General features: G+C 41.0%; 3 protein-coding genes across 5 annotated transcripts; all 3 read left to right on the top strand.

Annotated features, from left to right (window-relative positions):
- Window positions 1-9,409: 9,409 nt before the first annotated feature.
- On the top strand, window positions 9,410-140,758 carry RAB31 (RAB31, member RAS oncogene family). Of its 2 annotated transcripts, none has more exons than XM_037001106.2 (7): window positions 9,410-9,733; window positions 57,851-57,930; window positions 66,161-66,242; window positions 86,115-86,186; window positions 87,230-87,336; window positions 109,770-109,879; window positions 137,356-140,758. In XM_037001106.2, the coding sequence occupies exons 1-7, from the start codon at window positions 9,695-9,697 to the stop codon at window positions 137,451-137,453; spliced, it is 588 nt and encodes a 195-aa protein (XP_036857001.1). In that variant the 5' UTR covers window positions 9,410-9,694; the 3' UTR covers window positions 137,454-140,758. The 2 variants fall into 2 exon arrangements, with proteins under 2 accessions (XP_036857001.1, XP_036857002.1); XM_037001107.2 differs by lacking the exon at window positions 9,410-9,733 and adding an exon at window positions 36,532-36,624.
- Window positions 140,759-156,338: 15,580 nt separating this feature from the next.
- TXNDC2 (thioredoxin domain containing 2) lies at window positions 156,339-158,447 on the top strand. 2 transcript variants are annotated; one of them, XM_073213305.1, is made up of 3 exons: window positions 156,352-156,422; window positions 156,498-156,674; window positions 156,958-158,447. In XM_073213305.1, exons 2-3 carry the CDS (start codon window positions 156,590-156,592, stop codon window positions 158,034-158,036), a joined length of 1,164 nt encoding a protein of 387 aa, XP_073069406.1. In that variant the 5' UTR covers window positions 156,352-156,422; window positions 156,498-156,589; the 3' UTR covers window positions 158,037-158,447. The 2 variants fall into 2 exon arrangements, with proteins under 2 accessions (XP_017502086.3, XP_073069406.1); XM_017646597.3 differs by having other exon boundaries at window positions 156,339-156,674.
- Window positions 158,448-180,724: 22,277 nt separating this feature from the next.
- Window positions 180,725-233,760, top strand: VAPA (VAMP associated protein A). Its single transcript, XM_037001057.2, has 6 exons — window positions 180,725-181,070; window positions 199,154-199,306; window positions 202,252-202,355; window positions 202,732-202,812; window positions 223,405-223,578; window positions 230,364-233,760. Exons 1-6 carry the CDS (start codon window positions 180,992-180,994, stop codon window positions 230,520-230,522), a joined length of 750 nt encoding a protein of 249 aa, XP_036856952.1. The 5' UTR covers window positions 180,725-180,991; the 3' UTR covers window positions 230,523-233,760.
- Window positions 233,761-248,061: the final 14,301 nt, after the last annotated feature.

Genomic DNA, 248,061 nt, shown 5'->3' with positions numbered 1-248,061 from the left:
CCCCATTCTCAGGTGTCTGGGGACCATCTGACCCCCCAGAAATGAAAGTTCCTCTTGTTCTGAGGTCTCCTCAATAACTTGGAATCCCTTATAGGCTGCTTTCTTCTTCAAGTCTGTGGGTGAATTGTGGGGTACATTCACCTCTGCTTTTTTAAATCCTCCAAATCCCTCTCTTAGACCTGGCATGTTCAGGATTCAGCCCCTCAAATTTTATTTAAAGGGTCTGAGTTACAAATAAGAGAAGGAGCACATGCTAGGCAGCACATGTCTGAAACTTAAGGAAGAGAGGAGATGATAGGAGAGAAAGAAGGAAAGTAGGGAGGGATGGAGGGAAGGAAGAAAGGAGTTGTTTTAGAAAATGAGAAATATTGAAAGGCTATTTAACTGATATTGCAGACACTAAAGTTACATACAAAAGATATAATTATGAAAAATAAGATTGTGGGTAAAGTTGCAATATTTCCAGAATCTCTCGCCTGGCTTTAGTGCATCTCCATATCAACAGGCATTTCCAAGGGTTGGAGAGAAGTAGTTCATCTCCATATCAGTGGATAATTACCTGGGCAAGAGGGCTTATCTGGAACTGAGAAGTTGGGGGGGAGTATTCACTCACTTTTGCTGCAGCAAGAGAGAGAGAGAGAGAGATGCCGATGGCTGTTTGTAAGGAATAAATGGGTTTTAAACTTTATTGCTCCCTTTGACTGATTTCAGTTTCACCTAGGCATTTTGCCCTGGGATTTCCCCTCCCTGGATTTACAAAGATTCATGAACATTTTTATTTTTCTTTAATTGGCCCCTGAGCAGACCAGATGACTCATCACTGGTCTGCTGAGATCAGCCTGCAGTCTGGGAGGTGTAACAAATGTGTGGCTTATAGTGTTTAACATGCAGACCCAATTTTGTGTCATATTCTCACAGAAACTTATTTATTACAAACTTCTCTATAAATCTACATAGTATGCACATTTCATTTCATACGTAAATGACATATACCATGATGCCCTAGCAAGGATACCAGAGTTCGTTTACTCATTCCCCAAACATTAAGAGATTTCAGTCGTTTCAGCCCTTAAATGTTACAGTTAATGCTGCTCTACTTTATCTCAGGAGAGATGATTTTTTGTTTCTCTAATGTATTTCTTTGTTTCTGTGTGTGCTTGCTTGTTCACAAACAGGCAGCCTTTATATTTATTCCCTTTTTGTGTCTGTTACTATGTTATTGTCCCTCCCCCCTAATAATCAGCATTATTGGCATTTCTAGATTTTAAAGGAAGAATGGGGTGTTTTTCCCAGGCACTTTCTAGTTACTTGGTAGGCTTTTACTAAATACCTGTTGGTGAAATTCTCTTTTCTTTTAAAAGAAATCCCCATACAGAACCTTCTGAGATGAAGTCTAAGGATGAGGAGTATCACAACTCAGGTATCCTATTGTATGGATGGCCCCTGAATCCTGGGCCATATCTGGAAGATGACTCTAGTCTCCCAGATCTAGAGACCCACAACTACATCACCCTCCTTCCTGGGTGGGAGCCTTCTGCAGCACCTTGGGCTGATCATGGGGACCAGGTTTTTCATGAGGCCAGTTTTGAAGCCCCCAAATGTGACCTGATTGAGGAAGGGATGTAAACCCACAAAGTGGTCTGGTTGGTAGCCCAGGTTTGCCTTTATAAAGCTGGGCACTTGGGCTGATCAGCTGAGACACAAATGTGGGGATTTTTAATGTGGTTGGTGTTGGGGAAGAGGATTATCAGACTGGGGTGATTTTCATAGGTGAAAGCCCGGATAAGGGACTATTTTGGAAACCTAGGAAGTGTACAAGCAACCCGGATACCTAAGCTATTGAGAAGAATCATGAAAAAGGGTAAGAGAGAGAGATATTTTTGCCAGGTCATGCTTGTCTGGGGGATGGATGGTCCTGTCCTCAGTGACCTACTGCAATTTTATGAATTCCCACACAATTCCACAGGTATAAAAGTGGAAATGGCAGAGATTTGTGAAGATGGCAGCATGAGTAGGGTGGCAGAAATCTCCTCCCAAAAGCATACATATTTTGAAAATACAGCAAATACAACTATTCCTAAAAGAGAGACCAGAAGATACACTACAACAGCCATCTACATCTGCGAGAACTGAGCATCTCATGAAATTTTAAGGAAATTCAGGCGCCCTAATCCCCCAGTGGCAACGCAGCTTTGAAGCCCCTCACAGCAATAAGCAGCCTGCTGTTCATAACCTTCCACACTGCAAGAAAATTTGCTGACCCGCCATTGCTGTTGACCATCTGGGGAGCAGCCCCACCCACAGCAACCACACAGAGTCTTCTCCCAGTGCACAGTTAACCGGGCCAGATCCAGAGGCTGCCGCCTGCATGCAGATGCCCAGAACAGGCAGAGGAAGTTGGCGCAAAGCCCAGAAAGCATGAAGGGGGGCCATTCTAGCAGGAGAACACACGCTGCTTGTCTGCAACCCCTGCAAGTGCCCTAGGCTATCCCGAGGCCCTCCTTGCCCATGGCAGCTCAGGGGATTAACTCAGAGACAGCTCCCTGTCTGTGGTTAACCAGCACAGGCAGCAGAGAAGGGCAAGGTGACCAGCAAGCAGGAAGGGACTTTGTTCTCCCAGCAGACATACACATCACTTGCTGGCAATCACTTCTATCACAATGAGAAGGCAGAAGAACCTGGTCTAGTCCCAAATCACTCAAACACCAGAGAGGGCCTGGTGAGACAGACATAACCAATCTTCCTGAGAAAGAATTCAAAATAAAAGTCATCACCATACTGATGGAGCTGCAGAGAAATATGCAAGAGCTAAGGGGCGAAGTCTGGAGGGAAATAACAGAAATGAAACAAGCAATGGAAGGGCTTAAGAGAAGACTGGATGAGATGCAAGAGACTGTTAATGGAATAGAAGTCAGAGAACAGGAATACAGAGAAGCTGAGGCAGAGACAGAAAAAAGGATCTCTAGGAATGAGAGAATATTAAGAGAACTGTGTGACCAATCCAAACAGAAATATATTTGCATAATAGGGGTACCAGAAGAAGAAGAAGAGAGAAAAAGGGATAGAAAGTGTCTTTGAAGAAATAATTGCTGAAAACTTCCGAAAGCTGGGAAAGGAAATCGTCTCTCATACTATGGAAGCCCACAGATCTCCCAACACAACGGACCCAACACCAAGACATATAATAATTAAAATGGCAAAGATCAAAGACAAGGACAGGGTATTAAAAGCAGCCAGAGAGAGAAAAAAGATTGCCTACAAAGGAAAACCCATCAGGCTATCATCAGAAGCCTTACAGGCCAGAAGAGAATGGCATGATATATTTAATGTAATGAAACAGAAGGGCCTTGAACCAAGAATACTGTATCCAGCAAGACTATCATTTAAACTTGAAGGAGGCATTAAACAATTTCCAGATAAGCAAAAGCAAAGGGAATTTACATCCCATAAACCACCTCTACAGGGTATTTTAAAGGGACTGCTCTAGATGGAAGTACTCCTAAGGCTAAATAGATATCACCAGAGAAATAAAATAACAGCAAAGAAAGCAGACCAAACAAATACTAACTAAAGGCAAAAAATAAAATCAGCTATCCACAAAATCAGTCAAGGAAAACACAAAAGAGTACAGAATAAAACACCTAACATATAAAGAATGGAGGAGGAAGAAAAAGAAGGGAGAGAAATAAAGAATCATCAGGCTGTGTTTATAATAGCATAATAAGGGAGTTAAAGTTAGAGGGTTAGATAGTAAAGAAGCTCCCCTTGAACCTCTGGTAACCATGAATCCAAAGCTTGCAATGGCAATAAGTACTTATCTATTGATTATCACCCTAAATGGAAATGGACTGAATGCACCAATAAAAAGACACAGAGTAACAGAATGCATAAAAAAGCAAGACCCATCTATATGCTGCTTACAAGAGACTCAACTCAAACCCAAAGACATACCCAGACTAAAAGTGAAGGGATGGAAAAAGATATTTCATGCAAACAATAGGAAGATAAAAGCAGGAGTTGCAGTACTTGTATCAGACAAAATAGATTTCAAAACAAAGAAAATAAGATGAGATAAAGAAGGACAATACATAATGATAAAGGGGTCTGTCCAACAAGAGGATATAACCATTATAAATATCTATGTACCAAACACAGGATTACTGATGTATGTGAAACAAATACTAACAGAGTTAAAGGAGGAAATAGAATGCAGTGCATTCATTTTAGGAGACTTCAACACATCACTCACTCCAAAGGACAGATCAACCAGACAGAAAATATAAGTAAGGACACAGAGGCACTGAACAACACACTAGAACAGATGAATCTAACAGACATTTACAGAACTCTATACCCAAAAGCAGCAGGATACACATTCTTCTCAAGTGGATCCTTTTCCAGAATAGACCGCATACTAGGCCACAAAAAGAGCCTCAGTAAATTAAAAAAGATGGAAATTGTACCAACCAACCTCTCAGCTCACAAAAGTATAAAACTAGAAATAACTTGTACAAAGAAAACAAAAAGGCTCACAAACACATGCAGGCTTAAAAACATGCTCCTAAATAATCAATAGCTCAATGACCAAATTAAAACAGAGATTGAGCAATATATGGAGACAAATGAAAACAACAGCACAACACCCCAACTTCTGTGGGACGTAGCGAAAGCAGTTCTAAGAGGAAAGTATATAGCAATCCAGGCATATTTAAAGAAGGAAGAACAATCCCAAATGAATAGTCTAATGTCACAATTATTGAAACTGGAAAAAGAAGAACAAATGAGACCCAAAGTCAGCAGAAGGAGGGGCATAATAAAGGTCAGAGAAGAAATAAATAAAATTGAGAAGAATAAAACAATAGAAAAAATTAATGAAAACAAGAGCTGGTTCTTTGAGAAAATAAATGAAATAGATAAACCCCTACCTAGACTTATTAAGAGAAAAAGAGAATCTACACACTTAAACAGAATCAGAAATGAGAAAGGAAAAATCACTATGGAACCACAGAAATACAAAGAACTATTAGAGAATACTGTGAAAATCTATATGCTAACAAGCTGGATAACCTAGAAGAAATGGACAAATTTCTAGAAAAATACAACTTTCGAAGACTGACCAAGGAGGAAACAGAGAATCTAAGCAGACCAATTACCAGCAACAAAATTGAATCAGTAATCAAAAAACTATCCAAGAACAAAACTCTGAGGTCAGATGGATTCCCTGCTGAATTTTATCAGACATAGAGAAGACATAATACCCATTCTCCTTGAAGTTTTCAAAAAAATAGCAGAAGAGGGAGTACTTCCAAACTCATTCTCTGAAGCCAGCATCACTCTAATACCAAAACCAGGCAAAGACACCACAAAAAAGAAAATTACAGACCAATATCCCTGATAAACATAGATGTGAAAATACACAACAAAATATTAGCAAACTGAGTTCAAAAATACATCAAGAGGATCATACACCATGATCAAGTGGGATTCATCTCAGGGATGCAAGGATGGTACAACATTAAAAAATCCACCAACATCATCCACCACATCAACAAAAAGGATGAAAACCACATGATCATTTCCATAGATGCTGAAAAAGCATTTGACAAAATTCAACATCCATTCATGATAAAATCTCTCAACAAAATGCATATAGAGGGGAAGTACCTCAACATAATAAAGACCATATATAACAAACCCACAGCCAACATCATACTTAGCAGTGGGAAGCTGAAAGCTTTTCCCCTAAGACTGGGAACAAGATAGGGATGCTCAACATAGTACTGGAGGTCCTAGCCATGACAATCAGGCAAAACAAAAGAAATAAAAGGCGTCCAGATTGGTAAGGAAGAAGTCAAACTGTCCCTCCTTAAAGATGACGTGATATTGTACATAACAAACCCTAAAGAATCCACTCCAAAACCACCAAATCTAATATCTGAATTCAGAAAAGTTGCAGGATACAAAATTAATACACAGAAATGTGTTGCATTTCTTTACACTAGCAATGAACTAGCAGGAAGAGAAATCAGGAAAACAATTCCATTCATAATTGCATCAGAAAGAATAGAATTGCACCTAGGAATAAACCTAACCAAGGAAGCGAAAGACCTATACCCTGAAAACTACAAGACATACTTAAGAGAAATTGAAGAGGACACTAACAAATGGAAACTCATCCCACACTCTTGGGTGGGAAGAATTAATATTGTCAAAATGGCCATCCTGCCTAAAGCAATCTACAGATTCAATGCAATGCCTTTCAAAATACCACCACGTTCTTCAACGAACTGGAACAAATAGTTCTAAAATTCATATGGAACCACAAAAGACCCTGAATAGACAAAAGAATCCTGAGAAGGAAGAATAAAGCAAGGAGGATCTCACTTCCCAACTTCAAGCTCTACTACAAAGCTACAGTAATCAAGACAATTTGGTACTGGCACAAGAAGAGACCCATAGACCAATGGAACAGATTAGCAAGCCCAGATATAAACCCAAGCATATGTCATCAATTAATATACGATAAAGGAGCCATGGATATACAATGGGAAATGACAGCCTCTTCAACAGCTGGTGTTGGCAAAACTGGACAGCTACATGTAAGAGAGTGAAACTGGATCATTGTCTAACCCCATACACTAAAGTAAATTCAGAATGAATCAAAGACCTGAATGTAAGGTATGAAACTATAAAACTCTCAGAAAAAAACATAGGCAAAAATCTCTTGGACATAAACATGAGCAAGTTCTTTATGAACATATCTCCTCAGGCAAGGGAAACAAAAGCAAAAATGAACAAGTGGGATGATATCAAGCTGAAAAGCTTCTGTACAGCAAAGAACACCATCCATAGAACAAAAAGACATCATATAGTATGAGAAAATATATTCATAAATGACTTATCTGATGAGGGGTTAACATCCAAAATATATAAAGAGCTCACACTCAACAAAGAAAAATAATACAATTAAAAAATGGGCAGAGGAGCTGAACAGACAGTTCTCCAAAGAAGAAATTCAGATGGCCAACAGACACATGAAAAGATGCTCCACATCGCTAGTCATCAGAGAAATGCAAATTAAAACCACAATGAGATATCACCTCACCCCAGTAAGGATCACCACCATCCAAAAGACAAACAACAACAAATGTTGGCAAGGATGTGAGGAAAGGGGAACCCTCCTACACTGCTGGTGGGAATGTAAATTAGGTCAACCATTGTGGAAAGCAGTATGGAGGTTCCTCAAAGACTCAAAACAGAAATGCCATTTGACCCAGGAATTCCACTCCCAGGAATTTACCCTAAGAATGCAGCAGCCCTGTTTGAAAAAGACATATGCACCCCTATGTTTATCACAGCACTATTTACAATAGCCAAGAAATGGAAGCAAACTAAGTGTCCATCAGTAGATGAATGGATAAAGAAGAGGTGGTACATATACACAATGGAATATTATTCAGCCATAAGAAGAAAACAAACCCTTCTATTTGCAACAACATGGATGGAGCTCAGTGAAATAAGGCAGGCAGAAAAAGACAAGTACCAAATGATTTCACTCATATGTGGAGTATAAGAACAAAGAAAAAACTGAAGGAACAAAACAGCATGAGACTCACAGAACCCAAGAATGAATTAACAGTTACCAAAGGGAAAGGGACTGGGGAGGATGGGTGGGAAGGGAGGGATAAGTGTGAAAAAGGGGCATAGCAATTAGCACACATAATGTAGTGGGGGGGGGCATGGGGACAGCAGTGCAACACAGAGAAGATGACTAGTGATTCTGTAGCATCTTACTATGCTGATAGACAGTGACTGTAATGGGGTATGAGGTGGGGACTTGATAATGGGGTGAGTCTAGTAACCATAACGTTGCTCATGTAATTTTACATTAATGATGCCAAAAGAAAAAAAAACTAAGAATAAGTGGCAACGGCTTCCACTCTGGTTTGACCAGCTTTGGGGAAGTAAGAAGAAAGGCCAAAGGTAAACAGTTGTACATGAAGAGTCAAGTCATACTGCTGGGGACAGCCTGGGGGCTGGGGAAGGCCACTGAAGACCATGGTCAAGAAGCTGCTTTACCATGATGTGTCTGCAACTGTGTAGCAGTTGTCTTTGCTCAGCAAATCTGAGGACTGTGTGGTATTGTGATCAGGGCTGGGTAAGTCTGGGCAGGTTTCTTTTTATCCTGTCCACATAGAAGACTGTCCTCACTTTAGATACTAAACCAAGGACAGATACTGATACAATAATCTCCATGTTGAACAGGACCTATATCCTTTCCATGGTCACTGTGGAATGATTTAATCCAGAGTTTTGTAAATGCTTAACAATCTACAAGTCTGCACCTAGCCAGAGAGGACCCCTGCTGCTCTGGGATACTTAATTGAATTGCCAGTTGTCTGTTTTGGGGCCTTTTTGACTCTGGCGTTCTAGGATTTTCCTCTCTGGAGGTCTTGATTTGGAAGTCCCCTTTGAATGGGACTACTTGGGTCCTGGGTTCCTTCCACAGGGGTTTCAGTAGGAACAAAGCCAGATAATCAAAATGAGTTGGCTGGAGGAATAGAAATGTTATTGATTAATATTGACAAGTCAGGAGACAGGCCTGAGAGTATGAAATAGGGGATGACGCTAAAAACGACAAAAATAACCCATACTATTTCCAGTCTGAAATGCCAGTGAATGATTCAGGGTGGATGTGTCCAGAAAGCTGACATTTCTATAGCAGCAAATGAAGTTGTCTGAGGGATGAGGGTGAGGTATACAGGGACCGTGTACAGAGAAAGGCAGTTCCCACCAGCTTCCCTTGACTGTGTCAAGCCAGAGCCTCTTTTTATGTCCTGCTTAAGGAAGGATGCAGGGTTGCCCAGAGCTGCACATTTTGAGCCATAGCTCTGAGAGCTGCGTGTCTATGCCCAGGCAAGTCGTAGCATTTTCTATACCGAGCAAGGCAGCTTCCTCTATAGAATGCTGCTTCCTTACCCAGAAGGACACACCTGTTTTGGAGGGAGGAATAGACTTTCCTTCCAGAACCACTTTCAAAGACGTAGAAAAATGAACTCAGGGCCGAGAGTGAAGCCCAGGTTTTAGGAACTGCAGGTGAAGACCCCGCAAGGCTAACCCCTGCCTCTCTTCCTCATGGCTCTCTCTCCTGGTTTCTGCCAGGAATCTAGTGTCATTCAAAGAGGGGACTGCTCACAGACTTAGAAGTGTTCCCATATATATGACCTCGGTTGAGGGCACAACTTTTCAGATGAGGAACGGAGTCCTCAGCGATGCAGCCGGTGGTGGGCCGGTCTCCCACGGCGGACCGAGTTCTCGCAGCCCACGGGGCCTTCCCCAGGCGGGGCTGGAGGAGCAGACACCCGCGGGGCTCCGGAAGCCCAGTCCGCCTGCCGCGCTCGTCGGAGGGAGGAGGCCGTCTGCGAGGTCCGGGGAAGACCAGGGGCTGACGCAACTCTGGGGCGGTCCTGGGAGCCGAGGGCCGATGGGCTTAGGCCCGAGGTCCCGGGAGGAGCGGCCAGCGGCCACGTGACCGAGCGCGGCAGGGCCCGCAACCCAGAAACATCAGCAGCCACGGTTCCGCCCTGGGCTGCGGCGAGGGGAAGGCGGGGACTGGAGACGCCGGCTGGGCGCGGGCGCGGCGCAGGTCGGTCCTGGAGGATGCTGAGCCCCTGCCCGGCCCGGCCCCGAGCACATGATGGCGATACGCGAGCTCAAAGTGTGTCTTCTCGGGGTGAGTCCTGCGCCGCCATCTACCGGTGACTGCCCAATTGCCCCTTGTCCCTGCACCCCCTGATCCGCACGTCCCCTGGTATGTGTGCCCCCTCGTCCTCGTGCCTCCCTGGTCCCGCGCCCCCAGTGCCTGGGCGCCCCTGGTCAACACGGTCCCCCTGGTCCGTGCACTCCCCTGTACGTCTGCAAGTCCCCGCGCCGCAGGGTCTGTGCGTCTGCTAGTCCCCCTGTCCGTGGGGCGCGTCGCCCGTCTCAGCCCTGCTGGGTCCGGGTCCGAGCCTGCCGAGGAGCAACCCCGGCTGGCTTCCCCCAGACATTTTCAAGGGATACGCGCGGGCCTCGCAGCGCCCCGGACAGGGCCGGGGTCTGGCGCCCGGGACCCCTGGGCGCGGAGGGCAGAGCGGCGGCGGGTGCTGTTGGGGCCGCGGCTCCTCCGAGGGCTTTCTCCTTCGCCTTTGATAATTTCCTTCCGGAGGAAATTTTAAGTTACTCTGTCAAGACGCTGAATCCCTTCTGCCTTCCTGGGGCACTTGGTTTATTTACTTGGAAAAAAAAAAAAGAAAGCAAGCCCAATCCATGGTGAGAAAACGCGAGGGATGAAACGGGTGGAACGTGAAAGAAGAAGGTATTGTGCCTAGAAAACTGGTGCTCCGGACAAAGGCAGGATGAGAAAGCCCTCCCCGCCCCCACTTCCTCTCCCAGAGTGGGTCTTTCTGAGCCTGAAGAAACGTGAAAGAAACAGAAACAAACACCGAGGCGGGCGGCTGGGCAGACCTGTCAGATGACTCCTGAAAACCGGCCTGGAGTTCAGATAATGCTAAGGGTCATTTCCTTTGGGGTCCACGTCAAATTCCAGAATTACTTCTGAAAGGGCTGGTTTTAGACCGTGTCTTCAGCAGCCCTTGACATCCTTGTCTGGGGAACAGACTTTGGCAAGTCTCCTCTCCCAAGAAAACCATTTCCTAAAAAATGTGCAGTGGTGAGGCAGATCCATTCTTACTTGTCTCAAAGAAATGCCAACTGGTCTGTCCAGATGGATGTACAAGAAGTGCGTAAAGAGGAAATACTGCTGGGATAGGATTGTATGGTACTAGAGCAAGGGGGTGCCCAGGCTCCACCGAGGCTCTTCTGGAACTTTGGCAGGACAATGCCCTTAACTGTTTCCCATTACTGCCCTTTGCCAGAGCTCCCATTTACAGCAGGTTGTCTGGTTGGCCTGAATTCCAGGGGATCTGGCAAAGGCCCTTCCTGCCCTGTGTGTTCCTGCCCTCCTGGCTCGCTGAGCCACAGTGGGATGTAGATGGGATGCTGTTCTGGTCTACCTCTAATCACCCTTATTAGTGTTGCAGGGGTGGGTTTCACTGTATGCCAGGCTCTGTAACATAGCCTAGATGTAAATTCCAGGAATCCCATGTTTTTCTTGTGAGGAGTCACTTCAGCCTCACGCAAGGCCTTCAAAGACTTATAAGGAATGTTGTGTCCCAGGGAATCAGGAGGCAACTTTGCCGTGCATTGTGGGGGTCAGGACCGGCTTTGGGAATAAACAAAGTAGGAAATGTTCTGCCATTTTCTCCCCCTTTGTCCCTTGTCATCTGTGCCAAGTGGCACAAGCTCTGACCATCCCATGAATTATTTGCAATTTCACTATTTAGGGATGAGTCTTTGTATCCTGCAAGGAGAGAGATCAGGTGGGGAGCCCTCCCTCAGGGGGCAGCAAAACTGGGTTCCCATTCTTTACCACTCACTGGCTGTGTAGTTTTGGACAGACACCTCAGTTGCCTCATCTATAAAATGAACACGATAGCATCTTCCCTTTTAAGGGAGAGGGTTGTACCAGATGATCTCCTGAGATATATGGCACCATTTCCTCTTAACCTGTGATTCCAGGGTGCAAATTAAGGCTGGGTGGTGAGAAAGCTGGAGGAAATCCCTTTGCTGCTTCTCATCTCTAAGAATGAAACACTCCTTCAGTGACTTTCTGAAGGCAACACCTCATGCTTGTCTGCTAGTTTTTTTGTAGTGGTTCTGATGTAGAAGTTTGGGCTTGGAAGGGAAGAGCAGTGCCAAAGCAGAGCAAGAAGATATTTCTGGGCAAATGGGGGCTTTGAAGCATCAATCATGTCATACCATGTTTGTGGCCTTCTGTTTTGGAAAGTGGATATAGGTTGTAGACTTACTTAGGTCAGAAGATACCTTGTTTGAAAGGGCCAATGATCTTATTAGCCACACTGAGTAGTATTTGTTATTTTGGACCAGTTTGGCCGGTCCTGTCCTGGGCAAGATGTCTGTGACAGGCTGTGTTCTCAGCTGCTCATCCAAACAGGGCTTTTTTCTGGCTGAGATAGCATTTGGGTGAGGTCAAAGCCATTTTAACTACCATGGGTTTACTCTGTTGATTTGAGAGTGAACCCCATGGGTCAGTGGCTGGAAGGGTCAATGCCAAGTCCAGAAGTCTTCTCCCATTTTTCCCAGAGTCCTGAGCTCCTTTGTTCCTTTGTCAGAAGGTTTAACTTCGCTAGATGAAGCCTTGCCTGTGGCGGGCACTCAACTTCCTGTTTTTTCAGCCACACCTTCCTAATGCCTCAGTGTGACCAAGACCCTAGCAGCTCCACCCACTGTTGGGATCACTTTCTGTTGAGCCCCCTCTAGAAGGCGATAGAGAATTTGGACTTCCTACCTCAAGTCTTGCCATCTCACTGGAGAGGCTGAGGGGCTAGTAGTCTGTGTCTGGTCGTTTGCCTTAATTGCTCAGTGATTACCTGGGGACCTGCTGCCCATTTAAGGTGTACAGTTGCTTTGGCGCCAGCAGGTCAGACTTTTATCCTTCTTGGGAGGTACTCTCCAGCATCCTCTCTGGGGTCGGAGGTTCCCCATAGGAGGGTCATTTGCAACAGGTGGGAGTGAGAGGGTAATTTGATGTCTTCTGTCCCTGTCCCTGTGCCTTTCAGAGCCCTGAGGTTAGGCATGTCTGATCTTAGTTCTTTTGGTGAATGCATCTACGTGGAACTGACTAGTCCCTGGAGCCTTCTCTGAATGTTGTGCTCTTGGAAAAACCAAGGACTCAAGAGCTTTGGGTTTACTTAGGCTACCTGTTATAAGTTCTTGGCTGTTGTTATTTTCATGACTGGACTTTCTCCTGTTTATCCCAAGCCTTTGTGAATGCCCTTCCCTGGGATAAGAGGGCCATCCTTGGAAACTAGCCATTTAGGAGGATGTGTTTGACAGGGGTATAGACTGGGAAGGGTCCTTGTGGGACAACTGGGACCCCATGAGTCTGGTTCTTGCCAATAAAGTGCCACTGTGTAATCTCAACTAGTATTATGAAACATGTAGCTTAAAAACAACTTGCTTGAAAACAGCATAGTATGTTAAAAAAAAAAAACTAACAAAAACAATATTGAGGCAGCAGCTGTACTAACCCCAAAGGTGGAAAGTTTCCCAGTATGCATTTTTAGCACACATCACCACGTGGCAGAGAGCAGGAGGAGGGGGGGGGAGGGGGAAGAGGGGGAGCTTTGGGGCAGGGGGGAGGAGGGATCTTTCTTTTATTATTTTCTCTGGGTGTGTACACTTAAAAACTGCTTCCTGATAGAATCCCAAAGAGATTTATATTTGGACTTTGGTTGTCTTGACAGCAGTTTAGAGATTTCTGCCACTTCCTCAACGGCCAAGTGGCATGGTTAAAAGTCTGCTTCTGGTAAGAAGCTTGGTGAGCCCCTCCTCTTGGCCTTTGTTAGAATCCGCATGGTGGTTCATCACAGAGTAGGCAAATACCAGGGATTCGGTGTGTTATCTGGTCAGTGGGGACTTGAGATTGTACAGTGCCTTCCCATGAAAGGGTTGTGTGGTTCCCAAGAGTCTATGATCCAAAAGAGCGACAGATTTCTGCTCACAATAAAGCAGATGAAAATCAGTCAGGGCTGTGGGACCTCAAATAGACTTCTTTGAGCCATAGGAATGCTCCCTTATGGAAAGTATTCAATAAGTTTTATGATCTTTTAGAGTCACTGTGGAAGGAATGAATACATAGGATAGGGTGGAGTGGGCTAGGCAACCATGAATATGGATTTCCAAGTCTGAAATTCAGTTACCATACAGGCAGACCTTGGAGGTATTGTGGGTTCAGTTCCAGTCCACTGAAATAAAGGGAATATCAAAATAAAGTGAGTCAAATGGATATTTTGGTTGCCCAAAGCATATTGCATGTGCAAGGTCCCTATTCACAGTAAGGCCCCACTCACAGGTACCAGGAGTTAGAACAGCAGTACATATTCAGGGAGACACAGTTTCACCTATAGCAAGAGCTTCAAGCCAGTCAGAAGAGGTGAACCTGAGTGTGGGAGGCCATACATTAATGAGGCAGTTCTGGAACCCAGAGCCCCCTGCTGTGGGCTTATGGTTTCCCTGGTATATGTGCATTGGTTGTTGGTAAAATTACCAAATATTGGGTATTTGGGTAAAAGTTATGCTTATACTGTAGTCTATTAAGTATACAATGGCATTATATCTAAAAAAACATGTACTCCCCTTGATTAAAAAATATTGCTAAAATGCTAGCCACCATCTGAGCTTCAGCAAGGCATAATCTTTTTTTGCTGTTGGAAGGTTTTGCTGTGATGTTGAGACTGCTGACTGATCAGGATGGTGGTCGCTGAAGTTTGGGGTGGCTGTGGCAATTTCTTAAAATAAGACAAGATGAAGCTTGTCATGTCAGTTGGCTCTTCCTTTCGTGAGTGATTTCTCAGTGGTATGTGATGCTGTTTGATACTATTCTACCCATAGTAGAACATCTTTCAGAATTGAAGTCAGTCCTCTTAAACCCTGCTGCTGCTTTATCAACTAAGTTTATATAATATTCTGAACTTTTATTATCATTTCGACACTCTTCACTGCATCTTCCCCAGGAGTAGATTCCATAGCAAGAAACTACCTTTCTCTCACCCATTAAAGTTTTATCATGAGATTGCAGCAATTCAGTCACATCTTCAGATTCCACTTCTAAATCTAGTTGTCTTGCCATTTCCATCACATTGCAGTGGCTTCTTCTATGGAAGTCTTGACCCCCCTCAAAGTCATCCAGGAGGATTGGAATCAACTTCTTCCAGATTCCTGTTAATGTTGCTATTTAGACCTCTTTGTATGAATCACAGATGTTCTTAATGGCATCTAGAAGGGTGAATCCTTTACAGAAGGTTTTCAATTTCCTTTGCCCAGATCCATCAAAGGAATCACTATCCATGGCAGCATAGCCTTATGAAATGTATTTCTTAAATAATAAGACATGAAAGTTGAAATCCTTCATCCATGGGTTGCAGAATGGATGCTGTGTTAGGAGGCACGAAAACAATGTGAATCTCAGTGTCCATCTCCATCACAGCTCTTGGTGACCACGTACATCATCAATGAGCAGTGATATTTTGAAAAGAATCTTTTTTCTGAGCAGTAGGTCTCAACAGTGGGCTTAAAATATTTAGTAAACCATGTTGTAATCAGATGTACTGTCATCTAGGCTTTGTTGTTTCATTTACAGAGGATTGGTGGGGTAGATAAAGCATAATTCTTAAGGGCCGTAAGGTTTTCAGAATGGTAAATAAGCCTTGGCCTCAGCTTAATGTCACCAGCTGCACTAGCCCCTGATGGGAGAGTTAGCCTGTCCTTTGAAGCTTTGAAGGCAGGCATTGATTTCTTCTCTCTAACTATGAAAGTCCTGGATTCTTCCAATACAAGGCTGTTTCATCTACATTGAAAATCTCTTGTTTAGTATAACCACCTTCATTAAAGATCTTAGGTGGATCTTCTGGATAACTTGGAGCAGCTTCTACATCAGCACTAGCTGTTCACCTTGCACTTTTATGTCATGGAGATGGTTTCTTCCCTTAAACCTCATGAACCGACCTCTGCTGTCTTCCCATTTTCCTTCTGCGGCGTCCTCACCTCTCTCGGCCTTCATAGAATTGAAGAGAGTGAGGGCCTTGCTCTGGGTTTTGGCTTTGGCTTCAGGAAATGTGGCTGGCTTGATCTTCTAGCCAGATTCCTGAAACTTTCTCCATATCAGCAGTAAGGCTGTTTTGCTGTCTTATCATTTGTGTGTTCTCTGGAATAGCACTTTAAATTTACTTTAAGAACTTTTGCTTTGCATTCACACTTGGCTGACCACTTGATGCAAGGAGCCCAGCTTCGCTTGGCTTTTGACATGCCTTCCTAACTAAGCTTAGTCATTTCTAGTTTTTGATTTAAAGATAAAGATGCTTCTTTGCACTTGAACAGTTAGGGCCATTGTAGGGTTATTAATTGGCCCAATTTCAGTATTGTTGTGTCACAGGGAATAGGGAGGCCAGAGACGGAAAGAAATGGGGAACAGCTGGTCCGTGGAGCAGGCAGAACACACACATTTATCCATTAAGTTCACTGTCTTAAATGGGCGGAGTTTGTGGTATCCCCAAAACACAATAGTAGCATCAAAGATCACTGATTGACCTAACAAATATACATAATGAAAAAAGTTAGAAATATTGTGAGAATTACCAAAGTGTGACACAGAAACACAAAGTGAGCAAATTCTGTTGAGAAATGCTGCCGACAGACGTGATGAGCAGTGCAGGGTTGTCACAAGCCTTCAATTTGTTAGAAACACAGTATCTGGGAAACACAATAAAATGAGTTATGCCTATACTCATTTTTTTTTTCTTTCCCCAAAACTAACATTTCTCTTGGGGTGGGGGAGGATGCAGAGAGGCTAGTAACATAATTCACTTCTTACCTAACCTAACCTGATCTATTAAATTGAACCCCTTGTGGAAAGTGTGGTTCAACCCTGTTGACTCTGGGTTTAGATTAAATGTGAATGATAGAGTGGGATGCCTTTCCAGAAGTGCCTGGCATAGTGACACTGAGCTCCTGGGCCAGCCTGTTGGAATCTGCCAGGGTCCCTTGTTCCCCTTTTGTTCTGGGTCAGTGTGGCTGCATCTCTCCCTCAGCTTTCAGAGCTCAGGTCCCTCTGGTGTGTACATCAGAATCATTTCAAAATTCTTGGGTCCCTTCCCACCCCTGGTCTATAGCTTCCAGGTGTGTGGCCCCCGACCTCTGCCTCAGTGTGACTGTTTTAGTAAGCGTGTTGCACCCCTGAGGACCATTGCCATTGGAAAATGGAAAACTTTATGGTGCAAGGACACAGAAAGATTTTGAGCTCATGAATTAGATAAGATCTTCAAATTTAACTGTGTCTGGCAGGTTAGACTAATTTTAGTGCTTGCATATCTATGCATATGTTACAGTTTCATTTGTCTTAGTTCTTATAATTTGTAGTATGTGTTTGAAAATGGAATAGGCATTCATTCACTTGACCTCTCACCATTTATTAAGTATTTTTGTGCCAGGAGCTGTGGGTGGCTGCAGTTAGATAGGACAGCTGCAATCCCTGTCTTCAAAGAGTGTAATGCCTTTCCTGCAGTGTGGACACACCAGCAGTGAACTAAATGACAACCCTCTGTTCCTGGGACAGCACCTACAAGAACCATGCACAACAGAGTAATAGAATATGATGATGCAAAGTATTGACTGTTGTCCCTTATATTAGACATGAGGACAAGTGAGAGACAGAAAATTTGTGCTCAAGGCCTGCGGATGTTATGGTGGTATTTTCTGGAGGGCTGAGGTGGTTGGCAGGTGCAGAAGGTGAGGAGCCCAGCCCTTCCCACCCCAGGCTGAAGCTCTCCGGTTGACCCACTGTCTCTTAGGCATGGGGTATTTTATTTTTAACCTCTTTTCTCCTATGTTTTATTTTGAAAGATTTCTAACCAGTTGAATAAAACAGTGACACGAGTAGTACAATGAATGTCTGTAAACCTCTCACCTAGATAGAGAGGAAAGCATTTTGCCACTCCTGTTTTATCTGTCTTTTTCTTCTGAAACATCTGAAAGTACATTGCAAACATCATGACACTTTACCCCTAGAGAATCCATACACATCATTTTAGGAGAAAGGACATTCTCCTTGTCCACCATAATACCATTGTCTCACCCCAAAAATTGAACACAGGTATTACATTAGTATTAAGCATTTAATTCATATTCAGATTCCCCAATTGTCCCCAAATGTCCTTTGTAGCAGTTTAAATGTTCAGGATCCAGATATGGCATTTATTTGTCCTGTCATCATCTAAAGCAGTAACTCCCCTTTTTTCCACTGTGGCATCAGCATTTTTGAAGAATCCAGGCCAAATTGTCCTGTAGAAAGTTCCAAGATCTCGATTTGTCTGATTGTTTCCTCATTGCTTCTTCCAGGTTAAGCTTTTTGGCAAGAAGACAATATAGATGATGTTGAATGTTTTGTTTTTTTAAATGTCTTTGTATAATATTAAAATATTCTTTCTCATTTACCTCTATGTCACTCATTCAAAAAATATCTCTTAGCTTCTACAAGTTCCAGGCAGTGGTGTGTCTCGACCCAACACGCAAAAAAAGGGCTTTGACCTTGTGGGGCTTACATGGATGGTAGCAGGAAGTTAGGAAAAGCAAATTACAGTGCCTGCTAGAAGGTGGTAAGTGCTACATGGGAAACATGCATGAGCCAGAGCCAAGCGAGGGAGAGGTGCAGGGACACGGGACGTGGGGAGCCTGTGGGTCGGGACCGGGTGGGGGTGTCCACCTCTCCTTTGCCTGGGGGTTGACTTTGGTGCTGCAGCCTCAGTCCCATGGCATGGCCGCTGTGCTTCTCAGGATCACTAGGTCCTGAGGAGCCAGAGTTGTCTTTCTTGTTGCCTAACTTTGTCAGCAGAAATAAGTAAAAGAAAAGTGGGACTGAACATCCGGGTCATTGAATTGAGGTTCTCTCTGTGGAATCCTCACTCTGACCGACCTTTGCCAAGGCATTTCCTTGCTCGTGCTACCTCAGACCTGCTCTGACTCCTCTGCAGGTCGTGAATGTGGCTTCTGCTTGCTCAGGATTCAGCCCAGAAGGTGGCCTGGGTTAGTCCCAGTTCCCCCAGAGGCGCCTAGAGGACTTGGGTTATCGGAAAATGGAATGGGCCTGAAGGAGAACAAGCAGAACCTCAGGGAAATCATTTCCCTCCTATTTTATTTTATTTGAACAAGATATTAGAATGCTGGATCCCTTTGCCTAACAGTCTTTGTTTTTCCAGAAGAAAAGATACCTGGATTTTTCAGTACACTTCCTTTCTGCTCTCATGGAGCCACTGTTCTAACCAGGATCCTCAAACAGAAGGCATATTCCTAAAAAGTGACTCTTCCAAAGATTCCCCTGGAAGGGAAGGAGTGAGGGAGAGGGAAGTGGGGGTGGGCAACTCTGAGGTTATTGTATAAAACTTGCCCTCTACTGGCAAGGGAAAAGAGAGAGGTGTTCCTGACTGTTTATTTGTTTATTTATTTCCTAGTAAACTGTCAGCCAGGGTATTTACATTTATGGCAAGCTTAATTAAGAAAAAAAAATTTTTAAGAACATCTCAAGGCATCAATACCACATACTTTGTATCTTTCATTTCAGGAGCTAAAACTTTTTCATAAAAAACTTCTGAAAAGCTTTTTTTAAATTATGAAGTAACACATGCTGATCTTAATTAAATTTTCAATCTAGATTATATGGTAGGAGCTATGATTAAGTAGTGAAATGATAAATGTTGATTGTAGCTTGAGACGGCAAAGGTGAAGGAGGGCTACAGAGTGACGCCTATGAACTGCATTTCTTTATAATGACATCCAGCTGTCGGAACTTGCTGAAGTCTTGTTCCCTCGAGTTATTTGGAAATCCTGCAGGTGTGAAGAAATCATCCTGTCTGCCCTCCTCTGCCTCATGGCTCACCTTCTTGTAGCTCTTCTTTCCTTGTATTTTGTTTATGTTCTGATGACTACTTTTTTATTTTATGATCAGCATCAAGTTCTCCATCCTGCCCCATATTTCTCCTGTTATATTCTTTTCTGCCATCATTTTAATTTGTTTTCTTATTCTCTCCGCTTCTCATCGATGAATTGTCAGGCTGTCCTCTAAACAGGCATCCAAGGCTTATCTCCTAGAGGAAAATGTTTCTAGCCCAGAAGGTCTCTTGCTCCCCCAAGAGTCCCTCGAGGAGGAGTGACCTTCCCTTCTGCCCCGAGGTAGACCAGAAAACCCGGGAAGCCTGGCCAGGCTTACCCAGTGGGAAGTGACACAGGCATTTCCTGAGCCTTGTTTTGTTTCAAAAACAACAAAAAGGGGTCTGTATAAAGTAAGTGAGACTTTAACTAATGGGTTGTGTGCTGTGAGAGAGGAACAGAGATGCTTACTGGAGACGTGTTGTGTGGCTGCTAGTTTCTGTAGAGAAAAGGTCTCTGTCTAGCGGTTTACAATCCAGTAGTGTGGTGCCTGGTCTGATAGGGCAGCAATGGCGAAGGTCACGTAGCAATACCAGACACCCTGGGGGATGTCACAGGAGGCTCCACTGCCAAATGCTCTCAAGGTAGGGGCTGGGGAGTGTGGTGGTGGCCGGGAGGGCTGAGAGTGCCGCTGCAGGGCCTCCCATAGGCTGGGGGCAGAGGAGGGAATGCTTGGGAGGAGCAGGAGTGGCTTTGTTTACATTATGCCCACCCAGACAGGAAGGAGCTCTGAAAAAGTCCAAGAGGTTATATCCTTGGGCAGGGGCTGATTTGCGCTTATAAATAAGGTATTCTTTCTCTTGGGCTTCTCTGCTTTGGTTTATTTAAAGGGCATGCATTACTTGTGTAATTAATTAAAAACGTATACAAATTTGCTGTAGGACCAAGATGTTTGTTTGACAGTAGAGATCCATTTGGTTGTTACTAAAAATAACTGATAAACTAATTAACAAAATTGGAAAGTAAATTTGGGTCAGACTGTAAAAGGTCTTGAACTGTGACAGTTTGTGCCTTGGGGCAGTGAAATGTCCTTCTGTCATCTATGGACTAGAGTCTGAGTGGCTTTTCAGGGAGTGCTGGGCTTGCCTGGTGCAGGCTCTTGCTTGGCCTCCCCATTCCACCGGCGTGGGGGACCTCTGTTCAGGGTGTGGTGAGTGACCTCTTTAGTGAGAGTACCTTGGCCTCCCCACCATCCTCTCATCTAGTGCTTCTCAAAATGGAATTTGGGAAAGTCATGGTCCGTCAATCCCTCCTGTGGGGTTCCTGTTCATGTTGCTGCTGTTCTTTAAAAAATAAAGAAAACTACATCCTGGATCTTCCAGGTGATCATCTTACAACAAAACTTGGTGTCACAGCTTTAATTCTCATTAAAACTGTCTAATGAGAAAAGAACCCAGACAGATTTCATACAGAAACAATGTCCTGGGGCCGCATGGAGACCATGTGAATCCACAGCCCAGGCCATGGAGAGACCCAGGCTGTTCCAGGGGCTGGGCACCCAGCAGGTAGGAAGACAGACCATGGTTCCTGCCCACGTGGAGCCGACGTTCCCGTAGGAGTGACCGAGGGCACACAGTATCTAGTGTGACAGATGGTGACTTGTGCTGTGGAGAGAAAGAACGCAAGGAGGGGGCCGTGCTGGTGGGGAGGGTGTGGATCAAGTAGGGCCCTGACAGAAGCCTCACAGAGAGGGTGAGTGAGTGAAGACGGGGAGGTGATGTCCAGGGCTGCAGTGGGAGGGGACCCCATGGCTCTCAGTGGGAGGGGCATGCCTGGTGAGCCTGAGGCCCTGGATGGCTGGGAGAGAGACCATGGGGAAGAGGGTAGGAGGAGCTTGGGGGCCTGAGCATGCTGGGCCTGCCGGCCAGTGTGGAAACAGTGGGTTTCCTTTGAATCCAGTGGCAGAGCTGTTGAAGGTTTTATGTACAGCAGTGACAATGATCTGACTCACTTTTTATAAAAATTGCTCTAGCAGCCACGTGGAGGGTGGCCTGTGACCCCCGGAGGATGTGTGCAAGGGGGCTGGTGGGAGGTGAGGTACAAGACTCCCACCAAGGGCAGCAGCCTAGGCAGTGAAGGGGGTCCCAGCCGGCAGCTTTGAAGGTGGAACTGAAAACTTTCCTGACAGACTGTGTGTGGAGTACAAGGAAATCAAACCGTCACATGGCACACGGGGACAGCCTGACCTCAGTCCAACCAGAGCCCTGGGCTGTTTCAGTGCAGCCTAGAACATTATCCATCACGTTAGACTAATGTTCATTTGAATGCTATTGGTTTTATAGTTTAATCTGTGCCTGATTAATACATTTGTCTTTATTTTCAGTTTTAGAATAGCATAAGCAGTTTGTGTGTTATTTACATGATCATGTCTACATTGGGGTTTCTGGGATTGCTTTTTCCCCTAAAAAAGCCTGTAGAGTTTTAAAAGGGTCTGAAAAACACTGCTCTAATCACTACAGCTGGCCTGGGGCTGCTGAAAGCTTTTGTTCCCTATGAAATGTTGGAGAGTTGGCAGGACTCTGGGAAAGGAAGACTGCTGGCCGGTGACCACTGGCCCCTGGGCACCACTAGGTGGAATGCGGATGGTCCGAGGCCTGCCCAGTGTTGGCCCAGGATGCTGTTGCCAGAGTAGCAGACCTCCAGTCTCCAGTCTTATTTTTTCTGATGAGACACAACTAGTGGACATCTTTGGAAATCCTAGCTCCTCCCCTGGGTGTACATAGATTCTGCTGAAACTTCAAAGTGTGTGTGACAAAATAAAACAAATAATGCTTTAGGCTTTTTAAGAATGCTCTTCTTATAAAGATATTATTTACATGAGCATGTGAATCATAACTCAGTCATTTAAAGATTTTCCACAATAACAATTTAAAGGGAACAATTAATAAATATATCAATTTTTAAAAGAAAGACCTCTATTTAAAAGATGAGTTGTATTATCTCTAGACTGCCACCTCATATGTTAATCTTAGTAAGATGACTTAGTATGCAACATTATACAATAAAAATAGAAATATTTAAAAAATTATTAATATTTTAATTGATATAATTTACTGATTTGAATATGTTGCTACTATTAATGTGAAGAGCACCATTGCATATTTCACTGGCATGAACCCTGTGCTGCTGATTTGCTAATCATAACCTTTGTGTTGCAATTAACCAAATGTACACATCTGTGCTCTTGCTTATGGACCATGTAGGGACAGGCACTGTGCTTGTGTCTTTTTTATATGTCCTTGACTTATTCCTTGTTAAAAATATCCATGGGTAAAAGAAAAACAGTAATTATAAGATCATAAGCACTGTTAGTTTGTAATTGCCCCAACCCCAGTCACAGCAGCATCAATAATAGTTGAGAAAGGTTGGTGCCTGAATTTACTCCTTCCTTTCCCAGTCAGGGAGGCACTTCTGAGTGACTTTGATTAAGAGTGATGTGGCTGTGTGGATGAGCTTGACATTGCCCTAGTTTATGAATATCACCACAATCACAACAGCTGACATGTACCGAGTATATCAAACATGCCCCACACTTTGCTGAGTGTTTCAGTTATCCATTGCTGTGTAAAAAACCACCCCAACCTCAGTGGCTTAAAAGAACAACTTCTGATTCTTTCTCCCTGCTCTGTCGGTTGACTGGGCTCAGATGGGCGGTGCTTGCTTATGATTTCTAGTTTCAGTCAAACGGCAGCTGGGGCTGGAGACATCTGCAGGCTTGTTCACTCACATGTCTGGGGCCGGGGCTGGGCTAACAGGCACCTCTCTCCACGTGGCCTCTGCAGGCAGTTAACTTGGGCTTCCTCACAGCACAGAGCCTTGGGGTAGTCAGACTTGTTACATAGTGGCTTCAGGTGGAAGTTTAAAGGCTTCCTGTGACCTAGCCTCACTGATCCCAGAATATCATTTCTGCCACATTTTATTGATTTAGTGAACAAGTCACTAAAGGCCAGCCCAGGAGCAAAGGGAAGAGAATTAGACTCCACCTATTAATGAGAGGAATAGCAAGAATTTGTGGCTATCTTTAATCTCACCTACTGAGTAAGTGCTTTACACACATTATGGCATTAAAGGGCTATGTGAGTGGTCATGTTCTTATCCTCATCTTACTGATGAGGAAACTCAAGCCCAGGAAACTGATGTGCACAGACTCACTGCTAATGAATGAGTCTTCGTGGACTGGAGCCAGCCTTGTGTGACTGACTCCAAGACCCCATGCACGTAGCTACTTTGCTGAGCTGCAAATTTTATTAGTCACCAATCACTTGTTTACAACTGTTAAATAGTAGAGAGAGCATGCTGGTTCAATAGGGGGGTTGAAAAATAATACAGTGGACAGACTGCTTCCTGAAAATGGCACTTTCTGGGCTCAGAGCTGTCCCATTCCTCAGTATCCACAGCGACTGTAGAGGCATGGGTTCTGCTCCATTCTGAGTGCTCAGCCTAGCATTCTGATTGCTACTGTCTGCTTGGGGTTCCATCCAAACCCCAAGGCCCACCCTGTTTTCCTGGGCCCTCATTACCTCCAGGAGTCTGCCAAGCAGGGTAGGCAAGACTCCTGGGACCACGGGCTGCTGCCTGTGTCCAGACCCTGCCTGTTTGCCACTCCTTTGGTTGCACTCACATGCCGTCAAGTGTGGCTTGAAGCCCTTCTGTGCCTGGCTTCCCCTTATCTTTAGACTCTGACCCACCGTCACTCACAGACCGAGAGCCTCAGACCACAGTCGTCCCGTGTTCCTCTAGAGAAGTTAGGTTCTGAGGTTTGAGGTGGGAGCTACTAGAAGGAAGAGACTAGAGTAGCATATTTTGGGGGGTTAAGGAGGGAACAGTTGTTAAAATGAAGTTATTATTTTTAAAAATGTGTAAATTGTTAAAAAATAAATTTGTTTCTTATACCTCTGCTGACAAAAATAGGCGAATTTTGCTGGCATGGATCTAGTTCTTCCTAATGAAAAGAGTGGCGTGTCTAAAAATGTGGAGGGGAAGGACTGTGTTCTGGCTTATGGGGCAGGATTGTCTGTAGCAAGGGCTCTGGAGCCAGTTCACTGGTACAGACAGGGAAGGAGGGTGGGTGGGAAGTGGGGCACAGCCTCTGGGTCTCTCAGGATGTGTAAGAATTAATGACAGTGTGTGTCTGACTCTGTGGGCTGAGCCAGCCCAGGGAGGGCTGGGTGTCCAGTTGAAATGGAGCCTAGAGGAGTTAAAACTGTGCTCAGGGTCCCACAGCCAGACAGCAGCAGACCTGTGTGCTCTCCAGGCTTGTAACTCCAGTGACTGTGCACATTGCCTGCTGTAAAGGGGCAGGAAGAGGTGACCCTCTGACCAGGAGTGGTCAGAGCTTGAGGCTGAGATTGTAAGATGAGAGTGGCTGAGGCTGATCCACCCTCAGGTTTGGTGTGGGGGTGCTTGGGTGCCAACACGGAAGGGGTCACCATCACCCCTGCCACCAGATTTAGCCAGAGGGCTGGGGGCTGTAGTGTTATGTGGGATGGAGTCTGTTCATGAGGAATTGCTGAAGGAGTTTAGATGACAGCCTTTGAATTCTTTGTCTTAGGAGGTGTTTGAACAGAGCTGGTGACCATGCTGTAGGGGCACTGACATGTTCATGAAGTATTTTCTAAAGCGCAGGAGAGCATTTTGTACAGGCAGATTTCTGGTCAGTGGTGCAGAGCAGAGGACCACGGTTCTGGGCTGAGAGGTCTGCCAGGCGCCTTCTAGAAGCTGCAGAGGAGGAAGCTGTCCTCCTCGTGGCCTTCCCATGCAAACTGGAGCAGTCATTGTTCTGTCTTTCCCTTGCTGACCCCTTTTATGAGTTAGCTTACTGGGCTTGGAAATGTGATGCTGAAGGTATTTTGAAGCATTCTTTTTTGAGTATATAGAAACTGCATACATTTGTTCAATTTCCTGGAAGGAATTGTTCAAAATAGCCATTTAAAAAAATATGAGTCAGTTTAAGGCTGTTTGTAATTGGAAAGATAAATCAGAAGGGTCTGGTCTAAAAGCTCTTTTACAACAGGCTCAAGTCTGCTGCAGTAGGCCTTGGTTTGGGGTCTTTTCTTTCAGCCTTAGTGGCTCCGTATTTGTCAAGAAGGTAACTTTTTATTTGCTGTGGGACTCTCTTGTGTAAGTGGAGGGGAGGTAGAGTCACAGTGTTCTTGGACGTGTGTGACACTGTGCCCGGAATGCCGCATTTCACCACTCAGTTTCATCACCCACACACGTGGATTCACTCACAGAAATGGTGACTTTCATATATATGACATGTGCTCAGTGCTCTCTAATTGGCAGAACTTAGGTAAAATGTTAATGCTCTCATAGCCTGTAACCCTCAGAGATCATGGGATGGAAGATCTCCTTGTTCGTTTCCAGATCAAGTGTAGAGCATGCATCTCAGAGAACCTAAAAAGTGTCTGAGCAAAGAGCTGCTTATCCCTTTGAACTAAACTGAATTTTGCAGGGGTTGGGAGCAGTACCAGGCGCAAGTTGTACAAACCACACAATTGGACGAAAGGAACATGGTAGATGTTTGTCTTTTATTTTCGGAAATCCCTTACAGCATTAATTTTGGAGGCCAGCCGATCTTGCCTTCTGAATAGAAGCTAAAAAGGTCAAATACCTCTTGGCAGGTCGGTTGTGGGCACATGACTTGGTTCGAGGAGTGGGAGGCACATGCCCTGGACATTGCTCCAGAGCCGGGCCTTTAGGAGCTGGGACAGGTAGTGACTGAGGCAGGCAGGCCATGGTACACTGTGTCTGCAAGACTTACCTGGCCAGCCTGACATCATGCTGTGACTTTGCCTGTGGTCACCGTCTCTTTTCCCAGTCCAACCCTCCAATTCCCAGAAATCCTGTGCGGTAGCCCGGGTTTTGGTTTCACTGCACCCACGTGTGTTCTTCAGGTGTGGAGGTTCCTTAGTTCATGCCACGCCATCATCCCAGGCCCATGCACACCCTGCTCTCTACTAAATTTGTTCCTCTTTGCTCCACTCCCGGCCCTCTACCCAGGTCAGACCACTGTGGTGTTTGTTGTGTGTCTTTGTTTCTATGCCAGTATCTTTTCAGCAAATTCCCTTCTGCTTAAATCTTCAGCCTAACTTGTGGGTGTGGCAAGGGTGTCAGGCCAGGTGGGAAGTGCAGCAAAAGCTTGAAAACTGCAGTCAGACACCAGGCAGCAGCCGGCACATGTGCAGGGATGTCACATTACCTGGAATTCATGAGCAGTGGAAAGGAGAGGTAGGTGGGGATGGAGAAAAGACCACAGATAGGATGTATGAGAGAGGCTCAGAGAGCCGTAGAGGCTCAGAGAGCCGTCCCCATGCAGGAGGTGTTTGTGAAAGCCTTGACCACGTGGCACTTCCAGCTGCTGTGGCTCCCAGCTAGCTCTGTGGGCCCCGCCAGCTCATGTAGGGGTATGTAGCCTGCAAGGTGAACACATGCAGGGCTTAGGGCCCGAAAGCCACGCAGCCCTCTGCAGACTGGCTTCTGTGACTGATGCAGAAGACACAGTGTACACAGTGTGGGATGCCAGAGTTCTTAGGTTAGACGGGCACGGGGAGGCAGCCCTTGGCTTTGGTGACCGAAAGCTCCTGGGATGGCAGCCGCTCGCCGTGCTCGGCTCTAGGACCAGGTCACCATGTCTGCGAGCTTCATGCAGGGAAGGACGTGATTGAAAAGCTGTTTCTTTTGCCTCAGCATTGTGTGTTGTGTATGATTCTATTTTCTCAACATCTGTTCTTCTTTTAAAAAATGGTTTTTTTTCCCTCACCCTTTACCGTCTTGCTGTAGAAAGTAAATTATATCTTCTTTGCCATTATTAGAACATTGAATTTTGATTCAAGATGCTAAACTGAGAGCTGATGCTCTAGAAGCACTCTGCCACTGTTGCTACTGATCCTTCTCCCTGTCGGAACTGGACAGGACCTGAGCTGACTCCAGGTCTCCTTGTAGGTGGCACCCAGAGGTGCTGGAGGCTGCAGTGGGGAGCCTTCTTGGTTACGGAGGGGGGTCCTCCTGGTTTCCTCTTGCTCATTTGTTGATTGGCAGTGCTGAAATCCCCCAATGTGAGGGGAGTTGTATCTGTTCATTTATAAATTCCTTGATGACTCAGAACATCAAAATAGTGACATTCATTGTGGGAATTCTGTAAATATTTGCTGATTGGGTTAATGTGATATCATGCATCCAAAGCAAATTCAGTAAATGTTTATAAATAATAATATTTGCCAGGAAACAATTGCATTCACAATTGCTTCAAAAAGAATAAAATACCAAGGAATAAACCTAACCAAGGAAGTGAAAGACCTATATCCAGAAAACTATAAGACACTCTAAAGAGAAATTAAAGAGGGCACTAACAAATGGAAACTCATCCCATGCTCTTGGGTGGGAAGAATTAATATCGTCAAAATGGCCATCCTGCCCAAAGCAATATACAGATTCAATGCACTGCCTATCAAAATACCACTAGTGTTCTTCAACAAACTGGAACAAATAGTTCTAAAATTCATATACGACCACAAAAGACCTCGAATAGCCAAAGCAATCCTGAGAAAGAAGAATAAAGCAGTGGGGATCTCGCTTCCCAACTTCAAGCTCTACTGCAAAGCCACAGTAATCAAGACAATTTGGTACTGGAACAAGAACAGACCCACAGACCAGTGGAACAGAATAAAGAGTCCAGATATTAACCCAAACATATATGGTCAATTAATATATGATAAAGGAGCCATGGATATACAGTGGAGAAATGACAACCTCTTCAACAGCTGGTATTGGTAAAACTGGACAGCTACATGTAAGAGAATGAAACTGGATCATTGTCTAACTCCATACACAGAAGTAAATTAAAAATGGATCAAAGACCTGAATGTAAGGCATGAAACCATAAAACTCTTTGAAAAAAACATAGGCAAAAATCTCTTGGACATAAACACGAGCAACTTCTTCATGAACATATCTCCTTGGGCAAGGGAAACAAAAGCAAAAATGAACAAATGGAACTATATCAAGCTGAAAAGCTCCTGTACAGCAAAAGACACCATCAACAGAACAAAAAGGCATCCTACAGTATGGGAGAATATGTTCATAAATGACATATCTGATAAAGGGTTGACATCCAAAATATATAAAGAGCTCACACACCTCAACAAACAAAAAATAATCCAATTAAAAATGGGCAGGGGATCTGAACAGACACTTCTCTAAAGAAGAAATTCAGATGGCCAACAGACACATGAAAAGATGCTCCACATCGCTAATCATCAGAGAAATGCAAATTAAAACCACAGTGGGATATCACCTCATACCAGTTAGTATGGCCACCATCCAAAAGACAAAGAACAACAAATGTTGGCAAGGATGTGGAGAAAGGGGAACCCTCCTACACTGCTGGTGAGAATGTAAATTAGTTCAACCATTGTGGAAAGCAGTATGGAGGTTGCTCAAAAAACTCAAAATAGAAATACCATTTGACCCAGGAATTCTACTCCCAGAAATTTACCCTAAGAATGCAGAAGCCCAGTTTGAAAAAGACAGATGCACCCCTATGTTTATCGCAGCACTATTTACAATAGCCAAGAAATGGAAGCAACCTGTGTCCAACAGTAGATGAATGGATAAAAAAGATGTGGTACATATACACAATGGAATATTATGTAGCCATTAAGAAGAAAACAAATCCTACCATTTGCAACAACATGGATGGAGCTAGAGGGTATTAGGCTCAGTGAAATAAGCCAGGCAGAGAAAGACAAGTATCAAATGATTTCACTCATCTGTGGAGCATAAGAACAAAGCAAAAACTGAAGGAACAAAACAGCAGCAGACTCACAGAACCCAAGAATGGACTAACAGTTACCAAAGGGAAAGGGACTGGGGAGGATGGGTGGGAAGGGAGGGATTAGGGGGAAAAGGGGGCATTATGATTAGCAGACATAATGTGGTTGGGGGGGCACGGGGAGGGCTGTACAACACAGAGAAGGCAAAGAGTGATTCTATAGCATCTTACTATGCTGATGGACAGTGACTGTAATGGGGTATGTGGTGGGGACTTGATGATGGAGGAAGTCTAGTAACCATAATGTTGCTCATGTAATTGTGGATTAATGATACCAAAAAAAATATATTTGCCAAATGCAAGAGAAGTCTTACGTGGGTCATGCTTTCATTTCTAAAAAGCCTTCAGACTATGGTGGTAATACATTTACTTTGAAAATTGTGTAAAATTTGTGTTAGAATACACTACTTTATTTTGAAGCAAAGCACTCTTAGAGGTGAATTATGAAGTTTTTCCCAGTGCTGAAAAGGTTTTGGTGCCAGTGTTTTGAGGTCTTGTTGGATGAGAGAGACAAAGGCTCATTATTTTTGTTTTTAAATCTGTAATGGCTCTGGCTTACTCTTCCAAATAACTATTAAAATATATTCTCTATTTGCATATATAAATGTTTTATATACCAATTTTAAGAGTGGATCAATGGATTTATGAGTCTAGCAGATCAGTTCATTAGTTTTGAAAAGTGTGTCAAGATGACACTCAGTTTTTGACTTTCCATAGATGATGGATTTTACTACTGCAACAAGGTCAAGCATATAAGATTTCCAACCAAATGCCATACATAGCATAGTTTCATATATCAATTTAATTCTGTAGCAGTCTTTCTGTCAGCACAGCTGGTGATTCCATCTGTTTCAATTTAAGATTAATCCTAGTCATGTTTCTGTAGCAGGTGATCACACACACACAGTTTCCTTATGTAATATTTGTACTATAAACATATAGCACATATAATGTAAATATGTTATATGTAATGTAAATAAATAATCTATTTATTTGGTTGTAGTAGAGGCTTTGTGGGTGGTAGAGTATAGCATTCATAATTTAGTATATATAGAGAATGATTCTATTTTCTCTTTGTGAAACAGTTTGTTTTCTGAATACTGCTTGGTATGGGGTGGCTAAATAATCCTGTTAATTATGTGCTACTATTAATGAGCAGGCATATGTCATCCCTCCTGCAGCTCTTCACAGATGTAGTGGCCTAAGTGAATTGCTTATGTTTATTATTCTAGTCATGGGATAGCAACAGGTGTCACAGCAGATCAGTCTTGGGTTGCTTATATAGGTTGTCATGAAGGCAGAAAATAGAAGACTAGAGCAGATTGACCTGTATGCATTATATTATCAAAAGAAAATATGTTGGTTGGTGATACGTGGAGGGGCTGAAATGCCACATTGCATAAGACATTCAATCTAGGGTCTTTAAAAGGGTGAGAGAGCTCTAACAGATGCCCCACCCCCTTCTGCTTCTTCTGAAAGCTCTTCTTACTGGAATTTTGTCCACTCTAATGCTAACCAACAGGACAGGATTACCAACAAGTAGGTCCTGGCAGGCAGCCAGCCTGCCAGCATTTAAATGATGCTCACTGCTGTGGCAACCCCACTCGGCCTTACACATGTGAAAGCAGAGGCAGCTGCTGAAGAAGGGGAGTGCGTCCTGGCAGAGCAGTGAGCACAGCCCTGGTTCACATGACATAATGTCTGCCTGGGCCACTGGGAAACCATGGCGGCAGACAGACCACCTGCCTGATAGCTAAATATGGGTGGGTGGCATTTTCCAAATAAGGACATTGGGAAAAATATGGATTTAAAGGAATGGATTGTAATACCTAGTATAGTGTCATACTGTCCAAGTAAATCTCATAAACTAGCATTTAGAATGTGCGAGAATTCAGATACAGGGCCCAGGATGAATTTTCTTTGTTGTATCCCTCCTGAAGAAGTGGTGTGCTAAGCAAATGAATAGGTATAACAAGCTATAGGGATAATTCATAGCCTGATTACAGGAAGTGGGTTTTTCATAGATGTATGGTGTTGATTAGGATACAGGCTAAGCTGCCTAAGCAAGGTATCCCAAACTATAGTGACTTCAGCAGGATGAAATAATTTCTTCTTTATCAGTCCTGTTGGCTGGTTTAGGGCTGGTTTGATGGCTTATGTGGTCAAAACATTGCTTCTGCTCCCATCCTGTTTGTCATAACCCAGTCCCATGGCCTCTTCTACCAGCAAGGGTGTCCAAGTGCCAGCTAAAATTCAGGATTCTTTCCCTAAAGGATGAAGGGGAGAGTAGCTATCACAGACTCCCGCCTCCCCCATTTTCTCCCATAAACACATTTTATATTTCAACAAGGTCACTTCCAGAATATGAGTTTATGTACTGACTGAGGCTTTGAGTGGATTTTTCTCTTAGACTCTGGTCTCTAAGGAGGGAGAAGCAAGATGGGGTCGTGGATAAGCATGAAGATTCTAGTTAGACCAAACTGACTGAATCCTGGCTTTGTCACTTGCTATTCATCTGGCCTTAAGCTGGGTTGTTGAACCTCTCTGACCCTAAGATCCCTGGCTTGTAAAATGTTGCTAACACTATCTCACAGAGTTGCAACAGTTGATAGCATAATTAGTACAAGAAAATTCAGGATCATGCTTGCCATATGATAGGCTCTCTGTAAAAGCTAGTTTATTGTTCCCCTCTACAAATAGTCGTACAAGTCACCTACTTCCCTAATGCTGCTAGAAAAGCAAGTTGATCTGCTCAGAAACTTGATTTAATTTGCATGAGTGCACTAGAATTACACCACTTTACAGTAAAGGTATTTTTACTTTTCTCAATGCAAATTGTAAAATTCTATTGATGACCTGATGTTCACCAGGCAACTAATGCTATCATGACACATCTTCTGGTCTTGCCATACCAGTGCAACAATAAAGGGGGTTAACAAAATGCAGGTTTCCTTGGAAATGATGTATGCATGCTGCCTCACTACCTCACAGGTCTGCAGTGGCAGCATGTGGCCTTGAAGGAGGCTTGAGGCTTTCTTGAGTGGCAATGCTCACCTTGGTGCAGATGTGCCTCCTGGCCTATAGCCTGTGGAGCCTGTGTCGTAAACCTAGACCCTGTCAGGCAAGATGATGGACTTGGACAAGTCCCTGGCAGGTGCTGCTTCAAAGCAGGTGAGACTCCTGTTGGGGCATTGTGTGCTGTGAAGTGTGAGAGGTGGTTAATGGCACTCCTGAGATGTGGCAAATGAGGTCCCTAGGGAGGCAGCTCTAGGATTGGATTCCTGTGCTAAGTGACGAATATGTACCCTGAGGACTGGAGTGTCAGAGTCAGAATGTTTTTTGCTTTGCTTTGTTTTGATGAGAGCTCTACTGAGACATAATTCACAGACCATACGACTCATTTATTTAAAGTATACAGGTCAGTTCAGAGTTGTGCAATCATCACGTCAACTTTAGAACATTTTCATCACCCCCAAAGAAACCCAGTACCCATTAGCAGTCACTCCCCCCTTTTCCCTCAGCCTCCAGACTTAAGGTACCAGTAATTTTTCTGTCTCTATAGATATGCCTTATTCTTGAATTTCATGTAAGTATATGGTTTTTGTAATTGGATTCTGTTACCTATTATGATGTTTTCAAACATCATCCACATTATAGTATCTATCAGCACTTTTTATTCCTTTTTCATTGCTGAATAATACTCCATGTATGGCTATACTACATTTTGTTTATACATTCATCACTTAATGGGCATTTGAGCTGTTTCCACTTGTTGACTGTTATGAATAATGCTGTTTTCTACATTCATGTACAAGTTTTTGATGTGGATGTAAGTTTTCAGTTCTCTTGGGTATATACCTAAGAGTGTAATTGATGGGGTATATGGTAATTATACATTTAACCTTTTGAGGAACTGTCTAACTTATTTCCAAAGCTTCTGCACCATTGTACATTCCCACCAGCAGTGTGTGAGAGGTCCTTATTTTCTTGCATCTTCACCAACACTAGTTATTATCTTTTTTATTATAGCCAACCTAGTGGGTGGGAAATGATATTTCATTGAAGCTTTGATTTGCATTCCCCTAATGCTGACTAGTGATGCATTCTTTTTAAATTACAAAATAATTTTTATTTCACTTTTAAATTTTTAATAAAAAATTTTTATATTGAGGTACATACAATAAAATGCACAAATATTCATGTACAGCTTGATGAATTTTGACATGTGTATACATTTTTGTAATAATCATCTAGATCAAGATATCAAACATTTTCATTAATTTTTTTTCCCTTTTACCCATTCCCCTATCCTCCTCCCTATGGCAACTACCAGTCTGTTCTCCATGCTGATGAGTCTATTTCAGTTTTGTTTGTTTTGTTTTTTAGAATCACTGTATAAGTAAACTCATATGGTATTTGTCTTTCTCTGCCTGGCTTATTTCACTTAGCATAATACCCTCTGGGTCCATCCATGTTGTCGCGACTGCCAAGATCTCATTCTTTTTTGTGACTGACATCTTTTACATCCATTCATCTATCAATGGATAGTGGTGGAGTCAGAATTGATGAGGCTTTATTTGTGATAAAAAAAGAGGCAACAGGCCCAAACTGGAGTTACTTGTGCTAAGCCCAAGTCAGCAAACCAAGGCTTACTACCTAACCTGATTGTGGTTTCATCCTCTCCCTTCAACTGTCAATCTGGAATTACTAGTCAGCACTGGTGAAGTAATCTGCCCCATAGACCTCCTTCTGCCCTCCATAGGAAGGTGACCTTGCTTGAAACAATCCACAGTTAGTTAGAAAGTTCCTTTTCCAGCCCCATTCAGCTTATAAAACCTTTCATTTTTTTCAGCTCTTTGGAGCTCCTTTCTGTCTGCTGGGTGGGATGCTACCCAATTCATGAATCCTTGAATAAAACCAGTAAGATCTTTAAAATGTACTCAGTTGAATTTTGTTTTTTAACACTGGGAACAGCACACTGTTTGTCCAGTGGGTCTGCTTTCCCCAGTTCTGGGCTGCAGCCCAGTAGGAATTCTACTCAGGCAGCGCTTGGGGCAAGCCACATTCTTGCTCATCAATGCTGTTCTGGAGGGGAGCTGGCACCCCTCCCCAGGTGGGCTCGCTCACATGCATGCACAGGCAGCTAGCTCTCCGGGGCACTTTGCTGGCTCTTGAGGGGCTGTTAGAGGCAGTGGAGGTTACTGCCCTGGCCTGGGTTTCCAGCTGTGGCAGCTTGTGGTTTCACCATCTGCCTCACTGCACACTGGCAGCCCCTTGGGAAGCAGCAGGGGCCTATTAGCTCCCTCTGGTGTGGTTACTTTTCATTTGAACCCTGAAGTTGCCATTGAGGGGAATTTCATTTAGAAATGCTTGCCTCGTTTTCCCACATGGCTCCTTCATCTTTTATGTACTGAACCTAACCCTTATGCAAAGCCCACAGGCTTCCTGAGGCTACAGGGGTCCCCGGTGCAGGTAGGGAAAGTGAGTCAGTGACCTCAACAAGTGGCTCCCAGGCTTGTGGTGTTGTGGGGGCCTTTGTGTTCAAACCTGTCCCCAGATTTTGCCAACAGCTTGCTGATAAGACAGAGTTGAATTCTTTGTTGACCACCTAGCAAAGCCAAACCTCTGCAGCGGCCCAGAGCAGGGAGGCAAGATATGATGATTGAGAAATACAAGTTTGATTTTAGATGGTCTTTCAAAAGAGGAACTTGGGTGGGATTTGGGTAAGAATCATGCCATCCTGGTGCAGGATTGGTGTAAACAGTAAGGTGAGATTTTTGAGGGGCTCAAAGAATCCAGGAGTACAAACAGTCTGTTGAAGTTTCCCATTGGAGAGTTGATGCACCTTCTAGGACGTTCTCATCATGAACAATCATCCCATTTGGGCAGGAAGAGTAAAGAAATGCTAATGACTCAGGGTAACAGCCAAGTCCTGTTAAAGCCGCCAGAAGGGGAGTGTGGGCCAAGCCTTTGCTCTGCAAGTTTACATGCTAAGGACATTCTCGGTGTTTCTCTGAGAACTTTTTGTCTTCTAATAAAAAGGTGACTTTTATTCATAAATGTAGATGGGATAAATGACCATTTGCAAAGCGAGTTGTAAACAGGCTCTGACATGCTTATGAGTGAAATGAGGACCTGTGACAAGGCTTTAATAATATTCAGCCTCTAAACCTACTTTTGATAGATGTGGTTTTCTTTGAAGTCATTTTTTTGCCTTGAATTTTATGATTTTTTTTTCCAGTTCTGTGTGCTAACTTTTCCTATATACAGGCGTTACTGGCATATGAGGAGAATGATTAACAGATTTAAAAGTAACTTTCATATGCTTGAAAGCTATAAAGCAATATGTTTGTTACAAAAAATAAGCAGGATAGATGCCTTGATCACTTGAAAATGAAATACTGCCTTAAGTTAAATAATAGAATCTGAATGTTTATGTAATGCCTATCAGAAAAGTATTTGAAAGTTACTGTTTTTTTCTCAATTTCTATTAGGGCTGACTGGTTAGGAAGGCAGCCCCAATCCCATCAGATGGATGTCCTGTGAGACCCTGGGTGGCTTTGGGAAAACTTATGGGTCTTGAATGCCTGCATGTGCTCTCTGCTCCTGGGCTCCTGGGAACCTGCCTTCTCTGCCCGTGTGCAACACCAGCTCTGTGCTCATTGCTGACACTCTCTGAGACACCACTCAGCTCCCTCCGGGAAGAAGTGATGGACCTCAGCGGCACTGCAACACCAGGTTTACTGCTTTGCAATGCAGAGCAGTTTATCTATCCTGTATCCAGTGCCTTTGGGGCCCTGCTCTTTTAGTCCAGGGCCTCATTTTGCAGAGAGATTTCGACATTAGCCTACCACTTGTGGACTCCTGAAGTATTGCATGGCCCATGCCAGTGGGGCATCAGACTCACTTCACTGTCAGGGCCTGGGGCTCCCCCATTCCCAGATGGTCACCTCCCCCATTCACTGAAGGTTTGGACCTCATGGTTTACATAGGCTTACTAATGTTTTTCCACTTTAGTTCTCATTTTTCTTTATTGGTGAAGTTGCCTTGGCTAAGTCCTTTTCTCTTCCACACCTTTAGTTCTTCTCTTTTTATTTTCCATGTCATATGGTCATATGAGGAAATATGGAAGAAACAAAAATTGGGTGTCTGCAGTGGAAAAGTATGTACTGTGGAGAGAATGGAATTCCAAGGTACCTGATTCTATCCTTTTCTTGCCTTTGATGTATTTCATACCTCTGTAACTTGTAGATAACTGGTAGCAATGCAAAATCACTGCTGCCTATAGACAGGGAAAAATCTATTTTTTAAAAAATATTAAAATAACCCCCTACCCCCTCATTAAAAAAGTCAGTGTGTTGTCAATTTGTAAATTATTTTAAGCTTTAATTCAATCATTTCTTTAATCCATATACATTTATGCTCCTCTGAGTTCTTTTAACTGGTTGTAACATCTTATTAATACCTTCCTTAATAATGAGGTCAATAAAATATTTAACACATGTTCATTTTATATCTTATGAAAGTCATGATATAACCTTCAGTAATTATTCTTTAACATAACATTTTATGATCCCTATTAAACATAACAATGGTGTTGTGCTTCCCTTAGTCAGTGACAGGAATGGACCCTTGTAAGTAAGAGGAACTTGGATCCAAAAAGCTAAAGAACTAGTTAATCCTAAGGGATTAAAGACACTGGAAGATTTTCTCTTAGTATTGAAAAAATGCATGGAGACACATAACCAATGGATTGAATTTGGAATTGCAGTGGAATTCAGAAAATAAGTTGAGACAAATGAAAATGAAAACACAACATGCAAAAATTTTGGTATGCTGTCAAAGCAATGCTCAGAGGGAAATTTATAGCTGTAAATGCCTATATGAAAAGGAGATTTTAAATCAATAACTTAACTTCAGTGAAATAGAGACTAGATAAACAATAGGGAAAATCAATGAAACCAAAAATTGGTTCTTTAAAGATCAACAAAATTGACAAATCTTTAGCTAGGTTATTAAGAAAAAAGAAAAAGCAAATAAATAAAAAAATGAAAGTGAAGACCTTACTTCCAACCTTACAGAGATGGAAAGGATTGTAAGAGAATACCATGAGCAGTTTTATGGCAAGAAATGATAATCTAAAATAAATGGACAGATTCCTAGAAACACCTTAACTACCAAAACTATCCCTAAAAGAAATAGACAATCTGAACAACTAAAGAGATTGAGTCAATTATTGAAAACCTCCCAACAAAGAAAAGTTCAGGACCAGATGGTTATATTGGTAAATTCTACCAAACATTAAAAACATTATCAATCTCTCTCAAACTCTTGATCATCTCAATCATTGCAGAAAAGGCATTTGCAAATACCAACACCTTTTCATGACAACATTCAACACATGAAAACACTCAGAATACTAGAAATAGGAGACAACTGCCTTCACATAATAAGATGCATTTATGAAAAACTAGTAACATTATACTCAGAAGTGAAAGATTGAGAGCTTTCACGTAAGATCAGGAACAAATTTAATGCATAGTTGAATTCCAGGGTTAAGATAAACACAGAAAAGTCAGTTGCATTTCTATATAGCAGCAGTGGAAATTCTGAAAAGAAAATTAATGAAACAATGTATTTATAAGAGCATCCAAAAGAATAAAATACATAGAAATAAATTTAACCAAGGAGGTTAAAGACTCTAATACTGAAAACTAAAAACATTGCTGAAAGAAATCAAAGAAGACCTAAGTAAATGGAGATATACACCATGTTTATGGACTGGAAAACTTACTATTGTTTAGATGGCAATTCTACCCAGAGTGATCAACAGAGTCAAAGCAATTCCTATTAAAATTCCAATGGTTTGTTTTGCAGAAGTAGAAAAGTCAGTTTTCGAATACACATAAAATAGCAAGGGACACCAAATAGCCAAAATAATCTTGAAAAAGAAAAAGAAAGTGGAGGACCCACACTTTCTGATTTCAAAACTTATTACAAAGCTATAATAATCAAAACAGTGTGGTCAGTAGACATACTGACCAATAGAATAGAACTGAGATTCAAGGAATAAACTCATTCATCTGTGATTCATTGATTTTTGACATGAGTGCCAACATCAGTGGGGGAAAATAGTCTCTTCCACAAATTGTGCTGGGACAACTGGATATCCACATGGTTAATCAGACCCTTATTTCATACCATATACAAAAATTAACTCAAAATGGATTATGGATGGCATGCTCTAGAAGTTCCCAGGATCATGTGCAATTTCCAGTGAGTTTCCTGGAATTCTACTTTATCAGCCTTGTTACATTAACTCTGTTTAATACAAATTACTCTTGGCATACATCACAGAGGCAAGAATCTGTGATTTGGGCAATGGTCATTTAAAATTTTTATCATATGAAGGTAGGGGGACAGGAGTGTGGAGAGGAAGTGTTAGCGTCAAATGTTATATTTATATAGAGAAGCTCAAAGAAGAATACGAAATTTATATCCTAATCTCTCCACCTAGATGTTATTTAAAAATAAATACAAGGAATACTTTGTATAAGAATATAAAATTCAAGTGATACAAAAGGTACTGAATAGAAAGGAAAGGCTTCTCTACCTTGGGCAATCACTGTTAATCTGTTCTTGTGATTTTTTTTAAGGAAATGTTTCATTCTTGTGTTTGTGCTCACATATGCGCTTTTTTTTTGTAAAGAAGAAGTCATTACAAGCTTGCATATGACTTTTTACTTTTTTTAAATTGGAATATAATTGACATAACAGCATTGTAATAGTTTTAGGTGTACAATGTAGTGATTTGCTATATGTATATGTTATGAAATGATCACCACCATAAGTCTGGTTAACATCCGTCACCACACATAGTTACAAATTTCTCTTTCATGTGATGAGAACTTTTAAGATCTACTCTTTTAGCAACTTTCAAATATATCATACAATATTATTAACTGTAGTCACTATGCTGTACATTATATATCCTGGACTTATTTGTATTTTATAACTGGAAGTTTGTACCTTGTGACCCCTTTCACCCACCACCCCTTCCCCACCACCTCTGACAAACATCAGTCTCTTCTGGTTTTCATTCAATCAGTGTATCTTGGAGCTCTTCCCATACGTATCAGCACCTATAGGAGTAGTTTTTACTTTAAAGTGACTGAATAAACACCATGATAATAATTAGCATATTTCAGAGATTTGCAGTCTGCTAGCACTTGTCTAAGTGCTGTAGACATATAATCTCATTTAATCAAAAATCCTATGAGATAGGCCCTCCTGTAGCCCTTCTTTTAGAGATGAGGGAACTGAGGCACTGACTCAGTAAGATATTAAAATTCCTTGCAATTGATCCCAGATCCATGATCTGACCACAAAATTCTGCTCCCCTGCAGTTCGTTTGTGGAGCGCTAGGGTTTATCATTATTTACAGTTTCCATACACCCTGCTCCTTGCCTCCTGTTTTCTGCTCCCCCTTGGTCAGTGTTCCCTAGGAAGCATGCATGGGATCTCACACTCCATGACCTCTTGGGATCTCTGTTTTTTTTTGGCTCTCTTAATGCTATCTTTCTCCAGTTAAAAGAGGGAAGAGCTAAGATAGTAATGCTTATGGTTTGTAAAATTGTTTCTAAGAATGGCTACCTGATCCTTATCAATTAGCCAGGAAAAGAGAGCTTTTCATAGCTTAGTGGGCACAGAAAAGAAATATTTAGAGACGCTTACTGTCTCCTGTGTGGGAGGCAAGTCCTAGGCATTCCTCTGGGGTGCCACAGGGAAACACTCTCAGACTTGTGGGTCTCCTCTGCTGGCCTGCTGTGTTGGGCCAGGTTGGGCCAAGGAAGCTCTTGACCCTTGGGCTAGTGGGCTCTGCTGTTCCTTTCTTCCTCGTCTTCACACTAGGTCACTGTTTCTCCCCAAACTAAGCTCCAGATTAAAATGTAGCTGGGAGCCCAGTTAACAAAAAGCATGACTTGAACAGGTCAGAGGGTAGGGGGTAAGGATGCTCTTTGAATTTGTGGCATGTTATCTGATGAGGGAATATTTTGAGATGTGTGTGAGTGACAGCAGTTGTATGCTGGGGATTTGTGTTCTGGCTTTTGTGGAGAAGGAATGGTAGCTCGATAATACCAGCTGGCCTTGTTGCTACTGCTTTGAGGGAGTGTAACAGCTAGGTGGTTTGGATCTAGAATCAAGAGTAAATGTCAGAAAATTCAAGCTCCCCAGTTTTTCTCTCTGGTCAGCAGAATGGCAGGAGGTGGCTGCCATCTGTGTCCTGGCTGAGCCTGTGTTCCTGGCCACCTGAGATACAGTTCACCAGATTCATTTAACAGAAAATGATCCTGTCTTCTGGTAAAAATGCAGGCTTGGCATGTTCTGGGACTCTGGGAAGTCATTCTGAAAATACACTAATTCTTTCTTGGGAGCCGGGCAGGCGCACAAAATAGGGGACTCTGTAGGCAGATTTACCAGCAAGTGTTCATATGGGTCAGATGCTTGGAAAAGTCCATTTTGTACCAGTTTGGGTAAGACACCAGATTTATGGATAGGAAGCCAAAGTTTGAAATTAGCTGCTAAAGTCATATGGTCAGACCATGGCAGAGCAGAAGCCTGTACTGAGTTCAGAGAAGGTCTGCAGTATCTTTCTTGGCCTCTGAGGTTAATCCAAACCACTAAGTGAAGAAACATACTTCCTTCGGTTCATCTGACCAAATAATTATCTGGAAACATTTGGCCTGGTTGCCTCAGTCTAACTGCAATCTTCCTGCATGCTTGAGAGAGACTTTGGTGGGGGAAGAGGGAGCAGTGTATTGTTGCTCCACAGAGTCAAAACATGGACAGCCCAAAGAGTCCTAATTGAAATCAGAATGATGATTTCACTCCTGGAGCAAGTAATCATCTTTCCTAGCACATTTATTTTTCTTTTGTCTTTCTTCTTCTTCTTCTTTTTTTTAAATGAAATCAGTCAGTTGTATTTTTTTAAAGCTAGATTATAGAAATGAACATTCTCTGACAAATTAGAGGATGCACATGGCTCTCTGTAACTTAAATTCTGAGTGCATGCATAGCAATACGTGACTAGAGCCCACAGTGCAGATGAAATATGCTCGAGCATAAAATGTAGCTGAATGAATGCTCCTGATGCTTTGGCCAGACGCATGTGGATTTTACTGTTGGCAAGGCCTGGACATCAGGCAGTGGAGATCTTTTACAGGCTCTGCAGGTCGATTTTTTCCTAGGTGGGAGAAACTGTTATTTTGATGTGTCACTCTCCAGCCACAGTGGTAGAGCAGCACATATTAAGCTATGGTTTGGATGTAGTAAATGATACTTGTAGCCAAAACCAGCCTGAGCTAGTGCCTATAAAACAAATGGCATGAGGATGTGACAGCCAAGCAAAGGGGCCAGCTGGGAAGGGGCCTGGCGATGATGTAAAATGCCCAGGGCTCAGCTGTAAAGTCCTTCTGAGTGTTTCCGTCTGGGGAGTCAGGCTTCTGCTGGGCCAGCCTGCCACTCTGCTTCTGGTGGGCGTCAGAGGGCCCAGCAGGCCCCACGGCCCAGCGGGGTCCAAGGAAACCCAAAGGTGGGAATGCAGCTGGGCCTCAGACAGAGGGGGAGTGGACCCAGCCATTTGTGGTCCTGGGAGTGCTCTCTCAGGCTGCTTGGCTGAATCTCTCCTCTTCCCGTTGGACGGAGTTGAAAGATGGCTGCCTCCAGCCTGTGCATCCCGTGTTACGTTCTGGCTTCAGGGAGCTTTGTCCCTGTGTGTGTGTTTCCCAGCCCCTGTGTGGAAGGGCACATTGAGCGTCCTCCCTCCAGGGCTGGCATGGATTTATTACCAGACTGTTTGTGGCACCAGCAAAGCCTTTTGATGAACAGAAATGTGAAATCTAGAGGTACGGAAGGCATTTGCAGCTTATGGCAATGTCAGCATCTAGTTGATTACTGTACGTTGGTAGTATTAAGTATTGAAAAGACCCTGACTGACACAGTGTTCTTTTATATTTTCTTTTCTATTTTTGTACATGTTTTATTGTATAATACCTTAGCACAATAATACATGTATACAGTTTATAAATAAATATGCACATAGTAAAGGATGTACACAAACTTTTTTGTGTGTGTAATCAAATCAGTATTGAGACCCTTACTTTTTGGAATATTTACACTGCAAATGGGATGTTTACCCAAAATCTCTCTGAGAGTATTCAGTGATTAATACCAGGGACAATTCATTCTTGAGAAGCATAAACTACACATTTTTTCTACCCTAAAATAAACTCCTTAAAGAGATGTATATTCACAGATTTTGAAGTATCTCAAAGCAGAATTTCATGATGTTAGTACATGAAGTTCAGACACATACTGATACCTTTACATTATCACAAGGACAAAGGTGGCCAGCACTGTAGTATTGTTATCAAGTTGCCTATACTTATTTGCATACAATTATTTCTTATTATTAAAATAACCAAAGGTGTTAATTTACAAGTTACAAACTGCCTGTTTTGTCACTTTTAGGTTTCTTAGCTCAGGCCTCTATCTTCCCCAGCTTTTAGGGCCCCTCCTGGTCCCACATGCTGAAGTTCTATAATGTTTTGTTGGCAACTTGGAGTCAAGATGTGCACTGAAGATCATTTAGTGATGAGGAAAGAACAGACTAGGAGATGGAGGTCTACAGTTGACCCTTCCCCATTTCCATGAGCAGTGTGACTGACGTGCACTGGGCCTTAAGTTGTCCATCTATAAAGTGGAATAATGAGACCTCAGAGTCACTGTGAAGACCAAATGCAGTAAGGAATGTGAGTGTGCTCTGTAAGACATAAAGCCTTTAGAACATAAATTAAAGACTGGCCATTGTTTTCATGTCTCATGAATGTTTGGTGAAGGGCATGTTCTAGCATATCTTGTAAGGAGAGTTGCAGGGTACCAAGGAGATCCCTGGGCCTGAGCAGTCAGGGAGGGAGGGAATTTGTTTCTGGGTGTGGTGCATGGCTGCTCATCCTTCTGTGTTATGAAGATGAATTCAAGACAGAACTCCACTTCTCTGGTTGTTAAGACCTTGAGGCCTGGCTGCTCACTTGTTCCTGTGTGTGTATCTTAATGCATTTATGGGATAAGAGAGATCCTATTCACACTGTGGTGTCTAACCCAGTGCCTGGTATGGCTCACACATGCAGGATGTGTTTCGGTATTAAAAGATAAATGCATTGCCACACCTGTTCATATCTCCAGGACTTTGTTGCAAAATGGGGGGCCCAGGCCTTGTCCATCCAAGAGGCAATAGGCATAGGATGGAGCTCAACAGCTTGACCTTCTTAGGCCAGACCACGTTCAATTGCTGATGCTCCTTGAGCCTGTGTTCCCAGCAACGAGGGGTAATAATAGGATGTCTCTCATAGAATTTGGTTGCAGATAAAATGAGATGATGCCAGTTAACCTGGAGTCTAGATTAACAAGATGCTAACATCATCGTTATGAATGACATGATTAGTGTAATTTAATAGCTCATTGATAATTGTGATTTGGAACTTGGAAACTCAGAAGCAGCATTTTGCCTTGACATCTTTTTTTTTTATCACTATCTAATTCCAGAACATTTCATCACCCCCCTCAAATACCCCTGATTCCCATATCCATTAGCAGTCTCACCCTATTCCCCTCCCCCAGCCCCTGACAACCGCTAACCTCCTTTCTGTCTCTGTGTATCTGCCCATTCTGGATATTTCATAGAAATGGAGTCATACGATATGTGGCCTTCTGTGTCTGTCTTCCTTCACTTAGCATAATGTTTTTAACATTCATCCTCAGTGTAGCATGTATCAGTACTTCATTTCTTTTTATGTTTATCCATTTGTTGCCTCATGGACATTTAGATTCCACTTTTTGGCTATTGTGAATAATGCTGCTTTGAACATTCATGTAAAAATTTTTATATGAACACACGTTTTCTAGAGGTGTATATCTAGGGGGGAGGTTGCTGGGTTATATGGTAACTTCTATGTTTAACTTTGTGAGGAACTGCCAGCCTGTTTTTCAAAGAGGCTACACCACTTTCCTTCCCCACCAACAGTGTATGAGAAATTGGTCTCCATATCCTGGCCAATGTGTGTCACTATCTTGTTGATTGTACCATCTTGGGGAGCGAGAAGTGCTACTGTGTTGTGGTGTTGGTTTGTGTTTCCTTGCTGGTTAGTGAGACTGAGCACCTTCTCATATGCTTGTTGGCCTTCCATCCATCTTGCCTTGCTGTGTTTTTAACTGCCTGCTCTTTAATTTTCCTTAGTCACTGGCTTTGCTGCAGTTCAGCCTAACTGGCCATATGCACTTACTTTTTACGCCAGGCTTACCTCAGTGCCCTTGATCTTAACCTCTGCCAGCAGGAGCTTCTTACTTTCTGGCAAGGTTTCAGATTAGTTTTCCATGCTGGAGGGGCTGGTTGCAGGTAATTTTTTGGACCAGGATTTCCCCTTGGCATGAATGACATAAGGTTGGCTCTACAATTGAAATCCAGCCCAGGCGTGAAGAGCAGATCTGCCGCAACTTGCTTTCCTTTTGACCGTCAGTGGGTCTTTGGTTGGGGAGCAGTTTAGGACACTGTATAGGAATCAGAGAGTGTATTTCCATGGCTTTACTGCTTCATCTGCAGCACCAGCAGCCACACCCTTTGGACAATGCTGGAACAAGGATGCCTTGTCTTTGACCCTGGAGGCTTGGATGGTGTAGGGCAGGTGGGGGCTTCTGCTGACATCTGCCCAGAGGCTGCAATGTGGGGTAGCTTCATCAGGTAGCTGGAATGTAGGCAGCTTCTGTTTCCTGGTCAAATTTCTTTAAGTGTAATATATTAGCATTTATTTGTAGAGATTAGAAGTGAAAAGTGATGGTGGTAGAAATTTTCCTCAAGTTGAAAATTCATTGATGACTATATTTTGTAAAGCCTCTTAAATGCTTGCGGAAGTGCCAGATGGCCATAACTACTCTAAACCAGGAGAGTCAGGTTTGCATGGTCACTGGGGGGACATCTTTTCCCTCACTCTGCAGGCCCCCTTCCTCAGACACACTTCCTCCCTTTCTTGTAAGTACCTTTCCTGGTGCTAATGTGATCATCAAGTCTAGGCCTTGATACAGTTGACCTTCATAATTATAGGATAATTCCTAATATATCATGTGTGAGAAATATTATTATTTACTGGAACAATGATGGAGTAAGAGAGGTGGATAAATTGTGAACTTACTGAAATATCCCCAACTTACAAATGATGTGATACTGTCCCAACTGCCTGCTCTTCTCTAAGTGGTCTGCAGTGTGCACATGTCTCATTTAACTCACATTTGCTGTAATCCAGCATCTTGAATAGAGAATTACAACAGTTATGATACCACTGTGGACAGCTGGGGAAGGGTAAGTCCAGAAGGAGGAGCTGGAAGATCAGAGGAAAGGCCTCAAGCCAGAGAAGCACCAGCGTGGTGGTGGTGGGGGGAGGGAGCTTTCACGGAAGCCCTGAGAAGCTGGCTTTGCTAGCAGCAAGTGGCCCATAGAGGGGCTGGGGTAGCTGACTGGGGACGGCTGCTGCTTCTGCCTCTCACCTACATCTGGAAGGGGGCCTGACCCACTATGGGGAGAAGAGGACACAGAAGTGGGCTCTCAGTTTACCTGCCTACTGAAGATCTTCATTGTAATAGCTCCACTTCTTTCAAGTTCCTCTTTCAGTCAGCTCTAACCCAGAACCCTGCGGAGAAGGGGCTCCTGGGAAATGTACCTGCTTTAGCCAAGCTGATGATAGGATAATCCAAAACAGTGCATAGCTGGCCAGTGTAGCAGTGTCCGTGAGGGGTGTGTGCATGTGTGGGCACATGTATGTGTATGCACACATGTGCATGTGCATTTATGTGAACATGTATGCATGTGTGTATATGTGTGCACAAATGTGCATGTGTGTGTTAATGGGCATGTATGTGTGTCTGTGCGTGTATGTATGGTACATGTGTACACATGTGCTTCAGATCCCCTGCAGGGAAGTGTGCAGGAATATCAGCAGTGGGGAGAGACATCCTGTGGGTGAGAGAGCCTCTTTTAATGCCAGTCTGTGCCAGTCAGAGTGGGATCGCAGGAGGGGGCAGAAGGGGTATCTACCAGCCCCGGTCCCTCCATCCATGTTCATATGGAGCTGCTGGCATTTTTGCCTTGAACTTCCACTGAACTGAACTCTTGGACACACTTTCCCCCTTGGTCTCTGCTCAAGTTGCTGGCATTCACTTCTCCTTCCCTTCCCTCTCTCTCCAATCCTTCCCGCCCCCGAGCTAATGTGTCCTTTTGGTTTCAGATTTAATGCCCCGGGCCTTCAGAAAGCCTTCCTGACCTGAGATGTGGGTCATATGTCCTTTGTTTCCCCTCATAGCACTTAGCTCAGTATATAATATCCTCCAGTTTACTTCTCTGTTCTTCTCTGGACCAGGCATTCTGTGGGCTTGGGGATGTATGCTCTTGCTGGGCCTTAAGATCAGTGGCCATTTACTTCCCTTCCTGAAGTCATACAAGTGAAGAGCAGTCTGGCCTTTCTGATTCCAGTCTCCAAGCTGTGTGTGTGTGCGTGCGTGCATGCTCGTGCATTGATGGTTCACCCATCCCTCCTCCCAGTTCTGAGGGTCCAGATGACCACCACTGCTGGGACCTGCTCTGAAGGAGCCACTGGAGAGCAGACTCTCAGGACAGTATATCTTATAACATGGATGGGAACGGGAAATAGGGGGTGGATCCGAGACGGGTAAGCAGTAGTAGCTTGTGGCCTTGAACATGTCAGTCAGAGATTGGGGAGGTAGCCTGAAACTCAGACGTTTGGCAACTTCGAATGGGAGGGGTTTGGAGGGCGTCCGCATGTTCATTGGATCTTACAAATATTTATGTCAGGGTGACACTGAAAATCTGATGAGGGACCTTCTCATCAGAAAAATGTACCCACCCAGCAAGGTTATGTATGATTTGGGGCCATTATTAGATGCCTGATATCTGTGCTCTATTTCCGACCCGTCTTACAGACGTGGCCACAGGACCAAAGAGATGCCCTCGCCTACGGCCGAAAGGCTGCTGCCGGCCCGGGGAGGTTGGAGGGAATGGCGTCTCCCCGCCCAACCTCGGAGCTCTTTGAGTTCATAGCCGCACGTTTCGCTTGAATGGGAAGTTTGCTTTGTTCATGGCGGTGGGAGAAACAGCGGCAAAGCAGACCAATTTCAGTAAGGGGCCCAGCGCCCAGAACGGCCTGTGGAGGCCGGGCCGCGGCGGCGCGCGATGACGGAGGGGCCGCGGCCCGAGCCGCTCCGCGGGGAGCGCGTTCGCGGGCGTCCCGGCCGCCACACCGCTGGGCCTGCCTCTGCCGCACTGCCTTTCATCCAAGACTGTGCTGGCAGCATTTTCTCCGCAGAGGTTTAGGATCGATGTAATGAGCTGTTCTTTAGCACAGGCTCCTGGGGTGGGATAATAGGATTATCTAAGACCAGAGGAGGAGCGAAGCCGGGCCGGCCCTTCCCGCTCGTCTTCCGGCTCTGAGCACCGGCCGTCGCGGCTGCGCCCGGGCGCCGCGTGGGACATTCCTGCTTGGCTGCTGGCTGCCCGCTGCTTCCTGAGGCCAGGAGGGAAGGCGGAAGAGAGGGGCCAAAGCAGCCCCGTCGCGTGTAGATTCCCTGGGGACGCAGCAAGTGGAAATGATACCGAAGAAGGAGAGTGCGTCTAGTGAGATGAAAAGGCACCTAATCAAACGGTGCTGCTTCACAGGGGGCTGCCTGAACAGTGACTTAAAGCTGAGCTGAAATGCCCAGGAGCAAATTCTGAAATCTTCAGTTCGCTGCTTTCTGGTCTCCAATGCTGTGATGTCTTCCCTAGAGGTTTACCCTTAGGATTGAATTATTGCTTTGCTTTGCAGCTTTTTATCTGTGATAACTTCATTTCCTGACTTTAGTGCTTAAAACACTGTAAGTCAGCTTTGTCAGTTAAAGGAATGGAGTATCTTTCCTTTTTCACGGCAGGGCCCTGAGAGTGGAATCCTGGAGGGATATTCAGAATCACCCGTAAGTCCTGTACAACTTTGCCTCCATCATCCACCTAGGGACAACCTCTCACACCCCAGAGCTGCCCTCACTCTACTTCCTACTCTGCAAAATGGGGAGAGCCCTACTTTATTAGGGTTGCTGCACGGATTAAATAAAATGGGTTCAGGGTCAGTACTTAATAAATGTTGTTCACTACATCTGTATTAGTTATCCATTGCTGTATTAACAAGTTGCCCAAAATTTAATTTTATTGTCTCATTGTTTTGTGGGTCAGGAATCTGGGCACCGCTTCATGGGTTCTCTGACCCAGGGTCTCTTACAAGACTGTAGTCAGGTGCCAGCTGGGGTTGCAGACACCCTCAGTGGAACTGGGACAGGTCTGCCTTCAAGCTCCCCAGTGGTTTCTGACAGGATGCAGTTGCTGGGATTCTGTTGTAGACGTGCCCTGAGACCTGGGTGACTGTTGACCTGAGCCCCTTTCATGAGCCTCATGGCCTTCGTGCATGTCAGCTTGCTTCTTGAGAGCAAGCAGGTGAGAGGGCAAGCAGATGTGTGAGAGAGAAGTAATTCCTGGTGTTGTACAGCCTAACCTTGGGGGTAACATCCATCACTTTTACCAAAAGGTCTTTTTTAGGAACAAATTGTTAGGTCCAAGCCACACACAGGCAGCTAAATACCAGGGGGTAGGGATTATTGGAAATTATTGGATTATTTTAGAAGCTGCCTACTGCAATTACAGTCATTATTATTATGACGTTAATTGCTAGATCTGCAACTTGGCAACAGTACAGGTTGAGTGTTTTGTAAAAAAAATAATGCAACAATAAAATCCCACATTTGGTGCTCAGTGCCTACGTAGGCCAGATATTTCATTGTATCAGTTATTTTCCCTCTAGGATGAGGGAAGCTTGTGTCTCTGTCATTTGTGGAGTGACACTCTTGCCCAACCAAGAGTCCACACGTGTTGCTTGTACTGAAAGAAAGGTGGCAAAAGAACGGTTGGTTCCTTTGGCAGGAAGTGTGACTTAAGTGAAAAACTGTTAAATTTTTTAAAAAACAGTTAAGGTCACACCTTCCAAGAGTCACTGGATAAACTGAAATTTCTGCCTAGCTACAGAGTCTGCACTTCAGGACAAACTGGTCTCTGAAAATGCCATGGAGCAATGGGGCTATTATTAGAATAACAGAAGTGAGGAGTTCAGGAACTTGTTCTTCCCCATTTACAAATTGTCTTCCTTCTTTTCCATCTTTAAGTGATCTGAGACCTAAGGCAGGAGGGGAGATGGTGGCCAACGGGACTTTTTTTTAAAGAGCTGGGGCAAGGAGAGGGACTGGGCACTCATCTTTTACCACTCCCGGTATGTCGGGGTCTTTGGCTTCCCTAGAACTCCTGGGACATTCCTTTGCCATCAGCAGGGTCGAGAAGCCACTCTGCCACCAAGGGCCAAAGCCCTCCATTACTGAAAGATTGCTGAACTTTGGAATCACAGATCTGCCAGCTTTGGAATGACAAGAGGCAAATAAATTTAGCAACAGTAGGAAAGGATAGTGTTTTTTAATATTATAAATATTTTCTTACTAGCATCAGTTTCTTTGAGAATAATGTCTCAGAAACAAGACCATCTCTTCTTTATAAACACTCATGTAAAAGTCAGAGAACACCTAGGGTGGAGTCTCAGCTTTGACCCCCATGTCTTGGGACAAGTTGCTCTGGTTTCCTTCTCTTAAATGATGATGCTAAGACTTGAGCAAACATAACCAGAGATATGAGGAGATAAGGCAGTTTGACTAAAAACCTTTCCACAGACAATAAAAACAGAGCCACAGAGGATGCAGATAATGGACTTATCAGACAAGGACTTTAAAATATGTTTAATATGTTCAGGGAAATAGAGGTCATGATTTCAAAAACTGGCAAGCAACTGAAAACTATCAAATGAAAACTTTACGACAAAAAATATAATAATTGATATTAGGCAATCAATAAATGGGATTACCATCACAGTAAATGCATCTGTAGGAAGAACTAGAAGATGGTTCAGAAGATCTCCAAGCTGAAACTAAAACAAAAAGATGGAAAATAATGTAAAGAATATAGAAATATGTATGATAAGGTACATAAGTTTAATACAGGCATAATTGTGGTCCCAGAAGGATAGAAGAGATATAATGGAGCAGAAGATATACTTGAAGAGACAGTAGCTGATACTTTTTCACGTAAATTGCCTAGCTTGCTGCCTGGAACTCTCTGCGTGCTCATTAAACGTCAGCTTTTGTCATTGCCCATGTTACCGTTTTATCCACTCCTGCTTCTCTGAAAAATCTATGCTATTGGCAATATTCCTGGAGTCCAAACCTGCTAGACCATTTGTTCACCAAAGATCTCCTTACTCCCCAGGGTGTTTAGCTTATACTGAAGGCCTGGGCAGTTCCCACTGGCTGAAATTCCCACTTTGAAATTGGAGTAAGTTTTTCTGTGGAAACGACCAGTCATCCCATGTATATAAATGGACACTGGGTTCTTCTGTTGGACAGTGCTGTAGTTCAGTGGGAAGCTTGGGAAGTAATCAGTGGTTTACAGCATTATTCTAACAGAAAAATGTGCATCTGAATTTCAAATGATGAGCCAACGAATGCACTCTGGGAACACGGCCGTGAGCCTTTCAGTTGACGTGCTGGGGATTGCCCGTGCAAAGGTCTCAATCGCAATCACTCTGACCTCCTGTCTTGGATCTCTTCGTAAAGTTTATGTCTGATGTGTAAGTGTCCTGACTCCAGGAGTCAGGATTAATCTCTTCATCGCCTGTCCTTGCATGTTGCTGACATCACAGGAACTGGGTAAATGGATGAACATGTGGGTGGACACCAGCCTTTTGGAGAGAGAGATTTTGATCAGTGAGTGGAGCCTGAATATGGGGAAGAGAGGCCTGCATGGTGATGAGGCTTGAACTAGATACAGGACTACAGGTGATTCACATAAACTGATAGCCCATAGTTTCCTTACACAGGAAATGGGGACAGTGCTGTCTGTCTTCCCTTTCACAAAGGGTTGTTGTGAGGACCATGTGGGATAAAGTAAGTGATGACATGTCCCTCTCTTCCCTTTGGAACCACCTAGTCATCTCTTGTGGCTTTCATGCTCCTCATTTCTGTTTCTTCATATTTCTTAGGATTTTTTTACATCTCTCCTTGTCATTTTTTGCATCTAAATCATGTCACTTTATTCTTTGTATATTTTAATATACATCTAGAGGATTGTGGACATTTCCAAACTATGTTCATTAGTGCCCACGGGGCACAGATCTAAATGCATAAATTCACTCATGCTATTTAGTACTTAAAATCCGGTCTGTATGCAATTTTTCCCGTGAGGTAGAGAAAATAGTTTAGTAACTTCAGATGCAAGCCAGAAACCCACCTTTTCAATATGAGATAATTCAGTCCCATTTTTATCATATTTGTAGCTAGTGCCTCTTTGTGAATGATTGTTAAGACATTTGACATAATATGCACCTTTGACATGTTTCCCATCACAGAAGGAATGGCAGAGTTTTTTCTGGGAATGCTTGGTAGCTTCTTATTTATATTGTGTTTTCCAGAATAATTTTGTGGTATAGTATGGCTTCCTAAACACAGTAAGATGCCTGGAATTGGATTTTCTTGCATTGCCACCTCAGTTTCCCTAAAACATAGTGTGAAGGCTGATGGTAACTGTGCTTGGACAGAGGTTGTGCCACATCCAAAGGAAATCTTGTAGATTGTCTAGTAATTGAAAAAGCATATTATGGACTTGAGTTTAATTATTTTTTTGCTTTTATGGCACAATTTTTGGGGTAGTGTTTACTGTGATTTATAAATATTGAACCCTTTTCAGTGCCAAAGAATTTGGTAAAAAGTGCTTAGGATATATAGGAGTTATTTGATAACAGAAGATATTATTTAGGGTTCAGGGGTGGACAGGCCTATTAAGTCTGTAATTCCAGTAAGTCTTTGAATGTCATCCAGGAACAAGGTACTTAAGTTCTCCTTTGGAAAGGGAGTTGTAGACACAGAATCAGTATTGGAGATCTCCGGAGAGCTCAGTGGGCACTCTGGAGTGACCAGTGGGCACTCTGGAGTGACGCACTGTTTGACCCTGAGTCCTTAGTTTGGCCCATTTAGGTTCTTCATGAGCAATGACCTACCACTCTCACAAGGGGTGTGTGTGATTGGGGTTCTGTAGGTTGCTCCTCTGTACAGAGGAGCAAATGGGGTGTGTATCCTCTCCCCCTTAGCCAAAGCTTTAAAAAACACTTAGTGGGTTCATAATTGTGGTGCATTTCTGTGGGAGCTTGGGAATCTCTAAGTGCAGCTGCAAGGCCCCTGGATTGGGTTATGCTTGGTACGGGTGGACCCCCTTGTGTGGCTCCTGTTCTATTTTCTATTCGGGGTGGATGCAGGGTGGTGGGAGGGCACGTGGTGCCACCAAGAGGCCCTGGCCCGGATGGCTGGGACCTGGCCATGGTGAGGAAGCTCAGGCCAGCACCCTCCAGCCAGAGGGACTGGAAACTCTTCCTTCCTGACCTCACCTCTCTAGCATAAGCACACACTTCCTCCAGACATTTCTCCCCCATCCTCCCCAAAGTGGACTGAGAATCAGGCATGCTGCCCCGAATTACTGGCCACTGCTCTCAGCGTCTGCCTGCATTTTGGCTCCACACAAGGCTGTTGTGTGCAGGGCAGGGGTGCATGTGTCCCGTGTCTTGGACCAGACCCTTACTCCACTGCGTCAGACTCCCCCGTGCTCTGGCCTTCCCTCACCCTTGGGGTCAGGAGAGCAAACCATTGGCCATCCCACTGCACTGCCTATTTCTCTCCACCCACAAGATCCCGCTGGCCCTGCAGTCCTCCCAAATCACTAACTAAACTCCTTATCAGTGGGAAACACACTTAAGACTCTTTAGTATGTAAGGCCCAAAGTTTAAACACTTAAATACATGAATGACCTAAGGAAACAAAGAAGTAAATTAAAAAATCCTGGCCGTATGGGTGCTCCCTGATTCCTAGAACATGGAAGATGCTGGAATGATCATTTCCTTTGTCTGCAGTATGGGCAAATCATATTCTGCCTCTTTGACATTTTGGTAGTCATAAAATTAGAACTTAAGAAGTTACTGTCTATGCCATACTTTGTTTAACTTGTATTTTTTAGGCCACTTATAATTTTTTCAAATACTAGTTCAGTGATCTTTTTTTTTGCTCATTTTCTCCTTTTAACTGTATTCTTAGGAATGGGATTCCTGAGTCTTGTTATATAGTTTGTAATTTCCTTTTCATGAAAGGCATATTGATTTGTAAAGTGATCAACAGTCTCTACTCCTATTAGTTTCCTAAAAATCCTTACCACCTGTGAGCAGGATTAGGGGTAGTGATATGTTTGCCTAGGATTTACCGCTCTTTGTCTTGAGAGGTAAGAATCCCCTGCTTGCGGCCCGTTGCAATAGTCCAGGAGTGAGTCAAGTGATGCTTCGAGGTTTACATGACAGCAGCTGAAACTCTGTGGTTCGTGATTTCATAATTACAGATTTACATGCTATTAATAAATTTGACAGTGATTGTCATGTCCAAGGAATGACTGTTTTCAGAGAACTGTATCATTAGCTCCAAATAAGAACCTGCATGGGAAGAATATCAGGAGGGGTCCACTTCACAGTAACTAGGTAGAGCTGAAGTCTGGGCCTCAGCCTATGTCTGGGATCAGCCCCAGGAATGAGATACAGGGAAACACTCTTCAGTCCCCAGGGAGGATTTTACCCAACTTCATTCTTGCTTTGTGGAATCAGAACCAGTTTTATTCTAATGTCTCCCTGGTCATTGGTACTATCCCCCTCTTTCATCACCAGTGAAAGTTGAGCAAGTGTAACTTGAGGACACATGATCCTGCTGTGGACAGTGGGGCGGAAAGCAGTAATCAAGCCAACCCTGTGAGTTCTAGGAGACAGGCTTTGCTCTTCTTCCAGGAAGTTTACATTGGGCAGAGAGGTCAATTTAGCACGGTAAGAGCCTGAGGAGGATTTCCCTGGGACTCAGAAAATTTGGTTCTGATTCTCCCAGCCCAGCAGCTGTGTGGCCTTGAGGAAGTCATACAGCTTCCTCTTTTGCAAAACTAGGAGAGTGGACAAGATGGACTATGGTCTTCTCAGAATCGTGTGAAATGCAACAGTACATGCACAGAGGAACTTCCTTCCACCGGTGTGAATCCACCACACTGAAGTGCAGAATGGCGAGGCAGCCCCCAGCCCCCTCACCCATCCTTTCTCTTGCTTCACAGGCTCCTTTATTCATCCAGATGCTTTCTTCTCTCTTCCTGTTTTAAACCTTTAAGTTTTCCTGTGCAATAGTCATGACTCACTGGTGTTTTCCTCTTGTGGGTGTGTGTCACCGTCCGAATGAGGTTCCTGCAGGAAAAGGAAATCACAGAGCCGAGTGATTCATGAAAACCTCCCTCGTGCTGGCGCCTGGCTGCAGCTCTCCCCAGCAGTCCTTGGGCAGGCCCTTCCCCTCGTGGTCGGCGGGCTACTGCAGCCGTCTGCGAGCAGGAGGCCCCGGGTCGCTCTGAGCTGTCACAAGGCCGTGGCCACCAATCATTTGAGGCAGTCCTTTGTAAGAGTATTTTCTTTTCTAAGGCAAACTGAACTGTTGTTTCCTGTCTTTTTGTTCTGTTATTTCTTTCCAATCAAATACGTCAGAGAGAGACGTGTTGAGAATGAAATTGTAAAAAGGAAAGAAACCCTGAGTGTATTTGACTAAAGAACTAACTGTTAAGTCTCCGCGTGGGCCGGCCTGTTGCTTTCACCACTCAGACAGCCGGGTGCGAGCTGGCGTGATCTGCAGGAGTCGATAAGTAGCGATGGATGATTTCAAGGCGGCTTTTGAATTGTTTATCTTCCAAAACATTTGGAGGGTCAGCCTTGCGGGATCCATGGGGCTCTCTGTTTCTGAGGTTTGGAACCGGTTGTTTCGAGCAGATTGATGATCGCTTGCTGGACCAGGGAAGAATGGATGAGAGGAGAGCCCTGAGAAAGATCATTCGTCAACTGCGCCCCCCAGAGAGGGACAGGACAGGCGCTCGTGCTGTCTTCCCATGATGGGAATGGCTTCAGTGGGTGCAGAGAGGGTGGAGGTGAATCATTTAGCATTTCCTATGGGATGATAAATTTGAATCTATTATTTACAGGAGAGGGGGTGTTGCACCCCATGAATTTGTGCCATAAAAACAAAACTTGGTGTGGCCCCCACCTGGCAGTTCGCAGAGAGCAGTCCACCTGATGCAGGTGTGCGGTTCCCTCGGCCTCAAGGGCAGGGCTACACAGTTCAGCTTTCAGTTTATCTGGGCTTACGTGTATTAAAGGATGGCGAGGATGTGCTCACCTACGAGGAGTTTTAAAAGCAACGGAGATGAAAAGAAATGAGCTGTAGTCTGGGAGCCATGGGGAACATTAGCCTCAATCCACACTGCAGGCACCATGCAGAAGTAGCAGTGGCAATGATTGGGAATCTTTTCAGCTGACGATTTAATGATTTAATTCTGCCGTTATCACATCAGTTTGCACACTGGATAAGCGGCTCTTGGTGCTTTTGTTCTGTTATGGCTCAGAACAGTGGTGGCCACCCTCACTGGGAGAGGAGACCTGGAGAATGACTTCTGATGAGCATCACAAGCCGGGGCCCCTCCAGCCCCTGATTTGCTGGAATTGTCCCCTAAACACATAGTAAAAATTACTCAGATTAGTAGTTGGTATATCAAATCTTATTTCATATTTCAGTGTCTAAAGAAAAACACTTTTCTCTGAATTTCAACGTTTTCTCCCAGATCCTTAGGTTTTTAAAATGCCTTAATGTAAGAAAGCTATTTTTCTTCCTTCTTGGGCTAAATAGGGCTTGTTTTCCTGTTCCTGTTCACTTACAGATCTCAGCATGCCTCGCTGGCTCTCTCAGACGAGCAGCAGCTGGCAGCTCAGGGCAGATGCTTTGTGCTACTTTGTTCTACTTTGTGGGCAGTCTCCTGTCTTTACTTTGTAACTCTTCCTTTGAAATTTCCATTTCTACCATCTTATTTTTAATTTCCAAAAGGTCAGTCTTATTTTCTGAATGATCTTCTAAAATAGCATCCTGCTCTTTTTATGAAGGTATAAAATCTGGTATTTCTTAACTCAGTGTTTATTTTCAGAAGATTAAAATGTGTCCTGAAAACTGTCTTTGTGCTGGGGCTTGTTGACTGATGCACATGGAGCCCTTAGCTGGGGGATTCCAAACAGCACCGCGTGCAGGTTTTTCCCTCTTACCCAGAGAGGAATCCTCACCTTTTCTGTCTGGGCTCATGCAGGGCAGGGAGTACCACTGGGTGCCCAACCCCTGAATGATATAGTTTTTCAGGAGAGTCAACCACCATCTCTCCCTGGAAGGCGGGAGGGTCTGTCCTCTGGTTGTATGGTCTGAGCATCGAAGTGTATGTTTTTGTCCAGCTTTTCAGCTGATGGTGATCTCAGCCATGTCTTCCACTTCATGATGTGTTCATGGCGCCACGGCGTAGGTTGACTTGCTTCTCCTTGGTTCTCTTAAGGCAGCCCTTAAGGCTCCAGTACCTTCTTTCTCAGTGTCCACTCAGCCAACTACTTTCTACTGACATCATCTGTCAGGTGTTGTCTCCCATCTCTCTGACCTTGTGAATTTGTGTCTATTATTTCTTAAGCTATTTGACAATGGTTTAGTAAGGGAGAGGGTAGAAACACATATTTATTTCATTTCCAATATATAACTGGACCTCTATTCTAATCAGCTTTAAAAATTATTTAACAGAGAAAGAGCATAAATGAGACCTTTGTATAATTAGGCAAAAATGGAGGTTGTTATGCAGCCGTCAGATTCTAAAGAGAAAATGTTAGAAATGCAGAAGTTAGAATTCATAGATCTTACAAGGTGATACGTAGAAACATAGATAATACATTTTTGAGTGCTAAGGTTTGGAGTAAAGTCACTTCTAGGTGTATTAAAGCAATGCAGTTTATCACCAAACTTCTCCTCTAAACCCCTCCAGAACTTTCCAAATTTCTGGAAATATGTATATTGTGAGCATGCCTATGCTAGGTTAAGTATGATATATATGTGGGACATGTCTCTAAAGCTTATTTCTACCATACTTTTCTTTCGATGAAGGCTACACTTACATTGTAGAAAGCACTGGTGAGAGATAGAAAGAGGTATTCTCCTCTGCCTCCCTGACTCCCATCACGCAGAAATAACCCCTCCAGTCCTCTGGTTCTGTGTTTATACTAGGTCAAAATTGGCATCCTTGATCTTCATGGCTGTGTCCTCATTCTTTTCCAGGACACTGGTGTTGGGAAATCGAGCATTGTGTGTCGATTCGTCCAGGATCACTTTGACCACAACATCAGCCCGACCATTGGGTAAGTCCCTTATGTTCTTTTCCTTTACATTTCTTGCTTTAAAGCCCTCAGAGAGGTCACTTTGTAGCTGAGCCTTAAGTGGTTTTCATTCCAGCCAGGGAGAATCAATTGCAAACTGTAAAGATTTTGACAGAACTTCAGGGACTTCCAAGCATTATGTCTGGGATTACTGTCCCTGCCAATAATTTTTTCCTAGCCACTGTCCGCATGTCACAGCCTAAAGCCATTTCCTTGATCTCCAAGAGCATTATTCAGCAAATCATGCCAGCTTTATTTCCAGATGAAAGATGAGACACAGGACAAATTCCTGAAGGCTCTGCTTTAGCTTGCCTGCCAGTAAACCTGGAAATGCTGTCCACTCACACAGCATAGCTATCTGCAAGGAAGATTGATTTTCCTTTTCTGGATTAATCGAATGTCAGCCTTTCCATTCTTACCCTGAGGAGGGGAGGGGTGGGTTTTTCACTTCTAAGCCCCTGACTTTGGATGTAGCAGCATTTTCTTATTCTGTTTTCCTCTTTCCTAGTGATACTTTCTCCAGATGTGCTTTAGCCCTGCTGTGCCTTGCAGATGCTTGCTTCTTTACTTCTCACAACTTGGATTTACTAATTTTTTCTCCTGAAGAGATCATGCTCTTTGTAGAGAATTAGGTTTTGCTTTCTTCAGAAGGGAAACAGTGTGCACATTTTGAGAGCCCTGTAGGACTGCTGAGGACAGGGGCAGTTGTTTCCATCAGGGGTCAGTGGAGAAGGGTCACAGCAGGACCTAAGTAGGTGCTCCAGCAGTTGGTTAGAGGTCAGTGGTTGGAGTGGTGTAGGTGAGAAAATCCACCACATTTTGTAGTTTAAAAATGGCTTAAAGAAACAGGCTGACAAAATGTGTCAAGAACTGTGAAGGGCCTACAAGCTCCTGAGTCACCTGTGCCCAATTCATGGATGCTAGCAGAGGATGTGCAACTCCTGGGTCAGAGACAGGAAATTGCAGTTGTTGGAGTATTACTGTTTTTGACTGGTTTCCTGAGACCTAATTTTCCATAGTATGACTTGAAGAGGGTCAGATGACACCCCAAATGCAGTAGGTTGTGTTACTGGATTATAGGAGAGGAACCCTGAGCTTAGGGAACCAAATCTTTTATAATGGGCAGTTACCATGTCTGTGCTTTGCTCCAAAGGGAGACTCATTTCTCCCTTCCAAGGCTGTTTGCTATACAAACATCCTTAAAAACAGTCTGGGATAAGACAGGCACAGTCGCAGGGGGGCCATCAGGTGAGAATTTGGGGATCAACAGAGGTGAGGCTCAGAACCTCACCCCCCCTGCTTTGAGAGAAATCTTCTGCATCCGTGGATGTCTTGCTGCCCTTGTCTAGCCTGGATTAATACTTAGTCCATAGGCACACACCTGATCATCTGATCATCTACATTTGCCTTCTTACAGCACTAAACTATGTTTTCTACCTTTATCTTGCATCTACCTACCACTTCAGCATTTTATTAAAAATAAAAATAATAATAATAATAGGAGAAAAGTGGGATCAACATATAAATCAAGTACAAAAATCAAACGAATATTCATATTTGACCTGATTGTTTATAGGTCATAATGCATGATCAAAACCGAAAGTTTCTGTGATGAATGCCCTTGTACGGTTCACCATGTAAGAATTTATTCACTACGTAAGAATTCGTTCACCATGTAAGAACTTGTTTGTTATGCTTCAGAAGATTGGAGATTGACGAGAATTAGGCTTGAGATGGATTAATGATTGTACATTGAGCGTTGTCCCCCATATACTGAATTTTATTGTTGTTAACAACCATTTGATCAATAAATATGAGAGATGCCCTCTCAAAAAAAAAAAAAAAAAAACAGTCTGGGAAAAAAACAGTGCTTCTGCTTCTGTGCACAATGTTAGAGACCTGTGAAGAGCTGTCTCCCCACACAGGCACTGCCATCTACTAGGAACAATTGTATAGAGGAAATGTACTTCCTTTCCTCCTGAATTTTCTACTTTGTGTGTTTAATAAAAGCAAAACACATAAATGTGATTAACTGTACAATGTGGTTCTAGAAGGTGGAGGAGCATTTCACCATCAACTTTCAACTAAAAAAATGTTTTAGTAACAAATTTCTATTCCTTTTGTAAAAACGATTTTTAAAATAAAAAGGCAGTGCATGTTCCTATCCCAAATTATGGTAAATACATAAAAGTATTAATCATAACTGTCATGCATAAGTGTAAGCCTCAGTATGCCTCTAATAGGTATATCATTTTGGTCACAACCTCTTGGGCAAAACAAGTGGCAATGCCAGCCCGGACTGAAGGGAGGGGAAGTAACTCCACCTCATGGTGGGAGGGGCAGCATTTAGAAGGGGGTCCCTGTCGATCACTGGGAGCCATTTTGGAGATGACCAATCCAGCATTGTCAACAGTGCTCTGCTAGTAAATGCCTTGTGGTGGTTTTCAGTTTTTAAAATTTATGTATTATATGGGGACTCTGTACTTTTTGCTCAGTTTTTCTGTCCACCTGAAAGTTCTCTAAAAAATAACCTATTATAATTTTTAAAATCATGCATTCTTTAAATTATAATGCTCATTATGAAAGCCTCAGACCACACAAAAATGTATAAAGTAAAAAGTGAAGTCGGAGGATTTTACTAGCTCTTCAATCCTGTATTCTTCTATTTATATTACCAATATTTAGAAGCCAAAGTGTGTTTAATGTATTTCTCATTAGTATTTTCTGTTTATATGCAGGTATACAAATACATAATTCCTAAAAACCAAAACAGTATTACACTCTACCCAATATGCTACAGCACACTCCCCATCTATGTGGATCTTCCTTCTTCTTCATGAATACAGGTTTCTTGGAATATGGCATAAACAGAATACTTTAAAGGCTGTGTGTGCATTTCTTTGACAGAGTCAAGACTAAAGTCTAATTTTTCTGATTACAAAAGTTCATGTTCATTCTAAAGAAGGCACAAAAACACAATTTATAAAAATAGGAATCCAAGTATACATACAATTTTTGTCCCATTTTCTACTTAATATACTTTGAATGTCTTCTTATATAATCTTCAAAAAATATGATGGAAATAATATTTTCTCTGGTTATGAGTATTATATGCTCTTTATAAAACTTGAAAATGAAAAATACCTGAATAAAAATTTAAAAATTACCTACCCACAATCTACCTCCTGTGGCAGTTACTATAAACATTTGGTATATTTTGTTCAAGTCTTTTTGCTAAGTATATATAAAACCTTTATTTTTTTTTGGTATGACATTATATTGTGAATTTCATGCTGTTACATGGTCTTTAAAAACAATAATTTTTCCCCCAGTTTTGTTGTGTTGTAATTGACATACATTGCTGTATAAAAAACCAGTGCTTTTTAATGGCTGTCTTTTCCATTTAAGGCATTTAGGTCTTTTAAAAATATTTTTACTACTTTAAATAACATGTGATATATATCCTGGGGCATAAAAACTTCCATGTAGCTCTTATTTCATAGCAATGGTATAATTTAGTCAAAGAATAATAATATAGTTAAGGTTTTTGATGGATATTGCTAAATTGTTTTTTGGAAAGGTTGTCCTCATTTTTCTGTATGCTCATGAGCTTTAGGAGTTATTAAAAAAATTTTGTATATGATTTTGAATTCTGTTCTTTTTCTCTAAACTGCAAGTATAAGAATTTTCTCATACTTTAAAATTTCTTTATAAGCACAATTTTAAGTGATTGTAGCATTAAATTACATCCTGTTCTGCTTTCCACCAACTTCATTCCTCACTTGTCTTCTGGAGTCATGATTAAGCTTAACTCTATCCATTCTTATCTGTTGTATTTTCCTGATCTAGCTTAATTACCCAGTTTTAAAATCACTCAAAATGTTTCCTCTCTTCTGGGATTTTGAGAAAATGTTTCCAAACTCCAGTTTCAGAAAGATAAAGCTAGTAGGAATGTACAGATTTCTCAAAAGATAGCATAAATGGACTAGAATAATTATCCCTCAGCTGCTAGATTTTGTAGGCTGGGAATCTGCCTTAGAGATGTTTTTTATTTAGACTTCTCAGTGCTTTGAAAATTTAAGGCATTAATGAAGAATCAGGAGATTTTTATATAATGTGCATTTCTGGCTTCTCTTATAAAATCAGTAGACTTGAAGCATTAGATACACATGCCCCATGGCAGAAGTTGGCTGGACCTGGGCACAGATGATCCATGTGGGTAGGCAGGCTCTCTCCACTCTCATTGCCCCTAGTGTTTATTACTAGTATTATTTTTATCAGTACTACTTTTATACCCAGCCCACTTGCCTCATTTATATGTTCTATCTGGTCCCATAGATGTCTCAATTCATATCCCTGGCCCAAGAGTAAACACTTGGTATATTTTTAGACTTAACATGCTGGCCATAAGGGTCAGAGCAGTTAGGTGACTTGTTTAGGCACACACAGCCAGGGAGCAGGAAACTTACAACTTAGACCAAGTGTAAGTTGTAAATTACAATTACCACTTGTAATTTCCACCCTGCTCTTCCCACTGTGATCACACTATCACTGAAGAAAGGCCATAGACTGTAAAATGTCATTGTTTCAGCATTGAAAGAGTTCATTCTTATCATCTTCTGTGACTCATGATGAAAAATCTTGGCTCTGCTCTTCAGGCAGAGTGTGTCAATATCTTCAATATCTTTGTGTGTGTGCATGTGTGTGCCTCCCTTTCTATTTTGACTTTCCAAGGAAACTGTGTTACTTCTTTGCCAGAATTTGGTTCCCACAGATAATGAAGTCAACTCAACATTGCTGATGCAACCCTCCCCACTCCCAGCCACCTCTCTGGAAGGTAATTGAAGGAGAAGAAAAGATGCCTGAGATTTTTAAGATTGAAATATGGTAAAGAGGCTCTAAAAAAAACTTCAAACAACCAAAAGAGCAATGATTGTCAGTCCTCATTTCGAATACTGGCAGTCTTTCTCCTAGTGGTAAGAAATAGGGAGCAGAGAGGGTGTGTGTGTTTGTGTGTGCATGTGCGCACACATGTGTGTATTTTATGCATCACCACTGTTCCTGAAGCTTTTCCTCATGGGCTCACTGTCTATCATCAAGGCCTTTGCAGGTGTCATTTCCTCATTTGGTCCTCCAGCAGCCCTCTAGATCATGCAGAGTGGATATTGGTTCTGTTTTACAGATGAGACTGAGGGGCTTTCTAAGCACTCACCCACCCAGGCTGGCAGTGAAGGCCTCTGAATTCTGTTCCTCACTGTGCCGCTGGACTTGACCACAGCCAAGGAAGTCTTTCGGGTGTCATAATTTTTTCTCTCTTATCTGTAAAATGAAGGGGTTGGCCGGGATATTTTATGTCTTTTTCCTGTGCTGAAAGTCTATAATTTTAAGATTTTAAAGGTATGGGTTTAGTTTTTTAAGCCTGGGAACTTTTTGAGGGCAGGGTTGATTTATTATTTATCCCAGTACTTAGAATATATTGAGGGGTGAATGAAAATCTGGCTTACATCAAAGTAACAGAAAAAAAGTAAAAACCAAAAATGAAATATTGATATAGTTGTCTGCATAAAATTTTAAACAGCTTCTATGGAAAAAATTCCTAAGTTAAAGGCAAAGATTAAACTGGAAATATATTATTTGAAAAATACTATTACAGAGGTTAGTATAAAATCCTCAAAAAGTAAATAGGGAAAAGATGAACACCCCCAGGAAAAAGTGGGGAAAGTTCATGAACTAAGAAGTTAGAAAAGAAAAATACAAATGAAACAATAAACGATGACCAAACTTATAGTAAGCATAAGAAAAATAGGAATAATATATCATTATTACCTATGTCCTGGAAAAAAGTTGGAAGATCAGTATTGGTTGGGGAAAGTGTTGTCTCACACATTGTCATGGGCATGTAGGTTGGTATAGCCCACAGTTTGGCAAATGTAGTGATTAGGGAACATGTCTACATCTAAGAATAAGTTTAAGGAAATAGTTGTACAAGGACACAATGGTTTAAGTACAAAGGTATTCGTTTAATCCTTGTCATAATGGTGAAAAATAGGTGACCAAAATGTCTATCAATGGGGTAGTGAATAAATCCATAACATCGTGTTTAATATTCAGTCATTTCAGATAATGTTGACCTGTATTTATAAAAATGGAAAGATGTCTGTAGTATATGAAGTGGAGGAAAAACAAAAATTATGCAGAGTATGATCATTTTTGGAGATAAAAGTTGTGTAAAAATAATTTGGAAGGACCCAAACCAACAAGCAGTGACCAGGGCTAGGAGGTGAAGTTACAACTGATTTCCATTTCCTTCCTCATTTTTTGAATTTCTTTTTTTTGTAAAGTATATATATATTGTTTTTATAATGGGAAAAATAATAAAGATATTTCCATTTTTGGAAGGTATTCACTTTTATCAGTAGTCTGGGACACATATTTTAAGCACTTTAATATCATGTGATTTCGTTTATTTGTGGAATATAAAAATAAAGCAAAACAGAAGGAACAAAACAGCATTAGACTCAGAGACACTGAGAAGTGACTGGTGGTTACCAAGGGGAAGTGGTTGGGGCCTGGGTGGTGGGGAGAGGGAGGGAGATAAAAGGGCAAAGTAATTCACAATCACAGTGTAAGTTGATCACGGGGACTGTTGAACCATTGTGATGTACATTTGCAACCAACCTAAGATTGTATAGTAATGATACTTTAATTTTTTTAAAAAGTATGTTTTCCCAACAACTTAATTCAAAATAAATATTTTTGAAAACAACTTTGAAAAGAAGAAAAAATAAACTGAAAGTTTACCCTTCTTCTCAGTCTAAAAAATAAATGAGACAGGTCTGGTTTTGATAATATTGGGCTCCATCACTTAGAAAAATTTTTTAGAGTTTCCATTTAGTACAATTGTAGACTGAGTGTTAGAACTCCCTATTAACCTTTGGGGTGTGTATGTCTGTGGTGTGGGAGTGAAGAAACTGATGGGACATACACTTTTCCACCTGGGGCTTCAGTAGTTTGCCTCTTAGTCTTGGGGAGAAGTAGTAGAAATTGAACAGGTGAGGGCTGGACCCTACTGGGTGGGTGGGCCGGCTGGGCTGTGTTTAAGTGAGGGAACACATCTGGACACTTTACCCCTCCCTAAACACTGAGTGTGCATCTCCTAACTATAGAACCATGATGAGGCCACCATTATCATACCGTGAAAATTAATTTTGATTCAATGATGTCTGCTATTTAGCCTAAATTTAAATTTCTCCAATTGTCTTCAAAATGTCTTTTAAAGCTGTTGTCCTCCTAATCCCATATCCAGTTCAAATAGTGCCTTGGTTGTTTTATCTCTTTCTTCTCTTAATCTAGATTCTAGAACAATCTTGCCTTTTGTTTTGTTTGCTTTTCATGACATGAACTTATTTGAACCCTTCAGGCCAGTTGTGATGTCAGGAGGCTGTCATGGCTAGTTGTCCCACTACCTTGCTGTATTTTAATGAATGGGAAGCTTTATCTCACAGGGAAAAAAAGTCAAGGGTACAAGCATTACTTGTATTGGATTTTTATATCTTTCATGAGCACAAAGAGAAAGCTTATTAAGAGGAAATATACAAAAAATGAAATACCAAGTGTTTCATTATCCACTGAGAATTTCAAATTCTTCTTTTTTTAATGGAGAAAACAGAAATATGTGTTAAGCACCAGCCCTTATCCCGACATGTGTGCAGGCAGGATGGGGATTAGACAGAGTGAGTGCCCTGTCAGTTGCTACTAGTGTTGTATTCGTAGCCCAAGTATGTCAGGCAATTTGTATCTGTGCCATTGCAAGTCCTAATAGTAAAATGCCCAAATACTAGCTTCCCTTGCCACTCTTAATTGTCATAATAAGAAGTTTTTTAAACTGTATTTTCTTTCCTGAGATTTGGGGGCATATTATTTAGAACAATTGAACATGTTATATTAGAACAATGCGTTTTGGAAACAGTGTTTGGAATGCATTTTTGGATTTTTTTGTCTCCTTAAAAAAGTTTCCTCCAGTTGTACTAAGAGAGAATGCAGCATATTGTCTTTTGGGTGACAGGCCCCTCACAACCTTCCCTGTTAGTGGCCCCCCAGGAAGGAGTTGTGGAGTCCTGCTGAGGTATAACATGAACTTCTTTGAAGCAGGAGTCTTTGTGAAGGTTGAAAGGGCAATTGGTAATGTGGAGATGCTGATTCTCTTTTTCAGGGCATCTTTTATGACCAAAACTGTACCTTGTGGAAATGAACTTCATAAGTTCCTCATCTGGGACACTGCTGGCCAGGAACGGGTAAGTGTACGCTGCAGTTGGCTTTCTGGGGGAAAACACTGAGATCTGTTGCTGAAAGTTTCTTTGTATTTGGTGAGACTCTTATTGGTTGCAAGTGACAGAAATCCAGCTTGCAATGATTTAAGCAATGAAGGTAATATACTCTTCCACTATGTGAAATATGTAAAGGGGTGGCTATCTTAAGGCAGGGCTGAGTTCAAGTCCTCCAAATGTATTATCAAATGCACCCATCTCTATTCCTTTCTCTTTGCTTGCTGACCTTTAGATTGGCTTCATTTTTAGGCAGCCCACTTCCTTCCTTTTCCCAAGATGATCCAGATGGCCCCAGAAGCAACTCCAGGACCACAGTCTCCCTTTAGCCACCTCGCGAAGAAGAGCATTCTTTATCATGAGGCCCACCTCACATCTCAGTGCCTGTGGTTCTCATTGGCCTGGTTTGGGTCTCATGTTACATGCCTGAATGTCATGCTCTCTAGTGTTCAAGGAGTATTTGGTGCTCGTACTGTAGGGCCAAGTGATACACTTTCCCCCAGAGGTAGGGCTGCTTCTGCCCCACCTGAGCCACAATGGCTGGAAGTCCAGTAGGCTTAGTTCCCCGAGGAAAATCTGGGTTCTCAGCTAGAATATGGGGGAGTGGACGTTGGGTTACCAGAAACAGCTGATGACTTCTCTCTTACTGATAATGCTTTTTATTTGCTGAAAATATTTATTGAGAAGATTATTCAAGAACTGTGTCTTTAGATTTTAAAAGTGAAATAATACCAACACAGACTGTGTCTATAACAGGATATTTGTATGATAACTAGAGTATGTGTTACCAACATTGAAAGGGGTGGCCAGGGTAAATGATGCACAGGGATCACCGGCATCTTGTCTTAACCAAGAACTTCAGTCTGCTCACAACTGTCATCAAAGATGAAAGAAGGATTGAACTTCCCTTGTCTGATTCAAGCTCACATGTCACTTTCTCTACCCACCTATTTAAGTATCAGCACGTCCTCTTTTTCCTCTCTACTCTCACATCATTTTTCTCCATAGCTCTTATCACTTTCTGATATACAGTTCATTTCACTTACTGATCCTGTTTGTTGTCTCTCTCTCTCAAGGGAAAAAAATCCAGGGTCCAGGGTAATCCATAATTTTCATTATCATCCCCTAACAAATCAAGTATGTGCTTATATAATTTTCATTTTATATAAATCCCCTTTTAAAATGAATGTTCCAGGGTTTGTAGGTTAAGGCATTTTAAAGATTCCTTTTCTTTTTTAAATAGGACAAATCTTTGGCCAACAAATGCCAACCTCATTAGAATGTCTTCTATCTTGATGTTCAATCAAAAGCACAGACTTGCACGCATGAAGCCATTGCCAGGAGCACCTCTAACTGTGAGGCAGCTGTGCATGCTGACTCCCGAGATGAGGTGATGGGTCCAGGGAAAAAGTGTCTACTTAGGGACCTCTTCTTTACATATCTTCTCTACATACTTACAGTATCTCTTCCTTACATACTACATAGGTATGTATGTAGTGCACAGGTCTGCTCGGTTTTTGTTTTTAATTGTTATTTAAACTTAGGCAGAGAGGTTTCCTCCTTCCCCTTTTTACATTTGGCCATGAAGTAGTTGCTTTTGCAGTGCTTTTAATGAGCACAGTAACTCGCTTTTACAAAGAGCTGGCTTAGGATTCACAGTACCACTGACATGTTTTATGAGAGCTTGCTCTGTTCCATGCATGCATTGTTCTGAGTGCCTTCAGCATGCTATGCATTGGGTTCTCTCACAGCACTCTGAGGAAGGGCCTATTTTTATTGCCATTTATGGGTGAAGCCACCAAGGCACAGAGAGGTTGGGTCACTTGCTCAAGATCACACAGCCAATAAAACATAAAGCTGAAAGTTGAATCCAGCAGTCTGAGTCCTGAGCTTTATAGTTCTGTTCTGCTAGAAAAATCACATAAAATCCATAAATTTGAGAGTAAAATGATCCAGAAATCCTGCCACCAAGGTATTTCCACTGTTAAAAAATTTTTTTATTGAAGCACTGGAATGTAAAAGGATCCTCTCCTCTTCCCTCTGTGTATAACAGAATATTCATTCTTGATATGCTGTCTTAATTGTGCTTTTCATTCAGCTAGATCGGATGGACATCTTTTGATTCTTTTTGATTGCAAATGTTAATCCATAGAGTGCCTCTTGTAAAAAAGAGAGCTTTAAGAAACTTAACCATTTTCCAACCGACTGTTGAATCCATTTTGTTAGAAGCTTAACTTTCCAAGATCATTGTGTCGCTTCTGAGAGGGGTGTTGAGGGGGTGCCGTTGGAGTGCCCATGTTGGAGCGTCAGGTGGGTTTGTGGCAGTTTGTATCCCGTCCTCTTCAGGCGAGTTGTGCTAGTTTCTGCTTCATGCCCAGCTGGGAGAACGCAGCAGTACGTCAGCAGACACCTCTGGGAGGATGTATGCAGGAGCTTGGAGTGGTCTCTAGAGGGGAGAAAGGAATTTATCTACTCAGCTCCGTCCTCCTGTTTCCCGTTGGTCAGGATTTGTGATGGAAGATGAGATTTCTGCTCTAATGGGTCCACTTGTTATTCTTTTCCATTGAGTTTCCTTTTCATTTCCTTCTTTGTTTTTCTTCTTAAACTGGGGACTGGAATGTCCTCACTGCTATTAAAAATGTCCCATCAATAGGAAACGCAAATTTCATGTCTTTCTAGATGTGCGCTTCCAAATCATTGTTTCTGCTTTAAAACAGTCACAGTCCATAGGATGACTCCATTAAAATGTCAGTATCTGGGAAGAATTTCAGCCTTCATTCTCTTGGTCTGACCCATCAGAGCAACGTTATTCCAAGAATCTAACATGGAAAAATGTTATTGTCACCTTATTCTTTTGTTTTGCTTTGGCTGGTGTCTGTCATAGCCGCTTGTCTTTCCTACTGCCTGTGTTGTAATGATTGTGTTTATAAAATTTGGGTTTCAAGTGAACCACAGTCACAAACCCCACATGGTTATTTTATTAGAATAAAAACTCTCTACTACTTACTAACACTTCTGAAGTTGAATAGATTGACTTGAATGAATAACTCCTTGAGGAAAAAAAGAGAACAGGAGAAAGCAAAAGCAGCTCCCCATTTTCTCCCCAAGGACTCAGCCTAGACTGCGTTCTGCCTCTAGATTTGCCTAATCTGGACATTACATGAAAGTGGAATCAGACAGTCTGTGGTCTTTTGTGACCGACTTCCTTTATTTAGCACAACGTTATCAATATTCATCTGTATTGTAACATGGGTCTGTGCCTCCTTACTGTTTATGGCTAATATTCGATTGTATGGATGTACCACATTTTATTTACCCTTTCATCACTGTATGGACATTTGGGTTGTTTCTTCTTTTTGGCTCTTATGAATAATGGTGCTATGGACTTGCATGTAAAAGATTTTGTACAGATTTAGTTTTTTTGTTGATGTTTAATCTCTTAGGTGTACATATCTAGGGTGAAATTGATGGGTCATATGATCTGTGTTTAGCATTTGAGGACCCACCAAACTGTTTTCTAAATTGGCTGCACCATTTTATATTTCTACCAGCAATATATGAGATTCCAATTGCTCAACATCCTCACCAACACGTGTCTAATTCAAGGCCACAAAGATTTACTCCTATATGTTCTTCAAAGAACTTTATAGTTTTAGTCTTACCTTTAATTTTTGTGATTCTTGTAAGGGAAGGATTCAACGTCATTCTTTATGTGTTGATATCATACAAAATCAGTTGTCCCAACATGGTTTGTTGAAAGGATTATTCTTTGCCCAATTAGTTGTCTTGGCATCTTTGTTGAAAATCAGTTGAGGGTTTAATTCTGGACTCTCAGTTCTATTCCTCTGTTCTAAATTTTTATCCACATGCCAGTTCCATAATACCTTGATTGCTGTAGCTTTGTAGTGGTAACGTTTGAAATTGGGATATATGAACCCTCTTTGTTCTTTTTTTTCAAGATTATTTTGGCTGTTCTGGGTCCCTTGCATTCCATTTGAATTTTGGGATCAGCGTGTACATTTTACAAAAACATCCAGCTAGAATAGGGATTGTGCTGAATCTGCAGATGAATTTGAGGTTATGTACTCTTTAAAAACCTTTAAATTACAAGTGATAAGCAGAACGTCTCTTTGGAGATTACTCATATATTGGAAATGCAGCCTTGACCTCAGAATGGTACCTAAAGAAAAAATTCTGAATAAAGTATTAAAATCTCTTAAATGTTAAAATGTGTTCCCAGGGAACTATATAAACAATGTTATAGTTGTGAAGTCATCACTTAGAATTTACCAAGCCATTATTAGACTTTAAACTTATGATATTTAACAAAATTATGTTTTTAAAAGAAGGAACCTATCTTCAAAATAGTATTATTTACAGCTGATTTCATTTTTTCAGCAAAATTATCTAACCCAGAACCAGACATTATTACCTTAATACACATACTGCTAAAGATAATGTGATAATACTCTGAAACCCATTGATTCAAATGGCTTACAGTTTCCTAGTGAGTACACAAACCTTTTTTTCAATTGTGATATATTTCAAACATTCCACGTAGTAATAAAATAAACATCTATACTTGCATCACCCAGGTTTGTTTAAACTTTACTTGTTCCTTATGTCAGGAGTTTTCTTTGAGCCCTGGGTGCCAGAATAAGGAGAAGTTAAGCCTATGCCCCCAGGAGCTGACAGTTTAATGGAGGCAGTCATGAAATTTGTGCACCCTGTGCTGTTTAGTCATACTGCTGGGTCACCTACTTAGTCCTAATTTTGCAAGTGTTTACCCATTCACCATGATCTGGAAGGTTAGCTGACTGGAGAATGTGTGCTAAGAGCACTCAAATGTAACCAAGCAAAGCTGTGGTCTAAGAGCTTGGGTGCATGGTCCTTGAGAAGGAAGGGAACAGGAGTTGGCCTATATCAAAGGTCAAATTCACGCTGGGCAAACATCAAAGAAACTTTTTTGCTCTCTTTCCTTCTTTCTTCAGGACCCTGGAGTCTATGGTCTAGACAGTGGTTCACTTTTCATAGACTGTTGCTGAAGACAGAGGAAGTTTTGACCTTTGGAAGTCCTTGAAGAATGGGGTCTCTTTCAAGCTCAGAATGAGCTGTTCTTTGTTTTCTCCTCTGCTTTTTGTGGAGCCTGCAGCCACTGGAAATACAGGCCCCGCTTCTCTAAACACCACCAACAAATAGCAGATACTCAGAAACTGCTCCTACCCCCATTGGAGGGGAATTATACCTTCCCCCAAGCCCACTGGAGAACTGTTTCCATAGGAATTTCCCTTTAGTGGGAGAGGGTAGAGTAAATACATGGTTTTGCTCCCTGCCTTTAAAAAGAAACAGTGCTTTTAATTAGTGCAAATTTAGATCCTGATAAGGGAAATAGTCCCTGTCTCCACTGACCCCCGCTCCCCACACTCCCCCAAAAGGAAAACTGAATGAAGATGTGTGGTAAGGAGCCAGATCAGCAGAATGCAGATCCAATATTGCTATTAAAAATGCGATAAATAGCTGCTGATGGGTCTGTGCCACCCCATCTCCTTTTAGAAGATGCCCTCAGGAATCAGCATGAGTTTTAAGTGGTACAGCTGAGGAGACTCCATGATATTTAAAAACTGGTGACAGAAACTACAGAGGGTGAGGGTGACAGTGTATATGAGGAGGGGTCTCTAATGGCAGCCATGTGTGCAAAAGCAAAGCTAGGGCCACTATTGCTGGCAGACCTGGTTCCCAGAGTTATTTTGTTTGGGTCTTGGTGTCATTTAGGAAATTAGTACTTTAGGATGCAGAGTTGCCCTCGTGCATGTCCTAATGCCACCAACTGGAGAGAAAGAGGAAGGACATGTGCATATATTAAAATAGATTTACTGAGTCCTCAGGGAAACACTGAACATTTCTGCCCTCAGTGAGTAAAGGCCAAGCTGGCAGTGACGGGAAGGGAATTGGAAGTGGGCAGGCAGGAGCAGCAGAGAGGAAAGTCTGGCTGTGAATTAATCTTAAAAAGCAAGGCTCAGCTTCTGCTGCCTGAGAGCAGCCCCAGCCCAGAGCCCCTGTACATTCTCTCGGTCACAACCTTCCCACGGTCCTTTGCCCCCACGCACCTCCCCACTCTGTGGGCCTCCAGGCCTGCCTGCAGCATGCTTCTTGGGAACAGGTGTGCTCTGGGAGGGATGGTGACTCCTCATGATGGAGATTCTTCACAGGGGATGCAGCAGCACCTGCCTGCTGTGCGTTTTGGTCGGGGACCCCTAAGTAACTTCTAACTATGATGCATTGTCTCTGCCTCTTGGATTAAGGCCAGTTTCCCTTCTACCGTTCTGAGAGGGTAAGGGTTACAGGTGTTTGGAGTGCTGGGCTGCATTTAATCGGAGTTGAAGAAGCACTTTACGTGACTGAGTTTCCTCCTGTCCCGTTGCTCTCCTCTCCTCTCTCTTGATCGTCTGTGCAGCTAATTTCCTAAGTCTGGTTAAAATACAGACCAAAGGGCCTGTGAAGCCCATGAAGGTCATTCTTGATGAGGAAATTATGTACAGGGCCTCCATTTAATAACAGAAGGGTGTGTCCAAGGCACTGAAGGGCCTGTCTAGTGGAAACAGCTGAAGTGTGCTCAGAGCACCGACCTCGCTCTTGAGAGGCACTGACGCCCACAGCGGCCCCTGAGGGTGGCCTGATTCCCCCTTCCCGCAGCAGTGTACTCTTTGAGGGCAGGCATCTTGTTTGCCTTCTTTCTATTTGTTTCCTATGGCTTCTGCGACACATTACCCCCCAGTTAGTAGCTCAAAACAACCCAAGTTCACTGTCACAGTCCTGAAAGTCAGAAGTCTAAAATGGGTCTCACCAGACCAAAACCAAAGTGAAGGCAGGCTGCATTCCTTGCTGGAGGGCAGAATCCCTTTCCTGACCTTTTCCAGAGATGCCCTCGTTCCTTAGTTTGTGACCCCTTCCTCCATCTTCAAAGCCAGCTACATAGCTTCCGCGGATTGGACGCTCTTGCCTCTGTCATCCTAGTAATGGCACTGGGGCCCCCTGAACAATCCAGAGTAACCTTCCCATCTCAAGGTCCACTGGTGAGGAACCTTATCCCATCCACAGTCTTAATCCCCCCTTGGCGTGTACATGTTCACGGGCTCTAGGGATTAGGATGTGGACATCAGTGGGGCTGTTATTCTCTCTGGCAACTCCTGTGTTCCGTACCGTCATGTGTCAAGTGTTCAGTAGATACTTGCTGAGTGAATGAATACATTTAGAGTAACCCTGTATCTTATATCTCAAGCAAGGTTTCATTTCAGAGAAGCAACGGCGTGCAAAGAGCATGGAATTGTGAGTCAGAAGAACTGCATTGAAGGTCTAGGTCCACCATGTAAAAGCTGTGTGTCTGTGGTTGCCAATATATGTAACAATTCGGAGCCCATTTTCTCATCTGTGAAATAGGAACAATCCCATCTGCACCTGCCCTTACAGGGTTATTGATTCGTCACATGTGTTCAGTCATTAAGTATTTGTGGCCATGATAGGGGGTCAGGGAAGGGTTCTTGGATGAGGTGGCAGTTGAGAAAGGGTGTGAATGAGGTAAGGGAGAGCCTTATGGATGTCTAGTGAAGGAGGGTCCCAGGTGGGGGGAAGGTGCATGGGAAGGCCTGGCGGCTCCGGATGGCTGCATGGTTAGGGAGCAGCGAGGAGGCCAGGTGCTGGAGCGAGAGAGACCTAGTGCCCGAGCTACTAGAGCCTAAGACACCTCTGTACAGGGTTGAGATTTTGTACTTAGTAAGCTACAAGGATTTTGAACAAGAAAGTAGCACAATTTGACTTAAGTTAGAAGAAAAAAAATTACTCTCCTTTACAGTTAACATAATATGACATTAAGTGTTTGCTTCAGAAGACTGCAGTGGGGGTGTGTGGGGGGGGTTGGAACACACTAGGGGGCCTGTGTGAGGGCTGGTCCTGAGGCCAGGGGGTGGGAACCCAGAAGTGTACTCTACCATGTGTTTTTCTTGTGCATATGTTTGAAGATTTCCATAATAAAAAGTTAAAAATAGATTTGATGATATATGTATGTAAGTATCATAATCCAGTGATTAAACAGAGGATCCTTCTGTCTGCTCTGTGGCTAGTTAGTAGAAAAATGATGGAATTGGGAGTGCAATATCTAAATGCTCTGATGGAAACAACCAGTCAAGGGAAGGTGACCTGGCTCAGGAAAGGAGGTGGAGTGGCCGAGGCTGCACACTGGCTGGAGGCACCCAGGGAACCCAGCACAGATGCCTGAGCACCTGACGTGCTGGGGGTGAATGAAAGCACATGCTGGCAAGTGTTTTTATGTGATTCTGATCCCTTCCTACATGGGCCTGTCACAGCTGTGGGCAGGCGGTTCCTGGTGGCTGCCTGGCAGGGTTGGGCCTCCCCAGAGAGGGAATTAGAGCTCAGGTTCCCGGCAGTGTGGTATTTCCCCGGGTGGGGATGTGTGTTTCTGCGGTGTTTGCAAATTGTGACTTCTGTTTATGCATTATTTTAGGGATCAGCATATGCCAGTTCATTACCATATCTTGTAAAAAACACTTACCCATGCCCTCCTTCCAACATCTCTTCTGTGGTTTGTGTGGTATAATTTTCTGCTAAAGAAGGTTTGCACCTTGTCAGAAAGGAGTCAGCTTCCTCCTGGTATTTTTGCTTCAACCCTGAATGCTGAAGGAAGCTCTTTGACTTAGACTGGCACATTAAAAGAAAAAAAGAAAAATGGAAGGGGAAAAAAGATCCCTTCTCATTGCAGAAGTAATGTATGCTGTTAAGCATTTTCAAAAAATAATTCAGAAAGATTGAAACAAATGGTGGTCTGCCCACAGTGACATTATTGAGAAACAACCATTGTTAATAATTTGATATACTCTTCTAGCCCCTTTTCTATTCAACTTTACATGCTATTGGGTTTTAGGCTCTCTGAGTAGGCATGTTAAATAGGCCCTCTGCTTTTCTGCAGAGAGAAAGGGTCTGTGTAAAAATCAGAAACATTCTTCTGAATGATACAGAAAGAACATTCAGTAATGGTTTTTCCATTCAGTTTTTGCCAGCTGAGAATGTTTGGAATGTCAAGAATTTTCCTCTACCACTTGCCTCTCTTTGTTTGAATCCAAATGGGCCTCTGGATATGTTTTGGCTTCTGCTCTTGACAGTCCATACAGGGGTTCTGTGGGAGGGTGAGAATTTCTCACTGTGTGCTGGCACCTGAGACAGACCAGCATTGGTCTGCACTGAAGCAACTCATCAGGGACAGAGCGTTCTGTGAAAATCGTAATACATAACCAATCCCTGCAAGTTCCTGGGGCCGATGCCAGAGCATTCTGGCTTGGATAATTCTACCAGGAGAGGCAGAGCCCAGCTGGAGCCAGTCCTTGTTTGGAAACTTCATGTAGTTGCTACCACTGCTCATTCTTGACTTGCAGAATTTTTGCTGCTATGAAATTTAAGATGCCACAAACCTGCATTTAAAGAATTTTTGCCTGAAGCAGACTGGGTGGTCTGAAGAATTAGGAGAGTTCCTGGAGTAATACTTTCCACTGCATGCTGAGTGGTGTGCTAGTGCGTGCGAGCACACGCACACATGCACGCACACATTTGCAAACACACACATGATAGGAAGAGGAAGTTTGTGCTGCAAGTAGGGAACTCAGAAGAATCAAGAACAGGGCAAGGGAAGGAGGTTCCATCCAGAGCCTGTCTTACCTAGGCCTTGAGTGTCTTACTCTGTGTCATCACAGAGCTGGAAAGACCTTAGCCATCACCACCGACCCCACAGAATATAAAATACAAAAACCAGAACAGAGCCAGGCTCAGCTTTCCAGACTTTATTGAGTCTAGAGCTCTTCATGGTCCTAAGGTGAGTTCTGAGCATACTAGGTCCCTAAATATTAATAAATACAGCTTGAAAATATGGAAAAAATATTTGGGAATTCTGCAACTAAAATAAGTAGGTTTCTGTACTATAGAAATTTTCAGAGCCTTCAGTGTGCTAATAATACTTTGTAAGCCTCTAGGAAATTATTATTATATGCAATGTCCTTTGAATTTATTTGGCCAAGAAACCTTTTTTTATTTTTAGTATTATTAATGTACAATTACATGAGCAACATTCTGGTTACTAGACTCCCCCTATTATCAAGTCCCCCCCACATACCCCATTACAGTCACTGTCCATCAGCATAGTATGATGCTATAGAATCATCACTTATCTTCTCTGTGTTATACTGCCTTCCCCATATCTCCCACACTACATTATGTGTGCTAATCATAATACCCCTTTATCCCCCTTATCCCTCCGTTCCCATCCATCTTCCCCAGTCCCTTTCCCTTTGGTAACTGTTAGTCCATTCTTGGGTTCTGTGAGTCTGATGCTGTTTTTGTTCCTTCAGTTTTTTCTTTGTTCTTGTACTCCACAGATGAGTGAAATCATTTGATACTTCTTTTTCATTGCCTGGTTTATTTCACTGAGCATAATACCCTCTAGCTCCATCCATGTTGTTGCAAATGGTAGGATTCGTTTTCTTCTTATGGCTGAATAGTATTCCATTGTGTATATGTACCACATCTTCTTTATCCATTCATCTACTGATGGACACTTAGGTTGCTTCCATTTCTTGGCTATTGTAAATAGTGCTGTGAAAAACATAGGGGTGCATATGTCTTTCTCAAACTGGGCTGCTGCATTCTTAGGGTAAATTCCTAGGAGTGAAATTCCTGGGTCAAATGGTATTTCTTATTTTGAGTTTTTTGAGGAACCTCCATACTGCTTTCCACAATGGTTGAACTAATTTACATTCCCACCAACAGTGTAGGAGGGTTCTCCTTTCTCCACATCCTCACCAACATTTGTTGTTGTTTGTCTTTTGGATGTTGGCCATCCTTACTGGTATGACGTGATATCTCATTGTGGTTTTAATTTGCATTTCTCTGATGATTAGCGATGTAGAGCATCTTTTCATGTGCCTGTTGGCCATCTGAATTTCTTCTTTGGAGAAGTGTCTCTTCAGCTTCTCTCCTTATTTTTTAATTGGCTTATTTGCTTTTTGTTTGTTGAGGTGCATGAGCCCTTTGTATAATTGGGATGTCAAGCCCTTATCTGATATGTCATTTATGAATATATTCTCCCATACTGTAGGATATCTTTTTGTTCTACTGATGGTGTCCTTTGCTGTACAGAAGCTTTTTAGTTTGATATAGTCCCACTTGTTCATTTTTGCTTTTGTTTCCCTTGCCCGGAGAGATATATTCATAAAGAAGTTACTCATGTTTATGTCCAAGAGAGTTTTGCCTATGCTTTTTTCTAAGAGTTTTATGGTTTCATGATTTACATTCAGATCTTTGATCCATTCTGAGTTTCCATTTGTGTATGGGGTTAGACAATAATACAGTTTCATTCTCTCACATGTAGCTGTCCAGTTTTGCCAACAATAGCTGTTGAAGAGGCTGTCCTTTCTCCGTTGTATATTCATGGCTCTTTAATTGTATATTAATTGACCATATATGCTTGGGTTTATATCTGGGCTCTCTAGTCTGTTCCATTGGTCTATGGGTTTGTTCTTGTGCCAGTACCAAACTGTCTTGATTACTGTGGCTTTGTAGTAGAGCTTAAAGTCAGGGAGCCTAATGCCCCCCACTTTATTCTTCCTTCTCAGGATTGCTTTGGCTATTCGGGGTCTTTTGTCATTCCATATGAATTTTAGAACTATTTGCTCTAGTTCATTGAAGAATGCTGTTCTTCAATAATGGTATTTTGATGGGGATTGCATTGAATCTGTAGATTGCTTTAGGCAGAATGGCCATTTTGACAATATTCTTCCTATCCATGAGCACAGGATGTGTTTCCATTTATTGGTATCTTCTTTAATTTCTCTCATGAGTGTCCTGTAGTTTTCAGAGTATGTCTTTCACTTCCTTGGTTAGGTTTATTCCTAGGTATTTTATTCTTTTTGACACAACTGTGAATGGAATTGTTTTCCTGATTTCTCTTTCTGCTAGTTCATCATTACTGTATAGGAATGCAACACATTTCCAGGTATTAATTTTGTGTCTGGCAACTTTACTGAATTCAGATATTAGATCTAGTAGTTTGGAGTGGATTCTTTAGGGTTTGTTATGTACAGTATCATGTCATTTGCAAACAGTGACAGTTTAATCTCTTCCTTACCAATCTGGATGCCCTTTAGTTCTTTGTGTTGTCTAATAGCTGTGGTGAGGACCTCCAGAACTATGTTGAATAAAATGGGGAGAGTGGGCATCCTTATCTTGTTCCTGATCTTAAAGGAAAGGCTTTCAGCTTCTTGCTGTTAAATATGATGTTAGCTGTGGGTTTATCATATATGGTCTTTATTATGTTGATATACTTGCCCTCTATACCCATATTGTTGAGAGTTTTTATCATGAGTGGGTGTTGAATTTTGTCGAATGCTTTGTCAGCATCGATGGAGATGATCATGTGGTTTTTGTCCTTCTTTTTGTCAATGTAATGGATGATGTTGATGGATTTTTGAATGTTGTACCATCCTTTCATCCCTGGGATGAATCCCACTTGATCATGATGAACGATCTTTTTGATGTATTTTTGAATTCAGTTTGCCAGTATTTTGTTGAGTATGTTTACATCTATGTTCATCAGGGGTATTGGTCTGTAATTTTCTTCTTTTGTGGGGTCTTTGCCTGGTTTTGGTATTAGACTGATTTTGGCCTTGTAGAATGAGTTTGGAAGTATTTCCTCCTCTTCTACTTTTTGGAAAACTTTAAGGAGGATGGCTATTAGGTCTTCAGTAAATGTTTCATAACATTCAGCAGTGAAACCGTCTGGGTCCAGGTGTTTGGTTCTTAGGTAGTTTTTTGATTACCAATTCAATTTCTTTGCTGGTGATTGGTCTATTCAGATTTTCTGTTTCTTCTTGGTCAGCCTTGGAAGGTTGTATTTTTCTAGGAAGTTGTCCATTTCTTCTAGGTTATCCACTTTGATAGCATATAATTTTTCACAGTATTTTTTCATGACGCTTTGTGTTTCTGTGGTATCCATAGTGATTTTTCCTTTCTCATTTCTGATTCTGTTTATGTGTGTAGACTCTCTTTTTTACTTGATAAGTCTGGCTAGGGGTTTATCTATTTTGTTTATTTTCTTGAAGAACCACTCCTGCTTTCATTGATTCTTTCTGTTGTTTTATCCTTCTCAATTTTATTTATTTCTGCTTTAGTCTTTATTATGTCCCTCCTTCTACTGACTTTGGTCCTCATTTGTTCCTCCTTTTCTAGTTTCATTAATTGTGAGTTTAGACTATTCATTTGGGATTTTTCTTCTTTCCTGAGGTAGGCCTGTATTGCAATATATGGCCCTCTTAGAACGGCCTTCACTGCTTCCCATAGATTTTGCAGTGTTCAATTATTTCTATCATTTGTCCCCATATATTGCCTGATCTTTTTTTATTTGGTTATTGATCCATTGATTATTTAGGAGCATGTTATTAAGCCTCCATGTGTTTGTGGGCTTTTTCATTTTCTTTGTATAATTTATTTCTTGTTTCATACCTTTGTGATCTGAGAAGCTGGTTGCTACAATTTCAGTTTTTTGAATTTACTGAGGTTCTTTTTGTGGCCTAGTATCTGATCTATTCTTGAAAATGTTCCATGTGCACTTGAGAAGAATGTGTATCCTGTTGCTTTTGAATGGAGTGTTCTGTAGATGTCCGTTAGGTCCATCTGTTCTAATACATTGTTCAGTGCCTGTCTCTTTGCTTATTTTCTGTCTGGTTGATCTGTCCTTTGGATTGAGTGATGTGTTGAAGTCTCCTAAAATGAATGCATTTGCATTCTGTTTCCCCCTTCAATTCTGTTAGTATTTGTTTCACATATGTAGCTGATCCTGTGTTGGGTACATGGATATTTATAATACTTATATCCTCTTTTTGGACTGACCCCTTTATCCTTATGTAATGTCCTTCTTTGTCCCTTGTTACTTTCTTTGTTTTGAAGTCTATTTTGTCTCAGACAAGTACTGCAACTCCTGCTTTTTTCTCTCTGTTGTTTGCATGAAATATCTTTTTCCATTCCATTCTGTGTTTTTCTTTGGGTTTGAAGTGAGTCTGTTGTAGGCAGCATATATAGATGGGTTTTGTTTTTTTATCCATTCAGTGACTCTACATCTTTGGATTGGTGCATTCAGACCATTTACATTTAGGGTGATTATCAATAGGTATGTACTTATTGCCATTGCAGTCTTTAGATTTGTGTTTCCCAAAGGTTCAAGCATAATTCCCTTACTATCTAACAGTGTAATTTAACTCACTTCATTTGCTATTACAAACACAACCTAAAGATTCTTTTTTGTTTTTTTTTCCTCCTTTTTCTTCCTCCTCCATTCTTTGTATGTTATGAATCATATTCTGTACTCTTTGTCTATCTCTTGGGTGACATTTATTTAGACTTAGGAATACTTCCATCTATGGGAGTCCCTCCAAAATTCACTGTAGAGGTGGTTTGTGGGAGGTAAATCCTCTCAGCTTTTGCTTATCTGAAAATTGTTTAATCCCTCCTTCAAATTTAAATGATAACCTTGCCAGGTAGAGTATTCTTGGTTCAAGACCCTTTTGCTTTATTGCACTAAATATATCATGCCACTCCCTTCTGGCCTGTAAGGTTTCTGTTGAGAAATCTGATGATAGCCTGATGGGTTTTCCTTTGTAGGTGATCATTTTTCTGTCTCTAGCTGCTTTCAAAAGTCTTTTTTTATCCTTGATATTTGCCATTTTAATTATTATATGTCTTGATGTTGTCTTCCTTGGGTCCCATTTGTTGGGAAATCTGTGTACCTCCATGGCCTGAGAGACTTATCTCCTTCCCCAGATGGGGAAATTTTCAGCAATTACTCCTCAATGACACTTTCTATCCCTTTTTTCTCTCTCTTCTTCTTCTGGTACCCCTATAATGTGAATATTGTTCTGTTTGGATTGGTCACACAGTTCTCTCAATATTCTTTCATTCTTAGAGATTCTTTTTTCTCTCTATGCCTCAGCTTCTTTGTATTCCTCTTCTCTAATTTGTATTCCATTTACCATCTCTTCTACTACATCTAATATGCTTTTACATCTCACATTTGTATGTTTCATTTCAGATATGGAATTTCTTAACGATTGAATCTCCTTCTTAAATTCATTCCTGAGTTCTTGAATATTTTTCTGTATCTCCATACGCATGTTTATGATTTTTATTTTGATCTCTCTTTCAGGAAGATTGGTGAGTTCAGTTTCATTTGGCCCTTTTTCTGGGGTTTGTGAGATTTTGGTCTGAACCAGGTTCTTTTGACATTTCTTATTTTTGTGTGGTGCCCTCTAGTGCCCAGAAGCTCCAGTCTCTGGAGCTGCTCAGCCCCTAGAGTGAGGTTGGGGGTCATAGGGGAGCGGAGCTGGTGCCTGGGGGGAGGAAATATCTCTTTCCTGATTCCTGTCTGCCATGCCTGTCTCCAGTATCATAGCCACTGGGCCAATCACACAGGTGTAAGCCTCTGTGCTTTGCATCTCTAGCTGTTGTAGGCTGGGCCTCCCTCTGACTGGCCTGATGCCAGTGCAGTGACTGCTGGTTTGCAAGCCGGTGCTGTCAGGCCAGGAGAAAGGCTCAGCAGACTGCGTATCACAGTGGGGGGCCTCAGAGCTGAGTAGCCAGCCAGGGGGTGGAGCGCCTGAAGCTCCTCAAAGTTCCCAACCTGCTGGGCAGAACGCACCCAGACAACCTTGTTCCCCTATCCCTTCTCCCACACAGCAAGCTCCATGCAAACCCCGCCCCTTCAGCAGCCCTCTTGTCACTAGGAAGCCTCTCAGACCACCTGTGTTTCCCTTGTCCCAGAGCGGCCGGGTGTGGATCTCATCCTCCACAAACAGCCGGTGTCTGTCTCTCAAGCACTCTGCCTGTCCCAGCTCCCCATCCTCCAGAGCACCACACAATGTAGGTCTGTGTTCCAAAGCAGATCTCCAGGGCTAGGTGTTAAGCAGTCCCAGGCTTCCACCCCCTCCCTGCTCCATTTCTCTTCCTCCTGCCAGTGAGCTGGGGTAGGGGAAGGTCCTGGGTCCCGCTGGATCAAGGCTTTGGTATGTTGCCCTGTTTCATGAGGTCTGCTCTGTTCATGATGTCTGTATACAGTCTGGTTCAGCCTTCATTCCTGTTGCTCTTTTAGGGTTAGTTGTATTAACTATATTTTCACACTATCTGTGGTTTTGGGAGGAGTTCTATGTCTCACCTTTCATGCCACCATCTTGAATCTTCAACACTGCCTCCCAAGAAACCTTTTTTCTAAAACCACTTCAAGGGCACAGGGCTCTGCAGAAGGGACTTGGGAAATAGTTAACTGTGCCATCTTGCCTCATGTGGCATTGTTTATATTTTCAGAAACTTGAGTTTAATTGCTGTCCATTAGATGGTTAAGCCAAATTTGTGTTTCCTGTCTTCAGTGGCTAGATATTGAGGTTGGTTCCAATTTTTCAGCCTTACTGATAATTCTAGAATGCATTCTGGTTACTTTGTGACCATCTCTGATTGTTCATTTTGGAGGTGGAATTGTTGAATCAAAACGTCTAAACATTTTCATAACTCTCCATATACATGGTCCAGTTGCTTTCCGGAAAGGTTGTGCCCACTTATCCTTCTGCTGGTTGCTGAAAGTGGAGTTAGGGTTAGTATCCATCTGTGGAAGGTGAGAAATCTGAGAAGCTTGAAGACCATTCCCTTCCCTCTTATCCTGTGCACAGCCAGCAATTAAAAAACAGAGTCACACACACTAATGACTTACACAAGCCATTTATTTTGAGGGGACATGTTGACTTTTCACAAATCCCTATGCTTCTTCTAAATAATTAAATGTCACCTGAGCATTATCTGAATACTTTAATTTGGTATTCTAGATGCTTTGTTGGATAGTTAGGGAAGAAGAGGTTCTGAATTGGTTTCTGTTGTGCTCATTTTCAAAGAGCCTTGCAAGATGAGATTTTTAAAAACTTGTGTCAACCTCCTGAGGTTGTGCACTTGGTTTTTAGAAGAATCTTATATGTGAATTTTTCATCAGTCTTATTTCTGACCCCACGGAAAATGAGTTATGTAGCTTTGAGTATTGAGGCCAATTGTGCTGCTTTGTTTTATATTTGTACGGGGAAAAGTGTGCACATTGTACGTTAGAAGTGATTTACCTTTATGTCCTCCACAAATATTATCCTTTGGTCAATGCATTATTGGGTTTTGGAACTGAGATGTGGACTTCTAACTCATTAAAACTCCCAAGTCCCCAGCAATGAAGTCATTAAATGGTTTTACCAACAGATTTATTTCAAAATGATTCCATTTGGAGGAAGGAAAGAACAAGTAATGCATTATATACAAAGATCTATTCAATAATTAATGAGACCTGTACTCCAGTGATCATTTTAGATTCAGTTCATGGTGTTATAGCTAAAAATGAACTCTGTCTTAGATGTTCACAATTTGCTCCTCTGTGCTAGGTCCACAAGTATCTTGATTTTTGAGATATAAATTTTGTATCTGCTTGATGCGTTTAAGTGGACTTTTCTAATATGGAGGCGATTTTGAAAAGAATGGGTATTTTATGTAATTGGAACAAAAGGACACTTTACATGCATTCCTTACCCTTTGCAAAGCAGGAATGTTTCAAAATACATTGCATTTTCCTCCCTTTGGGCAGGAATTCTGATTTTGTTTTCTGCATGTGGAGGGAACTGCCAAAGGATGGATTAAAAATAGATTTATTGATGCCTGACAATTACAACAAGCCCTGTTAGGCAGTTGGTGGATATGGAAAGGCTCACATGGTAAATGGCTTGCTGTCCTCCAGTGAGTCCTGGCGAGCGACCAGGGCCCTTCAGGGGGAACTCCTGGGTTCATCCTGAGTTCCATTCAACGCATTCCCTTTTCTGGAAGCCACAAAGGCACCAGAGCCATTTTTCTTTAAGGCGGAGGCATGCACACAGGCCCTGAGCTGGTAAAGAGCAGACCCCTTCCTTCCACACCTCTTTGCTGTGCCTGATTCTTCAGTGCTTTGGAAGGGGGAGCTCAGGAGTGATGTGCTTCAGATTTCCAAACAGGCTCCTTTCAATTTGGCAAGCATATTTATTCAATGATAAGTACTGTGCGGAAAATAAAAATGAATGAGTGATGGCTTTTTTTTTGCTGAAAAAGCTTCAGAATCCATCCTTCCTGCCTTGCTCACCCCTCCTCCACTCCCCAGTAAAAATGGCTGCTTTTCTAAAACTTAAAGGCCATTTTATTTACAAAAATCACTGAAAAAGTTAAACATACAGGCTCTTATCGTATATAAGTATCATAAGGGAAGTGTACACATCACTAAAAATCTCACTGTTAACATTTTGAGAAACATGTTATACTGACACACAGACACATTTTACCCTGAATAATATGCTCTTCTGAGGCTAATTTTTTCATTTAACAGAATGTCAACGATACCTTCTCTTATAAGTAAAAGTCCTCACTATCATTTTAATGGTTGCAGAATATTCCACTATATGTATAATTTCTTTATCCATTCATTGATGGACACTGAGGTTGTTTCCATGTCTTGTCTGTGGATAATGCTTCAGTGAACATGGGAATGCAAAGATCTCTTTGAGGTACTGATTTCATTTCATTTGGGTATATACCCAAAAGGAGAATTGCTGGATCATATGGTAGTTCTATTTTTAGTTTTTTGAAGAACCTTCATACTGTTTTCCATGGTAGCTGCACCAATTTAGATTCCTACCAATAGTGCACAAGGGTTCCCCTTTTCTCCACATCCTCACCAGCACTCACTGCCTTTTATTTACTTATTTTTGGATAACAGCCATCCTGTCAGATGTGAGGTGATATCTCTTGTGGTTTTGATTTGCATTTCCCTGATGATTAGTGACACTGATCATCTTTTTTTTAAAGTTTTAGAATACATTCCCACATGGTGTATGAGAGTGCCTCCCTTCCCAAATACACACCAATACTGGACATGAGAAATCTTTTTGATATTTAAAAATTAATACATACCTTATCATTGATTTTATTTTCATTTCTTTTACCATTGTTGAACATGTTTAAAATTATTTATTGGCAACTTATAACTCTTCCTCTGTGATTTATTTACATATATCCTTTGTCTGTGTTTCTATTGAGCTTTTTCTGATTTTCAAAACCCCTCCATGATGTTAAAATATATTCAAAGATATACTCTTCAAAATATACATAAAATTTGTGTGTATCAGAGTAATTATCTATCCTGCTTAGGGATAAATGATTCTAGAGACCAGTGAAATCTGCTTTGTTTACATTTGGGAGTGAAGCTCACCTATCTCCCCATGTGTCGTGACCGGAGGGACAGCAGCCGCCCAGACCTGAGGGTGGGTTGTCGAGGTGCCCGTGCTCTGGTGTCCCTCCTTAATGGCTCAGCCAGGGTCATGTGATCTCTGCTAGTCTCCTGTTATTCTCCCCTTGGCAAACATCTTTTTTTACCACTGTGTAATTCTAATGAGATTGCCCTGGGTTAGTCATACTGGATAAGTGATGCACAATAGAGGAAAGAAAATTCACAGGAGAGCAACATTTAAAATAAAATTTAGTTTTGGCCTTCGCCCAAGAGTGAGTTTCATGGTCTGTCAACCACAAGTGTATGTGCAGTCAAGGAGGAAATTTTATTGCCTAATATGAACCCTGGGAAAATTCTAGGGGAATTCAGGAATCCTATAAGGATAATGTAAGATAAAAATTTTAGATTTAATTTGGGGTTGCATAAAATATGTTCACTTTGGCTTAAAACTATTCATTGTCCAACAGTTCCATTCACTGGCTCCCATGTACTACCGTGGATCTGCTGCAGCTGTCATAGTATATGATATTACCAAACAGGTAAGAATGTTCCTTTATACTTAGAAGTAGATGCCCTTTATGGTGATTCTTTGCATTAGAAAGACAAAAGCAGAGACTTCACTGCTCCAGTCTTGACAATAGCCTGGAAGGAGATTTCACTGTATGGTGGTAAGGAATAATGAATACTATATATTGAGTTTATTTCACCTATATGTAGAAAAGCATTTCAAATTTATCTGCTAAGTTAAATAAGCAACAATGATCATTCATATTTAAAATTGACTATCTGTAGAGACAAGTTTATGCCTGCTAGTGCTATTCTCCAGAATATCAGCTTTTTAGGAAAGGAAAATTATTTTTAAGTTCTGTACATTTTATAATTATGGAATATTTATTTTCTATTCATGTTTCAACCGCAGTACTTAAAATGCCAAGGATAATGTTTCTGCATGTACAGCGTGTTCACCCAAATATAATAAACGTATTTTTAGTTACCACGATGAGGATCTAGGATATCTGTCAGCATGTCGCTGCAGTGGTTTGCTGACATTTTTCTTTCCACTCCTGGAGTGCTGACTCAGGGCGTGGAACTGCTAGTTTAATGATCCATCACTTACCATCCATGTATTCCTGATGATTTCTGTGCTGACTGTCTTGGCTTGCTTCCTGGAGAATAGCTCTAAGTCAAGGGCATAAAGGAAAACAGGACTCTGAAGTGTGTGTGTTTATTTTTTTCTCTTTTTCTTTCCTGAAGTAAGCATGGGCATTGTCTTAGTCCTATGACTTGGTCCTTTTTTGTGTTGAGTCAGGCTATAATTTTAAGTTAATGTTGTTTATAGAAGAAAATTACCAGTATGATTTTCTTAGCTTCAAAAAATGTTTAGTTTTAGGAAAGAAACTTCTATGGCTATTTAAGTATAATTAGCTAATATTAAATTTAAGCCAAGATAGGGATAATATGTTAAACTATGTGAGTCTCCTGAAAAATGTTTTCCTTTTTTAAATTATGTTGGCTTTGTTCTTCTACTTGAAATATTATATTGGTGGGTCTCTCCAATGATTGATTTACACTTTTGGTTTAGGATTCATTTCATACCTTGAAGAAATGGGTGAAAGAACTGAAAGAACATGGTCCAGAAAACATTGTAATGGCTATTGCTGGAAATAAGTGTGATCTCTCAGATATCAGGTAAGAAGCATGAAATATTTTGTAGTTAATATCCTCCATTGCTGAATGTCCATGTGTAAAAAGCTGTCATGCCTGTGTTATGTGTGCTCTGAGTGTAATTGAATCAATGAGCATTCTTTTGTGGTTAAGGTGGTATTATACAACCACAGTAGAGGTAAGGGAAAATAATAGGGAAATGCAAGTTTTATGGACCGCTGAGCAATGAATATTAAAACCAAATCTCCTATACAGGGCACAGTAACGTTCTGACTCTAGATGTCTTTCTGTTGAATAGTTTTATTATTTTTATTGTTGCCTTTCCATTATTGTTGTCATTACTACTATCACAATTTTAGTAACATTTTCATATGGAAAGGCAGATTAGAATTCTTAACAGTCTCCATAGCATCCCTGTTTGTTTTAGTTCTAGACTTTAGCTTCAGGGTGAAGTCAAATCTATATAATCTCACACTTATGGTCTAAGATCTGTATGTGATGCATCATACATGAACACTTTGGTTTCTCCCAGAGACAGATTGTTGAACTTCCTTTACCTGGAGAGAGGTTTGTAGGGACCTCGTCCACATGGCCTAGAGATTTGATGACAGTTTTTATAGCTTGATCAGCTAGCTGTTTTTACTAAATAAAAATGTTGTAAAAAAGGAAATAGTGAATTTATGTTGTCCCCATTCCCATGGTTAATTATCAGCAATTCCAGTAGTTAATTTTCATGAAGATGACACCATGCTTCAAGTTCTACTAATCCAAATGTGATTAAGCCAAAGTTTAATGAACAATGAAAATAGATCTTTCAAAAGCTCTTAACATGGCCTTTGACAACTTGCTTTGTTTCTTTGGGCTTTCAGAAGTTTTGTATCACATTACATCAGGTTGGTTTATAATAACAGCTATAAACACCACTTAGTCATTTGTTTTTCTGGGGGCTGGACAAATCTTTACGTTTCCTGGACTTAGTTCAGATCTCTGCCTTCTTTACCGTAATCCTAAAACAGCTTGGTTGTCTAGAATTGCCAGTAGAATCCCTTTAATTTTTGTCATGGGATGGTGGGGGTGGGGAGAGAGTCTTTGATGAGAGAAGGTGCTATCATCTGACACCATCGAATTACAGCAAAGGTGCGACTTTGGGTGAAAGTAAGCCTTGTAGGTCGTGGGAGAGCTGGTGGACTAGAATTTAAGCAGAAAATGAATTAAAGGTGAATGGAATCAGTCAGGACTCTTGGTTACATGGAACTGACACTTAATTGAAATTAATTTCAGGAAAAAGGGGAATTTTTTGGAAGGTACTGGTAAAACCCTTTTTTACCACATGGTAAAAAAAAACAAGGCTTCCTTTAGCTCCGGTATTTGATATGTTCTGTCTTTAGTCTCTGGAAAGATGTTGGCTTGGCATTCTCTCTGTTTCTAGTCTGAATTGCCATGGAAGGACTTCCCCACATCATCACAAGGCATTTGTGGCCAAGGCTAGGGATCTGAATGGAACAAAATGATTTTTTGTCACTATAACCATAGGAGAAGGGGGGTGGGTGGTCTTGAAGAGGAAAGTGCCTAGGAAAGTACAGCCTGGCCAGACAAAACATGTATGCACCATGTGGGATTAGCTGCCAGCACCTGAAGACGTACCATTTCTCAGGGTAGAGTTCACCTTTTATACAATGGTGTCGCATTCTCCTTAACATGCGTTCTGATTTGTGCCCAGCCAGTTCCTATATATACAGTTTCCAAAATGCCCCAGCTAACACAATTTATCCATCTCACTGCCAACTGTAAATTCACTCACTGCTGCTCCTTTCTCAATGGGAGAAAATCCAAGACACCCAGTGTTGACATCATTGGGCCACTGTCCCACAAGTCCAAGTTCTCTGGTTAATACCCTTTCACCTCTAGGTTGGTCTCTGTGAGGTCTGAATGTGGCTTCCTGAGATCTTGCAGCTGTGATTTAAAGAGTGGAATATATACATTTTGTTACACATGAAGTTATTTTAGATGGTACTTGTTACTGTATCTTGCAGCAAGGAAATAATTCCCTTTGCAATTTTCCTTTGAATGTCTAATTAAGTTAGAGAGAAAGACTACTCTGATTAAGTTAGAGAGAAAGACTAGTTTGATGCTAGTAAATTTTTTATTTTAAAGCATTTATTAATTCTATAATTTAAATTTTTACTGTATTTATAAATATATTCTACTGAGATAATTTACATACCATAAAATCCACCTGTTTTAAGTATATAGGGCAATGAACTTTAGTATATTTATAGAGTGGTACAGTCATCATCACATCTAATTTTAGAACATTCTGTCACCGTACAAAGAAACATCATGCCAATTTACAGTCATTCCCAATCTCTGTCCCCTTCTAGCCCTGGAAACCACTAGTCTACCTTTTTGTTTTTACAAATTTATTTTTTTGGACATTTTGTATAAATGGGATCATGCAATATGTGTGGTCTTTTGTGACTGGCTTCTTTCATTTAGCGTGATGCTCATCCATGTTGTAGCATGAAGTAGTAAGTACTTCATTCATTTTTATGGCTAAATCTTTTTCCATGTGGATATCTGATTCTCAGCATCATTTTGAAAAGATAATTTTTCCAATTGAATTTTCTTGGCACTTTTGTAAAAAATTAATTGACCATAAATGTAGTCTTATCTTGGGGCTCTTAATTCTGTTCAGTTGATCTATTCATCCTATGTCAACACCACATTATTTTGATTGCTATAGAGTTATAGTTTGAAATTGGGAATTGTTAGTCTTTCTCATTTACTTCTTTTTCAGGATTGTCTGACCATTCTGGGTCCATTAGATTTCCATATGAATTTTAGGATCCACTTCTCAATTTCTGCAAAAAAAAGGCAGCTGGAATTTTAATAGAGACTGTTGAATCTTTGGAGCAATTTGGAGATTATTTACAATTTAACAATGTCAAGTCTTCTAATCCATAAATATGATTCTTTCCATTTTAGTTAATCTTCTTTAATTTCATTTAGCAATGTTTTATAATTTTCAGTATACTAGTCTTGCATTTCTTTTATTATCTATTCCTAGGTATTTGACTTTTTCTTGATATTATTGTGATTGGGATTGTTTGGTAATTTCATTTATGTCATGTTCATTGCCAGTGTATTCACGATTATGTTGTCTGTGGATAGAGACAGTTTTACTTCTTCCTTTCCAATCTGGGTGCCTTTTATTTCTTTTTCTTTTCTAGTTACCCTTCCTGGAACCTACAATACAATGTTGAATAGAAATGTTGAGAGCAGACATTGTTGTCTTCTTTCTGATCTCAGGGCCAAAGCATTTAGTTGTTCTCAGTAACTGTGATGTTAGCTATATGCTTTTTTATATAGATCTGCTTTATCAGCTTGAGGAATTTCCCTTTTATTCCTTGTTTATTGAGTTGTTTTTTAAATCATGAATGAATTTTGGATATTGTCAAATGCTTTATCTGCATATTTTGAGATGATCATGTGGGTTTTATCATTTATTCTGTTAATATAATATATTACATCTGTTGATTTTTAGATGTTAAACTAGCCTTGCATTCCTGGGATTCCATGATGCACAATCCTTACTATATGTTGGTGAGTTCATTTTGCCAGTATTTTGTTGAGGATTTGTGTGTCTTTATTCATAAGGGATATTAGTCTGTAGTTTTCCTTTGTCTGGTAATGTCTTTGGTATTAGTATCAAGGCAATACAGAATGAGTTGACAAGTGTTCCCTCCGCTTTTGTTTTCTAGAAAAGTTTATGAAGCACTGGTATTAATTCTTCTTTAAATGTTTGATAAAATCACCATTGAAGCCATCTGGACTCAGACTTTTCTTTCTGGAAGACTTTAAACTACTAATCAAATCTCTTTACTTGCTATACATATACTCAGGTTTTCTATTATTTCTTGAGTTTGAGTAATTTATGTATTTTTAGGAATTCATCCATTTCATCTAAGTTATCAGATTTGTTTGTGTGGCTCATAGTATTTGCTTATAGTTCTTTTCATTTCTGTAAGATTAGTAATGACATCTACTCTTTCATTCCTGATTTTAGAAATTTTAGTCTTCTTTCTATTTCCTTGTAGAATTTGTTTGTTGATTTTTTTCAAAGAATCAAAATTTAGTTCCACTGATTTATTTCTATTGTTTTTCTGTTTTCATCTATGTCCTCTCTGTTCATGATTTCCTTCCTTCTGTTTGGTTTAGGTTTACATTGCTCCTCTTTCTCTAATTTTTTAAAGTAGAAGGTTAGCATATTTATTTAGGAGAGAGAGAGATAGAGTGCAGGCCAAAGGTTAAGGGCCTTCTGCAGACAACTGTATATAGCTAGAATTTAACTCTATTTTGTCTTTATTATATTTATTTTTTACAATTAAATTATTTTTATGACAACTGGCACTAGTGTTACATTTGTTATAGGGATATAAAATTATTTCAAAATATTTAAAAAGTTGATTTATGCACATGACATGATTGTCTACAAAGAAACTCCCAAGGAATATACCAAAAAACTCCTAAAACTAATAAGTTGGTTCAACAAAGTTGCAGGATACCAGATCAACACAAAAATAAGTCACATTTCTATATACTAAAAATGAATGTGCAGAAACTGAAATTAAAAACACAATACACTTTATAATAGCTCCAAAGAAAATGAAATACTTGAGTATCTACTTACCAAAACATGTACAAGATCTGTATGCTGAAAATTATAAGATCTTTATGAAAGAAATCAAACAAGACTTGAATAAGTGGAGGGACATACGTGTTCATGAATTAGAAGTCTTAACATAGTAAAGATGTCAGTTTTCCCCAAATTGATCTGTAGGTTTAATGTTGTGCCTATTACCAATTTAGCAAGGTTTTTTGTAAATATAAATAAGCTTATCCTAAAGCTTATATAGAAAGATGTAGACAGTAGAATAGTGAAAACAGTATTGACAAAGAAGAATATAGTGGAAGAGTTCACTCTGTGCTATATTAAGACTTACTAGATAGCTACAGAAATCATGACAGTATGGTATTAGAGTAAGATGGACACACAGGTCAATGAAACAGAACAGAGAACCCAGAAATAAATCCACACAAATATGTTCAACTGATTTTTGACAAAGATGCAAAAGCAGTTCAATGGAGAAAGAAGATATCACCCAAAAGAATATCAAGATGGTGTGCAAAGGAATGAAAAGATGTCCAATCATGATCAGATTGGTCAGAGTGGCTAAAATAAAAAAGAGTAATAACCCCTATGCTGGCAAGGATGTTGAAAAACTAGATCACTCATCCATTGCTGGCATGGATGTTGTACAAGGGTTCAGTTACTCTGGAAAACAGTTTTGCAATTTTGTTTAAAGCTAGATATGCAATTACCATAAATCCAGTGGTCACACTCTTGGGTATTTTTGCCAGAGAAATGAAAACTAACATTTACACCAAACCTGCACATGAATCTTCATAGAAGCTTTATTTGTAATAGCTCCAAACAGGGATCAGCCCACATGTCCTTCAAAAGGTGAATGTCTAAACAAGCTATGCTGCAGCACACCAGGGAATACTACACAGCAATAAAAAGAAACAACTTCTGATACGTGCAACTTGGATGAGCCTCTGAGGGAATTATGCTGAGTGAATAAAGCCAATCCCAGAAGTTTCATAGTTCTGATTCCATTTACATGATATTTTGAAGTGAAAACATTTTAGAACGAGAGGACATATTTATTAGTGGTTTCCAGGGGCTTATGTAAAGGATGATGTGGGCAGGGGACAGGGAGGAAGTGGGCATGGCTATAAAAGGGACAGCCAGGGATGCTTGTGGTGTCGGAACTGTTCAGTGTCTTTTTGGTGGGGGTATAAATGCAAACCTACACAGGTGCTAAAATTGTGTACAACCTGACTACACACATATACACTGTCTCATACACACAATGTGTACCAGTAAAACAGGGTAAACCTGAATAAGATAGAGTGTATCAATATCCATATGCTATTGTGATATACTGTATTTTCATAAAATGCTACAATTCAGGGGACCTGGGCAAAGTGTACAAGGAACCTTTTGGTATTTCTTACAGCTGTACATGGATCTGTAATGATCTCAATAAAGATTTTAATTAACAAAAAGTTGACTTAGATAAAAATAAGTAAATATTATATGGGTATATATGTATATCTGTACATATCCCTCAACCCTTACATATATTATATCTGATTGACAAAGGTTTTATAAACACAGTGGGCCAATTGATGAATTTAATGCTCCTCAGCACACACTATATACAAAAGAAAAACAGGATAACTTACAAAATTCTCTTTTAGGAAAGCAGGGGAGGGGAAGCCTAATGTATTGGTCCTTGCCCAAGAGTATCAACTGTCCTGCACTAGACAGGAATAGTCTGGTAAATGACAGGGGCTGTGAGCCTCATGGGCATCTGCTGTTGCCACCTTTCCATGGCAGTGGAATCAGGTCGTTGGTCAGCCAGTCTGGCTGCTCCAGATTCTGCCTGCTGGTACAATTTTTCTGGGGAGTTAGCCAAATCTCTACACCCAGACCTTATTTAGAGCTTGACCTTCTTTTACTCTAATCTTAAAACACTTGGCTCCTCTGTAATTGCCAGAAGACTATATTTTATTTTTCACTGGGACTGAAGAGGGACAATATGTAGATTTGGCACGTGTGTGTGTGTGTGTGTGTGTGTGTAGGTGGAACCAATCTCATCTAACAGACTTTGGTTATGTAAACTTGTAATCCTTAAGAAGAGCTATACCTGGTGTACTTTGAGGGTGTCCTGGAATTTATGTGAAATTAACTTCCTGAAGAGTGCACCAGAGTGTACAAGAGCTTTATAGAGGATATGCCTGATCATCAGGTTAGCATGTTTCATATCTACACATGTTCCAGAAGATGGCATGAAGAGTGAAGAGTCCCCAGAATGAAGGCATTCCAAGGTGTCTGGTCAGGTGAAGGCAGGACTTCTAGTTTGGATTTGTATTAGGACCCTCATTTTGGTGAGAGATTTTCCTAAATGTCTTGAAGAATTCTAGACAGAATCTCCTTGTGCTCAGGTTATTGTGAAATTGAGTAATATGTCGTGTCTCTGAGTCTGAGGCAGGGAAACTAACTGGAACTGGCAATGTTGTGTGAGAGGAAACCATCCTGAGTTTGCACACAGTAGGTGCCCAGTGGACGTCATTTCTTTCCTGCCACTTGTGTCTGTCTCCAGTGAAGATGTGCCTTGGGGAGAAGTTCTGATCACAGCTTCCAAGGAGGACAGTGTGCAGTTCCTGAGAGGCCTGGGAAATGTCCCTGCCATGTGCTGACGCTGAGGTTGGAACAGCCTGGCTGGGGTCATTTAGGGACATACGGGATGGAAAGAAAATATGAGAACCTCCACTGAGCTGATCATGCAGGACTTGATACAGCCGATTTGAAGCATGTGGATGGCTCAGAGCAGAGAGCGTAAATGGTGAGGTGTGGCCAACCCAGGGGGAGGAGCTGATGTGAGGGCTGAGCTGCCGAGGGGCCTGACTGAATGAGTAATGTGTGGTATGGGACTCATTCCCCGTGGTTTTGGCCTGGGGTCTGGCTAGAAAAGAAACCTCCGAAAGTCTGGGAACCCACAGAGACTACATGGCCTGTCCTGGGCTTGGCAGGGAACTGGGGCAAACAGCATTGTGAAAAAGGAAATGGGTCACCTAGCTTCAGTGACTTTAAAAATTCTATGAACGTAAGAATCACAGAGGTCACTTGTTAAAAATGCAGATTCCAGGATCTGGCTCCTGAGATTCTGGTTCCATAGGCAGGAGCCCATGGGGATATATGCACTTTTAAAAAGTGATTCCTTTACAAGTGGTCCAAGGGCCATGCTTGGCAAAGCTCTGCCGTAGGTGATGGGAGTGGATGGCAAGGAAGAATGAAGACATCCTGGAACCAGCTGGGCATCTGCCCAGGTCTCTGACTGCAGGGCACGCCTGTGGGGCCTTCCCTCTCACCCTGAGTTCATGGAGAAGGGAAATCCTGGCTCACCACCTTTCTGGATCCAGGAGTAGTGGCCCTCACCATGTGAGCCTTCAGAAGCACTTTCAGCCCCCTCAGCCCCTCTCTTTGGCACCTCACACTGATCGTCATCAGGAGAAAAAATGCAGTTGGGTTGGTTTGTCTGCATCTATCTGGCTCCCCTTGGGGCCAGCCAGCCCCCTGTATTCATCTACCTCCTGGAAAGGGGACTCCCTCAGATCTGCCTGTGCTTGGGGGCCTTAGCTGGACAAGGGATTAAGGTCACCTGGTAGTGGTGATTCTGTGAGAGGGGCTGCAGGTATTTCAGGAACCATCTACTTTAATCAGCAATGGGGCAGGTTCCCCCAAATGTCAAGGACAGAGGAAGAAGCTATCCTATTGAAACAGGGACTATAGATGTAGTCAGAACAGGGTGAGGGCCTCTGGAGGGGGCAGGGCAGGATATCTGCAGTCAGAGCAATGTAACTACATGCAAGGAAACCCCCCTGCTAAAACTCTATGTTAAACATTGAGCTCTAGAATCATTCTTCAGTGAGATCAGTTCATGTTCCCCAGATAAAGAAGAGTAGCACATGTTTTATTATGCTAATCATTTGTAACCATGTGTAAGATTCACTTTAGCATGCTAAAAGGCCCAGGCCTCTGTGCTGTCTTTCCTCCTTCAGATCTGATGAGGTGATTCTGCAAACTGAGCAACTAACTTAGCATGCAGACCCAGCTGTAGACGGCATGGTAAAAGGCAGGAAGAATTCCATCTTAAAGATAAGATTGCATTTTAACACCCAGGAAGTTCAAGAGGCAAGATTCTTTAGCAAGTAGACAATACCTCAGCCCACCTTGGGGGCTGGGCAGGCAGCCTTTTGATATGCTCCCAGACCAAGGCACCAGTGTCCCAGAGAGAAATCAAGGCAGGAAATTCCTTACAGTTAAGTTAATTTTTAATATTCAGGGACCACTTAAGTCCCCACCCCTAAGTTTTTTCATGTTCTCGAAAAATCCTCAACTGCCTATAAAACCCCCTAGACAACACACCACTACGGACTCTCTTGTCCCCTCCTGGCGTGAGCCGGGAGCCCTGTCCTTTCACTTTATCTCTAAATAAAAGCCTGTACCTTGCTCTGCTACCTTGACTGTTTGTGAAGGTCATTCTTCGGCTCCGCAAACAAGAACCCCGGCATCACTATCCTGCCCCGACCCTTATGCCAGAACTACCCCGTTCACATTTCCCCATCAGCCTTGCAAGTGGGCTTTATCCGTAGCTGTTATCGTTAAGTATTTTCTTGGGAGGACTCACTCCCACCTTACCCTTCCCTCATAGCAGCTGCCAGTTCTGTTTCTTTTGCTGGATCTGCTTTTCCTGATTTTGAACTCCTGACGCTGTACACATATCCCCTTTGACCTCTCCAAATTTGGGACTCTTCCTGCCTCTCTTAATTATTCGGACATTGGCCTTCCTCTGATGGCTTCTAACTGGACCTGCTCTTCAAGCTCAGGGCTCTCCTGTGGGCTTGGCCTGGAGTGCTACCCTTCCACTGGTCAGTTGGGGCTGTGAGAAGATCAGAAAGGGTGAGGGAGGGATTGTGTAGAAGTGCCATAGGAGAAGGCCCCTCAGGCTGAACTGACTTTATCTTGCAAGAGGTAGCAGCAGGAAGGGACCAACAAAAGTGATAATGGGGAGGAGGGATCGGAGGGGCTGGGGCCCCCTACTCAGGGGTGGCTTGGGGATGGCTGTTCTCTCCCTCGCCCCTCCAGCCAGGGTTCCTCCCATCCCCCATACAAGCAGCCCAGGAGAGGTCAGGGACTATGAGTGCTTCCCGCCTGCCTGAGGGAAGGGTCCCAGTCTCTGAGGTGTGACATCCCGAAGAGGAATGCGGAGAGAGGTTGGGAGGGCTGCTGCCCAGGGGTCAATAACTTTTTCCTGAAGTAGAGGTTGTGCCCCAAGAAAAGAACATCCTGGAGTAGAAGGGAAACTCAATGTGGTGGAGGAAGGACATTTGCCCTGTTAGTTTTTAGTCATTTGATTAACAAATAATTGTTGGTAATTCTTTTGTGGGCAGCAAAGTACCACGGGAAGGACAAGAATAGAGAAGAAAGTATTTTTCTCAGAGCTATTTACTTCTGTTTAGGGAGTCAAGAGTAGTATACAGAGGAGGAAAATACCTAGTGAGCCATACAGGACTGTGTTTAGTAAAGCTACCAGTGTCATGTCACAGTGCGGAAAGGATAAAGGAATTCTCGAAAAGGAAGTCAGTATCATCTAGAGTGATCTGGAAAAGCCCAGGGATAAAAGTGTCACAGGTGGCGCTGTTCAGGATCAGTCTGTAGGAGGAAATTCATGGAAGGGAAGACAATGCACAAAGGCCTGGGGGTGGAAGGGAGTTTGGTGCGAGTTCCGGGGAGAGAGCAGCAGAGCAGCTACCTGGGGAGTTTGCCCTGGGGAATGTTGGAGAAGAGTGGATAGTTTTTGGGCAGCTTAGAAGTACACAGTCCACAGCAGCTTGGGCTCGATGTGCTGGGCCAGGATGGCAACCCGGGGCCCCTGCCTCCCAGGCCCTGCTCTCTTACCCGGAGCACCACTGCTAAAGTCACCGGCACTGCCTCCTGAGCCTTACTGGAGCCTCGGGCTCCTTCCTAACAGTGCTTCCTGTAGTCACCCCCAGTTAAAGAGATGCAGCTCATTCGCCAACCTCATGCTGTCTTTTTGTTATCAGAAATCCTTAATTAAATGTAATAGAACTTGTTGATTTTTTTTCTTTGTGCTTTGTTTTTGGGGAGATGGTAGTGATCGGGGGAAGGTGAGACTATAAGAATTCTTTCCACACCCTGCAGATAATGAAGATATCCCCTATGTTGATTATCTTAAAAAAAAAAAAAACTGCAGTTTTTTCCTCCTGTCTCTAAATCCTTTGAATTTATTTTTATATATGCTGCCTAATTTTTTCCAGCTAGGTATCCAGTTGTCTCAGCTGTGCTGGTTGTAAAGCCCATTCTCTCCACACTGCCATATAGAGCCATCTGACTCATAAACATGTGTCATAGGTGCTTGGGTCTGTTTCTGGGGCTCTCTATTCTGTTCCATTGGCTGCTTAATCCATCCATACACCAGTGCTACACTGACTGAATGATTACTCCTTTATCACAAGTCTTGATAAACGGTCCTGACTTACAGTCTTTAACCAATATCTGTTGGTCCCAGAAAAGATTTCATGAGAGTGTAGTGGTGTGGATGTAGATGTACGATGGTCTGGTGGCAGTGAGGGGAGAGTTGTGGGCATGTGTACTGGGGGTTGTGTGTTTATTTTTGTGGCTGATTTAAAAAATATATTTAAATAACCTTTTTATTTTTGAACAGTTTTGTATTTATAGAAAAGTTGCAAAGACAGTACAGACAGTTCCCATATATTCCACACCCAGTTTCCCCTATTGTTAACTCCTTCTACTATATCTACTATGGTATGTTTATCACAGCTGAGAAACCAATGTTGATACTTCATTTTTAAAAATTATTTATATATTTCACTGAAGTTTAGTTGATGTACAATATTATAATGGTTTCAAGTATACAACACAGGATTCAACAGTTACACCCATTATTGAATCCTCACCCCAACAAGTGCAGTTACTATCTATCAACATAGAAAGATGTTATAGAACCATTGGCTGTCTTCTCCATGCTGCCCTACCACCCCTGTGACCAACTTCTATTATGATTGAGATGTTGTGCCTTTTTATCTCTCTTACCCTCCCCACTCACCCACCTCAACCCTTCCCCCATAGTAACCACCAGTCACTTCTCAGTGTCTGTGAGTCTACTGCTGTTTTGTTCATGTTGTTTTGTTTTGTTTGAGATTCCACATGTAAGTGAAGTTATATGGTTTATTTCACTGCCTGGCTTATTTCACTTAGCATAATAGGTACATCTGTGTTGTTGCAAATGGCAGGATTCCTTTTTTATGGCTGAATAATACTTCACTGTGTATATGTACCACATTTTCTTTATCCACTCATCTATTGATGAACACTTTGGTTTCTTCCATATCGTGGGTATTGGAAATAATGTGGCAATAAATATATCTTGATACTTCATTGTTAACTAAAGTCCATATCTTACTCATATTTCATTAGTTTTCCCCTATGTCCTTTCTAGGATTTTTTTGTTTTAGGATCCCACCCAGAATATCCTATTACATTTAGTTCTTAAGGCATTTGAGGCTTCCCTGAGCTGTGACAGTTTCTGAGACTTCCTTTGTTTTTTATGGCCTTGACAGCTTTGAGGAAGACTGGTCAGGTGTTTTGCAGGATATCCCTCAGTTTGGGTTTGTGTGATATTGTTCTCATGATTAGACTGGCTTATATGTTTTGGGAGGAAGACCACAGAAGTAAAGGGTTATTTTCATCATTTAATTATTAATTAAACATAGCAAGGGACAATGCATCAAGGATTCATGCTGTCAAAATGACTTCCCATTGGTGATCTTGACTCAGATCACCTGGCAGAGGGAGTGATTGTTAGTTTTCTGCACTGCAGTCTCACTCCCTCTTGCCTTACGGTACTCTTTGGAAGGAAGTCCTGTGCACAGCCCACACTCCAGAGCTGGGGATTGTACTCTACCTCCTCGGGGGAGGGGTATCTACATAATTATTTAGAATTTTTCTTCAGGTGAAATGTGTCTCTTTTATGCCCTCTATTTATATATTCAATCCTTGATTTATATCAGTATGGAGACATGGACATCTATTTTATACTTTGGATTATAGTGTAATACTATATTATTTAATTTATTGCTCAGATCGTTCCAGCTGTGGCCACTGGCAGCTCTTTCTGTTGGCTCCTGTGCACCTTTAACACATGTTTATCATTTTAGTTTTTGAGTACTTTCTTACTTTCTAGTGAAACAAGATATTTCAGGCTCCTCTTGTATATTTTAGGCTCCAGCCCTAGAATCTGCCATTTTTCCAAGAAGCCCTCATTCCTTTCATTGAAGAGGGGTATTTAGAAACCAAGACAGGGCCTGGTTGACCTTCATTTCTAGTAAGCCCAAAATAATGAAAGAGGTGGTCTATAGAACACTGGAGTGTCATTGGTTCTAGGAACTTTCAGTAAACAGAGCTAGGAATTATATGTATGCACACTAACTTGAATATACACACATATTTGTAATTATTTCTATATCTTTCCATCTATCTGTATCTATATTAAGATAAACTTAAGTTCATATTGATGCTGACTCTAATCCAGAATTACATGGTTCATTCTAACCTTCTTTAGTGGGTGGGGGGGAGGAATGTTTTAAAAAGTCATTAACTCGGGTATGATCAAGCAGGATGGTAAGCTTTTTGTTCCTGAAGATTTTCTTAGAAGATATAATAATCCTTTCCCTTTCACTTTACATTTTGCCCAGTTTCAGAGTTTCAAAATATAACTTTTACTAAGAATTACAGCTGTCTTGGTCGTCACTTTCAAATGGCGTGGCATTTGCTCTTATGTAAACACTGTTCACATAATCAGTGGACTGAAATAAGTTAATCATCATCATTGCCAACCTGAATTGAATGCTTACTATGTGCCACATGCTATTATAAGTCTTTTATATTAATCCGCACAATTGTGAAAGAATTCTCCTGTCTTATTGAAAAGGAAACCAAAGCACAGAAGTGAAGAAGCTAGTCCCAGGTCCTATAGTTTAGAAGGTGTAGGGCTAGCTTTAAACCTGGGGAGTCTGTCCCAGAGCTGATGTTTTTGACCATCATGTTATATTGCATCTCTTAAGAAGTGCACACAAGATCCACGGGGGAGAATAATTTCCAAACTACGAAGCAAAAATGGCAGCTGATTTGATTATAGTTCAGAGGCTTTGGAGGCAATGACTCCTTCCAGTGATTCTCTCTGGCCTCTTCAGAACTAGCCTAAATTTGCAGAAGGGGTATTAAGAGGCAAAGGAATGGCCGAGTTCCCTCAAGACAAATTATGTTTTCTACCTAGTCCTCATTTGATTCAAATTCTGATGTTTCCCATGAGAAACAATCCATTTAAGTCCCTGGTGAGAACCTGACACTGCTTGTTTGAACTTGACACAGGAATTTAGCCCCAGGTGAACAGCAGTTAGGGACACACATTAATAAGTAAGCAAGGCCCCATGGGAACAGAAATTCTTCTCAGGGTACACTTGTCAAGGGCTTTAACCATAAGTGCTTAGATCATTATAAAGTGTTGTCCAATCAGATAGTTACTACAAAGGTGGTCTTTATTCTTAATTTCATTTTAAAAAGTTCATTTTAGTTTTAGTTCCATCTCACAGGTAAGCCAGTTGAGTGTTTAAAGGAATTAGCATTTTAGACAGATTTTGACGCTTGGATTATTGCTAAAATGGTTGCTTCATCTGTGTGTTACACAAATATCTTGGATATTTAGAGAAAATATGAGCTAATGGGAGTACAACAAGCCCTGATGATTCATTGCAGTGGGTGCCTGAGGGAGTGGGGAGGACCACGACTGCCTCATGGCACACAACAGCCTTTGCAAACAGCCTACAGTCTCCCTCAGCTGGATTTTGATGGAATGTTGTGAATGATTTCCACTGCTTTTGGCTGGAATACCTTAAACACATGCAATGGTTTTGACCAAAAATAATTCTACCAGACATTTAACAGCTGTCTCCTGCTCACTGTTGCTTTGCTACTTACTCACAGCCTGCTTAGATGGTCTTTAAAGCTTGACCTGGGAAGGGAGCTGTGGCTAGTGAGGAGAGCAAAAATACAGAACAAAACTTTTTACGTGAAATGTTAACTTCTATTTCAGAGGTTTAGCAAAATATAAAATGCTTTGTTTTTGCTCTGGCTAGTGAGGACAAAGATACAGAACAAAACTTTTTACATGAAATGTTAACTTCTATTCCAGAGGTTTAGCAGAATATAAAATGCTTTGTTTTTGCTGTTATGCTGCTTTAGAAATATAATATACACATTGGAATACACCTAAACCACCAGAAAATTTTGGGGGGATGAACTTCTGGGGTCACTATTCCTTTATCACTTGTAAAATGGTGCCTGAGTCATGTATATTTTGTTATGCCCTAGGTATAGTCATTTTAATACAGATTTCCAAACTCTTGACCTTCAAAGTGTCAGATTATGAATAGGATAGACTGCAAAAATATCACACTCAATATTTTACAGCCCATCCCCTAAAAGAGTTATTCTCAAGCTACTATGGAATGCATAAGAAGCTGTTCAAAAGTTGCTAAAATGCATATTTCTAGGACTTGCCTACTAGACATTGTGGTTCAGTAGGTCTGAGGCACAGGGACCTTCATTTCTAGTAAGCCCAAAATAATGAAAGAAGTGGTCTATAGAACACACCTCAGAAATGGGGCTCTAAAAGATTCAAGGGTGTCCTCTGAAGATACCTAGAGAAGGCTTAGTTAAGACTATCATGTGACAAAGAAGGGTGCAGGAATCTTGGAGACTTGTCCTCACTTAATCTCTTTGTTTTTACCAACAATGTGTTCTTTTTTTTTTTAACTCATATGTTTTACTTTTTGAGATGGTGGGAACTTTTTGCACCTGCTCTAAGATACCTGAAAACTTCTTAGAAGATGTAGTGTTTTTGCTGTTAAATTTCCATGAATTCTTTGGAATCATATGGTTAGCCCACCAACAGTGCATGGGCATTACTCTGTCTCTGTACTCTAATGCTGCAGATATTAAACTTCTCCATCTTGGTCAATCTGATATATGAATAATATGATTCTCATTTTCATGGAAATTTCTTTCATTGCTAGCAGGATAAGGAAAATCAAGATTACCTACCTAATAACTGTTCTTCACCTATGTACAAATAATAACCCCAATGATAAATTCAAGTAGAAGTTAAAAATGTTTATAATAACAATTCAGATTTAAATACCATCATAAACTTTTTGGTCATGTGTGTAATTTTTCAAGTGTTGAAATATTTTAAATCATAAGAATGAATTTAGCAAAAAATGAGCAAGACCTACATGACTAAAACTTACAACTCTACATTAAGATATAAAAAAAAGATTTAAGTAAATGAAAATGTGTACTTTTTCCTTGGATAGGAAAACTCAGTATTGTAAAAATTTCAATTTGCTCTAAATTAAACCATGAATTCACTGAGATTTCACTCAGATTACCAAGATGACATTTTAAAAGAGGTTTTACACAGAAATAGTCTCATAAACACAAAGAATGTGGGTGAGAGTGGTGGGGGGCTGGGCAAAACAGTAAATGGGATAAAGAGGTAAAAACTTCAGTTACAAGACAAGTTAGTCATGGGGATGAAAGTAAAGTAGACGAATATAGTCAATAATATTGTAATATCTTTGTATGTTGATGTGATAGCTGTGCTTACTGTGGCGAGCATTTAGTAATGTATATGATTTTGAAATAACTGTGTTATACACCTGAAACCAATATAACATTAAATATCAACTATATTTCAATTTAAAAAAATAAAAAAGAGGTTTTACAAAATGATCCTAAAATTCATGTAGAAAAATAAACAAACAAAAATAGTATTAGAGGGACTAATGCCAACAAATATTGACATAAATTTTAATGTTCCAGGAGTAAAACAATATTGCATTCATATAACTAGACAGAAAAATCAGCAAACAGATAATCAAGAAGTAAGGTGAAATACATAGGGAGATTTAATATATGATATAGATGATATTTAAATAAGTATAAAAATATTCAATAAGTGGTTCTGGGATAATTAGCTAGTCATAGGACAAAATGAGAGAAAATAAATTCAGAATGGAACAAAGATTTAGATGTAAAATAATAAAACCATAAAGAGAAAGAAGATGAATTTTTAAAATAATCTTGGAATTGGAATGAACTGTTTAATCATGATACAAAACCATAGAAGCCATAGAAGAAAATGATCAATAAGTCTGAGTATATAAGTATTTCTGTGTGGCAAAAATGCCACAAACAAGATCTAAATACAAATTATAAACTGAAAGAATGTGGAAAGTATGTTATAAAGGGCTAGGTTCCTTAGTATGCAAAGAGCACTTACAAATAAATAAATCCAAACAGCCCAAACCAAAGTGGGCAGAGAACATGCACAAGAAAGTCACAGAACAAGAAATATTCATGGCTTATGAAAATTCTGAAAGATTCAGACCTAAAACTCATGGCCTGAGCAGTATGCTTCAGTTGCTCACTATCTTTGAAAAAGTTATTGAGAATTAATATCAGATTTTTCTCATGGACAAAAGACTTCAAAATATGATTCAGTTTTACTCTTGGGGTGATTTATCAAAGTAATGTATTTAATGACTTGGCTAAAATAGGCTGTATTCCCCCATTCTTCTATGGGATAGTGATGACTGGACTGGGCATGTTCCTGGGCCATGAAGTGAAGGGGTTGGGTCAAACTGTCCATCAAGCTCTGAAGTAGTTTGAGCCTCCTCATTACATGTTTCCTCCATTTGCATCATTTCCTCAATCTTTCTGGCATTCTGTATGAAAATGGTGCCATGCCATCATCCTGGCTGTTACAACTTTGTAAAGATTTATTAAAGACACACTGATTTATTTAGCACTTACTATATGCCAGGTATTGTTCTGAGCACTTTATAATATCAGATTTCTGAACATTGAAAATTGTTGTAAAGCATTCATCCCATCTGGTAGAATGTGGGGTGTAAGACCTGAGGGAAGTGGACGTTTAGGGGTTTTTATTAAAGAAAAAAATACTTTACTTCCATGAACAGCATGCTTGAGCTCCCCCTCTCACATCAGGTATTCACTAGGCCACCTGTGAAAGAGTAAGAACTAAAACTCATGGCCAGAACAGTATGCTTCAGCTCAGGTGTGTGTGTGTGTGGAGGGCTCAGGGGGTGTCATTTCTCTCTCCATGGACTTTTCAGAAGGAACCCTTTCCAATGAACCCCTAGTGGGGATAGAGTGTTGCTCTGCTTGAGCCTGTTGATTTGATTCTCCTCCATCAGAGGTATAGGGCTTCAGGAACTCCCTGTTGGTGTACTTACCCTCCTCTGTCCCTGCCATTGATGGAGGAGGATCATGGAGAATTAAATAACTCTGAGATTAGAATGAGTCAGCTGCCATGTTGCTGGGTTAAACCTACAAACAACAAAACAAGGGCCCTAATATTGGACAGCACAGCCTGTTGAAAACTCTGCCACCCACAAGAATGTTGTCCTGACCTCCCTCCCTGCTCAGGCCTCTGCTGAGTCCAGGGCACAATGCAAGTGCTGTCTGGACCAGGCTGAAGTATAAGCTTATTAACGTCAGACCTGGGTCTGGAGGGAGATTCCCCCTTTCAAGTTTTCTCCCCTAAGCCTGACCAGTATTGCTGTCACTCCCCATCACTCAACCCTAGACTCTGCCTCTGATTTTGCCCCCTGTACTTTAATATGTCCATGCTCAGGGGACTGTGGCCTTTCCTATGGTCTCCAGCTTTCCTGCTTCTGCTCTTCATGTCTCATTAGCTCCAGAGGGAACCCAGCCCTGGCTCTGGATCCCGACCTCTACCTGACCACTTGGCGTGCTTGTGGCTGCTTTGAGCTGGGGTAGGACTTCAGATAGTCAACAAGATACCCTGGGTAATGCAGACATATAAGGGTCATGCAGAATGTGATCAATTTGATAAAGAGGGTGAAGGAACCATGGTGGGAGGGGAGCAGAGGGAGAAGGGCCCCAAATATGCCCATCCCAGCTAGTTTGCAGTAACTCTTCTCGGTGATTTCTGGGAGTTCCGACTTTTGGCACACAGGTTGGTCTAGAAAATCTAAAAATAGGTTTTCCCATCAAAATTGACTAGCTTTGTGTTTATACTGTGGCTTGAGTGAACTAGTTTCAGTTTACCTGTTTCATTGTCTAGTACGATGCCCAGCACATGTCAGACACTTGATAAACATTTGTTGGAAAAAATGAACAAGCCTCCTGGCCGCCGTAGTCCCCTTCTGCACTCACAATGCAGAAGGCCGGTGACGGCAGTCTCCAGCCTCGCGGCCATGCAGGGGACCTCTCCTGAAATGCAGCTGGAGGAGTTCCCAGTAGTCAATATTTTATTTGTCTGCCCAAGCCTCCCAAGAGAAAAGTCCCACCTTGCTAACATTCTTTCAGATTGTAGCTGAACCATTTGTTTCAACAACAATTCAATTAAATTCTGACGCTAACTACTTGGAGTTAGCACAGACCCCACAAAGCAAAGACTCAGTCCCACAATAATGTCCCCTACTTCAGATGCCAGAGGCAAGTTACTCTCACTTCTGTCCAGCAGACTATAAATTTGGGGGTTCCCAAGCCCCCCACCCAGGTTTGATAAGTCACTAGAACTGACTCACATAACTCAGGAAAGCACTAGACTTACGATTACAGTTTTCCTATAAAGGATACAGCTCAGGGCCAGCCAAACTAAAGAGATGCTCAGGACAAGGCATGGGGTGCCTCTCCCAGCACCTCCATGTATGCAATGGCCTAAAGCTCACCAAGCTCTGTGCCCAAGAGTTTTTACTGAGGCTCCATCACTTAGGTGTGATTGACTCAAGCTCCAGCCCTCCTCCCTTTCCCAGAAGTTGGAGAAATAGGGCTGAGGGTCCCAACCCTTGGTCACAGCGTTGGTTCCTCAGGCCAGCTACCTAGGGGCCCCTTCCTATCAGAAATGCAGGTGTGGTCTAAGGGAGCTGTTTATGAATAACAAAAGATATACTGATCACTCGATCAACCCCATGGTTTTAGGAGTTGTGTGCCACAAAGTGGACAAACCAAATTTGTACTTCTTTCTATATCACAATAGTGGAAACATTTTGGCAAATCCAAGAGTGGTTGGTCCGTCTAATCTCAGTTCACATTGGAAGGACTTTCCTGGCCTCCCAGACTTCACTAGCAAAAGCCTGTTCTTTAGGGGGATGGGATGTGCCCTCCCACTCCAGTGTATTACTGTCGGAGGACATTTTGAACCCCACATATTCCTTGGCTATAAAGAGTGAAAGAAGGACCTCTGGAGTGTGGGTGCTATTGGGTGGTGTGTTTTCAAAGTCTGACAGGAGCAAAGTGGGCAGAGCCACAGCGCCTTGGTTAGACCCTGCCTCTGCTCCTAATTTTCTTTGTCACCTTGGGCAAGTCATTTATTTAATGAGAACGCTTCTAAACATGGGAGAAGTCTAAGGACTCTTTTTTTATCTCTCCATTTCAAGGTCCAGTGTTGTAAACTGAAATAATTAGTGCATCACAGCTTACCGCTCTCCTCAAGATGGGTATTTGGGATTGTGTTACAAGTGACTTTGTTGTCACCATGATCCTGGCAAAACCTATTCTATGCCACTGTCCCTCAGTGGGACTGATAAGAGGGTAGCTAAGGAAGAGTTTTATGGTACCTGTAATCTCCCACCTGAGGGTCCCTGAAGCTTTCTTCCTGGCGAGATGTGCCACCCCCACCCAGGTAGAGATGAGCAGGCCCTAGCCTGTCTTATCTGCCTGACATATGGGCAGAGATGAGTGCCACCCTTCTGTCTATGGTTTGATAAAAATTTCCAGAGAAAAATATCAGGTAACATGCCAAACTGAATGTAAAAGAGTCCTTTTCTGGAATGCTTCAAATGTAAAATTCATTGCTTCCAGAAAATTGTTTGTTTGTTTGTTTTTAAAAATCCCTGTGAGAAGCCTGTCTGCTAGAAACAATAAAGAGGGTAGATTTGGTTACATAGTTTTCCCCAGTAGGGCTTTAGTAAGAAAGATTATGGAAGTACATAGTCCAACTGATGCTCAGGAGCCTCTTCCCTGTTTGGAAACCCGGGGCCACTGCCTTTCTATGGCCAACTCTTGTGGGGCCCTTTTCTACCTGGCATCTGAAAATCCCATCTCTAGCATGATTTGGGGTCCGGAAGAATTTACATGCCAAGGTAGAATTTTTGCAATAACTTTATAAGCCAGTAAAGCCATTTCTGAGGCCTGAGAAGGCATGAGGAACCGGAAGGTGGGGGTTGAGGGGTGGGAGTGGGGCTGTCTGTCTCTCTGCTCCCCACCAGTGTTGCTTCTCTGTCCACATTTTTTTTCTTTTCTTCTAGCCCTCCACCCGGGCCTGCATTACATTCTCTCCACGTGCAGATGTAGGGGAGTGTCCGGATTCCTCTCTTCACTGCCCACTGGTTTCCCCTAGAACATGGAGCGGAGCAGGCCTTGTGGCCCTCATGTTCTGTGGAGGCTCCATGCGTGTTCTAGCTCATGTGCCACAGTCCCAGCCCATGTGCCACAGTCCCAACCCATGTGCCACGATCCCAGCCTGTGTGCCAGGGTCCCTGCAGGGCCCTCCCTCTCCCAGCTCGGTCTTAGTAACCTTGTCTTCATTCAGACACCACATCCTGCATTTGTAAGCCTTTCTCCCAGGCACTGTTGAGTGCTGAGTCGTCTTGTAATAGTATCTGGGGGTGAGGGCATCCCCCTACCCAGGGGGTTGCCTTATCACAAATCCTCACCCTTGTTCTCATTTCATGGCCACACTTCAGTTGACAGCCAGACATCTACCCAAGTTCCATTGATCGAAATGCATCACTTCCCACCCCTGTACCCCTAAAGTGCTTTGCTATGCCTTTATTATCTACATACTGCAGATGTTACAGTGCTGTGGAATAGAGTGACTCTGAATGTTCTTCTTTGCCCTCAACTGTAGATTCCAGAGGCAGGCTAGTGTTTGCTCTAGCACCTATAAGAGGACTGGCATAGAGTAGCTGCTCAATAAATATTTATTGAATAAAAGAAAACTTTATGGAGAATAAAAACCATGTATTTCTTATCTTTGGATTCATCAGATCATCTTCACATTAAAAATAGATCAATGAATGTCTTTCTAGAATATTCACTCAAATAGAGTTCATGTCCTAAGACCTTTGCAAGACCAGCCGTTTAAATGTGGAAGGCTAGTTATGCCACATTGATCATAGCCATTGTAGCTATAGCCAGGTTCATTTCCCAACCTTCAGGTCAGCTCACATATTTTCTCTGATTTGTTAAAGATGGTGTAAGAAAAGTCCTACAGACGCATATGTGTGTGTGCTCATGCATACACATACATAGAATTTTTTTAAAAATCATTATGGGAAAAAAATTGAAATCAACTATAACTCTGAAAGCTGGAATATATATGGCCATATTCATAAAGGTTTTTCCTACTGTTCTGGAATGCTTTCTTCTGTGGGAGCGAGGATGGTATTTCATATGTGTACTTCTTATCTCCGTGGATGCCACGGACCAGGTTTTAAACTTTAAAATGTGTCACCCTCACCAGGTTTTCAATACTTGCTGAGCAACTGAGTTGTTATTCTACAGGAAAATAAAGACGCTGTTTCCATGTGAGCTCTTTGTTTGGTCTGTTGGGTTAATTATATATTACAAATAGGCATTAATTTCTGTCTTGGTTTGACCTCTTTTCCAGGGAGGTTCCCTTGAAGGATGCTAAGGAATATGCTGAGTCCATAGGTGCCATTGTGGTTGAAACAAGTGCAAAAAATGCTATTAATATTGAAGAGCTCTTTCAAGGAATCAGTAAGTATCTGAAATTGTGTTTTCAGCTTAGCTTCCATTTTTGTGCTTCTGAGAGTCAAAGTATAACATCCTTGAGCTCTGATGTAGAGCTTTTCTTCTGTGTGAATTTGTGTGATGCTGCGGATGTAACATCTACAACCACTCACTTGTTAATCCTTACCTATATTGTGCCTCCCGCTTCTCCAAAATTCTGTGCTTTAACCTGCTAATTCTATGTTTTGAGAATTGAAATTAATTAACCCTTTTGAAAAATGAATCATTTTAATTAAAAATTATTTAATTTAAAAAGTATTCAATAGCATTTTATGTTAGTATGTTATGGGGAGGAGAGGGAAAATAGCAATAAAGTATAGAAAGCTGAAGTCACACATTAAACTGAATGGCTTTAGGCAAACAAAAGAAGGGGAATTCTTGGTCATTTCTTTTGCCTGGTGATCATCAACAAAAAATAGTGTCTCCATCCCACATGACCTGAAGGTAGGAATTGGGTGGTGAGTCAATTTGTGAAGGTTTTGCTCAATTCTTATCAACTAATCAATGGAATGTGAGGGCCCCCTCTTTGTCCCCAGAGCTGGGTTGTTTTCTGTTTCCCTTTCTTCATGCGGTTCCCCAGGAATACCCTTTATCTGAGATCTTTCTCCCAGCTGATGGCCAGATTTCACCTTCATAACTTCTCTGCTAATGACACTCTGTTCTGTCCTGCCTGCTGACAGCTGCCTTAGGAAACTGCGTGCCAAGGTGCCCTCATAGCATGACCAGGCACTTTTTGCAAGAAGTATGTTTTGTGAGGTGTGGGACTGAGTCCTGGAAGACCCACCTTAGGAAGAGTTGAACCCCTGAATAGCTGGCAGCTGTTCTCAAATACCTTATCTTGTCTCTGGACAGTTCTAGAAGGGAGTCCCAGAGGGGAAATGGGTGGTTTGATCTCTCTTCTGCCCGGGGCTCTCAAAGTCAGGGCCGTGGCTTCCCAGAACAGATCTGACTTCCTTTTAACTGGTTTTGGTTCATTACTTTAGACTCTCAGAACCCACAGCAGGGAGTATTTTGTTTGCTTCTCTTGGCTTGACGGAGAATTCACTGGAGATGGGGGCTCTGACCTGGTTTACTGACACAGCACAGAAATGCACAAGAAAGCGGCCAAGCCCTGAGCAGCCACCCTGTTTGTTTACTGGGGTCCAAGTCACCTTCCCTTCCTCCTTCAGCAGGACTCATTTTCCTGCTATTATCTCACACCCTCATCAGAATAGAGTTCTCCAAGCTCCTCAACCTGAGTGGTGGAACCCTAGAGTGCTAGAGCTGCAATTTATGCTGAAAGCCTGCACCCTCAACCCCGTCCTTCTCCTCCTCAAAGTGGGCAATGGGGATAGTGCTCCACTGTGAGGAAGCTGCCCTGCTGCCCTATGTAGCTGTGTAACTGGGGACAGTGAAGAGAACCAGACTTGGACTCATTCCATTACCCTCGTATTTGCTCAGATCAAACTCATTTCTCTCTGGTGGAGTTCAGCTTTTCTGGAACATTAGGCTAGTTGTGCAGCTATTAGACATTTCATTTTTATTAAGGGCTTTAATTAATGAAGTGCTCTTAATTCATGAAGCTAGGCAGCTCCTGGTGACTCTGACAGCCACACCTTTGCTTGCGCAGCTCCTTTTTGCTTCTGGAGCCCAACTCCCCGCGTAGCCCTGGGAAGGCAGATGAGCAGATAGTTATGCTCCATGTCTTGCCAGTGGGTTTCAGCCCCAGGCAAATTCACTAGGGATTCAGTGCGACCAAAGAAATGACAGTAGAATGTTCTTGGGGCAAAAGGGTTGATTACCCAGCTTGTTCTCCTGGCCGTAGGTGGAGCACTAGCATCTCTGCCTCCACCTAGAGCACTGGGCCGAGCTCTCTTTATAGTGCTTATTCCTACGGGTGTGGAAGCAGTAGCCTAGCAACAGGCCAGTTACATCATCATGTGGTTTGGGTTCAGGGAGGATCCTGGCCATAGGAACCCCAACTTCTCCACACTCCACCCCTCCAGGATTCTCGCCTTACAATCTACATGCTTTCAATCTTCCGCAGTGGTCCCTCTGCAAGAAAGCTGGAGCACTGTACCCAGATTCCACAATAGCAACAGAGGATAACAGCAACTTAGAGATAATAACAAAAATTAACATACAACAAGATTTTGATACAGGTAACAAAAATTATAATAATCCTCAAGCCAGAGGAGGTTCCTCCTCCACAAAGACCTTAGGGGCGATAAGACATATGTTTTAATGACACCAACATAGACAAATCTTGTCCATCAAGTAGGATGCATGGAAGAGAGTGGTTCTGTGCTAGGACTATACCAGGAAGCAGGTCCCATCCAGGTCTAGTATACCATACATTTACTTCTCTCCCCATGGGGGTTACTGAAGGGTCTATATATAGTGCTTCTGGAGGTGCATGCATTGGCCATAATGATAAAACAAAACTCCCCAGTAAGATGCTCCTACCTTCTGGCCATTCAGGATATACCACTGTGATCTTTGGGGGCCACTCTGCTGTTATTCCAGGAATACACAGGAGGCCAGCTTCCAGGATTTGTCCCCAAGGTGCCAGGAAAGCCAGCTATCATTTGTCCATGTGTTGAAAGGTCTAAGGCCACATCCACTCAAAGGAGTCTCCTGGGTTTAGTGCAGTTGGTGCTGGCAGCAAGATATTATTCTTGTGGCCGAACCTTGGCTTCAATGATTCTTTCATGGTTTGTATTTGCAGCTGTATAGGGGAGGCAGCAACATGTGTTAACATGTCTACAGGGCTAAGGGTTCCCTTTCGGGGTTTCTTGTTCAAATGCCATAGCAAGGTCCATAAGCAGACTGACCATCCCTGCAGACAATTGGTATCTGACTTTAGTCTGGATTTTAATAAGCCATTGTGCCTCTCTATCATGCCTGCTGCAGTAGGATTGTATATGACACTTCCATTTGATTCCCAACTGTTGTACCCATTCTTGCGTGCATGTCCAGAAAAATGGGTGCCCTGATCACTCTGTTACCTGTGGTCAGCCATAGGAGGCAAAGAGACACTCCAGGCCTCTTTTGGTCATCTGCTGGTCTGCACAAGGTGTAGGAAAAGCAACCAGAAGTCCAGTAGCTCTGTCCACACAAGTTATGGCATACCCATATCCTTCTGACATAGGTAGAAGCCCAGTATAGTCTATCTGCCACTTGATGAGGGGTATCAGCCCCTTAGCTATTGTCCCATGTTGCTGTGGAACTTGGTGTAAGTCCCTTTTAGAGGATACAACACACTCCTGCTGGGCTCTACTAACTTCTCCAAAGGTCAAAGGCAAGCCCTACTGATGGGCTACAGCCCACATTGTCTTTTGCCCCTCATGCAAAAAAACCCTGATGTAACCATTGGGCTATATCAGAGGCAGGCTTTCCTTCTAACCAACATATCTGGGCCAATTTATCTGCCTCCTCATTTCCTGGGGATGCCAGTGGCAAATGACTGTCACATGATATACTGTAATTGTTTTAGTCTGATGCAGGCCCATAAGTCTGGCCACAATTCTTGCCCCCAAAGGGGTCAGTGACCAACCAGCACTTGGCATGGTACCAGGTTGGTAGCCACAGGGTCAAGCCCTGATAGCCCAGCTGTCAGTGCAGACAACTACTGGGGAGAGCTCCTGGCTGATCACAAACCACACGGCCTGCAACTCTGCCATTGACTACTCTTCCCCTTACCATCTTCCATCCATATTATCTCAGTCTTAGGACTGAGTCTTAGGAAAGCTATGGCCCTCCATTGTGGGGGCTGCCCATGGTTGGAGCAATCTGTGTACCATGCATCTTCAGGTATAGGAGCTCTTCCCTCCCAATAGGGACTCTCTGGTACTAATGGTTCTAAAGTAAATTCTTTCTGCTTCTCACTAGTATATGTCACCAGCCCCAATAAGTATTGCAGTTCTTTACTCAAGGAGCTACTATAGAGAGCACTACACTGCTGTAGGTAAGCACCCTACTTGGCCAGTGTGGGCATTTGTGCCCCAATACTCCTTGGCTTTGAGGTACAGTCTGGTACCTACCCCAAGATAGGATAGGTAGTCATTACCTTTATCAGGGCCATTTCAGTGATGGGTTCTGTAGCCAGCAAAGCGTGATACATGGCAGCCAGTTCTTTTTTTATCAAAGTGTATTTTACCTCTGCCCCTTTCCAGAGTTGAGACCAGAAACCAATAGATTGGTGAGTTTGATCAAGCCACTGCCAGAGACCCTAGCCATAACCATCTTCAGTCACATGAACATCCAGCTCACTGGGCCTTGATGGATCTATCACACTCAAGGCCTGCACGGCCTTGACTGCTGGTTTTGCTGTAGTAAAGGCAAATGCACATGTCTCATCCCAATCCCACCTGATGCTCTTTCATACCAACTGGTATAAGGGCTTCAGAATTTGTGCCAAGTGCAGGATAAATACTTTCCAGTAGACTAGAAGACCCAGAAACTCCTGTAACAATGCTATAGTTGTAGGGCTAGGAAAGGCCTGGACTTTATCTATGACTGCTTCTAGTATAACTTCAGTCTTACCTGACCAGACAACCCCCCAAAATTTGACTGACAAACCAGGTCCTTGAACCTTGGTACTATTCACAGCCCATCCTTTCTCCTGTAGATGTTATGGCAGTCTAGGTACTGCACCTTCTAGATCTGTAAGAGAATCAGATGTGAGCATGACATCATCAATGTAATGGTACAGCTGCACCATTGACCATTTCTCCCATGTTGCCAAGTCCTGGGCTACAAGTCCATGACATATGGTGGAGTTGTGGAGGTATCCCTGTGGAAGGAAGGTGAAGGTGCATTACCATCCTTCCCACATGAAGGCAAACTGTTCCTGTCTTTCTTGCTCAATGTCAATGGAAAACAAGGCCTTAGCAAGATCTACCATATAATGGTATGTTCCTAGGTCATGGCTGAGGGTATCCATCAAGACTGCAATAGAAGGAACAGCAGCATGCACAGGGGGTATGACTTTATTCAATTCTCTGTAATCCACAGTTATAAACCAGGTGCGATGTGGCTTTTTTACTGGCCACACTGGGGAATTGAAAGGACTATGGGTGCACTTTGTAATACCCACGTTTTCCAGTGCCTGGAGGGTTTCTCCTATTTCTTTATGCCCTCAAGGCAGTTTGTACTGTTTGGTATTAGTCACCTGCTGAGGCACAGGCAAAGCTATGGGCAGGTGCCTAGCATGTCCCCTCAGAACTGCCTTCACCACACGTACTCTCAGTCTGAACTCACCTGCAGTAGTCTGCAACCATAGACCCTGCCATATATCAATCCCTAAAATACACTCAGGGATGGGAGAGATACACACAGTATATTCTTTTGGGGGTAGACACCCTATTCCCAAAGGGATTTGGGCTTTTTTCACTCTAATAACCTTACCTCCATATCCACCTATGATAGTGGGGTCCCAGGGAACTGCTCAGGTTAACCGTGAACCAGGGAACATTCAGCCACTGTGTCCACCAGAGCCAGGACACATTGTATGTCCACAGGGGTCCAATGGATAGCTGTTTCAACATGTGGCCTCCAGTCCCCCCTGGTCCCTCAGGGCAGGTACCTCCACCTTCCCCTCAGTCGAACCATGTTCCCCAGTCATCTTCCTGTGTGGGCTCAAGTGAGGCTGGCTCACTTTCCAGCAGAATGTCTTGCAAACACACAGGCCGAACTTGTGGCTCTGTCTCTGACCTCTGCCCCTTTGGTCTTAATGGCTTGAACTGCTGCTCTGGTTTCAGTTGTTGCTATTTCTCCAGTAAGATCCTATTTGACTTCTCATCTTATTTCCTTCCATCTGCTCCTGCCTGTATTAAATCAAGCCACATCTGGGTCCTCATAACCTTCATGGGCCCTTTAAATTCTTCTTGTAAGTAGCAGACCTTATTTCTTTCCAGGTTCTCATTGCTTCAGCCTCTCCTAAGTCTGCTACTGTACATGAAACCTTGCTTATGGGCTGCCCTAAGTGAGGGGCAAGATTAGCCACTAGAGACCCAAAGAGGGATGTGAGAACCATTTGAAGCACAGTATTTCCCATCCCTGTAGTAAAAGGCTCTTCATCTTGGCCATGATTCTCTGGACTATAGATGGCATTTCTTATGCCTAGCTCCTGTAACACCTGTTGGAGCTCAGCATACGTCTGCCATCTAACAGGAGAGGACGGTAGATCACCCTGATTGGGCCACACAGCATGAAGTGCAGCCATAAGCCAATTGAGGAGGGAGTGATTTCCCAGCATGTGATGTGCACTTTGTAACTGCTGCCTCAAGGCTTGCTGAACTGTCAGGGAAGACAGCTTTCCCGTCTCGATTCAGACAGAACAATTCTATTCACCCCTAAGCCCTACAGACGCAGGAGCCAAACTGATATTGACTCCGAGGGCTTCTGCAAAAACAAGGAGCCCAAATCCACCAGTTCAGCCTGAGTATAGGGGCGGAGCATAGAGTGCTCCATGACCTGGGGAGGGGACTACACCTCTCCTAGGGGAACCCTGGGCTGCTGTGCCTTTATTTTCTTTACAACCACTGGGAATGCTTTCAGTAGAGGAGGGGTCAGTGCCCCTCGCACCACCCCTTCATCCTTGCCCAGCTCCTCCATTTCTGGGGCTGATGGCACATTTCTGTCCCCTCCCCTGAGTGCCTCCTGTGCTACACCCTTTACCTTTTCTACTGTGCCTCACAGCAATGCTAGCTCAGGCTTCAGCAGCTCTCTTACCTTCACCTCAATGCTTTGCAGCTGACATTCTCATGCCACCTCCTCCTGTGCTTCCCTCAGGAGTTTGTCTTTTTCCTTTATGGCCTTTTCCTCCTTCAGAGCACCTAGCAGCACTGCTGTCTCATTCTGTAAGGAATCTTTTACCTCTTCAGTGGCATCTCACTGCCAGCTTCTCGTACTGCCTCCTCTCGCATCAATCCCATTTCATCCTTCAGTGAATCCACAGCAGTTTGCAGCTCGCATTCTCATGCCTCCATTTCTTGTGTCTTTTTGAGGATCATGTTATTCTCATCTTTAGACTTGTTTGATACTGTGACAAGCAGCCAACCCACAGTCTCCGCTGCCTCACGGGCACTCTGACTTTCAAAAGACCTACTTACCATACCAAGGGCCACCCCTTCTGCCTCAGGTGTCACCTCCACTTGCCTCCAGTCCTGGTGGGGCCCAGTCCTCTAGGAGGCAAGCCACCTCAGACCACATACCCATTGTAGGACAATCCACTGTCTCCCCATTCACAGGGGCAGCCTACTGAAGCACCCCTCCCATAAGGGCAGCTTGTCTTTTTCCTTGGTCAACAATGAATCCTGCCGACTTTTGCCAATTGTCTTGCCAATGGGTTTCAGCCCCCATTAAGTTTACTATGGATTTAATGTGACCAGTAGAACATTCTTGGGGTGAAAGGGTTATACCCAACTTTATTTCCATGGTGGCAGGTCAATCACTAGAATCCCGTCCACTCAGAGCAAGTCTGCATGCAGCAAGCCGGTCTCTGCCTCTGGGCCTCTCTGCCCACACAGCTGTCCTTTGGGCCTCTGCTCTGCTCTCCTGCAGCCTTGCAGCCATGCCACCATGTCGCCCAGAGCACTGGGCGGAGCTCTTTATATAGAGTCCATAACAACGTATTGCCCACACGTGTGTAGTCAGCTAGCCAGCCAGGGCCAGGTGAGAATCCTGGCGACAGGAACCTTCATTTTATCCACACTCAGCCAAGGAAGCGTGGCGTCCATATACCAGAAACTCAGCTTGTGGTTTCTACGTGAGCTGGGAGACTTTCCAAGCTTCATGCAGGTCACTGTTAAAATAAAAATCAAATAAGGACCTCCGAGAAGATAAGTATTAATATCTTAACTTGGAAAATATTTCTTTGTGTGGTTTAGCCAGTTCACAGCCTTTCACTCATATGAGGTCTTCATGGCTCCAAGTAAAGGGGACTTTGAATAAGTAATTAAGTAATTATAGAGATCCTGGTAGACATCAACATTTAAGAAAAAAACAAGTGTTTTGCTTCAAGCAGCAGGTAATTATGGCTTCAGATAATTAATTCTATGTAAGCTGTAGAGCATCACCTTATCTTCCATGTCCAATAAGCAACTGTTTCTGTTTCCTTACACTTTGATTCAAATTGCCTTAGCAAAGCCACCTGTAGATACACAGCGTGGGGCAAGTTCTCTATCTGTGTACACACTATAGGTGCCAGTGTCTTCCAGATTTTTTACTCCTTCAGGTGAATTTCTTCAGATTAGGTTGTTGTAGCCTAATTGCAGGTTAATTTAAAACACAGTACCAAGGTGGCAAGCATCTAGTAATGTACCTCTGAAACCAATATGATATAGTATATCAACTTTATTCCAGTAAAAGTTAAATAAATATCTGATAAAGAAAAATAAATAAATAAAACACAGCACCAAGCACCTCTATAAACATATTGCAGCAGACATCTCATTTATTTTCCTTTTCCCCCTTCCTTACTTGTGTTATGTGTGCTCCTCCCTGATCTCAAAATAGAACGAGATACTGCTGACACCTATGCTTCCCGAAGCTGTGCTGCAGAGACAAACATGCTTGGGAGAAAAACACAATAAAAAATCAGGAATAGGTAGTGAGAATAAAAGCCCTTTAAAGAGGTGTGCTTAAACAAGATGAATTCATCCTGACTTGGATGAAGAGACAAATGTTTGTCTTTTACATTCCCAGTGTTCATAAACGAGAAATGAAACTGTTGTGTTTTCTGAACATGAGTTACTATATTTTCTAACTGGAAAGTGTTGAGCAAGATGAGGCCTATTTTCAAAGACTGAAGCTACCCTCCAAAGGATTTAGGTGCTGCCTAAATTTTTGGGTGGTCTGTGCGCAGCCTGTCCTCAGCGTAGCGTCCTCTGATTGGCAGATTCCTCCTGGTGCACTTTTCTGCCTCACATTTTTGGATCTGCTTCACCCAATTGCACATGGCTGACTCTCTTCCATGTATTTCACCCAGAGTTGGTCATTTTTCTCTCTTGGGTTCTTCTACCTTTAATTTGAACATTAAAGGTTTCCCTCTTTGAGTTAAAATATAATAATAATTCTTGGCCAACACAGTGATTGTACATTTGAGTTTTTTAACTGGCATCTGAAAACACAAAAAAGTATTTTGTTGCTGTTTACTTATTCCAGTGTTAAAAATTAAAACCAAAAATACTGATCTTATGAAACTTCTCTCTTCCTATCTCTGGAATCTTGTAAGGCAGGTGATGGAGCTCTCATGTTACCCTTTGCTCCTCAGCAGGCCTGGCCTTCATTCCCTCCTTGCATTTGCTCTCTGGCCTCGAAGGTGATATGCCTCCCTTCCTTCCTGCAAACCATAGTTTCTTAAAGGTCCAGTTCAAATCTTCTTCTTTGTGATACCTTCACTGGCTGCAACTCTCACAGATGGTTCCTGACTTTAATTTGAGGTCATTTATGGTTGGCTCCATCATTTTTATATTTGAACATGTTCTCTCTAACTGATTGTCCAAGTGTTTTAGGCATATGTCTACTCTTCTGGCCAGACTGCAGGTTCTCTGGGAGCAGACCTTATTCTGTCATACTCCCCATAAAGTTGAAACTAGTAAATAGGATAGTGCCAATTCAGTGGATCTTGAGCCTCATCTCATGATGTTCCAGGAGATAATATTTCAGTGGGTTCACTAGGTCAAGTGAAACGTAATCACTTTTCTGTAGGGACTTAAGGTTGGATAACCCCAGCCAACTGGACAGGCCTAGTATCTCTTCATTCATTTATTCAACAAATATATCCTGAGCTGCTTTGTGGGTCAGGGGCCTTGTAGATACCGGGGACATCATGATGAATAAAACCAACTGACAGTCGAGTGGGGAGACAGGCCGTGGCAGAGTCAAATAGTAATAAATGCTGCGAAGCAGAAGAACAAGGACTGTGGGGATTATGACAGGTGGGGATTTAAGATTTATTTAGAAGGTCTCCCCAAGGAAATGATTTTAAGCTGGATCTGAAAAATGAGAAGAGGAGAAGAGCTATCAGGCTGAGGGAACACTGCGAGCTGAGTTCTTGAGGCAGGAAGTGGTGTGGTGCAGTTGAGGAAGGGAAAGGGGGCCTGTGGGCTGCAGGGTGCCGCTCACGTAGGGGGTTGGGAGGTGAGCATGGAGCTGCGCCAGGACCTTCCTTGACTTTGTCATGGGGAGGAGGGGTGACATTCTGAATGCAACTGGAAGCCCCTCAGGTGTTCTTAGCAGGGATGAGGCACGTCCAGTTTACATCCATAGAAAGATCCTGCTGGAGAACGTGTGGGGAGGAAGGAAGTTTGGAATTGGCTCACCCAGTTAGGACACTGCTGTAGGAATCAGGGGAGGGGGCTGGGACTGGTGTGGAGGAAGTGGGTGGGAATTTCAGGAACCTTTTGGAAGTAGAGCCAATAACACTGGGTAACATGTTGGAAATAGGACAAGAGAGTGGTAGGTACCAAGACACACTCCCAGGGTACCTGTCCTGGAATGAGGAAGACTGGCATGGGAGCAAGTTCTCTGGGGCTGGATTCCTAGCAACCTGGATTCTGGAGTGCGAGGAACCCAAGTTTCGTTTTGTGGATTTTAATTATTCAATTCAACTAACTTTTTTTTTTTTTTTTTTTTTTTTTAGTAATCAAAGTTAATATTTATTAAGTGTTTAATTCTGTGCCACAAAGCTATTAACCACTTTACATACAGTGTTTTGTTCAGTTCTCTGAACATCCCTGTGGGAGCAGTTCTGTCATCAGTATTACAAGCCGTATGAAAGGAGCATTTCTTGGTCCTCCCCCTGCTCCCTTAGATTGACCTGGAGACCAGTAATGTGAGAGAACCATTCCAGGTGCTCTGCAAGGAACAACTCTGCTGTGGCAGCCACCGGCTGTGGTCTGTTAGATGGGGGTGACTTAAGACATGTAAATAGAAGTAGATTTTCCCGCCTTTTTCTTTTTTTTTTTTTTTTTTGAGAGGGCATCTCTCATATTTATTGATCAAATGGTTGTTAACAACAATAAAATTCAGTATAGGGGGGTCAACGCTCAATGTACAATCATTAATCCATCTCAAGCCTAATTCTTGTCAGTCTCCAATCTTCTGAAGCATAACAAACAAGTTCTTACATGGTGAACAAATTCTTACATAGTGAATAAATTCTTACGTGGTGAACAGTACAAGGGCATTCATCACAGAAACTTTCGGTTTTGATCACACATTATGACCTATAAACAATCAGGTCAAATATGAATATTCGTTTGATTTTTGTACTTGATTTATATGTTGATCCCACATTTCTCCTATTATTATTATTATTTTTATTTTTAATAAAATGCTGAAGTGGTAGGTAGATGCAAGATAAAGGTAGAAAACATAGTTTAGTGCTGTAAGAGGGCAAATGTAGATGATCAGATGATCAGGTGTGTGCCTATGGACTAAGTATTAATCCAGGCTAGACAAGGGCAGCAAGACATCCACAGACGCAGAAGATTTCTCTCAAAGCAGGGGGGGTGAGGTTCTGAGCCTCACCTCTGTTGATCCCCAAATTCTCACCTGATGGCCCCCCTGCGACTGTGCCTGTCTTAGGTTGTTCCTCCCTTGAGGAATCTTACCCATCTCTGGCTAAACAGTCATCTTCCGGGGCCATACAGGGAAATGTAAAGTTGGTAAGTGAGAGAGAAGCCATATTGTTTGCAAAGGTTAGCTTTTTACTTCTTTGCAGATTTATGCCCTGTGGCTTCTATGCCCAGCACTTGTCTCGAGGTATCTTTACCACCTGGAGGAATTATGATACTTGGTAAATTCGATATGAGGCACGAATTCTATTTAAGGGTTGTAATTAGGAAGGAAGAAGAAAAGCTATAGATGTAGCATATGAAGGAAACATGGGAGGATTGATTATTTCTTTGACATATCTTCTTCTATAGTACCTTAAGTATGTATAGGTTTTAAACTACTAACTAATTTTTACACACATATTAACATAATAGGAATACGGTGACATAAACAAAGCAAATCTGTAATTACCATCCATCTCCAGTGAAGCCAAGAAAACCATTTAGGCACCCTAGGCATTTGTGAAAATTTATCTATGATATGATGGATATTGTCCAACTGTACTTGAACCATCAGACAAATTAAAGCAGCCCATTTCTGGGATCTGTTCACATCCCATATGTTCTTTTAACCATAGATAGTCTATAGTCATGAGATTTTGGAGTGCTACAACTTGCACCCCTGCCAACTCCTGGTTGAGTTCCAACAGTACAGATCCGGTCAAATTGGTTGTCTCACTGTATGCACATGCCAGCCTAGACATCTCCCTCCTCATTCCTATGGCAAGTCCAGGAGACGGTGGGCTGGATGCAGCCACAACCGCAGCATCGTCCGGATCCCTGTGGAGGCTTTTTGATGATCATCCCCCTGCACAAGTCCTCCAGAGAGTGCTGATGCCGGAAGCTCCTCCTCATATTGTATCTTAGTTCATTTTCTGGGTATCCAAGCTAGGCCTTGATCTTCTGCATAGAACAAACAGACCCTTTGCCCACACTTTGACATGCCCTCTATACCACTGTGCAGAACTCATTGGAGGTCAGCACACAGTAACTTTTTTTTTTTTTAATTAAGAGAAAGGAATATTATCAGAAAAGAGTACCTCCATAGTTGATCATCTGACACCCTTTAAGTGATCAACATTAAGGATATTTAAAGCATGCGTTGATCTTTGATTTACCAATAGTTTTATCCTGTTAACGAGTAATCCCCCTTTTCTTTCTTTTCTTTCTTTCTTTCTTTCTTTCTTTCTTTCTTTCTTTCTTTCTTTCTTTCTTTCTTTCTTTCTTTCTTTCTTTCTTTCTTTCTTTTTCTTTTTTTTTTTTAATTTTTAATCTACACTTACATGAAGAATACTATGTTTACTATGCTCTCCCCTATATCAGGTCCCCCCTAACAACCACATTACGGTTACTGTCCATCAGCTTAGCAAAATGTTGTAGAGTCACTACTTGTCCTCTCTGTGTTGTGCAGCCCACCCTCCCCTGTCTCCCTCCCCCCCATGCATGCTAATCTTAATACCCCCCTTCTTCTTCCCCCCCCTTATCCCTCCCTGCCCACCCATCCTCCCCAGTTCCTTTCCCTTTGGTACCTGTTAGTCCATTTTTGGGTTCTGTAATTCCGCTGCTGTTTTGTTCCTTCAGTTTTTCCTTTGTTCCTATACTCCTCAGATGAGTGAAATCATTTGGTATTTCTCTTTCTCCGCTTGGCTTATTTCACTGAGCATAATACTCTCCAGCACCATCCATGTTGCTGCAAATGGTTGGAATTTTCCACTTCTTATGGCTGAGTAGTATTCCATTGTGTATATGTACCACATCTTCTTTATCCATTCATCTACCTATGGACATTTAGGTTGCTTCCAATTCTTGGCTATTGTAAATAGTGCTGCGATAAACAGGAGTGCATCTGTCTTTCTCAAACTTGATTGCTGCGTTCTTAGGGTAAATTCCTAGGAGTGGAATTCCTGGGTCAAATGGTAGGTCTGTTTTGAGCATTTTGATAAACCTCCATACTGCTTTCCACAATGGTTGAACTAATTTACATTCCCACCAGCAGTGTAGGAGGGTTCCCCTTTCTCCACAGCCTCGCCAACATTTGTTGTTGTTTGTCTTTTGGATGGCAGCTATCCTTACTGGTGTGAGGTGATACCTCATTGTAGTTTTAATTTGCATTTCTCTGATAATTAGCGATGTGGAGCATCTTTTCATGTGTCTCTTGGCCATCTGTATTTCTTTTTTGGAGAACTGTCTGTTCAGTTCCTCTGCCCATTTTTTAATTGGGTTATTTGTTTTTTGTTTGTTGAGGCGTGTGAGCTCTTTATATATTCTGGATGTCAAGCCTTTATCAGATCTGTCATTTTCAAATATATTCTCCCATACTGTAGGGTTCCTTTTTGTTCTATTGATGGTGTCTTTCGCTGTACAGAAGCTTTTCAGCTTAATGTAGTCCCACTTGCTCATTTTTGCTGTTGTTTTCCTTGCCCGGGGAGATATGTTCAAGAAGAGATCACTCATGTTTATGTCTAAGAGGTTTTTGCCTATGTTTTTTTCCAAGAGTTTAATGGTTTCATGACTTACATTCAGGTCTTTGATCCATTTTGAGTTTACCTTTGTATATGGGGTTAGACAATGGTCCAGTTTCATTCTCCTACATGTAGCTGTCCAGTTTTGCCAGCACCATCTGTTGAAGAGGCTGTCATTTTGCCATTGTATGTCCATGGCTCCTTTATCAAATATTAATTGACCATATATGTTTGGGTTAATTTCTGGGGTCTCTAATCTGTTCCACTGGTCTGTGGCTCTGTTCTTGTGCCAGTACCAAATTGTCTTGATTACTGTGGCTTTGTAGTAGAGCTTGAAGTTGGGGAGTGAGATCCCCCCTACTTTATTCTTCTTTTTCAGGATTGCTTTGGCTATTCGGGGTCTTTGGTGTTTCCATATGAATTTTTGAATTATTTGTTTCAATTCATTGAAGAATGTTGCTGGTAATTTGAGAGGGATTGCATCAAATCTGTATATTGCTTTAGGCAGGATGGCCATTTTGACGATATTAATTCTTCCTAGCCATGAGCATGGGATGAGTTTCCATTTATTAGTGTCCCCTTTAATTTCTCTTAAGAGTGACTTGTAGTTTTCAGAGTATAAGTCTTTCACTTCTTTGGTTAGGTTTATTCCTAGGTATTTTATTCTTTTTGATGCAATGGTGAATGGAATTATTTTCCTGATTTCTCTTTCTATTGATTCGTTGTTAGTGTATAGGAAAGCTACAGATTTCTGTGTGTTAATTTTGTATCCTGCAACTTTGCTGTATTCTGATATCAGTTCTAGTAGTTTTGGAGTGGAGTCTTTAGGGTTTTTTATGTACAGTATCATATCATCTGCAAATAGTGACAGTTTAACTTCTTCTTTACCAATCTGGATTCCTTGTATTTCTTTGTTTTGTCTGATTGCCGTGGCTAGGACCTCCAGTACTATGTTAAATAACAGTGGGGAGAGTGGGCATCCCTGTCTGGTTTCCGATCTCAGAGGAAAGGCTTTCAGCTTCTCGCTGTTCAGTATAATGCTGGCTGTGGGTTTATCATATATGGCCTTTATTATGTTGAGGTACTTGCCCTCTATTCCCATTTTGCTGAGAGTTTTTATCATGAATGGATGTTGAATTTTGTCAAATGCTTTTTCAGCATCTATGGAGATGATCATGTGGTTTTTGTCTTTCTTTTTGTTGATGTGGTGGATGATGTTGATGGATTTTCGAATGTTGTACCATCCTTGCATCCCTGGGATGAACCCCACTTGGTCATGGTGTATGATCCTTTTGATATACTGTTGAATTCTGTTTGCTAATATTTTATTGAGTATTTTTGCATCTACATTCATCAGGGATATTGGTCTGTAATTTTCTTTTTTGGTGGGGTCTTTGCCTGGTTTTGGTATTAGGGTGATGTTGGCCTCATAGAATGAGTTTGGGAGTATTCCCTCTTCTTCTATTTTGTGGAACACTTTAAGGAGAATGGGTATTATGTCTTCTCTGTGTGTCTGATAAAATTCCGAGGTAAATCCGTCCGGCCCCGGGGTTTTGTTCTTGGGTAGTTTTTTGATTACTGTTTCAATTTCTTTGCTTGTAATTGGTTTGTTTAACTTTTGTGTTTCTTCCTTGGTCAGTCTTGGGAGGTTGTATTTTTCTAGGAAGTTGTCCATTTCTTCTAGGTTTTCCAGCTTGTTGGCATATAGGTTTTCATAGTAGTCTTTAATAATTCTTTGTATTTCTGTGGAGTCTGTCGTGATTTTTCCATTCTCATTTCTGATTATGTTGATTTGTGTTGACTCTCTTTTTCTCTTAATAAGTTGGGCTAGAGGCTTATCTATTTTGTTTATTTTCTCAAAGAACCAGCTCTTGGTTTCGTTGATTTTTGCTATTGTTTTATTCTTCTCAATTTTGTTTATTTCTTCTCTGATCTTTATTATGTCCCTCCTTCTGCTGACTTTAGGCCTCATTTGTTCTTCTTTTTCCAGTTTTAATAATTGTGATGTTAGACTATTCATTTGGGATTGTTCTTCCTTCTTCAAGTGTGCCTGGATTGCTATATACTTTCCTCTTAAGACTGCTTTCGCTGCATCCCACAGAAGTTGGGGCTTAGTGTTGTTGTTGTCATTTGTTTCTATATATTCCTTGATCTCTATTTTGATTTGTTCATTGATCCATTGATTATTTAGTAGCATGTTGTTAAGCCTCCATGTGTTTGTGAGCCTTTTTGTTTTCTTTGTAGAATTTATTTCTTCTTTCATACCTTTGTGGTCTGAAAAATTGGTTGGTAGAATTTCAATATTTTGGAATTTACTGAGGCTCTTTTTGTGAGCTAGTATGTGGTCTATTCTGGAGAATGTTCCATGTGCACTTGAGATGAATGTATATCTTGTTGCTTTTGGATGTAGAGTTCTATAGATGTCTATTAGGTCCATCTGTTCTAGTGTGTTGTTCAGTGCCTGTGTGTCTTTACTTATTTTCTGTCTGGTGGATCTATCCTTTGGGGTGAGTGGTGTGTTGAAGTCTCCTACAATGAATGCATTGCAGTCTATTTCCCTCTTTAGTTCTGTTAGTATTTGCTTCACCATATGCTGGTGCTCTTGTATTGGGTGCATATATATTTAGAATGGTTATATCCTCTTGTTGGACTGAGCCCTTTATCATTATGTAGTATCCTTCTTTATCTCTTGTTACTTTCTTTGTTTTGAAGTCTATTTTGTCTGATATTAGTACTGCAACCCCTGCTTTCTTCTCACTGTTGTTTGCCTGAAATATGTTTTTCCATCCCTTGACTTTTAGTCTATGCTTATCTTTGGGTTTAAGGTGAGTTTCTTGTAAGCAGCATATAGATGGGTCTTGCTTTTTTATCCATTCTATTACTCTATGTCTTTTGATTGGTGCATTAAGTCCATTTACATTTAGGGTGACTATTGAGAGATATGTACTTATTGCCATTGCAGGCTTTAGATTCGTGGTTACCAAAGGTTCAAGGTTAGCTTCTTTAGTATCTTACTGCCTAACTTAGCTCGCTTATTGAGCTGTTATATACACTGTCTGGAGATTCTTTTCTTCTCTCCCTTCTTATTCCTCCTCCTCCATTCTTCATATGTTGTGTGTTTTGTTCTGTGCTCTTTTTAGGGGTGCTCCCATCTAGAGCAGTCCCTGTAGGATGCCCTGTAGAGGTGGTTTGTGGGAAGCAAATTCCCTCAGCTTTTGCTTGTCTAGGAATTGTTTAATCCCGCCATCATATTTAAATGATAGTCGTGCTGGATACAGTATCCTTGGTTCAAGGCCCTTCTGTTTCATTGCATTAAGTATATCATGCCATTCTCTTCTGGCCTGTAGGGTTTCTGTCGAGAAGTCTGATGTTAGCCTGATGGGTTTTCCTTTATAGGTGACCTTTTTCTCTCTAGCTGCCTTTAAAACTCTTTCCTTGTTCTTGATCCTTGCCATTTTAATTACTATGTGTCTTGGTGTTGTCCTCCTTGGATCCTTTCTGTTGGGAGTTCTGTGTAATTCCATGGTCTGTTCGATTATTTCCTCCCCCAGTTTGGGGAAGTTTTCAGGAATTATTTCTTCAAAGAGACTTTCTATCCCTTTTCCTCTTTCTTCCTCTTCTGGTATCCCTATAATACGAATATTATTCCTTTTGGCTTGGTCACATATTTGTCTTAGTGTTGTTTCATTCCTGGAGATCCTTTTATCTCTCTCTATGTCAGCTTCTATATGTTCCTGTTCTCTGGCTTCTATTCCTTCAATGGCCTCTTGCATCTTATCCATTCTGCTTATAAATCCTTCCAGGGATTGTTTGACTTCTGTGATCTCCTTCCTGACATCTGTGATCTCCTTCCGGACTTCATCCCACTGCTCTTGCATTTTTCTCTGCATCTCATCCCACTGCTCTTGCATTTTTCTCTGCATCTCATCCCATTGCTCTTGCATTTTTCTCTGCATCTCTGTCAGCATGTTCATGATTTTTATTTTGAATTCTTTTTCAGGAGGACTGGTTAGGTCTGTCTTCTCAGGTGTTGTCTCTGTGATCTTTGTCTGCCTGTAGTTTTGTTTTTTCATGGTGATAGAGATAGTTTGCAGAGCTGGTACAAGTGACCGCTGGAAGAGCTTCCCTTCTTGTTGGTTTGTGGCCTTCCTCACCTGGGAGAATAGCGACCTCTAGTGGCTTGTGCTGGGCAGCTGTGCGCAGACAGGGCTTCTGCTTCCTGCCCAGTTGCTATGGGGTTTATCTCCGCTGTTGCTGTGGGCGTGGCCTGGCTGGGGCTGTTCCTCCAAAATGGTGGAGCCCCGTTGGAGGGGGAGCGGCCGGGAGGCTATTTATCTCCGTAAGGGGCCTCTGTGCTCCCTGCTGCCCAGGGGGTTAGAGTGCCCAGAGATCCCCAGATTCCCTGCCTCTGGTCTAAGTGACCTGTCCTGCCCCTTTAAGACTTCCAAAAAGTACTCTCCAAACCAAAACAGCAACAGCAACAATGAGAGAGGAAACAGAAAGAAAAAAAAAAAAGGAAAAAACACGCGATTTTTTTTTTTTTTTGTCCTCAGGTGCTGGTCCCAGGCACCCACTCACTGGTCCTGCTGCCCTGTCTCCCTAGCACCAGGGTCCCTGTCCTTTCAAGGCTTCCAAAAAGCACCCACCCACTGGTCCCGCAGGGAAGGAATGCTCGATATTCTTTGTCCTCAGGCACTGGTCCCAGGCACCCACTCACCAGTCCCGCCACCCTGCCTCCCTAGCACCGGGGTCCCTGTCCCTTTAAGGCTTCCAAAAAGCACTCGCCAAAAAGAGAGAAAAAAAGGGGAAAAACGCGCGATTTCCTCCGTCCTCAGGTGCCTGTCTCAGGCACCCGCCCACCGGTCCCACAGGGAAAAACGCACGATATTCTTTGTCCTCCGGCGCCGGTCCTAGGCACCCGCTCACCAGTCCCGCCGCCCTGCCTCCCTAGCACCGGGGTCCCTGTCCCTTTTAGGCTTCCAAAAAGCACTCGCAAAAAAGAGAAAAAAAAAAAGGGGAAAAACGCGCGATTTCCTCCATCCTCAGGTGCCGGTCTCAGGCACCCACCCACCGGTCCCACAGGGAAAAACGCACGATATTCTTTGTCCTCAGGCGCCGGTCCTAGGCACCCGCTCACCAGTCCCGCCGCCCTGCCTCCCTAGCACCGGGGTCCCTGTCCCTTTTAGGCTTCCAAAAAGCACTCGCAAAAAAGAGAAAAAAAAAGGGGGAAAAACGCGCAATTTCCTCTGTCCTCAAGTGCCGGTGTCAGGCACCCGCCCCCCGGTCCCGCAGGGAAAAACGTGGGATATTCTTTGTCCTCAGGCGCCGGTCCCAGGCACCCGCTCACCAGTCCCGCCACCCTGCCTCCCTAGCACCGGGGTCCCTGTCCCTTTAAGGCTTCCAAAAAGCGCTCGCCAAAAAGAGAAAAAAAAAGGGGAAAAACGCGCGATTTCCTCCGTCCTCAGGCGCCGGTCTCAGGCACCCGTCCGCCGGTCCCGCAGGGAGAAACGCGGGATATTCTTTGTCCTCAGGCGCCGGTGCCAGGCACCTGCTCACCGGTCCCGCCACCCTGCCTCCCTAGCAACGGGGGCCCATCCCTTTAAGGCTTCCAAAAAGCACTCGCCAAAAAAAAACCGCACCGGTTTCTTTCCACCCGCCGGGAGCTGGGGGGAGGGGCGCTCGGGTCCCGCCAGGCCGGGGCTTGTATCTTACCCCCTTCGCAAGGCGCTGGGTTCTTGCAGGTGTGGATGTGGTCTGGATGTTGTCCTGTGTCCTGTGGTCTCTATTTTAGGAAGATTTTTCTTTGTTATATTTTCATAGCTCCATGTGTTTTTGGGAGGAGATTTCCACTGCTCTACTCACGCTGTCACCCTGGCTTGAGAGCCTTTTTTTTTTTTTTAACTCTCCCTGATGACAAAAAGAGGTGGGGCTGCAGGCTCACCGGAAAAATGTCTGGATTGGGGTGGGTCCTCAGCCAGGCAGCTGTGGTTTTGCTCCAGTTAATTTGAATGCTGACTGTGAAGAGGGAACATAATAAGGTTTCTCCTGAAAATCACTTCTGGAGATATTCTAGATATTGAACGAGGCTTTTGTTTTTGTTGGTTTGAGAACAATGTGGGAAGTATTTGTGTTTTAAAGTAAACATAATTAGATGTACAAGCATATTAGGTTTAGAAAATTAGAATAAGGTCTTAATAAGAAAGACAGAAAGTTAAGACTTGGGGGCATTAGTCATGTCTGTTCTGTAGTTATTTGTTGCCCAGAGGGAAACAGAATTAGAATAAGGAAAATTAGAATAAGGTCTTAATAAGAAAGACAGAAAGTTAAGACTTGGGGGCATTAGTCATGTCTGTTCTGTAGTTATTTGTTGCCCAGAGGGCTTGCTATTTTATGTCCACTAGATTTTTTTAATTCCCTAGGTAGTTACCTTTGGTTTGGAGCAGGTAAAAGCAATTTAAAAACAGAACAAAATATTTGTAAATTTTATAATATGCACTATTATAGCTGTCAAATGAAGGTAACTAGCCATTAGGGATAATAAAGAACAAAGACAAAACCTTACTTTAAGTTAATTTAGCAAATGCTGTAATAGGAGATGGCTTTGAAGTAATATAGTTTTAGAATATGGGCAAATTGTATATCAAAAGCCCTAAAGGTGTATACTTTCATCCAGAGATTCTAAAGAAGTAATTGATCAATTGTGCAAAATGCAGCAATAATGTTTAACATACAGTAAGTTCTTATTCTATGCCTTTGTTGCAATTGCTCAGATATATAATAACTCATTAATGTACTGTTGATGTTGTGAGATAGGCACTATTATCATCCCTATTTTATATATGGGGTAATTGAGGCATGGAAAGGTTTGTAACTTGCTCTAGGTCACACAGCTAGTAAGTGAGAGGGCCAGTATTAGAAGGTAAGTAGCTGGCCCCAGAGCCCCTGCTAACTTCTGGGCTGTATCACTTCTTGCTGGTACGGTGGCTTATTGTAACATTATTCATGATGGTGAAAAACAGGAAATGACTTAACTGTCCAAGAGTTGGGACATCATTTTTTTAAAAATCATGGTATCCAATATAAAGTAGTGACTAAAAATAATGATGTACATCTGTATTTACTGACAAAAAAAGATAGATTGTTGAGTGTGAAATGGAAGTTACAGAGTGGTTTGTGTGATATCCTGATTTCATGAACTATGAACCATATAACATGTAATAGGAAATAATATATCCTTCTGGGTAAAGATTGGAAGGATACATACATATTTCAACATTAACAGTGGTTGTTTCATGGTGGTGAGATTCCAGGGAACTTAACTGTGGAAACTTTTAAACCTATATGCCAGTAAACCAAACAATCTAGTGAACCCTCATGTACTCATTAACTAAGCTGATTTCACCTCTACTGCACAAGCCCCCCAACTCCCACTCATATTATTTTGAAGGGAATCCAGGTATCATTTCATCTGTAAATATTTTTAGTATATAGACTTTTTTTACTTAACAATTATATTATCACATTAAGAGTCATAATTCTATTATCATACTAATATCAAATATCCAGCATTCAAATTCCCAAATAGCTCATAATTGTCATAAATGGTTTCTTTGTTTGCATTTTACAGTTTGAATCCAGATGCAATTAAGTCTCACACACAGTCATTAACTGATAGGACTGGTAAGCCTCTCTTAAGCAACAGGTTCCCTCTCCATCTTCTTTTCCCTCCTCATGCAATTTCTTCATTTAAGAAATTAGATCAGTTGTCCTACAGAGTTTACCACTATGTGGATTTTGCTGAGTTCCTTTTCATTGCTGAGTGACATTTCATTGTATGAGTAAAAATTTAGTGATTCATTCTCCTAACATTTGGGTCATTTCAGTTTTGGGCAATATATGCACAAGTCTTCGTGTGGGTAAATACCTAGGAGTGGAATGGCTGGCTTATGTGGTGGGTAATGTTTAACTTTTTAAGAGACTGCCGAGCTGTATTCCAAAGTGGTTTTATCATTTCACATTCCCACCACCCATGTCGGAGAGCTCCAGTGGCTCCACATCCTCACCAACACTTGGTATAATTAATTGATAAAATTTCAATTATGCAAATGGAGTATAGGGTATCTCCTTGCAGTTTTACTGTCCATCTTCCTAATGATCAACAGTGTTGAGTGCCTTTTCATGTGCTTATCTGTAATCCTGTGTCTTCTTTGGTCAAGTGTCTGTTTAAATTTTGCCTATTTGTACTGTTTCTCTTCTTTTGTTGAGTTCTAAAGATTATTTACATATTTTGGGTCCATGTTCTTTATCACATATTTGTCTTTCAAGTATTTTCTTCCAGGCTGTGCTTGTGTTTTCATTTTCTTGACAATGTCTTTAGATGAACAGAATTTTTCATTTTGATGAAATCTAGTTTATTAGATTTTTCCTTTGTGGCTTGTATTTTTTTGTGTCTTCCAATTTTTAAATGTTAAAAAATTAAAGATTTCTATATCCATGTAGTGGAATATTATCCAGCGATTAAAATAAGTGAGCTATCAGGCCATGAAAAGACATGGAAGAAACTTCAACACATTGTGCTAAGTGAAAGAAGCCAATGTGAAAAGCCTATATACACTGTATGATTCTAACTGTATGACATTCTGGAAAAGGCCAAACTTGTGGAGACAGTAAAAAGATCAGTGGGTACCAGGGGCTGGGGAGGAAGGAGGGAGGGATGAATAGATGGAGCACAGGGGATGTTTCGGGCAGTGACACCCTTCTGCACCATATTGTGATGGTGGATACGTGTCATGATACATTCATCAAAATTCATAGAATGTATACCACCAAGAACAAACCACAGCGTCTACTATGGACTTCAGTTCATAATGATCAGTTACGGCTCCTCAATTGTAATAAATGTTTCACCCTCATGCAAGATGTTAAAATAGGGGAAACTGGGTATAAGGGGGAGGAATATATGGGACTCTGTGTATTTTATGCTCAATTTTTTCATAAACCCAGCACTGCTCCCCAAAAAAGCCTTTTAATTAAAAATAATAATAAAAGGAAAAAATACCTTGTATGATAAGGAAGCTTAATGGTTTGGAATAATTCAAGCCCCTCCATGTTGCAAACATTAGTGTTTGGAACGAATACTAGGCAGTGGTACCTCCCTCTACTTCCCTCTCTATTGGGGGCATCACAGTGTTCCTTCAGCAGCCGAGACTTGTCACCCAGGGTTTCACCCTCTCACATCCTGCCAAATGTCTTCCTACAGTTCCTTTTCCATCTTTGTTTCCATCTTCTCTCAACTGCACCCAAATTCAGGCTCTCATTATTCCGGACCTGGGCTTTCTGCCAGCCTCCTTGCTAAATCCACTCCTGTTTCTTAAGACATTCTGGTCCTATATATAGACCATTTATATAGAATGCCAGCTCATTCCTCAGGTCTAGATTCTTTACTCTAATATTGAAAGTCATTGAGTTCCAGTGCTGTCTTATTTATGGCAGCAAAAGGACAACCCACAGAACATCCTCAAGTGTCATGAATGTCTCCCCTGCCCCTATTCTGTATTCTTCGGGTGCCATTCCATGGTTGTGAGTCACTGCAGTGTCCCATAGAGACCTCCTCTCTGAATGGAGAGGCTTAAAGGTCATTATCAGAAGTAAACACTACCAAGCCCTAGTAAACTTGGTCTATTTACTAATCTGGATGATTTAGAAAATAAAGGTCAAGAACTGGAAAATACGCAGCAACTACCAGCACCTCTAACACCCAGCAAAAGATAGTTGAGCCAAGTAAATACTGGAACTGGAATGAAATAGAGAAGAATATAAACAGCAAAATTGTCTGGGTGGACTCTACACCAGCACAGGAAGTGGCCAGTCTGCCACACGAGGTGAACAGCTGCCGCTAAGCATGCTGTCCTGTCTTCATTGTGTGGAAAAGCATGACAGTCCCAGCTTAGAGCTACATTGCAGGTTGTAGCCGTGGGGTTTGTTTTTTCAGTATTGCATTACTGAGGAATCATTTATAAAACTGGCTTTTTTGTCTAGGCTATCAACTTTCAGGAAAGCTGAACTTGAAAAAAAAAAAGTCTTTTAATTTTTCCCAAGGAGAATCTTACACAACCCAACCCTTACTAAAATAAACACCTTGGTTGAGGATTTATATCAAGGTTGACTTTTTATGGAGAGTGTATACTCAGAGGACATTTTGTAAGAGCGGAGATGTGCCGGTGGTTCTCAGACATGTGTTTGTCCTATTCTGTGCTCATGTAAGTAATACTGATGCAGTGTGTTCCAAGGGGATCGCTTTCATAGAAAAATGCTATGGCCATGTGCCAAAATTGTTCTTTCATCTAAGCACATTTAATCTTTTGGTAAGTTCCAAATAAACTTAGACCACAACATCAGAGCTCTTGTGTTTTCACAGCACTGTTGGCTTCCTTCTCTTTTTAGGTTGCTTCATTCATTGTTAGACCTGGCCTTCCTCTGTCTCTGCCTTAAAGTGGAAGCACTTCCTGTCCTCTCAACTGGTTGACATGGGAATTGTGGAATCCTTCCTAGGTTGAGTGTTTGGTGGAAGAGGAGGATGCTCCCCACCTTAGTAACTGAACCCTTTGGGTCCACATGATGAGCCACAGCAGGGGTTTCTCCCCAGGCAGGCTCCACTTGAGCTGTGCCCAGAAACCAGAGCCCGGCGGGACCTTGTTTGTGGCCACTGGGTCCTTCCATAATTGGACAGCCATATATCTCTATATATCTATAGTGCATGCTGGTTTGTCAAGTTACTTCCTCATATTCCTTTTATAGGTGAGTGGGGCATGTCTTGGACATTTTATATAACTTGTCCAAAGTTCACATAACTGGACACTGACTCTCAAGATGTTGAAAGTCTTTCCTCCAGATGAGAATGACAACATCTGAGGAAACTGCAGTCCTTCTGTCTTTGAGAAATATTTCATTGTAATAAGAGATTTTGAATATTCTGAGGATAAACAGAACCTGGCACTCCTAAAGAAGCCAGACTCAACAGCTGATTCAAAAACATTGCCAACAGTTTTAAACAAATAAGAGGCGAGTCTCCTTGAGGCGTGACCTGGGTCTTACCCTTGCATCCCAAGCTTGAGCTTGCTTATTATCTACTGAAGAGAGAAGTGAGAGGTGGGAAGCAGGCATATGGGCTGCCCTAGCATTCCCATTTTGCTTTCTAGATGTTCTTTGTTTTCTGTCTACTTTCCACTCTGCTTTTGTGACTTTAGTGAGTATCTTATGTATAAGCTTTTCCTATATTTGGGGTCCTTCTTAGAGGAAAAAAATTTATGAAAACTTATGACATGGGGCATGAAGAATAAGTCGTATATAGAAGAACTAAAAGTGTAATGCAACTTGAGCATTAACAATGTATGAATAGCATGAAGTTAACATTAGCATAAGTTATTGATTTTGATACTATCAAAAATTCTGATCAGTAAACAGTACATGTCTTAGTTAACTAGGGCAGGTGCTTGCCCTAATCAGAATTATCATTTTGTCTGAAAATATTTCAGGTACAAAAGCAAAAGTTCTTACTGCAATACCTAAAACATCAGGAAGCACATAGGATATTATTACTTTAAATAACATGAGTACCGATATAACTCGACACTGTCATTCTTTGATTGGCAAGATCTGACCTAGGTGAATCATTGGTAACTTTCCCCCTTTTTTTATCACTTAAGATTGATGAAGTAGAAGAGATGTTAGTCTACTTCCTTTTAATTATGAGTAATTAAAACAACACAGCATGTCCAGAAGATGAAAATATGTTCTCCTTTGCTTCTGGATTTGACTAGGCTGTTTAGGGAATGGCCTGCAGAAGGTTTGTATAACTTTGTGGGCTATACAAAATGGCAAATGCAATAGCTGTAGAAATTATTACCACCTTCCCATCTGCTCCATTATCTGATTGTGGATTTTGGATAACTGCCAGTGATGTCTGTCTTGTTATGTGAGCTTTGATGCATGGCCATACCACCCTTTCTACACAATGCATTGGTACCTTTGCCAATTACTATTTCTGCCCCTTGTGACCAGCCACCTACCTCCACCAGAGAGTATTGACTTTCTTTGTTATCCTTAGATAACATCCACTTGCAGTGAAGGACTTTATCTTTGGAACTAATTTCCCTTCCATTTCTAATTACTAACTTACTTAGTAAACTGTTTTATTAATTCACTGATTTTAAAAATCCTGATTTTAGAGGTAGTGTTTCTTACCTTTTCATGGGAGATGGAAAAGTAGCATAGAGAGCTAATGGGGTAGAGTGGAAAGGACACAGGCTTTGGGATCCGTCAGAAAGGAAGACGGAAGTCATGATCACAGAGCCACCAGTGCCACTTATCACTGATGTGACCTTCAGCATATAACCTAAGTTCTCTGAGGAATAATAAAATGGAGATAACAACAGCATTACGCCAACTTCACAGGATTAAGTGGAGATAGTGCCTATGAACATCTTTGAAAACCGTGAGGCTCTAAACAAGTATTTATTTGCAGATTCCATTGCTTTTCTTCAAAGACAGCCTTGTTGATATAAAACTCACATACTATACATTTCACCAATCTAAAGTGTACAATTTAATAGTTTTTAGTATATCCACCAACATGTGCTGCAATCAGCATTCGGTTTTAGAATATCTTTATCATCTCAAATACGAGCCACATCCCTTTAGCTATCATCCCCCTACCCCTTCCATTGGCTTCTTAATTTTTACTCTGTGTTTATTTATAGAGACTCTGGAATAATTTATTACATTAAGTACAGTTGAAATTACTTGTGGATGACATGAAAATACTGTTTCCTGTGAAAAATGTCTCTTAGGACTTTTCCAGTTAACGTGCCAAGTGCATTGGCAGGATGAGGGGTGGGGAGCTAAGTGTTAATACATGATATTTCCAGGAAGATTACAATCCCAGCCCAGTTCTATTTTAAGCAGAAAAGATGAGTACTCACTGTTACTGCTGAAGTCCTAGTGCCATGAATCCACTCATGCCAGTGGGATAGATCCCAGGGGAAGGCTGGGGAGGAACCAGTGGGCTGAAGTTTGTGTAGAGGAGGAGGGTGGGGACTTTCTCCCTTACTCAGGAGCACGGGTGGGGTTCCAGTCCAGGGAAGTGCATATTCTCAGGAATCTGCTTTTCCTTTTCCTTAACTTTTAAACATGATTTTAACTTCATGCAACACAGCGAGGAAAGAAGGAATGAGGGAAGAGGGGACAAGAGCTACTCCTGTAGACCTGCCACTTTCTGTACAACCCAGGCATTTAGTGGAGATGTTGAGGCAGGATTACAGTCTGTTTGTGGTGTCAACTGGGAAAAAGGAATTCAACCTTGGCCTCCATTTTATTCCAGGTCGCCAGATCCCACCCTTGGACCCCCGTGAAAATGCAAACAATGGAGCAATCAAACTTCTGAAGCCCCCCACACCAGGCACCCGGCGGTGCTGCTGACCCCTGGGCCGCATCCACCGCATGTGAGGACGCCAGCGCCCACCTCCCTGTGCACTGCTGAAGGGCCTCCCATACCTGGTGGTCTGGCGCCTTACCTAGAGAGAAGTGAGCGCGCCAGCTTGGCATCATGAAGATCTGCAGGGCAGAAAATGTCCCTGGAAAAGGATTTTTTAAACTCTGAAAAAATCCACCACACCACCAAAAGATGGCCTTCAGTGTGTGAAATACACACGGGATGGAACGGATGTTAGGTGATAAGTACAGTTGAGTTTTTTTGTTAAAAACCTTAAAATATTCTTACATTTGTACAAAAGTCTTACTGGCTTGTAATGTGTTGTGTTCCACTGTGATTTCCCGGGCTCCCTAGCCAAAGTTTTGGAATTTCTTCCACTCAGTTGCCTTTGTTATTTAACCAGCCTTCGCCAAAAGGCTAATTTACCTCTCAGTGGAGTGTGAATGGACCATCGCTCAAGCTATAGACTTGAGCTCTTATCAAAGTGTAGAAAGATGTATTAGCAATTTTTGTCTACATCTCTTTTACTTGGTGAACATTTTTCTAAATTTTGTCTTATGTAAACAAAACCACATCTGACTAAAAATTACATTGCATATATTTTTTAATTACATAAAAATTACATTGGGGATTGGGTGGCCTGGTTTGAAAGGGTCATTTAAGTAGTTACTGTGTAAGCAGTGACAGATGTAGGGTATAAATATGACTCCAGGGGTCACCTGGTATGCATCACCTCCACAGTAATGAATTCCTACTCTCTTAGAGAAGCTTAACAAACAGTATTATTTTACTAAGAGGATATGTCATAGCGTCACATCTAAGGGGAAGGAATTAACTGGAGGATATTTGAGTCTAAATCATAGGACAAATTTCTAAGCATATGAATTAATAATATGTTACAGGAAAGCCAGCCAGAAGAAGCATCAGCACCTTAACATTGTAGACCCCAAAACTAGAAAATTGGAGAAAGCATTTGAGAAGGTGCCAAGCTGGGGAGGTGGGTATTAGGGCTAACCAGAGGTCTGGCCCTGTGGTGCCAATTAGCTGAGAATAGGCTTCAATAAAACCTTCCTTTTCAGCTTCCCTGTCTGTTCAGTTAATTAAGGATGCCTGAATCCAACGAAGTAAAGGGAAAGAAGGCATGGAAACGAAAAAAAGCTGTTCCCATTGGAAAATTCAAATCCTACTACCATTGTAGCTTCATAAAAACCTGGAACCAAGGAGCAGTCGGTTTCCTAGTAGGGGTTGTACTGAGGTGATTCTTAAAGGATATTCAGATCAGTGACTTTTGCGGGAGGAACTTCAGAAGGACAGCCTCAGAAGTGGTGATCATGCAGTGTGGTAGTGGGGCCAGCTGGAACCTTCTTTGCCAGGAATATTCAAGGCCCAGCAAACATTAATTGAAAACCTATAACGTAAAAGCCAGGAAAGAGATAGTAAGCTGATTAAAGATCGTGAGCTTTCAGTATAAGCTGGTGCTTCAGGGTCCTGTCATGGCTGTGCCCACCATGCTTTCAACAGGGAGAGAGACTCTGAGGCTGCCATCGACAAAAAAGCAAGAGTCCTTGAGAGACCAGGGCCCAGTTTACACTTCTTTATGTGGACTGCGAACAGAATACAGGTGGAAATCACAGACTCAGGTTTTTTTAACTCACAAATATGCTGTCAATTTGATATTCTTACTGCTTCACCCAACTTACAAGAGTAATTGACAATCTAAGGACATGAGGGCTAGCAATACTTATTTTTGGTCCAAAAGTGCCTCTTAGCTTTCTCAGACAGGTACCCCCAAAACTATAAGCAAGTGGCATTTGGATGTCATGGCTGGGCCTTTTTAGGGAGTCTTAGGGTTTTCTCCACATTACTGACATGATACTGCTTGCAGGCCAAGTGGTTATCATGCCTCTTTCCAAAGTTAAAAAATTTAGGTTGCAAATTAAATGACATCTTTCCAGGTGACATGCAGGCTTTTTCTGGAATGTTTCCTCACCTAGCTGTTTCTGAGAACCTGGTCTGATCTCTAGCCAGCCAATCTGGTTGCCCAGCTGAGATGGCACACACCCCAGCAAGGTTCACAGCTTTGGGCTGGGTATTCGGTGGCTGCATGAAATAGCTGGTCTTAACCACATGTAGCAAGCTACCCAAAAATGAGCCCATGGGTTTATTTTCAGAAGCATAGGAGGGTGAACAACTCTTTTACCTTTCTGTGCTGCCTCAACTATTCAAGACAGTATGTGTATATATAATCACTACTCAGAGCAACTGGTGAAAAGAGCAGATGGCTTTTGAGCACACAAGTGTTCGCATAAACAAGGACTCTTCTCTGAGGATAGATTCTCAAGCCTTGTCCACAATGAGGCTTTCTTATCTTCCTTTATTTTGCTTTGAGATTACTTTGGCTGTTCTAAATATTGAACTATAACCACATAATATGTAAAGGCCTGGAAATTACTATTGCTCCAGAATGTCAAGTAGTTTCATGTGATGTAACATCCTTCACTTAACTTTCCAAAATGTACTCCTTTTCCTCTTCCTTCCTTTCATGAGCAGTGTATGTGTGTATATGTGTAAATAGGATATCATATTTGTTATGTTGACATGTAATCCATGTCACTGGCCAAGTCTGGGTCATGACTGTGTGTTATATGGTGTAGACATGGGTTCTCATAGGGATTATTTCCCAGTGAACATCCCTAAGATGGGAATGGCATCATGAGACATTTTACATAGGTACACATTTGACTTGCCATTTTGTAGTTGAAAATGGTACATTAAGGTGCTGACTCTGACATTACCTTGCAGACTATAGAAGGTTGAAGACCTAAAACTAACCGTTAGACAACAAATGGGCTGTGCCCCAGTGAGAATTCAATTCAGGAATATGGCATGTAATGGCTGAAACTGAGCTCCCTCTAGGGCACTCCACTTCTCATTGCTCTGTAAAGCTCATGGCAAGCTGAGTAATGAGCTAGCTTATAAACTGAAGGGCTCTGAGCTGTATTCAGACCTATTAGGTATCTAGTTTATTCTTTCAACCAACACTGTTGAAACCAGACCCAGTGATCCAATTTCAGTGCTCTGTTGTATAAACTGCTTCTTTTTCTTGTGTTTTTATAAAGGCTTCTGTCTGGGCTGGACCCAGTTATTACATATAGAAGACGCCTCTGCAGACAATTAAGACCTTTCCACCTTGTATTCTACAGTACTGCCTTGCCCTCAAAATTGCCTGCTTGTATCTGTTATTTTGGGTTTAACACACACAGATTCATACTAATAAATATTTTAAGTTTTACCATGTTTGTCTTTTTTGTATTCTAATGCTCAGTAGAATAATTTTTTTAATTATAGCCACCTCAGAATAAAGAACAGTGCTTCCCCAAAGAAACTTGTGTACCTGGCCATATGAAGACATGTATAAGGATGTTCACTGGCATGGTTCACAGTAGCAAAATATTGTCTTCCCCTAAGGAAATCAATAAATAAAATGTGGCACAGCCATATGATGCAAACTATGCAGTAATTAAGATGAATATAAAATCTATCATGTGTCAACATGTATCTCAAAACAATGTGGAATGCAGGGCTGCCATACTGCCCACTCCCAATGAAGCCACTCTCCCAGTGGTCTGTGTGAATGGGGCCTCAGGAGCTGTTCAGTGTACAGCCTGAGCAATGGAACTGTGACTCTGAGTGAACAAAGCAAATTGAAGAAGTAAAAAAGCATATAAACTTACACAAAACAGTAATGTATGTTGTTTATGAGTGAGTATGTATAAAAATAAAGGAAGAGTTAGAAGGAAAAACATCAACTCCATGATACTGTTACCTCTGGGTAAGGAGGGGAGTAAACAGGATCAGAGAAGAGAACAAAGGGCATTTAACTGTCCATCATTTCTTTTTATTTCATGACATAAAAATCCTAAGCCAATATGACAAAATGATAGCATTTGGTGACTTCAAGGTATGTGTTTTATTAATCTCTATATTTTTCTGCATTAATTTTTCTGAAAGAGATGGAATATGGAGACAAGAAACAATGAAGGATTTCTTGAATTGCCATCTTAATTTACTCCGTCAGTTTTCTGAGTCTCACTAATTTCCATCCCTTCATCATCTTGGCTACCTCTACCTGTCCACTGGTGCACACATGCTTCCTCATACTTGTGAGTCCCACACTTTCTACCCAGAGCCTCATCCAATGCAGATGAACACATAAAAAGAGTGTAAAGAGGGAGAAGGCACTGCCTTGCATTCTGGGCATGCGAGTCCCTCCTCAAGGCATGTGCCTCAAAACTGCTTTTAATATATAATCAAACAAGAGAAAAATATCACACAACCCACCATCACCAAGAGACCCACTGCTCTGATTTTGAAAGAGGACAAACATTTCTTTGGCATTTACTATTTGTCAGTTTGGGGAGATATTTTCAGAAAGAATCCCGTGAGCACATTAAGCCAGCAGAATCTGTGCAGTTCAGCTTCTTTGTTCATAGCATTCTGCACGGGGATTCCCACCTCCCCTCCATCCAGTCCTGCTCTGTCCCTCCTTGTGGCTTTATACAATGGGACACAGGGTCTGAGGAGTTGTGCTCTGAGGCACTTGACACAGTTTTACAAAACAATTGTTTGATAAACAGGGACAAGCAGCCCTATACTCGGCCTGACCCCTGAGCATTGCCTGTGGCTGCTCGAAAAAGGCCTTAGACATTTCCTTGGCAGCCGGTCCTTCACAGAGGTACAGAATGTACCCATTTCTTTTTTCTGTAACAGCTTCTACCTTGAGCCCCCACTCCGTCTAAAGCAGAAAGCTGAATTTTGTTACACCTACTTTTTCCTACTCAATTCAGTGGATTCTATCATTTTAGGCCTAAGCTTATTATCAGGATTTAACCCTTCTCATTTTCTCCTAGGGCTGTGTGGGAGGGATATATCCAAACTTCTGGAGGGCTTACGTGGTGTTCCTGGGTCTAACTGTCTAGTCACCAGGCCCACACAGAGGTCTCTCTCTCCATCCCCCTTGTAATGACACCTGGCTCCCTCAAGTCTGCTTCTGCACCCCACTTGAGGCTCCTGGGAAGGTTTTGGATGGGAACACGAGCTTATCTGGGGTCCTCAGAGATTGGTAGGGCAGCAGCCTAGGGCTGGGTGGGGGCGTGTCAGGCAGGTCTGCTGGCATCCCTGCCCTATTGCTGGGGTCCCTTTATGACAGCCTGGGGTGGGCCCAGTACCAGGCACCCTTTCCGGGAGGGTGGTGGGCAGCTGGTGCCACCTTCCCCAGACCATGTTTGCATGTAAGCTGCCTCCACATCTCCAGTGCTCCCTTCTCAGAGCCCAGGGTGGTAGGAGGGGACAGGGATAGGACATCATTTATACTAGCTTTGTGGGAGCTTGCCCTTTTGAGTTCCAAAATCCTCTGCTTATGTGCCAAGGACTTTATTGCCCCAGTGGGGACACTTCTGAGAATGAGGGGTGCCATAAAAATGGAACAACGAGAGTATAATGGATGGTCAAAGGCAATCTGGGACACGCAGTCATTCCAATCTGTACACAACTAGCAAGGTGGGAGGTGGGGCAGGAAACTCAGGAGTTCCCGGGTCAGTTCCTGAGCACAGCTGTCCCCCTAACGTCCTTCTACCCACCAAGTATTTGTCAAGGGCTACAGTGAGCAAGTGCTGAGCTAGCCCTCCACGGCCCATCAAATGTATGCTATTTCCACACTTACAAAGCAAGAAACAAAGATAAGGGAAAAGACAAGAGAACCAAGGAGACACCGTCAAGGGCAGAGACGGTGGCTTGACTCGGGGAGGCCCTGTGACCGCTGGGGTAGGAATGGAGGCTTGGGAATCAGCTCATCCCTTACTCATTATAAGATCCTGAACAACTTAATCAGTTTCTCTGAGCCTCAGTTTCCTTCCCATAAAATGAGGATAGGGCCCACATCACAGAACTGATGTCAAAATGCAGTGAAATAAGTATGTGAGGCACTTTGCACAGAGAACCTATGGCTATGCTTATGCCAAAGGCTTTGACCTTCACTCTGGACTTGGGAGTAGTTTCTTCTCCTGTCCTCGTTGTCACTTTCTTACTTTTGTTCCTTTCCTCGGGAAGCAATGCGGTATAGAGATTAAGATCAAGAAATCCAGTGTCAGGCCACCGCAGTCTGACTCCCAGCTCTGTAGTTTGCTGGTGGTGGGATGTTTCGCATCTTAATCTCTCTAAACGTCATTTTCCTCATCTGCAAAATACAGAGAATAATTCACCTACACATTTATACATAGATCTGGAATCTAAAAGGTTTCATAAGTGGCGAGATATTTCCTAAATTTGATACAAACTCATTTGGCTGTAAAACCAGACCTGAATTGATGTGATGCTATTTATAGTCATTTTTATCCAACTGGGGTGAATGTCTGTACATTTACTTGCAGAAATACCACTGTGTTTGCTTATAGGATTCTATCCCTGACTCTGCTGGCCAGTCTGTGATAGATGCCCTATATTATTTCTATAAAATCCAAACACAATTCTGAATTTTGGAAAGATCTGCCCCCAAGGTGTTGTATGAGGTTTTGTGGGCCCCTAATACCTACCTGGCAGGTGTGCCATGAGGATTAGATAACACGTGTATAAAGAGGCCTTCCCATCAGGGACCTTCAGGCAGCCACAGGGAGTGTTGTAGACACAGGGCCCCTAAGTTGGAGCTCCATGGGTTCCACCATACAGAAAGCACTTCTCACCCACCTGGCTCCTAGCAAACGCCCCAAACCAGTAATAGCTAACAGGAAGATAGCGACTTGCTGTGTGCTGGGTCCTGTCTCCTGTCCTGGTGTTTTACATCATGTTACCTCTCTTTACTTTCACAGCCTTCATCATGATGTGGATATTATTATTATCTCCATTCTACACGTGAGGAAATAGGCACAGGAAGTTAAATTCCCTAAGACCATATACTAGGAAGAGAGACAGAAGTCAAATGTTAGCTACTTTTATTTTTTCCTTTTCTTGTATTTTTTTAATTTAAAATATTAAAACATTTTTTTATTAAGGTATAATTGACATGTTGGTTTCAGGTGTACCCTATGATGATTTGGTATTTGCACATATTGGGAAATGATCAGCACAGTAAGTTAACATCCCTCACCTCACATAATTACAAATATTTTTTCTTGTGAAGAGAACTTTTAAGATCTCTTAGCAACTTTCAAAGCTATAACACAGTGCTATAAACTCATCACCATGCTGTACATTACAGGACTTGCTTATAACTGGAGTTTTGTACCTTTAGATCCCCTTCTATTTTCTCTTCTCTTTACTCATTGTATGTAAAAATAAAGGCAGGAGGGAAGGGAAATCCACATACATTGAATACTTCCCAGGAGCTAAATACTTTCAAATTGTATCTCATTTTATCCACAAAACAAATCTGAGGAGGATGCACAATTGTTCTCATTTGTGTGTAAGAGTCATGAAGACCTTCCCAATGGTCTTCCTGCTTCCTCGGTTTTATACAGATAGTGAGCAGGGTGCCCCCATTCATGCCAAATCCCACACCATCATGCTTGCATCTTGGGAGGAAGGGCTGGCTGGGGCCTTACGGGTTAACCATTTCAGGCCAGAAGAGGTGAACCACTCCACTAAACATGAGATTTGCTGGTTTCACTGAAGTATTATCTGATCCCAAACTGCTGGTGAGTCTCCCTGACCCCACGCTCCTGCGGCTAGGCTTTATCTTTCCCATATACATGACCTCAGCACTGACACCATTGCTCAGCCCTGACTGAAGTTCTTCACTGCTTTTTTGAAACAGCTTCTGCATCAGCATCCCACAGTTTTGAGAACTCACTTCTGAGAGCCCAGAGCTGAGACTGGTATCCTCAAGGGGCCAGTTTTCTCTGCTTTCCACCCACGTATTCTCTGGATTTGCACCTAATCCCTCCTTTCCTGATCCTTTGGGAAAGAAATCCCAAATCACATCTAAAGCACATCCCAAGTTCATTGCTGTTGTTTTTAGCTTCCACCTTGAAATTCCCCATTGCAGGGTTTTCCCTCTCATCAGCTGTCATATACACATAATCTTCTCATTTTGGTCAACTGCCATGAGTCTCCTTTTCCCTATCAAGCCTTTCTCTCCTTCACATTAATGAAAGTCTTACAAGAGAAACTTTATCTCCTATTCACTTGATCTATCCACTCCTCAGCTGAACTGGGCAGTTATGCCCCGTTCTTCACCTTCAGAGACTACCCAGGACTTACCTAATTGCTCCCTGCTGACCTTTCTCTCCTAACTCTCCCCACCTCCCTGGGGGCATGTGAAGCTGTTGACTTCTCCTCCTGATGCTCCTCCTCTGGCCTCTGGTCCTGGGCTCCATGGTTCCCCTAGCTTCTTTCGGCGCCTTTTCATTCTCCTTTGCTGCCTCTTCTCAGACCTCCCATGTGCTTAAATGCAGGTACTCTGGCAAATTCATGCTCTGATCCTGCTTACTTTATACCCCTTCCTTAGGATGTCATCTGATCTTAGGATTTCAACCACTGCCTCTACATGTTTGATTTCCAAATTGTGGTCTCTCCTGACTTCTTTCCAGAGGTCAGACCTTGATTTCCAGCTGCCTGGTGGGTGTGGTGTGCGACCTGGAGGTCATGTTTCAGGCGCCGTGCCCCTTTGGGGCTCGCAGGCCCTGCTCTACCTGTCACCTGGAGCTCTGCCCAGTGCATTCTCTCCAACTGTGAGAGACTAGGAAGCACATAGCTTCCATTTGAGAGTCAATTTCTACATCTCCCAAGAATTTGTCAAACAATGTAAATTCTGTTTTTAGAATTTCTTGAACCTTATAACCCTCTTTCTAATGTTCTAGTTTAGGCTCCCAGTATGTCCTCTCTCAACTATTAGGATAGTTTCCTGAAAGATTTCTCTGAAATCTGTCTTTGGCCCCCAATCCAATATTTAATATGCTAACAGTGAATCTGCTAAAGTACAGATCTGATCATGTCATTTCTTCAAAACTATCTGTGACAGCCCAGTGCAAATTAAATAAAATTCCAACTTTGTAACCTGTGCTGAGGTATCTCCTCACCTAGGCCAGCCTCTGTCTCTACAGTCCCAGGCTAGGGCCCTCACTGCTGCCCACATTCACCACGGGGTTGGTCTCGCCTTTGCTCGGAAGGCCATCCTGGTCTGCTCCCTGTTTGTACCACCTGGCTGAGGAGGCCAGAAAGCACTTCTAGAAGCTTCCCTAGATCTCCCTGGGGGAATTACAGCCCCTTTTCCACTGTAAGGTTTAGGGTAGCAGGTGAGTCTATCAATTAAGGACAAATAGTGGTTATCAGAGACAGTACATTTTTTGTACTAAACCATGAATCTAGTATCACACCGTCATTTCTATTCTCTACACTCAGTGTTGCATCAGAGGACCAGAAAGTTAACTAGGATTACCTTGGAAGGTCAGGAAAGAAGAGAAACTCACATGGTATTTCAATCCTACAGTGCAAGTTTTGCTTGTGTGTCTGGCATATTGCATGTTGAGCTAAAGATGAAGCCAAGACAGTATCTGTTATCCTCAAGAAACTTGTAGTAGGGCTCAGGAGGAAAGATTTATGCCATGTGACCTTATTTCACTAAATGGGTGGTGCTGACCAGAGGGGACGGTGGCTATGCTTAAGTGTGGGTATGTGACAGTTCACTATTTTTGGATGAAATACTCTATCAATATTCTGACTTTGAACTTGGTATGAATGGTTGGAAAAGTCTTATGGGAATTGTTTCTTTTACCTATCTCCTATTTCTTTTTTCCAGAGACTATGGTGGGGATGGTGGTCTGCCAGATGCTAATAAAGATAATTGTGGAAAAAATATATTTTAAATTCAGTGTTTTAATGTAAACCTTCAACGGTTACTCATATCACCAGCTATAATCCCTTCATGTCTTTATCTACCTGAAGTGCCCACTGAATGCCACCTGCTCTTATGGTGAGAATGAGCTTGAGCCCTTCCCAAGGAAGTTCAGTGTTGTGACTCTGAACATCGAAGCTACAATTAATGTACCGAGGGATATGCAATGGGACCAGTTGCTTTGCTCTACTCTTGGTGGGTGCCATTGGTTTTGGAGGCAGGATACACTCTGTAGTCTGCTAACGTGCTTGCCTGGCTTCCCTTAAGAGGCGGGCATTGGGAGACTTGCGCAGAAAGCAGGGTCCCTGCACTAGGAATGGTGACCTTGTGTCATGTGCATTTTTGAAGACTTTAAAACTTACAACTAATCCGAATTTTACCAAAGCACCTCCAAGCAGAATATCCAGTAAATATTCACACAGCAGAGCTTTCAACGTGATAGCAGTAGTCTTTCCAACCACAAAAATGTTGGGGGTTGCATGTTAGAACAAAGGGGCTGAGTAAGTCAATAATCCACCCTCCCTTGAGCAAAATATAGATACCATTGTCTCCAGACTGATGGAGAGTGGACGGGTAATGAACTCAGTGAACCAGGTACTAACACACAAGAGCTGCCCCTTACATAGAACACTGAATGTTCCTGACAAATCCCTGCATGATGGGTCCTTTGGAGGTAGAAAGGAAGAGCACTCACTTTGCATTTTTAGAAATAATGTTCCTTCACATTATGTCTTTTCTTGAAATCTTGAAAAATCCAGAAAAATGGAAGGAATAGTAAGCAATTTAACAATCCACCTTGACATTCAAAGCACCAAGAATGTTTTAGGAGTGTTATTATGACACTGAGAAACTAAGCAAAAAATGATCCTCTAACAGATGTTGTCTAAATGGATCTACAGCTTTATTTATTCTGTGTGAGCCCACAACATCTTTCCAATTTGGGGAATGTTCCACAGGAAAGGAGGTTATGGGGGGTGAACCAAATAAAATCCAAGGGAAACGAAATCCAGTCATGTGCACTGATTTACATGATGGATTGCTTTCTGACCTCTTTAGCGAAAAATACTTAAACAGCAGTCTCCTTAATGAGAAAAAATAGGATGGGGATATGAAATGTAGATAACTTTACATTTAGAACAATCAGTACTGAAATAAAGGCTTTATTTGATGATTAGCATGCTTACATTCCAGTGGCAAGCATACAACAACCATGCTATGTTGATTTGATTACAAAAAAATCCTTAATGAAGACTGAGTCCCTGTGATACATGCTTCTCTATTCAAGCAATATTCTCCATCAGTTAACAAATCTATGATTTGAACCACACAGAACTGTCATTGAACCTTCCGGTTAAATTCCTTCAGAGGGCCAGTCCTCAAGGAGCTGACGTGTCACCGCAACATGAGTCACCTGCAGGAGAGACATCATCCCCACCACCTGGCTTGGCCCTGGCCCAATTGCTTATCACTCTGCAGCAGGAGAGCAATAACATCCTGCTGGTAGCCTGCCTCTTTGATGTAAAGTCTTACAAATACAGAACATTCCTAAGATTAATGCAAGGAACCCATGTACGTGTGGCTACCACCCCAAATTAGCAAATGTGAACATTTTATTTCTGACTATGTATGGTATACGTGTTTCATGAAGTAAATGAAGCATATTTAATGAAAGCACACACATATTTAAGGAAGCAAAAGGAAATTGCATATAGTAAAGTTGAAGTCCCTTTCAATCTTCTTTTCAGGCCCATTTCCCTTCCTCCTTCACCTGCTCACAGCATCTAGTAGAATGCATGTTGTATATATCCTTCCAAGCCAAGTTCTTCCTTTTATAATTTATAATTTATGTATAGAAGTAAATATACATACACACACATATATGTGTATGTGAAAAAGTGGATTCCCTTATATTTCTGGACATAAATAAATAGAACCAACATTTTGTGGTGTCTGCTTGTCCTCATTGCAAAAAAGCCCTACAAGGTAGACACAGGACCCACTCATCTTTTTATCCCTGGCCTGTAATGTCATTTGTATCTTATTTAAATGTTCAACAAATGTTGTGGAACCAACAATGTCTGTCAGTATATTATACAATATTACAAAGTGGTATTAATTGGTGTTGTCACCATACACCACCATAGGTGTTAGCGCACGCACACACACGCACCCTTGGATGCCAAGAACAGTCCACATATCTCTTCTCTGGCCATGGGCTCCATCTACTTCTGCATCCCCTCCGTGTGTGCCCCCTGCCACATGCCTGTCTAGCCTCTCTCTCCAGTGTCCTGCTCTAGCCCTCTCTGGCCATCTGAGACCAGACCCCTGAGGCCCTTGGGGATCTGCCAAGGTGGCAGTGGTTTCAGGAAGCAGTTGCAAAACTGCCTCACACCTCTGCTGCCACCAAAGGCACTGTGGCAACACCATCCAGCTGATTCTTCCTAAGTGCCAACTGCTGGCACTGCCAATTTGGGCCCATTTTCTGGAGATTTGGATGCTCAGAAGAGATGCCAGGCACCCTGCTGAGAAGGGAAACCTCATTTGCCTTCTGCCTTCTGTCTACTCCTGAGTCACAGCTGCCTTGTGCAGGGCCACCTTCCAGCTGTAAAAGATGCCCAAGGGGTGTCTTTCCTTCTGCCTCCCTCCTCCTGAGTGTTGGTTCTTTCTTGTAGGACAGTCATGTGGTCAGAGTGGACCACTACTCCTGGCTCCATCTGGCAGGGTGCCCAGGGGTTTTTGGTCAGGTTTTCAGACTCTACAAACAAAACTTTCTTCTGCTCATACCTATCACCTCTAGTAACAGACACTGCCAACACCCTGCTCCAGGCACAGCCTGTTAGCACACACCTCTGTTCTCAAATGATTGCTTACTGCAAACACCTGTGATTCTCTCAGGTGGCGGCAGGAACAGGTGGAATGTGTGCACAGGGCAAGAGGGAGTGGCAGACTTAATGCCCATGGAAAGAGCGCTCACAAGAGGAAGGAAGGGTCATTCTAAGGTGCGCTCTGCATTCTCCCCAGTTCAGTGGGAGTGAGCAGCTGGCCTGATTCCCTCCCTGCTGACCCACCAGTGTCCCCTGGAATTGCCTCCTGAATAAACTACCTGCACTCAAATTCTTGTTTTAGGATCTCCTTCTCATAGCTTAGTCAAAACTAATTATTATCTATTAGTGATCAAAAGAAACAAACTACTGATACACAAAACAACCTGAGGAACCTTATATGTATACTGCTCTGTGAAAGAAGTCAATCTGAGAAGGCTGCATACTATATGATTCCATTTATCTGACATTCTGGAAAAGACAAACTATAGAGACAGAGAACAAATCAGTGGCTGCCATGGATTTGCAAAAGATGATGATTGACTAAAGGAAGCACAGAAGCTTTTAGGGCCATGAAACTTCTGTACAGTGCTGTAGTGGTGAATAATACTACCTATTTGATAAAGCCTATAGTACTCCGCAGCACAAAGGGTGAAGCTTAAAATATGCAAATTTGGAAAAAAATCAACCAGGAAGAGGGGGATCCCAGAATGATATGTAGAATGTGACAAAAGTTTTTGTCTATTACAAATGTATGATGTCACTTTGCTGAAGGGGTAGGAAACAGGCTGGCCTAAGCAACTTTGGCAACAACTAGAACTGTGAGACTAAGGAACTAAAGACACAAGGAACCACGCATAAGCACTGTGTTCTAGTGAATAACATTGTTACGGGTTAACTATTCTGAAAGCACACTACATGTATGTGGAATTGAACAAATACGTAATGGGTGGCAGACAGTGGGAACTAAGTCACTTTGAGAACAGAAGGTTACAGACAAGCACAGAGAAAGCACAGTGAACCATATGGTACCGAATTAGAGTGAAGGATATAAACATGAATTCATATTTAGCTTACTACAGATACTGATATAGAAATAATTATCAGTTTGTGTATATGCACTGGTTAGTATAAATATACAGGCTACCTAGTTATTTTCACTGAGAGTCTAGAGGCAGTGACACCCAGTATCAAGGAGCACACTGAGACCAGATCTTGGTTTCTAAATACCACTTTCCAATAAAAGGAAGCAGGGCTCCTTAAAGAAATGAATGACTCTAGTGCTGGGGCAGTGAATCTGCAGATGAGCCTGGAGCAGCTAGTGTTAGAAAGTAAGGAAGTGCTCAAAATACAGAAACTGCAGGTGTATATATGTCAAAAGGACACAGAAGCCATCTGAAAAATGTTCCTGATGGCCAAGCTGGAATAATTTGAGCAATAAATAAATTACATAGCATTGGATTATAGCCCAAAGTACAAGTCAATGTCCATGAGTCCACACCAATGTCAATAAATGGTTAAATAAATAAATAAATGGGGGAAGGGAGAGACAAATCTCTCACATAGAAAAATTCTAAATAATTTATGTAGATGCTCCTCCTTCAAGGAGGTGGAGCATGATCCCCACCCCTGGAGTGTGGACTGTGCAAAGTACTTCCTTCCAAAGAGTACAGTAAGGAAAGGGGGAGAGGGACATGACAGTGCAGAAACCTGATAATCCCTTCCCCAGCCAGGGGGTCAAGGTCAACATCACCAGTGGGAAGTCATGATGACAGCATGAATCCTTGATGCATTGTGCCTTGAGATATTTAATTAATAGTAAGGTGATTGAAATGGTACTTCATCTCTGTGGTCTTCTTCCCAAAACACATAACCCTGGTCTAACTATGAGAAAAACAACAGACAAACCCAATTGAGGGACATTGCCTAAAATACCTGATCAGTCCTCCTCAAAGCTGTCCAGGTCATGAAAAAAAAGCAAGTCTGAGAAACAGTTACAGCCCAGACTTGCAAAGGAGATGCGCCAACTCAATGTGATGTGGGATCCTGGAGCAGAGGAAGGAACACTGGGAAGCACCAAGAATGTCTGAATTGAGCACGGCCTTCATGTGGTAATAGTGTGTCAGTCCTGGTTCCTGAGATGAGACAAAGGTATCATAGCAAAGTAGGAGTTAGTGAGGGAACCTGGAGCTCTCTGTATTACCTTTGCAACTTTTCTGTAAATATAAATATATTCTAAAATTTAAAATGTACATAAAAATGCACTGCTATGCTATAAGATCTCCTCTCCTGGAGCAAAGGCTGGAAGAAATCTAAGGGGTAAAGGGGCAGAGGACCCTCTCCTGCCTCAGCTTTTACTGTGATTAGTACTGATAATGTGGGCTCAAGATCCTTTTGATTCCAAATCTTAAATTGGAAATAGGATTTCTAGCAAGGCTCTTACAAAATCCCACAAAATACACCTATTCTGTATCTTATTTGTATTTTAGTGTTTATTAATGCTAAAATTTCCCTCTTCCCACGTCCCATCTGTTGTGATAGTGGCTAAAAGAGTCTGGACATTTACAGGGAAAATGTTTTTATTATTCCATAGTAAATTGGTGAGCACTTTGATACATGCAGTATATAAAAAAAATAAAAGCCCTAAGTGTATATATATACATGATCCCCTTAGCTATCTCTCTGAGATGGCTAAGTCTTCAATAAGATAGCAAAAGGAATGGCTTATACACTGACTCCACTTTAAGTTGTTTCCTCATTGTATTTGAATCCTCATTGAATTAAATCTTTCAATTTTGCTGTTGTTATTATTATTATTGATTTGGGGTTGTGGAGGAAGCAGTCTCAGACTCAAATTCAATTTGTACACAAATGTATCACAGGAGTGAAAAATCACATGAAACAAAATTAATGGATTCAACTACACAAAAAATGGAAGCATCTGTATATTGCTCCAAAAATATCATAAACAAAATTAAAAGACAAACTGAGAAGAAAGTATGACAATAACTAGTAAAAGGTTAGGGAAATTAAAATAGTTATTTGAAAATGCCTCCACCTCAAGAACTATCAAGCAAAGGCCTTGATATAACAATTTGCAAAGGAAGGAAGATACATTGATGATAAATATGCCAAAAATGAACTAAATAAAGAAATGCAAAATAAGATACTAATGACATAACTTCTTTTGCCAATCAAATTGCACTTTTATACGTTCTTGATAGTTACAAATTGCAACAGAATAGTCTTTAAAATTCTACCAAGTGATCTAGGGATTCCATTTCTTGAATTGTTTTCTAAGAAAATAGTTAGGAGCATGTGAAAGATTTATCCATAAATATTTATTACTACATTGCTTATAATAGAAATAATAAAAAATAACCTTTATATGTCCATCAACAGAAAATTATTTAAATAAATTGTAGTTTGTCCATTCAAATGAACGTTTATCAGTCATTAAAAATGATTATTTAGGTCAGAGATCGGGCAACTATGGCCGCTGGTCAGCTGCTTGACTTTGTAAATAAAGTTTCATTAGGACACCACCATGCTCATTTGTATGGCTGCTCTACTAGTTTGCTGGGGTTGCTATAACAAAGCACTGCAGACCGGGCGGCTTAAACAACAGACATGGATTGTCTCAGTTCTGGAGGAGAAAAATCCAGAATCAAGGTGTCAGCAGGACTGGTCCCTTCCAAGGACGGTGAGGGAGGATCTGGTTCAGGCCTCTCTCCTCAGCCTTCTTCCTGTGTTTTTATGTCTTTGCTCGATATGTCTGTGTCCAACTGTCTCCTTTTCATAAGGATGCCAGTCCTGTTGGATTAGGGGTCTACCTTACTCCAGTGTGACCTCATCTGTAGTACTAACTTCCTCTACAGTATCTATGCAGAGCAGGGAAGCACCTGAGAAGTTGGAATAAACACTGAGCCCATTTCTACCCCAAGCTTACAATGACAACATGACAGTCTGGTTTTTTAATACATTATGCTGTCATACTTTTTGGTTTTATAATTATAAAAATAATATGTATTCATAATAGGAAAATTAGGTAACACAGGTAAGTAAAAAAATAAAAATTAGTCCCGGTGCTATTCTTCAGGAATTACCACTATTAATATTGTGATGTGTATCCTTTGTTTTCTTCTATGTAGATATTTTCAAAGGAGATAATTTTCCAAAAGATATTATTTTATAATCTGTTTCACTTAAGAATATTTTGACTATTTCCCATGTCAAAACATGTTCACCTGTAGCAGGGGTCAGCAAACTTTCAGTAAAGGACTGAAGAATCGCTATTCTTCTAATTATAAAACCAAAAAATTACGCCAGCATAATGTATTAAAAAAACGAGACCATCATGTTGTCATTGTACGCATGGGGTAGAAATGAACTCAGTGTTTATCCAACTTCTCTAAAGATCACATTTTCTTGACTCCCTTGCAGCTGAGGTTCTGGATGCAAATTAGATTCTACCAATAGATGAGCTGGCATGGGAAGGAAACCATCATCTTTCAGGTGTGAGCTCTCAGCTGGGTGTCAGCTATTGCACAAAGTCTTCGAAATCAACAGCTTTTGCAGTACTTTCCAATTCCCTACCTTCCTGATACCATGGTGGTCACAGCTTCCCTGGCAGGCCAGTTCTGTGTTGTTTATTTTTCTAGGAATCATCTATGGACATATCGCCCAAAGGCAGCCTTTCCAGCTATTTTTTTTAACTAGATAAATCTTTCTGTGCCTCAAAAAGATGACTGTTGCCCTGACAGAACCATGACTGCATAAGGGTTCATGAGCAATTATGAATTTGTGCTGAAGAGAAAAATACATCTTATGACATGTTGAATGAAAATTGTTCAGAGGTGTCAACATTTCAAGTTGCTTGGAATCCATCTGAACTGTAGAATGAAGAGTAGAAATAATTGGAACAACTCTGCCAAATCTAGAACACAACCCAGGTCTCCAAGTATAAATGTAATGGGGTCACCAACTCCTCACTTTTGCTAAGATGTGAAGATGTAATGCGGCTTTAAAATTGTTCTATAACGGATTTACTCTTTCCCCTTAAGTCTTATCTCAAAGGGATTTGGGGAACTATGCTGAGGAGCAGGGACATGGAATTAAAACAGCCTCTGTGGAATTTCAGCCTAAAGAACACTTGTCCATTCTGGTACCAGCTCAGTCTTTCCAATTCCTCCCCTTTCTCCATAATCTCTGGGTGCACAGGACCGTGGTGATTAGTTGGGGTGGGCCCTCTGCCTTTCACTGGTTTCCCATGTGAAGTGGGTGGTTAGCCTGGTCCCTAGACTGAGCACTCTTGAGAACCACTGATCCCATCAAGGGGCTGGGGCAGGTGCTGTTACCTACTAGTGTTGAGAATCTCCCCCGACAGAGGCTTCTTTGTTCTTCCTGGAGCTGGCTGCTGACTAGCTGGTCTTACAGCCCTGCTCCAGGGTGTGCAGGACTTCCGGATCCCTGGCATGGTGCAGCAGGCTGTGGGGCCCAGAGCCTGTCCCAGGCCCAAGCATCAGGTCACGCCCTTGGCCAGGGGCCCATGCTGCAGTGCTGATGAGAAGTACATGCGATGTGGCCTTCCAGCCGGAGCGTGAAGCAAATACTCGTCTGCTTTCGGCTTTCCTCTGAACTCATCGAATCTGCGTCAACACTCAGATTTCAGAAGGAGAGGGACGGCCAGGGTGCATGTACCTGTCCTCTTGGTTTCCTCATCTACTGGGATGGAAGTGGTGATATTTCACTTCTTCTCAGGAAATTTCTCTGGGTCACAGGCTACTTACTCCCTTCCAAATAGCTTGAACAGGACATTTGACAGTTCAGCAGAGCTTTGTGGTGGAGGGTGATGTGGTTAGGAGGAGACACTTAGTGTGTGGTTAGGTGGGTGAGTCCTGAAGAGAAAGCAGGAGCTGGAGGATCCTAGAGGGAGACTGTAGGAAAGCAGCATCTGGTTACCTTCCTGAACAAGCGCTTGGCAACGCACACAGCACAGTGAAGTATTCAGAATGCCGGCTTGGAACCTGCCTTACATGCTAGCTTTGTGACCTTGAGCGAGTTACATAACTTCTCTAAGGCTCAATTTTCTCATTTGTAAAGTGGGGATCATAATGGCACTTACCTCAGTGGTTTGTTGTGTCAGAGGAAATAATGCCCACAACTGCTCACCAGGTAGTGTGCCCAGCCTCACGCACAGCGTGGCCACCATACCCAAGGCTGTCATGAAACTCTCCAATATGACTGTTGTGAGTACAGAGAGGGAAAAGCAGCTGCTGTAAGTACTGCCTGAATGTAAGCTGTTGCTCATTTTATGAATTTAGGTTGGAGAGGTTGAAAAAAGCTGGAGGGTACAGCCTCGTCTCCACTATAAGACATCTGTGAAGTAGGAGTGGATATCGACAAGGAACTGGAAATGGAAAGTGATAAAGCTGGAGCCCCAGGAGAACTGGAAGTGAGGCCATACAAACAGGAAGAAACAAGTAGAGCTGGTGCTAACGGTAAGGGGGGAAGAGCTCACCTTAGGGACCTGTGTGCTTAGGGAGCAGGCAGCAGTGTCAAACTAAGCAGAGAAAGTTGTAGTTAAAAAAAAAAGCCTACCTAAAGGATACACATAATCACAAGCTGCTTAGCCTTCTGTTGAAAGTGGTTATTCAAATTAATACATCATTCAAAAGACTATATTCATGAGCTCTAAGAATGACACTGGTCTTTCTTTGAGTATATGATCGAATTTTTTTTGTTTCTTCTTTTGCATTTTCATTTATTTACTTTTTTGTTCAGAAAGCCCATTATTACAGGTTATGTCCAGCCATGTGACTCCTGGGGTCCCAGAGCTCTTGGATCCAGCACACCCCCAGAAGAAGGCCTCTGCTCATGAGGTCAGCAACATACAGCACACGCCTGCAGAGCAGCACACGCCTGCAGCACAGTCTGAAGTCCTACAGCCCAAGGACATCACCACACCTGAGCAGGGTAGTGACATCTCCAATTCCTCAGCACAAACCATCCCGCCCAAGCAGGGTGGCATCTTCAATTTCTCAGAAAAAAACATACTGCCCAAGCAGGATGGCACCCCCAATTCCTCAGCAAAAAGCATCCTGTTCAAGCAGGCTGACATCCCCGATTTCCCAGCCAAAACCATTCTGCCAAAGCAGGGCAGCGCCCCCAAAACCATCCTGCCCAAGAAGAGTAACATCTTGAATTTCTCGGAAAAAGCTATCCCACCAAAGCAGAGGGACATCCCCAAGTCCCCAGCCAAAACCATGTTGCCCAAGCAGGACACCCCGGCAAAAACCATTCTACCCAAGCAGGGGGACAGTCCCAGTTCCTCAACAAAACCTGTGCTGCCCAAGCTGGGCAACATCCTTAAGGTGTCAGCAAAAACCATTCTGCCTAAGTGGAACAACACCCCCAAGTCATTGGAAGAAACCATGCAGCCCAAAGAAGGTGGCACCCCCAAGTCCTCAGAAGAAGCTGTACAGCCCATAGAAGACAATATCCCAAAGCTGGCAGAAGAAGCAATGGAGCTCCTGGATGTGGACATGGTAAAAGTGATCCTGAGCAAGGAGGACTTTGAACTGGCGCTCAAGGAGGCTGGGGAGAAGCTGGTGGTCGTGGATGTCTCGGCCACATGGTGTGGGCCTTGCGGGACCATCAAGCCCCTTTTCCGTTCCCTGTCTGTGAAGCACGAGGATGTGGTGTTCCTGGAGGTAGACGTGGATGATTGCGAGGAGCTGGTGAAAGACCTTGAGATCATATGCATCCCAACCTTTCAGTTTTATAAAAAAGAAGAAAAGGTGGGTGAAATTTGTGGTGCCCTTAAGGAAAAAGTTGAAGCAATCATTGCAGAATTAAAGTAATCATGTATTCTGAAAGCATTATCAACAGTCAGCTGTTTATAGCTTGTCATTTTTATTTACAAAAAAAGATGAAGTGTAACAAAAGTGTATGTCCAAATGGCATCTGAGTGCAAATTATGAATATTAACCCTGCCCTTTCAAAATGTAGCCATATCACTGAAGCACATTGTGACCATGTTTTTGTTGATAGGAAAGTGTGAGATTAGAATTTCCTTTGGTAGAGATTGGATAGCCAGCTGTACCCTATTTTTCAATCTTGACTTTTTTTTTTACTCACCTTTGAAAATGCAGCTCATTTAGTGTTAGTGGCAACATTTGGAAATTTAGACAATTTTTCTGTGGCAGTGCATGGCTTAAAGTTGGGTGGAAACTCCTTTTCACATGCTCATATACTTTTGGGGTTTCTGATAAAATACTTTTGGAAATAAAGAATTTGAGAGATTCAGCAGTACCTCTAAGTTTCTTGATGTGGGGAGTGCCATGGAGGTCGCCGGACATTCCATGGGCCTATCTCCACAGGATGGATCTCTGTGGCATGTTTCCAGGTCTGAAGTCCAGGCCTCTTTCTATTAATCCATGCTCCCAAAATCTGAACTCAAAACTCTCATTTCTCAGACCAAGAGCTTCTTTACTCAAGTTTAGGTCAATGTGATCCTCATTGCCATTATGACATCAGCTTCCTGTGGCAAAGTTCCTCTTTGTTCCCTGGTAACTTGCTTTCTGATACCTGCTCCCCAGTGTCTTAGAACCTAAAAGCCCAGGTCTGGGCTACAGATAATGGCTTGATCCAGAGTTTTTGTGTGTATACACACACACAAACACAGCCACAAACAACTGCATATGTTTAATGTATACAATTTGATGAGATTGGACATGTGTATACCCATGATATCATTACCACAATCAAGGTAGTAAACATACCCATCCCCTCCAGAAGTTTCCTGTGTGTCCTCTCTTGTTGTTGGTAAGAGCACTTAACATGTGATCTAATCTCTTAACAAATTTTAAAGTGCACAGTACTGTACTGTTAACTACAGGTACAGCAACTCCCTAAACTTCACCCTGTTTAACTGTAATTCTATACCCACTGAACAACTCCCCATTTCTCCCCTTTTTCCCTGTCAGCCAGCATCCTATCTTCTGCTAGTCCAGAGTGTTTTAAAGCACTTGAGCTAACTGTCAACATTTTAAACACCAGGATTCCCTCAAAAATCTTGAAGTCTAGCTTTTCTTGAAATATTGTAAAATCTGGCAATCTTTGCATTACTAGCAGTTTGCATTACTTCAAGAAACCTATCTAGTCTTAGGGGCTGAGTGGCATCTACCTCCATTAGATGGGGCATGCATTTGCCAGTCCCCTGATGAGGAACCTGGTTAGCTTCTCCAGTTATCCAGTTGAGTTGCTATCCCTATCTTAAGTTAATTGAAGGAGTGCTCTAGCACTTCCATCGTGTGCCTACCCTGACTCTCCCATCTCTGTCATAAACCTCATGTGAACCATTAAAAACATCCATCTAATAACAGCAAACAAAATACTATACATACCTGGCCTTTTTCCAAAAAGATTTAGAATGATCTACAAGAAGTATTAATGATAAGCCTAATAAACTAGTAAGGGGAAATTAGAAACTTAAAAATGAATAATATGTCAACTCCAAGGGCTCATATATTTTGTTGTGAGCTTCTTAGCAACTTTGAAGACGGTGGGGCAGGAAAGGGAAAGTCCATACCCAGGTGTCATTCCCTGAGGGCAGCAAATACTGGAATTTGAAAAAGGAGTCAAAGGTTTCCTGTAATTAATTTCCTGAATGGAATTTTTCATCAGAGACCTTAAGTTTGAGACATTGAATGATGGATGATGATGTTCTTCATACTATTTCTATGATAAATTCAGGATCAGTTTTCATATGGCTGTTCTGAGTCATAATCTTTCATAGGAGCCAAAACTGTAATTGTAAAGCACTTTTCAATGAGAAGAGTTCAGATTCAAGGTATACAAGCATGTAGCTTTTATATTATCATATAAATGGACTTCTACTAATGAACCATATATCTGTTCTTTTCCACTGGCAGAGAGACCTTCCCCTGACTGACCTAATCCCACTGAGATTAGTTTCCAATTTCCCTACTGAACAACCTGGTTTTAATATGACTCTATCTGCTTAGATATTTAGCCCAGAACTTCAATGAATTAATTCAACCTGTCTGCTACCAGAATGCATCTGGACAACTGTGAGCCCCACAGCACTTTAGACTGTGTAATTTGGAGGACCAGGGACCTTGAGATCTAACAGCAGCAAGTCACACCAACTGCTTCTTCTGGGACTATGGTACTGAAGACATTTCTATCACAGGTCTCTATAGGTCTTTCTTTCTTATTTAAGTTTCTAAGTGATGACATGGCAATGACCTTGAAAAATCCTTTAAGATGACTGTGTTACTTTATATGATTCCTGATGTAAGTCAGGGGAGGAAGGCAGCGCACAGCACTGCAGAGGCAGTTTTGCAGAGCCAGGACAATGCATAGTGCAAGTGTGGCTCCTGGACAATCTAGTTTGATCCAGGGATAAAATCTAAACTACTAGAGAATTGATTCATGTCCTTCAAACCACCTACTGTAAGCACCATTTCTTTTACTTGTTTGGATAATAGTCAAACAATAGCCAGGTCAAAGTTATGTTCTTTGGTGGAAAGCTTGAGTACTGACATTATATTTTGCTAATTAAGGAAGAACCATGCACTTAAGAAAAATGTCCCAAACAATTATTATCACCTTTAATATTTAACATGAGGGAGAAACAATCATTTCTTATGAGAGGTAAGATTCCAGATAATCATACTGGCTGTGAATGATGATAATCTAACTAGACTTTAATAAAAATCAGTGGAAAACATGTTTGAAATAAGAGAACTCAACAAAATGGCAGTATTCAGAGTAATATCCAAAAATCAATAGCTTCCTTTTGATTCAGCATTAAGTAATTGAGAATCACTATGGGAAAAGGTCTCAGATACAGCAGTGACCAAAAGTAAAATATCTAGCAACAGCTCTAATAAGAACAGTAAGGATTATTAAGACAAAATCTAAAAGTTTCGTAAATCTGAATAAAGTGAGACACAGTCCATTGTCCCCATTGGAGAGAAAGACTGAAAGATGTTGATTCTTCCACTTATTAGTAGACTTAATGTAATTGTAACCACTATCTCAGTGAGATGTCTGGGAGAACTTGCTAAAAAAAACTTAAATATTCACTGAGAATTGTAGCCAGGAGTAGATAGGAAAAAGTCTTACATGAGAAGTAATGAAGAGAAATTTACTCTGTCAGAGAGTAAAATGTATGATTAGTATAGTAATTGTATAGCAAATGCAGTGATACCAGTGTTGGTATTGATGAGAGATAAAAGACAGCAATAAAACATAACAGTAGGCAAAAATCAGATTTCAGTAAGTGAGTAGAAATATTTAAAAAAGTAGGCATTTCAGTTTGAGGAACATAAGTGGCTTATTTCTGTTTTAATTGTTAAACATTCAGATTTCTAGACCTCTCTACTTAAACAGCAGATTCAGCAGCTGTGGTCTGGGACCCAAGAATCTCTCTTGAGACCTGAAGGAAGGTCATCCAGCAGGCTCAGCCCCACAGGCTCCCATCCTGTGCCTGAATGTGCCTGGTGGTTCCCAGGATGGTTACTCTCCGGCACAGTATCACCAGGATCTTCTCTGTCCATCTTCCCAGAATCCCACACTCCCAGCCCACAAGGTGTCTTATTCTAGAATTGGTTACCTTCCCAGTGGGTTTTCCTTCCTAAGTCTCAGTCATTCAGTTTGGAATACCACCACCAGTAAGATAGGGCCACTCTGTCTATGGGGGTGTCTGTGGTCCAAGATCCACACAAGAGGCTAGGGCTTGGGTGGCTTGGTCTCAGGAGAGATCTCCCCACTAGTCTGATCCTCACTAGCAAGCCCCTTATTTTTTTGATAATCCAGAGTGTAACTGTGGAACAAACACACCTCCACAACAGAATCACCCCTAGTGACTGGCTTGCCTAACCCCAAAAGGACCCTTGCTCCCACAAGAACATCCTCCTAACTGTTCCCATAATTTGCATGGTTGCTTCTTTTCCAATGGAGTTAGGACTTTACATTATTACAGGGAGCATCCTTACCTCATCCTCTCTCAAATTTGCCTGGCAGGCCTACCAGGAATAAGGAAATGGGTTCATTGCTGAGTCTCATTTACAGGGTGTTAAAGGATAAACTGAGGCATACAAAATTTTAAGAGTTCATTTGAGCAAAAATTGATTCCATCTGGCAGTTCCAAACTGGAAATAGTTAGAAGCACTCTGTGGACAAGAGCCAGGGAAAGACTCATACACAGAAGGTATACAAGCAAATTAAGGAAATTATTTGATTGGCTGTAGCTTGAAGTCTAACTGGCTGTTTGGAATTGGTTGTTCTTAGGTTTCAGCCTCCTAATCTTGAGGCATTTACAGCTGAGATTGGGTTTGCTTACAAAGGCTGTCATGATATTAGAGACACCTCAGCCTAAGGGCCTTGTTTAATTAATTTAACAAGGGCTAGAGCCAATTGAATTCTCCTTGAGTGGAGGTGTAGGGGATCTCAGTTAAATGCTTCTTAACAGTCAGGCCAAATGTCTGAATTTCATTTATTAATGGAGGGCCTTCCTTCTCCCAGGCAATAGAGGAGGGTTGGGAATCAGGAGAAGAATGGTTTGCTCTTTCAGATTTACTGAGAAATGAAAAAAGAAAAAAAAAGATCAAAATATTAAAAACAGGATGATCCCTATTTCACTTAAAACTTGAATAAAAGACAAAAATTATCATTGACTGTCTCCATGTATGGAAATTTTTTTCATTCTTTTCTGTTTATGTATATAATAAAAAGAAAAAAGCACTTGAACGCATAGTTCAGAGGCCCCAATTGCTTAGAAACTGCTAGGAAATATAAAATTTGTCAGGACTATAGCAAGGGTAAGCGGGCATGATGGCCCAAGGTCAAGAATGTGCTGGTAGAGTCTTTCAAAGCTGAACTTAACTTGAGGATCTGTGTTCCATTGTGCATTCTGGGCCTTCCCAGCTTTATATTACATATAGGCTTAGAGAAGATAACAGTTGTTCTTTTGTTCAGAGATGAAATGCCTAAGTGATCATGGATGTTGTGGTGTGGGTGAAAAATCCATTCTTTGGTGGCAAGTGACAGAAACCCAATTCAAACCTACTCCAGCAAAAATGGAGAGTGTGTTAGATCTTGAAACTGGAAATTCTAAGGGGAAAAACTGCTTCAGGCAGATGTGGGCGATCAAACAACACCATCAGGACACTAATATTTTCCACCTCTCAGCTCTGCTGCCCATCTTGATTTTATCATGGATTGTTTCTGCAGCTCACGATCGCAGATAAAAAACGGGACTGTTTCCTAATAACTACAACAAAACTCCCTGGAGAGACTTTCTCTAATTGACTAGGACAGGTGCCAATCCTGGATCCATTCTGTGTATTGGAGGGAGATGGAGAACTCCGATCAGGCCTGGGGCACTGTGCATCCCTATACAGGGCCAGTGCCAAGAAAGCATAAAAGCTTAGCAGGATTACATGGAAAGTGGGGGAGCAAGACATGCTTTGCAGACAAGCATGTCTCCTGCAGGGGGTGGCATTCCACACCACTCCAGTAGAACAAGAGCCACACTAAGAACATGATCAGAAACATCCTTATCCCCATTTATAAATTCCCATGAAAAACCCAACTGGATGAGAAGAGGCTGTGTACCCATCAAATTTCTTCTAAACACCTTTTCTCATTTTATTTTAACCCATTCTGATTTCCTTACATCTGTAACTGTAAGGCCTCAGAACTAAATAATACTCTGTGACTTAATTCAACTGACAAATTATCTTATGATAACAAGTTTTGCCAAAAATGGCATATGGAATATGAGTCACGAAAGAATACAGAACACTTACGCAGTAGATGCTCAGAAAGATGCAGAGGTTGAGAACAGGGTGGGGAAGTTTTGGGGTCTACTTCTCTAAGTGAGGCTTTTGAAATTTATTTTTCTTGAGGTCTGAGCAATTTTATGTAATAGTGGTGGCTCTACATAGAGTACTCCTCAGATGCTCATCAATTCTGCCTTTTTGAGGCAGAAATGTTTATTTCAAATAAATTATATTCAGTAAATATTTAAAAGTTATGGTACATTGTTGCCGAGAGATTTCACTTTGATATTTGGCAAATTTTTAAGTTTCCCAGATCTTGTAAGGGAAATGTAGAGTGGTCCATTCTATGGAGGGCAAAGTTAACTGAAAAACAAAATAAGCCAAAAGGTACAAGAAGAAGATAGACTTCAAATTTTGAAATAATAGTGGCTTTTTAATCAGGAGATCTTTTAACATCCACTACGAAAATAGTTGCCCAGTGCAAAGGACAAATATTACTATCAAGACAGCAGGGAACCAGAGAAAACCCAAAAGCTTCAAGGTTTAGGAATTCAAATTCCAGAATGGAATGAAAATGTGTTTGAATGTGAAGAAGCTAACATTAGGAAATGATAAACATGAAGAAGTTAAGGTTAGTATAGAGAGGCTCTGATTGAAATGAAAAAGGGTGAATTGTGAAAACAAAGATAATATGATTTCTCTATTACATATTGAATGGGCATGTTAATTACTTTTATGCACACAAGTTGAGAGTCATCTTCTGTTAGGTTAAGATGGCAATTTTGAGTAAGAGGCAGATCTGGCTTGGGGGAGACCTGAAAAAAGTAGGATTGTTCTCACACAGAACATTTCTGCAGGCCTTTATTGCTCTTTTCACTAACCTCCCCGGAAGGGTCCCTGGCCTCTGGGAAGCCATCTCACTGTAGGGCTTGAGGAAGTTGGAAAGAAGGGCTGCTGGTCTCTCTGGAACTCCAGGAAGGCCACAGAGCCTTGGGGTTTGGAAGGCACAGCTAAATGCAAGTCTAATGCCTCTTAGATCAATATCTTTCACTGACATTAGGAAGATTCACGAGGAAGTCACTAGTTAGCTAATGATTCTTAGTTTAGAAATGGCAGTTGAGGCTAGCTGCCTCCCAGAGAAAGCTTTTAAGATTTTCTTTAAATCATGCCAGTTAACAATGCCTAGACTGTAGTGTGTTGTCATGCTATCAGAAACAGCCAGATAACTGGAATGGGAACAGCAGCTCACTGTGCCAACTCAACATTGGTGGATTTTGATGGTCTGTTCCCTGCATTCATTCCTCTAACAAATTTGATCTTTTTCTAAATTACTCATATAATGAAGATACTTACTTTCAAATAATTTTTTTTGGCCTCTGAGATTTTTTAAAAAGTATTTATAAATCCAAATTATAATCCCACTTCATTTTGGATTGCTATTTTCATATAAGTATATCAACATAACAGTGCTCAAATAAAATTGGTAGTTATATAGGTTGGATACCAACTGTCATCATTCATCCTTATCAGGCTACATCTATGATACAGACCTTTCCTTGTAGTGTTTTTTTTTAAAAAGGACCAAGATTTATTATGTGAGGTACAGGCGCTACACATATTTAATTATTGATATTCAGGTTGAAGGCAGAAAGATAGCTATGTATGTCAGGAATGAGCTCTGTTTGCAGCCAGTAGATAAACTGTTTTGAATAAAGTGGACATTCAGGGCACTTAGGCTGTGCTCTAGGAAAACTGTTTAAAGGTACATATGAAACTGAAAATATTTCTTTTTTAATTAAAATCAATAAATTGATTTCTAATTCTTAGGATTCTTTTTATATTTTATTGACTTGCTTAAATATGAGATCTTTATAACCCTTGTTTATCTTCTGGATGGAGATTGGATGCTTTTTCAGCATTTCAAGTGAAAGGTCCAAATGTCTCCTGTGCAGGAGGAATGGAGTTGAGCTGCCCAGCAGGGGCATGGGGAGCTCCTGAAGGTCAAGGGCTGAGAGTGGGGGTTCTCCCTCATCTCAGGCAATGGAGAAGTCAGCCAAACTGAAAAAGAAGCACCGAGAACAAGACCCAGGAAACCAGGGGAGGACTGCATGAGTTGCCAAAACCATAGGGGGTGTGGACAGAATGGGCTCAGCTGAGAGGACATGGTAAGGTACAAGAAATGGACAAGGTTGTCACCTGGGAGAATGGGTGAATGGGGCAGAGGAATGGTACAGAATTAGGTTACCCTGGCTTCAAGGTCAGAGTGGACAAGATTACATCTTTGAGGGCCAGCCTAGCAATACACTTCCTATCTCCTTTCTATGTAGATCATTTGGGCTCCACTAGAAACCTAAAATTATATTGTTTATGAAATTTTTAGAAATTGGATAGCTGTAAGTAGATTATGCTTACCAGTCTCACTGTCAATTAAGTAATAGGATTGGTGGCCAAAATCCATCTGAAATACAGGATATTTAATCCCATAATAGGGTATGCTGTCCCTTGATGAAAGACGAAAGAAAGTTTACTAATAAGTTGGGGAAAAATTGAGCTTTTAGATCCAAGTCTGCCATTGGCATCCTTTATACTTCGACTGTTGATAAATTTCAAGCCTCTTATTAAAAAGAAAGAGAGATCCAAATTTGTAATTGCTGGCAAATTTACACATAATTTAGGTAAGTATTATTTTTCACAATGTCTCAGTAGTTTTTACAAGAGAATTAGAAACAGGAAAATTATTTGCACTTTAACAGATATACAATCTGTCTATCAAATGTTTTTGTATTTTTAATTAGTGATCATTATATCGGCATCTCTTTATATTACTACATGTCTCTATTACTTTTTTTGTCAGAGTCAATCTTAACCAAATTCTTAAGCTGATGTGCAGCTTATTTGTACACTGGTATGTCAGGAATGTAGGAATAGAGGAGCAGTGAGTGTAGGGGAGTTGCCCCAATAAAGAGTCACGTTCCCTTGCTCAGTTCCCAGACCTAAGCCAATGTTCACATTCAGAACCCGCTGACTGAAGAGATGGCTAAGTCCCCGGGAGGAAGGATACAGCAGCCCCACAGCAAACGCACACCGTGGCAATCCCACCAGGCCTGCCCACAGGGGCCCATGGCCATTTACCGGGACCACCACACACCGAGGAAAGGGCAGCACACCCGGACTTTTCAAGTATTGTTGGGGTCCTAGTTGATACCGATACCTAGAGTTCTGAAATGTCATTTTGATGTGTCTCCCCCTTGCCGCACTAACCTTAGAGAAAGAGGCTAAAGTCTGGTTTACACTCCCAAGAAAATGGTGGCCATTTTCTTGGGCATTCAGTGTGCACTTGGCAGCTTTGGGTCCTTGGCTTGTGGAGTAAGTTATCATAGTGGGGAAGGCTAGGTATGAGCCTCTGACATGGCCCCACTCCCCAGGTGAGACTACTAAATCAGTGCAGTATTGCATCACAGACATTGGTACCCCTGTTAAAGCCTGACAAGATACAGGGTGGTGGTCTTGCCTCTCACATCTCTGTTTGATTAGCCAGCCTGGCACCTGCAGAAAATGGATAGTAGAATAGCAGAAACTAAGCCAAACTATGGTTCCTTTGCAGCTGCTGAACAGAGCAGTAATTTTTTAAAATTTTTTATTAAGGTATTATTGATAAACACTTTTATGAAGGTTTCACATGAAAAAACAATGTGGTTACTACATTTGCCCATATTATCAAGTCCCCACCCATACCCCAGTGCAGTCACTGTCCATCAGTGTAGTAAGATGCCACAGATTCACTGTTTGCCTTCTCTGTGCTACACTATTTTCCCCATGACCCCCAAAACCATGTGTACTAAACATAATACCCCTGAATCCCCATCTCCCTCCCTCCCCACCCGCCCTCCCCTTTGGTAACCACTAGTCCCTTCTTGGAGTCTCTGAGTCTGCTGCCATTTTGTTCCTTCAGTTTTGTTTTGTTGTTATACTCCACAAATGAGGGAAATCATTTGGGACTTTCTCCACTAGCTTATTTCACTGAGCACAAGATTCTCCAGCTCCGTCCAGGTTGTTGCAAATCATAGGATTTGTTTCTTTCTTATGGCTGAATAGTATTCCATTGTGTATATGTACCATCTCTTTATCCATTCATCTACTGATGGACACTTAGGTTGCTTCCATATCTTGGCTATTGTAAATAGTGCTGCAATAAACATAGGCGTGCATATGTCTTTTTGAGTCTGAGAAGTTGTATTCTTTGGGTAAATTCCAAGGAGTGGGATTCCTGGGTCAAATGGCATTTCTATTTTTAGATTTTTGAGGAATCTCCATATTGCTTTCCACAATAGTTGAACTAGCTTACATTCCCACCAGCAGTGTAGGAGGGTTCCCCTTTCTCCACATCCTTGCCAGCATTTGTTGTTCTTAGTCTTTTTGATGCTGGCCATCCTTACTGGTGTGAGGTGATATCTCATTGTGGTTTTAATTTGCATTTCCCTGATGATGAGAGATGTGGAGCATCTTTTCATGTGTCTGTTGGCCATCTGAATTTCTTCTTAGGAGAACTGTCTCTTCATATACTCTGCCCATTTGTTAATCGGGTTATTTGCTTTTTGGGTGTTGAGCCATGTAAGTTCTTTATATATTTTGGATGTTAACCCCTTGTTGGATATGTCATTTACAAAAATATTCTCCCATACTGTAGGATGCCTTTTTGTTCTGTTGACAGTGTCCTTTGCTGTACAGAAACTTTTTAGTTTGGTACAGTCCCATGGGTTCATTTTTGCTTTTGTTTCCCTTGCTCAAGGAGATGCATTCAGGAAGAAGTTGCTCATACTTATATTCAGGAGATTTTTGCCTATGTTGTTTTCTAAGAATTTTATGGTTTCATGACTTAGATTCAGGTCTTTGATCCATTTCAAGTTTACTTTTGTGTATGGGGTTAAACAATAATCCAGTTTCATGCTCTTGCATGTAGCTGTCCAGTTTTGCCAACACCAGCTGTTGAAGAGGCTGTCATTTCCCCATTGTATGTCCATGGCTCCTTTATTGTATATTAACTGACCATATATGGTTGGGTTTATATCAAGGCTCTCTAGTCTTGGACAGAGCAGTATTATTGCTAAAGCAGATTAATAAGGCCTCAGGTACATGTTATGTGGCCAATGATTTTGCCAATGGGTTCTTTTCTGTTCTAAAGAGAAATAATTTGTATTCATGTGGAATGGACTACAACATACACTTACTGTTCTGCTCCAGGACATTGTGAACTCTTCCATCCCCTGTTATAATATAGTATGAAGAAATCAGGATTGTCCAAACATTCTGTGTAATGTCACAGGGGTCCAATACATTGGTAATACCATGCTGATTGAGCAGGACAGCAAGAGGGGCTACTTGGTAGGATGGTGGAGATTCAGGGACCTGACACTTCCAGAAAGCTTTTAGGGGTCCAGTGATCAGAGGTGTGCTGAGATACCTCCTCCAAATTAAAAGATGAATTCTTGCTTTTGCATCCCGCATCTCAGGAAAGAAGCACAGCACTGGTAGGTTTCTTTGGCTTCTGGATGCAACACATTCTGCACTGGGAATACTCCTCTGGGTTACAGAACACAAAAAGAAGGTTTTCAGCTTTGAGGGAGGGCCCCGAGCCTTGCCACAGGGCCCAACAGATCCAGCAGAGTCCACGGCGGTGCTGGAAGTGTTGGTGGTGGGACAGTTAATGGGAGTAACACAGTTAATGGCAAGCTCTGTGTCTGGAGCATGATCAGTTCTTTGCAGTAGAGAATTAGACACCTTTTGAAAACAGCTCTTGGTGTGTTGCTGATGCACCAAGTGACTTCATCTGGGACTGATCCCCCTAAGGCTTTCTGTCAGCTCCACTAAGGCATAAAGCCAGATGGACCCAACAGTGGTCCTTCATGAGAAGGACATGATACATTTGGGATTGAGCCCGAGCAGGAAAGAGAACACAGTCAAACTGCATGAGCAGGTAGCCCACCCATATCACCCATGGTGGGTGTCCCAGTGCCCCTCCCCCAGCTTACATCCATAGCCATATGGAGATTCTGTATACCACCAGCTGAGAGAGAAAGAAAGGGCTCAAACTTGGTTTACAGATTGGTCAGCTTTGTATATGGGTGCAAGGTAAAAATGGACAGGGGGTTGACTTCCAGCCACATTTAGGGATTGATAATAAAGAACAACAGAGATGAAAATCCCAGGGTGCACTGCTCACATTCCTGTCCTATAGCCACCCCACTGCAAGGCTTTGTGGTGGGCAAGTGCAGATGAGGAAAACTGCAAGGGAAGGAGACAAAGGGAGCTGGCAATGGGGTCTAAGGTTGATCTAAACCCACTGCCAAAAAAACCAGGTCTTCCCTAAGTCTAAACGTAGTAAAATAGGGTGTGGGGGTTCAGAGCATGGACTACAGACAAGAGAATTAAAAATATGTTTGTCTTGGAGAAATAGTCTATGAAACAAAACTTCTGGAGGAGGAAAAAAACAAAGCAAAAGGAAGGGAATTAGTTGATGCCTAAAATTACACATATACTTCACTTTTGATCTAAAACTCCCACTTGCAGGAATCTACCCTGCTTATATACCTCCAACAATATGAAAAGACATGTGTATATGGTTACTCACTGAAACCTTAGTTGCTCATAGGAAAATATTGGAAATCAGCCTAAACCCTCATACACAGGAAAATAGTTGAAAAAAAATCCATGCAATGAAGTCCTATGCACCTGTGAAAAAAAATGAGGAAGCCCTCTCTGAACTGATATGGAGTGATTTTCATGATATATTAAGTGAAAAAAACTAAGTGCAAAAAAGTATATAATATTCTACCCTTCAACAGAATGGGAGTCAGAAGAGAAAATATACATGTAATCTGCTTACTTGTGCCAAGGTTAAAAATAAATTTTATTTTTGACTCTAAGAGCCATGTTAATGCTCTACTTACCTCAAACACAAATAATTAAAGCAAAGGGGAAACGCAAAATGAGATACCAACAGTAAAGAATGAACTTAGTTGTATTACAAGTGGCTAGCATAACCATGGTGAAGGGGGTGGGAAAAAAAAGCACTTAACTGATCAACTTTGGAAACCAGTATTTTGACTGTATATTGTAAAGTAAAAGACAAAAATGAACCATAAAGAAATATTGTGCTCTAGTCAGTAAATCTGTCAGTAAATCTGTTTTTCAGAGGGGTATGAGTTAGCAATTCTGAGATTACTCTATCTGCATTCTAGGATTGAGCAAATAAGTCAATTCATTGTGGGTAATGAGAGTTAGGTCTCCTACTATTGGAGAGAGGAGTAACAGATAAGGAAAGGGGAAGGCTAGCATGAATTCTGTGGTGCTGGATTGGAATGGAAGGTATTAGCTCATGGTTATAACACATATATACATGGATATAGAACTAAATGTACATATGTGCATATTTTAGTATATGTATTTCCTAGCTTTGTCCATTGAAAGAGCCTCAAGGCAATGACACTCGAGGAGCATGAGCACATCGAGTGGCCAATCTTGGTTCCTATATACCATTACCAATAAAAAGGACCTTTGAGATCTGGTAGGGAAAATATAGGATGATCCTGAAACATCATGTGGTACCTTGAAGTAAGGAAGTGCTCAGTAATTAATGAAGGTAAACAGAAACACACACACATGCCAACCTGAAGGAGCTTCCAATGGCCAAATATAGGAGAAAGTGAGGAATAACACTAATAATAATATAATAATACTGGATGATAACAAGTTTCCAGGAGTCCATACTTGTACAAATAAATAGATAAAAAAATAAATGGTGAAGGGACAGCTGTTCCCTGTAGATTCCAATGAATAAACAGCAGGAACAACAGAAATAGACAATCACTATTAGGCAAACACCTCAGTAATAATTGTTACAGGCAAGAATCATTGATGGATGCTAAAATTAATGTGAATCTGATTAGAAACAGTATTTACATAGTCTCAAAGTACCTTGTCATAACATAATTACTACAAAGGGAAAAATAGTAACTATACAGGAGAAAGCTGTAAGTCACCACCTTAACCACATGAGCAAAGTCATCGTGAGCAGCAATAAATTGCATCATATACATATCGGTTGACGAGCGCCAGACATTACTGGTGTTGCATCCTTGTTAAAAATGCATAATCTCGTTCCATTCAGGAGAAAACATGAGACAAACCCCAAATGTGGGACAGCGTGTAAAATAAATGGCTAATACCCTACCTAAATACTGAGGTCATGAAAGACAAAAAGGAATGAGGAGCTGTCACACATTGGAGGAGGCTATGGAGATATAACAACTAAATGCAAGGTGGGTGCTTGAATTGTGTCTTGGACAAGTCAAAGAACATTAGGGGAAAAACTGGAGAAATTCTAAGAAGGTCTATGGTTAGTTAATGATATTGAATAAGTATTATTTTCCTGTTTTCAGTAATTGTTCTATGATTATTTAAGATGTTAACTCTCAGGGAAGCTGGGGCAAGCATATAAGAAGAACTCTCTGAACTCCTTTTGCAACTTTTCTGTAAGTCTAAAATTAATTTCAAAATAAAAATATATTGATTTTGTTTATTTGATATCTTTTGTATTCCACCGCTGTACTAAATGCTGGCGATACAACAGTGAACATGAGGTACTGCTCCCAGTGGGTTTACATTGTTATAGGGCTCATGTTAAACACTGACCATTTGTAATAAGGACAGTAAGAATGCGATTCGTTAGAGACTGAATTATTCTGACTCAAGGTTTACATAATTTATAGTGACACTCAGCTCCCATCTCAAAAGTTTTCATAAAAGAGAATGTACAATCAGGGACCAAGCATCGTTTACTACATTGCCGAACAGTTCTGGAATGTATATACTCATTTAAAAAATTGCATTACTGAGTCTTCTTGGTGGGCATAGTCTAATTTCAGTTAAGTGTGTTTCTTCTGAAACTGAACCATGCTGAGAAGAATGACATGGTATAAGCTACACATTATCTGAACTGCACTTTATATGTAACTATGGACACTTAAGGAACAATTCATACACATTAAAATCCGAGGCTTGCATTTGAATTGTAAGTTCATTTCCATTCTTTAGCTTTATAGTTCTTCAAAATCCAAGATTCTGTTGATCTTTGACCAGATTAAAAATAGAAATAATTATATCCCAGTTACCATGCACTCAGTTTATTCATTGGAACCGTATCAAATCAGCCTTCCTTGGTGAGGAAACTGGGCAAGGCGCAGCCTGGCAGGCCAATCCTAATGCTGACTCCTGTCCCTAACCACACAGTGCAGTTGCTGATGGGTTGAAGAAATCCTGGCAGGTGAAAAGGGCCAAAGGAGACGCTCAGTGCTGTAATTCTGGAGGCAGAGCCCCTATGTTTGTGGGACTTTTACTCTTTGCCGGCCTGTTCCCATATTGGATAAAGTCGTAACAAGGTAAGCGTACTGTAAAGTATGCTTGGATAAATCAGAGCATAGCTTAAATAAAGTCATGTAAATGGAGCTGAGAGGAGATAAACAGAATAAAGAAAGTAGGTAATGTGTATGTTTTTTCAAGGGCGCAAGCATTAATCATCACTTCCTTAATGAAGTAAAATCTTGTGATCCACTGAGGCTATGATAAATAATTTCTCATAGGCTTTTAACTCCAAAGAAAGTTCTCAATCAGAGGAAGCATCTCAGTGAATTTCTGCAACAAGTTTCCATGACATGGCCCTGTAATTGCAGTGAAATTAAATTAAACCTATATACTTGGCTTCAACTTCTTTCAAACACATTACAAACTGCCAACAGCTAAAGTGATTTATAACACACATATCTGTAGCATAGTTATCTCACGCTATGTAAATTCTAGAAAGGGAGCAAAAAAACGGACATTCATGCCTGCCTATGAATGAGCAATTACAAAATAAGTAACAATAATGGTAACATTTACTTAGCACTTCCAAGTGCCAAGTATTATGCTAAAATATTTATAAATAGTACTCAATTAATTTTCATAACAACCCTGTGAGGTAAATAATTGTACTATTCCTGTATAATTGATAGAGTCGGGGATTGAACTCAGGTTTGAGAGAGCTTAAGCTCTGATCCCTAAACTATTGCTTTAAACGGCCAGGATAAGTGAGGTAAGAGGAGCCATTGCAATGGAAGCAGACAGCAAGGACACTGTTACAGAGTGACATAATTAGCCATTTGTGTTGCAAAGGGTTTTATTCTTTTATTTTATTCTGGTAAAAACAATGTAACATTAATTTCCCCATTTTAATCATTTTTAAGTCTACAACTCAGTGGCACTAAGTACATGCACAATGTTGTACAGCCATCACCACCATCCATCCACAGAACTTTTTTCAGCTTCCTAAACTCATTAAACACTCACTCCTCAATCCCCCTCCTCCCAGTCCCTGGCAACCTCCATTCTACTTTCTGTCTCTGAGTTTGACTACTTTAGGAATGTCATGTAAGTGGAACCATACAGTATTTGTCCTTTTGTGATTGGCTTGTTTCACTTAGCATAAAGTCTTCAAGATTCATTCCTATTGTAGCACGTGTCAGAATTTCCTTCCTTTTTTAAGACTGAATGCTATTCCATTGTGTTTCATGTTCTGCTTATCCATGCATCTACTGATGGACACCTGGGTTGCTTCCAGCTTTTGGCTCTTGTGAATAATGCTGCTATCAACATCAAATGTTTTTGATTTTAACAAAAAACAAAACAAAAAAACCCTTCAGGAAAAAAATTGAAATGTTCTAGCACAAAATTGTAGAAAGGTGAGTATGTGTGTGTGTGTGTGTGTGTGTGTATGCGTGCATGTGCACTTGGACCAAAAAAATACCATGATCTTGAAATGGTTAGCATCTGCAAACTCTGCATCATTCCTAATTCTGCCTGAGTTAATCACTCCTGTTCCTAATCTTCCATAATTCTTCTCAATTCTTTTTCTACAGAAAGTCATACATTGGATTACGCTTAAGTCCATTTAGACCATCAATTTCTTCAGGACTGAAATTAGGTATTAGTCCTCTTTGTGTTTGCCCTAACTTGTACCATAAAACTTGGTCCCAAACAAATCATCAACCAACAATTGGAATAAATGAAAACAAAAATCCAACCCTCATGATTTTCAGAAAACCCTAGAATATTACTTTCTGTTATGAGGTATCACATTAAGAAGATAACATTTGGTTGTATATTTAAACATCTAACAACTTACATATATACATGGCTTATATTTCAAAGGAGATATAAAATTTTGTGAACAATCATATAACAACCACATATTAAAAGACTACTATTTGCCCTTTATACACATTACATCACCTAGTACTCCTAAGCAATATTAAATACAGGTTGTATTGTTGCCATTTTATAGATAAGGCCATAGAGTTTAATTGCACAACAGGGAAAGGGTGAGGGAGCCCAGATTCTACTCTGCCTGATGTTCAAATCTATGTTCTTCCCCCAACATCCACTTTAGTTTTTGTTAGCTCTATACAAAGAAGCCTGTGTGTTCAGAGACTGTGAGAGGTCAGTTGAAGAGTCAAATGTGGATTCAGTATTCATCTTTTGATTTCTTGTTTGATTTCCTTTAAGAATAGCTGTATTTGTGGGAGAAACATTAATAGCTGCAGAGAATCTGGTTGCTCACAGGTCTCCAACCTTTGCAATTCAGATAAAAAATAGAATGAGCAAGAGGAGAGGAAGGATTCAATGAACAAGGGTGGAATCAATGAAAATACACAATTTTAGAGGCCAAAACTATTCACTCAAAACAATCCAAAGATACTTATATACACCCCTTGTTCAGCTGCAAGGAGTGGGATTTAGCATCTGGTGAGGATTGGGGAGATGGACACTGTCATAACTTCCTGACAGAAATATGAGCTGCTACAACCCTTTGGATAAAAAGCATGCAATATGTATTGAATTAGAAATGTCTCTGATTTCCACCACTGGGAATCTTCCTGTGAATATAAAAGCATCCTATGATGAGGATATGTGCATAAGGATGTTTATTACAGTACTATTTGTTGTGAAAGCCTAGATCAACATACATGTTCATTAACAAGGCAGCAAATGGTACCACAGTAGGGTAATCTCTTCTATGGATTTAGCTATTAGTGGAATGAGATGTATGCTAATCGACCTGGTCAGATATCCATACTGTATTTTTAGGGGAATAAAGCAATTGCATGGTAATATGTTAAGAGTTATTTTAAAAAACACAAAAATAACAAACAAAATAACAATCCAAACAAAGTATGGATAAAGTTGGTGAGTGATATACAACCAAGCAGTTTACATTGGTTATTCCAAGTGGAGGTAGAGGAGGAAACTTATTTAGATGCTTTTAGATTGTGTTATTTGTTACAATAAGTGCATATGGTTTTAACAGTATAAAAGATTAATTGAAGAAACATATTCTTCAAATTTCTCATAAGCAAAGATTATTATTCTTATAGTTTTAACTGACTTAAATGTCATACAAAGAAAAATCCCCAGGATGAATCTTTTTTTCTGCCTCTTCTTCCAGCCTTGATTTTATCTGTTGAATCTCCATCTGCCTTCTCTTGGAATCTGTATTTCTTACCGAATATGCTACAAGAAGCATCACCAACATATTCACATTTACATAAGCATTACACCCCTGCGATACCTCCTGCCTTTGTACATGTTTCAGTTAGCTATCACCTCTGTCTTATCTGTTTGAGAAAGAGCTCTTGTGTGCAGTGCCCTTGTTTCATTTGTGTTTTGCCCCTGCATCTCTGTTACTCTGTCAGGTGGATGGTTTTCCAGTCCTCACCTCATAGGGCAGCACAGCCGATTTCCACACTATTACCCTCTTTCTAGACCCACTCTTGAATTCCCTGACATTTCACTGCAGCACATTGGTATCATAATCTGGAAGCAACACAGTACAGGGAATTAGGTGCTCATAAAATTTTGGGGAGGGGTAGGAGCAAGCTCTAGACTAGGCTCTCTGGGAATGACTGCAGGGCAAGTCTTAGTTGCTTCACTGGGCCAGCGGCCGCGTGGGTTGCACCTCTGACCTCTGACCCAGAGATCAGGAAGCTGGACCCAAGAAAGGACCACTGTTTCTGCTGCCCCTACAGCAACTACTTGGGTCTTAATATCCAGGAAGCTAGTAAATGGACGCTGGAATGCTGCTGCAGAAATCCTCAAGTCTCTGTGCTCTTGCCTCAGTAGAAAAACAGCCAGAGGGGCAGAAGCAGGCCTCAGTCTCACTTCTAACTTTCAAAAACCACATGAGTGTACCTCACTGCTCAAACTCATTTCAAGAACAGAATTCTAGAGGTGAAGGAGCTATTTCATGGCTGTTTCTCCTGCTTTATTGTAAGCCTGTGTGGATAAAGTGAAGGTTCCTGTGGCCAGGATTCTCACCTGGCCCTGGTTGGCTAGCTCACTACACACATGTGGGCAATGCATCGTTATTATCTCTCTATAAAGAGCCCTGGCCAGTGCTCTGGGCAACACGGTGGCATGTCTGCAAGGCTGTGGGAGGGCAGAGCAGAGGCTGGAGTGGTGGCAGCACTGAGGCCAGAGACTGGGATGGCTGTGCGGGCCGAGAGGCCCAGAGGCAGAGACAGGCTTGCTGCATGCAGATTCACTCTGAGTGGATGAAATTCTAGTGACTAACCTGCCACCATGAAAATAAAGTTGGGTATAACCCTTTCACCCCAAGAACGTTCTACTGTCATTTCTTCGGTCACATTGAATTCATAGTGAACTTGCCTGGGGCTGAAACCCATTAGTAAGGCAGCCTGTAAGAGCAGAGACTATGTTTATTGGCTCACCCCTGTATCACCAATGCTGTGTGCAGAGCAATAATTTAACATTTTACAGTAATAAGGTAATAGTGCTGGAACCAGGCCCTATCCTAAGTGCTTCATGTGTATTAGTTCATTTAATTCTCATAACAAACCTCAGATGTAGGTATTATTACTCTCCCCAACTTACAGATGTAGAACAGGCATGGAGAGGTGAAGTAAGCTGCTAAGACCACACAGTGGGAAATGGGACTGGAACCCAGCAGTTCAGACCCGAAGCCTGTACTCTTACTCATACGCTCTACTGCCTCAATGTTTATTGAAAGTATGCCTATTTAAATGTTAACAGAATTGAATCATGCAGAGAACTGATCATAAACAAATTCATAATTATAGAGTACTTCTATAGGAAAGTTTAACATATTTAACGATGGAGAAGATGTTTATAATTTGTTAGTATCTGTGCAGGAAACATTTTTTTTAGTCCTTGGCAAACCCATGAGATAATTTGTCCAAAAGGGAATACTATTTGTGATTCAGTTAGGTTGAAGCAATATTCAAGAACTTCGTACTTCTTAGACTCATGAAAACTTGGTAGCTAGAGAAATATGCTTGAGTATTTTTTTGCTAATACCTTAAGAAACCTTTATGTGCTTCATTAATCAATATTAAAAGAGCAAACAACAAACACTAGGCTCCATGCTTCTCCATTATAAGTTTAAATGTTAAACAATAGATTAGTCAATTATGTTTTAAATTGTTGCCTTAATTAGTTTCAGTTATCATTTTATTGGGGGCTTTGCGGAAAGCAAAAATGCACAGAATGGAGAAATAGGCAACCCTCCTCCTCAACAGTTTCACTCCATTAAGTATATGAGATACTCTAATCTGTGGTTTCATTTCCATACTTAACAAGAAAAGTAACACTTGCTAACTGTTACAAGGTTGTTCTGAGTTGCCTGTGATGATGTTTGTAAAGTTCTTTGAACTGCTAGAAGAAAGGTATTAATAAATAACCAAAGCACAAAAATCTTAAACAGTGCACTAATGAGGGGTAGATTCAGGAGGACTCTGAGTCATTATTAATGCAATGCTCTAAAATAGTAATAGGGTAATTATCCCAAAGATGCTTCATGTATTCTTAGACTACCAGATATTTAAATTCTTACAGATTTTAAGACTATAGCTATATGATTTTTGAAGCAATACTAAGACAAAAACAGTTGACTCAAAGGTGATGATTTAAATGGGCGGAGGTTTCTTAATGATATAGACTGGGAAACTGGAATACATTCAATCCAGGATTCCCATTGAATTTGTGGTGAAAAGTCAGCCATTGTCCCATAGGGGAGTGACTGGGAACTTCCTCAGCATGCTATACCTGCTAATTGGCTGTTTGCACACTGGGGATTCCCAAATGGTTTTGGTCAGAGAAATGTCCATTTAGCTGTGGAGGAGCCAGTTCAGCTAAGGCTAACTTGTCAGTTCACCACTAAACATATGTGGGACACCATTCTATGCAGTGATTGTCAAGCTCACCTTTTTTTTCTTTTTAACTTTAAGCCCCTTTTTGATAAACATAGTTTTTGTATTCTCCTTTAATGATAACTGAATTTTCAAAATAAATTTTGTGAATAAAAATAAATCAAAGGAAAGGTAAATTTAGAATATGCTCTTCAAACTATTTGAGCACTTCTATCTTCTGAAGTTTTTCATGGCTTAGATACGTTCCTCTAGAACTGTGCAGTCTTCTACAAATGATAGGCCAGCTGTTCTGGAGAGCTATTTCCAGATGGACTCTGATACCTGGATTACACTGGAAAACTTGGACTTTGTGCCTGTGCTTAGAGTACTGTTCATTTATCTCCTTTATTTTCTCGATAAACTGGGCTGTTCCTTCATGACGGCAGCACCAATGTCCTCCGTTTTGTGGTGCTTCCCAGGGATTTACATTAAGTAGTACTATACAGGTTTATTGACAGCACATTCGTTTCATTTGATGTTCCTGTCCCCGATTATCCTGGCGATCGGTTAAAGATTTGTCAGTAATTTTGCTCTTGGGAATTTTATCGTTTGATTCAGTTTCCTATAGGCTACCGTAAATGATGCAGATGGAATTCATTTCCAACATGTGAACGTGACAACTGTTTTGGTTTGGGTCTCACTCATCAAAACTGTATAGTCTACAGCACTGAACTGTAGATTTTAACTTGTATTTCTAGCTTAATACATTTGCATCGTCAGAGTTCCCCAAGACGCATTTGCTTCTTAAACGAGGTGTTTCTTCATTTGCTTTTGGAGAGAATTCAGGAAACGGGAGAGTTTGGGTTGGAATGAGACAGAATGGAGCTCTACCAATTGAGGGATGCATAGAATTAGCAAACTGGCAAGTCCCCTGTTTTCCACAGGGTATATATTTCTCACCAGGGCATCTCGGGTCAGTCTCCAAAAGTTATTTTCTTTTTCGGCGCAGACGGAACGCTCTCTGAGAGTAAGAGTGAGCGGCAAGGAGCTCCAACCCATTTGTTTCCAAAGGACTCCATTCTTCTTCCCGCCCACCTACAGGCTTTACTACAATTCCCAGCAAGGATCGCGCAGAGCCGCAAAGGGACCCACGGAGCATGCTGGGAGTTGTAGTACATAAGCCCCATTACTTCTTCGTTCCATTAGGCAGTCCCACTTGGAAAATGGTGACGCACTGTTATAGAGTTCTTCAGTTTCTTAATAAGAGCTAAAGGCGAACGAGGATGCAGCCCTTCGACCCTGCAAGTTTCTGTCCCACCGAGTTTAGTTCCCCCCCGCCGCGCCCACACCCGTTCCCTAGACAGCAATTCCGAGCGCCGCCAGGCCCGAAGCGCGCAGGCGCATCAGCCCGCGCGGCGTAGGGCAGGACCGGAGGGCGCGACGAGCGCTCAGGCGCTGGACCGCCGGGGCGCGCACGTAGGCACGCAGAAACCGTCACGTGTGGCGCCTAGGATCGCAGGGCGCGTGGCCGCGGCGGCTGGAGTGGGGCAGAGTCAGTTGTGAGGCTCGGAGCTGCTGCCTCAGCGGGTGGCCCACCGACCCGGCAACACAGCGGCAGGCGTAGGGGTTCGAGAGCCGAGGTCTGGTCCCATCAAAGAGCTCGGCCCAGCCGGCGCCGCCGTCGTCCCCGCCCCCAGCCAGTAAACCGCCGCCGCGGGCGCGCCCCCGCTCTACGCTGTCTCTCCGATGGCGTCCGCCTCCGGGGCCATGGCGAAGCACGAGCAGATCCTGGTTCTCGACCCACCCACAGACCTCAAATTCAAAGGTAAGCAGTGAGAGGGCAGCGCCCATTCGGGATGGGGTGGGGTGGGGCGGGCGGTGGTAGTGGGTTGGTCGGCGGCGGGCCCCAGCGGGCATCCCCTCCCCCACACCGGCACTCCATTCTCCGGCGGCGCCTCGCTCCGGCCCTGGCCCGCCAGCCCGCTCGCGTCCCGGGGCGCGCCGGAGTGAGGCGGCGGCCTCGGCCTGCACCGTCGCCGCCATCTTGCGGTCCCGCGGGGGCGCCTCCCGGGTGGTGCCCGCGCCGCTAGCTCGTCCTTGGCCCCCGAGGGCCCGCGGGCGTTGTCTGCGAGGGTGTGGGTGGGTGGTGACCTCAGAGCGTGCGCTTCGCTCTGCGGCGGGCCGGGGGCCGGGGTGGCGCTAGAGCGGGGCGCGCCCGCTGTCAGCCGCGGTGGGAGGCGAGGCGAGGCGAGGCCCGGCGGCTCTGGCTTGGTTCCGAGGGACAACCGCCCGGCGGCTCTGCTGCCTGGGTCCATTTCGGAGGAGAGGCTGGGTGGAGCCGCCTGCGGCCCTCAGGCCCGCAGAGGGTGTTGCTCCCCACTTTCTTACCCCGTTTACTGCTCGGGTGTGAGGTACATCGAGCGCTAGGGAGGCGGGGAAGCCTGGGGACGTCTAGTTATGACTTACCCGGTTGTGTTGGCAGAGACCCAAGCGCGTGCGGGTAGGAAAGCGATGCGTCAGCTCGAGAATTGATAGTAGTAGGTCAATAGTAGACGTCTTTCTGGGCTTCTGATAGGACGTTTCAGCTTGCCTTCCGCATAGGCAGGCCTAGGGTTTGTGTACCCTAGCCCTTTGACAGCCCTTTTGCTGCGGAATCTTAGGTGTTTGTGACTTTTGCCTTTACGTTTGTGGTTTACGAGAGGGCTGATACCGTACCATTGAGCTCCGGAGCGCCGTTGGTTTATTTCGTAGCATTGCCTGTGATTATAGTGTGACGGGGAGCTTTGAGGAGTCCAAGGGCCCCTTTAACCCATTTACTTTTCAGTATATAGAGAAGAGAATTAAACAGAACAGGTTTCTTTTTAGAAATACTGAAAATGTGTGAAGATCCTAAATAGAAACAGATTCTTTCCTGTCTTCAATTAAGTGTGAAGTGAATCGCCTTTTGGAAGATTAAATATCTTGTATTTAAGTTTCAGTAGTTATGATAATTTTTTGAGATGTGTAGTCATTCCAATGCTTAAAACAAATTAAGTCTAAATCCTTCATTGTAAAAGATTGAGTACAAAAGAAAAACAATTAGATTGTTTTTGATATGAAAAGTTTTAAGTAGTTTTAGGAATTTTTGAAATGCTGTTTTTTTGGTGTTAGGAGAGTAATATCGTATTGTTAGTGCATTTGAAAATTTCTTTGAATGGAAATGTGAATGCTTGCTAGGTGAGGATTTGCTTTAAGACGACAAATATTTTTGAGAGGCACTAAGATGTTTTATATAACAGATTATGTGTGTGACAAGATTTTACATAGTTTTAGTTGAAAGGAAAAAAAATCTTTGGAGGTATCATGAAATTAGCTAACAAATAGCCGTTGTCTGAGGTTGGAGGAATTTAATGTAAACCTGTATGGTGTAAATTCTTTACAGAATTTAAGTATTTTGCTTTTCCTTTTGACAGGCTGAGTTTACAGAGGTCATTTCATTTACTGGATAACCTTGTGTGTATTGCCATTAGAGACTTAAAATCCTTCAAAACCAGTTTTAGGTCAGGAAATACCCACAGAGTTTGAAGCTTTCTCCCTAGAGAAGTAGTGAGTAATGTTGCCATAGTAAGAAACTAATAGTAGTGGAGTTTTAAAGTTTAAAAAAAACCCAAAAACCTTACACAACGACTTACCATATATCACACTTATTGTAGGTATGAAAGAATTATTAGCTATGATTATAGAACACATTCTTGTGTTAAGGATTGAAGTAATTCATAAGGCCCATTTTTAGAAATTTGGACATCAGTGACCACCTTTTACAATTGACTTAAAGTGTTTCATGGAAAAATTTATGGGGACATATTCATTTGGGCCATTTATTTAGCAAACAATTATCAAAAGCTTTGTGCCATCCCTGTATTTGATTAAAAGATTCAACAATGAATATCTTTCAGCAAGTACCAGCTTATATTTGTGGAATCATGCTATGCAAGCTGGAGAAAAGATGCATATTTAGTTGTAGTTAGTGGGGAAAGCACAATAAAGCAACAGTAAAACCTGTTAGGTTTTATCTTTGTCCTTGAAGAACTCGGAGACTAGTGAGGGAGACAGAAAAGACAGAAAAGGGGGATGGTTGGGCAAGGGAGTGGTTGTTTACTCATCCAATGATGTTAGAGAATGTGTGGCTTACACTTGAATACCCAGTGGCTTGCAGTGGCATTACCCACAAGTTGGGTAATGGGGAGGTTTGGGAAGCAGGAGGGTTTGGATGAATTAGAAGGTGACATTTGATTCCTTCCTCCTCAGTGTTACTCTACTAGTCAAAGGTAAATTGTTTTGATGGGAAACTCTCTGTCAGAGCACAGCTCAACACAAAGTGGGAGACTGTTAGAATCTAATCTTATGCTTTGGTGATGATACGAAAACTCATTTAATTTTGACTTGCCTTGAACCATTTATAACTTTTAGTTTAAATAAGTGTGTTAAATCATAGTTTTGCAAAAGTGTTATCTTCTAATATGTTTACATGAATTATTTTGACATTTGACTAAGTTGTTTTCTCCAAGAGCGACTCATGTAATAAATCATTCTGAGAATGGGTGGTAAGTTTTTGTTATGTGCATACCATAATCATCTTGATATGAATTACCAATACTTTGCACAGTTGTGGAGAAGCAGATACCAATTTAATACATTTTTACATACCTCGGTGTTTCATTAAAAAAATTTGTTTAATACAGGAAAGTGCTTTGATAGTGACATAATGAATTCTGAAGTAGCTCTTTTGTTGCATTAGTAAACAACAAAAAAATATGTATTTTCAGATTTTTTTAAAACCCTGGCAGTATTTTGACCTAAAATTCAGACCTGAAATTCACCATTACAGAAGAGAATTTTATTACTGTAAAATTTTGTCCTTTGTGTTATACGTTTTATTTTTCCTAGCTACTAGTAGTATGGAGGAAAGTTTGAAGAAGAAAGTTTAGAAAATGCTAAAATAAATCATAAATATATTCTTCCTCCTAATGATCAGAGCAGGAAGAAAATAGACCAAAACCATTGTGTTGAAAGTGGCCCCTAACAATATCAAATTAGTAAAGAAAATCAAGCTCTCTGAGGGATCAAGGGGCCATGTGTTGGTAGACCATGTTTGAATAGTAGCACATCACCGAGAAGGAGCACAAGTGAGGAAGTAGAATACTTCTCTTGGTAGATATTTGGTACATTTTTAGGTGTTTTAGATCAGCTCCAAATTCACAGTGACTACATCAAATCCCAGGGGTGATTACACATCCCCCTTAGCCCGCCACATTGCCATTTTGTTACTCCATTCCTTAAAGGCTTTCAAGTAACTCTTGACTGCCCACTGTATAAGAGTATAATTTTTTTAGTATGGCATATAAGCCCCTCCATGAATGTGCTGATGTGATCTCTGCCCTTGCAATACCTGTACATCTGCACACATCCACGCTTTCTTCCCTGAGAAAGAAAAACCCTTCTCATATGTATGTTTGTTCTGCTGTTTTTGCTGGTTAAGGTAAAAATCCATGGTGACTCATACTTAGACCATATTCCATCAAATATTTTCCCTCTTATGTTTTCCTCCATTGGCTTCTTCCTTTAATGTATAAATACACCTAAGTCTTTCATTTTAAAAACAAAATACTTCCTTGACCCTCAACTCCTGTTACATGTCCCTCCTAGTCCTTCATTTCCTTTGCAGTCAGACTTACTGGAAAAATAGCCCGTGTTCACTTTCTCTCCAGTTCCTCACCTTCTGTCTTCTGTCCACTGTAGTATTCTCTCTGTCCTCACTGCTTACTGATAGCCAGCTGCATCCAATTTTTCTCTCACCTCTCCTTGGCACTTGACATTATTGACAGTTCCTCTTTTCAAAAACTCAATTCTTCTGACTTCTGATACAATTGTCTTCTCATTTTCTTTGCTCCCTTTACTGTGTCATTTGTGACCCTCCTTTTTCTTAAATGCTAATATGTGAGATTCTGATTTGTTTTTAGTTTTACCTCTGTGTACTTTCCTTGTTGTCTGCACATGTTTTTACCCAAATTTGTATATTAATTCAGACTTTACAGTCAGTTTTAGATTGAATTACTATCTGGATTTGAATGTTAGACATACCATCTCAAATTCAGCATGTCCCTAACTGGTTTTTTACTACTCAAGCTTACTCTTCCTCTCATGTTTTAAATTTTTTAGTGGCATGAATACTCACACAATAAATACTCTGCACATCTAATAATTAAAATCTGTACTTCTACGTCTCAGAGATAACTCTTAAATCTAGCCCCTTTAATACATTTCTACTCTTAAATTCACTTGTTTTAGTTCATTTAATTATACAGTACAAAGATGTGAGTTTCTGCTCTGTGTAATGTGGGCTAAGTGTTGGAACTACAGTTTTGAGTAAAACACAATCTCTGTTTTCATGAAGCAGTATTAATGGAAGAGACACCAATCAGCTAATCAGAAGAAGGAAATGTAGCTGAAGAGGTGTGTAGTGCCATGAGAATGTAAAAGAAAGGGACAGTAGGGCTAAGATTTTCAAAGAATGAGTAGGCATTATCTAGGTGATGAAGAAAGGAAAATGCAGTAGGAACTGCATGTATGTACAAACATCCTGTGGCAGGAGGGAACATGAAACATTTACTACTGTTTAACATGTCAAATATCTCATGTTATTTACAAGGCTGAAAGTTGTAAATGTACAAGTTACAGCAGTGGCAATAGTCAAGGTGAGTGTGGTGCTGGTTTAGTAGGTCAAGTAGAGAGTTTTGTTTTTATCCTAACCCACTGAGGGATGTTAAGTGTCAGGAAAGGTAGAGATTGAGGGAATGAGTGACACCACATTTACATTAAAAAAATACGTAATTCTGGTAGCAATGTGAAGTTAGTATTAGAGGGGAGATTGAATTAGGCCACTGCCACAGTCCAGGCAAGAGGTGACATTTGGACTGAGATGGTGTTGGAGATGGTGAAAATTTTCAGAGGGTAAAACCAACAAGACTTTTGGCTAGTATATTTCTGCACTGGGAGAATAGACGTATCTTGGATGTCTTTCAGAGTTCTGCCTTACCTAACTGGGGGAATGGTGGTGTCATGTACTGACTAGGCCAAAGAAACACTGGATATTCTGTGTGAATGAGGACCAAATGCATTTTACTTGGGGTGTGGAGAGAGTGGTAGGAGGAAGGTAATGATCTCATTAGAAATGTTACATATGGTTAGGTCCTTTGAAGATACTGGTGAAGAGGTGACTAATAGACATTTGGTTGTATTATGGATGTGTTTAATAGGGGCCAGGACTGGGTTTTGGATGATTTCTTTTTACTTCAGGTGGTGGTTTTCTCTTTTCTCTACTAGTCAGCAGATGTCTCCTTTTTTCCTACTATCCCTCACTCTTCAGCCTGTCTTCCACACTGCTGCTAGAATTACCTTTGAAAAATGAAACCTGTTGATTGTTGATCCCATGGTGAAGGAATCCACAATATTTGCCCATTATGTTCTTGAAAAAGCCCAAAATCTACTGCTTACCTCTCCATTTATCTTCTATACATAGCTTTGGGTTATATGAATCTATTTTCCTAAATATTTGAGGCTGTTGCAAGGCTTCACACGCTCTGTTCACAATATTGTTCTCCTTATTTGTCAGGCAGTCTCCAGTTCAAGGATAACTTGTGAAGTCTTTGATTCTCTCGGTCCAAGTTGGTCACTGCCTTCTTCCTGCCACTATTGAAGCTTCTGCTTACCTGTAATAGCAACACTTAACATACTGTATAGTAGTTAGACTTACATATTTTTCTCTCCCAACTATTGTATGAACTACTTAAGGGTATACTCACTTATTCTGTTTTTATATCCATAGTAACAAGATCTGGCATGGGTGATGCCCAATGAATGTTAATTACATTAATGAGACTCAGATGATTTCTCCTGTAATTCCCATGTTTTTCGTCTTGGATCTTTTTTTAAATAGGGTTTTTCACTGCCTTCGCAAGTAATGGTGATTTCAAAGTTTTGTAGTTCCAGAAAAGGAGTAGTAGCGTATTTTGATAAAAACAGACTAACAGCATGTTGTTTCATCTTTGTACTTCACCTTTTTCATTTATGAAGTAAGAGGCAGGGCTAGATGATTTCTTGGGTGGTGGTGGTTTGCCTCTAAAGTTTGTGAATATATGTGATGCTGAGTTTTGAAACAGAAGGCACACATTTTTTCTATGAAGTGGCAAAACATAGATGAAGAGTTGCGAAAACTTGATTGATTTGTTCTTCAAAGTTTGATATTTTGTGATCGTTAGAGTTGGTGATTTTGTTGGTTTACTGTATGTATCAGTTACCTTTCAGTTTCTTTAAGACCTCCATCTGTGAAGAGAGTCTGTCAGCAGACACCCTTTTATTTTCTCAGAGACCCTTATACTGACCTTTCTTTTCCTTGTTGCTTTTGTATCTTACCATGACTGTGCTTATCTAACTTTGAGAGGAGTTATGTAGGAGCTTTCCTTGAGCCATAAAAAGTTGTTTTTAAAAGAAAATTAAGCGTTGGGGCAGTTATTATTTGCAAATGCTTGTTTACTGAGTTTATTATAACTGAAATGTGACGAAAATTACTCAAAAAGCTTGAAACTTATGAAAACTCAAAATTCATAAAACATAATAAACCTCTATACACTTAAATGTAATAACTTCATGTACTTAAGTTTAATAATGGTTAGCATTTTAACCAATGGCTTTTTTCTTTGAAGAAAAATAGTTCCAGAGTATCATCTCATTTAATGTATTTACTAATTTATCTAATTGTACTCCTGTTTCTTAATTGGTTTGTTGAATCTAGGTACTGCATTTGGTTGTCATCTTGAACAGTGTCTCTGTGACCTTTTGTTTTTTCCTCATGCCATTTAGTTGTTGAAAAGACAAGTCATTCTTCAGTAGAATGTCCCATATTCCAGATATGTCTGATATGTAGTTCTTGTAAATTTGGCATTAGATGTAAGGGCTTGATTAGTATTAGGCTTCAATATTTTTTGATAAAAATATTTCACAGATGGAATTATGTCACATCAGGTGTAGATAGCATCTGGTTGTCCCACTTGTAGTGATACTTAGTTGGTTGGTGGTGACAGCCTTATCCTCATTGAAAAGTTGTATAAATATGAAAAAAGTTGGAAAAAATGTCCATTTTTGGTAATATTTGGGGGAAAAAAATTGGGAAGAAAAAGTCAGCATTCATTAGCTCTACTTTAGGATTAGGGTATTTATTGTGTTTTATAAACTGCCTGTGTTTTCCAAGATTTCTACAATGAACATTGTACATTTCTACAATGCTTTTGATGATAAGAAAGAAAAACTTTTGTTATTGATATCTTTGAGAGGGGATCAAAGTTTCATTTGTCCTTCCTGTTTTAGTTTTAATAACCTAAGCCTTTTACACAGTATGAAGGTTTTTTTTAAAATAATAAGGCAAGTTATATAAAGGCAGATAGAAAAACAAGTCTAATGTTTGTAACCATCCAGTAGCATTTCACAAATCAAATAGTAAACCACATTTATCTGAAAGTAAATCTGATTTATAAGTGTCCTGTTAACAGTTCAGAAATAATTAACTACATAAATGTGTTAAGTCTAATTGAGCTCATATTGTTGGCATCAGTTAGCTAATGGTGTCTTGTGAGACGTGTGGTAGATTTGTTCAGAAGTAATTATTTCTCTGAGAATGGCTCCTGCTGATAGACTATATGGGCAGATAGTTATAAGCGGCAGATAAATTTATAGGACCCCACTTGCCCGAAACAGTGCTCATTGATTGGTTCAGTAGTGGGCACCTAACTCAAGGTCATTCACTGTTTGTGTTGATGACCAACCAGTCAGAGTTATAATGCCTCTTCTTTAAGCCCAGCTATGGTGAGATGGTGATGGGCTTTAGACTTTTAAGGTCACACAAACCTAGAGGCAGTGACTAATTTGGACCGTGTGCAAGCAGAAGCAACTAGTTGAGAGGGAAGACGGAGAGAAAAGCTGGCAGGAGATCTTGTGGTTCCAAGAATCAGTTTTTCTTGAATGTAACCTCTTGTGAGGCCAGCTATACTTCATTTCCTGTGTCTTGAAGATTGTTTATACCTTTGTAATAAACTCAGGTATAATTTTGTTCAAAATAAAAAATCCCTTGCTGTAAATTGGACTTCAGAATTTGTGAAAATATGTTCAATTTTATGATTGGGCCACATATTTCTATTTAGAAAAATAATCTAGATCAGTGTCTTACACTTTCTAGAGAAGAAACATCCACATAGATACCATTTTTGATGACTTACGAGTTGTTACTATACCATAGTTTGCTTCTCTGCTGTCCTCTGGCATTTGGAATGTTCTCTTTAACTAGAGTAATCATGAACGTTTGGCACTGTCTTTAAAATTCAGGTTTAAATAAATGAGAAGTTTAGTTATGTGTCTTTTAGCATTTTAAGGATATAATTCGATTTGTTACCATTTAAAAAAATAGGTATGTTAATTAAAAAATTGTTAATTTGAGAGGATTTTACTGTATTAGTTTGCACAGAATGAACAAAACAGCAGTAGACCATAGACCCTGAGAAGGGACAGGTGGTTACAATGAGGGAAGGGGTTCGGGTGAGGGGGATAAAGGGCACAAAAATTGTCAATCATAATGTAGGTCAGTCATGGGAATAGTGGTACAGCATGGAGAATACAGCCAATGATTTTGTTAACATCTTTCTATGTTGACAGTAGCTGTATTGGTGTGGGTGAGGGTTTAATAATACGGGTAATCATGAACCACTGTGTTGTATACTTGAAACTAAAATAAGATTGTGTATCAATTTATAAAATGTTGAAACAATTTGCAATATAGTTTTGACAGATTTTTTATAGGCCTATATTTTGATTGTTTTATTTCGTAACTATATGCTTCATATATATATATGCTTTTATTTTTACTTTAGTACTTGGATAATGAATTGGAGTGACTGCCACACCGTTAAAGGTGTAGGTGTAGGGTACCTTTTATGTCATAGAGTGTGTTTCTCCTGTTCAGTTTGTTTTCATTTTGAGAAAATTTTACCTTTATACCTTAATGGAGAAGATGAATCCCTTGGTCTTGTTTTCTGAGTATGGTTCCCGGTGCAAAATATCTCAATAACAACAAAATCCACAAAAGTTGTTTTCTGAATCTTTTCAGCTTTTTCCCCTAAGACTTTACAAATAAAAGGTTTTATGAACAAATAAGCTAATACGTAAACACATGTAAGTGTCCCTTCTGCTTATAAAATAAACTCTTAATGTAGAAAGAAAACTGATATAACAATATAAAGCAAATAAAAATCAATCATACCACCTATAAATAACTACTGTTAACATTTTATATATTTCTGTTTTCTGAATAAGTCTGCTTATTAACATTAATATCCTATACTTTTTAAGTTAATATTGTTGTGATCATTTTCTCAGGTTACCAGTATTTTGCTTCTCATCTAAGGAGCTTTAGATCTATAAATGTATAAATGGTAGTAGTAGAAACATTTTAAGTTCTCCCAAATACCCATTTTTCTTTTATTTCCTTGCATCGTACTCCCATGTAGATAAAAAAAAAAAAAAATCTAAACTCTTCAGATAGGGAGCACTTACTCAGATAGGGAGCTCTGTTTCAATAAAGACGTTAAATTAAGTAACATGCACATTTAATGTTAATGTTGAAAGCAGACATTTTCAATTTTTATGTGTGTGCACATATTTTTTCTTAGAAGATTACACAGTGGAAGGACATAATTTATATAAAGATGTTACAAATCAGAATGCTCTATTTCTGTGTAAGGACACTTTATCGTTTATTCTTTCCCTCTTGTTTTCAAGACTGTCACCTGGATTGTTTGAGTCAGAGTGAGCTGCCTATGTATCAAAAGGTCTGAAAAAGTCCTAAAATGTTTATAGTAGCTTTATAGAAAATGTCAGTAAGGCTGTGATAGTTAGGATTGAATTACCTGCCATTTTACTGTAGAGTAGAAGATATTCTTAATTAAGGCAGTAAGTTAAAATGTCACATAATTTTGGAGCTGAGAGGAGTCTTAGAGGTCATTTTTGTCTATTACTGCCAAGATGAAGGAGTTAGAATGTCCTAGAGAAGTTAAGTAATTTGCTCAAGGACAGTCACCTAGTTGATAGTTCTAAATATTAAGACTTTTAATTTAGCACAAATTACACTTTTTATAAAAATCATAATATAACATCAGTAACACATATTAGTCTCCCCTCCCTGAAAGGCTTACAAAAGAATGAGGAGAAGTGTTTTGACTTTTGACCTAGGAATTTTTTCATGTAAAGGTGATGGATAGTGTTTAACTGTATGCTCAGAACACTACTACATTACTACATTATTTGAAAGTGTTACAGAAGAAATAGAAGACATACTTCCTGCCTGTTTGTAACCTCTGACTGTAAATCCTTGGAGTGGGAAACTCACTTTTTAAATGACAGCACACTACTGTATTAAGGAGATTTGGGAGATTTTTCAAGATACATTCTGAAATTGTTGATATATACTATGGGAAGGGTTTAAGTAAAGCTTACCTCAAATATTAGAGATTTAAGTAAAATAGTGAAGTCTGGTTTTTATTAATCTCAAGATCCATACTTTACTAATTAGTATTTTTAAAATCTTGAATGGAATTGACTCATTTTTTTTCCCAGAAAGTGGAACTCTTGTTTATTTGTGCAATGATATTTGTACAGTATAATACTTACTTGGTGCCTACTATGCCAGAGATGGTTATAGTTGCTGGTGATAGCAGCAAACAGAACACATATTCAGTCTTCAAGGAACTTATATTTAAGTCTGAGATTTCAGTGTGTTTGAAAAAAAAAATACAGAAGGGGTAAATGTCATTTAAAAATTTATTGATGACAATTGCTTAGGGCTTTCTTGGATGTAAAAACATTTTCTCCATGTTTGGTACTTGTTTCAGGACATACTCGATTGTTGACCTATGGGACCAAAAGAAAGACAAGATATATCCATTTAAAAAATCCTTCCCATATATTACTGATTTGACTGCAGTTTCATGCTTTAGTGTTGCAAAAATTACCTGGAACACTTATAAATTAGGAAACAGCTATAGCTAGGTAGTTTGCATAAAATATATGTAGAAATTTTGAGAGTTTAGGAATCAGACAGACTTGGTTTGACTTCCCCACTTCCATTGCTTTGTAGTTGTATGACCTTGGATGAGTGTTTTAACTTTAGTCTGAGTCAGTTAACTCCTCTTAAAGTGGGTTAATAAATAATAAAAGTATCTACCTCATAGGCTTGTTATGATAGTTAAATGATGTAACTCATGCAAAGTTCTTGCTACATGAAGAGTGTCCAATAAAGGCTAGCTATTGTAAAATCTTGTTCGCACTATTTTTACCATTTCTACTGCTGCCATGCTGTTATTGTAGAAATTCTGTATAGTAATTAATTCTGTAGGCATTATCTCTATTATACAGTATATATTTCACTTGCAGCAGTATTACCCTAATGTAAATAGAATACTGTTTATAATCATTGATGCAGTGGTTAATGTGCCAAAACTTCTGGAGACATTGAAGTAATCATCACCTACATTGCTACAGATAAATTACTTGTGTATTTGAACTGAGCATCCAGCCTTCCTCATTAGGATTTTTGCCTGTTTTATTTCAGTAAAGGTATGAGGGAGTAAAAATATAATGGTTGAAATGGATTATTTATGAAGACCTAGAGTGCTAGCATTTGAAGCAAAACATATATACTTCTGATGTTTTTTGTTGTGTGTTGATTAAAAAGAATCTCTCTATTTGACCTTACTTCCAGTGCATGTTTACTCACAAATACGCACTAAGCAGTTATTATTTCTTAAGACCTGTGCTGATTTCTCCAGTTCATTCAGGGATGAATTGAATATTTCTTCTCAAGGAGTTTATAGTTGGGTGAGATGGGGACATGTACATAAATAATAAAGCAAGAACTTCTGGGGGACTGGGATAGATAATGTGCTGTGTGCATTGTGTGGTCAGAAATCTTTCTCTTTCTAAGATTTATGCTTTGGGTCCTTGCACTTTGTGGTATTAATCTTCCAGAGGGCACTGACTCAGTCTGTACCTCATACCCAAGAACTCAGAAACAACTCTTTAAGATCTGAAGGGTCTGAAAATTTAGCCTTCTGCAATCTTCTGGGTGTTGGTAGAAGACATGAAATTCCTGGGTTTAGAGAGAAAAAGGACTTTATTATTCACGGCACTGTAGGTAGCCTGAGCTTCATGTTCGTGTTGATTTCCCATGCCCCCTCATGTTCCATGGGGACAACACAGAGAGGTTCAGTTCAGGCAGATGCTACCCGCACAATGTGGGTTTGTGTAAAGCTGAGAAACCTAGTTTGTAGGGAACCAGAATCTTTCTTAATGGGCTGCTTGGAAGCCTGCCTGATCTTTTTTCTAGGAAACACCTTATCTTTATTATACTGGACAATAGACAAAACTGTTCTCTCCTCAGGAGAGAGATGATTTACCAAGACTGTTCATTGTTCTGTACATCCCTTAAAAAAAGTTGTCTGGATAAAAGTTCCCAGTGCGCCCGCTTGCAAATCATGCAGAAATGCTAGAGACCCAGGGAAAATTATCTCCAAACCAGCCTCTGAGTAGCGAGCTTAATGGATGTCACAGACTTCATGAAGTTCATGTACATTGCCTGTATTCTTAAGCTGCCTCTCAGAGGCCTTTTCTGTTTCTGAAATGCTCCATGCTATATACTACTGCTCATCTTGTATTACAATTTGATTCTCTTTAGAGTAAGGAAATACTGAACTTAAGTTGATATGCATGCTGAGGTGTTGAGGAGTGAGCATACTGATAATCTTTAATTTACTTTGGATTGTATTGAAAGGATGGATGGACAGATAGATGTATAAATAGATTGATATGTCTCAAAGAAAATATAGTAATTGCTCAGTGTAGAATCTAGGTAATGGATATATGATTGTTCACTGTACACTTATTTGAATTTTTCTGTATGAAGTTTTTCAAAATAAAATACTGGGGGAAAAGCCAGCTGCTCTCTCCGCTTCTCTTTCCCAGTTCAATTTTCCTTGCAACTGAACTCAGCTTGGCATTTCAAGACAACTTTAATGACAGTTCATATCAAAATATGGATGAAGATAACCATTAAAAAATTTTTAGTCAGACTTGTCCTACCTTTAACTTTTTAGCTTACTGGGGTAATGGGGTTCCTTTTAAGATTGGGGGGCATGGAGAATAAAAGTCCCACTATTTAAAAGGAAATTGTTTCTCTCAGTGCTAGCATTTTAGGTATGCAGCCTGAATATAAAGGGTGTTTTCATGCTGGAAAAATACTTTAGGCAAAAGAAGCAGGCCATTTCCACTTGGGACATCCTTCTGGGTAAGCTTCCCTAAACTTTTCCTGCATTTTTGAAATTCAGATTCTAAGCTTTTTCAAACTTAAGATTTTTTTACACAGAGGCCATATTTATATATGTTACATTTCGGAATGTTAGAATTTGGGGTGGGGAGGCTTACTGGCAATGACAGCTTCAGTGAAGTTGGGACAGACTACTTAGTAACAGGAAATGTAGCTATTTAAAAGGGAGACTAAAGGAGGACAACCCAAATATAATTAATAGGTAGTTTATTTTAATTGCAGTTCCTCCCCCCTCCCCCCCCAGTAAAAGAAGTGCAAGTAAATGTAACCTGTGTTGTGTGGGATTTTCTTGCTTTATATGGAATATAGAAACAAATTTTGCTCTAACATAGTCTATCAGATGGCACTTATAATCAGTGACTGTACACTTAACTAACAGGTAATCTTAAAATGGACTATTTCAGTAATTGTTTCTAAATACTAAACTAAGCATGTATATTGGACAGATAATAGGATTTTCCTCAGTTAAGAGGGATTTTTAGAAATCCTCAAAACATGAGTATTTGTTTTCTACATAAATTTCGTCAAATTTCACTTTTTCATCAAAACTGCTTTTCACTGTTGTTTCAGTTTTTTTAGGTTATACCAAGGTTCAACCTTTCTTTAAAAAAAAGAGAAAGCTTGTATTGTTTGGCATAAAAGAAAAATATGTGCAGTTTAAAGAATTATCAAAAGGTTATTAGATACCCATGTAGTCACTCCCCAGGAAAAGAAGTAGAACATAACTAACCTTCCTTATAGAAAGCTTCCTTGTACCCTCTCACTCCAGTTATTATCTTCTTCTTTCCCTGCAAAGTTAACCTGTATCCTGACTTAAGGTAACCATTTCCTTGTTTCTGCTAACTGTTTAGCCACCTAAATTTTGCAAGGGTAAGTTTGCAATTAGTAAAGCAGGAGATTTTGATATATTACAGTGGTTTTTAACCCTATGTGATAAAGTACTCCACTTTTATATTTTGTAATGCTCCTTTTCATCATCCTGGAATGAAATTCAAATGCGTGTAAAATTACCTACCAACATACATAATTCCATTTTTAATGCCCTAACTGTAACACAAAGGAGAAATAAAAAGAAAGTACATTTGTAATGAAATATTATTTCAGTGTGTAAGTGCTGGGCATGACTATACTGAAGACAATGAAGTAGTCAGATGCTTGTGGCCTCACAACAAATAATTCTGAATTTAAGAGAAAAGCAAGTTATCTGAATAGGGTTGACTGGTTTTAACATTTTGAAATAAGGACAAAGTAAAATATCCATGTAGGTAGAATCTGAATGGGCACCTTCAATTGCTTGTTGATCAATACAGACGTAGTAGTGATTCAAGTATTAGGAGTGACACTGCTGTTGGTAGAACACTTAGACACAAACATACAGATTGAGACGTAATGATACAGTGAGAGGACAGACAGAGCTCCTGCCATGAGCCAGGAGGGGACAAGAGAGCCTGTGGTGGTGCATTGTCTAGGAGTTTTATAGGCAGTTGAGGATATTTGGGAACATGAAAAAAGCTTAGGGGTGTGGACTTTAAGGCAAGTAGTAGGTGTTTAGGATTGCACGGGGGACAGAGAGAGGGCTTAGTTCAGAGGTAGGAGAAAGCCTGGTTATATGGGATCCCTTTCTATTTGCCTGTACGCTCACAGAAGTTGTATAAGTTGCGGAGAATTTTAGGATCTAAAGAGCCATTTGGGGGCCATTTAGACTGATTGTCTAAGGGATATTGTGGCCAGATCTCATTACAGTAGTGAACAGGTTTGAGGTCTGGAGTTAGGTGGAGGGGCTTTAGATTATTGAGTAAGCACCCTAGTGGTGAATCTGCGGGAATGGAGGGGCCAGATCCCATGGTGAGAACAAGACCGTTCAGAAGTCGCTGAGGCGTCCCTGAGCGATTGAGAAGGTCGTGGAGAAGACCAGGCACTGTTAGGGGGTCTTCACCACCTCTAACTGTGGGGTCGAGGCGAAAATGCCGGGGAGGCTTGGTACCTGGTACCAGGAGTTTTCAAGTCGAGTAGATACATAGATAAAGGGAGACCGGACCTCAGTGGATGAGGATTCTCACCATGGGGAGGCAGAGAAGGGTCGACTATGGGGATCAACTGTGACTCTGAAAGTCGTGGTTGGGGGTGCCCCTGTCCCAGAGGAGCCCTTGGGGGTGCTGGACACTCAATGGTCACTTCCCAGGTTCCAAAGGGACATTTAAGTCGACCGTGAAGGGGAGACTCACCAAATCAAAGGCCGGTGTTGGGCGAGTAGACGAGCGACCGGGGAAATGGATGGTGAGCCTGTGGAGGAGGATCGGGCAGTGAGGGTTCCCAAAGCAGCTCAGGTTCCTGGAGGAAGAGCAAAGTCAATGGGAGAACCTCATCTGAGTCACGGCACCAATGAAAGGGTATCTCTCCGTGACCCTCCTTACCCAGAATGACTCAGGAGACACGGGCCCACGCAAGAGACTTTATTATCTGAAAGAGAGAGTGGCTGCCCCAGAAGGAGGGGGGGTGGTGGAGAAAGAGAGAGAGAGGGAGAGCAGCAGCAGAGAGACAGATGGGGGTGGGGGTGGGCAGGGGGAGAGAGCAGCAGAGAGTACAGTGGGACAGAGAGAGCAGAGACAGAGAGAGTGGGCAGCAGTGTGGTGCCTTTTATTGTGGTGGATCCGCTGGGCCTGTTGCTTTGGAGAAGGGTCGGGATGTTTAGAGATAAGGTGGAGTAAGCCCCAGGCAAGCCCAGACATAATTCCCACTGGCTTATGTGCTTGGGACCATAGGACAAATGGAAGATAAATTACTGTATTCTTACAATTACTAGTTTAAAATGGATCTCTAGCCATTCATTTTGTGTATTCTGTAGCAAAATGGACAGAATGGAGTTTGCTCCTTTACTCCTCTGTGCCAACATGTGGTGGCATTGTTAACCAGCTGCTTGTAAAAAAAAATGCAAGCAGTTGGGGTTGAAGTAGCAACAAAGGGTGTAAAATAATATACAAGTTGAATAATTACATCATAAATTTAAACAGGCTGTTCAAAAGATCATACTTCACATATATGTCTATATGTACTTTTGTTTCCCAAAAAACATTCATGCCTCTTTATTCAAATGACTATTTTAAATTTCTTCTCTGTAACTGGTTCTCTGCCTTTATATTTTCTTCTAATATGCTCTCATTTCTGTCTCCTTCCTCTCATCTTACTTTCAAATCTTTGTTAGAAAATATTTTACAGCTCACAGACTTCAAGCGTAAGATAAAATCATTTCACTTCTTAGGCCTTAAAATAAGTACCCTTTAATGGCCTTGCCTTTGAAGTCTGTTTCTTTTTCTCTGGTTGCCTTAAGCAGATCTGTATGTTTTCATCTCCACTCTTCTTCCTAACGCCTGTTTTTTCGTTTGTGTGTATTCTCCTTCAAGCCTTTCTCTTAGATAATATCCAGTGTTCAACAAAATGGTAAGCTTTATCTGACAGAAGTGGAGAATTTTCTGAATCTGGGCTCCATATTTTAAGTATTTTTAAGTTTTAAAGGCATGCTATTCTCGTTTATTTAAATAGTCTTTTTATAGTAGTTGTTTTTGATATCAACCTTCCTTTTTTAAAATACAACTTAAAACTGACTTTTGAAAACCATTTAAAATTGCTTTTGGACTAGTTAGGAGTATGTGGTTATTGCTTCTCTTTGGAACTAATTTTTAGGTTTATTTTCTCCAAAGTAATAGGTATTAATTTTATTGTCTGAATTAATTTGCATGATGTCTCACAGGCTTTTCTTTAGCCAAGAGAAAAAATGACTGTAATCTTTCTTTCCCTTACCTTTAAAAAAAGTGAGGTATACTGGTTTAGGACTTAATTCAGCAGTACTGGATCCTTTCTGGTTATTTTGCAGTTTTATGTTGTTTGGGTGTATCACCAAAGCTCAAAAACTTTGTTATCTAGAGCATTTGACACAATGCTTATAATAAACACTTAACAAATATGTGAATAAATGAATGAATCAATCAACCAAATTTAATTGAGGTGAAGCAAGAGCATTACTGTAATTGTGTGCAGTGTCTTCATATAGAGAGATTTTTGCAGTTGCCTTAGTAAAATGACTTTGAAGATTGGCACTGGTTTGCTGATCACCAGAAAATCCTGATTCTTTTCAGGTAAGAGCATACTGTAAGAATATAATTGTGGGCGTATTTCATGAATTGAAACTTCCAAAATAATTTCAATATTATAGAAATAATAAATGTTTATGTAAAAATTCTGTTAAATATGGTAAGGAAGGAAAAAGAAAACTCACTTGGTAAGTCTACCATGTGGAGAGAAGTTCTGTCATTTGGTATGTTTATGTACATAGACTTCAATACATATTTTAAACAGGTTCATTGAGGTTATATACATTGTTTTTAATTCTATTTACGTGTATGTGAATCCAATTAAAATTTTTTCCCTGTTTCTGGTTTTTAAACTTACAGGCCCCTTCACAGATGTAGTCACTACAAATCTTAAGTTGCGAAATCCATCGGATAGAAAAGTGTGTTTCAAAGTGAAGACTACAGCACCTCGTCGGTACTGTGTGAGGCCCAACAGTGGAATTATTGACCCAGGGTTGACTGTGACTGTTTCAGGTAACAGATCATGTCCTGAATTTACACAATTTTGAATTTTGCCATTTTATAATTATGTTTAATTTGGTTGTAATTGATAGGATTTCATCTGGAGGGAGAGTTTTTGAGTTATTTTGGCTTTAGCTTTAGTGATGTCCTTCTGTTATCTTACAGTATACAAACTATTGCAGAAAATTTCTCACCCCTGTGGTGGGGTATATTTGGTCAGTTTCTTAGCAGTTATTGTCAATTAAAACTTTTATTTTCATTCTTTATTTTTACAGCTCACTACCACAATCTTTGCCCTTATTATTTTATCTTTGAGATATTACATTATTTTTGTGATTGATTATTCTCATTCAGAGCCCTAGCTATTGTGTTAGATATTGCATGCAACTGCGGAAGAATTCTAAATCTTACACTTAAAAATGTACAGTGACTTTTTTGCTGATTGTATCAGATTAGAATATTTCTTCCTTTCATTGTAAATGCCAACAGTGGTCTGCACTTCAGTTAGTATTATTTTTTGTGTTTACTTTTAGTTCAAGGTATATGCTTGGTTCCTTCCATATATAGATAGCTTCATTCTGCTGTGGAGTCTGTGCTGGTGCCATGGTTAAATGCCCTCTATACTTCCTTTCTTCCCTCAGACTTTACAAGACAGTACTCCTTAACAATGTCATCTAACATAGCTGAGAAATAGGAATCAAATGTGAGAGTGTATCTTACAGGAGAACCTCTCAGACTTAACAAAAGACCATTAACTCTCTCTACTTTCTAGCAGTAGTTCTCACCTCCCACTATGTGTCATAGTAACGCGGGAGCAGGACCACATATGGGCCTCAGGTCAGAATCTCTAGAGGCATGGCATAGGCATGTGTATGCTTTAAAAAAGCAAAGCATGTCTGGGTGATCCTGAAAAGTATTCCTAAAATGATGATAATTCTGTATCAGTTCTCTGGTTTTCAAGTCCACAGCAGATTAAAAAATAACAAATTATACAAAGAATGAGGGCCCAGACTCCATTAAGAGTATTGAGAAGTGGAACCTGACTGTACAGGAAGTAAAGGACAGACCTTATTCAGAGTTCTTGGTGACATTGAATCCTCCATCAGGAGGAACAGCCCAAAACTCAGAGGTAGGAAGCCCTAGAAAAAGATGTTTTTAGTGAGTTTTGTAGTATTGTGGCCATAGAGAAGAAATGCTTTCATGTTTGTCCAAATTGTCAGTTCATTGGCAAGATCAGTGAAAATAAGACAATAAGGCAATGACTGTGCATTCTGGTTGCTGAAACAAGACAATTAAGCAATGAGTGTATGTGTGTTCTGGAAGTTGCTCTCTAAATCTTTAAGTCTGTATCTAAATTGGAAGAAGATAGAATTATTTCTATCCACATAGTTAAAATTTTTATCACTAGGAACCCCTAAAAATATTCAGAGTGACTTTTGCCTTGAGGGTTCTAGATGGCTGGAGCATTTTACTGTATTAATGTTTCTAAAGAGAATTTGTATTTTTCAAAGTACCTTCTCATATAGTAAACTCCAGACACTAGTTACTATTTGCATTGCATGCCCTCAGATTCCTGTCTTCCAGTTAGAACTTACTGGCTCTTCAGTTTTTAGCACAGCACCCACCTTTCCATGTAAGGAGTCACTCCAAATGCACTTTCTCCAGCAATTTCCCCTGGTTGAGTCTCTGTGTTACATGCTTATTTCTTTTTTTCCTTTCTTCCTTTAGCGCTTAGTTCTGAGGATTTATTCTTTTAATTTGCATATTTATACATATGTTTTAAGATTGTGTTCCTCTTGGTATATGGTCTGTAGCCTTAGAGTATGACTGTCATGTCACAATGACATTTTAAGTTTTCTTTTTATCTAGTTTCTAGTGATTATGATTAGCCTACAGTGATTGCTCAGTAAAGGGTGTTAATGGAAATTTATTGCGTTTTGTCTGGATTTTGAGGCATTTATCCTGTGCATTTTCTGTTGCTATGTATCTGGTCCTTTAAAAAATTATTTTTAAGCATGACGGGAGTTAGTAACCTTTCAGACATACCTTAGAAATAAGATTTTCTTATGTAATTGGTATTTCTTGCATTTATTTAATTGCACTTGTCGTTTTGAAAGTGTTGACATACATATATGTAAGATATATATAGCATAGAAATCTACTAGGGGAATAATTTATATAGTACCATGTATGTATTCTATATAATTTTTTATCTTTTTATAGTTTGTTAATAGATTTATATTACATAATTTAGCATGATTTACAATCACATGGGGTTTCTTAAACCCTCTTACAGGCTACTGAAAATCACAAATGTTTAGGAAATAATTTGAGTATAATAGGATGCTAGAAGAGTTGTAGAAATCACAAGGCTATATATACTGTTTCCTTATATACTTTCTTAGAATCAGATTTAAACAAATTGATAAACTCTTCCTGAATAGGTGTTTACTTAAAGTCTATTTTTGAAAATTAGAACACTAATGTATGATAGTTTTTAAGCTACTTTAGAATTTCTCCTTTTAAATATCCCAATTGTCATCTAATTTTGAGACCTTATCACTAAATACTAACATGAAACCTAACTTTAAAACTTGTTTTAATAGGCAATTTACTAGATTTAATCTGAGTTTATATACATGTATTATAATAATGTTGGCAAAGTTTTGAAAAATTCCCCAAACTTAAGTTTAGAGGGGACAATCACAGACTCATATATTTATTTTTTAAAATAGCCCTTGTTTATTTTGTGGGTTAAGGCTTTAGCAAATTAGGTGGATAATTTAAAAATAACTGGAAACTGTAAAGTTTGTTCTGGATCCTTAAAATAAAAAATCCAGTGTTAGATTTATTGAATCCATCCTGGTTTTCTTCAAATTTGTGTATTAGTGACTGAGATAATAGGAATAGGAAGCAAGCAAATGCAGAAGACAAAGTAATGTGTCCTTCTTCTTTAGTAATGCTACAGCCATTTGACTATGATCCCAATGAGAAGAGTAAACACAAGTTTATGGTACAGACAATTTTTGCTCCACCAAACACTTCAGATATGGAAGCTGTGGTAAGTATAGAAGTTGAACAGTATTTATTTTGGGGAATTTTTTTTGAACTTTGTCTTTTTTTTGAGTTCTCAGTTGAGAAATCTGATTTTTAAGATTAAAAAAAATCTCTTCATTATAGATAATCCTGACTTAATTTCAAGAATGAAAGAAATTTAAAATAGTATTTCTTAGAAACAATTTAGAAGTGCTCTTACTAAGAAGAAAGTCCTGTTGTCTCTAGATACGTTGGTATGATTTTAACAGATGGTGATGACAACTTTTTTCAAGTTTATATAAAAAAAGTTCTGTGGCATTGCCAGATAATGATAACGGAGTAATCAGTATGTATTTGTCAAGATCATACCGCCTGTGTTTCATGTTTGGTTTTGTTTTTAGTGGAAAGAGGCAAAACCTGATGAATTAATGGATTCTAAATTGAGATGTGTATTTGAAATGCCCAATGAAAATGATAAATTGGTAAGTAAGAAAATTAGAAGCCATCTCAGTTACTTTGAGATTAATTTTGCTTCTGTTTTTGGCCTTTGTTGGGTGTGTGATAAGTACTATTCTGCTTTATAAGACTAAGAACTTATTTGTGTTTAAAAAAACTTGTCTGTTCATTTTATAACATTTTGTTCAAGAAGAAATATTTTAAGATACAAGGTACATGATGGAGAAGAAAGAATTGTTGAATTCTACCTTATTTTTGCCACTAAAACACTTCAAGTCCTTTTTTAAAATGAGACATGTATACATTATTATAATTAAATAAAAGGCGTAAACTACTTTTCAACAGTTGCATACCAGTAGTCTGGGGATAAAAGATTTAATTTACATTGACAAGCAGCTTATTCTAGGTTTGCTGTTCTAGGTATTTTGCTCACTATTGATTTTGGTCAAAATCCATCTGTTTTTTTTCATTAGTAAATAATTGTTGCTTTTTGACTAGTGGACAAATACAGTTTTGGGGGACAGGGATGTATGTATGCAGTTTAAAAAGTAGTCTGACTATAAAATGGGGTGTGATCACTTTCCCTATTGCCTTTCTGAAATGTAAATTTGAATCTTTGTAGTATGTAGGAGGGACGTGAAAGGTAAATAGGTTTTTTGTGATATATAATAATAGGGATAAATCGGATTGTTTAACACATTTAGGTTACAGTCTGATATGACTGTTGCAATGATCTGAAGGCCATTTGCCCTACTGAAAAGTAAACTTTCAAATTAAATACACAGGCCCAGTTAGGATAAGCTCGAATGAAAAAGCCCATGAATGGTAATTAGGTGTTGGCTGAATGATTTATTGTATTTTTTAATGCCTTTTTAAAGGGATTTTGAGACCAAAAACAGCACATGTGATGAATGCACATATTTTTACTGGAAAGTTAGAGTTCAATGGCATGTTTTTGCTTCCCAGTTGAAATTTACTTTCTCTTTTGCCTAGGCTGTCAGGAAGGTAATAGCTTGTATAGCTCTTGTTATTGGAACCAAGAAAACAGAATAGCAGATTGTCTGGGTCAACTAATTTTTTTTTTCAAGTTTTATTGAAACATAATTGAGATGGCACTATATATGTTTAAAGGTGTACAACATAATGACTTGAGTTACCTATATTGTGAAATGATTACCATGATAAGTTTAGTTAATAGTTTTTTTCCATGTGCTGAAAACTTTTCAGAATTTATTGCCTTAATTGCTTTCAAGTATATCATACAACCATGTTAACTATAGTCATTGTGCTACACATTACATCTCCAGGACTTAATTTATCCTGTAATTGGAAGTTTAAACCTTTTGACCACCTTCATCCAGTTTTCCACCTCACTACCCATCTCTTCTGATAACCACAAATCTGATCTCTTTCTCTGAGTTTTGTTCTTAAGAGTTCACATACAAGTGAGATCATATGGTGTTTGTCTTTCTCTGTTTGACTTACTTCACTTAGCATAATGCCCTCAAGGTCCATCCATGTTGTTACAAACAGCCGGGATGTTCTTCCTTTTTTATGGCCGAGTAATATTCCACAGTATATGCCACTTATATATTCCATATATACCACAACTTCTTTATTCATCCGTTGATGGACACTTAGGTTGTTCCATGTCTTGGCTATCATAAATAATGCTGCAGTGAGCATGGGGGTACAGATACCTTTTTAAGTTTTGTTACCTTTGGCTATATTCCCAGAATTGGTGTTGAGTGGAATAAGGGTTGACTTATTTTAAAAACACATTTGGGTATTTTCTCACTTAGAGTCTTAAATCATTTTTTACAGTTATTCAGTAAACACAGAGCTGACTGCCTTTTATCTGGGCTTCTATTATGTTATAGATAACATATAATTTGACATTATTATCTGAAGAGGACTGGAACCGAAACATTTGATACTGCAAAGAGTGGCTCTCATTCCTGTGGAAACTAAGCCAGAAATTGATGGAAATGATATGGCTATGATAGTTGAGCCTAGCCATTTTAAGACCTAGAGGAGAGTAGCTGGTATGACTACATATAGGTATATATAGCCCATAGTAATCCAAAAAAATGGTTTTGGATCTGCTAAAGGCTTGAACAAATACTGAAAATAGTTTCCACAGAGTTCCGCATCATGGAGCTTCTAGCAGAAGCTACTAGCAAAAAGCCCTGGAACTTTTTCATAGCAGGTATTGGTAAACCAAAGTCTGTTCATTAATTATAAAGTACTCAAGTGAGTATCTGATTTTGAGCCTAAGTGAACTAGCTGTGGAATGTATTTCCTCTAACTGAGTTACTTGGACTTGTGGGTATAGTTACTATTGACCAATTGTAAGGAATATTAGTCAGATAATTAATGACTTCTGACATTTTATTTTGAAAACTTTAAACACTTAGAAAAGTAGACAATACAACAAACCCCTGTAAACCCAGGACCAGCTTTAACAATGTCCAGTTTGTGGTTCATCTTAACTCATCTAAACCCCACCACTTCCCATCTCACATATTGTTTTAAAGCAAATCCCAGACATAGTGTAATTTCATTTGTGACTATTAATGTATATATAATTCAAAGGTAAGTACTTTTTAAAAAGGGAAAAAAGGAGCTTAAGGGTAGTACTATCATTAAATCTTTAAGACCTTATATCATTAACATCAAACAATATGGGCAGCTTTCAAATTTGTCTCACAGATGTCATTTAAAATTTTTTTGCAGTTTGAATTAAGATGAAAATAAAGTCCAGTTACTGCTGTTGGATGATATGTTTCTTAAAACTCTTAATTTTTAGATCCCTGTCTGTTTTTCTTTTGCCAGTTATTTATGAAAGAAAGGGGGTTTGTCCTGTAGACTTTTATCCCCAGACTAGATTGCATCCTTGTGGTGTCAGTTAACTTTTCTTCTCTCTGCTACACCCTAAGGGGCTTAGTTAAATTTTGATTTATTTTTGCTGGTGGGGTAGAGACAAGATTGTTTTGTTAGGTGGTGATAAATTCTCTAAAGGAGGCACATAATGTCTGGTTGTTTTCTTGTGAAGTTAGCAACCATTGGTGTGCAATATGCAGATGAGTGGTTCCCAGCCAGGGGTTATTTTGTCCCCAGAAGACCTTTGTTAATGTCTGGAGATGTGTTTGGCCTTCACAGCCAGGGAGGGGTGCTACAGTATCTAGTGGGTAGAGACCAAGGATGCTGCTCCGCTTCCTACTATGCACAGGATAGCCCCCCACAAGAAAGAATTATCAGGCTCAAAGTGTCAATAAAGTTGAAATGGAGAACATATGATTTAAGTCCATTGATTCATTTGAAGTTGCATAATGGTGACCTTGTGTCATTCTTACAATGGGCTCAGCTGGTGTTTGGCTGTTCATTTAATGGTGGAGTTTATAAAGAAAGGATGTCTTTCTCTTTAGTTACAGGCTTTCAAAAATGAGTTTTTTCACAAATATCCCTCTGATACTACATAAAATTAACCAGCCTCTCTCTCCCTCCCTTCTTCCTCTTTCCCTATCTCTCTCCCTTTTCTGCATTGTTATAAACCTGTGGACTTAATCATATTTGTTTTTCAGCTGCTCAGATTGGCTAGTAGAAGCCTCATCAAGTTGGTTCCTTAGTTCTTTTACCTTAGTCTTAAGTCATTTTCTTGATGTCTGTTATAGCAGGATATATCTAGATGCAGACTTGGAATCAGCCATTTTTTTCAAGAAGCTCTGGGTTTTTTCAGTGGGAGATAGTAAGTAATTCAAGACCACAGTCTGGGCACTGGGGTTAGAAAATGATTTTTAGTTTTGTCAGAATTTCCATCAAATTATTCTTTTGGCTAAGATTAGAATGGAGTCCTGATTGTCACTTGAAGGTACTTCTTCAAATGGTTAAGTATGGATGGTAAAATGATGTTAGCAGCCCATAGGATAATGCATATCTTTTTATTTCTGATGGAAGTGATAGCATTTTATGATTGGGTCTGTTCTTGAAGATCTTGGATGACTCAAAATATGTAAAATCCAACACTGACCTTGCGAAGAATGGGCAGGTATTCTGAACCAGCTGAAGTGTTTCGATATAGCCACTCATATGGCTCACTAGCTTTGCCATTGCTTGTTGATGGATAATTTTAAATGTTTGGAATTCGTATTTCAGGTTTTTCACATAAAATGAGATTTCTAATATTTTAATATGTCAGTATTTCAAATTTATAATTCACAAGTACAAAAAATTGTGTCTGTATATATAGCCTAGAGGTGGGCTTACCTGATTAATGTGCATGTTAAAGAGGTGGCCTGGGACACGGTGTATTTTTATGAGGCAGTATTTCCCCAAGTGTTTGAAGGGTTCTGTGGTCAAAGGAGTTTGGAAAAATGCTACATGTAGATGCTGTGTCTACCAATAAACATGCTGCACGTTTGCATATTAAGGGCCCTGAATAAAGGAAATATGTTTAACCCAGTGTTTCTTCCTTATTTAATATAACATGATATGTTTCTCATGGAATAGTTGGTGTTCTGTGAAATACACTTTTGGAAACGCTATTATTACTGCTTAACTCATTCTTGTGGTGCTAACCTACAGTTTCTACAAGAAATCTTTATTACTAAGAGATGTATTTCAATTGAGTGCAATCCGGTATAGTTCCATCAGAGTTGTTGATTTTGTGACTGTCAGGTCATCAGTTTCATGTTGCATCTTGTCCTTTATAGAAAATATGAAATCTCAAAGTGTTAACTTGGTTAATAATAGTACAAAATATGTAAAAAAAACTTTTATTGTAACAATAATGAAGCCTTTATTTATATGCATATAGAACACCTCGTTTTTAACACTTACGTCATGTGGTAATAGGACTCTGTTGATACTTGTATTTTGAGCCATTTCCAGTTCAGTGTTGTTTGCAGATAGAGTTGATAAAATTGCTTAAAAAATGTAATATCTTTGACATTTAGTTTCTTTCTGATATCCGTAGATAAAATTACTTACCAATCTTTTTCTGTATGTTTACTTTCAATTTAGTATGAAACTTGTCTGGTAGGAAATCAGGGCATTATTGGGTAGTGTATGCCTAGATGAAGTTTTGTTTGTTTACTGTGGCTAAATTGATAAAATGCGGCATGAAGCTGAATCCTGGCTTATACTAATAGATTAAAGATGACACTCCCTTATTTAAGGAGAGTATATTTCTAATGTACAAGATTAGCAAAAATGTTATGAAAACTTACATTTGTAATGTATATTTTAAAAAGTATAGAGTGTAAGATATGTTTTTTGGGTTATAGTTGTGATGTATAGTGAATTTCTTGAGATCACTTGATCCTTTATTCTTTTTTTAGTTTGTTAATATGTTATAAAAAAGCATGTCAGTGTAAGCAAAATTTAGTTTTTGAAGTTGCTGGTGACATTTTCAGATGTAATGAACAGCGCTCTTCGGATGGTGTATATACTTTGTATCAGTCTTAGTGTACAGGGCAGTGGAGAAGTCCATGTTCAGTTGGTCCCTGTACATTTACTTAAAAGAATTGATCATCAGACTTTGTGATCTTTAGTAGTCAACTTAGAAGAATTTGGGTTGTTATTACCCAAAGCAATAGATACCACAGTAGCTATTATAGTTGATACTTTTGAAGTTGGTATAGACAGCAGGTCTTAAGCTTTGTGATGTTAATTAAGTTTTTCTTATGTTAACCACCCCATCTCACTCTGTAATTCCTCCCAGCTCCTCATCCACCTTCCTGTACCTCCCAGAGAGAAGTAGATGCATTTAATTTAAGTACATTATGTAAGCACACCTCACATGTTTGAGGATCTGGGTCTTTTTAGGTATGTTGTTCTTGGGCATTCACATGTTTTAAAAGCAGTGGGAAAAAATGGTATGTTGTTATTGTGTTGATTTCTTTAGGTTTTTTTAGGACCTTGATACTGAATATGTAAGGAAGAAAATTAAAGTTCTGTGGTCATCTTATATGATAAAAAAGGTGCCTAGAAATCTAGTAGTTGAGTTTATGATTTTTTTTTATTGCAATTTAAAGAAATCTTTTCTTGTAGGATAGATAATTCTGATATATTTGGACCATCATAAGTGTGTGGGTCATCTTTTTGGGAAATGGTCGTCTGATTAGGATTATAGAGAGGCCTGAGAATCCAGGAACCCTTTTATTTTATAATAAATAGAGGTACTGCTAGTAATAGTTATTCCTGGACAAGAAGCATTAACTAATACTGTCCTTAAGCATGCTAAAATGTGTGGTCACCCAGTCCTAGGGAACAGCAGGTCTTCTACTGAATATATTTCAGTAAGTTAATGGCCCATAGAGTCTTCAGTTGAGTTCTTTTCAGTGCTAATACTAGAGCCATTCAGCATCTTCCTTGGGTTGTTGATAGTTGGAAGCAGATAATGCTAAAACATTGACTGTATTTTACAAAGTAGGGTTCTCTGAATAATTAGCTCTTTTTATTAACTCTTTATTAGGAAATCTAATGTCCAGTTAGTGATAGTGTTCTTTCAGGATCGAATGCAGCATTAATTAACTTGTTATTTATGATGTTTTATCACCTATTCAGTACTTTGTGTTCAGTTAAAAAAATTTTTGGTTTGAGGCTTCCCAACTCTTACCCCCTTCATCTAACATGTGTTAACATATTACCTTGCAAAAAATTCTGATTTGTCTTAATGAAGACTGATGGGCTGCCAAGAATAGGGAATTTGGGAGTCTTACGTATAAAAACATTTTATGATTAAATGTACATTATTTTCTTTTGAGACAACAGATTGGGGACAGTGCATTATTAAAGTAAGATGGAGTTCTCTTGGTTATATGACCCGATATCAATAAGTATTATTTCAGAGTGTTTCAACTTTTTTATTGTAATACATTTTTATCTGTATTAAAGGGATTTTAGAAGATTGCAACTCTGGAGATAATGATATATGAGAATGTAGTATACGTCATTAAGTTTATTGCTGCTGGAAGGTGTGTGTGTGTGTTTTGCGCAGAGTGTTGTTGAGTGCAGGAGAAGTTTATAAATCATTGCGATTTTTGAACCTTGGGGAAAAAATTACTTTAAAGTTGTTCAGGTTGAGTGTTATCAAAGGTAAAAAAAAATGAAGTGCTTTTTCAGATATTGCTAAGTATTGATTAGTAACAAAAATGAAGAGTCAAAAAGAAGATACTCATTTTATGACAATATGAGGCTAACAAATTTAATAAGGTTTATACATTGAATTAGTGAACATAGGCAAGTTGATCATAGCTAATTTTGGGGAATACTATAAAACTAGTTCAGAAATGTTTGTAATTTAATCGTATTTTCTTCAACATAGCTATTATTATTACTCTTACAATGTTATGCATAACACATTTTTATAGAATAAAATGTATGTTTTGGAGCCTAATGATTTCTGTGTTAGTCATTCCCATTCTCCTACCATGCAGGAGAAATCAGCTTGAAGGGAATCTGAGACTGTTTCCCATGCCACCTCAGGGTGTAATTCCACCAGGGATTGCTCTGCCTGTCACTTCAGTGAGGAGCAACAATAATAGCACAGTTCCAACACCTGCCAGTTGAGTCCCAAGGGCAGTAACTAGTGTTACTGGTGGTGTTAATGTAGTTACCTAGCACATACATAATATTGTGAGTATGTTATATGAGGTATAGAATCGCAATTTACAGTTGTTTAAAATTACAATAGAACCACAAATTACTTAAAAACAATGCTCACAAACTAGTCTCCGTTTTATAAAAACAAATTCAACACTTAATAAAATCTCAGTAGTGAGCAGGACAAATGTAAGTCTGAACATATTATGAAGTTGGTATAATATTTTATGTCACTGAGATTTTTGGACCATGCTCTAAAAACAGAGTTAAGAGATTATTTGAATAAACTAGCAGCATACCAGTAAACGTAGGACCTGGTAAACATTGCTGTTCAGACAAGGATTTGTGTATAAAAAAGACAGATTACTCTTTTTATGTTACGTTATCAAATAAGTATAAATAATAGCAACCCCTCTTTAACTGTCATTGTTAGTTATTTACAGTGCCCTAGGGTAGGAGAATTTGTGGTGAAAGCTCTAAAGATGTTAGGTCATAGTTGAACTTAATAATATTTTAATGGTGTGTGTGTGTGTACTTAACATTCACTCAAGTAAAATGTCAGCGCACCAATAAGATAACAGTAACATTCTGGTCGTATAATGGTATAATGGTTGCTGTATGATTCCCTTTACTGTTTCTTGCTTACTGGAGACTTCAGGAACCCCACAGTTGAATCGGTTGTTTATACCTTGATTTGGCTTTGCAGAGAATGTGTATTCTAAAGTTTAAAAAAAATCTAATATTTTATTTAAATGTCTAATACTGTTTTGATTATCTGATTTTAGGCATTTACTTCTGGGAATCATGATCTTAGAGAAACAGTAAATAGGTTGATTACAGTGAAAATAAGTCTTTGGTAACTTTGTTACTCAAATACTTTCTCTTACTAACCGGGTTAAAACCTTAATTATTCCTCTTATTTCATGCCATAGCTCTTAGCTTTAGCCTTTTGAGTCCCTTTATATACATCTATACCCCTTACTCAAATAGTCAGAAGAATATAGCCCCATATTTATGTTCTTTAGCACCTTTGTCTTTCCCAAGGCTTCCTTGTAGAAACCTTCTTTGCCTTATATTTTACCTTTTCCCTTTATTTTCAGTCCCTAGCTCTCTCTTTCTAATTACTCCTGTAGGAAATAACTTAGAACATTGGCACGGAAATTCTAAAGGTTGTTAAAAAGGAATACAGAAGTAAATTCAACTCAGATGTAGAGGGATTGCTGCAGATAGGCTAAATAAAATAGTAGAAAATGTACAAGACATTTTCTTAATAGATATCATGGCCTTGACCTTTCAGTTTCTTCTGAGTTACAGTGTTAACGTAATTACTATTCATCAATCTCCTAAGAGTCACAGCATGTTGAATCCCTCTAGTTTGCTTGTTTCATGGTTCTCAGAACCACCCATCTCCTCTTTCTGGACCAGTCTGAAACAACTCTCAGGAACAAGCTGTTTTCCTGGAGCCAGACCGCACTAATGGAGCTGCTGACTTTAGCATATGCTTAGAGTCACAGCAGCCATAGTGTTTCCCATCAAGCTCTTCAGATGGTTACTACAAAAAAGACTAATACAATCTTTCCACTTTTTTAACCCCCAGCTAAGTTAGATTATATATGCTTATACTTTAAATATGCATAAATAAGATATCTTTGCATCTGCTATGTATGTTGGCTGGTTTGTAGGGGGCCTAAATAGTTTGTGAGTGATAGAAGTACTCCAAGTAATGTGTTTTAGGACATACTTGGCTCACTTCTGAAATATGTTTAATGTCGTTTTATCTTTTTAATTATAGTTTTATGTTTATGTTCCACAAATTGGTTATGACATTTCTTCTCCTTTTTGCTACAAAAGCAACATAACAATGTTAAGAAAAGTTTTAATAAAAAAGAAAAATCTAATTTTGCCATCGTAAGAATATACTCATTGACATGTTATTTAAAATTCCAGAGTGGGAAGCTACCCATCAAATGTTTAACAGGAGTGAAATGTTTAATTTTGGTAAGGCACAGAGTAGAATATTTGATGACATTGTGTCATTGAAAATGATAATTAAGAGATCTATATATAAATGAATAAAGAAAAATGTTACATGCATGTTGATTTTAGAAAAATGTGCATGTAAAAATATTGGAAGATAATATATAATAAGTAATAGGTGTGTTGAGTTGAGATATTGGGGGGTAGTTTCCTCTCCTCCCCTCATAACAATTTTCTGGAATTTCAAGAATATTTAAAAAGCCAACTATGAAGAGTTTGGTAATTATTTTAATTTTTGTCTCTTACTGGCTTCATGTATCTCCTCTTAATTTCTTAGTCAGCTTTTTGGTATGAGTATGATATTTTTTCTCCAGTTCTTAACTCAAACTAAAGATTCCTCAGTTACAGTATTGTTGATTGTTGCCTTTGTCTTTACAGAGCAAGGCAGCGTGCTTCCCTCACCTTCAGAATTTGGACTTGTTCTAGGTTGGAATTTGAGCACACTTGAAAAACCATTTTGATATGAATTCTAATTACTGTTAAGGAAAAGAGTAAGAAAAGAATAGTGGCAGAGAGCAAAATATGTCTGAAACAGATTTTTAATAATAGGTGGAATTGATGGGGAACAGGGGAGGATAGGGTGAAGAATAAGAAAGCTAGCAAGACAAAAACTCAGAAGGAAGTTGAGGTAGGCCTCCTAAAAACCCCTCACAACTGTGAAGCTTATGAAGAAAAATGGGATCGACAAGCAAAATATATAGTGTACGCTAGAATCTCATTATAACATTAGTTTTTTATGTGGATTTAGGCATAGTAATCAAATCACATCCTCTTCCTGAGAAGTACTAGTTTTGCCCCTTGAACAACAAAAAAATGATCTACACTTAAACATAAATTTGGGAGCTGGGATGGTGTGGTAGGTGTGTAACCTATAATACTAACGAGTACTGTGGAATGCCATAAAGCTGATTTAAAAATGTTTTTATTAGAAGTTTATATCTGAATAAAGCAAGTTTTATCTTTTTTTTTTTTTTTAGCTTTCTTTTTTGTGGTATCTTTTTAATTTTTTATATTGAGGCAATACAATAATATGCACAAACCTTAGTGTACAGTTTGATGAATTTTGACATATATATACACTCATGTGACCATTGCCCAGATCAGATTTTATGATGTCTTTGTGTAGTTTTATTCAAGTAATACTAGCCTCATAGAATGAATTGGGAAGTATTCCCTTGTTTTCTATTTTTTGTAGGAGTGTATGAAGAATTAGTATTAATTCTCCTTTAAATGTTTGGTAGATTTCACCAGTGAAGCCATATAGGTCTTGGATTTTCTTTGTGGGTAGATTTTTCTATTGTCAATCTTTTTTTTTTTTTTTTTTTTTTTTTTGAGAGGGCATCTCTCATATTTATTGATCAAATGGTTGTTAACAACAATAAAATTCAGTATAGGGGGGTCAACGCTCAATGTACAATCATTAATCCATCTCAAGCCTAATTCTCACCAGTCTCCAATCTTCTGAAGCATAACGAACAAGTTCTTACATGGTGAACGAATTCTTACACAGTGAATAAATTCTTACATGGTGAACAGTACAAGGGCATTCATCACAGAAACTTTCGGTTTTGATCATGCATTATGACCTATAAACAATCAGGTCAAATATGAATATTCGTTTGATTTTTGTACTTGATTTATATGTTGATCCCACATTTCTCCTATTATTATTATTTTTATTTTTAATAAAATGCTGAAGTGGTAGGTAGATGCAAGATAAAGGTAGAAAACATAGTTTAGTGCTGTAAGAGGGCAAATGTAGATGATCAGATGATCAGGTGTGTGCCTATGGACTAAGTATTAATCCAGGCTAGACAAGGGCAGCAAGACATCCACGGATGCAGAAGATTTCTCTCAAAGCAGGGGGGGTGAGGTTCTGAGCCTCACCTCTGTTGATCCCCAAATTCTCACCTGATGGCCCCCCTGCGACTGTGCCTGTCTTAGGCTGTTCCTCCCTTGAGGAATCTTACCCGTCTCTGGCTAACCAGTCATCTTCCGGGGCCATACAGGGAAATGTAAAGTTGGTAAGTGAGAGAGAAGCCATATTGTTTGCAAAGGTTAGCTTTTTACTTCTTTGCAGATTTATGCCCTGTGGCTTCTATGCCCAGCACTTGTCTCGAGGTATCTTTACCACCTGGAGGAATTATGATACTCGGTAAATTCGATATGAGGCACGAATTCTATTTAAGGGTTGTAATTAGGAAGGAAGAAGAAAAGCTATAGATGTAGCATATGAAGGAAACATGGGAGGATTGATTATTTCTTTGACATACCTTCTTGTATAGTACCTTAAGTATGTATAGGTTTTAAACTACTAACTAATTTGCACACACATATTAACATAATAGGAATACGGTGACATAAACAAAGCAAATCTATAATTACCATCCATCTCCAGTGAAGCCAAGAAAACCATTTAGGCACCCTAGGCATTTGTGAAAATTTATCTATGATATGATGGATATTGTCCAACTGTACTTGAACCATCAGACAAATTAAAGCAGCCCATTTCTGGGATCTGTTCACATCCCATATGTTCTTTTAACCATAGATAGTCTATAGTCATGAGATTTTGGAGTGCTACAACTTGCACCCCTCCCAACTCCTGGTTGAGTTCCAACAGTACAGATCCGGTCAAATTGGTTGTCTCACTGTATGCACATGCCAGCCTAGACATCTCCCTCCTCATTCCTATGGCAAGTCCAGGAGACGGTGGGCTGGATGCAGCCACAACCGCAGCATCGTCCGGATACCTATGGAGGCTTTTTGATGATCATCCCCCTGCACAAGTCCTCCAGAGAGTGCTGATGCTGGAAGCTCCTCCTCATATCGTATCTTAGCTCATTTTCTGGGTATCCAAGCTAGGCCTTGATCTTCTGCATAGAAACAAACAGACCCTTTGCCCACACTTTGACATGCCCTCTATACCACTGTGCAGAACTCATTGGAGGTCAGCACACAGTAACTGCTTTTTTTTTTTTTTAATTAAGAGAAAGGAATATTATCAGAAAAGAGTACCTCCATAGCTGATCATCTGACACCCTTTAAGTGATCAACTTTAAGGATATTTAAAGCATGCGTTCATCTTTGATTTACCAATAGTTTCATCCTGTCGAGGAGTAATCCCCCTTTTCTTTCTTTCTTTCTTTCTTTTTTTTTTTTTTTAAATTTTTGATCTACACTTATATGAAGAATACTATGTATACTATGCTCTCCCCTATATCAGGTCCCCCTAACAACCACATTACGGTTACTGTCCATCAGCTTAGCAAAATGTTGTAGAGTCACTACTTGTCCTCTCTGTGTTGTGCAGCCCACCCTCCCCTTGCTCCCTCCCCCCCATGCATGCTAATTTTAATACCCCGCTTATTTTTCTCCCCCTCTTATCCCTCTCTGCCCACCCATCCTCCCCAGTTCCTTTCCCTTTGGTACCTGTTAGTCCATTTTTGGGTTCTGTAATTCTGCTGCTGTTTTGTTCCTTCAGTTTTTCCTTTGTTCCTATACTCCTCAGATGAGTGAAATCATTTGGTATTTCTCTTTCTCTGCTTGGCTTATTTCACTGAGCATAATACTCTCCAGCTCCATCCATGTTGCTGCAAATGGTTGGATTTTTCCACTTCTTATGGCTGAGTAGTATTCCATTGTGTATATGTACCACATCTTCTTTATCCATTCATCTACCGATGGACATTTAGGTTGCTTCCAATTCTTGGCTATTGTAAATAGTGCTGCGATAAACATAGGGGTGCATCTGTCTTTCTCAAACTTGATGCTGCGTTCTTAGGGTAAATTCCTAGGAGTGGAATTCCTGGGTCAAATGGTAGGTCTGTTTTGAGCATTTTGATGAACCTCCATACTGCTTTCCACAATGGTTGAACTAATTTACATTCCCACCAGCAGTGTAGGAGGGTTCCCCTTTCTCCACAGCCTCGCCAACATTTGTTGTTTGTCTTTTGGATGGCAGCTATCCTTACTGGTGTGAGGTGATACCTCATTGTAGTTTTAATTTGCATTTCTCTGATAATTAGCGATGTGGAGCATCTTTTCATGTGTCTCTTGGCCGTCTGTATTTCTTTTTTGGAGAACTGTCTGTTCAGTTCCTCTGCCCATTTTTTAATTGTTTTTTGTTTGTTGAGGCGTGTGAGCTCTTTATATATTCTGGACGTCAAGCCTTTATCGGATGTGTCATTTTCAAATATATTCTCCCATACTGTAGGGTTCCTTTTTGTTCTATTGATGGTGTCTTTCGCTGTACAGAAGCTTTTCAGCTTAATGTAGTCCCACTTGCTCATTTTTGCTGTTGTTTTCCTTGCCCGGGGAGATATGTTCAAGAAGAGGTCACTCATGTTTATGTCTGAGAGGTTTTTGCCTATGTTTTTTTCCAAGAGTTTAATGGTTTCATGACTTACATTCAGGTCTTTGATCCATTTTGAGTTTACCTTTGTATATGGGGTTAGACAATGGTCCAGTTTCATTCTCCTACATGTAGCTGTCCAGTTTTGCCAGCACCATCTGTTGAAGAGACTGTCATTTTGCCATTGTATGTCCATGGCTACTTTATCAAATATTAATTGACCATATATGCTTGGGTTAATTTCTGGGGTCTCTAATCTGTTCCACTGGTCTGTGGCTCTGTTCTTGTGCCAGTACCAAATTGTCTTGATTACTATGGCTTTGTAGTAGAGCTTGAAGTTGGGGAGTAAGATCCCCCCTACTTTATTCTTCTTTTTCAGAATTGCTTTGGCTATTCGGGGTCTTTGGTGTTTCCATATGAATTTTTGAATTATTTGTTCCAATTCATTGAAGAATGTTGCTGGTAATTTGAGAGGGATTGCATCAAATCTGTATATTGCTTTGGGCAGGATGGCCATTTTGACGATATTAATTCTTCCTAGCCATGAGCATGGGATGAGTTTCCATTTATTAATGTCCCCTTTAATTTCTCTTAAGAGTGACTTGTAGTTTTCAGAGTATAAGTCTTTCACTTCTTTGGTTAGGTTTATTCCTAGGTATTTTATTCTTTTTGATGCAATGGTGAATGGAATTGTTTTCCTGATTTCTCTTTCTATTGATTCGTTGTTAGTGTATAGGAAAGCTACAGATTTCTGTGTGTTAATTTTGTATCCTGCAACTTTGCTGTATTCCGATATCAGTTCTAGTAGTTTTGGAGTAGAGTCTAGGGTTTTTTATGTACAGTATCATATCATCTGCAAATAGTGACAGTTTAACTTCTTCTTTACCAATCTGGATTTCTTGTATTTCTTTGTTTTGTCTGATTGCCGTGGCTAGGACCTCCAGTACTATGTTAAATAGCAGTGGGGAGAGTGGGCATCCCTGTCTGGTTCCCGATCTCAGAGAAAATGCTTTCAGCTTCTCGCTGTTCAGTATAATGCTGGCTGTGGGTTTATCATATATGGCCTTTATTATGTTGAGGTACTTGCCCTCTATTCCCATTTTGCTGAGAGTTTTTATCATGAATGGATGTTGAATTTTGTCAAATGCTTTTTCAGCATCTATGGAGATGATCATGTGGTTTTTGTCTTTCTTTTTGTTGATGTGGTGGATGATGTTGATGGATTTTCGAATGTTGTACCATCCTTGCATCCCTGGGATGAACCCCACTTGGTCATGGTGTATGATCCTTTTGATATACTGTTGAATTCTGTTTGCTAATATTTTATTGAGTATTTTTGCATCTACATTCATCAGGGATATTGGTTTGTAATTTTCTTTTTTGGTGGGTTCTTTGCCTGGTTTTGGTATTAGGGTGATGTTGGCTTCATAGAATGAGTTTGGGAGTATTCCCTCTTCTTCTATTTTGTGGAACACTTTAAGGAGAATGGGTATTATGTCTTCTCTGTGTGTCTGATAAAATTCCGAGGTAAATCCGTCCGGCCCCGGGGTTTTGTTCTTGGGTAGTGTTTTGATTACTGTTTCAATTTCTTTGCTTGTAATTGGTTTTTTTAACTTTTGTGTTTCTTCCTTGGTCAGTCTTGGGAGGTTGTATTTTTCTAGGAAGTTGTCCATTTCTTCTAGGTTTTCCAGCTTGTTGGCATATAGGTTTTCATAGTAGTCTTTAATAATTCTTTGTATTTCTGTGGAGTCTGTCGTGATTTTTCCATTCTCATTTCTGATTATGTTGATTTGTGTTGACTCTCTTTTTCTCTTAATAAGTTGGGCTAGAGGCTTATCTATTTTGTTTATTTTCTCAAAGAACCAGCTCTTGGTTTCGTTGATTTTTGCTATTGTTTTATTCTTCTCAATTTTGTTTATTTCTTCTCTGATCTTTATTATGTCCCTCCTTCTGCTGACTTTAGGTCTCATTTGTTCTTCTTTTTCCAGTTTTAATAATTGTGATGTTAGACTATTCATTTGGGAATGTTCTTCCTTCTTCAAGTGTGCCTGGATTGCTATATACTTTCCTCTTAAGACTGCTTTCGCTGCATCCACAGAAGTTGGGGCTTAGTGTTGTTGTGTCATTTGTTTCTATATATTCCTTGATCTCTATTTTGATTTGTTCATTGATCCATTGATTATTTAGTAGCATGTTGTTAAGCCTCCATGTGTTTGTGAGCCTTTTTGTTTTCTTTGTAGAATTTATTTCTACGTTCATACCTTTGTGGTCTGAGAAATTGGTTGGTAGAATTTCAATATTTTGGAATTTACTGAGGCTCTTTTTGTGAGCTAGTATGTGGTCTATTCTGGAGAATGTTCCATGTGCACTTGAGAAGAATGTATATCCTGTTGCTTTTGCATGTAGAGTTCTATAGATGTCTATTAGGTCCATCTGTTCTAGTGTGTTGTTCAGTGCCTGTGTGTCTTTACTTATTTTCTGCCCGGTGGATCTATCCTTTGGGGTGAGTGGTGTGTTGAAGTCTCCTACAATGAATGCATTGCAGTCTATTTCCCTCTTTAGTTCTGTTAGTATTTGCGTCACATATGCTGGTGCTCCTGTATTGGGTGCATATATATTTAGAATGGTTATAATCTCTTGTTGGACTGAGCCCTTTATCATTATGTAGTGTCCTTCTTTATCTCTTGTTACTTTCTTTGTTTTGAAGTCTATTTTGTCTGATATTAGTTTTGCAACCTCTGCTTTCTTCTCACTGTTGTTTGCCTGAAATATGTTTTCCATCCCTTGACTTTTAGTCTATGCTTATCTTTGGGTTTAAGGTGAGTTTCTTGTAAGCAGCATATAGATGGGTCTTGCTTTTTTATCCATTCTATTACTCTATGTCTTTTGATTGGTGCATTAAGTCCATTTACATTTAGGGTGACTATTGAGAGATATGTACTTATTGCCATTGCAGGCTTTAGATTCGTGGTTACCAAAGGTTCAAGGTTAGCTTCTTTAGTATCTTACTGCCTAACTTAGCTCGCTTATTGAGCTGTTATATACACTGTCTGGAGATTCTTTTCTTCTCTCCCTTCTTATTCCTCCTCCTCCATTCTTCATATGTTGTGTGTTTTGTTCTGTGCTCTTTTTAGGGGTGCTCCCATCTAGAGCAGTCCCTGTAGGATGCCCTGTAGAGGTGGTTTGTGGGAGGCAAATTCCCTCAGCTTTTGCTTGTCTGGGAATTGTTTAATCCCACCATCATATCTAAATGATAGTCGTGCTGGATACAGTATCCTTGGTTCAAGCCCCTTCTGTTTCATTGCATTAAGCATATCATGCCATTCTCTTCTGGCCTGTAGGGTTTCTGTCGAGAAGTCTGATGTTAGCCTGATGGGTTTTCCTTTATAGGTGACCTTTTTCTCTCTAGCTGCCTTTAAAACTCTTTCCTTGTCCTTGATCCTTGCCATTTTAATTACTATGTGTCTTGGTGTTGTCCTCCTTGGATCCTTTCTGTTGGGAGTTCTGTGTAATTCCGTGGTCTGTTCGATTATTTCCTCCCCCAGTTTGGGGAAGTTTTCAGCAATTATTTCTTCAAAGAGACTTTCTATCCCTTTTCCTCTTTCTTCTTCTTCTGGTATCCCTATAATACGAATATTATTCCTTTTGGCTTGGTCACATAGTTCTCTTAGTGTTGTTTCACTCGTGGAGAGCCTTTTATCTCTCTCTATGTCAGCTTCTATACGTTCCTGTTCTCTGGCTTCTATTCCTTCAGTGGCCTCTTGCATCTTATCCATTCTGCTTATAAATCCTTCCAGGTATTGTTTCACTTTCGTGATCTCCTTCCTGACATCTGTGATCTCCTTCCGGACTTCATCCCACTGCTCTTGCATTTTTCTCTGCATCTCATCCCACTGCTCTTGCATTTTTCTCTGCATCTCATCCCATTGCTCTTGCATTTTTCTCTGCATCTCTGTCAGCATGTTCATGATTTTTATTTTGAATTCTTTTTCAGGAGGACTAGTTAGGTCCGTCTCCCTCTCAGGTGTTGTCTCTGTGATCTTTGTCTGCCTGTAGTTTTGTCTTTTCATGGTGATAGAGATAGTTTGCAGTGCTGGTACATGTGACCGCTGGAAGAGCTTCCCTTCTTGTTGGTTTGTGGCCTTCTCCTGGGAGAATAGCGACCTCTAGTGGCTTGTGCTGGGCAGCTGTGGGCAGACAGGGATTCTGCTTCGTGCCCAGTTGCTATGGGGTTTATCTCCGCTGTTGCTGTGGGCGTGGCCTGGCTGGGGCTGTTCCTCCAAAATGGTGGAGCCCCATTGGAGGGGGAGTGGCTGGGAGGCTATTTATCTCCGTAAGGGGCCTCTGTGCTTCCTGCTGCCCAGGGGGTTAGAGTGCCCAGAGATCCCCAGATTCCCTGCCTCTGGTCTAAGTGACTTGTCCTGCCCCTTTAAGACTTCCAAAAATCACTTTCCAAACAAAAACAACAACAGCAACAATGAGAGAGGGAACAGAAAGAAAAAAAAAGGAAAAAACACGCGATTTTTTTTTTTTTTTTTGTCTTCAGGTGCCGGTTCCAGCCACCCACTCACTGGTCCTGCTGTCCTGTCTCCCTAGCACCAAGTCCCTGTCCTTTCAAGGCTTCCAAAAAGCACCCACCCAGCGGTCCCGCAGGGAAAGAACGCTCGATATTCTTTGTCCTCAGGCGCTGGTCCCAGGCACCCGCTCTCCAGTCCCGCCGCCCTGCCTCCCTAGCACCGGGGTCCCTGTCCCTTTAAGGCTTCCAAAAAGCACTCGCCAAAAAGAGAGAAAAAAAGGGGAAAAACGCGCGATTTCCTCCGTCCTCAGGTGCCGGTCTCAGGCACCCGCCCACCGGTCCCACAGGGAAAAACGCACGATATTCTTTGTCCTCAGGCACCGGTCCTAGGCACCCGCTCACCAGTCCCGCCGCCCTGCCTCCCTAGCACCGGGGTCCCTGTCCCTTTTAGGCTTCCAAAAAGCACTCGCAAAAAAGAGAAAAAAAAAAAAAGGGGAAAAACGCGCGATTTCCTCTGTCCTCAAGTGCTGGCGGTGTCAGGCACCCGCCCCCCGGTCCCGCAGGGAAAAACGTGGGATATTCTTTGTCCTCAGGCGCCGGTCCCAGGCACCCGCTCACCAGTCCCGCCACCCTGCCTCCCTAGCACCGGGGTCCCTGTCCCTTTAAGGCTTCCAAAAAGCGCTCGCCAAAAAGAGAAAAAAAGGGAAAAACGCGCGATTTCCTCCGTCCTCAGGCGCCGGTCTCAGGCACCCGTCCGCCGGTCCCGCAGGGAGAAACGCGGGATATTCTTTGTCCTCAGGCGCCGGTGCCAGGCACCTGCTCACCGGTCCCGCCACCCTGCCTCCCTAGCAACGGGGGCCCATCCCTTTAAGGCTTCCAAAAAGCACTCGCCAAAAAAAAACCGCACCGGTTTCTTTCCACCCGCCGGGAGCTGGGGGGAGGGGCGCTCGGGTCCCGCCGGGCCGGGGCTTGTATCTTACCCCCTTCGCAAGGCGCTGGGTTCTCGCAGGTGTGGATGTGGTCTGGATGTTGTCCTGTGTCCTGTGGTCTCTATTTTAGGAAGATTTTTCTTTGTTATATTTTCATAGCTCTATGTGTTTTTGGGAGGAGATTTCCACTGCTCTACTCATGCCGCCATCCTGGCTCCGCCTATTCAAGTTTTATCTTTTTATGTAAAATTAAATTCCTGACAAAAAATTTTAATTAGAAAGACGACTTGTTGCCCTAATGATGTTACAGTGTGTGATGGTATAAATGATATTAGGATGAAGGATATTGAGGCCCTTCAGAACACAGGCTCAGGAATACTTAGGCACCACCCTGGTATTTATATTGGTAAGTAGTGTCTAACTACTACCGTGATTCTGTATTGACTTTTATGTATTAAGGCAATAGCATTCCTAATGACTTGAAAGAATCATTTATGTTTGAGTTTAAGATCATGGAATTGGCTCCCTTTCCACCTATTAGGTTTTTTTTGGCCATGATACGTTCATTATCTCCTTTAATGTTTATGTCCTTCAGTTCTTTCTTTCCATTAATAGAAGTTAGGTTTCCTTTTGTTTTTCTTATGTAATCTCCTAATTTCATTGGAATTATTACAGTAATATCCCCCATACTTCCCTTCCCTCCAAGAACCTCATTTAAATTGCAGAATCAGAGCACTGAAAATGACCTTTGTATTTGGATTATAGTTGGTGTCAGTCATTCAGCATACTTACAGTGAATAACTGATGTTGGCCAAAGAGCTGGGTTTAGGGGTAAATACAAAGATAAATGACTTGCTCTCCCATCCTTTGAAGTATTGTGGAATATATGACACATGCTATGGTAGACGTAAGTACAAAGGGTTATGGGAGTAAAGGAGGGAGTGGGTTGCTTATTTTTGTCTTACCTAACTGCTAACATGTACTGATACAGCCCTTGTCAAGTTAACAGATGAGCATAATATTTGGTATTTTTAATTCTTACTCATAAAATGAAACTTTCAAAACTTTTTATTTAAATAAATTTTTGGAAAAGAAGGATATGGAGTTTGAATTTTTATTTGTTTAAAACCTGAATGGAGGTTTGGTCAGGTAAAAAATTTCTATCTTTGAAATACAGAATGATATGGAACCTAGCAAAGCTGTTCCACTGAACGCATCCAAACAAGATGGACCCGTGCCAAAACCACATAGTGTTTCACTCAATGATACCGAGACAAGGAAACTCATGGAAGAATGTAAAAGACTACAGGGAGAAATAATGAAGCTATCAGAAGAAAACCGACACCTGAGAGTAAGTTGTTGAAAATAAGTTGATGTAAATGAAGGCACAGAATTTGTGAATATTATAAGGCCATTTTATCTATCAGTTTTTTAAGTTCCCTTGTATGAGTACACCCTGACTTTTGCCTCCCACTGTCACCCTTTTTTTAGAGTCTTAACCATGGTTTCTGGTTGCCTGCAAGTTCCTTTCCTAGTAGATGTCTTAGTTGTTTGTCATCTGCCCTGTGGCGTTGCTAACTTCCTCTATCATTTGTACTGTCCTTCATATTCTGTGTCCTAGTCATGTGAACTGTCTAGACTGGTGATGGGCCAAATAGTAGTAGCCACTAGTCAGTCACAGGGGACTGTTGAGTTCTGGAAATGTGGGTTGAATTGAGATGTGTAGTGAGTGTTACAATATACACTAATTTCTTAGACTTAGTATAAAAAAAGTATAAAGTATCTCTTTTTCTGTGTTGTTAGTGAAGTAATATTTTGGTTATACAGGATTAAATAAAATATATTATTAAAATTAATTTTAGTTACCAGTTTCTTTTTACCTTTTTAGTGTGCAATTAGAACATTTCAAAGTATGTTTGTGGTTTATATTCTGTTGGCAGACAGGGTTGGGCTAGAGTATCCTGACAGAGCCTGTTTTATCACCCCTCTTGTTTTTGCTTTAGCTTAAGCACTTTGCTCTGACTGGAATCCCCTAAAATCCTGTCCTTGCCCTCACAGCACATCTGTACACCCATATTTGTCTCTTGGTACTCAGTTCTTGTCGTTTTTTTCAGTATAAGCTTTTCTAGGACTCACTCCCCCGAGAAGAGAAGAAAAATTGTTTTGGAATGCCTGTTGCCTTGGTTTCCACCATACGTCTTCGTTTTGTTGCTATTTGTTGGAAGTCTTTCTCCCTCTAGTGGGCAGTAGTTTCTTTGGATGCGAGGTCTGCGTTCATCCTTGCAGTCTTAGCACAACATGCATATAGTCAGTAGTCATACATGTATTTGAATGAATAAATGGATTGACTGGCAAAAGAGGACTGATTTGAATATGTGTGGAGTTTATTAATAATTTACCTTTGACAAATTTATTTCAAGACATGAATACCTTTACATTGCTTCTTAAGGCTTTATTAGATTTTCCTATTAATGTAGCTGATATAAAAATATAAGTAAATAAGCTAAATCATGCGACTTAATCTACATTTGATTATTCTGTTAAATTTATTTAGTAACTACATTAAGTCAAAGGTACTGTGTCTTGAATTGATCCGTGCTGAAATAATTTCTTTGGCTATTTGTACGTATTCCATAGTGTACTCCCTTAGGGCCCCCTTCTCCCAGCATCATCCCAGATGGTGGGAAGATTATCTCCATTTCATACGCACAGCATGGATTTTTACGGATGCTGTTGTTAACTTTTATCTGCCAGGACTTCCACAGTTCTGTTCTTTGATGAAAATTGCTCCTTAGCACGCTCTACAGATTTGTTCAAAAAGTCAGTTCGTCTCTTGGCAGGGAGGAAAGAAGTAGAAGTAGTAGGAATGGCACAGGTAGGGCAGGGCTGGGAAATGTAAGAGTGAATAGGGTGTGAGGGGAGTGGGACTAGATTCCTGATCTATACTCTATAGGCTGATGTTCTGTTTATAGGAGATGCTACTTGAAAAAGCATTCTGCTGTTTAAAAGACATCACGAGACAACCATGAAGACCACTGGTTTATAGATCAGTTTCAAACCCTTTAATATTTCATTCATAAGGCTCATCATAATTTGTTGCCAGATTAACTTTCTTAAACATGTCTGATCATTACCCCTTTTTATTCCTCTAGCCCTGTCGTTCTTAATCCACAGTGTGCATCTGATCCCCCTGGTGAACTTTTTTTTTTTTTGGTGTCGTTGTGAACTGCCCTTTGCAGCTGTTACAATTTTTTTTTTATTAAGGCATTATTGATATACACACTTAATGAATGTTTCACATGAAAAACAATGTGGTTACTACATTCACCCATATTATCAAGTCCCCACCCATACCCCATTGCAGTCACTGTCCATCAGTGTGTGAGATGCCACAGATTCACTATTTCCCTTCTCTATGCTACACTGTCTTCCTCGTGATCTCCCACATCATGTGTACTAAACATAATACCCGTCAATCCCCTTTTTTCTCCCTCCCCACATGCCCTCCCACACCCCTCCCATTTGGTAACCACTAGTCCCTTCTTGGAGTCTGTGAGTCTGCTGCCTTTTTGTTCCTTCAGTTTTGCTTCGTTCTTGTACTCCACAAATGAGGGAAATTATTTGGCACTTGTCTTTCTCCTCCTGGCTTATTTCACTGAGCATAAATAAGATCCTCCAGCTCCATCCAGGTTGTTGCAAATGGTAGGATTTGTTTCTTTCTTGCGGCTGAATACTATTCCATTGTGTATATGTACCACCTCTTCTTTATCCATTCATCTACTAATGGACACTTAGGTTGCTTCCATATCTTGGCTATTGTAAATAGTGCTGCAATAAACATAGGGGTGCATATGTCTTGTTGAGTCTGAAAACTTGTATTCTTTGGGTAAATTCCAAGGAGTGGGATTCCCAGGTCAAATGGTATTTCTATTAAGTTATTTGAGGAATCTCCATATTGCTTTCCACAATGGTTGAACTAGCTTACATTCCCACCAGCAGTGTAGGAGGGTTCCCCTTTCTCCGCATCCTCGCCAGCATTTGTTCTTAGTCTTTTCAGTGCTGGCCATCCTTACTGCTGTGAGGTGATATCTCATTGTGGTTTTAATTTACATTTCCCTGATGATGAGTGGTGTGGAGTATCTTTTCATGTGTCTGTTGGCCAGGTGAATTTCTTCTTTGGAGAACTGTCTCTTCATATCCTCCACCCATTTCTTAATAGGGTTATTTGCTTTTTGGGTGTTGAGGCGTGTGAGTTTTTTATATATTTTGGATGTTAACCCCTTGTCAGATATGTCATTTACAAATACATTCTCCCATATTGTAGGATGCCTTTTTGTTCTGTTTATGGTGTCCTTTGCTGTACAGAAACTTCTTAGTTTGATGTAGTCCCATGAGTTCATTTTTGCTTTTGTTTCCCTTGCTCGAGGAGATGCATTCAGGAAGAAGTTGCTCATACTAATATTCAGGAAATTTTTGCCTATGTTGTTCTCTAAAAGTTTTATGGTTTCATGACTTACATTCAGGTCTTTGATCCATTTTGAGTTTACTTTTGTGTATGGGGTTAAACAGTAATCCATTTTCATTCTCTGACATGTAGCTGTCCAGTTTTGCCAACACCAGTTTTGAAGAGGCTGTCATTTCCTCATTGTATGTCCAGAGGTCCTTTATTGTATATTAATTGACCACATATGGTTGGGTTTATATCAGGGCTCTCTAGTCTGTTCCATTGGTCTGTTCTGTTCTTGTGCCAGTACCAAATTGTCTTGATTACTGTGGCTTTGTAGTAGAGCTTCAAGGTGGGGAGCCTAATACCCCCAGCTTTATTCTTCCTTCACAGGATTGCTTTGTCTATTGGGGGTCTTTTTTGGTTCAATATGAATTTTAGAATGATTTGCTCTAGTTCATTGAAGAAGGCTGTTGTTATTTTCATAGGAATTGCATGTACTCTGTAGATTGCTTTAGGCAGGATGACCATTTTAACAATATTAAGTCTTCCTATTCACGAGCACGGGATGTGTTTCCATTTATTGGTATCTTCTTTAATTTCTCTCATGAGTGTCTTGTAGTTTTCAGAGTATTGGTCTTTCACTTTCTTGGTTAGGTTTATTCCTAGGTATTTTATTTTTTTGATGCAATTGTGAATGGATTTGTTTTTCTGATTTCTCTTTCTGCTAGTTCATCATTATTATATAGGAATGCAACAGATTTCTGTGTATTCATTTTGTATCCTGCAACTTTGCTGAATTCAGATATTAGATCTAGTAGTTTTGTAGTGGATTCTTTAGGGTTTGTTATGTACAATATCATGTCATCTGCAAACAGTGATAGTTTAACTTCTTCCTTACCAATCTGGATGCCCTTTATTTCTTTGTGTTGTCTAATTGCTGTGATGAGGACCTCCAGAACTATGTTGAATAAAAGTGGAGAGAGTGGTCGTCCTTGTCTTGTTCCCAATCTTAAAGGAAAGGTTTCAGCTTCTCGCTGTTCAGTATGATGTTGGCTGTGGGTTTGTCATATATGGCCTTTTTTATGTTGAAGTACTTGCCCTCTATGGCTATTTTGTTGAGAGTTTTTATCATGAATGGATGTTAAATTTTGTCATATGCTTTTTCAGAATCTATGGAGATGGTCATGTGGTTTTTGTCCTTTTTGTTGATGTGGTGGATGATGTTGATGGATTTTTGAATGTTGTACCATTCTTGCATCCCTGCGATGAATCCCGCTTGAGCATGGTATATGATCCTCGACGTATTTTTGAATTTGGTTTGCTAATATTTTGTTGAGTATTTTTGCATCTATGTTTATCAGGGATATTGGTTTGTAATTTTCTTTTTTTGTGTTGTCTTTGCCTGGTTTTGGTAATAGAGTGATGCTGGCTTCATAGAATGAGATTGGAAGTGTTCCCTCTTCTACTTTTTGAAAAACTTTAAGGAAGATGAGTATTAGGTCTTCACTAAATGTTTGATAAAATTCAGCAGTGAATCCATCTGGTATGGGAGTTTTGTTCTTGGGTAGTTTTTTGATTACCTCTTCAATTTAATTGCTGGCAATTGGTATGTTCAGATTTTCTATTTCTTTCTGGGTCAGCCTTGGAAGGTTGTATTTTTCTAGAAAATTGTCCATTTCTGCTAGGTTATCCAGTTTGTTAGCATATAATTTTTCATAGTATTCTCTAATAATTCTTTGTATTTCTGTGGTGTCCGTAGTGATTTTTCCTTTCTCATTTCTGGTTCTGTTTATGTGTATAGACTCTTTTTCTTGATAAGTCTGGCTAGGGGTTTATGTATTTTGTTTCGTTCTTGATTTTACTTACTTGTGCTCTAATCTTTATTATGTCCCTCCTTCTCCTGACTTTGGGCCTCATTTGTTCTTCTTTTTCTAGTTTCTGTTTACCAGTTTCTAGTTTTGATTAATTGTGAGTTTAGACTGCTCATATGTGACTGTTCTTCTTTCCTGAGGTAGGCCTGTATTGCAGTATACTTCCCTCTTAGCACGCCCTTTACTGCGTCCCACAGATTTTACGGTGTTGAATTATTGTCATTTGTCTCCATATATTGCTTGATCTCTGTTTTTATTTGGTCATTGATCCATTGGTTATTTAGGAGCATGTTGTGAAGCCTCCATGTGTTTGTGGGATTTTTTGTTTTCTTTGCGTAATTTATTTCTAGTTCAGTATCTTTGTTGTCTGAGAAGTTGATTGGTACAATTTCAAGCTTGTTGAATTTACCGAGGCTCTTTTTTTGGCCTAGTATATAATCTATTCTTGAAAATGTTCCATGTGCACTTGAGAATAATGTGTTTTCTGCTGCTTTTGGGTGTAGAGTTCTGTAGATGTCCGTTAGGTCCCTGGTGAACTTTTTAAAAATAGATATTAGGCCGTCCCCAGACTTAGTGAATCAGAATAATTAGGAGTATATTTGAAATCTCTTGCTGGAATCAAAGGTCATTGCTCTCAACCCAGGACTAAATAGCTTAAGAACAGAAAAACCCACAAACCCTCCGAAAATCCAGTAATGCAAATACAGTAATATAACATCAGGTAGAATCTTATAGTTGGTATTAGTAAAGCCCACTAGAGGTATCAGTGTGAGGAAAGAAAAATTAGCTTGCACTGAGGAAGTAAAAATCTGCCCTGTCACTCATGTTGGTGGGATGGTGGACACTGATAAAGCCAACTACATAGCTAACAGGGTTATCAGTAATTTTCCTCAAGGTCAGGGTCACACTGCAGCTGATGAAGTGTTTATTAACAACCTCCTGCTTAACTAGAGTGACTAGTGCTTTCTTACTGAGAAACCTTGTCCCCTAAGATCATAGACTGTCAGAAACCTTTGCTGTGTGAAACTTATCAGTAAGAGAAGCAGCCCACTCTTGTCTGGAGGATCTGAGCAGCCTTCCTTTCCAGTAAAGGTGCAGAGCTTCAGATGGGGGGTTTTGTATACATCATTCCACATCTGTTGTAATGGATTCTATGTCTACTCTGAATTCAGACCCAGTGCTAACCCTGGTACAGCCCTCCTGCTTCACTTTGAGCATATCAAAATAGTGTATTTTTGTCATCCTGAAATTACCCTTCTACCCAAATCCTATAAAATCCTGTCTCTTCCTTTGGTCAGATACTCACCTGGTTATAGTGAGTCAGTAAATCTAAACTTCAGACTACAGGTTTGTTTCTGGTAGTCTTTGGCTGATGGGACCTAGGACAGGTGTAACTGAGCTAAGATTACTGTGGGCTATCTTGGAAATAAGTGCATGCACAAAACTCTTCTTTTTTAGAGGGATTTGCCTTCCATGTAATACCTGATTTTTCAGTTTCTAGGAGTAAAACTTAGCTCCAGTTAAAAAAATCAGCATTATTGAGGTACGATTTATATCCCATAAAGACATCCATTGCGAGTGTACAATTCAGTGATTTTTTAGTAAATTTATAGAATTGTGCATCTGTCACTAGAATCTGGTTTTAGAGTATTTGTATCACCCTCTACAGTTTTCTTATGCTGGTTAACAGTTAATCCCTGTTCCCATCACCAGCCGTATGTATACTGATCTGCTTTCTGCCTATGGATTTCTATCTCTATAGTTTTATTGTGTGCATATTTGTTTTTAAAACCTTTTTGTGCATATATTTTTTTCTAGGATGAAGGCTTAAGGCTCAGAAAGGTAGCACATTCGGATAAACCTGGATCACCCTCAACTGCATCCTTCAGAGATAATGTCACCAGTCCTCTTCCTTCACTTCTTGTTGTAATTGCAGCCATTTTCATTGGATTCTTTCTAGGGAAATTCATCTTGTAGAGTGAAGCATGCAGAGTGCTATTTCTTTTTTTTTTTTTTTCTCTTGACCAGAAAAAAGATTTGTTTACCTACCATTTCATTGGTAGTATGGCCCTCGGTGACCATTTTTTTTGTGTGTACAGCGTCATACAGGCTTTGCCTTTAATGATCTCTTACGGTTAGAAAACACAATAAAAAAGAAACTGTTCGGCTACTGGACAAATTGTATATTACCAGATCATCACTAGCAGATGTCAGTTGCACATTCACTCCTTTATGAAATTCATAAATAAAGAATTGTTCTTTCTTTGTGGTTTTAATAAGAGTTCAAGAATTGTTCAGAGTCTTGTAAATGTTATTTTAATAATCCCTTTAAATTTTATCTGTTGCTGTTACCTCTTGAAATATGATTTATTTAGATTGCTAATTCCACTCATTCAGGAAATGCCAAGAGGTATTCTGTGGGGGAAATGGTGCCTCTTACAGTGCAAATTCTCTCCTTTACCTTTGCTAATATCATGGCAGAATTTTTCTTATCCCTTGTGAGGCAGTTGTTGACTGAGTTTTTCATCCTTACAATCCTTTCCCATGGTATTTAACATAAAAAAAAAATAAAACTGTTAACAGATTTCCTGCTCGGTAGCTTGTTTGTGTCTGTTGTGTCATTAGATGGGGATACTAGGGAGCCCACTGTTGGTAATCTGAAATACATAATGCACAATTTTATCTTTCATTGATACCTTTTTAGATACTATAGTATCTGTTGCTAAAAGTCTTCATCTGTTAAGGAAAGGAATTGATACTATTTCAAGCTGTTATAGGTGTTTTGGAAGATCAAAACTAGTTTTATGTATTCACAATAACATAAAATAAGCAAATGGCATGAGAATGAAAGTGCTGTAATTTTAGTCAGTTCATATGCATGCCTGTGGCTCTGCTGCGTTTACCTGAATCTTAACAGACCTGATTCTTAACAGATTCTTTTGGTATCTCCTCAAGGAAGACTGTTCTTCCTTAGTGGTTCTAGTCAAGTGCTTTTTAGCCAGCCTAATAATTCCTTTTGTTTTTATAACATTTCATAGTAATATTTAAAAGCAGGTATTTTTTTCCTGTCCAATTTGGTTTTCAAAGTAAATTTCCACTGTGGAAATTTGACATATCTGAGCAAGCCTTGGGAATTTTGTGAAAAAAGACTTTATCCTTTGCAAATCTACCTGTTACCATGTGAAGCACATTGGTTATAGATACGAATTACAGGGCCTGATACTTCCCACAATTAGTCTTATGTCTTCATGTATTTCACTTACACTATCATAGAAAGTTTTGGAACCAGAGAAAATACATTGTTTTTCTACTGATTACAATGTAATAATACAAGTGAGTTTTGATTCCTCCTGGAAAATAGGTGTTGGTTTTGTAAAAGATGCACTTGTCTCTGAAAGGAATATTGGACTTTGGGACTTGATGTGGTGCAGTTAAGTACGTTAGGCCCAGGTCTGTTGTGTACATTTATAAACGAATGAAATGTTCTAAAGTATTATGGTTGCCTTTTTTATTTTAAGTATGTTTTGAACTTGTCGGATCACATGTATTGTGTCCTTGAGCTCTGTGGTATCTTTTATAAAACCTCTTGCCTGTGTACAAAAGTTACTAAAAACAAGCACACGTAATAGCATGCTACTGCAGGTAATGTTTCCATTGTTGTATGCTTTACAGTCATGGTGAGATTTCCCTCTCTGATAACTGGAAAAACATGCTAACAAAAAAGTCTTGTATTTTTGTCCCATAAAGCAGAAATAGTATTTTCTTGGCTTAAAGCTTTTTATATAGTCAACATTATTGGTGATGAGTATCAAACTTGGTATTTCATAGCTATCATTTTTTAGAAGAATGAGGTTGTAAAAAATTTAGCAGAATCCCGTTTTATGGGAATGCTCCTTAGAATTCATTTCAACCCCTTTGTTTTATAATTGAGAAATCTGAGGCCTTTATGTGAGATAATTTTCCCCATGTCTCACAGGTAGGTAGAGGTAGAGTTGGAACCGGAAATCTGCTCTTCTGACTCAAGTTCAGTGTCTTTTCTGGTAACTTTGTAGAGGAAGATTGTCCTAATTTGACATGACTGAAATGATGAACATAAGATGCTGTTTGACTAGTGTATGTGAAATTTCCTATCATAAGATTGTGTAACAGGCTACTGTTGAATAGTCTCATGTATGTGTTTGGTTTTATTGTTTAGGCTAGAAATGCCTGCCCCTGATAATCGTAATAAATATTACGAAATACAGTGTATTTTTAGGTAGGCATTTTACAAAATGCATTATGCAATGGTTGGTTTTGAGATAGATTATAGTCTGGATAGCATCTGAAAAAGTATATATGAGCTTAACTGCTTTACATATCAGGAGATGCTCCGATTTTGTATAGGAGACTTAATTTCTCTTTTTAATTGCTGTATGAAATGTGATCAGATTATTTTACTACCAATGGTTACTTTGAAAGAGTCCAGCTATATTAATTGATAATATATATAGAGATTAAACTGTTTGTCTTTATTTCTTACATGTTTAGAAATTTTTGCTTTGCCTGCTTACTTGTGTATGTAAGCATGAGAGGAATATACCATGGCTAATACTGAAATCACAAGTAATTAAGGCCTTAAGTTCATATGTGATGCTAAATGCACTACCTTTATTTCTGTAACTAGTGGACCTTAACTTTCCCCATTCTTGTATTTACAAGAGACAAATTTAAGGACTGTATTTTTGAGTGTGTGGTATGTTATCTTTAAAGAAAGAAGGAACTAACACTTGGAAAAAATATATATATCAAATTCAAAAACTGATCAACTGAAAATAATATTCTTAATTTCTCCTTCAAGTATCTTAGCTAAAAAATTATCCTAAAATTGATACTGATACAGGAATTCGTTTTGGATTGTAATCATTCAAGATACACCACTTTGAAAACTAGTTGCATCAATATGGTAAAAAAAAACCACATCATTTAGGGTATATCCCCAAATTGTGTTATTCTGCCACTTTAAAAACCATTCAAGTAATAGTTTTCCTAGAACTTTGCACATTCCTAGTCAGCGATTTTGGTGTGTGCATAAATGTTAAAAAGTTGACCTTTATGAGAGGGAAAGATCACTGTTTACCAAATGAAAAAACAACAAAATAAGGTAAATGATCTTTATTTTCTAGCTTTCCAAGGAAATTAAACTACTGCGTGAATAAATAAACTGTTTAAAAATGTGGTGAAGTGTCATTTTCCTTTCCAAAAAAGAAAAAAAGGAATTGTATTTCAATAGATTATGATGGTTTGTATATTTATGTTTTATCAGGGGACTTGAGTTTTGATGGCAGATAGTCTTGAATAGTGACGTAGAGGTGATACCTGACCTTTCTAGTGAAAAATGGGTAAAGCTGCCTTTTTCAGTTCAACTTTAGATGGCCCACTCTTAGCAGCCAGGCTTCTGGAGAGTTCTGTACAGGAACAGTGGCCTCTTTGGAATGCCTGGCCTGATAGGGGTTGGTGCAAAGAAGTTTCAACAGCCATCCTTAAAGAAAATTTATCTTACTACATTTCTGATTGCAAAAATGTGTAGAAATAATTTCAGGGAATTTGGAAAACAAATTGTAGAAATGTAATGCTGAATATTGCTATCCAGCAGCATCAATTTGTATGAACATTTATTTTCCTATAATGATGCTCTTTTAAGCATAATTATAAATTACATACAACTTTGTGTTCTGTTTTTTAATTTTAATCACTTCTGTGATTTAGCAACTACAAAATAGTTTGCTTTTTTTTGTGATCACTTGCTTGGCCATAAGGTTATGAATATTTTATATATAATGTAAAGCTTGGCTGCTAGGTAATTCCCTATCTCTGCATACTCTCCTATTAATAACCATGTTTGTTTTAAAACTGAGTTGCTGGTTTTCTAGTTGTTCCTCCAAATGACACCCACTTTGAAAGAAGGTGCAGGGAACTAGTTTTTGTTTTTAGCAGTGGTATTCAGCTACAACACTGTTAACTCATGTGATGAGCTCAAAAAATAAAGATACTGTTGCTTGAACATTACCTCCAGAGATACTGACTTAATTCATATGGAGGCCTGGGATGGTCTGAGCTCCCATGGTTCTTATCTATAGTCAGACAGCTGCTTTATAAGCTTTTAAATGCCAAAGCCAGATAAAAAAACATTAAAGATTTCAGTTCTATAATATAGGGAAACTGCATTTCAGGATTCTTTCTATATTAATGTTAAAAAGTTACAGGAGTCACCTTTTAGGTATTGCTTAATGCAAGAGCTGTTTATGAAGTTTATAAATTGTTAAAACTAGGAGGTTTTTAACTGAGCTGTGTAAAAATACGCAATTTGAGAAACGGGGACTCAGTTTTAATTACTGCTATGCTGACACCCAAAGTGATTACTTACCCAATAAATTTATTTTGCCCATCATGTAATTCCCAAAGTATGAGAGGGTTTTCAAGCTTCTTATTACTTCATGCCATATTAATTTCGTGTTAACTCGTAATTGTCACTTACATCCTACAAAAGGTACGGTTCTTGTATGTGAGAAGCAGACAGAATTAGGATAAACATGCTTAGGTTTACATAGCTAATAACAAGGCAGGAGTTGGATCCTGATGGTCTGGTCCTAGAGCCCATGTCCTTAAACATTGTAATCTGCCATGTGGATGACATGGTCCACGTCAAATGTCTCCAGAAGAAATTAGTATGGTAATTTTATGATGCCCTTGATTCTCTTTTAAAGGCAGTTGTATCTACTGATAACTTTGTGAGAACTTTTGGCCTTAAATTTTCAGACTTCTCTCTCAAAGAAGTGAGAAGAAATAAACTGCCCATTAACAATCTCAACTCTTCAACAAAACCAACATGAACATTAATTACTAAACTGCATATTAGTGTATTAAAGGCTATAGGATTTGTAGAAATGGTTTATGTAACCACAGCTGGAGAACAGTATGACCTCGCTCTTTTCTATATGGTCCTTAAAGGTTTAATTAAAGCACGTGGCTGAATTTGATAGTTGTCTAAATTCTTGACACTTTATGGTTCTATGTAACAATATCAATATAGTTGAGAACCTTGAAAATAAGTTCGGGGGAGAAAAATTATTGACACCTAACTTCTAAAAAATGTAAGGGGAGTTGAAACTGCAAATAATTGAAATCTGTTATTCACACCCGAGCAGTAAGAATTCCTTGTTTTAGTACATTCTTTGTTAAAGAAGTAGAGGTTGGTTAGGAGTTTTTTATATACACAGTTTTAATACAGTTTTGGAGGGCAAACTTGATGTTTCTTTGTGTGTTATTTAACCCAAAGTGTATGTCCTTAAATGTACAGGATGTAGGTAAATATTTGGGGGTGTATATCAGACTTTGAATAAATTTAGGGAAATACTTTACTTGAAAAACCATACTTAAACGATAATCAGAGGAAAGTTTTGTTGCAGAGTATTTTTTGGGTGCTTTTGTGTACTTTGCCATCAATCAAGTGTCGTAAAATTGAAATAAAAGATCTTTTTATAAGTTTAATGATCATGTTTATCAAGTAAATTCTTAAGGGAAAATGCTCCTGCACTTTTGAGACAGCCCCCTCCCCCGACTCGCAATTTTGTCAGCTGTGCAATTACTCTTACCAAGAATTTTCTTTAAGCAATGATAAATAAATGCCTTAAGAATCTTAATTTTTAATTGGGTAAAGTGGTTCTTTTCTAAGGTAAGTGGTGGATGGAATGGGAATTTCATGGAGATAAGTATATTGGAATATATACTGAAAGTTTTTCAACATGGACTTTGGAAGTGCTGAAAGTTTGTTCATCCTTTCAATATTTGCGTAGTGATGTGATAGAAGGGGACAAGTGCTGTCACTGAGTAACAAATTTTGTACATCTCTGCGCTTAGTTGAAATAGTTGGTAAAAGTGTTCCAACAAATAGTGTAAACTACTTAATATGTAAACAGTTGTTTGCATCCAATTCTTAGATCTCTTTAACTCAAAAAAACATTGCAAATGCTAATAGAAAGTGATGTGGTGTGTTTGCATAATGTGCTTCCCATCCCATGGTGGTGGGGATAAGATGGGCGACAGCAGCTGCAGAAAGGTGTTTCTTTTCCCCTTGATATTTTTCATTATGAAATTATTCCAGATTTTATTTTTCTACATTTAATTTAGATCTCTAGGTTTAAGGAGCAAATCAAAGATAGTAACTGAAGCCCCCTGTATACTTTTCCCTGTTCACATTTCCTTCTGTCAGACTACTAACCTGAAATTCATGTGTAGCATTCTTGTCCATGGGTCAAGATCCTACCACATGTATGTATAATCAGATATAATGCATTGTGCATGTTTTAAAATGTGACTTGTGTCCTTCACTCAGAATTTTACTTCCGTTGCTCTACTCTCACCTTAAAGTTATTACTTGGAAGCCCTACAATTGGAAGTATATCCCTGTGTGTGTATATATATATATGTATGTGCTTCCTGAACTAATAATACCATTTCCTCTGCTCTACCAGCTTAGGCCCATGTAGTGATGTTTTCTCTTGCTGCCAATGCTAGAACTGAAATTAAGACACCAAACTTACCACTTCCTGTCCCATGGCTGCTGAAGTCACATCTCTCAAGATGGTGGTTCTAGGACTAAAATGAAGACTGACCACAGGACCGGTAGTTGGACAAATGTTGCCGTAAAAGTCACCTGCTGTGCGACTATATGTGTATATGCACCCAAAATTTTAGAAGTAAATTCCAAGGGACAGACGGATGTTCAAGTACAGGTGTGAGGTCTTGTTATTGTGTGTCCTTGCTATTAGTGTGTGCATGTGTCTTGCATGTTTTGAAAATGGACAAATGTCATAAAAATCTGGAGTTCCTATTTAAATATTAAAGGTTTGGGGGACAGGGCTTGCATTCCACATGTGACAATTTCCTGGAATGGAGTGCCAGTTTTACCTACAATACCCATCACTTCTTTTACACAGTTTTCATTTATTAGTTACTTGCTCAATCCCTGTATTCATTTGAATTTGTGACCCCCCTGCTTTAGATACTCATCGCTGGTAGGAGTCGGGGTGGGTGATTATATGAGGTGGGAACTTAAGTTCTGGAAAATGGGCTGTGCTCTAGGGGAACCTAATGTCAGGAGGCAAAAAATACTTAGACACTTGCTCCTAATCAACACGTAATTGGGCCCAGAATACCCGAGACATGGTCAATTGAAGCAGGCAGGAAGTTTGAGGAGCAATAAAAGCTACTCTTACGGAGTACCCATTGTATGTCAGGTACATTATATACACTGTGTCCTTCCAGAACAACAGTTGAAGCTTTTTATCAGAAGAGAAGAATGTGGAGAAGTGAACTTCCAGGCTCACTGTGGTGCACCTGTCACCATGCTGTACTACCTAAAGGGGGGGATGAACCGGTGACATTGATGGCGTTCAGTTAAATAAAAATGAGAGCTTACTTTGGTCTCAGTCACTCTACTGGCTCTATAAAATAAAACTCATTTCTGCTTTTGAGAATCGTGGCAATAAGAATAATACACCTAAAGCCCTATTAGGCACTGCACTAGTGGCTGGATGTTAGGGTGCGGTCACAATATGGTTTCAGAATTTAAGGTAATATGAAGTTCAGGCTCTTTATAGCTGACATTTCAACTGGCTAACCTAGATGAGCTGTATAAATGTCACAGCATAGTTTCAAATATTAAGCATAAAAGCTTGGGAAGGAAGCAAATCAAAGTGGTTAGGAGCCTGATGTCTGGAATGACATGGCTTGAGTTATAATTTTGATGTGGTCACTTAATAGCCTTGGGCATTTTATTTGTGCTTCAGTATGCACAAATACTAGGGATACTAGGCATGCCTACTTAATGGGTGTGAAGGGGATTGAAGAGCACAGCTCTTAGAGCAGAGGTTGGCACAGAGCAGACGCTCAGCAAATGTTAACAATTACCGTTCACGTACAACTGACGTGGAAAATCAGGCAGTTGACATTATTTGGGCTAAAATTAAAATGAGAAATCCATACTGGGTATTAGTTCTGATGTTTTATTTTTGAAGTTATTAGCCAGTTCTATAGCTGAAGGCATTCTCTGGCCATATGCAACAACCTTTCATTGGGCACCTGTAGAGGCGTCAGGAGAAACAGCATGGGTTTCAGAAAATGGACAGACGGACCTGGATCTCAGCTCCCCCTCTGATAACGTGCTGTTGGACAAAAAGCCCCTCTGAAGTGCTGCTTCCTCATCAGTGATACTGTCTGACTTTCACGCTCCTGATTTGTGACCCTGTAGGGTTGTGGTGAGGGACTGTAAGACATTTTAAAGAGCCTCACAGTTTCTGGTACATGGTAAACATTAAAGTTGGATTTTTGCTGTGTCCTTTAATCGTATATGAAAAAGATGGCAAGAATATAAAAGTTTTAATAGTTGCTTAATGGAAATCGATGATCTTGAGTTAGAAAATGTAAAAATACTTTAAAATTTAAAGGAGGAGGCTATTGGAGGTAGGCAGCCTGGGAGTATTAAGTGTGATGCACTTTTTTGATTTCTTTTTTCTGAATATGAAGGTAACACTTAAGTGATTATAGAAACTTGGAAATTATACAAACACATATATAGTAGAAAAATATCCCACTCTCGACAGCAGCTTTTTAAATGCCTAGTTATAAATATATAATTAATATTGTAAATATATTAAAAAGTATCAAAATCAATGTGTGTTTTTATAAGCCAATTAGCGAAATTAAGATAGTTCATTTTTATTTTTGAAATTGTTGTAAAAGTAGTACAAAAACATCCATACACCCTTTAGGCAGATCCATCAGTTGTTAACATTTTGCCACATTTGCTTTATCTTTGCAGTCTCTTTCCATACGTAAGTACACACACATTTTATATGTACACGTACATATATGCCCATGTATGCATTCTAAGGTATAGCTACATGTACACACTGCATATTAAACCGTGAATATATATGTATATGTACCCATGTTTTACTTCCTCTTTAAAACATATGTATGTATATGTACCCATGTTTTGCTTCCTCTTTAAAACATTCAAAACTAAGTTGCACACAGCATCTATATATTACCCTAAACCCTCCCGTGTGTATTCCCTAAGAATAAGGCTCTTTTACAAAATCATTATAGTTATCAACTTCGGTAAACTGCACAGAGATACAACACTCATGGTAAATCCACTGTCCTTGTGCCATTTACTGCATCCGCTCCAGGACAGAAGCCAGGCTGGGTCACGTTGTACAGTTGTCATGTCTCTGGTCACCTTTGATTTGAAACAGTCCCTCAGCCTTTGTCTTTGGTTGCATTCTGTTTTTGAAGAATATAGGCATCCTTCTCCTGCACCTTTCAAACCAGAATGTTACTTCTCAGGGAGCTTTGATGTTTCATCACGATTGGATTCAAATCATGGATTTTTAGCTGGATTACACAGAAGTGGTATTACGTCCTCAGCGATCACACCCGGAGGCACACGAGGTTCTGCTCTGGTTTGGGACTGAAGATACAAGTGGATCGTGGGAAGAGAGATTCAAGCGTTCTGTGGTCAAGGCTCTGGAGTCAGACCGCCTGGGTTTGAATGCTGGCCTGGTCATCTAACCTTGACGTGAGTTTTCAATATTGTATCTCAGTTTTCTCATCTGTAAAAAGGGGTTTAAAAAAGTGCACTAATAGCCACTTCATAAGGTGGTTCTTTGAATTAAATGAGTTAGGATATGGAGAGTGCTGAAGACTGACTCATAATTGAAACCATATAGGTTTGTGCTTATCATCATCGATAATGATTCTCCCATCTATGTTATTATCATTATTTTGAAAAGTTTTGAGAAAGTAGTGTCTCAGAAAAGCTGACATGCTTTGTGCATTGTTTCAGTTCATACAGGTAGGGTTCTAAGTCTCATGAAGTGAACTGCTGAGCTATCCTTATTTGTCACTTCTCTATTTGTTTTTTACAAGACCCATTGCAAGTACACCTCATTTCTACAGAACAGATTTTAAATTAGGAGAGTATATTTGTGTGACACATAGAGCCTCTGGGAAAGGTCAATCATTCCCATTCACTCTGTCTAGAGAATTATATGCTGTTGCTGTGGCTCTGCCTTTGAGAAATGGAGCTGAACTTCTCCGTGTGGAATCTAATGATCACAGTTGTGGATATCACCAGATGAAACCTTCATTTTATTTTGATAAATCTTTGAACATTTGTGTAAAACATTTGGAGCTTTTCAGTGTAATAGTGGTGCTTATTTCCAAATCAGCTTTTAGGCATTGTGATGAAATTTGAAGTTTTAAAAATGTAACAAGTGTATTTGCATAGAATTGTGATAATTTGGGGCGTGTATATACCTTTTTCTTCATTTTTGGAGTGGGCTTCCTTTTTGTCCATTAGAACAGGTAGAAGAAGAATGTCAAAAACAATCTAGTTCCTCTATTTTCTCATTTGCTTAGATATTCACAAGTTAAAATTGATCTAGATCTCTAGCAATGCCTCTCCTTATATTGGGAAAGCATTTGATTCCATTGGCTTTGTAGGGGGAAATTCAGCAATCTGCAAACTCTTTGAAAATGTGAAGTAGGCAACATAAGCAGAGCCAAGCCTCTTACAGGTGACAGTCGCCACTACAGAATGTATGGAATTACAGGGAGGCTACCAGCTGATGAATATTTCCTCATCAAGCCACAGAAACACCACCCATTTCCTACCTGCCTGGACCTTTCGACTGGGGTCCTTAGATGAGAGAATAAAGAGAACAGCGAGCTGTGCTCACCAAGCGAAGTTCAAGAGAAAAGATGGGTAGAGGTCCTTTATTTTTGCAACCAGACTTCATTCCCTCCTTTTTTTTTTTTTGTAGTTAAACTATGATTTTCTTCTGAAGAACTGGGTCAGTTCCCTGTCGCTGCCTTACCAAATCACCACAAATTTAGTGGCTAGAAACCACACAAATTAATTATATTAATGAAGGTGGTCAGAAGTCCAAAATCAGTCACTAGGCTCAAAGTGTGAGCAGGACTGCCTTTCTTCCGAAAGCTTTGGGGGTTTTCTTGCATTTTCAGTGTGTGGAGGTTCCCGCCGACAATCGGGTCACTGGCCTCTGCCTCCAGCTCGCATACCCGTCTCCCTCCGTGACCCTCCTGCTTCCACATACACGACCCTGAGATGACAACGGGTGCTGCCCATCTCAAGACGCCGCCTCAGTGACATCTGCCCAGTGCCTGTCGGGTAAGGTAGCAATCACCGGACCCGGGGATGAGGATGCGGACAGCCTTGGGGGCCACCGTCTGCGGACCACAGGCGCCGGCACCCCCGCCCAGCCGGGTTCTTCAGGAAGGGCTTCCTCCTCCGGTAGAGGGGCGCAGTCTGTCTAGATCTAGGCCAGCCTGTCCATCCCGCTGGTTCGGAGAGGAATGTGAGCCATTCGGAGTCAAGGGGACAAAGTAACACTTTACTCCTTAAACGGATGCCAGTTTCTTCTGGTCAATCAGCCCCTTTCAGATTAGTTCAGCCTTTCTCATTTCCACCTCGAGGCTCAAGTCATTAACCCCGTTCTCATCTCAGCGCCGAGGCTCTCACGGTCCGCGCTGCGGGCCCTCGGTCTGGTCCACGTTTTGCGGGGCCTGCGGCCCGCGGTCCCCTCCTCCTCCGTTGTGTCGTCCCTGGGGCAGACGGGGCAGGGCTACTCCTGAGTCTCCAGCGACCTGCGGCTCTTCCCCACACACCTTCTTCCTCAACCTTCTGCGCCTGCGGCCCCCTGTGGGGAAGGGGCTGGGTGTGGGGTCTCCAGAGCCTCCGGCAGGCGGCAGCATTTTGGGCTGTCCTCGTCTCTGCAACGTCTGCCCCCTTTGCTCACGCGCAGCCCCGCCGGCTCTTGCTCAGGTGCCCCTCGAATTCCAGGCGCGTCCACCGCTGCCAGGGGCAGCGTCCGGCCGGCCTGCTAGCTGTGCGCTGGGGCCTCGCTCGGCCGCGTGCTCCCCGCCCTCTCACCCCTGCGGAGGGTCAGGTCACACACCTTGTCCTTGTCCTGATGCTTTTCCTTCTTTCACATGCTACGGCCAGTCTAACTCTACACCTGTGTCGCTGCAGCTGGCTCTCGCAACAGGAGTCAGGAGGTACCTGCCAAGCCAGATCTCCCCTTTCCAGGCTCGAGACGGTCCAAAGCCCTCTGATTTCATCCTGGGTAAAAGCCAGGGCCTTACAGTGTCCTACAGGGCTCCACACTCCTCGCCTTCCCGTCTAGAATCACGAGCTGCCCCTCCCTGCGCCCCCTTGTGGGTCGCCGGATCTTTGTGGAACGCTCCGCACGTCGCAGCCTCGCGGCCTGCGCTGGTGTTTGCTCTGCCCCTGGCCTCTGCCCTGGTTCGCTCCTCACCTCTCAGGCCTCCCTGCTGGAGGCCTCCTGGGGCCTCTCCAGCTGGAGCTATGCTACTCTGCCCTCTACAAGACAGCCTCCTTCCAGGCTCTGCTACTCTGCATGCCTGACTTCCATCCAACATGCTGTCCACTGCATTTATCTGTTCACTGTCTGCTCCTCTACCTGAAGAAAAATCCTATAAGAGCAGGAGTTTCATGTTTTTCTCATTCCTGTATCTCCAGTGCCCAGAATGGGCTGGCATGCAGTAGGGGCTCAACAGATTTTTGTGGGGAGGGAGAGGAGAAGGGAGAGGAAGCGAACTATTGTGCAAGCACGTGTGTGGGTAAAATTGTAACATTTCCAGAATCTCTCACCTGACTTTAGTGCATCTCTGTATCAACAGGTGTTCCTAAGGAGTGGAGAGAAGTCGTTCATTTCCATATCAATGGGCAATTACCTGGGCGACCTGAGGGTTTATCTGAACCTGAGAAGTTGTGGGGGGAGGCTTTGCTTGCTTCTGCTGGAGCAGGAAAGAGACAGCCCCCAGACCACTGTTTATAAGAAATAAATGAGTTTTAATCTTTATTACTCTCTTTGATTGACTTCAGTTTCAGCTAGGTATTTTGCCCTGGGATTTCCTCTCCCCGGAGTTATATCTGGCGGTAGTTGCAGGACCTCTGAACCCGAAATCCGTCTACATGGGTGCGACCTTTGTGAGGGCTGCCCCTAGAAATGGTGGGGAGGCCCCAGTGGATATAGAGGCAGAGGGTGCAGCTTCACCTGTTATTGTCCCCCTATCTGTGGGGTTTCCAATTTGGGAGCCCCTAATGGGGAAACGGTCTAGGATAAAGCGCCTCCTAGAGGGTTGGGGCCTTCCTCAGAACTGGGGAAGGGTGGAGACACTAGAAGCTGCAGAATTAGCCCTCCGTGAGATAGAAGACTGCTTAGAGGTCTTGAGTGGCTGTGTAGCAGCTGGCATTGTAGGGTCTCTTTTCCTCGAGTTAGTGGAAAATGTTACTGAGGAGAGAAAGAGGGCTTTGGAGGAGAAAGAGGATTATTGAGAGGGTTAGTGAGGAGAGAGAGGAACTTGAGCGGGAGAGAGAGAGACACTCAGCATCGCTTGGAGGAGGTGGGCGATAACCTATGGGATGACCTTAAGGAAGAGAGACAGCTATTGAAAAGACAGGTCATGCTCCTGGGAGATTCCTTAGCAGCAGTGAGCTGGAGGCAGCAGGAAAAGCCACGTTGCAGGAGGCCGTGGGGAGGGGGAGGAAAGAGTGATACCTTCAGCCCGGAGATGGTGGAGGAGGAGAGCCTAGGGGGAGGGGGCAGGGGCCAATCTGCTGCTGAGGCCACCACCTGAGGTACCAGCCTCTCCTATATTAAAGGCCCCCCCAGCTGTAATTAAGAAAATAAAAATGAAACAACTGGGGGAGGAGCAGACCCCTCTCTAGGTTGTGGAGCACTCCATGCTCCGCCCCTATACCCAGGTCGAGCTGGTGGACACGAGTGTCCGGTATCAGCAGAAGACATCGGAATCTCTGCCTACATGGCTTCTACATCTGCGGGATATGGGGGTGGAAAACATGTCGGGTACTGAGGTGAGTAGAATGACTTCCCTGAGAACTCACTCTTCCCCCCCAGCAGCTGTTGCAAAGTGCCCATCACACCTCAGGGCATCAGACACTCCTGGAATGGCTGACAGCTGCCATCAGGGTAGTTTGGCCTAATCAGGGTGATTTACCATATTTACCCACTAGCTGAAAAATGTATGTAAAGCTCCAACAGGTATTGTGGGAATTAGGTATGAAAACTGTCATCTGTAATGTGGACCCTCAGGGCCCTGACGAGGAGTTTGTCCCCATAGGAATGAGGAATCTGGTGCTGTATATAGCTCCCACATCTCTCTTTGGGGCCCTAGTGAATACTCTTGACCCCCACCTAGGGCAACCCATAAGTGACGCCACTAGTACTTTAATAGATCTTAGGGAGGTTGAAACAATAAGGGGACAGAAAGAAGTACAGGCTACGACTGAAAGAAGTGCAAAAGGCCCCGTGAAGGACTTGAGGACCCAGGTGTGGGTTGATTTGATGAAGGCCGGGGTAGTGAAAGAAAAACTTGATATGCAGCCCAATAGAATATTGTTAGGACTGTGGCACCAATTGAAGCCAGAGCAGCAGTTCCAGCCACTGAGGTCCAGGACACAGAAACCAGCATCAAGGCCTCATGCCTGGTTTGTGTCCCTGCAAAACTTCCTGGGGGACAGTATTCAGAATTTGCTTGGGCCTCATCCTCACAGAAGGATGATTGGGCATCGTGGTTTGACTGAGGTGGGGTCAAGGTCCCCACATTGTGGGACATGGTGGGGACCAGAGGCCACATATAGAATTAGCAATTCATTGGTCCCTGTAAATGTACAACGTGTCCTGGCGCTGGTGGACATGGGAGCTGAGTGTTCTCTGATTTATGGAAATCCTGAGCATTTTCCTGGGACCCCTGCTGTGATAGATGGCTAAGGGGGTGTGGATAAAATGAGAGTTCCTGTGGCCAGTATTCTCACCTGGCCCTGGTTGACTAGCTCACTGCACACTGTGGGCAATACATGGCTGTTGACTCTATATAAAGAACTCCACCCAGTGCTCTGGGCACAACATGGTGGCAGGGCTGCAAGGCTGCAGGAGAGCAGAGCAGAGGCTGGAGTGGTGGCAGCACCGAGGACAGAGGCTCAGAGGACAGCTGTGCAGTACAACTGTGCAAGAGAGGCCCAGAGGATGGCTGTGCAGGCAGAGAGGCCCAGAGGATGGCTGTGCAGACAGAGAGGCCCAGAGGCAGAGACTGGCTTGCTGCATGCAGACTCGCACTGAGTGAACTGGATTTTAGTGACTGGCCTGCCACTGTGAGAATAAAGCTGGGTATAACCCTTTCACCCCAAGAACATTTTGCTGTCATTTTTTTGGTAACATTGAATCCATAGCGAATTTGCCTGGGGCTGAAATCCATTGGTAAGACAGGGGGTAAGGCAATTAAGAGTGAAGGAAGCCCAAATTCCATTGGGGATAGGGCATTTAACCCCAAAGGAGTTTACTGTGTGCATTTCTCCCATCCCTGAATATATTTTGGGGGTAGATATCCTGTAGGGCCTGTGGTTGCAGACCACTGCAGGTGAGTTCAGACTGAGGGTACATGTGGTAAAGGCAGTTCTGAGGGGACATGCCAAGCACCCACCTGTAGCTCTGCCTGTACCTTGGCGGGTGACAATTATTAAGCAGTATAAATGGCCTGGGGGGGGCACAAGGAAATTGGAGAAACTACAGGAGTTGGAGAGGGTGGGCATCATAAAGCCCACTCATAGTCCTTTTAATTCCCCTGTGTGGCCAGTGAAAAAGCCAGATGGTTTCTGGTATACAGGAATTGAATAAAGTCACACACCCTTTGCATGCTGCTGTTCCCTCTATAGCAGCCATGAGCTGGGAAGTATCATTAGTAGTAGACCTTGCTAATGTTTTCTTCTCTATTGACATAGCACAGGAAAGCCAGGAACAGTTTGCCTTCACGTGGGAAGGCCAGCAGTGGACATTCACTGTCCTTCCACAGGGATGTGTCCACAGTCCCACCATCTGTCATGGACTTGTAGCCCAGGACTTGGCCACATGGGAGAAACCATAAAAGTTGTATCACTGTATTGATGATATTATGCTCACGTCTGATTCTCTCTCAGATTTAGAAGGGGCAGTTCCTAGACTGTTGCAACGTCTACAGGAGAAAGGATGGGCTGTGAATAGCACCAAGGTTCAGGGACCTAGTTTGTCTGTAAAATTCTTGGGGGTTGTCTGGTTAGGTAATACCAAAGTTATTCCGGAAGCAGTTTTAGATGAGGTCCAGGCTTTCCCCACTCCTACCACTGTGGCAGTATTACAAGATGTTTTGGGTCTTTTGGGTTACTGGGGAGTGTTTATCCCACACTTGGCACAAATTCTGAAGCCCTCAAACTGGTTGGTATGAAAGGGCATCAGGTGGGACTGGGATGAGACATGTGCAGGTGCTTTTACTGCTGCCAAGTGGGCAGTCAAGGCCATATAGGCCTTGAGTATAATGGACTCATCAAGGCCCTGTGAGCTAGCTGTTTGTGTAACTGAAGATGGTTATGGATGGGGTCACATGAACAACATTGTGGTTTCAACATTCACCCATATTATTAAGTCCTCACCCCTCCTATTGCAGTCTCTGTCCATCAGCATAGTAAGATGCTATAGAGTCATTACTTGTCTTCTCTGTGCTGTACTGCCTTTCCTGTGACCTACCTATATTGTGATTGGGAATTATAGTGCCCTTCAATCCCCCTCTCCCTCCCCCCCCACCTATCCTCCCCCACCCCTCCCCTTTAGTAACCACTGGTCCCTTCTCAGAGTCTGTGAGTCTGCTGCTGTTTTGTTCCTTCAGTTTTGTTTTGTTTTTTTTTGTTTTTATACTCCACAAGTGAGTGAAGTCTTTTGGTACTTGTCTTTCCCTAGCTGGTCACTGAGCATACACCCTCTAGCTCCATCCATGTTGTTTCCATGCTGGCCTTTTTTTTTTTTTTTTTTTTTCTTGGAGGGTGGAGATTTATTTCACACTGGTGGGCTCAGAGGAGAGTAATCTCCAAAGGTCTGAGCCCTGTCCATGCTGGCCTTTTAATGATTGTTGGGACCTCAGGGCTGGGCCAAGACTTTTTCTATAAGGTATTGGTGCGTCCCTTGTTAGTCATTCTGAGAAGGGGTTATTTGCAAAGGAGGCAAGCCTTGGGCCTTGTGGCTCATGGCGGGGGCTTCCTCTGCTCCACCAGAGCCACGAACAGGAGGCAGACTGGCTGGGGTGGCTGGGAATTTGCTGATGCTCTTGTGGAACTTGGTTTCTTGCCCCCAGGAGGCAGTGGTGACAGGCCTCTGGACTGCAGGGTCCATCCAGCCTAAGGGGCCTGTCTTTTTGGCCCCACTCTCAAGCAGTGGGAGGAACATGAGGAGCTCAGGGCCCCTTCCGGGCCCAAGGTGTGTGGGTCTCAGGCCAGACCCTCTCAGCTCAGCCCCCCAGGGGTTCCCGGGAGACATTTAGGGGAAATGGCTGCCTGTCTGTGGTTTTGGAGATTAGGAAGTACAGGCAGTTCTCCTGAGGGTGA

Source organism: Manis javanica, chromosome 9 (assembly GCF_040802235.1).
Source record: "Manis javanica isolate MJ-LG chromosome 9, MJ_LKY, whole genome shotgun sequence".
Taxonomy (NCBI): domain Eukaryota; kingdom Metazoa; phylum Chordata; class Mammalia; order Pholidota; family Manidae; genus Manis; species Manis javanica.
This window is presented reverse-complemented; position numbering and strand designations above follow the sequence as displayed.

Bases quoted from the DNA above. Each gene is read 5' to 3' on its own strand.
- RAB31 (XM_037001107.2), top strand. From the start codon at position 36,532: ATGTCATATGGTCATATGAGGAAATATGGAAGAAACAAAAATTGGGTG. The intron at 66,243-86,114 runs GTAAGTGTACGC...ATTGTCCAACAG, and splicing joins ACACTGCTGGCCAGGAACGG to TTCCATTCACTGGCTCCCAT. The intron at 109,880-137,355 runs GTAAGTATCTGA...ATTTTATTCCAG, and splicing joins AGAGCTCTTTCAAGGAATCA to GTCGCCAGATCCCACCCTTG.
- TXNDC2 (XM_017646597.3), top strand. From the start codon at position 156,590: ATGGAAAGTGATAAAGCTGGAGCCCCAGGAGAACTGGAAGTGAGGCCA. The intron at 156,675-156,957 runs GTAAGGGGGGAA...TTTTTTGTTCAG, and splicing joins AAGTAGAGCTGGTGCTAACG to AAAGCCCATTATTACAGGTT.
- VAPA (XM_037001057.2), top strand. From the start codon at position 180,992: ATGGCGTCCGCCTCCGGGGCCATGGCGAAGCACGAGCAGATCCTGGTT. The intron at 199,307-202,251 runs GTAACAGATCAT...CTTCTTCTTTAG, and splicing joins GTTGACTGTGACTGTTTCAG to TAATGCTACAGCCATTTGAC. The intron at 223,579-230,363 runs GTAAGTTGTTGA...ATTTTTTTCTAG, and splicing joins AAGAAAACCGACACCTGAGA to GATGAAGGCTTAAGGCTCAG.